Source organism: Coenobita brevimanus, chromosome 69, assembly GCF_032717465.1.
Source record: "Coenobita brevimanus isolate Jiangsu-jjx chromosome 69, ASM3271746v2, whole genome shotgun sequence".
Lineage (NCBI taxonomy): Eukaryota > Metazoa > Arthropoda > Malacostraca > Decapoda > Coenobitidae > Coenobita > Coenobita brevimanus.
The window spans coordinates 2,527,501-2,790,000 of NC_137022.1; the positions used below are offsets into that span (position 1 = coordinate 2,527,501).

Sequence of the window (262,500 nt, forward strand, 5' to 3'; positions counted from 1 at the left end):
TGTCCAAAATCAACCTTATGAGTGCTGTGGTTTTCTGAGTTTTTTTCTTTTATGTAAGGAAGAAGGAACCAAAGGCCAGGAGTCCGTAAATTACTCCCTCCAAGAAAAGGCAAGGTAACAGGGGTCCAAATTCAAGACACGTTCCTTTCGAGATGCCTGGACACACTGCGTTTGATGCAGATCTGTCAGTATTTTTTTTTTTTTTTATTATTTAAGAAAGAAGGAACCAAAGGCCAGGACACCGCAAATTGTTCCCTCCAAGAAAAAGGAAAATAACACAGAGCCAAATTCAAACCACGTTCCTTTCGAGATGCCTGGACACACTGCGTTTGCTTCAGGTCTGTCAATAATTCGTGAGATGAGCAAAGACCAGAGACTGACATGAGTTTGGATGGTTCTGCGTGGATGGACATGAGGGTCTTTGCTTGGCTGGCCTTGTAGACCGATTGGACAAGCACTCTATCTATCTGTCTATTGCCAGACGCCTTAATCCACAAACAAATCGCCTCCATGTCGCCCTGTCCCCCGCCATTTCATTGCCCTGCTCCCAGCTCACACACCCCTCTCTCATATACCTCCCCACTCCATCCCTCCATCTCATCCCTGGCCTCCCCTTCCCTCTCCCCCCCTCCACCTCACTCGCATACACTCTCCTCGTCAGTCTCTCGCTCTCCATCCTCTCCACTTCATCCCTCCATCTCATCTTTGGCCTCCCCTTCCCTCTCCCCCCCTCCACCTCACTCGCATACACTCTCCTCGTCAGTCTCTCGCTCTCCATCCTCTCCACATGTCCAAACCACCTCAGTGTGATTCTCCTAACTCTCTCCTGACAAGTACTCACTGTTGTAATATTCACCACAACAGAAGAGGAGGGATGGGTGCTGTGGCAGAGAAATTTTTAGGGAAATAACGCAGCTCCCAACACCACACCACACCACACCACACCACACCACCCCACACCACACCACACCACACCACACCACACCACACCACACCACACCACACCACACCACACCACACCACACCACACCACACCACACCACACCACACCTCACCACACCACACCACACCTCACCACACCACACCACACCACACCACACCACACCACACTACATTACACGCCTCCTCACCATACACCGCCATAAAATATCCCACCAGATCACCACACCACACCACACCACATATCACCTCACCACACACCACCACAAAATATCCCACCAGATCACCACCACACCACACCACATCACACCACCATACTACACCACACCACACCACACCACACTACATATCACCTCACCAGACCACTACAAAACATCACACCAGATCACCACCACACCTCACCATACCACACCACACTACACCACACCAACACTACAAGCCACCTCGCCACACACCACCGCAAAATATCACACCAGATCACCACCACACAACACCACACCACACCTCACATAAACACATCACACCACAGAACACCACACACCACACCACACCACACTAAGATGCAGTCACAATATGAAAGGTATATGTCACACCTATGGGACAGTTTCAGAGTGGCTGATGTTTACCTGCTGTCGATGGGTCTGCTCAATCAGCCGGACCGAGATTAACCAACAACAACAACAACAATCACCACATCAGAGGGTAAATAGGGGGAGGACAGGAGTAGGCGGGATGGGCTGGGATGGTGGGAGTGATTTTGGGAGGGGGGAGGGAAGGGGAGGGGAGAGGGGAGGGGGGTGAGAACCTGGGGAGAGGGGAGTGTTGTAGAGAGGAGCAAGAGGAAGAGTGGGAAGTGTAGAGGGGAGCATTGAGGAGGGGAGTGGGGAGTGGTGTAGGGATGAGGGAGGGAGGTGTTGGGGAGTGAAGGAGGGGGGAGTGGAGGCGTGATGGTGATGGATGGGGAGGGAAGTGATGAAGGGGAGGGGATGCTGGGGAGTGGTGGGGGAGGGGGAGGAGTGGGGTGTATTTTTAAGAGGGGTTGGGTGGGGTGGGGTGTTAGGGGGAGGGGTGAAGAGTGATGGAAGAGGGGGAGCGCAGGGAGTGGTGTGGGGAGTGGAAGGGAGTGGTGTGGGGAGAGAGTGGAGTTGTGTGGGGAGTGGAGGGGAATGGGGTGGGGAGTGGAGGGGAGTGGTGTGGGGAGAGAGTGGAGTTGTGTGGGGAGTGGAGGGGAATGGCGTGGGGAGTGGAGGGGAGCAGGGGGGAGTGGTTCTGGTTCAATGTGTCCGCATGTAATCACACCACTCCCACCGCACTTCCGCCTGTCAGTGTGGTTGTTGTGGTGTTGCCTCATACCACACCACACCACACCACCACCACACCACACCACACCACACCACAACCCATCCCTGTAACCTAAATACTTGTTTGCATGGGGGTCGGTTCAGGAAAAGTCTACGGGAAAAGCCCACCCATCTTCATAATATACTCAATTTCTTAAAGTTCAAGGAGAAATAACACTACCCACGTATTCCCTGCGTGTCTTAAGCGTTTGAAAGAGGCGGAGATGGAAGGATAGCACCCTCTGAACTGCGCGGGCATGTGACGTTTCCACCGCCCAGTACTTGTGTCACGCAGACTTACACCCACTGCTGCTCAGGTGGGATGTGCTAATTAGACCTAAGATTACCTGTACTCTCAGGGCAGGATTCAGGTGAACACACACACACACACACACACACACACACACACACACACACACACACACACACACACATACACACACAAACCTACACCTTCCCTCCTTCTCTCTCTCTCACACACACACACACACACACACACACACACAAACCTACACCCTCCCTCCTTCTCTCTCTCTCTCACACACACACACACACACACACACACAAACCTACTCCCTCCCTCCCTCTCTCTCTCTCTCTCTCTCTCTCTCTCTCTCTCTCTCTCTCTCTCTCTCATGCCCCCTTTCTTCAACCCTTTCTCCCCGACGGGTTTCCCTGAGGTGCATAAAACGGTATATCATAAGGAGAAAGAATAACTAGAGAGAGAGAGAGAGAGAGAGAGAGAGAGAGAGAGAGAGAGAATCACTATATTTTATGTCTCGCCAGTACCTTCGAGAGAGAGAGAGAGAGAGAGAGAGAGAGAGAGAGAGAGAGAGAGACTAATTAAATCACCAATTAAATTTCATCACGCGTACTAATAACATCCAAAAGAAGCTGATGAGGTTCGTAAGACATGTCAAGGTGCTACTGATCCCTGAATTGGGTCGTTAAGGAGATAATTTGGCCCTAATTGCCAAACTAATTTATCTGTAATTACGGTGTACCACAATTTACTAGCTGTGTGTGTGTGTGTGTGTGTGTGTGTGTGTGTGTGAGAGAGAGAGAGAGAGAGAGAGAGAGAGAGAGAGAGAGAGAGAGAGAGAGAGAGAGAGAGAGAGAGAGAGAGAGAGAGAGAGAGAGAGAGAGACGGAGGCAGAGGCAGTGAGGAATGGATGGAAGTAAGGGAATTCGAGTGGAGAGAAGGAGGGGAGGGAAGGAGGAAGGAAGCAGAACAGCGGAGGAGGAGAGGGAAGGAGAGGAGAGAGAAAAAAGAGGCAGAAGAGGAGAGAAGAAATGAGAGGAATCGAGAGAGAGAGAGAGAGAGAGAGAGAGAGAGAGAGAGAGAGAGAGAGAGAGAAAATGGGAGAAATGGAGTTCCTCCGAGCTAAGCCCTGTATTGGACTATATAGCCCCGCTAGGGTTACAGGAGGGAGCTACCCCTCCCGGCATGGCAGTCCGAGCGAGGCTCGAACTTGCAATCCCCCGATCACAAGTCCAGCGCGCTACCACTATGCTACCGCGCCCCCCTAGAGAGAGAGAGAGAGAGAGAGAGAGAGAGAGAGAGAGAGAGAGAGAGAGAGAGAGAGAGAGAGGAAGAGGGAAACGAAAGAGGAAGAGGAAGCATTGATGATCACTTGAAACATCAAGAGGAGGTGATGGTTTTGGAAGAAGAGGGAAGAGGAAGAGGAGGAAGAGGAGGGCAGTGAAAGACAGGAGGAGGGAAGAGGGGAGAGAGAGACGTAGAAGAGGAGAGGGAAAAGCAGAAGAGGAAGAAGACAGCAGAGAAAGCAGGTAGGGAAGAAGGGAGACAGGAAAGAATATGAAGGCTGTAAGACAAGGAAAGGAAGCACTGAGAGAGCAGAAGAGAGGAGGGAAAGAGAGGAGAAATGGAGAGAGAGAGAGAGAGAGAGAGAGAGAGAGAGAGAGAGAGAGAGAGAGAGAGAGAGAGAGAGAGAGAGAGAGAGAGAGAGAGAGAGAGAGAGAAGAAAAGGGAATATTTGAGGGAAGAAAAGAGGGGATGGGAGAGAGGGGAGAAGGGAGGAGTTTGGGAGAGGCTGGGAGATGAGGAGGGGAGGAGGAGAGAGAGAGAGAGAGAGAGAGAGAGAGAGAGAGAGAGAGAGTACATCCACACGGAGTCCACCAATGTAAGAGAAAGAGAAGGCTGTGGTGTCTCCTCTCTCACCCCCAGCACCACACCACCACACCACCACACTCCAGCCATGACCCCACGTCCTCGATCAAGAAAAATACACACGAGTCACCAGCAGCAGCATCGCATCTAAAAACCACATATCTGAAAACCACATCGTCTTTAAAATCACCAAGAAAATTACGTCCTTCAGGTGATCCATAAAAAATAACACTCTGACAACCCCGAAAGGAACCAGTGGAGAGTTTGTGAGTGAAAGGCATAAATCAAACACTTCCTACGAGCTGCGGTTCTCCGGTGCATAAGCGTTACCGAACGAACTATGAACTTAGCGAATATTTTGACCCGAGGAAAGTACAGGCACAAAAGCAAACGTGTTCAGTAAATGTCCACGTCCTTGTTCATCTGCGAACAAATACTGGAACAAGCTGTGAACAACCAAATCAGTTTACGCCACAATTTGTATAGTCAGAGCGTGGTTCGGTTTGTTAGTAGTTCTGGGAACCATTAGCCTTCCCAAAGTCACTTCCGTACTAGCATATTTCCCAGGGAGTTAGTGTGTAGTGTGTGATGTGATGGAGTGACTAGCGGGGCTGAGGTGGACCTGAATTGCAATTAGCCCCCTTAATCGGAATAGAACACTCTGCCAGCAGCAAAAATCAGACTTAAATAAAAATCATCCCACAGGAACTAACAGCAGCGGCGTAGACATGCTTGGTGAATGGACTGGCCTGGGTAGGGTGGTGGTGGTGCTGCTGGTGCTGGGAGCCGCCCCCTGCTGCGCCCTACAGGCCCGATGTCCGCAGCCTGACGCCCCTGGGACTGCGGACGCCTACTGCAGCTGTGAACCCCAGACGGTGCGCAGTGGCGTCCGCATCTCCATCATTTGCAATTTCGGGAACAGAGAGGTAAAATGATTTTTTTTTTTTTTTTAGGTAACATGAATTCTTTTTTTAGGTAACATGAATTATTTCTTTCTTTCCTTCTTTTTTATTTTTTTTTTGTTCAGTTGTGTGCAGTGGTTCGCCAATTTACCTTCACACATTCTTTCCACACGTCCAGACCGCCTCACACTACCTTTACACATCATCTCATTCATATTCTAGCTACCCAAGTGTCCTCTTAAATCTGCACAAGTCGAGCTGTCTCTCGGGGTGGCAGTACACGTCATTACCTTTTCGCTTCGGTAACTTTGAATCTGTAAACGTCTCCAGTCATATTCCTTTTCACTGCCATCAAGCATCACGTCTCACCCGCGATACACGTCATTCTCCTTCCAAACAGAGAAAAGACACCAATAATTGCCAGTAGGAGTAGCATAAATATCTTGCCGTCACCTCTATTGCAGATGAATTATATTTTGGAACAAGCACCTTTGTTTATTATGTCACTAAAACAGGAACTCACAGCACATCCGAGAACCACACCATTTATAACTACCCTGCATCGTTTACAGATTCAGAGTCACTTGCTCATCATTTATCATACTTTTTACATTACTTTCCACACCATTACTTGACACACAACACCCGTCCACGCCCTACCAACGTGCCACTGTCCACACCACATACCGGAACTTTTGTCTTATCCCCAGTCCAACTCCCAGACGGCATACCCCTTCCTCCACTAGCCCAGTTTATCCACATCACCCTCCTTGCTATCAACAGGCAACGCTACATTATCTCCACACAGCAATTCTCAAGGAAACGCAGACCAAAAATCGCATACGAACATAACAGAAGGAGGCCCAGCATATAACCCTGACGAACACCCACTTTTACTGTAAACTCTTCGCTCTCAACGCCACCCACCCTCACATTTATTCTGGAACAAACAGTCACACTTTTCCGTTACCACCCGTACCACTCATGCTTCCAGCCCCACCTTTCCCATCGTCCACTGTAACGCCGCTCCAGACCTATCAGATGTATTCCCCAGATTCACACAAAAAAGGTAGTTTCCTCTTCCCGCTGTGGAAATTCTGCTGAAATTACCTCCCAGTAGAAATAATATCATTTACAAAGCCAGGGACAAAAGATTGGTCACTCTTCCCCTGCGTCTACATGGGATATATCAGACAAACTCCTCCCTGATCCATCGTATCAGTGAAACATACTATGCCTCTCCCGGAAAAAGAAATCTTACCCATCTGAGGAAAGTGAGAAGTAAATAGTCGAAATATAAGGATAACTTTCATGCCTAACTGCACCCCTACTTGGCATAATCCATAACTGACTCTAGATTGATAGGTAGATAGATAATTCCTCTTGGCCTGGTGTTAATCAGTGAGAAACAACACCTTACTGTCACCTGCTCTCCAGATCTTGAACAATTCTTTCGTCTCATTGCACTATCATTCTAGCACCACATTACACAGTCTTGGTGATACGAATGTCCAGCCGCTGACCTTTCCCTTTGCTTCTGTCTATCTATCTATCTATTGCCAGACGCCTTAATCCCGTAGGGGGTGGCCACAGACAAATCGCCTCCATGTCGCCCCATGCCCCGCCATTTCACTGGCCATATTTTAGTGAATTCTACTTGACCTTAACGCCACAAGTAGCCTAAAAGTCCACGCACTCTCATCCATTCTCCACGTCACAACATACACTCCATCCTTAACTTTTTCTACTCCTCAGCTTCACTATTTTTTGGGGGGAACATTTTTTTTCTATTCCCTTCTTTTCTCAGCATCATATCACACACCAGCAACTTGTGATGAGAGGCACAATTGTCCTCAGCACTCACATTCGCTTCTGTAACGTGATTCCATTCAGGTTTCTAGACAGGAGTTAGGCTCGATCTGTTCACTGAGTTTTACACCTCACCAAATTTTGTAAATCATTAATGTGTGGAACTTAAAAAGGATGGAGAGTGGAAGACTGACGAGGAGAGTGTATGTGAGTTAGGTGGAGGGGGAGGCCAAGGATGAGATGGAAGGATGAAGTGGAGAGGTATATGAGAGAGGGGGATGTGAGCTGGGAGCAGGGCAGTGAAATGGCGGAGGACAGGGCGGCATGGAGGCATTTTGTTTGTGGTCACCCCTTACAGGATTAAGGCGTCTGGCAATAGATAGGCAGATTAATGTGTTCCCTTACCATAGACTGACTGTGTGTGTAATGGTACGCGAAGTGGTCCTGGTACCATCATCATTCATGGTCTCCCTAACTTGTGATGTATGGGGGAAAGAGAGAGGGAGCTGAATGGATGGTGGGACCTGTAACTTTGACGCTCGAGAAGATGGAGATGATGCCTAGGATTTGTGCCAAGACGCAGATGTATGCACACAAAAGATGGTCCGTGCTCTCAAGTCGCGTAGCTTGGAAGGGCGGGGAGAATGCACGAGAAGGAGGTATAAACTTAGATTCCAGAAAATCATTAGGCTTCCTGTGTGTGTATAATAGGAGGAGAAGAAGAATAGTGTGTGTGTGTGTGTGTGTGTGTGTGTGTGTGTGTGTGTGTGTGTGTGTGTGTGTGTGTGTGTGTGTGTGTGTCATATTGGTACACCACACACAAATGTAATACGAGGGAGCGATGCAGTGGGAAACGATTTTATTTCATTTTCTTTAAGTCCTAGTGTGAGACAGCAACAGTAAATCCAAAAGCTGGCCAGGAACAGAGGAAGACGGAGAGAATGCTGTATTTTAGAGTGGTTTACTAGGTTATAGATGCGAGGAAGACAAACAGGATGGGGAATCGGTGTGACAAGCTCAGGGATTGTACATGCAAAGGATCCGATCACTTTACATGGAATCAGTTCACCATTACCACAGACCTTATTGGATGTAGTTATGCTGTGAAGTGCTACGTGGCTGGATAAGTGAGGCAAAATTTATAAACAGTTCTCACCACTTATACAAGCTTAGGATGATTTATAAATGGGCCCCTTGGAGTCAGTACACACGCACGAGGGAGGGCGGGGGAAGTTGCCGAGTTGCTTAACGTAGCGAAGCCAAATTTAACCAAACGTAACCATTTCTGATCTAAACAAGCCTCACTTAAACACCGTAGACACAGATTAAAGGAAAGAAAAAGATATAAAGAGTATACTGATCACACGCAACTCTTAAGTGACTTTCTTGTTAGGCTCAGTTAGGTTACGTTAGGTTAAGTTAGGTTAGGCTAGGTTAGGTTAGGTTAGGTTAGGCCAGGCTAGGTTAGGTTAGGTTAGGCTAGGTAGGGTTTTGTTTGGTTAGGTTAGGTTAGGTCACTGTAGCTTCTGAGGCCTACGCCGGAAAATGACAACTCGATACTTAGTTATGTAGGTCGAGGTAAAAGCCTGGAGAAGAACATTGCATTGGATAACAAGAACATTTTTGATAACAACACCCCATTTGATAACAACACCCCATCTGATAAGGTTGTACCAGCAATTACGTGAGGGTGCTGTTAAAATTGTGCCATTGTTCCAAGATTCGGCCTGAAATGTGTTTGGGTCTGGAGAACGACTGAGGGCTAGTTTGCAATAAAATCATGTGTGTGTGTGTGTGTGTGTGTGTGTGTGTGTGTGTGTGTGTGTGTGCGTGTATGTGTGTGTCTATGTATGTGTGTGTGTGTGCGTGTGTATGTGGGATCTAAGGAGGAAGGAGAGGCCAGTGACAACGCAGACCGTCAAGGCAAAATACTATACCGAATCTGGCCACGAGCAAAGCAATACCTGGTGCTGTTAGGAGGAGCTGTGGTAACTCTGAGGTGTTTACTGAAGCTTACCGTATCACAAAAATAGGAAGATAGTGCAGTGATTGTCATGTGGAAAGTTGACAAAGAAGAGATTATTGGTTAGGACGCAAGCATCTCCGTAGCCAAAATGAAGTTGCATGGTACCACAGAATTATGAGTTTAGTATGCACGAATCTGAGTTTAATGTATATATTTTTTCCTTTGCTTTCTATGGTATTTTTGCTTACTAGTTTCTTACAAAAATTATGTTATGTGATCATCTGGGTCTGAATGTAAAGATCCATATATTTTTGGTTTTATTTTCACTCCTAAGACGTTTCCTTTCGTATGTGAAAAAAATGAGGCTGACATTTTCTTGTTTCTATCTCGCTATTGCCAGACGCCTTATTCCCGCAAGGGGTGGCCGCAAACAAATCGCCTCCATGTCGCCCTGTCCCCCGCCATGTCACTGCCCTGCTCCCAGCTCACACACCCCTTTCTCATATACCTCTCCACTCCATCCCTCCATCTCATCCTTGGCCTCCCCCTTCCTCTCCCCCATCCACCTCACACAAACTCTCCTTGTTAGTCTCTCGCTCTCCATCCTCTCCACATGGTCAAACCACCTCAGTGTGTTTCTCCTAACGCTTCCTATCACATCCACATCCACATCCACACCACAACTCTCCTTCACTTCCTCATTTGTCAGACTGTCTCTCCATGTAACTCCACATACACATACACTCACATACACTCTCCTAGTTAGTCTCTCGCTCTCCATCCTCTCCACATGGCCAAACCACCTCAGTGTGTCTCTCCTAACGCTTCCCATCACATCCACATCCACACCACAACGCTCCTTCACTTCCTCATTTGTCAGTCTGTCTCTCCATGTAACTCCACATACACTCACATACACTCTCTTTGTTAGTCTCTCGCTCTCCATCCTCTCCACATGGCCAAACCACCTCAGTGTGTTTCTCCTAACGCTTCCTATCACATCCACATCCACACCACAACGCTCCTTCACTTCCCCGTTTTTTTCCTCATAGAATAATTTCCACCATTCAAAAACCAAAGCACTGATTATATGATATGCACTAGATAACGTTTTCTATACTGACCTATTATAACTGTGCCCTAACTATGCTAAATTTGATCAATGAATTATAACTGGTGTATATGAGAGATGGGCCATGTGGAGAGGATAGAGAGTGAGAGACTGACGTGGAGAGTATATGTGAGTGAGGTGGAAGGGGAGAGAGGGATGGGGAGGCCAAGGATGAGATGGAGGGACGGAGTGGAGAGGTATATGAGAGAGGGGTGTGTGAGCTGGGAGCAGGGCAGTAAAGTGGCGGGGGACAGGGCGACTTGGAGGCGATTTGTTTGTGGCCACCCCGTACGGGATTGAGGCGTCTGGCAATAGATAGATAAATAGCTTCCTGTTTGTCTTGGTTTTGGTATAAGTGGTTAAGTACCCCCTGAGGGCCTGCCACGGGACCCCCTTCAACCTACCACCATTGTAGTGCATGTTGCAAAGTGTTTAGTTAAGGATGAATCGCTGAGTGAAAAATGTTTGGGGCAACGCAACTCCATCTTCCTACAAGAGATACCTATGTAATGTATTGTCACATTTTTTGCTGTGTGTGTGTGTGTGTGTGTGTGTGTGTGTGTGTGTGTGTGTGTGTGTGTGTGTGTGTGTGTGTGTTGCAGAGGTGGTAATTGTGTGTGTGTTGCAGGATGTGGTGTTGAGTGAGGAGGTGTACCCGCTGAGGCAGACCCGTGCTGTGATGCTCTACGTACAGGTGGGCAGGCTAATGATGATGATAATAATAATAATAATAATAATAATAATAATAATAATAGTAATAATAATAATAATAATAATAATAATAATAATAATAATAATAATAATGATAATAATAATAATCATAATAACAATAATAATATAAATAATAATAATAGTAGTAGTAGTAGTAGCAGTAGTAGAGTAGTAGTAGTAGTAGTAGTAGTAGTAATCCTGACGATGCATTTCCTATCTTGTTTGTGAGAAGAATGTTAATTTTATCTATTTTAACAGATGTAGTTTGTGTAAAAAAGAAAATATTTACTATACACTCTGACCCCCTCTATGCTCGATCTCTGGCGTCTTGGTACCTCCCCGACCCCCTCTATGCTCGATCCCTGGCGTCTTGGTACCCCCCTCCTCCTTCAGGTGAGCAACGCCACCAGCCTGCGTGTGACGGAGGGGTTCATGGGGGCTTGGCAGGGCTTACCGTCTGCCGCCCTGGCCATCACACACTGCGGCCGCGTCACCCTGGCCCCCGCCCCCCCACCCAGCGCTGCATACATCCCCACCTTCAAGACTTCGGCAGGTGAGGTGGCTTGGTTTAGGTTAACTGGTCTGGTTGAGATTAGGTTAGGTTAGGTTAGGCTGTACTGAGGTAAATTTAGGTTAAGTTAGGTTTAAAGTGATTAAGGTGGGTTGCGATGTTATACCCTGTGTTGTTTTAAAGACCCCTGGCAGTAGTAGGAATTAAAGACCCTGGCAGTATAAAGACCCTGGCAGTATAAAGACCCTGGCAGTATAAAGACCCTGGCAGTATAAAGACCCCTGGCAGTATAAAGACCCCTGGCAGCAGCAGGAATTAAAGACCCTGGCAGTATAAAGACCCTGGCAGTATAAAGACCCTGGCAGTATAAAGACCCTGGCAGTATAAAGACCCTGGCAGTATAAAGACCCCTGGCAGTATAAAGACCCCTGGCAGCAGCAGGAATTAAAGACCCTGGCAGTATAAAGACCCTGGCAGTAGTAGGAATTAAAGACCCTGGCATTATAAAGACCCTGGCAGTAGCAGGAATTAAAGACCCTGGCAGTATAAAGACCCTGGCAGTAGCAGGAATTAAAGACCCTGGCATTATAAAGACCCTGGCAGTAGCAGGAATTAAAGACCCTGGCAGTATAAAGACCCTGGCAGTAGCAGGAATTAAAGACCCTGGCATTATAAAGACCCTGGCAGTAGCAGGAATTAAAGACCCCTGGCAGTAGTTTGCTGAGTCGTGTGTGCATGTAATTCAATGGGCCACAGGTATGAACAAAGAATGAGTCTCCTTGGTTACTAGTCAATTCTATACTCCAGCCTAACTACACCTGGCCATCCATTTACCTGAAAGTAGTTATGGATTTTTGCCAGGTGAAATTAAACAGACTATAGTGACAGGACGACACATTAGCTGAAATAGAAGATTGTACTGTAGGCGGCGTTCGAGACTTCGTAGCACTTCTTCGTGACTTATTTCTTCCGCCTATTACACCTTGACATTCTCCTGTACGTAATTCTGTGTTAATATCTTCAGTGTCTGCGTCGGGGTCATTCAAGAAGGTAGGAAAGTGTACGAAAGGAACGGATCTTGAATTTTGCGCTCTTTTATCTTTTTTTTTTTTTTTCTTTTTTTTTTTGGAGGGTACAATCTTGAAGGCTCCTGGCATTTGGTTCCGTCTTCCTTGCGTAATAATAATGATTATAATAATAATAATAATAATAATAATAATAATAATAATAATAATAATAATAATAATTAATAATAATGGAAAGCAAGCAGCACCAGAGTTCATGGTTCTTTCTTAGGCTGTTACAGAGGAGACTAAAATTATGGTATCTGGTTCTATGAGACGAAGATTAGTTCAGTACAGCAAAAATAATGCACTGTTGAGAGACAGGCGTGGCAGAGCTTCGTATGCCACGCAGAATATAGCTACGAGCACTAGAGTTGTCCTGACCATGAAACAAACACATCCCAACCGCATGAAAGGTGTGGAAATAATACACTGTTGAGAAATAGTCGCTGCAGTATAGCTAAGAGCACTAGAGTTGTCCTGACCATGAGACAAGAGCATCCCAACCGTATGTCAGGTGTGGAAATAATATACTGCTGAGAAATGGGAGTGGCAGAGCTTCGTATGCCACTCAGAATGTAGCTAAGAGCACCAGAGTTGTCCCTACCATGAGACAAACGCATCCCAATCGTACGACAGGTGTGGCAGTGGTGGGGAGCAGCGTGGATGAGATACCTGGGGGGCTGGTCAAGGGGAGACACACGGCCAAGCTCCTCATCAAGGGCAGCACCGTCGGCACCATCAGGCCAGGTGTATTGCATCAGGTGAGGCAGGTAAGTTCACATCAAGTTTTGTCAGGTGGGTAACAGTGAAATAGGGAAAAACTGGAATATATCTGATTTTGTTAGATGTTGTGCTTGGTTTGCTTGCCACGGAAGATGAAGAAACAGCCACTGGTCATAGTATTATTGGTCTTGCTGTTATTATCGTTATTATTATTATTATTATTATTGTAGTAGTAGTAGTAGTAGTAGTATTAGTAGTAGCAGCAGTAGTAGTAGAGTAGTAACAGTAGTACTAGTAGTAATAATAGTAGCAGTAGTAGTAGTTGTAGGAGTAATAGTAGTAGCAGTGGTGGTGGTATTAGTATTAGTATCAGTAGTAGAATAGTAGTAGTAGTAGTAGTAGTAGTAGTAGTAGTAGTAGCGGTATGGGCTGGTTTACAAAGCTCTGTGCACCAAAGCGACTGCATCACATACCACTGCTTGGGGAGGCTGGTAGATGTCTGCTCAGAGTAATTCATCCTTTAGTGAGATCAGGGCGGTGAGTTGTGCCAGTGGTTTGAATAAGTCTGGCTCATTTCCATGCTATACAACTTGATCTGTCTATCTATCTATCTATCTATCTATTGCCTGACGCCTTAATCCCATACGGCGGGGCCACAAACAAATCGCCTCCATGTTGCCCTGTCCACCGCCATTCCACTGCCCTGCTCTCAGCTCACACCCCCTTCTCTCATACACCTCTCCACTCCATCCCTCCATCTCATCCTTGGCCTCCCCCTCCCTCTCTCCCCCTCCACCACACTCACATACACTCTCCTCGTCAGTCTCTCAGCCTCCAACCTCTCCACATGGTTTCTAATTTAAACCTTTTGCACTCTAAGGTTGGCGCTTCAAGGTGTCAGATTTCGTCTCTCTTCTGAGCCATCCTCCTTCCAGTTCTTAATATTTTCAACACCAAACCTTCATACAGTATATTTTCCAGTAGCGTATTTCTCTGGCCATGTGGAGAGGATGGAGAGTGAGAGACTGACGAGGAGAGTGTATGTGAGTGAGGTGGAGGGGGAGAGAGGGAGGGGGAGGCCAAGGATGAGATGGAGGGATGGAGTGGAGAGGTATATGAGAGAGGGGGGTGTAAGCTGGGAGCAGGGTAGTGAAATGGCGGGGGACAGGGCGACATGTAGGCGATTTGTTTGTGGCTACTCCTTACGGGATTAAGGCGTCTGGCAATAGATAGATAGATAGATAGTATTTCTCCTCGCCCTGCAGAGCTGTGTGGTCCCTTGGTCCTAGGTCGGGTAATTCGCCTTTGAACAGAGAGAAGACAAGTTACAGTACAGTACACAGTCTATTGTACTCTGAGGTTGTCATTATCGTACCCTGGCAACCTACCATTCAAAAGAGCGTCCGATTTCGTATATACACGAATCATATTACAGTATTATGCACGAATATATTATACACGAATATTATTATACACGAACATATTATACACGAATCACTTGCGTCTCATGTTATACACAAAATGGGACGCACGTTTGAATGGTAGGTTGCCAGGGTACGATAATGACAACCTCAGAGTCGTGCGCCGGGACATATAATAACATTCATGCATTATCGTCATGGGTGGCAACAGTTACAGTACGTGGTGGTGGAGGACTCAGTGGTGGGGGCGGTGGAGGGGCCCATGTCGTCAGGGGGGAGGGTGAAGCTGGACCGGGCTCCTGACGCCACCTGGAACGGGCTCAAGCTTTCCAACGTGACCATCAACACCCTCGCCGCTGGGGCCTTCAGCCTCTCTCACCAGGTCTGTCGCTCGGGGTCACCATCCAGCATTACCCTCCTTGATTTCGTAGCCTCTCCAGTTCCTCTTTCTTGACAGTCTAATTACCACACTATACATTAATTTTCCCTCATGTTTATATCATTTTAACATTGCCATCGTTTTGCATAAATACACGAAAAAGGAAAAAGTATAATGAGGCTCGATTTAGCGGGTCTTGCTATGTCTCTGTTCCCGGGCTGTATTCTCGTCAATATGGGAGGCTTTTTACCACATCGTCCTTAACAATTCACTCGTCAGTATAACACATTCTCTTTTATATTTTTCTGTGTTAGGAGCCTGGCTAGCACCTCTTTCTTCCCAGTTTCGTCTGATGCAAGTGACATTAATCTTTTCACGACAGAGCCAATTATAGATTTCCATTTCAGGTGATTATAGATGATTTTCTTCGCGTGGGTGACATGAATCTTACTTAACACCGTCACCACTAGCCTGCTCATGGCCAGAATATCTGTACTGTGGTGTTCTATTTCAGCCAACACCAAAGTACTTATAGAAACTTATATATGGAGTTATAGAAAGCATCACCACCACCCACACGCCGTCTCCGAAATCACCACCCAAACACCACCACCACCACCACTACCCAGACACTACCATCACCACTTAGACACTGTAACATCACAATCCAGACATCACCATCACCTCCAAGACATCACTACCACCACAATCACCTACCACACATCACTACCACCACCATCACCTCCCAAAATGCCATTCTTCACTCATAACAAGTGAGTTTTTCTGGTCCTTACCCAGTGAGTGGGCTCGTTCCTCCATCCCACTTAACTCTGAGATGCCATAGAAATAAACAAGGACAGTAATCCTTCACTGAAAGACTCTGGCTTTGACTGGGACGTACAACTGGCCTGACGTGCTCCATTCAAAGGTGGGATATCATCAAAGACTTTGTGGGAAGAACATCCTGCCTCATGAGGAGACAGGCGCAGTATCAGGGCACTCATTCCTCGGCTCTGCCTAGCATGATTCTTCCCACTCATCACATTCAATGTTTGTGTCGTATTGTAAATGGCCCATTGTCGCTTCCGAGGCTGCCCCAAGGAATTCCTTGCTACAAGTGGCCGGCGGCTGACAATTTCCCTGTTGCACTGGCGGAAATTTTTGATCAGCCCTTTTGTCCTTGCAAAAAGCTGCTTCTCTTACAAGCATCCCTTTATTGTGTACTGGCAGGAAGAGAAGGGTGAGTCCAGCCCTCAGAAGGTAGAGGTGCGAGGGTGCCGGGTGGGCCGGGTTGGTACTGGGGCCATCACAGTGGCGGGGGACATCGCAGTCACCATCAAGGGCAACAACTTCGCTCAGCTGGCATCACAGGCCTTCAGGGTAATGCAATGTATTCCATTTTGTGGAATAAGTAGTGAACAATACAATGTTTCTTTGCCTTTCCTTCACATTCATCTAAAAATTATATATACTGTGAGGATGACAATCGTTTCCCTTATCCTGTACAGTAAATCATGACTCGTAGTGTTGTTATTGTTGTTGCTTAAACGTGGCCAGTCTAACCAAGCAGACCCCCTAACCACAGGTAAGAGACTGCTTCTGTGTAGCTGTCCTACAGGTATAATATAGTGTACATGGCAAGGGCTACACTGCTTTAACTCCTTCACTCTGAACATTTATTTTATATCTCATCCTTGGCCACTCCACGTCATTTTATATTTCATTCTTGCCACCCCTATGATTTTGTTTACCTGAGGAGAAAGTTTGGCAGTGAAGGATTTACTGTAGATATTGCCTTAACAACTCCTCCTGTACTAGAGTTAAATATACATCATTGTTTAAAATGTTGTTGGTGCTGGTGTGACCTGTGTTGATGTTGGTGTGACCTGTGTTGATGTTGGTGTGACCTGTGTTGATGTTCGTGTTGGTGTTGGTGTGACCTGTGTTGGTGTTCGTGTGACCTGTGTTGGTGTTGGTGTGACCTGTGTTGATGTTGGTGTGACCTGTGTTGATGTTGGTGTTGGTGTTGGTGTGACCTGTGTACCTGTGTTGATGTTGGTGTGACCTGTGTTGATGTTGGTGTTGGTGTGACCTGTGTTGATGTTGGTGTGACCTGTGTTGATGTTGGTGTTGGTGTGACCTGTGTTGATGTTGATGTTGGTGTGACCTGTGTTGATGTTGGTGTTGGTGTGACCTGTGTTGATGTTGGTGTTGGTGTGACCTGTGTTGATGTTGGTGTTGGTGTGACCTGTGTTGATGTTGGTGTTGGTGTTGGTGTGACCTGTGTTGGTGTTGGTGTGACCTGTGTTGGTGTTGGTGTTGGTGTGACCTGTGTTGATGTTGATGTTGGTGTGACCTGTGTTGATGTTGATGTTGGTGTGACCTGTGTTGATGTTGGTGTTGGTGTGACCTGTGTTGATGTTGGTGTTGGTGTGACCTGTGTTGATGTTGGTGTTGGTGTGACCTGTGTTGATGTTGGTGTTGGTGTGACCTGTGTTGATGTTGGTGTTGGTGTGACCTGTGTTGATGTTGGTGTTGGTGTTGGTGTGACCTGTGTTGGTGTTGGTGTGACCTGTGTTGGTGTTGGTGTTGGTGTTGGTGTGACCTGTGTTGATGTTGGTGTGACCTGTGTTGGTGTTGGTGTTGATGTTGGTGTGACCTGTGTTGGTGTTGATGTTGGTGTTGGTGTGACCTGTGTTGATGTTGGTGTGACCTGTGTTGATGTTGGTGTGACCTGTGTTGGTGTTGATGTTGGTGTTGGTGTGACCTGTGTTGATGTTGGTGTGACCTGTGTTGGTGTTGGTGTGACCTGTGTTGATGTTGGTGTGACCTGTGTTGGTGTTGGTGTGACCTGTGTTGGTGTTAGTGTGACCTGTGTTGATGTTGGTGTTGGTGTGACCTGTGTTGATGTTGGTGTTGGTGTGACCTGTGTTGATGTTGGTGTTGGTGTTGGTGTGACCTGTGTTGATGTTGGTGTTGGTGTGACCTGTGTTGGTGTTGGTGTTGGTGTGACCTGTGTTGATGTTGGTGTGACCTGTGTTGATGTTGGTGTTGGTGTGACCTGTGTTGATGTTGGTGTTGGTGTGACCTGTGTTGGTGTTGGTGTTGGTGTGACCTGTGTTGATGTTGGTGTTGGTGTGACCTGTGTTGGTGTTGGTGTTGGTGTGACCTGTGTTGATGTTGGTGTTGGTGTGACCTGTGTTGATGTTGGTGTTGGTGTGACCTGTGTTGATGTTGGTGTTGGTGTGACCTGTGTTGATGTTGGTGTGACCTGTGTTGATGTTGGTGTTGGTGTGACCTGTGTTGATGTTGGTGTTGGTGTGACCTGTGTTGATGTTGGTGTTGGTGTGACCTGTGTTGATGTTGGTGTTGGTGTGACCTGTGTTGATGTTGGCGTTGGTGTGACCTGTGTTGATGTTGGTGTTGGTGTGACCTGTGTTGATGTTGGTGTTGGTGTGACCTGTGTTGATGTTGATGTTGGTGTGACCTGTGTTGATGTTGGTGTGGTGTGACGTGTACAGTATGTCTAAAAAAAACATTTAGTATATGCAATAGCGCTGCTATTGTGACCTCTGACTGACATACTAACCAGATGAACTGTAGGGTGAAGATATCCTCTTCCTGTAGTGCACCATCCTCCTTTTGGGGGATAGGGAGGGGGGGTCTCTGTAGAAGTGGGCAGGAGCGCCACCCAGTCACACCAACGACACCACGTGAAGGAGTCTCTATAACTGGTAATGAGAATAAAAAGGAGTAAAAAGTAATCTATGCTACCACTAGAGCTGCTCCCTCCTCAGATCGACGTGCGGAATGACCAACGGCACCACGTGAAGGAGTCTCTATCACTGGTAATGAGAACAAAAAGGAATAAAAAGTAATCTATGCCACCCCTAGACCTGCTCTCCTCTCAGATCGACGTGCGGAATGACCTGAAGTTCGAGGAGAATGTGGCTGTACGTGCCGACCCCAGATCCTTGGAGCAGATCGTGTGCCACAACCTCACCTCGCTGGAGAAAAACACAGTGCACCTGGACCGCCTTCCGGATTCCAGCTCGTCCCTCATCACCTTCCATGACTCGTGTGGCAAGCCTCAGGTACGCCACTTCGTATTTGTCAATTATTCAGTCCATCTATCTATCTATCTATAGCCCGACGCCCTAATCCTGCAAAGGGTGGCCGCAGACAAAACGCCCCCAGGTCGCTCTGTCGCTCACCATATGAATGCCCTCCCCCCAACTCACTCCTCCCTCCCTCATATACCTCTCAACTCCATCCCTCCACCTCATCCTCGGTCTCCCCCTCCCTCTCCCTCCCTCTACTTCATCCACATACACCCTCTTAGTCAATCTTTCATCCCCCATTCTCTCCACATGTCCATACATTACTATATTCATTTTGTTTGTTTTAGGAGAAAATTAGGAGAAATACACTGAGGTGGTTTGGACATGTGGAGAGTATGGAGAATGAAAGACTGACTAAGAGGGTGTATGTAGGTGAGGTGGAGGGAGGGAGAGGGAGACTGAGGATGAGGTGGAAGGATGGTGAGGTATATGAGGGAGGCAGGAGTGAGTTGGGGGGAGGGCAGTCAAATGGTGGGTGACAGAGCGACTTGGAGGCGTTTTGTCTGCAGTCACCCTTTGCGGGATTAGGGCGTCGGGCTATAGATAGATAAATAGATTTTGTACTGAAAGAATTAGGTCTCTTCCACAACTTAACTCAGGCTGCATGAAATATAAAGAGCCATTGTTATATGTCAACAGTGAGTCTTTTGGTGTAGGTATTTTACATTCACGTACCCTATGTTATCGTTCCTCTGTAGCTAATTTCACGAAGATTAGAGGCAGGAAAAGACAGGCTTGTGGCTCTCCATCCTCTCCATAGAACTTTTTCATGACTGCTCTCATATTCAAGTATCAACCTATTGTTACAGCTTAAGATGTAGAGATGGTAATGTTAGGCCAAGTTAGAGAAAGAGGAGTATAGTGAAATGGGTTATGGATCTTCAGCTTATCTTTAAATTGCACTGTAGTCTCCATGATGTTCGTGTGGTGTGACCTGTACAGTGTCTCAAAAAACATGTATTATTCTGCAGCACTAACCCCCTCGTGCCCTGGTACAGCTCTTCACCGTGGTCAGCCCAGCACAGCCGCTAGTCATGCAGGTGGTCAGTGTGGCTACGTGGGTGCTGCTGGCTGTGCTGGTGGTGGTGCTGGTGGCGGGGGCTGGTGTGGCGCTGCATGTGTGGCGGCGGAACAACCAGCGCAGGGAGTTCACCCGCGATGACTCCTTTCACTTCCACAACGGCCTCAAGTCCAGCCACAGCCGCCTGGACCAACAACCCGAGGCCAACGTGAGGCAGGAGGACGCTGGGGAGGGCGTGTCCAATCCCCTCTATGAGGACATGGAGTACAAGTCTTCTTTGTAGCCGGTGCCAAAGTAAAATACTGTATCTATGTATCTGTCTGTCACCTCCATTTCCAGAGTTTATCCATGTCAAAAATGTCTCTGAGCCTCTTTGTTACAACCCCTCCCTTATCCCTCCTGCAGTTTCAAGCCGCCCTTACCTTTGCACCCTTGTATTGCACCTTTTCAGCTTGTACTTATACTTGCAACAACACATATCGATCATGAGTCTAGCAACAAACTCTCATCTTTTTTCTGTCCAACTCTCTAATGCAAGAGTTAACCGTTACTCCCAGTCCTTCATTTTTGCAACAGGTCAACTCTGGAACTGTCTCCCTCTGTCTGTATTTCCTACTTCCTATGACCTCCAGTCTTTCAAATGCAGTGTGTCCAGGCATTTCGAAATGAACGGATCTTGAATATGCCTCTCTTTTGTATTGTTTGTTTTTTTTCTTGGAAGGAACTCTTATGTGGGCTCCTAGACTTTGGTTTCTTTTTCCTCGCATTAAAAAAAAATGTTAAGAACAGTACCGGCCAACCTCATGTTACCTGATCTACAGTATGTATGGTGTAGGAAGACAAGGGTAGGTTGGTACTGTATACTAAATGCTGTACTGTTTAACGTTAACCCGTGGGCAGCAGCAGACCTGGCAGGGTGTAGGAGATGGTGCATGTGTAGCAAAAACTCTTTCACGTCAAGAGTTTTTACAGAAAATTATCTACAGATTAATAAAAATCCTTACCCATTTAAAACTCTTTCTTCTTGCAAGTGAAATAAACTGCAGGACTTTAGGTGTTCCTGTTCATACGATGTGATACGTGGAAGATTCCCCCCCCCCCCGTTTTTTTTTTTTACCGTGTGAGCATATTGTAGCCCAGACAGGCAGGACCTAGCCACCATCTACCACACACAAGGCAATGGTTGCATCACGTCATGTTTGGTCCCTACTTAAGCATAAACACACACTTTCCCCAATAAGGAAATGTGGAAAAATCATACATTGCAATTAGGTGAGCTCCTGGAAGACATTGTGTAGGCAACTGGAAATTCCTTCTGAAAGGCCTAGTGCAGCAGGGGGGTTAATGAGACAGCATTACACTGTGATTCAGCTGGAGGCATTGTTCCTTGTCCAGTGTTACGTGGATGTCAGGTGAGACAATAAATGGATGCATTGTTCCTTGTCCAGTGTTACATGGATGTCAGGTGAGACAATAAATGGATGCATTGTTCCTTGTCCAGTGTTACATGGATGTCAGGTGAGACAATAAATGGATGCATTGTTCCTTGTCCACTGTTACATGGATGTCAGGTGAGACAAAATTAAAGTCCTGCTTAGCCAGTGGACAAAAGCAATACATCAGGAATGATCTTCCCATAATATTCCAAGACCAAAGTGACACAGATGAAGGATAAATGCGATGGAATCTTCCTTCTCCTTCACCTGCTGTTTGTACCTGGGGATGTGTTTGGCAGTTTACTGTACACTGTACTGTACCTGTACAACCAAGGATAAAAGTTACCTACTATACCACTGCATCTACGTCAGAGTTCGAGCTTGTCAATTAATTTCCTTCTTGATGTCCTGTATCAGAAAGAACAGTCTATGGGCAGCCTCGCTGAGCTAACAGAGGGAAGTGAGACGAAGAAGAGATGAAGAACTGGGCAGACTTTTGTCACAGTTATAAATACGTTAAGATATGACCGAAGTGAATTAGATTAGTTTTATATTTGTGTACAGAGAATAAAATGTACACCTCTAAGTGAGTTACATATATGCGATGGCAGATCAATGGAATGTTGTTTACAAGGCCATCAGCTCTGCCATGTTTGCTGCAGGGAATGGTTTGAGGAACTGAGTTTCGTTAGAGTATTTTTGTTCTATTCTTCACTGCGGCCAACCCTCACGGTATTAAAACCCCCGTGGCTGGCCTCGTTACTCACACCTGAAGGTAATATTGACAGTAAATTAACCCACAAGACAGACATCAAATACTGGTGCCCAAGTGGTGGCAGGTGAGGTGTGTGGTGTTGTCTACTGGCACAGGGTTGAACTATAGCATCATAACTAAAGCCAGATGGTGCTAGATGGTAAGCCCTGACCACCAGACACCAGCCATCAGATGAATAACGCTGACCCAAACAAAGATGAATTACTACCTTTCAAAATGAACAAATAATAATGAACAAAGTTACTTCTCGAATCTTAATGAAAACCTATAATTAACACACCCCAGACATGGGTAGAGGACAGACTGAAAATTGCTTGTCAAAATCTCCACCCCACACTCATTACCAGCAGCCAACATGAACCCAGACGCTGCCCTGTCTTCACACTTACCCTCCACTGATACCCTCGAAGTGACACACGAACCCAAACACTCCCCTGTCCTCGCTCCCCTGCAGACACTCCCCTGTCCTCACGCTTAACACCCTCCTCTAAAACACTGGGAGTGACATACGACGCTAGACTCACCTTCAAGACGATATATAGGGCATGGAAAGTCAGTGCACCCTTAGACTCTGCACACTTATGGGAACAGACTTTGGGTAATAAAGACTCCTTACAATACATTTAGTTTATTAGACCAGTGATGCCCTAACACCCTTTATAATTCTTTACAAGCCATACAGAACAGCGCTTTATACATCATGACTGGCTGCACTAAAACCACTCCCACAGCTCATACATTGTACCTGAAGGCCTCCCTGACAGAATATCTTAAGTCACACAGTAATACACGGTAGTCTGTGGTAATACAACATGAGAGAGCAACACAGTACAACTAGGTAGATAACACAGTAACCACATAAACATTACTGGACCCACTTCAATAACATCCCCAGACACTAGCCATGAAGAAACACCTACACACTCATTACACACTAGGGCAATACAACACTTCTATCGCAACACTAGTACTGCCAGTTCCTCCCTCCAGGCATCCACCCATCAGAGGTATCCTTAAATAGAGCTGATCGAGTATACCCAGTCAGACTACGCTCATTTAAATCACTCAGTCTTCCTCAGCAGGCTTCCCAACCGTATTGGACTAGCGCCGTACGTGTCTCATTCGTGTTTGCGGGGCGTGAGGAGGATGTGGACGCCCTCCTTTGGCCTCTGCAGTAAGTATGAGTTTTCCAGCTTAATATCCTCGTGTCCTGGCGGTATCCTGAGGTCAGCTGCCAGGATCAGCTTGGCCAGGGCTACTTTGGTCTCCATCAGGGCGAACCGCATGGCTGGGGAAGAAATATCGTGTAATTAGGAACTGAAATGCGTCTGTGACAGGACTCCAGGGACTTGGATGATGAATAAGTGTTCCATTTGCCTTCGCTTTCTTTGCTCTCTGGACCCTACCTCTCCCCTTCCTTATGTGGGAAAGAAGTTGATGATAATTCTATCTATCTACCCATTGCCAGACGCCATAATCCCGTAAGGGGTGGCCATTTGACTTTGAGTTATTTGTTTTATGGGGAGAGGCACTAACCCTCCACCAACCCACTTGTTGACACGTAGGGAGCACGTATGGTTTGGTTACATGGTTACCACCCAGCGTTGCAAATGGTTTCTTGGCTTACAGGAAACCATTTGGCTTGTCACTCAATGTAAAGCCACCTGTAAAGGAAAGAAAAGCAATAAAAAGTGACAGGAAAGATGGGAGAAATAGGAAGAGAGGAGGACAAGCACAGAAAAAGAATGATAAAGACTAAGGAAGTAATAGGCAGCACTACATCAAGTGAGTGGATGATGGTCGCAACCACCTACCACTAATAATAATGATGGTGATGGTGATGGTGATGATGATGATGATGATGATGCTAATAATAATAATAATAATAATAATAATAATATGCCGCTTATGTCAACAATGCAATCAGTATAAGTAAAATGCAAATAAGTAACGAACAAAACAGTGGTAAGCTGTAACAAGAAAACTAAATCGCCAAGAAAGCTGTGTTAGGGGATCTCAGCTGAGGAGAAGACGGAGGTGTAAATCCAGAGCACGTTTACAATTCCCTTTCCTTCCTTCAAAACAGCCACAATTTTTTTCTGTCTTAAATGGTACATAATTGTCCATTTGTGTATATCTGTCAGTCAGTCTAGGTGTGAGGGGAAAGGGTAGCGATATGGAGGGGGACAAGGCGACATGGAGACGATTTGTTTGTGGCCACATCACACGGGAGTAAGGCGTCTGGCAATAGATAGATAGATAAAAAGAATATCTTGCCACAACTCAGCATTCAAGATGGAGAGATGGCGATTTTAAGTCAAGTTGAAGTGAAAGGGGTATAGCATTGAGGCAAAGTTAGAGTAAAAAGGACACAGGGAAGCCATGTCCGTGTCCCCATGTTCTATTCTGCCCCCATGTCCTATTCTGACCCCATGTCCTATTCTGACCCCATGTCCTATTCTGACCCCATGTCCTATTCTGCCCCATGTCCTATTCTGCCCCATGTCCTATTCTGACCCCATGTCCTATTCTGACTCCATGTCCTATTCTGATGTCCTATTCCGACCCCATGTCCTACTTTGCCCCCATGACCTGACCTCACATGACCTCACCTAGACAGTTCCGTGGCCCCATCCCAAAGGGCATGTGGGTGTAACTCTTGATGTTGACCTTGTTCTCGGGCAGGAAGCGGTCAGGCCGGAAGTGCTCGGGGTCAGGCCAGTAGCGGGGGTCGTGTTGAAGACTCCAGACCGGAAACTGAACCAGGTCACCCTTCTTCACGAGTAAGTTGGTGCCTGGAATGCTGGAGGAAAGGTAAATGAATACACCTGTCTATCTACCTATCAATCTATCTATCTTTCTGTCTACCTGCAGTTTATACACGCCTATCTATCACCTGTCTATCTGTCTGTCTGTCTATCAATCTCCCCTTCCTTCAGGTGTAAATTAGTTCCGGGGATGCTGCAGGAAAGGTGAGTGGAAAGGTTTTATCTACATGTCTATTTATCATCTGTCTATCTGTCTATCTATCTGTCTGTCTAGTACTACTACTACCACTACGACTACTACTACGACCATTACGACTACCACTACTACAACTACTACTGTCACCACTACTACAACTACTACTACTACTACTACTACTACTACTACTACCACTACTACTACTACCACTACTACCACTACCACTACTACTACAACTACTACTACTATCACCACTACCACTACTTACTACCACCACTACTACTACTACTACAACTACTACTGTCACCACTACTACAACTACTACTATTACTAGTACTACTACCACTACTACTACTACCACTACTACTACTACCACTACTACTACTACCACTACTACAACTACTACTACTACCACCATCACTACTACTACTACTACCACTACTACTACCAACATCACTACTACTACTACTACCACTACTATTACTACCACCACTACCATTACTACTACCACTACTACTACTACTACTACTACTACCACCACCACTACTACTACTACTACTACTACTACTACTACTACTACCACTACTACTACAACTACTATTACTACAAACACTACTACTACTACTACTACTTCTACTATTACTACTACTACCACTATTACTACTACTACTATTACTACCACTACTACTACTACTACTACTACTACTACCACTACTACTACTACTACTACTACAACTACCACCACTACCACCACTACTACTACTGCTACTACTACTACTACTGCTACTACTACTACTACCACTACTACTACTACTACTACTACAACTACCACCACTACTACTACTGCTACTACTACTACTACTACTACCACTACTACTACTGCTACTACTACTACTACTACTACTACTACTACCACTACTATTACTACCACTACTACTACTACTACTACTACTACTACTACTACTACCACTACTACTACTACTACTACCACCACTACTACTACTACTACTGTTACTACTACTACTACCACTACCACCACCACTACTACTACTACTACTACTACTACTACTACTACCAGTACTACTACTACTACTACTACTACTACTACAGCTGTACACCATAATTTTACATACATATGGTTCTGTTCATCATTAAGTTCTCCTCAGGTGTTCATCTGTTCATCTCTAAGTGGTCCTAAGTGTTCACCTTTAAGTGTTCACTGTTCTGTGTTCTTTGCCTGTACCTGTTCAAGTGTTCATGTTATTTATTTCCTGTACACTTTGTTTTAAAATGTTCAACAGTTCTCATCCCACACACTGTTCACCATGTACACCTCTTGTTCACCATGTACACCTGTTGTTCACCATGTACACCTGTTGTTCACCATGTACACCTCTTGTTCACCATGTACACTTCTTGTTCACCATGTACACCTCTTGTTCACCATGTACACCTTTTGTTCGCCATGTACACCTCTTGTTCACCATGTACACCTCTTGTTCATCATGTACACCTCTTGTTCACCATGTACACCTCTTGTTCACCATGTGCACCTTCTGTTCATCACGTACACCACTTGTTCACCATGTACACCTCATGTTCACCATGTACACCTCTTGTTCATCATGTACACCTCTTTTTCATCATGTACACCTCTTGTTCACCATGTACACCTCTTGTTCACCATGTACACCTCTTGTTCATCATGTACACCTCTTCATGTACACCTCTTTTTCATCATGTACACCTCTTGTTCACCATGTACACCTTCTGTTCACCATGTACACCTGTGCTCACCTGTAATCTTTAGTACACAGCCGGTCTACAAACAACGCTGGGGGGTAGAGCCTCAGAGCCTCTGTAAAGGGAAAAGGAAAACCAATGTAATTACCATGAATGCCTTGGTATACTGTCTACCTATCTATCTATCTGTCTATTTATTTATCTATCTATCTATCTATCTGTCGATCTATCTATCTATCTATCTATCTCAGCAGTCAACAAGCCACCTCCAGTATTATCTATACTCCCTGGGATTATAATTTAGATAAAACTGAATGACTGCCTCGCCAACCACATCAAACGTTGCCCTCTTCACTCCAGACAGGCGTAGATTTCAAACACACACACACACACACACACACACACACACACACACACACACACACACACAGTTGTAATACATACCCATAACACAGGCCTCGAGGAACTTGACCTCCATGACCCCCTGGTAGGTCAGCTCGCCCTCCTCCTTCACCAGCTGCTCAAGTTCCTGACGAAGGCGCTGCTGGGGCTCGGGGTTCTTGGCAAGGAGGTGTGAGCAGAAGGACACAGTGGAGGCGGTGGTGTCGTAGCCAACCACCAGGAACAGGATGCACTGCGCCACCAGCACTTTGTCGGTGAGGACTGGCGGTGGACGAGATCAAAATATAACCCAATTTGGAGTGAATTACTTAATATAATCCAAATATAATCAAATTTTGAATGAATTAATATAATCTTAAAATCAATTTTGAGGGATAAAATTTACAGGATGCACTGCACCACCAGCACTTTGTCGGTGAGGACTGACAGTGGGCGAGATCGAAATATATTCCAATTTTGAATGAATTAATTAACATAATCCTAAAGCCAGTCTGGGGGATGAAATTTTGCAAAGCATTATTTCGGAATCTTGCTAAAATTTATCCCCAAACTGACTTTCAGATTATCCTAAGATCAAAATAGTTTAACTGGTATTTTTTCTGGTATATCTCTCAGTGTTGCCACTTCTCAGTACACTTACACTTCCCAATATACAATACTTGCACATTCCTCTCACACTTACACACGCCTCTCTTACCCACCTATGCTTAAACAGACTGAACACCTGTGAAGATATTTAACTGAACCTAATCTGATCTGGATGGACTTATAAGTGGATATGAACTGACCAAACTTACCCCAGACCACCTTAAATGAACCCAAAATTGCTGAAGTGAACGTGATCATAACCTAAATGAACCTAAAATGCTGAAGTGAAAGTGATCAGACCCTTTTCACTTCCGGTGTGGCTCAGATAGTCCCAAACCAACCTGCCTGGGCGTAAAGAAATATAACTACTTGACCTCACTTGACCTCACACGCACGACCTGACATTGAACTGGCTTGGTATGAACTGATATCAAGTGAGAAAATGAAGGTGAATTGGCTTGCAGGGTTCATTTGGGCTAATTTGCTGCTAATGAGGTACTAATCACACGCAAAACTTATTGTTTTGATTGCTGTATTTCTGGTGGTGATGCTGGTTGATGGTCGCTGAGGCTGACCTGACTAATTCAGTGTTTATTGTTTACGAATATGAGTTATAACCAGATAACCAGAAAACTATATTGTCAAGCCAAAACAAAATAGTGCAGACTTGTAAAGGTTTACCGAACACAAACATGAGACTTTGTAATTCACACTAACTGGCTGTGCACGCTTCGTCTGTTTAGGTAGTACTCAGCCATTCTTTACTGTAGGAACCATTTCGTGAACTAATCAAACTAATTACAAAGGTATCATGCACCATACCTGATAATACAGCTTGGTAGAAATACTGAAAAGTATAATAGAAGTAGACAGAGTATCTCATGTCTATTTTCGTCTTGTCGTAAATTAACCATCTCTGTAGAAGCAGTGAAATCTTTTAAAACAACAACAAAAATATTAAATGCTCATTTTTTTCTTTACTCGATGTTTTTTTTATCAATAAATTAAAATTCTCATCGCACACACCAAATGGTCCTTCATATTCTACAGTTTTCTTTGCACAAGGTTACAATAATATGATGAAGGGGCATGCGAAGGGGTGCTAGGAGACTCCCCACGAATTTCAGTACTACGCTGTGATTATCCTCCCTCTTTCGCAGGGAAACACTCCCTTTCGTGCATTAAGATTACCAAAATATATGGATAGGGCAAGGTGAACGCCTGCCTGCAGTTTAAGACAACAGCCTTTAGTAGCTGTTGGCTGCTTGAGGGCCATTAAGAGAGGTATTCAGAGTTATCAAGTCCCAGTCTTCCTCAGACTAAGAAACACAATCGTCAAATCTACAATCCAGGTCCTCATTTCTGTTCTAATTAGGAATAGGGCATGATAAAACAGATCTTGCCCAAAGATCACAGAACTGGTCCTGGAACCAAATCCCAGGACCTCACTTTCATGGTCCTAGTGTATTCCTGATTACATTGCTTGCACCGCAGATGAAACTGTTACAGATATGGTATAACAGAAAGACCGACAGTGTAGTAATAAAAGGTAAAGGTTAATCACCGTGCTTAGGGGAGGCAGTGGTGGTGTCAGTGTCTTCAGCCTGAGCCTCCAGTAAAAGATCAAGGAAGTCCCCCCTCTTTTTGCCAGCTTTGCGGGCCCTGATGGTCTCCTCCGCTACACTCCGGAAGAACTCAGTCTCATCTAAGTCCTCCTTGAAGCCCAAAGCGTTGAACAATCGCGGGAGTTGCATCATCATGAGAAACCTCACTATCGTTCGTGGATTAACAACAAAAAAGGTTTCTGCTTTTTGAGCAAAAACAGGTTTTTCTTGTGTGAGAGAGTTGCACTCGATACCAAAAGCACAAGATGCGATAGTATCCATGGTGAACCGTCCAGCTTTGTCCTTCATGTCAACAGACGGATTCTTTTGTGCATCTTTCAGGCAGGAAGATACAAATGTGTCAGCAAGTCCGCACATGAGTGGGAACATGCTTTTCATCTTCCCACTGGTGAATGTTGGGGACAGGACAGCACGCAAGTCCTTCCACTCCTGATCCTTCATATTTCCCAGCATCTGACTCGAGTAGCTGTCGGGTTGGTTCGAACCAAAGGGCCGCCTGTTCACGAAATGATCAGTCTTTTACATATATGTTCTTCATTATATCCGGATCACACACCGTCAGCACGGGAGTGAAGCCCTCATACAGGCCAAAGTAGGGACTGTTCTTGTAGGTGTGGTACATCTGAAATGAAGTAAACTATGATAGTTTCAGCCCCAGTAAAGTATGATAGTTACTTAAGTACACAAAAGTATTTATATAACATTCCATACACCAGAAGCTTCCCTGGAATGAGGAAAAAAAATCTTGATCAATCCTTCTGAAAATAAGTAGCTGTAATTAGTAACTTCCTTTTTACCCTCCACCTTACAGAGTCAGAGGAGGGTGTTGTTATCACTGGGATCAGTAGGTGTCCGGCTGTAGACATGGGTGGCAGGGTGGCTGGCCGGGCGTAGAATTTTCGTTTCTGGGCCAGAACTCAGAAAGTATTCAGTATAGAGTCATGAAATTTTACATAGTTATGTGTCTTATAGTGAACTGGTGCCTTTTGATGGGTAGAATGCTGTGTCCTAAGCGGGTTTTAAAAAAAAATAATAATAATAATAATTTTCTAGAGATTTCAATGCTACCTGGACAAGGAATCTGAAGAGCCCGGATTATGTGTCCTCAAGGCATTCTCCCTACGTCCACCTTTGAAAGATAAGAGTAGGGGAGGCATTATGTGCTTGGTTAGGTGTGCAGGGAAGTGGGGGGAGTTTGTGTTTGGTCAGATGGAGGGTTGCAACAGCGAAGAGTTACCTGTGTTAAGACTTACTGTTTCTCATGAAGCTAAGATCTTTTCCTGCAGCTGATTATCACTTGTAAGCAAATTCTTAACATAGGCACAATAGAATATGCATTTGGTGGTAGTTATAAGTAAAAAGATTGTACTGAAAGAACTTGACAGGAGAACGGTGCTGTCAGTGGGAGCAGACAGGATACAGAAGAGATATTATGGAGTAAGTGAACCCTACATAGATTTTGCAAACCTTGTCATACACAGTTTTCTCAACACTAAAGTGGTAGACAGCTGGGAAATCAAGGAAGTTTGGTGATTCTCAGTACTGTGAAAGAGGTAGCCAGCTGGTGTGTACTGTGAAAGAGGTAGCCAGCTGGTATGTACTGTGAAAGAGGTAGCCAGCTGGTGTGTACTGTGAAAGAGGTAGCCAGCTGGTATGTACTGTGAAAGAGGTAGCCAGCTGGTGTGTACTGTGAAAGAGGTAGCCAGCTGGTATGTGCTGTGAAAGAGGTAGCCAGCTGATATGTACTGTGAAAGAGGTAGCCAGCTGGTGTGTACTGTGAAAGAGGTAGCCAGCTGGTATGTACTGTGAAAGAGGTAGCCAGCTGGTAAATCTAGGATGTTTGGTGGTTCATATATGTGCAGTGAAAGAAATATATGATGATAGCAGGGACACAGGTCAGCTCAACCAAACACAAAGTAATGGATTCAGTCATCATTCTTCTATCTATCTACCTATTCCCAGACGCCCTAATCGCGTAAGGGGTGGCCAAAAACAAATCGCCTCCATGTCGCCCTGTCCCCCCCCATTTCACTGCCCTGCTCCCAGCTCGTACACCCCTTCTCTCATATACCTCTCCATTCCATCCCTACATCTCATCCCTGGCCTCCCCCTCCCTCTGCCCCCCCCCTCCACCTCACTCACATACACTCTCCACGTCAGTCTCTCGCTTTCCATCCTCTCCACATGGCCAAAGCACCTCAGTGTGTTTCTCCTAACGCTTCCTATCACATCCACATCCACACCACAACGCTCCTTCACTTCCTCATTTGTCAGTCTGTCTCTCCATGTAACTCCAGATGCACCTCACTTACATACACTCTCCTCGTCAGTCTCTCGCTCTCCATCCTCTCCACATGGCCAAACCACCTCAGTGTGTTTCTCCTAACGCTTCCTATTACATCCACATCCACACCACAACGATCCTTCACTTCCTCATTTGTCAATCTGTCTCTTAACATTGACTTATGACTGTCTTTATTTTATAATAGAAAGGTTATAATATTGGCCAGTCCTTTAGGTCCTCCTTGTGTGTGTGTGTGTGTGTGTGTGTGTGTGTGTGTGTGTGTGTGTGGAGAAAAAGAAAGCTTGTATGGACATGATGGTGTGCAGGTTAACTCAGTACTGTTAATGATACACAGTTTGAGTTTATAATAATCACACACACACACACACACACACACACACACACACACACACACACACACTTACACACATATTGGGAGAGAAATCAAGTGTTTGTAGAAGTTAAAATCTCACACACACACACACACACACACACACACTGGACAGCTATCAAGTGTTTGTAGGAATCAAAATATCTCTCTCACTTCATCAAGGACGAGCCAGCGTTTATTGAAGGGTGACATGGTCTGGTGGAGGTGGCCGAGGAGAGGGACGGCGGGGGGGGATGGGACGCCTCTCCTTGCCCAGTAGCTGTGACGCCATTTTGAGTATAACCACAGCGTCACCACCACCGTCACCAGCAACACCCACGTCACCAACATCCTGATCCTTTTACCTGAGGAAGAAGAAGGAGTGAATTAAATGGCTGTGGAATACGTGAAGTTTCTGACACACACACACACACACACACAGGAGACACCAAGGAGTGCAGACGTGGGCCGACAGCGCTCCATACCGAGCCAGCATGGCCAGTGGCATTACCTAAATTAGTATCTTTATATGAGTCAAGCTCTGTACCAGGTTAGACTAAATGATTTTTCATTATTAAAAAGAGAATATGAAGAAGTTTAAACAAGACTTGTTCAAACAGAAAAGAGAACCGAGTAGCGAAAGAATGCGCTCAGTCAGCTGATGTTTGTTTAGACTACAACTGCCCCAGGGAATGTAAGTACTCTGTGCTTTTAGTATTGCAAAATGGCCACATACTTTAGTAAAGCAAATTTGGAAAAGAAAAGGGATAAAGGTAGAAAGCAGGATGATCATTTCTACCAAGAACTGGTTGAAATCGAGACTCACAATAAACTGGTAGAGCGTGTACACAGACTGGAGATGGCTTTCCAGAATGAGATTGATGAAATAAAGAAGTAGATGCACTTGCAAAAGGAAGAAATAAGAAAACTAGGAAGGGAGGTCAACAAGAAAGACACAACCGTATGTAAACTAATAGTGGAAGTGAGTACACTTAGGAGGAAAATGAGTGAAATGGCAAGTACAGTAGTCAATCACGAGAATATTATGGAAGAGTTCAAAAATGATACAGAGACAATTAGGCAAGGAAGCAGTCTGATAGACCAGAGCAGTGATATTGAGAAGATAGCACAGGTGAATGAAGTTGTGGAAAACTACAAAAATGATGCGGAAACCACGTATGCTGAAGTGGTGAAAGTAAAGAAAGACTTAGAAACATGGGTGGAAGAAAAAAGTATTAAAAAGGAAGTGAAAAGAATAATCCAAAACAATCCAAAGTTAGTCAGAGATTCAGTAGATATCAAGAAATCTATAGCAATCACTGGTATAAAAGAGGAAGAAGTAAAAAACAAGATCACAAGAGACAAAAAGGAGATGGCAAATGTAATGAGCTTATTGAAAGAAGTATCAGAGGAAATCTGTAGTAAAGACATAGAGGAACACAAAAGGTTAGGGAAATACGAGAAAAGCAAGACAAGACCTCTAAAGGTGACTTTCCAGAGTGTAAACACTGTGGAAGAGATACTAAAAAATGCAAAGAATCTTATGGAAAAACAGGAGTTCATAAATGTATGGATAAAAAGATGCCTAACACAAGAGGAACTGGAATTACTGAAAGAGAAGAGGAAGGAAACAAAAACAAAAAATGAGGGAAGATCAGAAGAAGAGAAGAACACATTTTCTTATTTACTAGGCAAGTAAATGATATTGACAGTTTAATATATCACCCTCCACTCGGCAAAAACGACCATGCAGTACTAAATTGCAACTTCCGGATACCATATGACATAGTTAACAGCAATGAAAGTTACAAAAAGAGCCTAAACTATAAAAAGGGAAATTATCAAGACCTAAAGAAGTATTTCTTAGAAGTGGATTGGGAAAATGAGCTTAGAGGACAAGATTTAAATGCTGTATATAAAAAATTCCTTAGATTTTATGAAATAGGAGGCCAGAAGTACATCCCACAGCACAAAGAAGCAGATAAGAAAATACAGAAATGGTTCAAAACAGAATGTAAAAAATCAAAAGAAAGAAGAGATTTGTTGTGGAATAGATACAGAAGCCACAATAGTGAAAGGGCGTATAATAATTACAAACAGGCAAGAAAAGATTATACAAGAATAAAGAGGGAAGCCCAAAAACAGTTTGAGGAGGATATAATAAATAAAAGTAGTGATCAACCAAAGCTGTTTTACAGCTACATCAGAAGTAAAACCAAAGTAAAAGATATAATACAATCCATTACGGACGAGGGAATCACCTATACACAAGAGAAAGATATTTGTGAAGCACTAAATAAGAATTTCCAACCAGTTTTTACAGAAGAAAAAATTTTGAGAGGAGCTATGTGGAACATGCATGCCCACACATACTACCAGATATACAAATATCATAAAAAGTAATACAGGAGGAGTTAAGTAAATTAGACAGAGGAAAAGCAAATGGTTCTGATGAAATTTCATGTTGGGTGCTACGAGAATGTGCAAAGGAGTTAAGTAAACCATTATTTTTAATCTTTAAGAAATACTTGACTCAAGGTAAACTACCTGATATTTGGAAAAAAGCAAATATTGTCCCCTTATTCAAGAAAGGGAATAGACAAAATCCACTCAACTACCGACCAGTATCACTAACCAGTGTTGTAAGCAAGGTATTAGAAAAGCTTATAAGAAAAGCTTGGGTAAATCATCTAGAAGAACACAATATGATAACAGAAAGACAGTTTGGTTTCAGAAAAGGAAAATCATGTGTTACTAATCTGTTGAGCTACTATGATAGAGTAACAGGCACAATACAGGAAAGAGAAGGATGGGTGGACAGTATCTATTTAGATTTCAAGAAAGCATTTGACACAGTACCACACCAAAGACTTTTATGGAAACTGTACCATCAAGGAGGAATTCGAGGCAAACTGTTTTGTTGGATGCAAGATTTTCTCATAAAAATAGAAATGAGAACAGTACTAAGAGGAAACTACTCATCATGGAAAGAAGTGACTAATGGAGTACCACAGGGCTCAGTGCTGGCACCAATCATGTTTTTAGTGTATATAAATGATATAAACAGTAACACTGGAAATGAAACCTATCTAAATATGTTTGCAGATGATGCAAAAATACAAAGGAGAATTACTAACACAGACTCTTGTAAAGAGCTACAAGAAGAATTAAATAAACTTCATGAATGGAGTCATACATGGCAAATGGAATTCAATGTGGACAAGTGTCATGTAATCAAGTTTGGTAAAAGTGGAAAAAGACCTGATTGGGATTATACGTTAGGAAATAAAACCCTACACACATCAGAAAGAGAGAAGGACCTAGCTGTGATTATGAATAACAGACTATCTCCGGCTGACCACATCAGTGAGAAGGTACGGAGCATGTAAACACTGCTTGCAAATATGAGAATAGCATTCACATACATAAATGAAGACATGCTAAGAAGGATAATAACATCATTCATTAGACCAACCCTGGAATATGCATCAGTAGTCTGGAGTCCTCATATCAAAAAACACATAGACAAGATTGAAAAAGTTCAAAGGGCCGCTACAAGATGGATACCAAGCTTAAGGGATCTAAGCTATGAAGGAAGATTAAATAAACTGAATCTACCAACACTACAGGAGAGAAGGAAAAGAGGTGACATGATAATGCTATATAAATGCATATCAGGGAAGGAGGAAATAGACATAAATGAATATATAACCTATGGGGAAGCATCAGCAAGAGGACACTGCAAAAAACTGCATAAGAAGAGAGGTGATAAAGACGTGAGGAAATTCAGTTTCCAAAATAGAGCAATTGATCAGTGGAATGCACTACCGAATGAAATAGTGTGTGCCAAAACAATTCACAAATTTAAGGATATGTACGATTAATATGGTTTAAGACACGGGACAGTACGAGCTTGACTCATTCCTGTAAAGATACAATTAGGTAAGAACACATACACACACACACACACACACACACACACACACACACACATATATATATATATATATATATATATATATATATATATATATATATATATATATATATATATATATATATTTACACATACACAAAAACACACACACATACACAGCTATCTATCTATCTACAGTATATACATACATATACATATACACACACATACACACACACACACACACACACACACAGCCACTGAATTTACATGCCACTAGCTGAAGAATCTAAAGGTGAATGTCATAAAGATACACAGCAGTTTCCTATCCATGGGTTGTCACGTCCAATTCATCTTTGATCTTTGGCATGCTTCAGAGGACAGGGTAACAGTGGAATATGCTTGATCAAGAGTGTTTGGAATTGATAAAACACATGATTATTATTAGAAAAAACAACGCTTATTAGTGACACGACTCTCCCCTCTATTTCCTGTCTCCCAATATTGATAGCTGAATGAGTGTGAGAGGGAGAGACTGACGAGGAGAGTGTATGTGAGTGAGGTGGATGAGGGGAGAGGAATGGGGAGGTCAAGGCTGAGGCGGAGGGATGGAGTGGAGAGGATGGAGAGCGAAAGACTAACGAGGAGAGTGTATGTGAGTGAGGTGGATGGGAGAGAGGGAAGGGGAGGCCAAGGATGAGGTGGAGGGATGGAGTGGAGAGATATATAAGAGAGGGGTGTGTGTGAGTTGGGAGCAGGGCGATGAAATGGCGAGGGACAGGGAGACATGGAGGCGATTTGTTTGTGGCCACCCCTTCCGGGATTAAGGCGTCTTTCTTTTTTTTAATTGGCTCCATCTCACAGCAGCGCAGTTTGGTGTGGCTCGCTTCTCTGGCTAAATAGACCCAAGAATTTCAGTTTTGTGTTAATGAGTCGATGGATGTGCGTTCTGTAATTCCTGATCGCTGTGTTGATAGTTCCACCTTTGTGCTTTCCTGTTGGTGTTTCCGAGCCCCTTCCCTCCATGTAGGGGTGCTGGGGCTTAAGACGATGCTGTAGTCATGATGAAGGAGGCATAAATGGTGTCGCTGATTCATGGTGGTTCAGCAGTCATTCACGAGCGATCATGACATTGTATCAGATTACAAGTTATAAGCACATCACGTCAGTAGCAGGTGACATTCATACTAACGGTGATGTGGGTCTGTAAGTATCCCTGTTAGTACTGCTAGAGGTTGTACTTACGCCCTGTTAGTACTGCTCGAGGTTGTACTTGCGCTGAGAGCCAGAGGGGGAGGTGAGCACTGTCGCTGCGGGAGTGAGAGAGGCACTGACACGACACGAGAGGTTGGCAATGACGACTTTATTGGCCTGTGTCCTTGACGGGGTGTTGGGGAGTGCCAGGGAGAGTGCCAAGGTGGAAGAGGAAGGAGGAGGAGGGAGAGAGAATGATAGTGGAGGGGAAGAGGAAAAAACTATGAGATTGGAGGAGAGGGGATGGGTGTGGTGGAGGGAGGGGTGTGGTGGTGGGGGAGGGGGTAGTACAGATTACAAAGCTCCTCTCACAGTGACTATTAGATGTACTTATTACGCCTCAAATCTTTGCATTAAAATTACAAGTGTCATGCTTTCAATTGGGAGTTACAAGATATTTATGTAAATTCTTGAGTTATTGATGAAGAAAAATAGTTTGTAGTAATAGTAATGATGATACTGCTACTACTACTATTACTAACAATACTAATAATATTAATACTAATACTAACACTAAATAATAATAATAACAACAATAACAACAACAACAATAATAATAATAATAATAATAATTGTCACGAGTCGGCTAGTGACATTGGCTTTTGTGGGAAACCACGAACTCAAGTGGAATCCCAGTTTATCGTTCAGTAACCGCTCATTCAGACGGAAGCCTTGTCAAATCAATTTTTCATTGTCATACGTGATCGTCTTTGTGTGAGACATTAGCGCTTCCACTGAGTGATTTGTTTTGGGCTCGTTTCGCTCACTCGACCGTTAAAAAAATGCGGCCTAGCGCTCCCTTTTTCCCACGAGTTTATGAGTCCAGTGTCTCTTGTGACGGAGAGAGGTACTGTGCTCCAGTAGTGAGAGTAGAGAGAGGTCAGCTAGCACCCAGACTCCACTAGACTACAGTTCTCCAGACTCCCACCCTTCGTTGGTGATACACCGCATTCATTGACCAGTAATTCTTTTCGTTTTCCTAGACTTAAGAGTTTAGTTAAGGTGTTTTTCCTAGGCGTAAGAATTTAGCTCTTGAGTGAGTGAGTGAGTGCGATCTCATTAATTTGATTTTGAAATGTAACGTTAAATTTATTTTGTAATCAATAAATTTAACAGTTCTTTTTCTTGAGCTTAATGTAATGTAAACTCCTGTTTCATTTCTCTGCAATTAAGCTTATTTTATAGCTCCTAGCTTGCATAAACGTTTGCCATTCATAACTGGTACTTAGGCCAGTCTTGTTGTATTAAGCATAAAATCCGTTGTGCCTTCTAGGAGTTAAGCATCAGCAAGAACCTGATACTATTATTAGTATTAGTTATTTATTGTCAGGGGTGAAGTAACTTTCTCCAAAGGCTAACAGTACTAATAAACAGCAATTGAGTAATTAGTCTCTGCTGTGTACTGTTGAGAAAGTTTATAAATTCTCGTTCTTAGAGAATCGTGCGAAGCAAGCCAGCGTAAAGTAATCGTTGCTTGATTTAGCAATATAGCTCTGCAATATTATTGAACATTATTATCAGTTAAATAATAATAGCATTTATTTTAAAAACCCCGTGACAATTGGCGACCTCATTCCAGGATATTAACTCCTAGCTCTAAAGGTATTCGCGAGATAATACGCACTCGTTCATATTTAGGTATTTATCATTAAAATTTATAGGCACAAGTTTACTGGTGTTTACCGTTAATTTAGGAAGTGAATTTTTGCTTTATTAATCCATAGAGTACTTAACTCTATTTAGTACTTTATTCTTGGTAACGCCAGACAATTTTATTTGCTCCTGGGAAGTCGCCGTACCCATTGCATTAATTAATGAGTCTTCCCAGTCATTTGCATTTTTGCTTTATTTTTGCCAGTTAACTAGATAAGACTGGTCAACACTAGCTTGTGTTTGTATTCTTTACTTGTGTTTATTAGCATTCGTTTGCGAAGCAGCAGTCAGTACTCAGTTTCGGCTTGCTTAGTAAATTAGCGTCATGGCTACCACTGTATTTTTACAGGAAGCCAAAGAGATGGGTCTTACAGACCCAACTGAAATTAAAGAGTACATACTCTCACGGCATAATATGGACCAGCAGCGCGAGAATGATGCCCGTGAAGAGCGTAAGATTCAGTGCGAATACGAGCGAGAACAGCGTGAGGAACGCGAAAAGGAGCGCGAATATGAGCGGGAACAACGTGAATATGAGCGTGCCGAACGTGAGGCGCGAGAAAAACATGAGCTTGAAGTTTTGAGGCTCAAGCGAGATTCCTTGGCTTCAAATACATCTGGTGCAGTTGGTCAAAGCTCCACGAGCGTTCTCCCTGCACATGTCCTGGTGACCCCACGCATCAAGCTTCCTTCATACAAGGAAAGCGAGCGAATGGAGCCGTACATAGCTCGTTTTGAGGACGTGGCAGACATGTAAAAACTGGATGAGGCAGCTAAGCGGATCCAATTTCTTAGTTTAATTGAGGGCCCTGCCCTCGATATTCTCCATCGAATTCGTGGAGACAATCTCACGTATGAGATGATGAAAGCTGCACTCATTAAGGCGTATGGTCTCACAGTAGACGACGCCAAAGTTCAGTTCATGCGAGCTCTTCTCCAAGACAAGGAGACAGCTGTTCAGTTCCTTGATCGTCTCACTGCTTACTTAAATGAGTGGATGGAGAAAGATGAAACTCCTTCCACGCATGAGGGGATAATTGACCTTATGCTGCGTACACAGCTAGAGAGGTCGTGGCCTGCTGAGCTCATAGCATAGCTTAAGATCTGCCAGGTGAAAGATGCCAGCCAAATGGCAGAAAAGGCTGACGCGTATTTTACTGCATACGGGTATCAAACTCGTAAGCAAAACACCTGGAACAGCAAAAAAGATACTGCCAAATCTGGGAAGCCGTCTCAGACTGAACCCCAGCAACAAGGCCATTCTCAGAATGCAAAACACTCAGAAACCTGAGTGGAAGAGATACAACAAGTACCCTAACCAGCAGCAGTATCAGCCATGCAACCGACCGTCGGGACAAATTTTTTCACCACCAGCTCAAAAGAGGCAAGAAGCAAACGCAGCCTTCATTCCTCAGCAGCAGCACGGTGGTCACGTCCCTACCAGTATGGGTACTCCCCCACAGTTCACTAGTCCCACAGTGACAGTGAACCCCCCTCCACAGATGGTCAATGCTCCATCTCCTCGGGTGGTGAGTACGACCCCTCAAGTTTCTAAGTCACAAGGCACACTGTTCGCCGCATCAATTGAGCAGCCTCATGAGTGGCTAGCTGCTTCCTCCACAGGCCCTCCCACGGGTGACAGTACCTTCCTTGTTCAGCCAGGGTTTGTGGGAGGCATTACTGTGAAGGTCCTGAGAGATAATGGTTCCTCAGGTTGCTCTGTCAAGCAGAGTCTAGTTCGGCCTGAGCAATATACAGGTTGACAGATCCATGCAAATCTTATTGATGGATCAGTGAGATTGTTCCCTGAGGCATGTATCCAGGTGGCATCTCCATTTTATACTGGTACGACACTTGCAGTTGTCATGCCAGAACCCTTATTTGACCTTATAATTGGCAATATTTTCGGTGTTACGGATAGTTGCACCGAACACGACGCTACTCAGACTTCGGCTGCGGTAACACGAGCCATGGCTGAGGCTCCAGACTGTGTCACCCCAGTGATCATTGAATCGCCACAAGATCTGATGTGTAGTCAACTTGTTGTACAAGAACAACATTCTGACCCGACACTTGCTGCTGTGTGGAACAAACAAAAGGGTCGAGTGAATAAGTATTCACGGGGAGGATGAGCCAAGTTCCTTCGGAAACAAGGACGGCTCTACCGTGAGTCACGAACACCCGTGGGCGAGGTTTGACTGCAGTTTGTCATTCCCGCCAGGTACCGCCTAGCAGTGTTACAATGGGGTCATTGTTCAGCCTCAGGAGGTCACATGGGCAAAAGGAAGACCCAGGGCCGTATCCGAGCTGACTTTTTCTGGCCAGGGATGGGACGAGACATAGATAGTTTTGTCCATTTCTGTAGTGAGTGTCAGAGTAACACCACTAATCAGGGACATGTCCTTCCTGTGCCGTTCATAACCACACCCGTAATCTCTGAGACAGTTGAGAGACAGGGTAGTGGTGAAGTGGGTGTAGACCTGACGTCTCGCCCATTGGCCCCACAGGACACATTATGTCCAGGGCCTGTACATACATATTATGTACCGTAGATTAAGGGGGAAGTTCGAGAGGAACTCCGCAGAGGCGACATGAGGCTATGGAAGCTCGAGTTTGCACTAGGATTTTCAGCTCCCCGATATTAATATAAGTACTGAAGGTTAAGGGGGAAGTTCGAGAGAGAACTCCGCAGAGGCGACTCGAGGCTACGGAAGCCCAAGTTTGCACAAGGATTCTTAGCTCCCTGGTATTAATATAAGTACTGTAGGTTAAAGGGGAAGTTCGAGAGAGAACTCCGCAGAGGCGACTTGAGGCTACGGAAGCCCGAGTTTGCACAAGGATTCTCAGCTTCCCAATATTAATATAGGCACTAGGTTAAGGCACAGGTTGAGGACCCGTGTGCAGTTCAAGGCTACGTAAGCCCGAGTTTGCATAGGGATTCTCAACTTGTCGACACTAATCGTGTGCTGTAATTAATGGCGACCTCGAATGTACGAAGCTTAGGCTGTCACTCGTATTTTTCAGCTAGAGCATACTTTTCGTAGCATGTACTGACTACTAGGCAGAGAGAGTAATTGTAACATAATAAAAATTTTGTCTCATTGACATTTTTGATGCTCCACCTCAATTGATTTTGCAGGTACAGCAATGGGCGTAGCAGTTTTGCTGTGCGGGCCAGCTGATCGTCTGCCGCATGCTGCCGCCTCTTCTCCTCTGCCTTCGTCGTTGCCATATTATTAATATTTACTGTGTCATTTTACACGTAGGTACAGTTACATTACAACTGTCACACCTACACCGTGTATTACATACACCACGCTACACAACAATTAGTTGTCAGTGTAAATGTAGCGACTTTTCACTCAGTTTGACCTGAGTACAGGATTTTCACCGTCGTCATGGAGTTTTTCCCTCAAGCTTGTTTCTATTAACGTAAATACGAGGTTTTTTTCGCTCACTGGTGACTGCGACTTTCTCCTGTAGCAGGATAGCACACACACCACAGTGTGAATCTTGTGTGACTGAGTTAGGATTTATACGTATGTATATTGAAATCTTTCTTTCTGAGGAAAGAAAGATTTGATTTTTATGGGGCGTAATGTCACGAGTTGGCTAGTGACATTGGCTTTTGTGGGAAACCACGAACCCAAGTGGAATCCCAGTTTATCGTTCAGTAACCGCTCATTCAGACGAAAGCCTTGTCAAATCAATTTTTCATTGTCATACGTGATCGTCTTTGTGTGAGACATTAGCGCTTCCACTGAGTGATTTGTTTTGGGCTCGTTTCGCTCACTCGACCGTTAAAAAAATGCGACCTAGCACTCCCTTTTTCCCACGAGTTTATGAGTCCAGTGTCTCTTGTGACGGAGAGAGGTACTGTGCTCCAGAAGTGAGAGTAGAGAGAGGTCAGCTAGCACCCAGACTCCACTAGACTACAGTTCTCCAGACTCCCACCCTTCGTTGGTGATACACCGCATTCATTGACCAGTAATTCTTTTCGTTTTCCTAGACTTAAGAGTTTAGTTAAGGTGTTTTTCCTAGGCGTAAGAATTTAGCTCTTGAGTGAGTGAATGAGTGCGATCTCATTAATTTGATTTTGAAATGTAACGTTAAATTTATTTTGTAATCAATAAATTCAACAGTTCTTTTTCTTGAGCTTAATGTAATGTAAACTCTTGTTTCATTTCTCTGCAATTAAGCTTATTTTATAGCTCCTAGCTTGCATAAACGTTTGCCATTCATAACTGGTACTTAGGCCAGTCTTGTTGTATTAAGCATAAAATCCGTTGTGCCTCCTAGGAGTTAAGCATCAGCAAGAACCTGATACTATTATTAGTATTAGTTATTTATTGTCAGGGGTGAAGTAACTTTCTCCAAAGGCTAACAGTACTAATAAACAGCAATTGAATAATTTGTCTCTGCTGTGTACTGTTGAGAAAGTTTATAAATTCTCGTTCTTAGAGAATCGTGCGAAGCAAGCCAGCGTAAAGTAATCGTTGCTTGATTTAGTAAGACAATCATTGTCCCTGCTCTGCAATATTATTGAACATTATTATCAATTAAATAATATTGGCATTTATTTTAAAAACCCCGTGACAATAATATTAATAATAATAATGATAATAAAAATAAGAATAAAAATAAGAATAAAAATAATAATAATAATAATTATAATAATAACAAAAACAATAACAATAATAATCATAATAATAATAATAATAAACACCATCATCCAGTCCTACGTTGTCCCATTAGGAGCGTAGGAGCCCGGGGCTAGGCAAGTTGGTCCTGACATTTAAGATGAGAGTGACCAGCCTCACTCATCCCTGAGTGGCATTACGTGAGCAATAAACCCCAACCTACCCTTGGATATAAACCTTCACAGGCTCAATCCAATTGGAGCGCCGTAATTACCCACTAAACCACCAGGCGCCATAATTTGGTTATATTGTTACCACCCAGCGTAGTAAATGGTTTTCGATTTCGACCAAACTTGTGTCAGTGATGCAGTATGAAGGGACGATGAAGTGATTAGGTCAGCAAGGTTAAGGGGTCAAAGGTCAAGGTCATACGGGGTCGACTTTGTTTATCTTTGACCTCATTTCAACCCACAATGTACAGTCGCCAAACTTTCCACCTGGGCCACCTAGCCGCGAGAGGTGGGTAACGGGTGCTGGCAACAGTGTATATGTTTGTTCGTGTGTACATGCTCGACGAAAGTTCGGATCAACTCTCTTCGTCCATAGTGAACCTCTGTCAGAGTCAGAGTTCATCCCTTAGATGGCTGGGTACGGAGTTAGGTGGTGAGAAAAATGTCTCAGGAGTAAGGCGGCTCTCCCATCGGCTCAGCCAGTTGCATGAAACTGGTCGCATGGAAAATTGTTGTGTGCCACAGGTAGTGCTGACTAAGGCCAAAGATATATGACTATATAAATTTCATAATAAAGTAATATAAATAATATTCTTATATAAATATAAACTTTTATTTATAATACAAAAATATATATTATACTATACATATTTGGCCTTGGTCAGTGCAACCTGTGACGTGCAACAATTCCATGCGACCGGTTTCCTGCAACTGGTCGAGCCGGTGGGAGAGCTGCTTCAGGGGGGAGCTTGGCATAGTGAAGTCCAGGGCAGGTGCAGGACGTTGAGGGGAGGGGGTTACGTTATTCATACCGCCATTGACAATAACTGCCGAACTAGTTTTTGAGATCCATTGGCAATCTACCAAATATTTACATTTTTAACAATACTAAACATGTTATTTTCTATGTTGTTTTTACATTGTTACAATAACATGTTAATGCACTAAATACTGGAATCACTCCAAGCCTTTCTCTCACACTCTCTCATTATATCAGTAATTCCATTTCATAGGGTTATCACTTGATACCATTATCAGTATAGGTTGAAGATGAATGCATTTACCTAACATCTACATCCAGTTACAAGTAAGATTGCCTGCCATATTCACATCATGAATGACACTGACCAATAAACATTAGGATGATGTTCAGACACTGTTAACGGTTGCTTATTTCCTCGTTGGTAGTACTTCAGGCAGATGTTTTCATGTGTTCTGTGGTGCACCACGAAGAGGTAGGAGATTAAAATACTGTCACCTCAGCAGGCAGAGAATTTATGCATACTTTTGCCGAATGTGGTTATTATATCAGCTATGATAATGATTTACCGTACCATTTTTCATATGACTATGATCATTACAGCACATCTTTATAGTCCATTCGTCTAACGTATGACTGAATTACACATTGCAAGGAAAACTGATTGTAAGCGGTGCCGCTTATGTGTGAGGTCACACATTTACATGCTCATCGATTATTCACCGAACAACATTATCTCACATTATAGCAACATGAAGACACCATCTCTTCAATACAGTATGCAAAAGCTTCCAGTCATTTTAAGCTCAATTTTATTGATTCATGAATTGTTTGGACATTTATATCACCATTGCCTGTGATATTACTTATGTGATTGGTAAATGCAACATAACGAACATGAAATTATCATTACAGGCTGGAACACTTTTTTTTTTTTTTTTTTTTTATCCCGCGAACCTCGCTTTAGCCCCCGTCACCGAGGTCCTGAGTGCGAGGATATGTGATGTTGGTTGTTGACTGGCTGCTACCAAGACCTAGGTCATAAGACAAGGGCTAGGTGTTTAATAGGAGAAACCCATCTCTCCTGACGGGGGTGGAACCACGCCACACGGATCGCCTGGCGGAAGCGTTAACTACCACGTCACCCACAGTACTGTTTCAAATATATAATATATATCAACTATTAAAACAATTGCCGTGTTTGCACTGCAAGCACAGAGATCCACGTAATGATTAAGTGATGAGATGCCTAGGTTTTCTATTGTTAACGAAAGGTTGACTCATGACTAGCTGACTCAAGGCAGTATTCTGCCTCAACGAACGTTTCAACCTCCGACATCTACAGCTCCTAACTCTCCTACTTAGTTTAAATTAATATCCTCCCAATGAGTAATCCTGTAACGATTAATGACCTAACTTGTCTAATCATGTCTCGGATCAAGAATGGTATTTCAATAGGTTTAATCGAGATCGGCCCAGGACTGGCTAAATGCAAAACGAACAGTCAGACACAGGTATCTACTTTTCAACCATAAGAGCCGGTCACACGACGGTTCTTCCCCCCCAATATGCAGTAGACATTTTTTAGCCATGGGTATATCATGTAATAATGAAAAAGAATACGTTTTTAAATATATAATATATGTAAAGATGCGGCCTTTTGAATTAGTTTACTTATTGTTTTCAATACTTGCATTATCCAACACTTTCAAGAAGCTCCTTTGAAATTCTATCGCCTAAAAATTGTCGACTGATTACTGGGATGAACTTTGACTGAGGTTCACTAAGGAAAACGAGAGGTGATGATCCGAACTTTCATCAAGCATGTACACACGAACAAACAGATAGCCTACACTGTTGCCAGCACCCCTTACCCACCTCTCGTGGCGGGGTGGCCCAGGTGGAAAGTTTGGCGACTGTACCCTGTCTTGGAGGCTCTATGGCGAGTCTGTTCATTGTGTGTGTGTGTGTGTGTGTGTGTGTGTGAGAGAGAGAGAGAGAGAGAGAGGGCTAGAGTTCTCAGTGTTTTTTTTCTTTTAGTTTTTCCTTCCTCTGTTCATCTTCTTGAGAGAGAGAGAGAGAGAGAGAGGGGGGGGGCTGAATAACGTACTGTTCACTTTGTAACAGGATAATTAGACTCAGGTAACACGTACGGTCCTTGAGTCGACCTACGTACTGTACCTGCTTCAAGTACGTACTGTGAGTCCATAGGGTAGGGTTCAACACCTTTTCGTTAGCAATTTATTATGCTTATTACACCTTCTTGTTCACCTGCATGTCAAAATTAACACACCTTTCCATCCATTTTATTACATGTCTCGCTCTCTTTATTGTACTCCATCTCCGAGGCTAATTGCACTTTACTAACGGCCTCTCTCACTCAAGGCTTCAGTAAAGTCTGTATCCATCCCTTCACCTGCTGAAGGCTATCACGAGGTAAGTAAAATCGTGTGGTAATGGCAAGAGTAAAGCAGTATAAGGGAGTTCTAAGACTCAGTGGGTTACTAATGATATCAAAGGTAGGGCGACATGGAGGCGATTTGTTTGTGGCCACCCCTTACGGGATTAAGGCGTCTGGCAGTAGACAGATAGATAGACTCTTGCCTGATATTTGAGTCTTTCTCCCGTAGCTCAAAGACACAATAAGGTAATACTATAGCTAAACGTCCCTCCTGAGCCACTTCTTCGTGACTAGCACCAACAGAGCTTAGAATTCAAGATGGAGGGATGCCAGTTTTATGCCTAATTAAAATGAACGTAGTCCTAATGCACTTCTTCGTGACTAACATCATATATATGTTCATCTCAGAGCTTACAATTCAAGATGGAGAGATGCCAGTTATAGTCCTTTTAATGCACTTCTTCGTGACTAGCATCATATAAATGTTAATCTCAGAGCTTAGTATTCAAGTTGGAGGGATGCCAATGTTACTCCTAGTCAGAGTGAAGAGAGTATAGTCCTAGTACACTTCATCGTGACTAGCACCACATATGTTGGTCTTATCTCTTATCTAAGGAAGTGATGTGCTTCTTACTGACGTCTTATCTATAGTGAGGCTTGCTTGGTGTCCTTATCGTTAACCCCTTCAGGATGGTAACGCATTATATTTCATTTATGTGACCTCAACTGACTGTTCTGGGGTTGTGGTGTGTGTGTGTGTGTGTGTGTGTGTGTGTGTGTGTGTGTGAGAGAGAGAGAGAGAGAGAGAGAGAGAGAGTAACGCAAGTAACAGTGAAGTTCCATGTTGCTCCTTCCATAATTCACGTAGCGTCAGTGGGTACTCAAGTAGCCTGTTACTTTATCACCAACTGGAGGGGCACTCAGTGGAGCACATCTCTCCGACAAAAGCAATTTCCAAACCACTCTTCATAATGGGTTAGGATTTTCTTGTCACTGATTAGGGATTCGCAAAATACAGATCCAGAATCTGTAATATGATCCGGATCGGTGCCAAAAATTAATCAGTTGTTCCCTGGGACATGGGCTGTCTACCCACCAAGTTTGGTCCAAATCTCTCGTTTAGTTTTTGAGTAATCCTGGTAACAGACAAACACACTGACAAACAAACGGGGGTGAAAACATGCCTTGTCGGGGAGAAATATTGGTCGGGGAGAATATCTGTTAAATTACACATATTACAGTCTCACACAATTGGCCTCACATTGTCACACATGTAAACAAAGCTTTCATTTATTCTTCCATTCATCCACTCATTCATCCACTCACTCATCCACTCATTCATCCACTCACCCATCCACTCATTCATCCACTCATCCATCCACTCATTCATCCACTCATTCATCCACTCATCCATTCATTCATTCATCCATTCACTCATTCATTCATTCATTCATCCAGTCATTCATACACTCTAATCACTCTCCACATATATATAGCACATTGGAATTGCCAGTATATGGGCCCCTCCACTAACGTTCATAAATATTTTCGTGTATGAGAGCAAAAACATTTAATTGAACTGCGTATATTCTTTGAGAGAGGTGAAGGCAGTGAGTGTACAGTGAGGCTGGATGGTGAAGGAATGGAAAATGTGAGTACGTTTAAGTACCTGGGTAGTGTGATGAGTAAGGATGGAAGTTTGGAGGGTGAAGTGCTTGAAAGGGTACAACAAGGAAGAAAGGTTGCTGGTTCCTTGAACGCAATAATAAGAAACAGGGAAGTGAGCATGGAAGTGAAAAAGTTACTACATGACAGTATTGTGATACCAACTCTAACGTATGGAAGTGAAGCTTGAACGTTGTTGGAAGGACACAAGTCAAGAGTGAGAGCAGTGGAAATGAGTTATTTGAGAGGAGCCTGTGGAGTCTGGAGTCACGTGGAGAGACAGACTGACAAATGGGGAAGTGAAGGAGCGTTGTGGTGTGGATGTGGATATGATAGGAAACGTTAGGAGGAACACAGTGAGGTGGTTTGGCCATGTGGAGAGGATGGAGAGCGAGAGACTAACGAGGAGAGTGTATGTGAGTGACGTGGAGAGTGGGAAAGGGAGGGGGAGACCGAGGATGAAATGGAAGGATGGGGTGGAGAGGTATATGAGAGAGGAGGGTGTGAGCTGGGAGCAGGGCAATGAAATGGTGGGGGACAGAGGGAAATGGAGGTGATTAGTTTGTGGCCACCCCTTACGGGATTAAGGCGTCTGGCAAGAGATAGATAGATAGATAGCGTATCTTATCCCAGACAGTCAGGACCTAGCCACCATCTACCACACACAAGGCAATGGTTGCATCACCTCATGTTTGGTCCCTACTTAAGCATAAACACACACTTTCCCCAATAAGGAAATGTAATAAGAATAATGTATAAGAATTTTTGTCTCATTGACACTTTTGATGCTCCACCTTAATTGATTTTGCAGGTACAGGGATGGGCGTAGCAGTTTTGCTGTGCTGGCCAGCTGATCGTCTGCCGCACGTTGCCGCGTCTTCTCCTCTGCCTTCGTCGTCGCCATATTATTAATATTTTCTGTGTCATTTTACACGTAGGTACAGTTACACTACAACTGTCACACCTACACCGTGTATCACATACACCACGCCACACAACAATTAGTTGTCAGTGTAAATGTAGCGAACTTTTGCTCAGTTTGACCTAAATACAGGATTTTCACCGTCGTCACGGAGTTTTTTCCCTCAAGCTTGCCTCTATTAACCTAAATATGAGGTTTTTACGCTCATTGGCGATGGTGATTTTCTCCTGTAGCAGGATAGCACACATACCACAGTGTGAATCTTGTGTGACTCAGTTAGAATGTGTGCATATATATATATATCCACAAATTTTTTCCCATAAGGAAAAAATTTCATTTTGCAGGGGCATAATGTAACGAATCAAATTCGCGACATTTTCCTTTTGTGAGAAACCAAGAACTATTACGAGTAGTGGAAAACTCACTGTGTATCGCTCAGTTAACCGTTTCTCTCTCCATTTCGGTGGTATACTTTTCAAAACATTCGTCACTGTTTCAAAAGTGACCGATCTAATGCACGTCATTAAGTGCTCTACTGAGCGATATTATTGTTTCTTTATTGTTCGCCCCTGCTTGCCTCGACCGTTGGCCATGCCTTCTCTCGGCTGGCCTGTATTTGAATGCAGTCTTTTGTCTGTCGCAATGGAGTGAGGTTCTATGCTCCAGAAGTGAGAGTGAGAGAGGTCAGCTAGCACCCAGACTCCACTAGACTACAGTTCTCCAGGCTCCCATCCTTCTTTGGTGATATGCTACATTGACCAGTATTTTCTTTTCGTTTTCTTAGACTTAAGAATTTAGTTAACGCGTCACGTCCCGAGATTTTCCGCACCTATGACATCCCCCAGTCCCGAGCCTTTTTGGGATTTTTTTTTTTTTTTTTTTTTGCTAAAACTTCCGCTTAGGTCGAGAAACGAAGGAAAATCACAAAGAGAGTGGTTCCCGCGGTCTATAAGTGGTCCGTACAGGTGCGGTTCTCCCCCGCAGGTATGGTGTTCTCTAATGGGCTGGATATGCGTTTACATTTTCTATGGTAAGGAATAATGGGAGAAACAACACACAACACCTCTATATTTATTGAATTTGAACTAATAAACAATAACAGTAACAATATAATGGATTTCAGACACACACACACACACACACACACACACACACACACACACACACATATATATATATATATATATATATATATATATATATATATATATATATATATATGAAAAATAAGCATTGTACCATCGCGCGAGCATAGCGAGTTTGGTCCGAGTCGTAACATGCTATATGCTAAGTGTCTGGTATGAGTCAACCTATCATTTTTTCTACTTGTATACTTCTGTTTCAATGACATTTTACCAATTACAACTGTTTGTAAGTGATTTCAGATGTTTTCATTCATTATGATGACATGCAGCATAAGTATAGCTCACATCAGCTTAGTAAGCGCACTCGCTATGACTCGTATTTCAACATACCAAATTGTTTTATCACTTTCCAATTATTTTCCCCTTTACATAGAACTTTTCCTCCACCACTGTAAAGGTTTTCAATTATTTTCATTCATTACGAGGGCATTTAGCGATATGCTAGCGCATATTCACGTAGCAACCACGATCTCACACACTCGTGTTTCATCATCTACTTTATTTATTCACTCCACTTATAATTTCCCACTTACATTACACACGTTTACACCCCTATAATGCACTGTACATACTTACTGCCATTATTTATTCAAGTGAGCGTGAGAATATCGCCTGAAAATACCCTCGCAAGGAATGTTTCGACAAACATAATACTCACACACTTATATACTCATTCACTCACACACTTATATACTAATTATTCACTTTATCACTTGCTGACTTTTATTTTGACTAATACGTGCCTTATTCATTCAACTGAGCGTCAGGAAATCGCATCTCTATACACACGCTATGAATATTTGACTTAGAATATATATCATCACATACAATAATTTGAACTTATACCCGTAAGAATTTCCCATAATAATAATTATATAATTACGGGCCGTATTTATTGCACTGAGCGACAGAATATCGCATCATAAAACCCTCGCTATGTAAGTTTCAACTTAGGGCAGATTTATATACTTACATACAATGTTTTCACTTATGTTCTACCCGTAGGCACTTTATACTAATATTTGGAGATCCACATGACTGATAATTTCACTGAGCGTCTGTCTGTCGCATTTACCTCATAATTTCAGCGTCCTTTCGCATTCACACCATACTAAAATTGCATCAACGTGTGATATTCACTAAAACATGGGTGAATACAGAGACCCACGTCACACTGCACGCACTCATAGCGGGTGTCCTTCCTCTGTGTCGTGAGTCTCACCTGGGAATTACTGCACACGTGACACCTGCGTTGGGGCCTAGGTCTGTTTGGCTGGGGAGGGATAGGAGTGGGGAAATGGCGGCCGGATATTCTCTGGGGAGTTTGGGCAATATGGGCAGTGCGGGTGCGATGTTGGGGCCTTTCAACAGCATACTTTGCAAAGATTTCTCTTGTGAGCTCCCTCACAAACCCTTCAAATGTTTCCTGAACTCCTGTGGTCATGGCGTGAAGGTGGTGGCAATTCAGAGCAGTGATATCTAGCAAGTGAAAGAACAGTTTTCTATACCACTTCATCGTGGTCCTGGCACACTCTACCGTCGATATCATGGAGTCTGACTGGTCCACGAGGCGCATGTTTATATTGTAATCCATAACACACTCAGGTTTCCAAACACGACGCCTGCTCTCGCTACGGTAATCTACTGAATCAGTACGGTGCATCAAGGGGCGGTGAACCGTGGACAAGAGGCTTTCTTCTCTGTTGTGGTTCCACATTGTTGCAAGGATGTTGTTGGCTTTGAAGAAGACAACCTCACTCCTTGCAAGTTTCCGCCCTACCTTGGCCATGTGACGCCGGTTCACCTTTACGGTTCCACAGACTCCCGTTTCATGTGTGTGAAGATAACGAGCGAGAAGAGGGCTAGTGTACCAATTGTCGAGGTAGAGAACGTGACCACGATGAAGGTAGTCTTCTATCATCGTCTTTACCACTGCTCCCGACAGTCCAATACTTCGATCTTCTGTTATGTCTGTCTGTGCACCGGTGTACAAGACTATGTCTTGCACGTATCCAGTCCTACAGTCACACATAACAAAGATCTTGAACCCAAAACGGTGCCTTTTGCTGGGTATATACTGTCTGAATGAAATATTGCCTCTCCACAACACGAGACTCTCGTCTATGACGAGGTCTCTATAGGGATAGAATGAGGAACGAAAGGTTTGCCTGAGGTGATCAAAGACCAACCGAATTCGCCTCATTTTATCAGTGTTGTTTGCATTTGCAGGGTCATGAGCATCATAGAAATGGAGGCAACTTAGAATTTGTTGAAACCGATTACGGCTCATCACTTGACCAAATATTGGGGTAAACATAACGGTCCCTAGTCCAGTAAGCAGGAATTCTATTCTTTCTTATAATACCCATCAAAAGGACCAGGGCAAAAAATAAGAACATTTCTGGAAGGGAGACAGGGTAATCATAGATCATAGAATGCCTACTCCTTGTTCCCAATCTTTCACTCTCTAGGCGCTGGGCGCTTGCAAACAGGTTTGTTTGGTATACAATCTGATCAACAAATGCCTCACTGAAAAACAGGTGGAAAAAATCCAACCTGGTGGAATTACGGTGAATTCCTGGTGCAATGCAGCCAGATCGCCCCTGCTCAGTGAAGGAGTGAATGAGGGGAGAAAAATCACTCCCATCCTCCCAATCCCACGACACAAATCCCTCGTCCCCATCAGCCCCATCACCGCCTTCGTTTGGGTGGGGAGGAGATCCTGGTTGGGGAGGTGGGGGAGAAGGAGTGCGGAGGGCTTCCCCACTGTCACTCCTCTTCCCTCTGCCTTTACCCTTTCCCTTTCCCTTACCCTTACGGCCTTGAGGAACATTAGGGGGCTGTGGGGATGAAATAGGGGAATATTGGGGAGCAGAAGACGTGCTGGGGAGTGGTTCCTCCCCACCTTCCCCCTCCATTACAACACCACGTGCTTTCTCACGCACCCTAGCTCGACCACGTGTTAGGGGATATTGGGGAGCATAAGACGTGCTGGGGAGTGGTTCCTCCCCACCTTCCCCCTCCATTACAACACCACGTGCTCTCTCACGCAACCTAGCTCGACCACGTGTTAGGGGATATTGGGGAGCATAAGACATGCTTTGGAGTGGTTCCTCCCCACCTTCCCCCTCCCTCACAACCCCACATGATAAGGAACGCACCCGCACTGGCCCACGTGATCCACTACGCCGCCTCACACTACCTAGGGAAAGCAATGACTCACTCACGTCACTCTCACTTTCCCTAATCCTCCCTGGACTTTCCCTTTCACTCCCCACTCCCTCCACTTGACTTCCTAACTCCCCAAACAGAATGCTAGGCCCATACCTGCTCATACGACGTGGTGTGCGCTCTGGGCCACGATGTGTAATCACCTCCCGTCCATACCACGTGGCAGCACGTCCCACGGCTCCGTCCTCGTCCTCGTCCTCGAATTCTGGTTCCAAATCACGCTGGGGATAGGGATAGGATATAGCACGTGCCTTTTTTGCCTCCTGCCCCTCTCTAGCAGCACGGTAAGTCACGTACTGCCGCTTCCTGGGAGACGGAACTTCCTCATCACTGCTGGTGGTTTCTTCCTCCTCTGGCTGCACATAATCCTTGTCCATATCCTCGTCGTCCAGTGGGGAATCACTGTCGCCGGTAAAGGTGTCCAGGGCGACTTGAATTTCGCTGTCTGAGAGACTTCTCTTAGCCATGTCTGAGCAGGACCGTGGCTACCAGGTGAGTGGACGAGTGGTGGGCTAGCGCGGGTCGCGCGGGGTTGCCGAGTGTCCCCGCCTGGTGGCAGGTAGGGGGTCATGCGAGGGTACGTACCACAAATCAAGCGCGAAATTTGAAAATTGTCGAAATTATGCAAATTGCAATTGCATGACGTTTGCCGGGACTGGCAAATGCAAATCGTTGCAACGTACCCATACGTCGACGGGACGGGGCGTGTTAAGGTGCTTTTCCTAGGTTTAAGAACTTAGCTTTTGAGTGAGTGAGTGAGTGCGATCTCTTTATTTTGAATTCATTTGAAATGTAACATTAAATTTATTTCTTTGTAATCAATATATTTAACAGTTCTTTTTCTTGAGCTTAATGTAATGTAAACTTGTGTTTCATTTCTCCACAATTAAGCTTATTTCCCTTATAGCTCCTAGCTTGCATAAACGTTTTGCCATTCATAACTGTACTTAGGCCAGTCTTGTTGTATTAAGCTTAAAATCCGTTGTGCCTTCTAGGAGTTACGCATCAGCAAGAACCTGATGTTATAAATAGTATTAGATATTTATTGTCAGGGGTGAAGTAACTTTCTCCAAAGGCTAACAGTACTAATAAACAGCAATTGAGTAATTAGTCTCTGCTGTGTACTGTTGAGAAAGTTTATAAATTCTCGTTCTGAGAGAGTCGGCGAAGCGGACCGGCATAAAGTAATCATTGCTTGATTTAGCAAGACAATTCATTGTCCCTGCTCTTCAGTATCATTGAGCATTATCATTTAATAATTGCTTTTAATTTAAAAACCCCATGACAATTGGCGACCTCATTCCAGGATATTAACTCCTAGCTCTAAAGCTATTCACGAGATAATACTCACTCGTTCATATTTAGGTATTTATCATTAAAGTTTATAGGCACAAGCTTACAGGTGTTTACTGTTAGTTTAGCAAGTGAATTTCTGCTTTATTAATCCATAGAGTACTTAACTCTATTTAGTACTTTATTCTTGGTAACGCCAGACGATTTTATTCGCTCCTGGGAAGTCGCCATACCCATTGCGTTAATTATTGAGTCTTCCCAGTCATTTGCATTTTTGCTTTATTCTTTGCCAGTTAAGTAGATAAGACTGGTCACCACTAGCTTGTGTTTGTATTCTTTACTTGTGTTATTAGCATTCGTTTGTGAAGCAGCAGTCAGTACTCAGTTTCGGCTTGTTTAGTAAATTAGTGATATGGCTACCACCGTATTTTTACAGGAAGCCAAAGTTATGGGTCTTACAGACCCAACTGAAATTAAAGAGTACATACTCTCACGGCATCATCAGGAGCAGCAGCGCGAGAACGATGCCCGTGAAGAGCGTAAGATTCAGTGCGAATACGAGCGAGAACAGCGTGAGGAACGCGAAAAGGAGTGCGAAATATGAGCGAGAACAAAGTGAATATGAACGTGCCGACCGTGAGGCACGAGAAAAACATGTGCTTGAGGTTTTGAAGCTCAAGCGAGATTCCTCGGCTTCAGGCACATCTGCTGCAGCCAACCCAAGCTCCACTAGCGCTCTTCCTACACATGTCCTGGCGACCCCACGCATCAAGCTTCCTTCATACAAGGAAGGCGAGCGAATCGAGCCATACATAGCTCGTTTTGAGGACATGGCAGACATGTATCAACTGGATGAGGCAGCTAAGCGGCTCCAATTTCTAAGTTTATTTGAGGGCCCTGCCCTCGACATTCTCCACAGAATTCGTGGAGACAATCTCACGTATGAGATGATGAAAGCTGCACTCATTAAGGCGTATGGTCTCACAGTAGACGACGCCAAAGTTCAGTTCATGCGAGCTCGTCTCCAAGACAAGGAGACAGCTGTTCAGTTCCTCGACCGTCTCACTGCTTACTTAAATGAGTGGATGGAGAAAGATGAAACTCCTTCCACGCATGAGGGGATAATTGACCTTATGCTGCGTACACAGCTAGAGAGGTCGTGGCCTGCTGAGCTCATAGCACAGCTTAAGATCTGCCAGGTGAAAGATGCCAGCCAAATGGTAGAAAAGGCTGACGCATATTTCACTGCATACGGGTATCAAACTCGCAAGCAGTATACCTGGAACAGTAAAGCTGATAAATCTGGGAAACCGTCTCAGATTGAACCCCACCAACAAGGCCATTCTCAGAATAATGGCCAAGGTCCAAAACCGCTGTGGAAGGACCAGGGGCAAAACACTCAGAAACCTGAGTGGAAGAGGTACAACAGGTACCCTAACCAGCAGCGGTATCAGCCACACAACCGACTGTCGAGACCGTCCTTTTCACCACCAGCTCAAGTGAATAGAAGGCAGGAAGCAAACACAGCCTTCATTCCTCAGCAGCAGCACGGTGGTCACATCCCTACCGGTACGGGTACTCCCCCACAGTTCACTAGTCCCACAGCGACAGTGAACACCCCTCCACAGATGGCCAATGTACCATCTCCACAGGCAGTGAGTACGACCCCTCAAGTAACTAATTCACAAGGCACTATGTATGCTGCATCATTTATTCAGCAGTCTCATCAGTGGCTAGCTGCTTCCTCCACAGGCCCTCCCACAGGTGACAGTGCCTTCCTTGTTCAGCCAGGGTTTGTGGGAGCCATTCCTGTGAAGGTCCTGAGAGACAATAGGTCCTCAGGTTGCTCTGTCAAGCAGAGTCTAGTTCGGCCTGAGCAGTACACAGGTCGACAGATCCATGCTAATCTTATTGATGGATCAGTGAGATTGTTCCCTGAGGCATGTATCCAGGTGGCATCTCCATTTTCTACTGGTACGACACTCGCAGTTGTCATACCAGAACCCTTATTTGACCTTATCGTAGGCAATATTCCCGGTGTCAAGGATAGTTGCACCGATGATGACGCTACCCAGACTTCGGCTACAGTAACACGAGCCATGGCTGAGGCTCCAGACTGTGTCACCCCAGTGACCATTGAATCGCCGCAAGATCTGATGTGTAGCCAAATTGTTGTTCAAGAACAACATTCTGACCCGACACTTGCTGCCGTGCGAAAGAAACAAAAGGGTCGAGTGATAAAGTATTCACGGGGAGTCGAGCCAAGTTCCTTCGCAAACAAGGACTGCTCTACCGTGAGTCACGAACACCTGAGGGCGAGGTTCGACTGCAGTTTGTCGTTCCTGCCAAGTACCGCCAAGCAGTGTTAGAATGGGGTCATTGTTCAGCCTCAGGAGGTCACATGGGCAAAAGGAAGACCCAGGGCCGTATCCGAGCTGACTTTTCCTGGCCAGGGATTGGACGAGACATAGATAGTTTTGTGCGTTCCTGCAATGTGTGTCCATGTAACACCAATCAGGGACATGTACTTCCTGTGCCGTTTGTAACCACACCCGTAATCCCTGAATCAGTTGAGAGACAGGGTAGTGGTGAAGTGGGTGCAGACCTGATGTCTCGCCCATTGGCCCCACAGGACACAGTATGTCCAGGGCCTGTACATACATATTATGTACCGTAGGTTAAGGGGGAAGTTCGAGAGAGAACCCCGCAGAGGCAACTCGAGGCTATGTCTGCGTACACACGAGCCCGAGTTTGCACAAGGATTCTCAGCTCCCCGATATTAATATAAGTACTGTAGGTTAAAGGGGAAGTTCAAGAGAGAACCCCGCAGAGGTGACTCAAGGCTGTGTCTGCGGACACACGAGCCCGAGTTTGCACAAGGATTTTCAGCTCCCCGATATTAATATAGGGACTAGCTTAAGGCAGAGGTTGAGGACCCGTGTGCAGTTCGAGGCTGTGTCTGCGGACACACGAGCCCGAGTTTGCATAAGGATTCTCAACTTGCCGACACTAATCGTAAGTGTAGAGTTAAGTTTAACCAGTAAACTACACAAGTCCTCGAGACAACGGCGTCCAGGGACTACGTTTCCTGGTTAATAATCTACCTAATAAATTAATGGCGACCTCGAATGTACGAAGCTTAGGCTGTCACTCGTATTTTTCAGCTAGAGCGTACCTTTTGTAGCATGTACTGATTGCTAGACAGAGAGAGTAATTGTAATGTAATAAGAATTTTTGTCTCATTGACACTTTTGATGCCCCACCTTAATTGATTTTGCAGGTACAGCGATGGGTGTAGCAGTTTTGCTGTGATGGCCAGCTGATCGTCTGCCGCACGCTGCCGCCTCTTCTCCTCTGCCTTCATCGTCGTCATATTATTAATATTTTCTGTGTCATTTTACTCGTAGGTACAGTTACACTACAACTGTCACACCTACACCGTGTATCACATACACCACGCCACACAACAATTAGTTGTCAGTGTAAATGTAGCGAACTTTTGCTCAGTTTGACCTAAATACAGGATTTTCACCATCGTCACGGAGTTTTTTCCCTCAAGCTTGCCTCTATTAACCTAAATATGAGGTTTTTACGCTCATTGGCGATAGTGATTTTCTCCTGTAGCAGGATAGCACACATACCACAGTGTGAATCTTGTGTGACTGAGTTAGGATGTGTACATATATATATATATCCACAAATTTTTTCCCATAAGGAAAAAATTTCATTTTGCAGGTGCATAATGTCACGAATCAAATTCGCGACATTTTCCTTTTGTGAGAAACCACGAACTATTAGTGGAAAACTCACTGTGTATCGCTCAGTTAACCGTTTCTCTCTCCATTTCGGTGGTATACTTTTCAAAACATTCGTCACTGTTTCAAAAGTGACCGATCTAATGCACGTCATTAAGTGCTCTACTGAGCGATATTATTGTTTCTTTATTGTTCGCCCCTGCTTGCCTCGACCGTTGGCCATGCCTTCTCTCGGCTGGCCTGTATTTGAATGCAGTCTTTTGTCTGTCGCAATGGAGTGAGGTTCTATGCTCCAGAAGTGAGAGTGAGAGAGGTCAGCTAGCACCCAGACTCCACTAGACTACAGTTCTCCAGGCTCCCACCCTTCTTTGGTGATATGCTACATTGACCAGTATTTTCTTTTCGTTTTCCTAGACTTAAGAGTTTAGTTAAGGTGCTTTTCCTAGGTTTAAGAATTTAGCTTTTGAGTGAGTGAGTGAGTGCGATCTCTTTATTTTGAATTCATTTGAAATGTAACGTTAAATTTATTTCTTTGTAATCGATAAATTTAACAGTTCTTTTTCTTGAGCTTAATGTAATGTAAACTCGTGTTTCATTTCTCCACAATTAAGCTTATTTCCCTTATAGCTCCTAGCTTGCATAAACGTTTTACCATTCATAACTGGTACGTAGGCCAGTCTTGTTATTAAGCTTAAAATCCGTTGTGCCTTCTAGGAGTTACGCATCAGCAAGAACCTGATATTATTAATAGTATTAGAGATTTATTGTCAGGGGTGAAGTAACTTTCTCCAGAAGCTAACAGTACTAATAAACAGCAATTGAGTAATTAGTCTCTGCTCTGTACTGTTGAGAAAGTTTATAAATTCTCGTTCTGAGAGAGTCGGCGAAGCGGACCGGCATAAAGTAATCATTGCTTGATTTAGCAAGACAAATCATTGTCCCTGCTCTTCAGTATCATTGAGAATTATCATTTAATTTTGCATTTATTTTAAAAACCCCGTGACAGGGAGACCGAGGATGAGATGGAAGGATGGAGTGGAGAGGTATATGAGAGAGGAGGGTGTGAGCTGGGAGCAGGGCAATGAAATGGTGGGGGACAGAGAGAAATGGAGGCGATTAGTTTGTGGCCACCCCTTACGGGATTAAGGCATCTGGCAATAGATAGATAGATAGATAGATAGATAGATAGCGTATTTTAACCCAGACAGGCAGGACCTAGCCACCATCTACCACACACAAGGCAATGGTTGCATCACTTCATGTTTGGTCCCTACTTAAGCATAAACACACACTTTCCTCAATAAGGAAATGTGGAAAAATCATACATTGCAATTAGGTGAGCTCCTGGAAGACATTGTGTAGGCAACTGGAAATTCCTTCTGAAAGGCCTAGTGCAGCAGGGGGGTTAATGAGACAGCATTACACTGTGATTCAGCTGGATGCATTGTTCCTTGTTCAGTGTTACATGGATGTCAGGTGAGACAATAAATGGATGCATTGTTCCTTGTCCAGTGTTACATGGATGTCAGGTGAGATAATAAATGGATGCATTGTTCCTTGTCCAGTGTTACATGGATGTCAGGTGAGACAATAAATGGATGAATTGTTCCTTGTCCACTGTTACATGGATGTCAGGTGAGACAAAATTAAAGTCCTGCTTAGCCAGTGGACAAAGGCAATACATCAGGAATGATCTTCCCATAATATTCCCAGACCAAAGTGACACAGATGAAGGATAAATGCGATGGAATCTTCCTTCTTCACCTGCTGTTTGTACCTGGGGATGTGTTTGGCAGTTTACTGTACACTGTACTGTACCTGTACAACCAAGGACAAAAGTTACCTACTATACCACTGCATCTACGTCACAGTTAGAGTATGTCCATTAATTTCCTTCCTGATGTCCTGTATCAGAAAGAACAGTCTATGGGCAGCCTCGCTGAGCTAACTGAGGAAAGTGAAGAAGAGATGAAGAACTGGGCAGACTTTTGTCACAGTTATAAATATGTTAAGATATGACCGAAGTGAATTAGATTAGTTTTATATTTGTGTACAGAGAATAAAATGTACACCTCTAAGTGAGTTACATATATGCAATTGCAGATCAATGGAATGTTGTTTACAAGGCCATCAGCTCTGCCATGTTTGCTGCAGGGAATGTTTTGAGGAACTGAGTTTCCTGAGAGTATTTTTGTTCTGTTCTTCACTGCGGCCAACCCTCACGGTATTAAAACCCCCGTGGCTGGCCTCGTTACTCACACCTGAAGGTAATATTGACAGTAAATTAACAAGACAGACATCAAATACTGGTGCCCAAGTGGTGGCAGTTGAGGTGTGTGGTGTTGTCTACTGGCACAGGGTTGAACTGTGGCATCATAACTTAAGCCAGATGGTGCTAGATGGTAAGCCCTGACCACCAGACACCAGCCATCAGGTGAATAACGCTGACCCAAACAAAGATGAATTACTACCTTTCAAAATGAACAAATAATAATGAACAAAGTTACTTCTCAAATCTTAATGAGAACCTATAATTAACACACCCCAGACATGGGTAGAGGACAGACTGAAAATTGCTCGTCAAAATATCCATCCCACACCCATCACCAGCAGCCAACATGAACCCAGACGGTGCCCTGTCCTCACACTTACCCTCCACTAAGACCCTCGAGGTGACACACGAACCCAAACACTCCCCTGTCCTCACTCCCCTGTCCAGACTCAGACACTTCCCTGCTCTCATTCCCCTGTCCAGACACTCCCCTGTCCTCACTCCCCTGTCCAGACACTTCCCTGTCCTCACACTTAACACCCTCCTCTAAGACCCTGGGAGTGACGATATATAGGGCATCGAAAGTCAGTGCACCCTTAGACTCTGCACACTTATGGGAACAGACTTTGGGTAATTGTCAAGATTTCACTATGATGGTTTACCCTAAAGAATAAGAGAATGGGAATTATAGTACAATATTTATATACAAAACCTCATTTGGGTGTTTTTTTTTTTTATTATGAAGTTATGATTGTTAATGTTCGTATATTATAAAACAAGTATTCAAATTATGGGTCTGAATTGTTATTGAGTATATTTGTATGGATATTTTTCCCTGATGTGACGTCAGTTTTCCAGAGCGCGCCACCAGAGGTGACGAGAGGCCCTGGAAGGCAACAGCTGGGAGAGTAGTGCAGGTCTCACCACAGACAGGATTACCACCGGGAGTGGAGAGTGTCGGCGAAGCAGCTGTGTGTTGACGAGGATATTGTCAGTGTACAGTGCATCTGAAGTGGGATCGGTGCACAGTGGAGTTAATTTCATATTTGTGACTGTGACTTTAAGTATTTTGCCATGTAACTGGTGACTAAAGGGAGCCGTCACACACAGCTTGCCAGCCAGATATATTCTATATGTTTCCCGAGATGGAGTCTCTGTTTGGTGGAGCCTGGACTGCTTCTCTTTAGGTTAGGTTTTTGCACTGATTCGGGTGGGGGATTAATTGTATATAATTAGGTTAAGGAGATATTTGTAATTACATACTTGTACATGCCAAGTAAATGTCGGATATTTCATGCGCATTTTCTATACCTGGGTCTGCAAGCTTTCCTACACTGTCAAACATGAGAGTAATAAAGATAAACACTCCTTACAATACATTTAGTTTATTAGACCAGTGATGCCCTAACACCCTTTATAATTCTTTACAAACCATACAGATCAGCGCTTTATACATCATGACTGGCTGCACTAAAACCACTCCCACAGCTCATACATTGTACCTGAAGGCCTCCCTGACAGAATATCTTAAGTCACACAGTAATACACGGTAGTCTGTGGTAATACAACATGAGAGAGCAACACAGTACAACTAGGTAGATAACACAGTAACCACATAAACATTACTGGACCTACTTCAATAACATCCCCAGACACTAGCAACGAAGAAACACCTACACACTCATTACACACTAGGGCAATACAGCACTTCCATCGCAACACTAGTACTGCTAGTTCCTCCCTCCAGGCATCCACCCATCAGAGGTATCCTTAAATAGAGCTGATCAGGTGTACCCAGTCAGACTACGCTCATTTAAATCACTCAGTCTTCCTCGGCAGGCTTCCCGATCGTACTGGACTAGTGCCGTACATGTCTCATTCGTGTTTGCGGGTCGTGAGGAGGATGTGGACGCCCTCCTTTGGCCTCTGCAGGAAGGGTGAGTTTTCCAGCTTGATATCCTCGTGTCCTGGCGGTATCCTGAGGTCAGCTGCCAGGATCAGCTTGGCCAGGGCTACTTTGGTCTCCATCAGGGCGAACCGCATGGCTGGGGAAGAAATATCGTGTAATTAGGAACTGAAATGCGTCTGTGACAGGACTCCATGGGCTTGAATGATGAATGAGTGTTCCATTTGCCTTCGCTTTCTTTGCTTTCTGGACCCTACCTCGCCCCTTCCTTATGTGGGAAAGAAGTTGATGATAATTCTATCTATCTACCTATTGCCAGACGCCATAATCCCGTAAGGGGTGGCCATTTGACTTTGAGTTATTTGTTTTATGGGGAGGGGCACTAACCCTCCACCAACCCACTTGTTGACACGTAGGGAGCACGTATGGTTTGGTTACATGGTTACCACCCAGCGTTGCAAATGGTTTCTTGGCTTACAGGAAACCATTTGGCTTGTCACTCAATGTAAAGCCACCTGTAAAGGAAAGAAAAGCAATAAAAAGTGACAGGAAAGATGGGAGAAATAGGAAGAGAGGAGGACAGGCACAGAATAAGAATGATAAAGACTAAGGAAGTAATAGGCAGCACTACATCAAGTGAGTGGATGATGGTCGCAACCACCTACCACTAATAATAATGATGGTGATGGTGATGGTGATGATGATGATGATGATGCTAATAATAATAATAATAATAATAATAATAATAATGATATGCCGCTTATGTCAACAATGCAATCAGTATAAGTAAAATGCAAATAAGTAACGAACAAAACAGTGGTAAGCTGTAGCAAGAAAACTAAATCGCCAAGAAAGCTGTGTTAGGGGATCTCAGCTGAGGAGTAGACGGAGGTGTAAATCCAGAGCACGTTTACAATTCCCTTTCCTTCCTTCAAAACAGCCACAATTTTTTTCTGTCTTAAATGGTACATAATTGTCCATTTGTGTATCTCTGTCAGTCAGTCTAGGTGTGAGGGGAAAGGGTAGCGATATGGAGGGGGACAAGGCGACATGGAGACGATTTGTTTGTGGCCACATCACACGGGAGTAAGGCGTCTGGCAATAGATAGATAGATAAAAAGAATATCTTGCCACAACTCAGCATTCAAGATGGAGAGATGGCGATTTTAAGTCAAGTTGAAGTGAAAGGGGTATAGCATTGAGGCAAAGTTGGAGTAAAAAGGACACAGGGAAGCCATGTCCGTGTCCCCATGTCCTATTCTGTCCCCATGTCCTATTCTGACCCCATGTTCTATTCTGCCCCCATGTCCTATTCTGCCCCCATGTCCTATTCTGACCCCATGTCCTATTCTGACCCCATGACCTATTCTGCCCCATGTCCTATTCTGCCCCCATGTCCTATTCTGCCCCCATGTCCTATTCTGACCCCATGTCCTATTCTGCCCCATGTCCCAATCTGACCCCATGTCCTCTTCTGTCCCCTTGTCCCATTCTGACCCCATGTCCCATTCTGTCCCCATGTCCCAACCTGACCCCATGTCCTCTTCTGTCCCCATGTCCTCTTCTGTCCCCATGTCCTATTCTGCCCCCATGTCCTATTCTGCCCCCATGTCCTATTCTGCCCCCATGTCCTATTCTGCCCCATGTCCTATTCTGCCCCATGTCCTATTCTGACCCCATGTCCTATTCTGACCCCATGTCCTATTCTGATGTCCTATTCCGACCCAATGTCCTACTTTGCCCCCATGACCTGACCTCACATGACCTCACCTAGACAGTTCCGTGGCCCCATCCCAAAGGGCATGTGGGTGTAACTCTTGATGTTGACCTTGTTCTCGGGCAGGAAGCGGTCAGGCCGGAAGTGCTCGGGGTCAGGCCAGTAGCGGGGGTCGTGTTGAAGACTCCAGATCGGAAACTGAACCAGGTCACCCTTCTTAACGAGTAAGTTGGTGCCTGGAATGCTGCAGGAAAGGTAAATGAATACACCTGTCTATCTGTCTATCTATCTATCTATCTTTCGGTCTACCAGCAGTAAACACGCCTATCTATCACCTGTCTATGTATCTCTCTATCTATCTATCTATTTTTCTGTCTACCTACAGTTTATACACGCCTATCTATCACCTGTTTATCTGTCTGTCTATCTATCTTTCTGTCTACCTGCAGTATATACACGCCTATCTATCACCTGTCTATCTGTCTATCTATCTATCTTTCTGTCTACCTGCAGTATATACACGCCTATCTATCACCTGTCTATCTGTCTATCTATCTATCTTTCTGTCTACCTACAGTATATACACGCCTATCTATCACCTGTCTATCTGTCTATCTATCTATCTTTCTGTCTACCTACAGTTTATACACGCCTATCTATCACCTGTCTATCTGTCTGTCTGTCTATCAATCTCCCCTTCCTTCAGGTGTAAATTAGTTCCGGGGATGCTGCAGGAAAGGTGAGTGGAAAGGTTTTATCTACATCTCTATTTATCATGTCTATCTGTCTATCTATCTGTCTGTCTAGTACTACTACTACCACTACGACTACAACTACGACCACTACTACTACTACTACTACTACTACAACTCCAACTGCACCACTACTACAACTACTACTACTACTACTACTACTACTACTACTACTACCACTACTACAACTACTACTACTATCACCACTACCACTACTTACTACCACCACTACTACGACCACTACTACTACTACTACAACTACTACTGTCACCACTACTACAACTACTACTACTACTAGTACTACTACAATTACTACTACTACCACCATCACTACTACTACTACTACCACTACTATTACTACCACCACTACCATTACTACTACCACTACTACTACTACTACCACCACTACTACTACTACCACTACTACTACTACTACTACTATTATTACTACTACCACTACTACTACTACTACTACCACTACTACTACTACTACTACCACTACTACTATTACTACCACTACTACTACTACTACTACTACAGCTGTACACCATAATTTTACATACATATAGTTCTGTTCATCATTAAGTTCTCCTCAAGTGTTCATCAAGTGTTCATCTGTTCATCTCTAAGTGGTCCTACCCTGGGGGTAGGGGGGTTTTTCAAGAATACTCCCCCAGTATCCCTGCTTGTCGTAAAAGGCGACTAAAAGGGTTGGCGGAGGGTTAGTGCCCCTCCCCGGAAAACAACTAACTAAAAAAACAAACAAGAAGCCTCGGACAAGGACTGACCAAACGATGACGACCAAGGACCGGACAACGGACTTGGTAATGAGTACATGGAATGTAAGAGGAGCGAATGATGAGGTGAAAGAGAGAGATATTGTCCAGGTGCTTGAGGGTGCGAAAGTGGATGTATGTGGAATAACTGAAACAAAATGGAGAGGAGAAAGTGTGAGAGAATGGGAGTATGGATGGGGTATATGTGCAGGAGTAGGTGAGAATGAGAGGGCGAAGGAAGGAGTATGTATAGTTGTGAGTAAAAGATGGAAGAAGAGCATAAGACAGTATGGATCAGTTGGGTCAAGGATTGTGTGGGTAAAGTTGAAAGTTGGAATACAAATGTGGGCGATTGTGTGTGTGTGTGTGGGCCAACACAAGATCGTGCTAGAAGAGTGAGAGAAGAGTTCTGGACAAATGTAGAAGTGTGCATGGAAAAGTTTGGAAGGAATAAGAGAGTGTTTTTGATTGGTGATATGAATGGTAAAGTTGGGAATGCGAAGGTGGATGGAATAGTTGGTGAGTGGGGTGTGCCTGCTGAGTTAGATGAGAATGGGAGTGCGTTAGTGGACATTTGTGCTGGGAGGGGGTTGGTGGTAGCCAATACCCTCTTCAGGCATAAAATGATCCACAGGTATACATGGCGAGTGATGAGAAGGGTGGGTGGTGAACTGAATGAAAGGAAGGCAATGATTGATTATGTGTGTGTAGATGAAAGGATGCGAAGATGTGTAATGGATGCAAGATTTATAGAGGTTGGGGAAGTGGACTTTCTGACCACTACTTGGTGGTGGCAAGAATCAAGGTCCAATTAGAATGGAGAAATAGAAGATGGGAAAGACGAGAGGAAGGAGTAGTTGCAAGGAGAGTGGAAAGGTTACAAGAGGATGAGAAAAAGGCAGAGTATAAGAGAGAAGTGGAGGAACGATTGTGCAAATATGAATTGGAGCAGATGGGAGATGTGGAAGGTGTGTATAGCATATTTACAGAAGAAATATGTGCAGCATGTGATGTGGTGTGTGGAAGGAAGAGAAGACGGAGGGGGGTACAAGGAACAGCGTGGTGGACTGAAGAGGTGAAACAGGCTGTGGCATAAAAGAAGAAAGCATACAATGAATGGATGAGAAATAGGGGCGTGGAAGAAGTTGAGAGGCGGAAGAGAGAGTTATATGTAGAAAGAAAGAGAGAGGTGAAAAGATTAGTAAGAGAGAGTAAGAAGAGAGTGGATGAGGAATTTGGTAGGAATTTGAGTGTAAAGTGGAGGGACTATAAGAAAATGTTCTGGAAAGAGGTGAAAAGAGTAAGACAGGGTGGAAGTGAAGTTAGCAGGGGAGTGAAAGATAAAAATGGTAGATTACTAGTGGAGAAGGGAGAAAAAGTGAGCAGATGGAGAGAACACTTTAAGGAATTGTTGAACGTAGAGGATGGAAGTAATGCGAGTATAAGTGGCTGGGGAATGGCTGGGAGAAGGAGGGAGGTGAGAAGACAGGAAGAAATCAGTAGGATAGAAGTTGTGGAAGCAATGAAGAAAGTTAAATCGGGGAAAGCCCCAGGAATTGATGGAGCGTGTGGTGAAATGCTGAAGCACTGGGGAGAGATAGTAGTAGAATGGATGTGGAAGATGTGCAGATTGGCCTGGGAGGAAGGTAGAGTCCCGGAGGATTGGAAGTCAGGTATAATTATTCCCTTGTACAAAGGAAAAGGGGAAAAAGAAGTGTGTGGTAATCATAGGGGCATTTGTCTTCTTAGTATAATAGGAAAAGTGTATGGTAGGATACTTATTGACAGAGTTAGAGAAAGAACAGAGAAATTAGTTGGAGAAGAACAGGGAGGCTTTAGGAAGGGAAGAGGTTGTGTAGATCAGATATTCATTCTTACATCTTTAATGGAAAAGTTTCTAGAGAAGGGAAAGAAGTTGTATGCGGCTTTCATGGATTTGGAGAAAGCATATGACAGGGTGGATAGACAAGGATTGTGGAAAGTGTTAAGAATATATGGAGTAGATGGGAAGTTGTTGAATGCTGTGAAGAGTATGTACGATGGTGCGAAGGCTGCAGTGCGTGTGGATGGTGAACTAAGTGAATTTTTCTCTTTGAAAGTTGGGTTGAAACAGGGACGTGTCATGTCTCCATGGTTGTTCAATCTGTACATGGATGGGGTAATAAAAGAGGTACAAGGTAGGGTAGTGGATGTTGGAGTGGCCGTGGTGAGAGAGGATAGTGTTTGGAAACTCCCTGTACTGTTGTTTGCAGATGATACTGTGTTGTTGAGTGAAGACGAAGGGGAGCTGCAAGGCTTGGTGGATGAGTTTGGGAGAGTGTGTAAGAAACGGAATCTGAAGGTGAATGTAGGGAAGAGTAAAGTGATGGTCTTTGAGAGAGGTGAAGTCAGTGAATGTACAGCGAGGTTGGATGGTGAGGAATTGGAAAATGTGAGTACGTTTAAGTACTTGGGTAGTGTGATGAGTAAGGATGGAGGTTTGGAGGGTGAAGTGCTTGAAAGGGTACAGCAGGGAAGAAAGGTTGCTGGTTCATTGAAAGCAGTGATAAGAAACAGGGAAGTGAGCATGGAAGTGAAAAAGTTACTACATGACAGTATTGTGATACCAACTCTAACGTACGGAAGTGAAGCTTGGACGTTGTAGGAAGGACACAAGTCAAGAGTGAGAGCAGTGGAAATGAGTTATTTAAGAGGAGCCTGTGGAGTCACATGGAGAGATAGGCTGACGAATGAGGATATAAAGGAGCGTTGTGGTGTTGATGTGGATGTGATAGGGAGCGTTATGAGGAACACACTGAGGTGGTTTGGCCATGTGGAGAGGATGGAGGGTGAAAGACTGACGAAGAGAGTGTATGTGAGTGAGGTGGAGGGGGGAAGAGGGAGGGGGAGGCCGAGGATGAGATGGAGGGATGGGGTGGAGAGGTATATTAGAGAGGGGGGTGTGAGTTGGGAGCAGGGTAGTGAAATGGCGAGGGACAGGGCGACTTGGAGGCGATTTGTTTGTGGCCACCCCAAACGGGATTGAGGCGTCTGGCAATAGATAGATAGATAGATAGATAGACACTTTGTTTTAAAATGTTCAACAGTTCTCATCCCACACACTGTTCACCATGTACACCTGTTGTTCACCATGTACACCTCTTGTTCACCATGTACACCTCTTGTCCACCATGTACACTTCTTGTTCACCATGTACACCTCTTGTTCACCATGTACACCTTTTGTTCGCCATGTACACCTCTTGTTCACCATGTACACCTCTTGTTCATCATGTACTCCTCTTGTTCACCATGTACACCTCTTGTTCACCATGTGCACCTTCTGTTCATCACGTACACCTCTTGTTCACCATGTACACCTCTTGTTCACCATGTACACCTCTTGTTCATCATGTACACCTCTTCATGTACACCTCTTGTTCATCATGTACACCTCTTCATGTACACCTCTTGTTCATCATGTACACCTCTTGTTCATCATGTACACCTCTTGTTCATCATGTACACCTCTTGTTCACCATGTACACCTTCTGTTCACCATGTACACCTGTGCTCACCTGTAATCTTTAGTACACAGCCGGTCTACAAACAGCGCTGGGGGGTAGAGCCTCAGAGCCTCTGTAAAGGGAAAAGGAAAACCAATGTAATTACCATGAATGCCTTGGTATACTGTCTACCTATCTATCTATCTGTCTTTTTATCTATTTATCTATCTGTCTATTTATTTTATCTATATATCTGTCTATCTATCTATCTATCTATCTCAGCAGTCAACAAGCCAGCTCCAGTATTATCTATACTCCCTGGGATTTTGATTTAGATAAAACTGAATGACTGCCTCGCCAACCACATCAAACGTTGCCCTCTTCACTCCAGACAGGCGTAGATTTCACACACACACACACACACACACACACACACACACACACACACACACACACACACACACACACACAGTTTGAGGAGGATATAATAAATAAAAGTAGTGATCAACCAAAGCTGTTTTACAGCTATATCAGAAGCAAAACCAAAGTAAAAGATATAATACAATCCATTACGGACGAGGGAATCACATATACACAAGAGAAAGATATTTGTGAAGCACTAAATAAGAATTTCCAATTAGTTTTTACAGAAGAAAAAAATTTTGAGAGGAACTATGTGGAACAAGCATGTCCACACATACTACCAGATATACAAATAGCAGAAAAAGTAATACAAGAGGAGTTAAGTAGATTAGACAGAGGAAAAGCAAGTGGTCCTGACGAAATTTCATGTTGGGTGCTACGAGAATGTGCAAAGGAGTTAAGTAAACCATTATTTTTAATTTTCAAGAAATCCTTGAGTCAAGGGAAACTACCTGATATTTGGAAAAAAACAAATATAGTCCCCTTATTCAAGAAAGGAAATAGACAAAATCCTCTCAACTACCGACCAGTATCACTGACCAGTGTTGTAAGCAAGGTATTAGAAAAACTTATAAGAAAAGCTTGGGTAAATCATCTAGAAGAACACAATATGATAACAGAAAGACAGTTTGGTTTCAGAAAAGGAAAATCATGTGTTACTAATCTGTTGAGCTACTATGACAGAGTAACAAACACAATACAGGAAAGGGAAGGATGGGTGGACAGTATCTATTTAGATTTGAAGAAAGCTTTTGACACAGTACCACACCAAAGACTTTTATGGAAGGTGTACCATCAAGGAGGAATTCGAGGCAAACTGTTTTGGTGGATGCAAGACTTTCTCATAAAAAGAGAAATGAGGACAGTACTAAGAGGAAACTACTCATCATAGAAAGAAGTGACTAGTGGAGTACCACAGGGCTCCGTGCTGGCACCAATCATGTTTTTAGTGTACATAAATGATATAAACAGTAACACTGGAAATGAGAGTTATCTGAATATGTTTGCAGGTGATGCAAAAATACAAAGGAGAATTACTAACACAGACTCTTGTAAAGAGCTACAAGAAGAATTAAATAAACTTCATGAATGGAGTAGTACATGGCAAATGGAATTCAATGTCGACAAGTGTCATGTAATCAAGTTTGGTAAAAGTGGAAAAAGACCTGATTGGGATTATACGTTAGGAAATAAAACCCTATACACATCAGAAAGAAAGACCTAGGTGTGATTATCAATAACAGACTATCTCCGGCTGACCACATCAGCGAGAAGGTACGGAACATGTATACACTGCTTGCAAATATGAGAATAGCATTCACATACATAAATGAAGACATGCTAAGAAGGATAATAACATCATTCATTAGATCAACCCTGGAATATGCATCAATAGTCTGGGGTCCTCATCTCAAAAAGCATATAGACAAGATTGAAAAAGTTCAAAGGGCCGCTACAAGATGGATACCAAGCTTAAGGGACCTAAGCTACGAAGAAAGACTAAATAAACTGAATCTACCAACACTACAGGAGAGAAGGAAAAGAGGTGACATGATAATGCTATATAAGTGCATATCAGGAAAGGAGAAAATAGACATAAATGATTACTTAACATATGGAGAAGCATCAGCAAGAGGACACTGCAAAAAACTGCATAAGAAGAGAGGTGATAAAGACGTAAGGAAATTCAGTTTCCCAAACAGAGCAATTGATCAATGGAATGCACTACCGAATGAAATAGTGTGTGCCAAAACAATTCACAAATTTAAGGATATGTACAATAAATATGATCTAAGACACGGGACAGTACGAGCTTGACTCATTCCTGTAAAGATACAATTAGGTAAGAACAATTAGGTAAGAACAGTTGTAATACACACCCATAACACAGGCCTCGAGGAACTTGGCCTCCATGACCCCCTGGTAGGTCAGCTCGCCTTCCTCCTTCACCAGCTGCTCAAGTTCCTGACGAAGGCGCTGCTGGGGCTCGGGGTTCTTGGCAAGGAGGTGTGAGCAGAAGGACACAGCGGAAGCGGTGGTGTCGTAGCCAGCCACCAGGAACAGGATGCACTGCGCCACCAGCACTTTGTCGTTGAGGACTGGCGGTGGACGAGATCAAAATATAACCCAATTTGGAGTGAATTACTTAATATAATCCAAAAATAATCACATTTTGAATGAATTACTTAATATAGTCTTAAAATCAATCTTGAGGGATAAAATTTACAGGATGCACTGCGCCACCAGCACTTTGTCGGTGAGGACTGACAGTAGGCGAGATCAAAATATATTCCAATTTTGAATCAATTAATTTACATAATCCTAAAGCCAGTCTGAGGGATGAAATTTAGCAAAGCATTATTTCGGAATCTTGCTAAAATTTATCCCCAAACTGACTTTCGGAAAATCCTAAGATCAAAATAGTTTAACTGGTATTTTTTCTGGTATATCTCTCAGTGTTACCACTTTTCAGTACACTTACACCTCCCAATACACAATACTTGCACATTCCTCTCACACTTACACACGCCTTTCTTACCCACCTATGCTTAAACAGACTGTACACCTGTGAAGATATTTAACTGAACCTAATCTGATCTGGATAGACTTGTAGGTGGATATGAACTGACCAAACTTACCCCAGACCACCTTAAATGAACCCAAAATTGCTGAAGTGAACGTGATCATAACCTAAATGAACCTAAAATGCTGAAGTGAACGTGATCAGAACCTTTTCACATCCAGTGTGGTTCAGATAGTCCCAAACTCACCTGCCTTTGCGTAAAGAAATATAACAGTACTTGACCTCACATGACCTCACACGCACGACCTGACATTGAACTGGCTTGGTATGAACTGATATCAAGTGAGAAAATGAAGGTGAACTGGCTTGCAGGGTTTATTTGGGCTAATTTGCTGCTAATGAGGTACTAATCACATACAAAACTTATTGTTTTGACTGCTGTGTTTCTGGTGGTGATGCTGGCTGATGGTCGCTGAGGCTGACCTGACTAATTCAGTGTTTATTGTTTACGAATATGAGTTATAACCAGATAACCATGTAGTGCCACACATTTGATATTCATGTATGTGTTTAGTAATCCTGTATTTTTTTAAGTTAGATAGGGTGTAACCTGAATATTAGTTTATAAGTTCCTACCCTAAGTAGTAATTCATATGTTAATGATTAATGTAGGCTTAACTATTTTTACATGTATGTATCTCTGTATTTATGCAGTGGGTGATGTAATTGTCGATGTTGAGCTATGGGAATTCCCCATCTGGCCGAGTAATGAATAACAGATCCGCGCAACTTTTCTTGTCGTTGTTGGGCGCCGAGTTTAAACCTTAAACAGAGTAATGATGAATATACAATTCTTTCCGTAACCTAGTTGTGAAATGTTTGCTAATGAAGCTGCTAGAACACAAGTATGTAAGATTAGCAGTCCAAAAGGCCTAAATAATGTCATTTGTGAGGATTTAAAGTCCCGTTTATCTTGGCCGTCACTAGATGGCATGAGCTGCTTTCAGATTCAAACTGAAATAGTAATAGAATCAGTATCTAAATTAAGTAAGGAATAAATCCCAAATTTTCCCCAATTCAATCAAAAGACCTGGCGCCATGGGTACACTGCTAAATAAATAGTAAAGAGAATTAAAACCCACCATATCACAAAAACACAATCTCATTTGAGCTAGCAGTGGCGTCCTTTGGTGCCCGACAGGCCCCACTTGCTGCCCAGACATCGTGTGTAACAGACGTTCGTTTAGGTGAGTCGTCCACATTTCTTCTTCCTCCCCCTCTTTTTCTTTGTTTAATCCTTACTTATTATGGACTATGTGAAGTAATATTGTTGAGAGTTTAACGTAGAGTGACTCGCTGCTCAGACATCGTGTATAACAGACGTTCGTTTAGTCCCCAGACACTGGCGGCGACGTCAAAGTGTGCACGAGGCCTCCTAGTGGTGTTGCCCGTAGACTTACACATTTACACTACCCACGAGTTATTTTACAAACCGAAAGTAGTTGATATGTTATTAATGATCCTATCAAGTGAACTTCTTTTTTTGTAGATAAGGAATAGAAATATATAAGTGATATGATCTGTAATGGAAAGGAAAAAAATTCAAATTCATTAACTGTTCTCTTTCTTTAAAAATTAATTTAGTAGAAAAAATAATCAGGAGCGTGGACGGGAACTTGGTGATTGTGAGCAATAATGTGATATTTGAGTTGTACCTCGAGGCTAAACAAGCCCGAGTGATTGGGTGTTCCTGGTGATTGTATTTCTTTTTTTTTTTAATTATTCCTCGAGGCTAGACAAGCCCGAGAGGTTATGTATTTCTAGTGACTATATAACATTGTTGATGATGAACTGTAAATAATACTGACTTGATGTGGGAACCGAGAAAATTATATGAGGAGAATACCTTATATGGGTGAAAGATGAACACAAATAATCATTCTTATCGGTTCGAGGCTATGCCAGCCCGAACAGACAATTCATGCCTGTAAAAAAAGTGTCCCTGTCTTGAGGCCATTGTTGAGCCCAAGAGTAACGGCCAAAAAAGAAAGTAAAGTACAACGACTCCATACCTCGCGTGTATCAAATTGTTTCGTCTGGTAATAATGTTAGAGGAATGATCACCCAAAAGCCTTAGTAACCTTTACAATCTTCTCTCATACTAAAAAGGGTCATGTAACAAAAAATGTTTTGTGGAAATTAACAGAATTATTAAAGTAGAGTAAAGTATATATCATTTTCTTTTCTTTATTAGTATATCTAATCAAGGAAATTATGTCCTCAAGCCAAATTCACTCCCCTTCCAATTCGATTCCTTCCCTGAGGGAACGACAACCACCTGGGGTACCGACAAAATCTAATCTCGGCCAAAAACTACAAACGCTACCACAATTCATTCTTTTCATAAATATTTACCATCCACTATACTAAGTCGAGTACCACTTGTATATCCATGGGTGAGTTGATCAATACCCTCAACAGGTAAGAAAATACATACCCCCTATCATCATTACACTGGTGTCAGCCAGTGGCATAAAAATTCTTAGCATCACACTGGTGAATACCGGTGGGATAACATTCTTACCATTACACTGGTGGGATAAAGCTTCAGGTTTTACAACCAGAAAACTATATTGTCAAGCCAAAACAAAATAGTGCAGACTTGTAAAGGTTTACCGAACGCAAACATGAGACTTTGTAATTCACACTAACTGGCTGTGCACGCTTCGTCTGTTTAGGTAGTACTCAGCCATTCTTTACTGTAGGAACCATTTCGTGAACTAATCAAACTAATTACAAAAGTATCATGCACCATACCTGATAATACAGCTTGGTAGAAATACTGAAAAGTATAATAGAAGTAGACAGAGTATCTCATGTCTGTTTTCGTCTCGTCGTAAATTAACCATCTCTGTAGAAGCGGTGAAATCTTTTAAAACAACAACAACAAAAATATTAAATGCTCATTTTTTTTCTTTACTCGATGATTTTTTATCAATAAATTAAAATTCTCATCGCACACACCAAATGGTCCTTCATATTCTACAGTTTTCTTTGAACAAGGTTACAATAATATGATGAAGGGGCATGCGAAGGGGTGCTAGGAGACTCCCCACGAATTTCAGTACTACGTTGTTATTATCCTCCCTCTTTCGCAGGGGAACACTCTCCCTTTCGTGCATTAAGATTACCAAAATATATGGATGGGGCAAGGTGAACGCCTGCCCGCAGTTTAAGACAACAGCCGTTAGTAGCTGTTGGCTGCTTGAGGGCCATTAAGAGAGGTATTCAGAGTTATCAAGTCCCAGTCTTCCTCAGACTAAGAAACACAATCGTCAAATCTACAATCCAGGTCCTCATTTCTGTATTAATTAGGAATAGGACAGGATAAAACAGATCTTGCCCAAAGATCACAGAACTGGTCCTGGAACCAAATCCCAGGACCTCACTTTCATGGTCCTAGTGCACTCCTGATTACATCGCATGCACCGCAGATGAAACTGTTACAGATATGGTATAACAGAAAGACCGACAGTGTAGTAATAAAAGGCAAAGGTTAATCACCGTGCTTAGGGGAGGCAGTGGTGGTGTCAGTGTCTTCAGCCTGAGCCTCCAGTACAAGGTCAAGGAAGTCCCCCCTCTTTTTGCCAGCTCGGCGGGCCCTGATGGTCTCCTCCGCTACACTCCGGAAGAACTCAATCTCATCTAAGTCCTCCTTGAAGCCCAAAGCGTTGAACAGTCGCGGGAGTTGCATCATCATGAGAAACCTCACTATCGTTCGTGGATTAACAACAAAAAGGTTTCTGCTTTTTGAGCAAAAAGAGGTTTTTCTTGTGTGAGAGAGTTGCACTCGATACCAAAAGCACAAGATGCGATAGTATCCATGGTGAACCGTCCAGCTTTGTCCTTCATGTTAACAGACGGATTCTTTTGTGCATCTTTCAGGCAGGAAGATACAAATGTGTCAGCAAGTCCGCACATGAGTGGGAACATCCTTTTCATCTTCCCACTGGTGAATGTTGGGGACAGGACAGCACGTAAGTCCTTCCATTCCTGATCCTTCTTATTTCCCAGCATCTGACTCGAGTAGCTGTCGGGTTGGTTCGAACCAAAGGGCCGCCTGTTCACGAAATGATCAAAGTCTTTTACGTATATGTTTTTGAGTATATCCGGGTCACACACAGTCAGCACGGGAGTGAAGCCCTCATACAGGCCAAAGTAGGGACTGTTCTTGTAGGTGTGGTACATCTGAAATGAAGTAAACTGTGATAGTTTCAGCCCCAGTAAAGTATGATAGTTACTTAAGTACACAAAAGTATTTATATAACATCCCATACACCAGAAGCTTCCCTGGAATGAGGAAAAAAAATCTTGATCAATCTTTCTGAAAATAAGTAGCTGTGATAAGTAACTTCCCTTTTACCCTCCACCTTACAGAGTCAGAGGAGGTGTTGTTATCACTGGGATCAGTAGGTGTCCGGCTGTAGACATGGGTGGCAGGGTGGCTGGCCGGGCGTAGAATTTTCGTTTCCGGGCCAGAACTCAGAAAGTATTCAGTATAGAGTCATGAAATTTTACATAGTTATGTGTCTTATAGTGAACTGGTGCCTTTTGATGGGTAGATTGCTGTGTCCTAAGCGGGTTTTTTAAAAAAATAATTAAAAAAAAAAAAATTCTAGAGATTTCAATGCTACCTGCACAAGGAATCTGAAGGGCCCAGATTATGTGTCCTCAAGGCATTCTCCCTACGTCCACCTTTGAATGATAAGAGTGGGGGGGGGCATTATGTGCTTGGTTAGGTGTGCAGGGAAGTGGGGGGAGTATGTGTTTTGTCAGATGGAGGGTTGCAACAGCGTAGAGTTACCTGTGTTAAGACTAACTGTTTCTCATGAAGCTAAGATCTTTTCCTGCAGCTGATTATCACTTGTAAGCAAATTCTTAACATAGGCACGATAGAATATGCATTTGGTGGTAGTTATAGGTAAAAAGATTGTACTGAAAGAACTTGACAGGAGAGAGGTGCTGTCAGTGGGAGCAGACAGGATACAGAAGAGATATTATGGAATAAGTGAACCCTACATAGATTTTGCAAACCTTGTCTTACACACTTTTCTCAACTCTAAAGTGGTAGACAGCTGGGAAATCAAGGAAGTTTGGTGATTCTAAGTGCTGTGGAAGAGGTAGCTAGCTGGTGTGCACTGTGAAAGAGGTAGCCAGCTGGTATGTACTGTGAAAGAGGTAGCCAGCTGGTGTGTACTGTGAAAGAGGTAGCCAGCTGGTATGTACTGTGAAAGAGGTGGCCAGCTGGTATGTACTGTGAAAGAGGTAGCCAGCTGGTATGTACTGTGAAAGAGGTAGCCAGCTGGTATGTACTGTGAGAGAGGTAGCCAGCTGGTATGTACTGTGAAAGAGGTAGCCAGCTGGTATGTACTATGAAAGAGGTAGCTAGCTGGTAAATCTAGGACGTTTGGTGGTTCAGATATGTGCAGTGAAAGAAATATATGATGATAGCAGGGAAACATGTCAGCTCAACGAAACACAAAGTAATGGATTCAGTCATCATTCTTCTATCTATCTATCTATTGCCAGACACCTTAATCGCGTAAGGAGTGGCCACAATCAAATCGCCTCCATGTCGCCCTGTCCCTCGTCATTTCACTGCCCTGCTCCCAGCTCGCACACCCCTTCTCTCATATACCTCTCCATTCCATCCCTACATCTCATCCCTGGCCTCCCCCTCCCTCTGCCCCCCCCTCCACCTCACTCACATACACTCTCCACGTCAGTCTCTCGCTTTCCATCCTCTTCACATGGCCAAAGCACCTCAGTGTGTTTCTCCTAACGTTTCCTATCACATCCACATCCACACCACAACGCTCCTTCACTTCCTCATTTGTCAGTCTGTCTCTCCATGTAACTCCACATGCACCTCACTTACATACACTCTCCTTGTCAGTCTCTCGCTCTCCATCCTCTCCACATGGCCAAACCACCTCAGTGTGTTTCTCCTAACGCTTCCTATTACATCCACATCCACACCACAACGATCCTTCACTTCCTCATTTGTCAATCTGTCTCTTAACATTGACTTATGACTGTCTTTACTTTATAATAGAAAGGTTGTAATATTGGCCAGTCCTTTAGGTCCTCCTTGTGAGTGTGTGTGTGTGTGTGTGTGTGTGTGTGTGTGTGGAGAAAAAGAAAGCTTGTATGGACATGATGGTGTGCAGGTTAACTCAGTACCGGTACTGTTAATGATACACAGTTTGAGTTTATAATAATCACACACACACACACACACACACACACACACATATTGGGAGAGAAATCAAGTGTTTGTAGAAGTTAAAATCTCACACACACACACACACACACACACACACACACACACACACACTGGACAGCTATCAAGTGTTTGTAGGAATCAAAATATCTCTCTCACTTTATCAAGGACGAGCCAGCGTTTATTGAAGGGTGACATGGTCTGGTGGAGGTGGCCGAGGAGGGGGACGGCGGGGGGGGATGGGACGCCTCTCCTTGCCCAGTAGCTGTGACGCCATTTTGAGTATAACCACAGCGTCACCACCACCGTCACCAGCAACATCCACGTCACCAACATCCTGATCCTTTTACCTGAGGAAGAAGAAGAAGGAGTGAATTAAATGGCTGTGGAATACGTGAAGTTTCTGACACACACACAGAGACACACACACACACAGGAGACACCAAGGAGTGCAGACGTGGGCCGACAGCGCTCCATACCGAGCCAGCACGGCCAGTGGCATTACCTAAATTAGTATCTTTATATGAGTCAAGCTCTGTACCAGGTTAGACTAAATGATTTTTCATTATTAAAAAAAGAATATGAAAAAGTTTAAACAAGACTTGTTCAAACAGAAAAGAGAACCGAGTAGCGAAAGAATGCGCTCAGTCAGCTGATGTTTGTTTAGGCTACAACTGCCCCAGGGAATGTAAGTACTCTGTGCTTTTAGTATTGGAAAATGGCCACATACTTTAGTAAAGCATATTTGGAAAAGAAAAGGGATAAAGGTAGAAAGCAGGATGATGATTTCTACCAAGAACTGGTTGAAGTGGAGACTCACAATAGACTGGTTGAGCATGTACACAAACTAGAGATGGCTTTCCAGAATGAAATTGATGAAATAAAGAAGTAGATGCACTTGCAAAAGGAAGAAATAAGAAAACTAGGAAGGGAGGTCAACAAGAAAGACACAACCATCAGTGAACTAATAGTGGAAGTGAGCACACTTAGGAGGAAAATGAGTGAAATGGCAAGTACAGTAGTCAACCACGAGAGTATTATGGAAGAGTTCAAAAATGATACAGAGACAATTAGGCAAGGAAGCAGTCTGATAGACCAGAGCAGTGATATTGAGGAGAAGATAAGACAGGTGAATGAAGCTGTGCAAAGCTACAAAAATGATGTGGAAACCACGTATGCTGAAATGGTGAAAGTAAAGAAAGACTTAGAAACAAGGGTGGAGGAAAAAAAGCAATAAACAGGAGGTGAAAAGAATAATCCAAAACAATCCAAAGTTAGTCAGATATTCAGTAGATATCAAGAAATCTATAGTAATCACTGGTATAGAAGAGGAAGAAGTAAAAAAACAAGATTACAAGAGACAAAAACGAGATGGCAAATGTAATGAGCTTACTGAAAGAAGTATCAGAGGAAATCTGTAGTAAAGACATAGAGGAACACAAAAGGTTAGGGAAATACGAGAAAAGCAAGACAAGACCTCTAAAGGTAACTTTCCAGAGTGTAAACACTGTGGAGGAGATACTAAAAAATGCAAAGAATCTTATGGAAAAAGAGGAATTCAAAAATGTATGGATAAAAAGATGCCTAACACAAGAGGAACTGGAATTACTGAAAGAGAAGAGGGAGGAAACAAAAACAAAAAATGAGGGAAGATCAGAAGAGAAGAACACATTTTCTTATTTACTAGGCAAGAAAATGATACTGACAGTTTAACATATCAACCTCCACTCGGCAAAAACGGCCATGCAGTACTAAATTGCAACTTCAGGATAGCATATGACATAGTTAACAGCAATGAAAGTTAGAAAAAGAGCCTATAAGGGAAATTATCAAGACCTAAAGAAGTATTTCTTAGAAGTTGATTGGGAAAATGAGCTTAGAGGACAAGATTTAAATGCTGTATATAAAAAATTCTGTGAATTTTATGAAATAGGAGTCCAGAAGTACATCCCACAGCACAAAGAAGCAGATAAGAAAATACAGAAATGGTTCAATACAGAATGTAAAAAATCAAAAGAAGAGATTTGTTGTAGAGTAGATACAGAAGCCACAAAAGTGAAAGGGCATATAATAATTACAAACAGGCAAGAAACGATTATACAAGAATAAGGAGGGAAGCCCAAAAACAGTTTGAGCAGTATATAACAAATAAAAGTAGTGATCAACCGAAGCTATTTTACAGCTACATCAGAAGCAAAACCAAAGTAAAAGATATAATACAATCCATTACGGACGAGGGAATCACCTATACACAAGAGAAAGATATTTGTGAAGCACTAAATAAGTATTTCCAATCAGTTTTTACAGAAGAAAAAAATTTTGAGAGGAACTATGTGGAACATGCATGTCCACACATACTACCAGATATACAAATATCAGAAAAAGTAATACAGGAGGAGTTAAGTAAATTAGACAGAGGAAAAGCAAATGGTTCTGATGAAATTTCATGTTGGGTGCTACGAGAATGTGCAAAGGAGTAAACCATTATTTTTAATCTTTAAGAAATCCTTGACTCAAGGTAAACTACCTGATATTTGGAAGAAAGCAAATATTGTCCCCTTATTCAAGAAAGGGAATAGACAAAATCCACTCAACTACCGACCAGTATCACTGACCAGTGTTGTAAGCAAGGTATTAGAAAAGCTTATAAGAAAAGCTTGGGTAAATCATCTAGAAGAACACAATATGATAACAGAAAGACAGTTTGGTTTCAGAAAAGGAAAATCATGTGTTACTAATCTGTTGAGCTACTATTACAGAGTAACAGACACAATACAGGAAAGAGACGGATGGGTGGACAGTATCTATTTAGATTTCAAGAAAGCATTTGACACAGTACCACACCAAAGACTTTTATGGAAACTGTACCATCAAGGAGGAATTCGAGGCAAACTGTTTTGTTGGATGCAAGATTTTCTCATAAAAAGAGAAATGAGAACAGTACTAAGAGGAAACTACTCATCATGGAAAGAAGTGACTAGTGGAGAACCACAGGGCTCAGTGCTGGCACCAATCATGTTTTTAGTGTATATAAATGATATAAACAGTAACACTGGAAATGAAACCTATCTAAATATATTTGCAGATGATGCAAAAATACAAAGGAGAATTACTAACACAGACTCTTGTAAAGAGCTACAAGAAGAATTAAATAAACTTCATGAATGGAGTCATACATGGCAAATGGAATTCAATGTGGACAAGTGTCATGTAATCAAGTTTGGTAAAAGTGGAAAAAGACCTGATTGGGATTATACGTTAGGAAATAAAACCCTACACACATCAGAAAGAGAGAAGGACCTTGCTGTGATTATCAATAACAGACTATCTCCGGCTGACCACATCAGTGAGAAGGTACGGAGCATGTATACACTGCTTGCAAATATGAGAATAGCATTCACATATATACATGAAGACATGCTAGGAAAGATAATAACATCATTCATTAGACGAACCCTGGAGTATGCATCAGTAGTCTGGAGTCCTCATCTCAAAAAACACATAGACAAGACTGAAAAAGTTCAAAGGGCCGGTACAAGATGGATACCAAGCTTAAGGGATCTAAGCTATGAAGGAAGAATAAATAAACTGAATCTACCAACACTACAGGAGAGAAGGAAAAGAGGTGACATGATAATGCTATATAAATGCATATCAGGGAAGGAGAAAATAGACATAAATGAATATATAACCTATGGGGATGCATCAGCAAGAGGACACTGCAAAAACTGCATAAGAAGAGAAGTGATAAAGACGTGAGGAAATTCAGTTTCCCAAACAGAGCAATTGATCAGTGGAATGCACTACCGAATGAAATAGTGTGTGCCAAAACAATTCACAAATTTAAGGATATGTACGATAAATATGGTTTAAGACACGGGACAGTACGAGCTTGACTCATTCCTGTAAAGATACAATTAGGTAAGAACACACACACACACACACACACACACACACACACATTTACACATACACAAAAACACACACATATATACATCTATCTATCTATCTACAGTATATACATACATATACATATACACACACATACATATACATACACACACACACACACACACACACACACACACATATACATCTATCTATCTATCTACAGTATATACATACATATACATATACACACACATACATATACATACACACACACACACACACACACACACACACACAGCCACTGAATTTACATGCCACTAGCTGAAGAATCTAAAGGTGAATGTCATAAAGATACACAGCAGTTTCCTATACATGGGTTGTCACGTCCAATTCATCTTTGATCTTTGGCATGCTTCAGAGGACAGGGTAACAGTGGAATACGCTTGATCAAGAGTGTTTGGAATTGATAAAACACATGATTATTATTAGAAAAAACAGCGCTTATTGGTGACACGACTCTCCCTTCTAGTTCCTGTCTCCCAATATTGATAGCTGAATGAGTGTGAGAGGGAGAGACTGACGAGGAGAGTGTATGTGAGTGAGGTGGATGAGGGGAGAGGAATGGGGAGGTTAAGGCTGAGATGGAGGGATGGAGTGGAGAGGATGGAGAGCGAGAGACTAACGAGGAGAGTGTATGGGAGTGAGGTGGATGGGAGGAGAGGGAAGGGGAGGCCAAGGATGAGATGGAGGGATGGAATGGAGAGATATACAAGAGAGGGGTGTGTGTGAGCTGGGAGCAGGGCGATGAAATGGCGGAGGACAGGTCGATATGGAGGCGATTTGTTTGTGGCCGCCCCTTACAGAATGAAGGCGTCTTTCTTTTTTTTTTAAGTGGTTCCATCTCGCAGCAGCGCAGTCTGGTGTGGCTCGCTTCTCTCACGAAATAGACCCAAGAATTTCAGTTCTGTGTTGAGTCGATGGATGTGCGTTCTGTAATTTCTGATCGCTGTGTTGATAGTTCCACCTTTGTGCTTTCCTGTTGGTGTTTCTGAGCCCCTTCCCTCCATGTAGGGGGGCTGGGGCTTAAGACGATGCTGTAGTCATGATGAAGGAGGCATAAATGGTGTCGCTGAGTCATGGTGGTTCAGCAGTCACGAGCGGTCATAACATTGTATCAGATTACAAGTTACACGCACATCATGTCAGTAGCAGGTGACATTCATACTAACGGTGATGTGGGTCTGTAAGTAGCCCTGTTAGTACTGCTAGAGGTTGTACTTACGCCCTGTTAGGACTGCTAGAGGTTGTACTTACGCCCTGTTAGTACTGCTCGAGGTTGTACTTGCGCTGAGAGCCAGAGGGGGAGGTGGGCACTGTCGCTGCGGGAGTGAGAGAGGCACTGACACGACACGAGAGGTTGGCACTGACGACTTTATTGGCCTGTGTCCTTGACTGGGTGTTGGGGAGTGCCAGGGGGAGTGCCAAGGTGGAAGAGGAAGGAGGAGGAGGGAGAGAGAATGATAGTGGAGGGGAAGAGGAAAAAAGGATGAGATTGGAGGGGAGGGGATGGGTGTGGTGGAGGGAGGGGTGTGGTGGTGGGGGAGGGGGGTAGTACAGATTACAAAGCTCCTCTCACAGTGACTATTACATGTACTTATCACGCCTCAAATCTTTACATTAAAATTACAAGTGTCATGCTTTCAATTCGGAGTTACAAGATATTTTTGTAGTTTTTTGTGTGATTGATGAAAAAGACCTTTTGTAGTAATAATAATAATGATGATAATAATAATAATAATAATGATAATAATAATAATAATAATAATAATAATGATAATAATAATAATGATGATAATAAGAAGCTCACCATCCACTCACTCGATGTAGTGCTGCTCTCGGGTGTCTGCCCTTTCCTCTCCTCCATTCTTCTTTCCTTCCATCCCCTTCTGTCTTTCTTTCCTTCATTCTTTCCTCTTCCTTTTGCCTACGGGTGACTTTCCACTCCCTCTTCTGTCTTTCTTTCCTTCATTCTTTCCTCTTCCTTCTGCCTGTGGGTGACTCTACACTGAGTGACAAGCCAAATGGTTTCCTGTACACTAGGAAATCATTTACTACGCTGGGTGGTAACCATATAACCAACTTTTGGCGCCTGGTGGTTTAGTGGGTAATTAAGGCGCTCCAATCGGATTGAGCCGGTGAAGGTTTATATCCAAGGGGTGGTTGGGGTTTACTGCTTACGTAATGCCACTCAGGGATGAGTGAGGCTGGTCACTCTCATCTTAAATGCCAGGACCAACTTGCCTAGCCCCGGGCTCCTACGCTTCTCATGGGGCAATGTAGGATTGGATGATGAATGAATGAATGATAATAGTAATAATAATAATAATAATAATCGTCATCATCATCATCATCATCATCATCATTATCCAATCCAACGTTACCCAGTGAGGAGAGTAGGAGCCCGAGGCTAGTCAAATTGGTCCTGACATTTAAAATGAGGGTGACCAGCCTCACTTATCCCTGAGTGGCATTACGTGAGCAATAAACCCCAACCACCCCTTGGATATAAACCTTCACCGGCTCAATCCGACTGGAGCGCCTTAATTACCCATTAAACCACCAGGCGCCATAATTTGGTTATACGGTTACCACCCAACGTAGTAAATGGTTTCCGATTTCGACCAAACTTGTGTCAGTGATGCAGTATGAAGGGACGATGGAGTGATGAGGTCAGCAAGGTCAAGGGGTCAAAGGTCAAGGTCATATGGGGTCGATTTTGTTTATCTTTGACCTCATTTCAACCCACAATGTACCCTGTCTTGGAGGCTCTATGGCGAGTCTGTTCATTGTGTGTGTGTGTGTGTGTGTGTGTGTGTGTGTGTGTGTGTGTGTGAGAGAGAGAGAGAGAGAGAGAGAGAGAGAGAGAGAGAGAGAGAGGCTGAATAAAGTACTGTTCATTTTGCAACAGGATAATTAGACTCAGGTAACACGTACGGTCCTTGAGTCGACCTATGTACTTGCTTCACGTACCTAATGAGTCCATAGGGTAGGGTTAAACACCTTTTCATTAGCAATTTATTATGCCTATTACACCTTCTTGTTCACCTGCATGTCAAAATTAACACACCTTTCCATCCATTTTATTACGTCACGTCCTCTTTATTGTACTCCATCTCCGAGGCTAATTGCACTTTACTAACGGCCTCTCGCACTCAAGGCTTCAGTAAAGTCCGTATCCATCCCCTCACCTGCTGAAGTCTATCACGAGGGAAATAAAATCGTGTGGTAATGGCAAGAGTAAAGCAGTAAAAGGGAGTTCTAAGACTCAGTGGGTTACTAATGATATCAAAGGAAGGGCGACATGGAGGCGATTTGTTTGTGGCCACCCCTTACCGGATTAAGGCGTCTGGCAGTAGATAGATAGATAGATAGACTCTTGCCATGGTCTTGCCTGATGTTTAATTCTTTTTTCTAGTAGTTCAACGACACAATAAGGTAATACAATGGCTAACTAGAGCACTTCTTCGTGACTAGCACCAACAGAGATTAGAATTCAAGATGGAGGGATGCCAGTTTTATGCCTAGTTAAAAGGAAGGTAGTCCTTATGCACTTCTTCGTGACTAGCATCATATATATGTTAATCTCAGAGCTTACAATTCAAGATGGAGGTATGCCAATTATAGTCCTTTTAATGCACTTCTTCGTGACTAGCATCATATATGTAAATCTCAGAGGTTACAATTCAAGATGGAGGGATGCCAATTTCACTCCTAGTTAGAGTGCAGAGAGTATGGTCGTTCCAAAGCACTTCTTCGTGACTAGCATCATATATGTTAATCTCAGAGCTTACAAATCAAGATGGAGAGATGCCAGTTATAGTCCTTTTAATGCACTTCTTCGTGACTAGCATCATATATATGTTAATCTCAGAGCTTATAATTCAAGATAGAAGTACGCCAGTTATAGTCCTTTTAATGCACTTCTTCGTGACTAGCATCATATAAATGTTAATCTCAGAGCTTAGTATTCAAGATGGAGGGATGCCAATGTTACTCCTAGTCAGAGTGAAGAGAGTATAGTCCTAATGCACTTCTTCGTGACTAGCACCACATATGTTGGTCTTATCTCTTATCTAAGGAAGTGATGTGCTTCTTACTGACGTCTTATCCATAGTGAGGCTTGCTTGGTGTCCTTATCGTTAACCCCTTCAGGATGGTAACGCATTATATTTCATTTATGTGACCTCAACTGACTGTTCTGGGGTTGTGGTGTGTGTGTGTGTGTGTGTGTGTGTGTGTGTGTGTGTGAGAGAGAGAGAGAGAGAGAGAGAGAGAGAGAGAGAGGGAGAGAGAGAGAGTAACGTAAGTAACAGTGAAGTTCCATATTGTTCCTTCCATAATTCACGTAGCGTCAGTGGGTACTCAAGTAGCCTGTTCCTTTATCACCAACTGGAGGGGCACTCAGTGGAGCACATCTCTCCGACAAAAGTAATTTCCAAACCACTCTTCATAATGGGTTAGGATTTCCTTGTCACTGATTAGGGATTCGCAAAATACAGATCCAGAATCTGTAATATGATCCGGATCAGTGCCAAAAATTAATCAATTGTTCCCTGGGACATGGGCTATCTACCCACCAAGTTTGGTCCAAATCTCTCCTTTAGTTTTTGAGTAATCCTGGTAACAGACAAACACACTGACAAACAAACAGGGGTGAAAACATGCCTTGTCGGGGAGAAATATTGGTCGGGGAGAATATCTGTTACTTCATCACCAAATCTATACACATATTACAGTCTCACACAATTGGCCTCACATTGGCACACATATAAACAAAGCTTTCATTTATTCATCCATTCATTCATTCATTCACTCATTCATCCATTCATTTATCCAGTAATCCATTCATCCACTCATTCATCCACTCATCCATCCACTCATCCATCCACTCATTCATTCATTCATTCATCCATCCACTCATTCATCCATTCATTCATCCACTCATCCATCCACTCATTCATCCATTCATTCATCCACTCATTCATCCACTCATTCATCCATCCACTCATTCATCCATTCATTCATCCACTCATTCATCCATACATTCATTCATTCATTTATTCAATCATTCATTCATCCATCCACTCATCCATCCACTCATTCATTCGTTCAGTCACCCACTCATTCATCTATTCATTCATCCACTCACCCATCCACTCACTCATCCATTCATCCATCCACTCATCGATCCAGTCATTCATCCACTCATCCATCCACTCATTCATCCAGTCATTCATCCATTCATTCATTCATCCATTCATTCATCCAGTCATCCATCCAGTCATTCATCCAGTCATTCATCCAGTCATTCATCCAGTCATCCATCCACTCATTCATCCACTCATTCATCCACTCATTCATCCACTCACCCATCCACTTATTCATCCACTCATTCATTCATTCATTCATTCATCCACTCATTCATTCATTCATCCAGTCATTCATACACACTCTAATCACTCTCCACATATATATACCACATTGGAATTGTCAGTATATGGGCCTCTCAACTAACGTTCATAAATATTTTCGTGTATCAGAGCAAAAACATTTAATTGAACTGCGTATATTCTTTGAGAGAGGTGAAGGCAGTGAGTGTACAGTGAGGGTGGATGGTGAAGGAATGGAAAATGTGAGTACGTTTAAGTACCTGGGTAGTGTGATGAGTAAGGATGGAAGTTTTGAGGGTGAAGTGCTTGAAAGGGTACAACAAGGAAGAAAGGTTGCTGGTTCCTTGAAAGCAATAATAAGAAACAGGGAAGTGAGCATGGAAGTGAAAAAGTTACTACATGATAGTATTGTGATACCAACTCTAACGTATGGAAGTGAAGCTTGGACGTTGTTGGAAGGACACAAGTCAAGAGTGAGAGCAGTGGAAATGAGTTATTTGAGAGGAGCCTGTGGAGTCACATGCAGAGACAGACTGACAAATGGGGAAGTGAAGGAGCGTTGTGGTGTGGATGTGGATGTGATAGGAAACGTTAGGAGGAACACACTGAGGTGGTTTGGCCATGTGGAGAGGATGGAGAGCGAGAGACTAACGAGGAGAGTGTATGTGAGTGACGTGGAGAGCAGGAAAGGGAGGGGGAGTGTCACGAATCAAATTCGCGACATTTTCCTTTTGTGAGAAACCACGAACTATTAGTGGAAAACTAATACTGTGTATCGTTCAGTTAACCGTTTCTCTCTCCATCTCGGTGGTATACTTTTCAAAACATTCGTCACTGTTTCAAAAGTGACCGATCTAATGCGCGTTATTAAGTGCTCTACTGAGCGATATTATTGTTTCTTTATTGTTCGCCCCTGCTTGAGTCGACCGTTGGCCATGCCTTCTCTCGGCTGGGCTGTATTTGAATGCAGTCTTTTGTCTGTCGCAACGGAGTGAGGTTCTGTGCTCCAGAAGTGAGAGTGAGAGGTCAGCTAGCACCCAGACTCCACTAGACTACAGTTCTCCAGGCTCCCACCCTTCTTTGGTGATACGCTACATTGACCAGTATTTTCTTTTCGTTTTCCTAGACTTAAGAGTTTAGTTAAGGTGCTTTTCCTAGGTTTAAGAATTTAGCTTTTGAGTGAGTGAATGAGTGTGATCTCTTTATTTTGAATTCATTTGAAATGTAATGTAAAATTTATTTCTTTGTAATCGATAAATTTAACAGTTCTTTTTCTTGAGCTTAATGTAATGTAAACTCGTGTTTCATTTCTCCACAATTAAGTTTATTTCCCTTATAGCTCCTAGCTTGCATAAACGTTTTGCCATTCATAACTGTACTTAGGCCAGTCTTGTTGTATTAAGCTTAAAATCCGTTGTGCCTTCTAGGAGGTACGCATCAGCAAGAACCTGATATTATAAATAGTATTAGATATTTATTGTCAGGGGTGAAGTAACTTTCTCCAGAGGCTAACAGTACTAATAAACAGCAATTGAGTAATTAGTCTCTGCTGTGTACTGTTGAGAAAGTTTATAAATTCTCGTTCTGAGAGAGTCGGCGAAGCGGACCGGCATAAAGTTATCATTGCTTGATTTAGCAAGACAAATCATTGTCCCTGCTCTTCAGTATCATTGAGAATTATCATTTAATTTTGCATTTATTTTAAAAACCCCGTGACAGGGAGACCGAGGATGAGATGGAAGGATGGAGTGGAGAGGTATATGAGAGAGGAGGGTGTGAGCTGGGAGCAGGGCAATGAAGTGGTGGGGGACAGAGCGAAATGGAGGCGATTAGTCTGTGGCCACCCCTTACGGGATTAAGGCGTCTGGCAATAGATAGATAGATAGATAGATAGATAGCGTATTTTAACCCAGACAGGCAGGACCTAGCCACCATCTACCACACACAAAGCAATGGTTGCATCACTTCATGTTTGGTCCCTACTTAAGCATAAACACACACTTTCCCCAATAAGGAAATGTGGAAAAATCATACATTGCAATTAGGTGAGCTCCTGGAAGACATTGTGTAGGAAACTGGAAATTCCTTCTGAAAGGCCTAGTGCAGCAGGGGGGTTAATGAGACAGCATTACACTGTGATTCAGCTGGAGGCATTGTTCCTTGTCCAGTGTTACGTGGATGTCAGGTGAGACAATAAATGGATGCATTGTTCCTTGTCCACTGTTACATGGATGTCAGGTGAGACAATAAATGGATGCATTGTTCCTTGTCCACTGTTACATGGATGTCAGGTGAGACAATAAATGGATGCATTGTTCCTTGTCCACTGTTACATGGATGTCAGGTGAGACAATAAATGGATGCATTGTTCCTTGTCCACTGTTACATGGATGTCAGGTGAGACAAAATTAAAGTCCTGCTTAGCCAGTGGACAAAGGCAATACATCAGGAATGATCTTCCCATAATATTCCAAGACTAAAGTGACACAGATGAAGGATAAATGCGATGGAATCTTCCTTCTCCTTCACCTGCTGTTTGTACCTGGGGATGTGTTTGGCAGTTTACTGTACACTGTACTGTACCTATACAACCAAGGACAAAAGTTACTATACCACTGCATCTCCCTCAGAGTTAGAGCTTGTCAATTAATTTCCTTCTTGATGTCCTGTATCAGAAAGAATAGTCTATGGGCAGTCTCGCTGAGCTAACAGAGGGAAGTGAGACGAAGAAGAGATGAAGAACTGGGCAGACTTTTGTCACATTTATAAATATGTTAAGATATGACCGAAGTTTTATATTTGTGTACAGAGAGTAAAATGTACACCTCTGAGGAGTTACATATATGCAATGGCAGATCAATGGAATGTTGTTTACAAGGCCATCAGCTCTGCCCTGTTTGCTGCAGGGATTGTTTTGAGGAACTGAGTTTCGTTAGAGTATTTTTGTTCTGTTCTTCACTGCGGCCAACCCTCACGGTATTAAAACCCCCGTTACTCACACCTAAAGGTAATATTGACAGTAAATTAACCCACAAGACAGACATCAAATACTGGTGCCCAAGTGGTGGCAGATGAGGTGTGTGGTGTTGTCTGCTGGCACAGGATTGAACTGTAGCATCATAACTTAAGCCAGATGGTGCTAGATGGTAAGCCCTGACCACCAGACACCAGCCATCAGATGAATAACGCTGACCCAAACAAAGATGAATTACTACCTTTCAAAATGAACAAATAATAATGAACAAAGTTACTTCTCAAATCTTAATGAAAACCTACAATTAACACACCCCAGACATGGGTAGAGGACAGACTGAAAATTGTTTGTCAAAATCTCCAACCCACACCCATCACCAGCAGCCAACATGAACCCAGACGCTGCCCTGTCCTCACACTTACCCTCCACTACGACCCTTGAAGTGACATACGAACCCAAACACTCCCCTGTCCTCACTCCCCTGCAGACACTCCCCTGTCCTCGCACTTAACACTTTCCTCTAAGATCCTTGAAATGAACCCAGACACTGCCCTGTCCTCATACTTAACACTGTCCTATAAGATCCTTGAAGAGACACACGAACCCAGACACTTCCCTGCCCTCATTCCTCTGTCCAGACGCTCCCCTGTCCTCACTCCCCTGTCCTCACGCTTAACACCCTCCTCTAAAACCCTGGGAGTGACATACGACGCTAGACTCACCTTCAAGATGATATATAAGGCATCGAAAGTCAGTGCACCCTTAGACTCTGCGCACTTATGGGAACAGACTTTGGGTAATAAAGATAAACACTCCTTACAATACATTTAGTTTATTAGACCAGTGATGCCCTAACACCCTTTATAATTCTTTACAAGCCATACAGAACAGCGCTTTATACATCATGACTGGCTGCACTAAAACCACTCCCACAGCTCATACATTGTACCTGAAGGCCTCCCTGACAGAATATCTTAAGTCACACAGTAATACACGGTAGTCTGTGGTAATACAACATGAGAGAGCAACACAGTACAACTAGGTAGATAACACAGTAACCACATAAACATTACTGGACCCACTTCAATAACATCCCCAGACACTAGGAACGAAGAAACACCTACACACTCATTACACACTAGGGCAATACAACACTTCTATTGCAACACTAGTACTGCCAGTTCCTCCCTCCAGGCATCCACCCATCAGAGGTATCCTTAAATAGAGCTGATCGGGTGGACCCAGTCAGACTACGCTCATTGAAATCACTCAGTCTTCCTCATCAGGCTTCCCGACCGTATTGGACTAGCGCCGTACGTGTCTCATTCGTGTTTGCGGGGCGTGAGGAGGATGTGGACGCCCTCCTTTGGCTTCTGCAGGAAGGGTGAGTTTTCCAGCTTAATATCCTCGTGTCCTGGCGGTATCCTGAGGTCAGCTGCCAGGATCAGCTTGGCCAGGGCTACTTTGGTCTCCATCAGGGCGAACCGCATGGCTGGGGAAGAAATATCGTGTAATTAGGAACTGAAATGCGTCTGTGACAGGACTCCAGGGGCTTGGATGATGAATGGGTATTCCATTTGCCTTCGCTTTCTTTGCTCTCTGGACCCTACCTCGCCCCTTCCTTATGTGGGAAAGAAGTTAATGATAATTCTATCTATCTACCTATTGCCAGACGCCATAATCCCGTAAGGGGTGGCCATTTGACTTTGAGATATTAGTTTTACGGGGAGGGGCACTAACCCTCCACCAACCCACTTGTTGACACGTAGGGAGCACGTATGGTTTGATTACATGGTTACCACCCAGCGTTGCAAATGGTTTCTTGGGTTACAGGAAACCATTTGGCTTGTCACTCAATGTAAGGCCACCTGTAAAGGAAAGAAAAGCAATAAAAAGTGACAGGAAAGACGGGAGAAATAGGAAGAGAGGAGGACAGGCACAGAAAAAGAATGATAAAGACTAAGGAAGTAATAGGCAGCACTACATCAAGTGAGTGGATGATGGTCGCAACCACCTACCACTAATAATAATGATGGTGATGGTGATGATGATGATGATGATGCTAATAATTATAATAATAATAATGATATGCCGATTATGTCAACAATGCAATCAGTATAAGTAAAATGCAAACAAGTAACAAACAAAACAGTGGTAAGCTGTAACAAGAAAACTAAATCGCCAGGAAAGCTGTGTTAGGGGATCTCAGCTGAGGAGAAGACGGAGGTGTAAATCCAGAGCACGTTTACGATTCCCTTTCCTTCCTTCAAAACAGCCACAATTTTTTTCTGTCTTAAATGGTACATAATTGTCCATTTGTGAATATCTGTCAGTCAGTCTAGGTGTGAGGGGAAAGGGTAGCGATATGGCGGGGGACAAGGCGACATGGAGACGATTTGTTTGTGGCCACCTCACACGGGATTAAGGCGTCTGGCAATAGATAGATAGATAAAAAGAATATCTTGCCACAACTCAGCATTCAAGATGGAGAGATGGCGATTTTAAGTCAAGTTGAAGTGAAAGGGGTATAGCACTGAGGCAAAGTTGGAGTAAAAAGGACACAGGGAAGCATTGTCCGTGTCCCCATGTCCTATTCTGACCCCATGTCCTATTCTGACCCCATGTCCCAATCTGACCCCATGTCCTATTCTGACCCCATGTCCTATTCTGCCCCATGTCCTATTCTGACCCCATGTCCTATTCTGACCCCATGTCCTATTCTGCCCCATGTCCTATTCTGACCCCATGTCCTATTCTGACCCCATGTCCTATTCTGCCCCATGTCCTATTCTGACCCCATGTCCTATTCTGACCCCATGTCCTATTCTGATGTCCTATTCCGACCCCATGTCCTACTTTGCCCCCATGACCTGACCTCACATGACCTCACCTAGACAGTTCCGTGGCCCCATCCCAAAGGGCATGTGGGTGTAACTCTTGATGTTGACCTTGTTCTCGGGCAGGAAGCGGTCAGGCCGGAAGTGCTCGGGGTCAGGCCAGTAGCGGGGGTCGTGTTGAAGACTCCAGATCGGAAACTGAACCAGGTCACCCTTCTTCACGAGTAAGTTGGTGCCTGGAATGCTGGAGGAAAGGTAAATGAATACACATGTCTATCTACCTATCAATCTATCTATCTTTCTGTCTACCTGCAGTTTATACACGCCTATCTATCACCTGTCTATCTGTCTGTCTGTCTATCAATCTCCCCTTCCTTCAGGTGTAAATTAGTTCCGGGGATGCTGCAGGAAAGGTGAGTGGAAAGGTTTTATCTACATGTCTATTTATCATCTGTCTATCTGTCTATCTATCTGTCTGTCTAGTACTACTACTACCACTACGACTACTACTACGACCATTACGACTACTACTACTACAACTACTACTGTCACCACTACTACAACTACTACTACTACTACTACTACTACTACCACTACTACTACTACCACTACTACTACTACCACTACTACTACAACTACTACTACTATCACCACTACCACTACTTACTACCACCACTACTACTACTACTACAACTACTACTGTCACCACTACTACAACTACTACTATTACTAGTACTACTACCACTGCTGCTACTGCCACTGCTGCTACTGCAGCTGCTGCTACTGCCACCATCACTGCTACTGCTGCTACCACTACTACTGCCAACATCACTACTGCTACTGCTACCACTACTATTACTACCACCACTGCCATTGCTGCTGCCACTACTGCTGCTGCTGCTGCTGCTGCCACCACCACTGCTGCTGCTGCTGCTGCTGCTGCCACTGCCACTGCTGCTGCTGCTGCTATTGCTGCAGGCACTGCTGCTGCTGCTGCTGTTCTGCTGCTGCTGCTGCTACTGCTACTGCTTCTGCTGTTACTGCTGCTGCCACTGTTGCTGCTGCTGCTGTTACTGCCACTGCTGCTGCTGCTGCTGCTGCTGCTGCTGCCACTGCTGCTGCTGCTGCTGCTGCTGCTACTGCTGCCACTGCTGCTGCCACTACTACTACTACTACTACTACTACTACTACTACTACAACCATCACCATTACTACTACTACTATTACTACCACTACTACTACTACTACTACTACCACTACTACTACCACCACTACCACTACTACTACCACCACTACCACTACTACTACCACTACTACTACTACTACTACTACTACTACTACTACCACTACCACTACTACTACTACTACTACTACTACTACTACTACCAATACTACTACTACTACTACTACTACTACCAATACTACTACTACTACTACCACTACTACTACTACTACTACAGCTGTACACCATAATTTTACATACATATGGTTCTGTTCATCATTAAGTTCTCCTCAAGTGTTCATCAAGTGTTCATCTGTTCATCTCTAAGTGGTCCTAAGTGTTCACCTTTAAGTGTTCACTGTTCTGTGTTCTTTGCCTGTACCTGTTCAAGTGTTCATGTTATTTATTTCCTGTACACTTTGTTTTAAAATGTTCAACAGTTCTCATCCCACACACTGTTCACCATGTACACCTGTTGTTCACCATGTACACCTGTTGTTCACCATGTACACCTGTTGTTCACCATGTACACCTGTTGTTCACCATGTACACCTCTTGTTCACCATGTACACTTCTTGTTCACCATGTACACCTCTTGTTCACCATGTACACCTCTTGTTCGCCATGTACACCTCTTGTTCACCATGTACACCTCTTGTTCATCATGTACACCTCTTGTTCACCATGTACACCTCTTGTTCACCATGTGCACCTTCTGTTCATCACGTACACCACTTGTTCACCATGTACACCTCATGTTCACCATGTACACCTCTTGTTCATCATGTACACCTCTTCATGTACACCTCTTTTTCATCATGTACACCTCTTGTTCACCATGTACACCTCTTGTTCATCATGTACACCTCTTCATGTACACCTCTTTTTCATCATGTACACCTCTTGTTCACCATGTACACCTTCTGTTCACCATGTACACCTGTGCTCACCTGTAATCTTTAGTACACAGCCGGTCTACAAACAACGCTGGGGGGTAGAGCCTCAGAGCCTCTGTAAAGGGAAAAGGAAAACCAATGTAATTACCATGAATGCCTTGGTATACTGTCTACCTATCTATCTATCTGTCTATTTATTTATCTATCTATCTATCTATCTATCTATCTGTCGATCTATCTATCTATCTATCTATCTCAGCAGTCAACAAGCCACCTCCAGTATTATCTATACTCCCTGGGATTATAATTTAGATAAAACTGAATGACTGCCTCGCCAACCACATCAAACGTTGCCCTCTTCACTCCAGACAGGCGTAGATTTCAAACACACACACACACACACACACACACACACACAGTTGTAATACACACCCATAACACAGGCCTCGAGGAACTTGGCCTCCATGACCCCCTGGTAGGTCAGCTCGCCCTCCTCCTTCACCAGCTGCTCAAGTTCCTGACGAAGGCGCTGCTGGGGCTCGGGGTTCTTGGCAAGGAGGTGTGAGCAGAAGGACACAGTGGAGGCGGTGGTGTCGTAGCCAACCACCAGGAACAGGATGCACTGCGCCACCAGCACTTTGTCGGTGAGGACTGGCGGTGGACGAGATCAAAATATAACCCAATTTGGAGTGAATTACTTAATATAATCCAAATATAATCAAATTTTGAATGAATTAATATAATCTTAAAATCAATTTTGAGGGATAAAATTTACAGGATGCACTGCACCACCAGCACTTTGTCGGTGAGGACTGACAGTGGGCGAGATCGAAATATATTCCAATTTTGAATGAATTAATTAACATAATCCTAAAGCCAGTCTGGGGGATGAAATTTTTGCAAAGCATTATTTCGGAATCTTGCTAAAATTTATCCCCAAACTGACTTTCAGATTATCCTAAGATCAAAATAGTTTAACTGGTATTTTTTCTGGTATATCTCTCAGTGTTGCCACTTCTCAGTACACTTACACTTCCCAATATACAATACTTGCACATTCCTCTCACACTTACACACGCCTCTCTTACCCACCTATGCTTAAACAGACTGAACACCTGTGAAGATATTTAACTGAACCTAATCTGATCTGGATGGACTTATAAGTGGATATGAACTGACCAAACTTACCCCAGACCACCTTAAATGAACCCAAAATTGCTGAAGTGAACGTGATCATAACCTAAATGAACCTAAAATGCTGAAGTGAAAGTGATCAGACCCTTTTCACTTCCGGTGTGGCTCAGATAGTCCCAAACCAACCTGCCTGGGCGTAAAGAAATATAACAGTACTTGACCTCACTTGACCTCACACGCACGACCTGACATTGAACTGGCTTGGTATGAACTGATATCAAGTGAGAAAATGAAGGTGAATTGGCTTGCAGGGTTCATTTGGGCTAATTTGCTGCTAATGAGGTACTAATCACACGCAAAACTTATTGTTTTGATTGCTGTATTTCTGGTGGTGATGCTGGCTGATGGTCGCTGAGGCTGACCTGACTAATTCAGTGTTTATTGTTTACGAATATGAGTTATAACCAGATAACCAGAAAACTATATTGTCAAGCCAAAACAAAATAGTGCAGACTTGTAAAGGTTTACCGAACACAAACATGAGACTTTGTAATTCACACTAACTGGCTGTGCACGCTTCGTCTGTTTAGGTAGTACTCAGCCATTCTTTACTGTAGGAACCATTTCGTGAACTAATCAAACTAATTACAAAAGTATCATGCACCATACCTGATAATACAGCTTGGTAGAAATACTGAAAAGTATAATAGAAGTAGACAGAGTATCTCATGTCTATTTTCGTCTTGTCGTAAATTAACCATCTCTGTAGAAGCAGTGAAATCTTTTAAAACAACAACAAAAATATTAAATGCTCATTTTTTTCTTTACTCGATGTTTTTTTATCAATAAATTAAAATTCTCATCGCACACACCAAATGGTCCTTCATATTCTACAGTTTTCTTTGCACAAGGTTACAATAATATGATGAAGGGGCATGCGAAGGGGTGCTAGGAGACTCCCCACGAATTTCAGTACTACGCTGTGATTATCCTCCCTCTTTCGCAGGGAAACACTCCCTTTCGTGCATTAAGATTACCAAAATATATGGATAGGGCAAGGTGAACGCCTGCCTGCAGTTTAAGACAACAGCCTTTAGTAGCTGTTGGCTGCTTGAGGGCCATTAAGAGAGGTATTCAGAGTTATCAAGTCCCAGTCTTCCTCAGACTAAGAAACACAATCGTCAAATCTACAATCCAGGTCCTCATTTCTGTTCTAATTAGGAATAGGGCATGATAAAACAGATCTTGCCCAAAGATCACAGAACTGGTCCTGGAACCAAATCCCAGGACCTCACTTTCATGGTCCTAGTGTATTCCTGATTACATTGCTTGCACCGCAGATGAAACTGTTACAGATATGGTATAACAGAAAGACCGACAGTGTAGTAATAAAAGGTAAAGGTTAATCACCGTGCTTAGGGGAGGCAGTGGTGGTGTCAGTGTCTTCAGCCTGAGCCTCCAGTAAAAGATCAAGGAAGTCCCCCCTCTTTTTGCCAGCTTTGCGGGCCCTGATGGTCTCCTCCGCTACACTCCGGAAGAACTCAGTCTCATCTAAGTCCTCCTTGAAGCCCAAAGCGTTGAACAATCGCGGGAGTTGCATCATCATGAGAAACCTCACTATCGTTCGTGGATTAACAACAAAAAAGGTTTCTGCTTTTTGAGCAAAAAGTGGTTTTTCTTGTGTGAGAGAGTTGCACTCGATACCAAAAGCACAAGATGCGATAGTATCCATGGTGAACCGTCCAGCTTTGTCCTTCATGTCAACAGACGGATTCTTTTGTGCATCTTTCAGGCAGGAAGATACAAATGTGTCAGCAAGTCCGCACATGAGTGGGAACATGCTTTTCATCTTCCCACTGGTGAATGTTGGGGACAGGACAGCACGCAAGTCCTTCCACTCCTGATCCTTCATATTTCCCAGCATCTGACTCGAGTAGCTGTCGGGTTGGTTCGAACCAAAGGGCCGCCTGTTCACGAAATGATCAGTCTTTTACATATATGTTCTTGAGTATATCCGGATCACACACCGTCAGCACGGGAGTGAAGCCCTCATACAGGCCAAAGTAGGGACTGTTCTTGTAGGTGTGGTACATCTGAAATGAAGTAAACTATGATAGTTTCAGCCCCAGTAAAGTATGATAGTTACTTAAGTACACAAAAGTATTTATATAACATTCCATACACCAGAAGCTTCCCTGGAATGAGGAAAAAAAATCTTGATCAATCCTTCTGAAAATAAGTAGCTGTAATTAGTAACTTCCTTTTTACCCTCCACCTTACAGAGTCAGAGGAGGGTGTTGTTATCACTGGGATCAGTAGGTGTCCGGCTGTAGACATGGGTGGCAGGGTGGCTGGCCGGGCGTAGAATTTTCGTTTCTGGGCCAGAACTCAGAAAGTATTCAGTATAGAGTCATGAAATTTTACATAGTTATGTGTCTTATAGTGAACTGGTGCCTTTTGATGGGTAGAATGCTGTGTCCTAAGCGGGTTTAAAAAAAAAATAATAATAATAATAATTTTCTAGAGATTTCAATGCTACCTGCACAAGGAATCTGAAGAGCCCGGATTATGTGTCCTCAAGGCATTCTCCCTACGTCCACCTTTGAAAGATAAGAGTAGGGGGGGCATTATGTGCTTGGTTAGGTGTGCAGGGAAGTGGGGGGAGTTTGTGTTTGGTCAGATGGAGGGTTGCAACAGCGAAGAGTTGCCTGTGTTAAGACTTACTGTTTCTCATGAAGCTAAGATCTTTTCCTGCAGCTGATTATCACTTGTAAGCAAATTCTTAACATAGGCACAATAGAATATGCATTTGGTGGTAGTTATAAGTAAAAAGATTGTACTGAAAGAACTTGACAGGAGAACGGTGCTGTCAGTGGGAGCAGACAGGATACAGAAGAGATGTTATGGAGTAAGTGAACCCTACATAGATTTTGAAAACCTTGTCATACACAGTTTTCTCAACACTAAAGTGGTAGACAGCTGGGAAATCAAGGAAGTTTGGTGATTCTCAGTACTGTGAAAGAGGTAGCCAGCTGGTGTGTACTGTGAAAGAGGTAGCCAGCTGGTATGTACTGTGAAAGAGGTAGCCAGCTGGTGTGTACTGTGAAAGAGGTAGCCAGCTGGTATGTACTGTGAAAGAGGTAGCCAGCTGGTGTGTACTGTGAAAGAGGTAGCCAGCTGGTATGTGCTGTGAAAGAGGTAGCCAGCTGATATGTACTGTGAAAGAGGTAGCCAGCTGGTGTGTACTGTGAAAGAGGTAGCCAGCTGGTATGTACTGTGAAAGAGGTAGCCAGCTGGTAAATCTAGGATGTTTGGTGGTTCATATATGTGCAGTGAAAGAAATATATGATGATAGCAGGGACACAGGTCAGCTCAACCAAACACAAAGTAATGGATTCAGTCATCATTCTTCTATCTATCTACCTATTGCCAGACGCCCTAATCGCGTAAGGGGTGGCCAAAAACAAATCGCCTCCATGTCGCCCTGTCCCCCCCCATTTCACTGCCCTGCTCCCAGCTCGCACACCCCTTCTCTCATATACCTCTCCATTCCATCCCTACATCTCATCCCTGGCCTCCCCCTCCCTCTGCCCCCCCCCTCCACCTCACTCACATACACTCTCCACGTCAGTCTCTCGCTTTCCATCCTCTCCACATGGCCAAAGCACCTCAGTGTGTTTCTCCTAACGCTTCCTATCACATCCACATCCACACCACAACGCTCCTTCACTTCCTCATTTGTCAGTCTGTCTCTCCATGTAACTCCAGATGCACCTCACTTACATACACTCTCCTCGTCAGTCTCTCGCTCTCCATCCTCTCCACATGGCCAAACCACCTCAGTGTGTTTCTCCTAACGCTTCCTATTACATCCACATCCACACCACAACGATCCTTCACTTCCTCATTTGTCAATCTGTCTCTTAACATTGACTTATGACTGTCTTTATTTTATAATAGAAAGGTTATAATATTGGCCAGTCCTTTAGGTCCTCCTTGTGTGTGTGTGTGTGTGTGTGTGTGTGTGTGTGTGTGGAGAAAAAGAAAGCTTGTATGGACATGATGGTGTGCAGGTTAACTCAGTACTGTTAATGATACACAGTTTGAGTTTATAATAATCACACACACACACACACACACACACACACACACACACACACACACACACACACACACACACACTTACACACATATTGGGAGAGAAATCAAGTGTTTGTAGAAGTTAAAATCTCACACACACACACACACACACACACACACACACTGGACAGCTATCAAGTGTTTGTAGGAATCAAAATATCTCTCTCACTTCATCAAGGACGAGCCAGCGTTTATTGAAGGGTGACATGGTCTGGTGGAGGTGGCCGAGGAGAGGGACGGCGGGGGGGGATGGGACGCCTCTCCTTGCCCAGTAGCTGTGACGCCATTTTGAGTATAACCACAGCGTCACCACCACCGTCACCAGCAACACCCACGTCACCAACATCCTGATCCTTTTACCTGAGGAAGAAGAAGGAGTGAATTAAATGGCTGTGGAATACGTGAAGTTTCTGACACACACACACACACACACACAGGAGACACCAAGGAGTGCAGACGTGGGCCGACAGCGCTCCATACCGAGCCAGCATGGCCAGTGGCATTACCTAAATTAGTATCTTTATATGAGTCAAGCTCTGTACCAGGTTAGACTAAATGATTTTTCATTATTAAAAAGAGAATATGAAGAAGTTTAAACAAGACTTGTTCAAACAGAAAAGAGAACCGAGTAGCGAAAGAATGCGCTCAGTCAGCTGATGTTTGTTTAGACTACAACTGCCCCAGGGAATGTAAGTACTCTGTGCTTTTAGTATTGCAAAATGGCCACATACTTTAGTAAAGCAAATTTGGAAAAGAAAAGGGATAAAGGTAGAAAGCAGGATGATCATTTCTACCAAGAACTGGTTGAAATCGAGACTCACAATAAACTGGTAGAGCGTGTACACAGACTGGAGATGGCTTTCCAGAATGAGATTGATGAAATAAAGAAGTAGATGCACTTGCAAAAGGAAGAAATAAGAAAACTAGGAAGGGAGGTCAACAAGAAAGACACAACCGTATGTAAACTAATAGTGGAAGTGAGTACACTTAGGAGGAAAATGAGTGAAATGGCAAGTACAGTAGTCAATCACGAGAATATTATGGAAGAGTTCAAAAATGATACAGAGACAATTAGGCAAGGAAGCAGTCTGATAGACCAGAGCAGTGATATTGAGAAGATAGCACAGGTGAATGAAGTTGTGGAAAACTACAAAAATGATGCAGAAACCACGTATGCTGAAGTGGTGAAAGTAAAGAAAGACTTAGAAACATGGGTGGAAGAAAAAAGTATTAAAAAGGAAGTGAAAAGAATAATCCAAAACAATCCAAAGTTAGTCAGAGATTCAGTAGATATCAAGAAATCTATAGTAATCACTGGTATAGAAGAGGAAGAAGTAAAAAACAAGATCACAAGAGACAAAAAGGAGATGGCAAATGTAATGAGCTTATTGAAAGAAGTATCAGAGGAAATCTGTAGTAAAGACATAGAGGAACACAAAAGGTTAGGGAAATACGAGAAAAGCAAGACAAGACCTCTAAAGGTGACTTTCCAGAGTGTAAACACTGTGGAAGAGATACTAAAAAATGCAAAGAATCTTATGGAAAAAGAGGAGTTCAAAAATGTATGGATAAAAAGATGCCTAACACAAGAGGAACTGGAATTACTGAAAGAGAAGAGGAAGGAAACAAAAACAAAAAATGAGGGAAGATCAGAAGAAGAGAAGAACACATTTTCTTATTTACTAGGCAAGTAAATGATATTGACAGTTTAATATATCACTTTCCACTCGGCAAAAACGACCATGCAGTACTAAATTGCAACTTCCGGATACCATATGACATAGTTAACAGCAATGAAAGTTACAAAAAGAGCCTAAACTATAAAAAGGGAAATTATCAAGACCTAAAGAAGTATTTCTTAGAAGTGGATTGGGAAAATGAGCTTAGAGGACAAGATTTAAATGCTGTATATAAAAAATTCCTTAGATTTTATGAAATAGGAGGCCAGAAGTACATCCCACAGCACAAAGAAGCAGATAAGAAAATACAGAAATGGTTCAAAACAGAATGTAAAAAATCAAAAGAAAGAAGAGATTTGTTGTGGAATAGATACAGAAGCCACAATAGTGAAAGGGCGTATAATAATTACAAACAGGCAAGAAAAGATTATACAAGAATAAAGAGGGAAGCCCAAAAACAGTTTGAGGAGGATATAATAAATAAAAGTAGTGATCAACCAAAGCTGTTTTACAGCTACATCAGAAGTAAAACCAAAGTAAAAGATATAATACAATCCATTACGGACGAGGGAATCACCTATACACAAGAGAAAGATATTTGTGAAGCACTAAATAAGAATTTCCAACCAGTTTTTACAGAAGAAAAAAATTTTGAGAGGAGCTATGTGGAACATGCATGCCCACACATACTACCAGATATACAAATATCATAAAAAGTAATACAGGAGGAGTTAAGTAAATTAGACAGAGGAAAAGCAAATGGTTCTGATGAAATTTCATGTTGGGTGCTACGAGAATGTGCAAAGGAGTTAAGTAAACCATTATTTTTAATCTTTAAGAAATACTTGACTCAAGGTAAACTACCTGATATTTGGAAAAAAGCAAATATTGTCCCCTTATTCAAGAAAGGGAATAGACAAAATCCACTCAACTACCGACCAGTATCACTAACCAGTGTTGTAAGCAAGGTATTAGAAAAGCTTATAAGAAAAGCTTGGGTAAATCATCTAGAAGAACACAATATGATAACAGAAAGACAGTTTGGTTTCAGAAAAGGAAAATCATGTGTTACTAATCTGTTGAGCTACTATGACAGTAACAAACACAATACAGGAAAGGGAAGGATGGGTGGACAGTATCTATTTAGATTTCAAGAAAGCTTTTGACACAGTACCACACCAAAGACTTTTATGGAAACTGTACCATCAAGGAGGAATTCGAGGCAAACTGTTTTGTTGGATGCAAGATTTTCTCATAAAAATAGAAATGAGAACAGTACTAAGAGGAAACTACTCATCATGGAAAGAAGTGACTAATGGAGTACCACAGGGCTCAGTGCTGGCACCAATCATGTTTTTAGTGTATATAAATGATATAAACAGTAACACTGGAAATGAAACCTATCTAAATATGTTTGCAGATGATGCAAAAATACAAAGGAGAATTACTAACACAGACTCTTGTAAAGAGCTACAAGAAGAATTAAATAAACTTCATGAATGGAGTCATACATGGCAAATGGAATTCAATGTGGACAAGTGTCATGTAATCAAGTTTGGTAAAAGTGGAAAAAGACCTGATTGGGATTATACGTTAGGAAATAAAACCCTACACACATCAGAAAGAGAGAAGGACCTAGCTGTGATTATGAATAACAGACTATCTCCGGCTGACCACATCAGTGAGAAGGTACGGAGCATGTATACACTGCTTGCAAATATGAGAATAGCATTCACATACATAAATGAAGACATGCTAAGAAGGATAATAACATCATTCATTAGACCAACCCTGGAATATGCATCAGTAGTCTGGAGTCCTCATCTCAAAAAACACATACACAAGATTGAAAAAGTTCAAAGGGCCGCTACAAGATGGATACCAAGCTTAAGGGATCTAAGCTATGAAGGAAGATTAAATAAACTGAATCTACCAACACTACAGGAGAGAAGGAAAAGAGGTGACATGATAATGCTATATAAATGCATATCAGGGAAGGAGAAAATAGACATAAATGAATATATAACCTATGGGGAAGCATCAGCAAGAGGACACTGCAAAAAACTGCACAAGAAGAAAGGTGATAAAGACGTGAGGAAATTCAGTTCCCCAAACAGAGCAATTGATCAGTGGAATGCACTACCGAATGAAATAGTGTGTGCCAAAACAATTCACAAATTTAAGGATATGTACGATTAATATGGTTTAAGACACGGGACAGTACGAGCTTGACTCATTCCTGTAAAGATACAATTAGGTAAGAACACACACACACACACACACACACACACACACACACACACACACACACACACACACACATCTATCTATCTATCTATAGTATATACATACATATACATATACACACACATACACACACACACACACACACACACACACAGCCACTGAATTTACATGCCACTAGCTGAAGAATCTAAAGGTGAATGTCATAAAGATACACAGCAGTTTCCTATACATGGGTTGTCACGTCCAATTCATCTTTGATCTTTGGCATGCTTCAGAGGGCAGGGTAACAGTGGAATACGCTTGATCAAGAGTGTTTGGAATTGATAAAACACATGATTATTATTAGAAAAAACAGCGGTTATTGGTGACACGACTCTCCCTTCTATTTCCTGTCTCCCAATATTGATAGCTGAATGAGTGTGAGAGGGAGAGACTGACGAGGAGAGTGTATGTGAGTGAGGTGGATGAGGGGAGAGGAATGGGGAGGTCAAGGCTGAGATGGAGGGATGGAGTGGAGAGGATGGAGAGCGAGAGACTAACGAGGAGAGTGTATGGGAGTGAGGTGGATGGGAGGAGAGGGAAGGGGAGGCCAAGGATGAGATGGAGGGATGGAATGGAGAGATATACAAGAGAGGGGTGTGTGTGAGCTGGGAGCAGGGCGATGAAATGGCGGAGGACAGGTCGATATGGAGGCGATTTGTTTGTGGCCGCCCCTTACAGAATGAAGGCGTCTTTCTTTTTTTTTAAGTGGTTCCATCTCGCAGCAGCGCAGTCTGGTGTGGCTCGCTTCTCTCACGAAATAGACCCAAGAATTTCAGTTCTGTGTTGAGTCGATGGATGTGCGTTCTGTAATTTCTGATCGCTGTGTTGATAGTTCCACCTTTGTGCTTTCCTGTTGGTGTTTCCGAGCCCCTTCCCTCCATGTAGGGGGGCTGGGGCTTAAGACGATGCTGTAGTCATGATGAAGGAGGCATAAATGGTGTCGCTGAGTCATGGTGGTTCAGCAGTCACGAGCGGTCATAACATTGTATCAGATTACAAGTAACACGCACATCATGTCAGTAGCAGGTGACATTCATACTAACGGTGATGTGGGTCTGTAAGTAGCCCTGTTAGTACTGCTAGAGGTTGTACTTACGCCCTGTTAGGACTGCTAGAGGTTGTACTTACGCCCTGTTAGTACTGCTCGAGGTTGTACTTGCGCTGAGAGCCAGAGGGGGAGGTGGGCACTGTCGCTGCGGGAGTGAGAGAGGCACTGACACGACACGAGAGGTTGGCACTGACGACTTTATTGGCCTGTGTCCTTGACTGGGTGTTGGGGAGTGCCAGGGGGATTGCCAAGGTGGAAGAGGAAGGAGGAGGAGGGAGAGAGAATGATAGTGGAGGGGAAGAGGAAAAAAGGATGAGATTGGAGGGGAGGGGATGGGTGTGGTGGAGGGAGGGGTGTGGTGGTGGGGGAGGGGGGTAATACAGATTACAAAGCTCCTCTCACAGTGACTATTACATGTACTTATCACGCCTCAAATCTTTACATTAAAATTACAAGTGTCATGCTTTCAATTCGGAGTTACAAGATATTTTTGTATTTTTTTGTGTTATTGATGAAAAAGACCTTTTGTAGTAATAATAATGATGATGATAATAATAATAATAATGATAATAATAATAATAATAATAATAATAATAATAATGATAATAATAATAATGATGATAATAAGAAGCTCACCATCCACTCACTCGATGTAGTGCTGCTCTCTGATGTCTGCCCTTTCCTCTCCTCCATCCTTCTTTCCTTCCATCCCCTTCTGTCTTTCTTTCCTTCATTCTTTCCTCTTCCTTTTGCCTACGGGTGACTTTCCACTCCCTCTTCTGTCTTTCTTTCCTTCATTCTTTCCTCTTCCTTCTGTCTGTGGGTGACTCTACACTGAGTGACAAGCCAAATGGTTTCCTGTACACTAGGAAATCATTTACTACGCTGGGTGGTAACCATATAACCAACTTTTGGCGCCTGGTGGTTTAGTGGGTAATTAAGGCGCTCCAATCGGATTGAGCCGGTGAAGGTTTATATCCAAGGGGTGGTTGGGGTTTACTGCTTACGTAATGCCACTCAGGGATGAGTGAGGCTGGTCACTCTCATCTTAAATGCCAGGACCAACTTGCCTAGCCCCGGGCTCCTACGCTTCTCATGGGGCAATGTAGGATTGGATGATGAATGAATGAATGATAATAGTAATAATAATAATAATAATAATAATAATCGTCATCATCATCATCATCATCATCATCATCATTATCCAATCCAACGTTACCCAGTGAGGAGAGTAGGAGCCCGAGGCTAGTCAAATTGGTCCTGACATTTAAAATGAGGGTGACCAGCCTCACTTATCCCTGAGTGGCATTACGTGAGCAATAAACCCCAACCACCCCTTGGATATAAACCTTCACCGGCTCAATCCGACTGGAGCGCCTTAATTACCCATTAAACCACCAGGCGCCATAATTTGGTTATATTGTTACCACCCAACGTAGTAAATGGTTTCCGATTTCGACCAAACTTGTGTCAGTGATGCAGTATGAAGGGACGATGGAGTGATGAGGTCAGCAAGGTCAAGGGGTCAAAGGTCAAGGTCATATGGGGTCGATTTTGTTTATCTTTGACCTCATTTCAACCCACAATGTACCCTGTCTTGGAGGCTCTATGGCGAGTCTGTTCATTGTGTGTGTGTGTGTGTGTGTGTGTGTGTGTGTGTGTGTGTGTGTGTGTGAGAGAGAGAGAGAGAGAGAGAGAGAGGCTGAATAAAGTACTGTTCATTTTGCAACAGGATAATTAGACTCAGGTAACACGTACGGTCCTTGAGTCGACCTATGTACTTGCTTCACGTACCTAATGAGTCCATAGGGTAGGGTTAAACACCTTTTCATTAGCAATTTATTATGCCTATTACACCTTCTTGTTCACCTGCATGTCAAAATTAACACACCTTTCCATCCATTTTATTACGTCACGTCCTCTTTATTGTACTCCATCTCCGAGGCTAATTGCACTTTACTAACGGCCTCTCGCACTCAAGGCTGCAGTAAAGTCTGTATCCATCCCCTCACCTGCTGAAGTCTATCACGAGGGAAATAAAATCGTGTGGTAATGGCAAGAGTAAAGCAGTAAAAGGGAGTTCTAAGACTCAGTGGGTTACTAATGATATCAAAGGAAGGGCGACATGGAGGCGATTTGTTTGTGGCCACCCCTTACCGGATTAAGGCGTCTGGCAGTTGATAGATAGATAGATAGACTCTTGCCATGGTCTTGCCTGATGTTTAATTCTTTTTTCTAGTAGTTCAACGACACAATAAGGTAATACAATGGCTAACTAGAGCACTTCTTCGTGACTAGCACCAACAGAGATTAGAATTCAAGATGGAGGGATGCCAGTTTTATGCCTAGTTAAAAGGAAGGTAGTCCTTATGCACTTCTTCGTGACTAGCATCATATATATGTTAATCTCAGAGCTTACAATTCAAGATGGAGGTATGCCAATTATAGTCCTTTTAATGCACTTCTTCGTGACTAGCATCATATATGTAAATCTCAGAGGTTACAATTCAAGATGGAGGGATGCCAATTTCACTCCTAGTTAGAGTGCAGAGAGTATGGTCGTTCCAAAGCACTTCTTCGTGACTAGCATCATATATGTTAATCTCAGAGCTTACAAATCAAGATGGAGAGATGCCAGTTATAGTCCTTTTAATGCACTTCTTCGTGACTAGCATCATATATATGTTAATCTCAGAGCTTATAATTCAAGATAGAAGTACGCCAGTTATAGTCCTTTTAATGCACTTCTTCGTGACTAGCATCACATAAATGTTAATCTCAGAGCTTAGTATTCAAGATGGAGGGATGCCAATGTTACTCCTAGTCAGAGTGAAGAGAGTATAGTCCTAATGCACTTCATCGTGACTAGCACCACATATGTTGGTCTTATCTCTTATCTAAGGAAGTGATGTGCTTCTTACTGACGTCTTATGTATAGTGAGGCTTGCTTGGTGTCCTTATCGTTAACCCCTTCAGGATGGTAACGCATTATATTTCATTTATGTGACCTCAACTGACTGTTCTGAGGTTGTGGTGTGTGTGTGTGTGTGAGAGAGAGAGAGAGAGAGAGAGAGAGAGAGAGAGAAAGTAACGCAAGTAACAGTGAAGTTCCATGTTGCTCCTTCCATAATTCACGTAGCGTCAATGGGTACTCAAGTAGCCTGTTACTTTATCACCAACTGGAGGGGCACTCAATGGAGCACATCTCTCCGACAAGAGCAATTTCCAAACCACTCTTCCTAATGGGTTAGGATTTTCTTGTCACTGATTAGGGATTCGCAAAATACGGATCCAGAATCTGTAATATGATCTGGATCGGTGCCAAAAATTAATCAGTTGTTCCCTGGGACATGGGCTATCTACCCACCAAGTTTGGTCCAAATCTCTCTCTTAGTTTTTGAGTTATCCTGGTAACAGACAAACACACTGACAAACAAACCGGGGTGAAAACATGCCTTGTCGGGGAGAAATATTGGTCGGGGAGAATATCTGTTAAATTACACATATTACAGTCTCACACAATTGGCCTCACATTGTCACACATGTAAACAAAGCTTTCATTTATTCATCCATTCATCCACTCATTCATCCACTCACTCATCCACTCATCCATCCATCCACTCATCCATTCACTCATCCATCCATTCACTCATCCACTCATTCATCCACTCATTCATTCATTCATTCATCCATCCACTCATTCATCCATTCATTCATCCACTCATCCATCCACTCATTCATCCATTCATTCATCCACTAATTCATCCACTCATTCATTCATTTATTCAATGATTCATTCATCCATCCACTCATCCATCCATTTATTCATTCGTTCAGTCACCTCCTCATTCATCTATTCATTCACCCACTCACCCATTAACTCATTCATCCAGTCATCCATTCAGTCATTCATCCACTCATCCATCCATTCATTCATCCACTCATCCATCCATTCATTCATTCGTTCAGTCACCCACTCATTCATCTATTCATTCATCCACTCACCCATCCACTCACTCATCCATTCATCCATCCACTCATCGATTCAGTCATTCATCCACTCGTCCATCCACTCATTCATCCAGTCATTCATCCATTCATTCATCCATTCATCCATCCACTCATCGATCCAGTCATTCATCCACTCATTCATCCACTCATCCATCCACTCATTCATCCACTCATTCATCCACTCATCCAACCACTAATTCATCCACTCATCCATCCACTCATTCATCCACTCACTCATCCACGCATTCATCCACTCACCCATCCATTTATTCATCCACTCATTCATTCATTCATTCATCCAGTCATTCATACACACTCTAATCACTCTCCACATATATATACCACATTGGAATTGCCAGTATATGGGCCCCTCCACTAACGTTCATTAATATTTTCGTGTATCAAAGCAAAGACATTTAATTGAACTGCGTTTATTCTTTGAGAGACGTGAAGGCAGTGAGTGTACAGTGAGGCTGGATGGTGAAAGAATGGAAAATGTGAGTACGTTTAAGTACCTGGGTAGTGTGATGAGTAAGGATGGAAGTTTGGAGGGTGAAGTGCTTGAAAGGGTACAACAAGGAAGAAAGGTTGCTGGTTCCTTGAAAGCAATAATAAGAAACAGGGAAGTGAGCATGGAAGTGAAAAAGTTACTACATAACAGTATTGTGATATCAACTCTAACGTATGGAAGTGAAGCTTGGACGTTGTTGGAAGGACACAAGTCAAGAGTGAGAGCAGTGGAAATGAGTTATTTGAGAGGAGCCTGTGGAGTCACGTGGAGAGACAGACTGACAAATGGGAAAGTGAAGGAACGTTGTGGTGTGGATGTGGCTGTGATAGGAAACGTTAGGAGGAACACACTGAGGTGGTTTGGCCATGTGGAGAGGATGGAGAGCGAGAGACTAACGAGGAGAGTGTATGTGAGTGACGTGGAGAGCGGGAAAGGGAGGGGGAGACCGAGGATGAAATGGAAGGATGGGGTGGAGAGGTATATGAGAGAGGAGGGTGTGAGCTGGGAGCAGGACAATGAAATGGTGGGGGACAGAGCAAATGGAGGCGATTAGTTTGTGGCCATCCCTTACGGGATTAAAGCGTCTGGCAACAGATAGATAGATAGATAGATAGATAGATAGCGTATTTTATCCCAGACAGGCAGGACCTAGCCATCATCTACCACACACAAGGCAATGGTTGCATCACCTCATGTTTGGTCCCTACTTAAGCATAAACACACACTTTCCCCAATAAGGAAATGTAATAAGAATAATGTAATAAGAATTTTTGTCTCATTGACACTTTTGATGCTCCACCTTAATTGATTTTGCAGGTACAGGGATGGGCGTAGCAGTTTTGCTGTGCTGGCCAGCTGATCGTCTGCCGCACGCTGCCGCCTCTTCTCCTCTGCCTTCGTCGTCGCCATATTATTAATATTTTCTGTGTCATTTTACACGTAGGTACAGTTACACTACAACTGTCACACCTACACCGTGTATCACATACACCACGCCACACAACAATTAGTTGTCAGTGTAAATGTAGTGAACTTTCGCTCAGTTTGGCCTAAATACAGGATTTTCACCATCGTCCCGGAGTTTTTTTCCCTCAAGCTTGCCTCTATTAACCTAAATATGAGGTTTTTACGCTCATTGGAGATAGTGATTTTCTCCTGTAGCAGGATAGCACACATACCACAGTGTGAATCTTGTGTGACTGAGTTAGGATGTGTACATATATATATATATATCCACAAATTTTTTCCCATAAGGAAAAAATTTCATTTTGCAGGGGCAAAATGTCACGAATCAAATTCGCGACATTTTCCTTTTGTGAGAAACCACGAACTATTAGTGGAAATCTCACTCTGTATCGTTCAGTTAACCGTTTCTCCATTTCGGTGGTATACTTTTCAAAACATTCGTCACTGTTTCAAAAGTGACCGATCTAATGCACGTCATTAAGTGCTCTACTGAGCGATATTATTGTTTCTTTATTGTTCGCCCCTGCTTGCCTCAACCGTTGGCCATGCCTTCTCTCGGCTGGCCTGTATTTGAATGCAGTCTTTTGTCTGTCGCAACGGAGTGAGGTTCTGTGCTCCAGAAGTGAGAGTGAGAGGTCAGCTAGCACCCAGACTCCACTAGACTACAGTTCTCCAGGCTCCCACCCTTCTTTGGTGATACGCTACATTGACCAGTATTTTCTTTTCGTTTTCCTAGACTTAAGAGTTTAGTTAAGGTGCTTTTCCTAGGTTTAAGATTTAGCTTTTGAGTGAGTGCGATCTCTTTATTTTGAATTCATTTGAAATGTAACGTTAAATTTATTTCTTTGTAATCAATATATTTAACAGTTCTTTTTCTTGAGCTTAATGTAATGTAAACTCGTGTTTCATTTCTCCACAATTAAGTTTATTTCCCTTATAGCTCCTAGCTTGCATAAACGTTTTACCATTCATAACTGGTACTTAGGCCAGTCTTGTTGTATTAAGCTTAAAATCCGTTGTGCCTTCTAGGAGCTACGCATCAGCAAGAACCTGATATTATAAATAGTATTAGATATTTATTGTCAGGGGTGAAGTAACTTTCTCCAGAGGCTAACAGTACTAATAAACAGCAATTGAGTAATTAGTCTGCTGTGTACTGTTGAGAAAGTTTATAAATTCTCGTTCTGAGAGAGTCGGCGAAGCGGACCGGCATAAAGTAATCATTGTTCGATTTAGCAAGACAATTCATTGTCCCTGCTCTTCAGTATCATTGAGAATTATCATTTAATAATTGCTTTTAATTTAAAAACTCCGTGACAATTGGCGACCTCATTCCAGGATATTAGCTCCTAGCTCTAAAGCTATTCACGAGATAATACTCACTCGTTCATATTTAGGTATTTATCATTAAAGTTAATAGGCACAAGCTTACTGGTGTTTACCGTTAGTTTAGCAAGTGAATTTCTGCTTTATTAATCCATAGAGTACTTAACTCTATTTAGTACTTTATTCTTGGTAACGCCAGACGATTTTATTCGCTCCTGGGAAGTCGCCGTAGCCATTGCGTTAATTATTGAGTCTTCCCAGTCATTTGCATTTTTGCTTTATTCTTTGCCAGTTAACTAGATAAGACTGGTCACCACTAGCTTGTGTTTGTATTCTTTACTTGTGTTATTAGCATTGGTTTGCGAAGCAGCAGTCAGTACTCAGTTTCGGCTTGCTTAGTAAATTAGCGACATGGCTACCCCCGTATACAGGAGGCCAAAGATATGGGTCTTACAGACCCAACTGAAATTAAAGAGTACATACTCTCACGGCATAATCAGGAGCAGCAGCGCGAGAACGATGACTGTGAAGAGCGTAAGATTCAGTGCGAATACGAGAGAGAACAGCGTGAGGAACGCGAAAAGGAGCGCGAAATATGAGCGAGAACAACGTGAATATGAACGTGCCGAACGTGAGGCACGAGAAAAACATGAGCTTGAGGTTTTGAAGCTCAAGCGAGATTCCTTGGCTTCAGGCACATCTGCTGCAGCCAACCCAAGCTCCACTAGCGCTCTTCCTACACATGTCCTGGCGACCCCACGCATCAAGCTTCCTTCATACAAGGAAGGCGAGCGAATCGAGCCGTACATAGCTCGTTTTGAGGACATGGCAGACATGTATCAACTGGATGAGGCAGCTAAGCGGCTCCAATTTCTAAGTTTATTTGAGGGCCCTGCCCTCGACATTCTCCACAGAATTCGTGGAGACAATCTCACGTATGAGATGATGAAAGCTGCACTCATTAAGGCGTATGGTCTCACAGTAGACGACGCCAAAGTTCAGTTCATGCGAGCTCGTCTCCAAGACAAGGAGACAGCTGTTCAGTTCCTTGACCGTCTCACTGCTTACTTAAATGAGTGGATGGAGAAAGATGAAACTCCTTCCACGTGTGAGGGGATAATTGACCTTATGCTGCGTACACAGCTAGAGAGGTCATGGTCTGCTGAGCTCATAGCACAGCTTAAGATCTGCCAGGTGAAAGATGCCAGCCAAATGGTAGAAAAGGCTGACGCATATTTCACTGCATATGGGTATCAAACTCGCAAGCAGTATACCTGGAACAGTAAAGCTGATAAATCTGGGAAACCGTCTCAGATTGAACCCCACCAACAAGGCCATTCTCAGAATAATGGCCAAGGTCCGAAACCGCAGTGGAAGGACCAGGGGAAAAACACTCAGAAACCTGAGTGGAAGAGGTACAACAGGTACCCTACCAGCAGCAGTATCAGCCACGCAACCGACCGTCGAGACCGTCCTTTTCACCACCAGCTCAAGTGAATAGGAGGCAGGAAGCAAACACAGCCTTCATTCCTCAGCAACAGCACGGTGGTCACGTCCCTACTAGTACGGGTACTCCCCCACAGTTCACTAGTCCCACAGCGACAGTGAACACCCCTCCACAGATGGCCAATGTACCATCTCCACAGGCAGTGAGTACGACCCCTCAAGTAAGTAATTCACAAGGCACTATGTATGCCGCATCATTTATTCAGCAGCCTCATCAGTGGCTAGCTGCTTCCTCCACAGGCCCTCCCACAGGTGACAGTGCCTTCCTTGTTCAGCCAGGGTTTGTGGGAGGCATTCCTGTGAAGGTCCTGAGAGATAATGGATCCTCAGGTTGCTCTGTCAAGCAGAGTCTAGTTCGGCCTGAGCAGTACACAGGTCGACAGATCCATGCTAATCTTATTGATGGATCAGTGAGATTGCTCCCTGAGGCATGTATCCAGGTGGCATCTCCATTTTCTACTGGTACGACACTCGCAGTTGTCATGCTAGAACCCTTATTTGACCTTATCGTAGGCAATATTCCCGGTGTCAAGGACAGTTGCACCAATGATGACGCTACTCAGACTTCGGCTACAGTAACATGAGCCATGGCTGAGGCTCCAGACTGTGTCACCCCAGTGACCATTGAATCGCCGCAAGATCTGATGTGTAGCCAACTTGTTGTTCAAGAATAACATTCTGACCCGACACTTGCTGCCGTGCGAAAGAAACAAAAGGGTCGAGTGATAAAGTATTCATGGGGAGGTCGAGCCAAGTTCCTTCGCAAACAAGGACGGCTCTACCGTGAGTCACGAACACCCGAGGGCGAGGTTCGACTGCAGTTTGTCGTTCCTGCCAAGTACTGCCAAGCAGTGTTAGAATGGGGTCATTGTTCAGCCTCAGGAGGTCACATGGGCAAAAGGAAGACCCAGGGCCATATCCGAGCTGACTTTTTCTGGCCAGGGATGGAACGAGACATAGATAGTTTTGTGCGTTCCTGCAATGTATGTCCATGTAACACCAAACAGGGACATGTACTTCCTGTGCCATTTGTAACCACACCCGTAATCTCTGAGTCAGTTGAGAGACAGGGTAGTGGTGAAGTGGGTGCAGACCTGATGTCTCGCCCATTGGCCCCACAGGACACAGTATGTCCAGGGCCTGTACATACATATTATGTACCGTAGGTTAAGGGGGAAGTTCGAGAGAGAACCCCGCAGAGGTGACTCGAGGCTATGTCTGTGGACACACGAGCCCGAGTTTGCACAAGGATTCTCAGCTTCCCGATATTAATATAAGTACTGTAGGTCAAAGGGGAAGCTAAAGAGAGAACCCCGCAGAGGCGACTCGAGGCTGTGTCTGCGGACACACGAGCCCGAGTTTGCACAAGGATTTTCAGCTCCCCGATATAAATATAGGCACTAGCTTAAGGCAGAGGTTGAGGACCCGTGTTAAGTTCGAGGCTGTGTCTGCGGACACACGAGCCCGAGTTTGCATAAGGATTCTCAACTTACCGACACTAATCGTAAGTGTAGAGTTAAGTTTAACCAGTAAACTACACAAGTCCTTGAGACAACGGCGTCCAGGGACTACGTTTCCTGGTTAATAATGTACCAAATAAATTAATGGCGACCTCGAATGTACGAAGCTTAGGCTGTCACTTGTATTTTTCAGCTAGAGTGTACCTTTCGTAGCATGTACTGATTGCTAGACAGAGAGAGTAATTGTAATGTAATAAGAATTTTTGTCTCATTGACACTTTTGATGCCCCACCTTAATTGATTTTGCAGGTACAGCGCTGGGTGTAGCAGTTTTGCTGTGCTGGCCAGCTGATCGTCTGCCGCACGCTGCTGCCTCTTCTCCTCTGCCTTCGTCGTCGTCATATTATTAATATTTTCTGTGTCATTTTACACGTAGGTACAGTTACACTACAACTGTCACACCTACACCATGTATCACATACACCACGCCACACAACAATTAGTTGTCAGTGTAAATGTAGTGAACTTTCGCTCAGTTTGACCTAAATACAGGATTTTCACCGTCGTCACGGAGTTTTTTTCCCTCAAGCTTGCCTCTATTAACGTAAATATGAGGTTTTTACGCTCATTGGAGATAGTGATTTTCTCCTGTAGCAGGATAGCACACATACCACAGTGTGAATCTTGTGTGACTGAGTTAGGATGTGTACATATATATATATATATCCACAAATTTTTTCCCATAAGGAAAAAATTTCATTTTGCAGGGGCATAATGTCACGAATCAAATTCGCGACATTTTCCTTTTGTGAGAAACCACGAACTATTAGTGGAAATCTCACTCTGTATCGTTCAGTTAACCGTTTCTCCATTTCGGTGGTATACTTTTCAAAACATTCGTCACTGTTTCAAAAGTGACCGATCTAATGCACGTCATTAAGTGCTCTACTGAGCGATATTATTGTTTCTTTATTGTTCGCCCCTGCTTGCCTCGACCGTTGGTCATACCTTCTCTCGGCTGGCCTGTATTTGAATGCAGTCTTTTGTCTGTCGCAACGGAGTGAGGTTCTGTGCTCCAGAAGTGAGAGTGAGAGGTCAGCTAGCACCCAGACTTCACTAGACTACAGTTCTCCAGGCTCCCACCCTTCTTTGGTGATACGCTACATTGACCAGTATTTTCTTTTCGTTTTCCTAGACTTAAGAGTTTAGTTAAGGTGCTTCTTCTAGGTTTAAGAATTTAGCTTTTGAGTGAGTGCGATCTCTTTATTTTGAATTCATTTGAAATGTAACGTTAAATTTATTTCTTTGTAATCAATATATTTAACAGTTCTTTTTCTTGAGCTTAATGTAATGTAAACTCGTGTTTCATTTCTCCACAATTAAGTTTATTTCCCTTATAGCTCCCAGCTTGCATAAACGTTTTACCATTCATAACTGGTACTTAGGCCAGTCTTGTTATTAAGCTTAAAATCCGTTGTGCCTTCTAGGAGCTACGCATCAGCAAGAACCTGATATTATTAATAGTATTAGATATTTATTGTCAGGGGTGAAGTAACTTTCTCCAGAGGCTAACAGTACTAATAAACAGCAATTGAGTAATTAGTCTCTTCTGTGTACTGTTGAGAAAGTTTATAAATTCTCGTTCTGAGAGAGTCGGCGAAGCGGACCGGCATAAAGTAATCATTGCTTGATTTAGCAAGACAAAACATTGTCCCTGCTCTTCAGTATCATTGAGAATTATCATTTAATTTTGCATTTATTTTAATAACCCCGTGACAGGGAGACCGAGGATGAGATGGAAGGATAGAGTGGAGAGGTATTTGTGAGAGGAGGGTGTGAGCTGGGAGCAGGGCAATGAAATGGTGGGGGACAGTGCGAAATGGAGGCGATTAATTTGTGGCCACCCCTTACGGGATTAAGGCGTCTGGCAATAGATAGATAGATAGCGTATTTTAACCCAGACAGGCAGGACCTAGCCACCATCTACCACACACAAGGCAATGGTTGCATCACGTCATGTTTGGTCCCTACTTAAGCATAAACACACTTTCCCCAATAAGGAAATGTGGAAAAATCATACATTGCAATTAGGTGAGCTCCTGGAAGACATTGTGTAGGCAGCTGGAAATTCCTTCTGAAAGGCCTAGTGCAGCAGGGGGGTTAATGAGACAGCATTACACTGTGATTCAGCTGGAGGCATTGTTCCTTGTCCAGTGTTACGTGGATGTCAGGTGAGACAATAAATGGATGCATTGTTCCTTGTCCACTGTTACATGGATGTCAGGTGAGACAATAAATGGATGCATTGTTCCTTGTTCAGTGTTACATGGATGTCAGGTGAGACAATAAATGGATGTATTGTTCCTTGTTCAGTGTTACATGGATGTCAGGTGAGACAATAAATGGATGCATTGTTCCTTGTTCAGTGTTACATGGATGTCAGGTGAGACAATAAATGGATGCATTGTTCCTTGTCCACTGTTACATGGATGTCAGGTGAGACAAAATTAAAGTCCTGCTTAGCCAGTGGACAAAGGCAATACATCAGGAATGATCTTCCCAAAATATTCCCAGACCAAAGTGACGCAGATGAAGGATAAATGTGATGGAATCTTCCTTCTCCCTCACCTGCTGTTTGTACCTGGGGATGTGTTTGGCAGTTTACTGTACACTGTACTGTACCTGTACAACCAAGGACAAAAGTTACCTACTATACCACTGCATCTACGTCAGAGTTCGAGCTTGTCAATTAATTTCCTTCTTGATGTCCTGTATCAGAAAGAACAGTCTATGGGCAGCCTCGCTGAGCTAACAGAGGGAAGTGAGACGAAGAAGAGATGAAGAACTGGGCAGATTTTTGTCACAGTTATAAATATGTTAAGGTATGACCGAAGTGAATTAGATTAGTTTTATATTTGTGTACAGAGAATAAAATGTACACCTCTAAGGGAGTTACATATATGCGATGGCAGATCAATGGAATGTTGTTTACAAGGCCATCAGCTCTGCCATGTTTGCTGCAGGGAATGTTTTGAGGAACTGAGTTTCGTTGGAGTATTTTTGTTCTGTTCTTCACTGCGGCCAACCCTCACGGTATGAAACCCCCCGTGGCTGGCCTCGTTACTCACACCTGAAGGTAATATTGACAGTAAATTAACCCACAAGACAGACATCAAATACTGGTGCCCAAGTGGCGGCAGATGAGGTGTGTGGTGTTGTCTACTGGCACAGGGTTGAACTGTAGCATCATAACTTAAGCCAGATGGTGCTAGATGGTAAGCCCTGACCACCAGACACCAGCTATCAGATGAATAACGCTGACCCAAACAAAGATGAATTACTACCTTTCAAAATGAACAAATAGTAATGAACAAAGTTACTTCTCAAATCTTAATGAAAACCTACAATTAACACACCCGAGACATGGGTTGAGGACAGACTGAAAATTGTTCGTCAAAATATCCATCCCACACTCATTACCAGCAGTCTGCATGAACCCAGACTCTGCCCTGTCCTCACACTTACCCTCCACTAAGACCCTTGAAGTGACACACGAACCCAAACACTCCCCTGTCCTCGCTCCCCTGCAGACACTGCCCTGTCCTCACACCCCTGTTCAGACACTGCCCTGTTCTCACTCCCCTGTTCAGACACTGCCCTGTCCTCACACCCCTGTTCAGACACTGCCCTGTCCTCACTCCCCTGTCCAGACACTCCCCTGTCCCCACACTTAACACTTTCCTCTAAGATCCTTGAAGTGAACCCAGACACTGCCTTGTCCTCATACTTAACACTTTCCTATAAGATCCTTGAAGAGACACACGAACCCAGACACTCCCCTATCCTCACTCCCCTGTCCAGACTATCCCCTGTCCTCACACCCCTGTCCAGGAACTCCCCTGTCCTCACTCCCCTGTCCAGACGTTCCCCTGTCCTCACACCCCTGTCCAGACACTCCCCTGTCCTCACTCCCCTGTCCAGACGCTCCCATGTCCTCCTCTAAGACCCTGGGAGTGACATACGACGCTAGACTCACCTTTAAGACGATATATAGGGCATCGAAAGTCAGTGCACCCTTAGACTCTGCGCACTTATGGGAACAGACTTTGGGTAATAAAGATAAACACTCCTTACAAAACATTTAGTTTATTAGACCAGTGATGCCCTAACACCCATTATAATTCTTTACAAGCCATACAGAACAGCGCTTCATACATCATGACTGGCTGCACTAAAACCACTCCCACAGCTCACACATTGTACCTGAAGGCCTCCCTGACAGAATATCTTAAGTCACACAGTAATACACGGTAGTCTGTGGTAATACAACATGAGAGAGCAACACAGTACGACTAGGTAGATAACACAGTAACCACATAAACATTACTGGACCCACTTCAATAACATCCGCAGACACTAGCCATGAAGAAACACCTACACACTCATTACATACTAGGGCAATACAACACTTCTATCACAACACTAGTACTGCCAGCCCCTCCATTCAGACATCCACCCATCAGATATATCCTTAAATAGAGCTGATCGGGTGTACCCAGTCAGACTACGCTCATTGAAATCACCGTCTTCCTCAGTTACCAGCTTAGATGAAAAGTTTCCAGGTTATAAAATAGACCCACACAATATAACACACATGCAGCACTGAAGAACAGATATAACACAATAATGCAAACCCAACGTGAAGGCCGTATGGTACCTGAGACAAACACTATAAAGGCAGTTGCTTACTTGCAGTCGAAGCACCTTTTTGGCCAGGCAGACTGTGATTAACAACAAGAAATTTCTCTTTTAAAAATATATGAGGGGAAAAGGATGAAATAAAAAAATAATGACTGGAGTAAAATGCTTAAGACAAGGATAGCACTAGAACCTTTCCTCATAACATCTACTAACTAAATATAACTTCCATCCAAGAGAGTATATGTGATTTAACTCCTACCTACAGACAATAGAATTTTCAGTTCCTTGGAGACGTCTGGTAGTGTAAGGGTTACTGAAGGCAGTCTCAAACCTCTGCATACCTGAATAACACACAAGAATATAGTAATGGAGCAGAATCAGAAATAAATCGGTAAGGAAGAGGTGTTAGTAAGCTTCCTGAATAACACACAAGAGCGGAGCAGAATCAGAAATAAATCTGTAATGAAGAGGTGTTGGTAGGCTTCCCGACCGTATTGGACTAGCGCCGTACGTGTCTCATTCGTGTTTGCGGGGCGTGAGGAGGATGTGGAGGCCCCCCTTTGGCCTCTGCAGTATGACTGAGTTTTCCACCTCGATATCCTCGTGTCCTGGTGGTACCCTGAGGTCAGCTGCCAGGATCAGCTTGGCCAGGGCTACTTTGGTCTCCATCAGGGCGAACCGCATGGCTGGGGAAGAAATATCGTGTAATTAGGAACTGATATGCGTCTGTGACAGGACTCCAGGGGCTTGGATGATGAATGAGTGTTCCATTTGCCTTCGCTTTCTTTGCTCTCTGGACCCTACCTCGCCCCTTCCTTATGTGGGAAAGAAGTTGATGATAATTCTATCTATCTACCCATTGCCAGACGCCATAATCCCGTAAGGGGTAGCCATTTGACTTTGAGTTATTTGTTTTACGGGGAGGGGCACTAACCCTCCACCAACCCACTTGTTGACACGTAAGGAGCCCGTATGGTTTGGTTATATGGTTACCAACCAGCGTTGCAAATGGTTTCTTGGCTTACAGAAAACCATATGGCTTGTCACTCAATGTAAGGCCACCTGTAAAGGAAAGAAAAGCAATAAGAAGTGACAGGAAAGATGGGAGAAATAGGAAGAGAGGAGGGCAGGCACAGAAAAAGAATGATAAAGGCTAAGGAAGTAATAGGCAGCACTACATCAAGTGAGTGGATGATGGTCGCAACCACCTACCACTAATAATAATGATGGTGATGGTGATGATGATGATGATGATGATGGTGATGCTAATAATAATAATAATAATAATAATAATAATAATAATAATATCCCGCTTATGTCAACAATGCAATCAGTATAAGTAAAATGCAAATAAGTAACGAACAAAACAGTGGTAAGCTGTAACAAGAAAACCAAATCGCCAAGAAAGCTGTGTTAGGGGATCTCAGCTGATGAGAAGACGGAGGTGTAAATCCAGAGCACGTTTACGATTCCCTTTCCTTCCTTCAAAACAGCCACAATTTTTTTCTGTCTTAAATGGTACATAATTGTCCATTTGTGAATATCTGTCAGTCAGTCTTGTGTGAGATGGAGAAAGGGTAGCGATATGGCGAGGGACAAGGCGACATGGAGACGATTTGTTTGTGGCCACCTCACACGGGATTAAGGCATCTGGCAATAGATAGATAAATAAAAAGAATATCTTGCCACAACTCAGCATTCAAGATGGAGAGATGGCGATTTTAAGTCAAGTTGAAGTGAAAGGGGTATAGCATTGAGGCAAAGTTAGAGTAAAAAGGACACAGGGAAGCCATGTTCGTGTCCCCATGTCCTATTCTGCCCCCATGTCCTATTCTGCTCCAATGTCCTATTGTGTCCCCATGTCCTATTCTGCCCCCATGTCCTATTCTGCCCCCATGTCCTATTCTGCCCCCATGTCCTATTCTGACCCCATGTCCTATTCTGTCCCCATGTCCTATTCTGACCCCATGTCCTATTCTGTTCCCATGTCCTATTCTGTTCCCATGTCCCATTCTGACCCCATGTCCTATTCTGACCCCATGTCCTATTCTGACCCCATGTCCTATTCTGACCTCATGTCCTATTCTGACCGCATGTCCTATTCTGACCTCATGTCCTGTTCTGACCCCATGTCCCAATCTGACCTCATGTCCTATTCTGACCCCATGACCTATTCTGACCCCATGTCCTATTCTGTCCCCATGTCCTATTCTGACCCCATGTCTTATTCTGTCCCCATGTCCTATTCTGTCCCCATGTCCTATTCTGTCCCCATGTCCTATTCTGATGTCCTATTCTGACCCCATGTCCTACTTTGTCCCCATGACCTGACCTCACATGACCTCACCTATACAGTTCCGTGGTCCCATCCCAAAGGGCATGTGGGTGAAACTTTTGATGTTGACCTTGTTCTCGGGCAGGAAGCGGTCAGGCCGGAAATGCTCGGGGTCAGGCCAGTAGCGGGGGTCATGGTGAAGACTCCAGACCGGAAACTGAACCAGGTCACCCTTCTTCACGAGTAAGTTGGTGCCTGGAATGCTGGAGGAAAGGTAAATGAATACACCTGTCTGTCTATCTATCTATCTATCTATCTATCTTTCTGTCTACCAGCAGTAAACACGCCTATCTATCACCTGTCTATCTATCTCTCTATCTATCTATCTATCTTTCTGTCTACCTACAGTTTATACACGCCTATCTATCACCTGTCTGTCTGTCTGTCTATCAATCTCCCCCTCCTTCAGGTGTAAATTAGTTCCGGGGATGCTGCAGGAAAGGTGAGTGTCTATTTATCATCTGTCTATCTGTCTATCTATCTGTCTGTCTACTACTACTACTACTACGACTACTACTACGACCACTACGACTACTACTACGACCACTACGACTACTACAACTACTACTGTCACCACTACTACAACTACTACTACTACTACCACTACCACTACTACTACTACCACTACTAGTACTACTACCACTAATACAACTACTACTACTACCACCATCAATACTACTACTGCTACCACTACTACTATTACTATTACCACGACTACTACCAGTACTATTACTACTACTACTACCACTACTACTACTACCACAACTACTACTACTACCACTACTACAAATACTACTACTACCTACTACTACTACTACCACCACTACCACTACTACTGCCACTACTACTACACTACTACTACAACCACCACCACTACTACTACTACCACCACTACTACTACTACTACTACTACTACTATTACTACCACCACTACTGCTACCACTACTACTACTACTACCACCACTACTACTACTACTACCACTACTACAAATACTACTACTACCACCACCACTACTACTACTACTACCACTACTACTACTACCACCACTACCACTACTACTACTACTACTACTACTATTACTACCACCACTACTGCTACCACTACTACTACTACTACTACCACTACTACTACTACCACTACTTCTACTATTACCACTACTACTACTACTACCACTACTACTACTACCACTACTACTACTATTACCACTACTACTACTACCACTACTACTACTACCACTACTACTGCTACCACCACTACTACAAATACTACTACTACAATTACTACTACTACCACCATCACTACTACTACTACTACCACTACTACTACTACCACCACTACCACTACTACTACCACTACTACTACTACTACTACCAGTACTACTACTACCACTACTACCACTACTACTACTACTACTACTACTACAACCATCACCATTACTACTACTACTATTACTACCAGTACTACTACTACAGCTGTACACCATAATTTTACATACATATGGTTCTGTTCATCATTAAGTTCTCCTCAAGTGTTCATCAAATGTTCATCTGTTCATCTCTAAGTGGTCCTAAGTGTTCACATTTAAGTGTTCACTGTTCTGTGTTCTTTGCCTGTACCTGTTCAAGTGTTCATGTTATTTATTTCCTGTACACTTTGTTTTAAAATGTTCAATAGTTCTCATCCCACACACTGTTCACCATGTACACCTGTTGTTCACCATGTACACCTGTTGTTCACCATGTACACCTCTTGTTCATCATGTACACCTGTTGTTCACCATGTACACCTGTTGTTCACCATGTACACCTCTTGTTCACAATGTACACCTCTTGTTCATCATGTACACCTTTTTCTTCCTCATGTACACCTTTTGTTCACCATGTACACCTCTTGTTCACCATGTACACCTTCTGTTCACCATGTACACCTGTTTACCATGTACAGCTGTACTCACCTGTAATCTTTAGTACACAGCCGGTCTAAAAACAGCCCTGGGGGTAGAGCCTCAGAGCCTCTGTAAAGGGAAAAGGAAAACCAATGTAATTACTGTACCATAAATGCCTTGGTATACTGTCTACCTATCTATCTCAGTAGCCATCAAGCCAGCTCCAGTATTATCTATACTCCCTGGGATTTTGATTTAGATCAAGCTAAATGACTGCCTCGCCAACCACATCAAACGTTGCCCTCTTCACTCCAGACAGGCGTAGATTTCACACACACACACACACACACACACACACACACACACACACACACACACACACACACACACACACACACAGTTGTAATACACACCCATAACACAGGCCTCGAGGAACTTGGCCTCCATGACCCCCTGGTAGGTCAGCTCGCCCTCCTCCTTCACCAGCTGCTCAAGTTCCTGACGAAGGCGCTGCTGGGGCTCGGGGTTCTTGGCAAGGAGGTGTGAGCAGAAGGACACAGTGGAGGCGGCGGTGTCGAAGCCAGCCACCAGGAACAGGATGCACTGCGCCACCAGCACTTTGTCGGTGAGGACTGGTGGTGGACGAATTCAAAATATAACCCAGTTTGGAGTGAATTACTTAATATAATCCAAAAATAATCACATTTTGAATGAATTACTTAATATAGTCTTAAAATCAATTTTGAGGAATAAAATTTACAGGGTGCACTGCACCACCAGCACTTTGTCGGTGAGGACTGACAGTGGGCGAGATCAAAATATATTCCAATTTTGAATGAATTAATTAACATAATCCTAAAGCCAGTCTGGGGGATGAAATTTTGCAAAGCATTATTTCGGAATCTTGTTAAAATTTATCCCCAAACTGACTTTCAGATTATCCTATGATCAAAATAGTTTAACTGGTATTTTTTCTGGTATATCTCTCAGTGTTGCCACTTCTCAGTACACTTACACCTCACAATATACAATACTTGCACATTCCTCTCACACTTACACACGCCTCTCTTACCCCACTATGCTTAAACAGACTGAACACCTGTGAAGATATTTAACTGAACCTAATCTGATCTGGATAGACTTGTAGGTGGATATGAACTGACCAAACTGACCCCAGACCACCTTAAATGAACCCAGAATTGCTGAAGTGAACGTGATCATAACCTAAATGAACCTAAAATGCTGAAGTGAACGTGATCAGAACCTTTTCACATCCAGTGTGGCTCAGATAGTCCCAAACTCACCTGCCTGAGCGTAAAGAAATATAACAGTACCTGACCTCACATGACCTCACACGCACGACCTGACATTGAACTGGCTTGGTATGAACTGATATCAAGTGAGAAAATGAAGGTGAACTGGCTTGCAGGGTTCATTTGGGCTAATTTGCTGCTAATGAGGTACTAATCACACACAAAACTTATTGTTTTGACTGCTGTATTTATGGTGGTGATGCTGGCTGATGGTCGCTGAGGCTGTCCTGATTAATTCAGTGTTTATTGTTTACGAATATGAGTTATAACCAGATAACCAGAAAACTATATTGTCAAGCCAAAAGAAAATTGTGCAGACTTGTAAAGATTTACCGAAAGCAAACATAAGACTTTGTAATTCACACTAACTGGCTGTGCACACTTCATCTGTTTAGGTAGTACTCAGCCATTCTTTACTGTAGGAACCATTTCGTGAACTAATAAAACTAATTACAAAAGTATCATGCACCATACCTGATAATACAGCTTGGTAGAAATACTGAAAAGTATAATAGAAGTAGACAGAGTATCTCATGTCTATTTTCGTCTTGTCGTAAATTAACCATCTCTGTAGAAGCAGTGAAATCTTTTAAAACAACAACAAAAATATTAAATGCTCATTTTTTTCTTTACTCGATGTTTTTTTATCAATAAATTAAAATTCTCATCGCACACACCAAATGGTCCTTCATATTCTACAGTTTTCTTTGCGCAGAGTTACTATAATATGATGAAGGGGCATGCGAAAGGGGTGCTAGGAGACTCCCTACGAATTTCAGTACCACGCTGTGATTATCCTCCCTCTGTCGCAGGGGAACACTCTCCCTCTCGTGCATTAAGATTACCAAAATATATGGATAGGGCAAGGTGAACGCCTGCCCGCAGTTTAAGACAACAGCCGTTAGTAGCTGTTGGCTGCTTGAGGGCCATTAAGAGAGGTATTCAGAGTTATCAAGTCCCAGTCTTCCTCAGACTAAGAAACACAATCGTCAAATCTACAATCCAGGTCCTCATTTCTGTTCTAATTAGGAATAGGACAGGATAAAACAGATCTTGCCCAAAGATCACAGAACTGGTCCTGGAACCAAATCCCAGGATCTCACTTTCATGGTCCTAGTGTACTCCCGATTACATCGCTTGCACCGCAGATGAAACTGTTACAGATATGGTATAACAGAAAGACCGACAGTGTAGTAATAAAAGGCAAAGGTTAATCACCGTGCTTAGGGGAGGCAGTGGTGGTGTCAGAGACTTCAGCCTGCGTCTCCAGTAAAAGGTCAAGGAAGTCCCCCCTCTTTTCGCCGGCTTTGCGGGCCCTGATGGTCTCCTCCGCTACACTCCGGAAGAACCCAACCACCTCTACATCCTCCTTGAATCCCAAAGCGTTGAACAGTCGTGGGAAGTGCAACATCATGACAAACCTCAACACCGCTCGTGGAGTCATAGCAAAAAAGGTTTCTGCTTTTTGAGCAAAAAGAGGTTTTTCTTGGTGAGAGAGTTGCACTCGATACCAAAAGCACAAGATGCGATAGTATCCATGGTGAACCGTCCAGCTTTGTCCTTCATGTCAACAGACGGATTCTTTTGTGCATCTTTCAGGCAGGAAGATACAAATGTGTCAGCAAGTCCACACATGAGCGGGAACATCCTTTTCATCTTCCCACTGGTGAATGTTGGGGACAGGACAGCACGCAAGTCCTTCCACTCCTGATCCTTCTTATTTCCCAGCATCTGACTCGTGTAGCTGTCGGGTTGGTTCGAACCAAAGGTCCGCCTGTTCACGAAATGATCAAAGCCCTTTACGAAAATGTTCTTGAGTATATCCGGATCACACACCGTCAGCACGGGAGTGAAGCCATCATACAGGCCAAAGTAGGGACTGTTCTTGTAGGTGTGGTACATCTGAAATGAAGTAAACTATGATAGTTTCAGCCCCACTAAAGTATGATAGTTACTTAAGTACACAAAAGTATTTATATAACATCCCATACACCAGAAGCTTCCCTGGTATGAGAAAAAAAATCTTGATCAATCTTTCTGAAAATAAGTAGCTGTGATTAGTAACTTCCTTTTTACCCTCCACCTTACAGAGTCAGAGGAGGTGTTGTTATCACTGGGATCAGTAGGTGTCCGGCCGTAGACATGGGTGGCAGGGTGGCTGGCCAGGCGTAGAATTCTCGTTTCCGGGCCAGAACTCAGAAAGTATTCAGTATAGAGTCATGAAATTTTACATAGTTATGTGTCTTATAGTGAACTGGTGCCTTCTGATGGGTAGAATGCTGTGTCTTAAGAAGTTTTTTTGAAAATAATGAAAAAAAAAATTCCAGAGATTTCATTGCCACCATGCAGGGAATCTGAAGGGCCCAGGTTGTGTGTCCTCAGGGCATTCTCCCTACGTCCACCTTTGAAAGATAAGAGTGGGGGGAGGCATTATGTGCTTGGTTAGGTGTGCAGGGAGGTGGTGGTGGGTATGTGCTTGGTCAGATGGAGGGTTGCAACAGCGTAATTATGCCTGTGATTAGATTTGTTATTTCACATGAAGCTAAGATCTTTTCCTGCAGCTGATTATCACTTGTAAACAAATTCTTAACATAGGCACGATAGAATACGCATTTGGTGGTAGTTATAGGTAAAAAGATTGTACTGAAAGGACTTGACAGGAGAGAGGTGCTGTTAGTGAGAGCAGACAGGATACAGAAGAGATATTATGGAATAAGTTAACCCTACATAGATTTTGCAAACCTTGTCTTACACACTGTTCTCAAGACTAAAGTGGTAGACAGCTGGGAAATCTAGGAAGTTTGGTGATTCTAAGTGCTGTGGAAGAGGTAGCCAGCTGGTGTGCACTGTGAAAGAGGTAGCCAGCTGGTATGTACTGTGAAAGAGGTAGCCAGCTGGTATGTACTGTGAATGAGGTAGCCAGCTGGTGTGTACTGTGGAAGAGGTAGCCAGCTGGTGTGCACTGTGAAAGAGGTAGCCAGCTGGTATGTACTGTGAAAGAGGTAGCCAGCTGGTATGTACTGTGAATGAGGTAGCCAGCTGGTGTGTACTGTGAGAGAGGTAGCCAGCTGGTATGTACTGTGAATGAGCTAGCCAGCTGGTAAATCTAGGACGTTTGGTGGTTCAGATATGTGCAGTGAAAGAAAAATATGATGATAGCAGGGAAATAGGTCAGCTCAGCCAAACACAAAGTAATGGATTCAGTCATCATTCTTCTATCTATCTACCTATTGCCAGGCGCCTTAATCGCGTAAGGAGTGGCCACAAACAAATCGCCTTCATGTCGCCCTGTACCCCGCCATTTCACTGCCCTGCTCCCAGCTCACACACCCCTCTCTCATATACCCCTCCATTCCATCCCTCCATCTCATCCTTGGCCTCCCCCTCCCTCTCCCCCCCTCCACCTCACTCACATATACTCTCCACGTTAGTCTTTCACTCTTCATCCTCTCCACATGGCCAAACCACCTCAGTGTCTTTCTCCTAACGCTTCCTATCACATCCACATCCACATCACAACGCTCCTTCACTTCCTGATTTGTCAGTCTGTCTCTCTATGTAACTCCACATGCACCTCACTCACATACACTCTCCTCGTCAGTCTCTCACTCTCCATCCTCTCCACATGGCCAAACCACCTCAGTGTGTTTCTCCTAACGCTTTCTATCACATCCACATCCACATCACAACGCTCCTTCACTTCCTCATTTGTCAGTCTGTCTCTTAACATTGACTTATGACTGTCTTTATTTTATAATAGAAAGGTTATAATATTGGCCAGTCCTTTAGGTCCTCCTTGTGTGTGTGTGTGTGTGTGTGTGTGTGTGTGTGTGTGGGGAAAAAGAAAGCTTGTATGGACATGATGGTGTGCAGGTTAACTCACTCACTGTTAATGATACACAATTTGAGTTTATAATAATCACACACACACACACACACACACACACACACACACACACACACACACACACACACACACACACACACACACACACACACACACACACACACACACACACACACACACACACACACACACACACATACTCGTATATTAGGAGTGTAATGCTGTACGGTAGTGAGACCTGGGCAGTAAAGGAGGAGGATATTCGCAGGCTCAAACATACAGAAATGTAATGATTAGGTGGATATGCAGTGCGTCCCTGAGTGTAAGGCCTCGGGGGGCTAGGTGTACGATGGAAGAGTTGAGAGGTAGGATGGGACTGGAGTGTAGTGGTGTTGCGATGAGGAGGGGTAGGCTGAGGTGGATAGGGGATATGGAGAGGATGGGGGATGTATTTGCCTATTTTATAAGAATTGATATGATAAATGCACAATGAAATGGCGGGGAACAGGCCAATGGTGACATGTAGAGGTGTATGGTATGTAGGAGGACTGCTGGGCCTTGATAGCAGGCTGTGAAGCCTATGCCTAGAGTCGGACACATAAAAAAAAAAACAAAAAAAACATGGAGGCGATTTGTTTGTGGCCACCCCTTACGGGATTAAGGCGTCTGGCAATAGATAAGATAGACAGATGGACAGAACTGGTAAATAAGAGTCAGTTTGTGAGAAAAATAACCCCATCTTTGGAGAGTAATCAAGTGTTTGTAGGAGTTAAAATCTCTCTCTTTCTCTCTCTCTCTCTCTCTCTCTCTCTCTCTCTCTCTCTCTCTCTCACACACACACACACACACACACACACACATTGGCGAGACATCAAGTGTTTGTGGGAGTCAAAATCTCTCTCTCTCTCTCTCTCTCTCTCTCTCTCTCTCTCTCTCCCTCACTCACACACACACACACACACACACACACATCTAGGAGTGCAGACGTGGGCCGACCAGCGCTCCATACCGAGCCAGCATGGCCAGTGGCATTACCTAAATTAGTATCTTTATATGAGTCAAGCTCTGTACCAGGTTAGACTAAATGATTGTTCATTATTAAAAAGAGAATATGAATAAGTTTAAACAAGACTTGTTCAAACAGAAAAGAGAACCGAGTAGCGAAAGAATGCGCTGAGTCATCTCTGATGTTTGTTTAGACTACAACTGCCCCAGGAGAATGTAAGTATATGCTTTGCACTTTAAGTATTGCAAAATGGCCACATACTTCAGTAAAGCAAATTTGGAAAAGAAAAGGGATAAAGGTAGAAAGCAGGATGATGATTTCTACCAAGAACTGGTTCAAATCGAGACTCACAATAGACTGGTAGAGCGTGTAAACAGACTGGAGATGGCTTTCCAGAATGAAATTGATGAAATAAAGAAGTAGATGCACTTGCAAAAGGAAGAAATAAGAAAACTAGGAAGGGAGGTCAACAAGAAAGACACAACCATCAGTGAACTAACAGTGGAATTGAGTACACTTAGGGAGGAAAATGAGTGAAATGGCAAGTACAGTAGTCAATCACGAGAATATTATGGAAGAGTTCAAAAATGACACAGAGACAATTAGGCAAGGAAGCAGTCTGATAGACCAGAGCAGTGATATTGAGGAGAAGATAGCACAGGTAAATGAAGCTGTGCAAAACTACAAAAATGATGTAGAAACCACGTATGCTGAAATGGTGAAAGTAAAGAAAGACTTAGAAACAAGGGTGGAGGAAAAAAGCATTAAAAAGGAGGTGAAAAGAATAATCCAAAACAATCCAAAGTTAGTCAGAGATTCAGTAGAGATAAACAAATCAATAGTAATCACTGGTATAGAAGAGGATGAAGTTAAAAACAAGATCACAAGAGACAAAAAGGAGATGACAAATGTAATGAGCTTACTGAAAGAAGTATCAGAGGAAATCTGTAGTAAAGACATAGAGGAACACAAAAGGTTAGGGAAATACGAGAAAAGCAAGACAAGACCTTTAAAGGTGACTTTCCAGAGTGTAAACACTGTGGAAGAGATACTAAAAAATGCAAAGAATCTTAAGGAAAAAGAGGAGTTCAAAAATGTATGGATAAAAAGATGCCTAACACAAGAGGAACTGGAATTACTGAAAGAGAAAAGGGAGAAAGCAAATACAAAAAATGAGGGAAGATCAGAAGAGGATAAGAAGAAATTTTTTTTTTACAAAGTAATAGGATTGCAGGTACGAAAGTGGTACACAAACAGGATGGAAGAAAAGGGAGGAAGGTAGTAGAACCATGTCATGACCAGTATATAAACAAGATGATAAAGCTGATGTACTCAAATGTGGATGGAATGGTATCTAAATTACTAGAGATGAATGATTATGTCAGAGAAAATGAACCACAAATAATATGCCTAACTGAAACAAAATTAATACCAAGGATATCAAATGACATACTAAACTTAGAGGAATACAATATATGGAGAAGAGACAGATATTTAAAAAAAGGAGGAGGAATTATAATATTAACTAAGAAAAATCTAAAAGTCAAGGAAATAAAACTAGACATACAATCACAAGTAGAACTGATTGCAGTAGAGATCGACACATCTGAAGGTAAAGTAATTGTAGCCAATTTGTACATGCCACCCAGATCAAACACATGGGAAAGAGACGAATATGAGGACCTGGCAGAGAGTACAATTCAGAGTGTAAGATCATTGCTACATAAAATGGAAGAGAAATCGGAAAGAATTATACTAACTGGGGACTTCAATACAAATATAAATTGGAATACTCTAGATATAAATAGCCAAGAAAGCTGTTGGGACCAAAAGCTCCTGGATCTCGTGCAAGAGTTTTTCTTAACGCAACATGTGAGGGAAACCACCAGAAAAAGAGGACTTGATGTACCTTCAGTGCTAGATCTAATATTTACAAGGCAAGAAAATGATATTGACATTTAATATATCACCCTCCACTCGGCAAAAGCGATCATGCAGTACTAAACTATAACTTCAGGATAGCATATGACATAGTAAACAGCAATGATAGTTACAAAAAGAGCCTAAACTATAAAAAGGGAAATTATCAAGACCTAAAGAAGTATTTCTTAGAAGTGGATTGGGAAAATGAGCTTAGAGGACAAGATTTAAATGCTGTATATAAAAAATTTTGTGAATTTTATGAAATAGGAGTCCAGAAGTACATCCCACAGCACAAAGAAGCAGATAAGAAAATAAAGAAATGGTTCAATACAGAATGTAAAATATCAAAAGAAAGAAGAGATTTGTTGTGGAATAGATACAGAAGACACAATAGTGAAAGGGCGTACAATAATTACAAACAGGCAAGAAACGACTATATAAGAATAAGGAGGGAAGCCCAAAAACAGTTTGAGGAGGATATAATAAATAAAAGTAGTGATCAACCAAAGCTGTTTTACAGCTATATCAGAAGCAAAACTAAAGTAAAAGATATAATACAATCCATTACGGACGAGGGAATCACTTATACACAAGAGAAAGATATTTGTGAAGCACTAAATAAGAATTTCCAATTAGTTTTTACAGAAGAAAAAATTTTTGAGAGGGACTATGTGGAACACGCATGTCCACACATACTACCAGATATACAAATAGCAGAAAAAGTAATACAGGAGGAGTTGAGTAATTTAGACAGAGGAAAAGCAAGTGGTCCTGATGAAATTTCATGTTGGGTATTACGAGAATGTGCAAAGGAGTTATGTAAACCATAATTTTTAATTTTCAAGAAATCCTTGAGTCAAGGTAAACTACCTGATATTTGGAAAAAAGCAAATATTGTCCCCTTATTCAAGAAAGGAAATAGACAAAATCCACTCAACTACCGACCAGTATCACTGACCAGTGTTGTAAGCAAGGTATTAGAAAAACTTATAAGAAAAGCTTGGGTAAATCATCTAGAAGAACACAGTATGATAACAGAAAGACAGTTTGGTTTCAGAAAAGGAAAATCATGTGTTACTAATCTGTTGAGCTACTATGACAGAGTAACAAACACAATACAGGAAAGGGAAGGATGGGTGGACAGTATCTATTTAGATTTCAAGAAAGCTTTTGACACAGTACCACACCAAAGACTTTTACGGAAACTGTACCATCAAGGAGGAATTCGAGGCAAACTGTTTTGTTGGATGCAAGACTTTCTCATAAAAAGAGAAATGAGGACAGTACTAAGAGGAAACTACTCATCATGGAAAGAAGTGACTAGTGGAGTACCACAGGGTTCGGTGCTGGCACCAATCATGTTTCTAGTGTACATAAATGATTTAAACAGTAACACTGGAAATGAGAGCTATCTGAATATGTTTGCAGATGATGCAAAAATACAAAGGAGAATTACTAACACAGACTCTTGTAAAGAGCTACAAGAAGAATTAAATAAACTTCATGAATGGAGTAATACATGGCAATTGGAATTCAATGTGGACAAGTGTCATGTAATCAAGTTTGGTAAAAGTGGAAAAAGACCTGATTGAGATTATACGTTAGGAAATAAAACCCTATACACATCAGAAAGAGAGAAAGACCTAGGTGTGATTATCAATAACAGACTATCTCCGGCTGGCCACATCAGCGAGAAGGTACAGCTCCGTTCAGAAGTTCGTACTACACCCAGTGTGGAAGGCGCTAGTCTCTCCCCCTCCTTCCCGTACGACAGGTTACAGCTTCGAACCTCCCACGAGCAACCAGACTTTGGCTTGTATCAAAGCAGTGTCATTCGCTCACCGACTGTTAAATGAAATGAGAATTTTATTTTCATACTCACAGATATCAGTCAATCTTACTGCTGATTAAATGATGAAAGTATGTTTATATTCGCCCGCCTTAAAAAAAAAAAATAAATAAATAACAGCAGAAAAGCACATAACAGAAAATTAGAAGCTCGGCTATGAATCAATGTGATTATGCGAGTTAGTGAGTTATCGCATGTCTTAATCCCCAGACACGGGCAGTTTTTCAGCTAACCATCTTAGCTCAGTATTTATGAACAATTCTACCGTTTCAGGGAAAATCTAAGCAGCCAAAAATAATGTGTAAGCAGCCAAGATATTCAAACATTTACGAAGTATCTGAACAGCTAAAATTCATGTTCATACTCAAAAGTAGATGAAGACGATTGGTGGAGTCTAAGGAATAATGGAAATCATATGTTTTAAGATGAAGTAGCTAACATGATGTTTCCTCTATGTAACAGTCGGGCTCTCTCTCTCTCTCTCTCTCTCTCTCTCTCTCTCTCTCTCTCTCTCTCTCTCTCTCTCTTTATCTCTGTCTCTGTGTCTGTCTGTCTGTCTGTCTGTCTCTGTCTCTGTCTCTGTCTCTCTCTCTCTCTTTATCTCTGTCTGTCTGTCTGTCTGTCTATCTCTCTGTGGGGTGTGGGAGGGGGTGTTCCACCGAGGTGTTTTGGCTATCCTATGCTCAAAGGTGAAATCAGCACCATCACGTGCCCCACCAAGTTGACATAAATCGGCGAGACGAGAAATTAGTGCTCAGAGGTCAAATTTTTCGCGCTACGTGATGATGGCTTTTCCATCGGGGCAACAGCGCATCAACTTGACCTCACTACAAAAACTGTGATGAAGTGGATAAAGAGATGGGAGGAGAGTGCCAACCTTCAGGACCAACGTAAGTCATAAGTCTTTTGTATTACTGTAATGTTATGCTAATAATGAATAATTGTGAACAATAGCTCCCCGTTATATTCCAGTGCTAATAGAAACTAAAACTAGTTTTCGGTCCCTGTGGAAGATGTCAGTGAAAACAGCTTTATACAGTGGACTGGCGTAGTAAAAGGGGTGGGAGCGGGGTTGCAACCTTCTCGAGCATCAGTTTTTGGGAAAGTGGCAAATTACATCCTGAGTATTATAGTCAACGTTCCCATTTTACTTTTTGACGTGGTGTGGGTGATTAATGTAAAGCATATGCAACAGGTGTAAAAACAGTAATTATTATGCATTATTTTCATGGCCAAATATCCCCTACACTACATCCACAATTATTAGTGGCTGCCAGAGCCAGCGGGCGGGGCCACGCACGGTGACCGATGTTCACTTCGCCTCTTCTGTTGCTTTTCTCACGTACACACACCTCACATCCGAATATTCATTATGCCTAGTAAAGTCGTGATTTACATGCAATATATAATGTTCCGTAATACTTTCCGAGCCAGTGTTTGCTGAACCTTGTCTTGATCTTTCACAAAATATCATACTTCGGTTCAGTGATGCATTGTCAACACAGTGTGTGTGTGTGGGGGGGGGATGTGGGAGTGGGGGGGGATGTGGGAGTGGGGGGGAGTGTGGGAGTATAGGGGTGTGGGGGTGTAGGCCTGTGGGTGTGGGGATGTAGGCCTGTGGGTGTGGGGGTATGGGTGAGGTGTGGGTGTGTGGGTATGGGTGTGGGTGTATGGGTGTGGGTATGGGTGTGGGTTTGTGGGTGTGGGTATGGGTGTGGGTTTGTGGGTGTGGGTATGGGTGTGTATGTGCATGTATGTGTTTGTGTCTGGGTGTGAGTGTGTCTGGCTATGGGTGTGTTTGGGTGTGGGTGTGTTTGGGTGTGGGTGTGGGTGTGTAATCACTTGAAACTCTTTGTATGGCATAAGGACGAAAATTATGGAGTAATGGCACTGGAAATGGGACAGTTTTGGAATGTGTGTGGCGTGTGTAAAGTGGGTTAAATAATGAATAATAGGAACTGAGAAATTGATGGTGTGAGGAGCCTTATTGATAACATAAACAGTTGGTGTGGTCATGAAGAGAGAATGGAGAATAATAGGAACTAAAAAATTGTTGGTGTGAGGAGGCTTATTGATAACATATAATGATATACAGTTGGTGTGGTCATGAAGAGAGAATGGCTCTTGATAAGGTGGTGAAAAAGTAAAGTCGAGTTTGAAAGTCGGCTGAGGTTTGGATGTTGTAGTTGTTGTTGTTGCAACCCCAGGTTCATCTCGTTGCGATCCCAATGGAAATCAGAAGCTTCTACCCGTCGTTTCCAAAAGTCTTTGGTTGAGGTTATATTGAAAGACTGTGTTGCAATAGTGATGTGCATGTGGTGAATGAATGTGTTGTGGTGTGGGGGGCTGCCTTGCAGTGTGGGCAAAGTAACTTGTTTGTGAGTTGTATTTTGTGTCAGAACCGTAGCAGGGAACAGTGGTGACCACATCGCAGTCTGACTATATATATATATTTAGACGAAGATGCACTTGACAGGTTGATGATGACTGTCTGAATGCGACATGTCCGAGTAACATAGGTGTATTTCAAATAATTACCAAGTAATGTGACATTACCTGGTAATTATTTGAAATACCAGGATGTTATTCGGACATGTTGCATTCAGCCAATCATCACCAACCTGTCAAGTGCATCTTCGCCTCAATTAAAAAAAGAAAAAAACTGAGTATAGGTGTGTTCGTGTCTTTCTGGGTAGGGTTGATGAGGCGTGTATGTCTGGTGGTGGTTCACGAAGGATGCTGTTTGACTGAAGGGTTTGGATGGCTGTGGTGGCTAATGGCTGTGTTTATGCACTGTATGTCTGTGATTTGTAGTGTTGGGTGATCTGTGATTTGTATTATTGGGTGGAGAAGGGGGTATGTTGCCGAGATACTCTGTGTAGTGTTGGGCAGTTGTTCGTTTGTTTATTTTTGGATAGTGGTGATGCAACATGAAATTGCAAGGGTGAGATGGGTACTGAGCTACAGCAATTAACTGTCTCATATATTCATATGATCTTTGGAAATAATTTTGCATCTTGATGAAAGTGATCTATAATAGTGATTTTGATGCATACTGTACTTATTCTTTAGGCTTTGTTCGTCTCCTTAACTCTGCTGACTCCCTTCGGTCTCTCTCTCTCTCTCTCTCTCTCTCTTTCTCTCTCCAGGGATGGCCCGACTGGGAGAGGGGGGTCACCCCCCCCCAGCGTGTGTTTTGAGTTGGTCAACGAATTACTGAGTTGGTCAAAAATCAAGAAGTCATTTAGCAGGCTTAAGCTTTTAAAAACATAGGCGTATTTGCGAAACCGAACCAAAGAAAAAACGTTACATTATCTGATGGTTCTAGCTTGTGAAAGTGACCTAACTGATCAGTTGGATCTTTAAAAAAACTGCAAATTGGTGGAAACTCATGAAAACATGAATAAAATTCTAAAAGCCATTATCATTACACAATCTGTATATACAGGTTGTTACTGCTGAATCCTTATTAATCCATTATCCACATTCACTTCAAGTTGACTCAACATTCGTTTTTCACCTTTTTCCTTATTTGACTTACCAAGTGTGATTTGTGTATGTGTATGTTATTTTTTTTTAAGTAGTCAGTTTAAGCATCTTGTATCTCTCACTGTATGACTGAAAATCAGTGAACAGTAGTGCAATTTTGAATTAAGTTGTGTCTATATGCACCAGAAATCCAGAATGAGAGTTTGTTTAAATTTGTCACCAGTAAATAGATTACTGTCCAGGAAATACTGTAAGTCTGTTACAATAAAAATTACTTTCTCATAAATTTGGTTTGTTTCCATCTGTTTAGTTGGTCAAACCGTAACGCCAAACGGATCAAATTGGTCAAAATTGTCCTTACCCTCCCCCCAATCACATACTCCTCGGGCCATCCCTGTCTCTCTCTCTCTCCCTCTATACACACACACACACACACACACACACACACACACACACACCACTGTTCCTCTGAATTCTCTGCTTGTATCTCTCCCCCATTATGACTGAAACGAGGCACCAGCCTTGCCCCATCCTCTCACACGCTCTGTGATGCATCTGTTAACTAGTAATCTGCCTTTCTTGTATACGACTAGTTAATTGTTGAAATGTCTTAGCATGTCTTTTTCCAGTGCATAGTGCCACATTATTTCGAACGCTGTGCGTCCAGGCATCTCAATGAAATGGATATTTGTGTTTACGTTTCTTTGGATGGAACTGACAGGGTTTTGATTTATGATGATCACATACAAATCAGTCCTAGTCATTCTAAGAACGAGACTTCAATTCCCATCTCTTGATGTAGCTGTTGTTGTTGTTGTCGTTGTTGTTGTGTAACCCTGGTCTGTCTGGCCAAGCAGATCCTTGAACCACAGTCAAGCAATCGCCTCTGCAGGGCTGTCCCGTGCAGTGATGGGGTGAAACTAGGATATCCGGCCTTGAGCTGCATTTAGTCTCGCTACGCCACTAGCTTTATAGGCAGCAGTTTGTTTAGTACAACTGTTGCCCTTGTAACAATATTTTCATATCATACAATATATTTCAGCACAAGTATACATACTCGTAATGTTTTCCCAAACTAGACTTTCGGCGTTGATTTATATTAGTGCCATATTTACTAATAGCGAATACTTTCATGTTAGAAAGGACGGGAGCCTCTCGAAGAACCACCCAGGCTGGAGATGCTGCTATTGTCGCAGCAGCAGGGGCAACACCTCTTACGAACGCGGTGGCCATAAGGGACAGTCTTCAGTTAGAGGTGTCCGCGCTGACTGTCAGGCAAAGGCTGCATGACGCTGGTATACACTATAGAATTCCAGCAATGATGGAAAGCCTGATACAACAACACAGAGAGGGCAGGTTAGCATTTGCTCAATGCTACTTTCAGAAGAATCTAGACTTTTGGTCGCGAGTCATCTTCATGGATGAGAAGTGTTTCTCCTCCACCTGGCATGGCAGGGTTCACTGCTGGAGAAGAAACAACACCAGGTATATGATATTACCAATTTTATTACTGATAAAATTCCGTACTGTTATTCTCCCCTTCAAGGCTTCGTCTTCGTTGCAGTCATCTGTTTTCTGTTCACCTCGCTGTTACAATAATTAACCGATATTCAGATTTTCACCTATGGAATAGGTCAATAATGAAGCTGTCTTCCGCAGTCTGCATACCCCTCCGTCCTTGATTTCCAGTCTTTTAAAGGCAATATGACCAGGCATCTAAAATAATCAGGATCCCCTGTTTTGGTCTTATTCTGTTCATAATGTCCTGGAAAAAGATATGATTCCTTCTACACTTTGCCTCTGTTTTCTTTGTATAAAGACATTAGTGCCGAGAAAAACTGTGATCAGTTCTAAATAATATAAGGTTTGAGGGGCATGTCATCAACTAGTATTCTGTCTAATGGCTGCAACAATAAAAAAAAAAAATATATATATATATTTCGCATGCAGATACGAGAGGGTCGACATTTGTGAGGAGGCACGATCGGGTCACGTTACCTGTAACATCTGGGGATACCTGACTCTACATGGCCTGGGTGACATGTTCAGCATCGAGGGGCGTTTTACTGCTGACCAGTGTGTCCATATCCTGGAGGAACGTTCCCTGCCATCTTTACGTGCAAAGGGTTTCCCGTTCCAAGATAGACCTGTAATTTCCATGCATGACCGGTGCCCCATCCACACCGCACGTGTAGTACGGCAGTGGTTTCAGAGACAAGACACACTTCACCTCTCAGACTGGCCCGCCAAAGGGGCCAATCTAAATGTAACAAACATGTTTGGCCTGACATGATTAATACCTGGCAGCCAGGAGACGAGAGGACAAGAAATGATCTCCTCAACCACGTAAACGTCCAGTGGGAACTTTGCCGGCGCAAACACGACTTCATCCGTGGCCTTGTAAGCTCCATGCCTGATAGGCTGCAAGCAGTGATTGAGAAAGAGGGAGGCTGGACCCGATATTGATGTGAAAAGTTAGGCAAAAGTTATCATTATATTATGGATACGTATGGATACTATATATATATATATATATATATATATATATATATATATATATATATATATATATATATTGCCAGACGCCTCAATCCCGTTTGGGGTGGCCACAAACAAATCGCCTCCAAGTCGCCCTGTCCCCCGTCATTTCACTGCCCTGCTCCCAACTCACCCCCCCCTCTCTCATATACCTCTCCACCCCATCCCTCGATCTCATCCTCAGCCTCCCCCTCCCTCTTCCCCCCTCCACCTCACTCACATACATTCTCTTCGTCAGTCTTTCACCCTCCATCCTCTCCACATGGCCAAACCACCTCAGTGTGTTCCTCATAACGCTTCCTATCACATCCACATCAACACCACAACGCTCCTTTATATCCTCATTCGTCAGCCTGTCTCTCCATGTGACTTCACAGGCTCCTCTTAAATAACTCATTTCCACTGCTCTCACTCTTGACTTGTGTCCTTCCAACAACGTCCAAGCTTCACTTCCGTACGTTAGAGTTGGTACCACAATACTGTCATGTAGTAACTTTTTCACTTCCATGCTCACTTCCCTGTTTCTTACCACTGCTTTCAAAGAACCAGCAACCTTTCTTCCCTGCTGTACCATTTCAAGCACTTCACCCTCCAAACCTCCATCCTTACTCATCACACTACCCAAGTACTTAAACGTACTCACATTTTCCAATTCCTCACCATCCAACCTCGCTGTACATTCACTGACTTCACCTCTCTCAAAGACCATCACTTTACTCTTCCCTACATTCACCTTTAGATTCCGTTTCTTACACTCTCCCAAACTCATCCACCAAGCCTAGACAGATAGATAGATACTGTAGATAGATAGGTATAATAGACACAATAGATAGATATAATAAAGTTACAACTGACGATATATTATAGATAGATAGATATAATAGATGTAGATATAGATATGATATAGATAATTAGATATGGAATAGAGACAGATATAGAAATAATATAGATAGATATAGATATAATACAGATTATACTCGTATATATATATATATATATATATATATATATATATATATATATATATATATATATATATATATATTATATATATATTATATATACATATATATATATATTATATATATATTATATATATATATAATATATATATATATATATATATATATATATATATATATATATATATATATATATATATATATATATATATATATATATATATATATATATATATATATATATATATATATATATATATATATATATATATATATATATATATTTATTATAAAATAGAAATAAAAATAAAATTGTATATTTTTTGTCTGAAAACTTGGGTATAATTATGCTTATATATTATCCACCTTCTATTAGATGCAAGATTACTCACACGTAATAAATATAATGTGTTCCTTGGCCTTCCCATACAAACAGGACGGATGAAGTAAACTATTGCAATGTCTTTTCCTCCATAATTATACGATTTGTTAATGCGTCGGTGGTGGTGGACGGTGGTCGCGGCGGCGGCGGTGGTGGTGGATTGTGGAATGTGGGTGTTGGTGGGTGGCGGCGGTGGCGGTGGCGGCGGCGGCGTTGGTGGTGGTGGGTGGTTGTGGTGGGTGGCAAGTGGCGGAGACTGTGGTGGTGGTGGCTGTTGTTGTTACCGTTATTGTTCTTATGAGTTTGTGTTTGTGTGTGCGTGTGTTTGTGTTTGTTTGTGCGTGTGCGTGTGTGTGTGTGTGTGTGTGTGTGTGTGTGTGTGTGTGTGTGTGTGTGTGTGTGTGTTTCAGTGGGAGAATAGTCAGCTCACAAATCACTTATTGATTCATATCAGACTTCTTCATTTCCCTCTATTTGTGTATTGTAACTTATTACTTGTATACATATTTTCATCACAACCGCATAATGTCCACGTATTTCCTTCATTAATATGTAATAATACTTGCCAATATCTGTATAAATATGTTTCATCTCAAATTTCACATTCGTCGTGTGACTGAAACTGTTCCGGTATTTGCTGCTCTGTCTGTGGTGGCGAGAGGTTCAGGGTATTAACATGTCGTCCAGAAAGAGCGGACCGAGGCTTGTGCCTTCCACTTTGGGTGTAGTACGAACATCTGAACGGAGCTGTACGGAGCATGTATACACTGCTTGCAAATATGAGAATAGCATTCACATACATAAATGAAGACATGCTAAGAAGGATAATAACATCATTCATTAGACCAACCCTGGAGTATGCATCAGTAGTCTGGAGTTCTCATCTCAAAAAGCACATAGACAAGATTGAAAAAGTTCAAAGGGCCGCTACAAGATGGATACCAAGCTTAAGGGACCTAAGCTACTAAGAAAGACTAAATAAACTGAATCTACCAACACTACAGGAGAGAAGGAAAAGAGGTGACATGATAATGCTATATAAATGCATATCAGGGAAGGAGAAAATAAACATAAATGATTACTTAACATATGGAGAAGCATCAGCAAAAGGACACTGCAAAAAACTGCATAAGAAGAGAGGTGATAATGACGTAAGGAAATTCAGTTTCCCAAACAGAGCAATTGATCAGTGGAATGCACTACCGAATGAAATAGTGTGTGCCAAAACAATTCACAAATTTAAGGATATGTACGATAAATATGGACACGGGACAATAAGAGCTTGACTCATTCCTGTAAAGATACAATTAGGTAAGAACAATTAGGTAGGTAAGAACACACACACACACACACACACACACACACACACACACACACATATTCGGAGAGAAATCAAGTGTTTGTAGGAGTTAAAATCTCTCTCTCTCTCTCTCTCTCTCTCTCTCTCTCTCTCTCTCTCTCTCTCACACACACACACACACACACACTGGACAGCTATCAAGTGTTTGTAGGAATCAAAATATCTCTCTCACTTTATCAAGGACGAGCCAGCGTTTATTGAAGGGTGACATGGTCTGGTGGAGGTGGCCGAGGAGGGGGACGGCGGGGGGGGATGGGACGCCTCTCCTTGCCCAGTAGCTGTGACGCCATTTTGAGTATAACCACAGCGTCACCACCACCGTCACCAGCAACACCCACGTCACCAACATCCTGATCCTTTTACCTGAGGAAGAAGAAGAAGGAGTGAATTAAATGGCTGTGGAATACGTGAAGTTTCTGACACACACACACACACACAGGAGACACCAAGGAGTGCAGACATGGGCCAACAGCGCTCCATACCGAGCCAGCACGGCCAGTGGCATTACCTAAATTAGTATCTTTATATGAGTCAAGCTCTGTACCAGGTTAGACTAAATGATTTTTTAGTATTAAAAAAAAAATAAGAAGTTTAAACAAGACTTGTTGAAACAGAAAAGAGAACCGAGTAGTGAAAGAATGCGCTCAGTCAGCTGATTGTTTGTTTAGACTACAACTGCCCCAGGGAATGTAAGTACATGTACTCTGTGCTTTTAGTATTGCAAAATGGCCACATACTTTAGTAAAGCAAATTTGGAAGAGAAAAGGGATAAAAGTAGAAAGCAGGATGATGATTTCTACCAAGAACTGGTTGAAGTGGAGACTCACAGTAGACTGGTAGAGCAGAAGCAAAACCAAAGTAAAAGATATAATACAATCCATTACGGACGAGGGAATCACTTATACACAAGAGGGGAAAGGATGGGTGGACAGTATCAATTTAGATTTCAAGAAAGCTTTTGACACAGTACCACACCAAAGACTTTTATGGAAACTGTACCATGAAGGAGGAATTCGAGGCAAACTGTTTTGTTGGATGCAAGACTTTCTCATAAAAAGAGAAATGAGAACAGTACTAAGAGGAAACAACTCATCATGGAAAGAAGTGACTAGTGGAGTACCACAGGGTTCAGTGCTGGCACCAATCATGTTTTTAGTGTATATAAATGATATAAACAGTAACACTGGAAATGAAATCTATCTAAATATGTTTGCAGAGGATGCAAAAATACAAAGGAGAATTACTAACACAGACTCTTGTAAAGAGCTACAAGAAGAATGAAAAAAACTTCATGAATGGAGTAATACATGGCAAATGGAATTCAATGTGGACATGTGTCATGTAATCAAGTTTGGTAAAAGTGGAAAAAGACCTGATTGGGATTATACGTTAGGAAATAAAACCCTGCACACATCAGAAAGAGAGAAGGACCTAGCTGTGATTATCAATAACAGACTATCTCCGGCTGACCACATCAGTGAGAAGTACGGAGCATGTATACACTGCTTGCAAATATGAGAATAGCATTCACATATATACATGAAGACATGCTAGGAAAGATAATAACAGGAGTATGAATCAGTAGTCTGGAGTCCTCATCTCAAAAAACACATAGACAAGACTGAAAAAGTTCAAAGGGCCGCTACAAGATGGATACCAAGCTTAAGGGATCTAAGCTGTGAAGGAAGATTAAATAAACTGAATCTACCAACACTACAGGAGAGAAGGAAAAGAGGTGACATGATAATGCTATATAAATGCATATCAGGGAAGGAGGAAATAGACATAAATGAATATATAACTATGGGGAAGCATGAGCAAGAGGACACTGCAAAAAACTGCATAAGAAGAGAGGTGATAAAGACGTGAGGAAATTCAGTTTCCAAAATAGAGCAATTGATCAGTGGAATGCACTACCGAATGAAATAGTGTGTGCCAAAACAATTCACAAATTTAAGGATATGTACGATTAATATGGTTTAAGACACGGGACAGTACGAGCTTGACTCATTCCTGTAAAGATACAATTAGGTAAGAACACATACACACACACACACACACACACACACACACATATATATATATATATATATATATATATATATATATATATATATATATATATATATATATATATATATATATATATATTTACACAAACACAAAAACACACACACATACACAGCTATCTATCTATCTACAGTATATACATACATATACATATACACACACATACACACACACACACACACACAGACAGACACACACACACACACACACACACAGCCACTGAATTTACATGCCACTAGCTGAAGAATCTAAAGGTGAATGTCATAAAGATACACAGCAGTTTCCTATACATGGGTTGTCACGTCCAATTCATCTTTGATCTTTGGCATGCTTCAGAGGGCAGGGTAACAGTGGAATATGCTTGATCAAGAGTGTTTGGAATTGATAAAACACATGATTATTATCAGAAAAAACAACGCTTATTAGTGACACGACTCTCCCCTCTATTTCCTGTCTCCCAATATTGATAGCTGAATGAGTGTGAGAGGGAGAGACTGACGAGGAGAGTGTATGTGAGTGAGGTGGATGAGGGGAGAGGAATGGGGAGGTCAAGGCTGAGACGGAGGGATGGAGTGGAGAGGATGGAGAGCGAAAGACTAGCGAGGAGAGTGTTTGTGAGTGAGGTGGATGGGAGAGAGGGAAGGGGAGGCCAAGGATGAGGTGGAGGGATGGAGTGGAGAGATATATAAGAGAGGGGTGTGTGTGAGTTAGGAGCAGGGCGATGAAATGGCGAGGGACAGGGAGACATGGAGGCGATTTGTTTGTGGCCACCCCTTCCGGGATTAAGGCGTCTTTCTTTTTTTTAATTGGCTCCATCTCACAGCAGCGCAGTTTGGTGTGGCTCGCTTCTCTGGCTAAATAGACCCAAGAATTTCAGTTTTGTGTTAATGAGTCGATGGATGTGCGTTCTGTAATTCCTGATCGCTGTGTTGATAGTTCCACCTTTGTGCTTTCCTGTTGGTGTTTCCGAGCCCCTTCCCTCCATGTAGGGGTGCTGGGGCTTAAGACGATGCTGTAGTCATGATGAAGGAGGCATAAATGGTGTCGCTGATTCATGGTGGTTCAGCAGTCATTCACGAGCGATCATGACATTGTATCAGATTACAAGTTATAAGCACATCACGTCAGTAGCAGGTGACATTCATACTAACGGTGATGTGGGTCTGTAAGTATCCCTGTTAGTACTGCTAGAGGTTGTACTTACGCCCTGTTAGTACTGCTCGAGGTTGTACTTGCGCTGAGAGCCAGAGGGGGAGGTGGGCACTGTCGCTGCGGGAGTGAGAGAGGCACTGACACGACACGAGAGGTTGGCAATGACGACTTTATTGGCCTGTGTCCTTGACGGGGTGTTGGGGAGTGCCAGGGGGAGTGCCAAGGTGGAAGAGGAAGGAGGAGGAGGGAGAGAGAATGATAGTGGAGGGGAAGAGGAAAAAACTATGAGATTGGAGGAGAGGGGATGGGTGTGGTGGAGGGAGGGGTGTGGTGGTGGGGGAGGGGGTAGTACAGATTACAAAGCTCCTCTCACAGTGACTATTAGATGTACTTATTACGCCTCAAATCTTTGCATTAAAATTACAAGTGTCATGCTTTCAATTGGGAGTTACAAGATATTTATGTAAATTCTTGAGTTATTGATGAAGAAAAATAGTTTGTAGTAATAGTAATGATGATACTGCTACTACTACTATTACTAACAATACTAATAATATTAATACTAATACTAACACTAAATAATAATAATAACAACAATAACAACAATAATAATAATAATAATAATAATAATAATTGTCACGAGTCGGCTAGTGACATTGGCTTTTGTGGGAAACCACGAACCCAAGTGGAATCCCAGTTTATCGTTCAGTAACCGCTCATTCAGACGGAAGCCTTGTCAAATCAATTTTTCATTGTCATACGTGATCGTCTTTGTGTGAGACATTAGCGCTTCCACTGAGTGATTTGTTTTGGGCTCGTTTCGCTCACTCGACCGTTAAAAAAATGCGGCCTAGCGCTCCCTTTTTCCCACGAGTTTATGAGTCCAGTGTCTCTTGTGACGGAGAGAGGTACTGTGCTCCAGAAGTGAGAGTAGAGAGAGGTCAGCTAGCACCCAGACTCCACTAGACTACAGTTCTCCAGACTCCCACCCTTCGTTGGTGATACACCGCATTCATTGACCAGTAATTCTTTTCGTTTTCCTAGACTTAAGAGTTTAGTTAAGGTGTTTTTCCTAGGCGTAAGAATTTAGCTCTTGAGTGAGTGAGTGAGTGCGATCTCATTAATTTGATTTTGAAATGTAACGTTAAATTTATTTTGTAATCAATAAATTTAACAGTTCTTTTTCTTGAGCTTAATGTAATGTAAACTCCTGTTTCATTTCTCTGCAATTAAGCTTATTTTATAGCTCCTAGCTTGCATAAACGTTTGCCATTCATAACTGGTACTTAGGCCAGTCTTGTTGTATTAAGCATAAAATCCGTTGTGCCTTCTAGGAGTTAAGCATCAGCAAGAACCTGATACTATTATTAGTATTAGTTATTTATTGTCAGGGGTGAAGTAACTTTCTCCAAAGGCTAACAGTACTAATAAACAGCAATTGAGTAATTAGTCTCTGCTGTGTACTGTTGAGAAAGTTTATAAATTCTCGTTCTTAGAGAATCGTGCGAAGCAAGCCAGCGTAAAGTAATCGTTGCTTGATTTAGCAATATAGCTCTGCAATATTATTGAACATTATTATCAGTTAAATAATATTAGCATTTATTTTAAAAACCCCGTGACAATTGGCGACCTCATTCCAGGATATTAACTCCTAGCTCTAAAGCTATTCGCGAGATAATACGCACTCGTTCATATTTAGGTATTTATCATTAAAATTTATAGGCACAAGTTTACTGGTGTTTACCGTTAATTTAGGAAGTGAATTTTTGCTTTATTAATCCATAGAGTACTTAACTCTATTTAGTACTTTATTCTTGGTAACGCCAGACAATTTTATTTGCTCCTGGGAAGTCGCCGTACCCATTGCATTAATTAATGAGTCTTCCCAGTCATTTGCATTTTTGCTTTATTTTTGCCAGTTAACTAGATAAGACTGGTCACCACTAGCTTGTGTCTGAATTTTTTACTTGTGTTTATTAGCATTCGTTTGCGAAGTAGCAGTCAGTACTCAGTTTCGGCTTGCTTAGTAAATTGGCGTCATGGCTACCACTGTATTTTTACAGGAAGCCAAAGAGATGGGTCTTACAGACCCAACTGAAATTAAAGAGTACATACTCTCACGGCATAATATGGACCAGCAGCGCGAGAATGATGCCCGTGAAGAGCGTAAGATTCAGTGCGAATACGAGCGAGAACAGCGTGAGGAACGCGAAAAGGAGCGCGAATATGAGCGGGAACAACGTGAATATGAGCGTGCCGAACGTGAGGCGCGAGAAAAACATGAGCTTGAAGTTTTGAGGCTCAAGCGAGATTCCTTGGCTTCAAATACATCTGGTGCAGTTGGTCAAAGCTCCACGAGCGTTCTCCCTGCACATGTCCTGGTGACCCCACGCATCAAGCTTCCTTCATACAAGGAAAGCGAGCGAATCGAGCCGTACATAGCTCGTTTTGAGGACGTGGCAGACATGTAAAAACTGGATGAGGCAGCTAAGTGGATCCAATTTCTTAGTTTAATTGAGGGCCCTGCCCTCGATATTCTCCATCGAATTCGTGGAGACAATCTCACGTATGAGATGATGAAAGCTGCACTCATTAAGGCGTATGGTCTCACAATAGACGACGCCAAAGTTCAGTTCATGCGAGCTCTTCTCCAAGACAAGGAGACAGCTGTTCAGTTCCTTGATCGTCTCACTGCTTACTTAAATGAGTGGATGGAGAAAGATGAAACTCCTTCCACGCATGAGGGGATAATTGACCTTATGCTGCGTACACAGCTAGAGAGGTCGTGGCCTGCTGAGCTCATAGCATAGCTTAAGATCTGCCAGGTGAAAGATGCCAGCCAAATGGCAGAAAAGGCTGACGCGTATTTGACTGCATATGGGTATCAAACTCGTAAGCAAAACACCTGGAACAGCAAAAAAGATTCTGCCAAATCTGGGAAGCCGTCTCAGACTGAACCCCAGCAACAAGGCCATTCTCAGAATGCAAAACACTCAGAAACCTGAGTGGAAGAGATACAACAAGTACCCTAACCAGCAGCAGTATCAGCCATGCAACCGACCGTCGGGACAAATTTTTTCACCACCAGCTCAAAAGAGGCAAGAAGCAAACGCAGCCTTCATTCCTCAGCAGCAGCACGGTGGTCACGTCCCTACCAGTATGGATACTCCCCCACAGTTCACTAGTCCCACAGTGACAGTGAACCCCCCTCCACAGATGGTCAATGCTCCATCTCCTCGGGTGGTGAGTACGACCCCTCAAGTTTCTAAGTCACAAGGCACACTGTTCGCCGCATCAATTGAGCAGCCTCATGAGTGGCTAGCTGCTTCCTCCACAGGCCCTCCCACAGGTGACAGTACCTTCCTTGTTCAGCCAGGGTTTGTGGGAGGCATTTCTGTGAAGGTCCTGAGAGATAATGGTTCCTCAGGTTGCTCTGTCAAGCAGAGTCTAGTTCGGCCTGAGCAGTATACAGGTCGACAGATCCATGCAAATCTTATTGATGGATCAGTGAGATTGTTCCCTGAGGCATGTATCCAGGTGGCATCTCCATTTTATACTGGTACGACACTTGCAGTTGTCATGCCAGAACCCTTATTTGACCTTATAATTGGCAATATTTTCGGTGTTACGGATAGTTGCACCGAACACGACGCTACTCAGACTTCGGCTGCGGTAACACGAGCCATGGCTGAGGCTCCAGACTGTGTCACCCCAGTGATCATTGAATCGCCGCAAGATCTGATGTGTAGTCAACTTGTTGTACAAGAACAACATTCTGACCCGACACTTGCTGCTGTGTGGAACAAACAAAAGGGTCGAGTGAATAAGTATTCACGGGGAGGATGAGCCAAGTTCCTTCGGAAACAAGGACGGCTCTACCGTGAGTCACGAACACCCGTGGGCGAGGTTTGACTGCAGTTTGTCATTCCCGCCAGGTACCGCCTAGCAGTGTTACAATGGGGTCATTGTTCAGCCTCAGGAGGTCACATGGGCAAAAGGAAGACCCAGGGCCGTATCCGAGCTGACTTTTTCTGGCCAGGGATGGGACGAGACATAGATAGTTTTGTCCTTTTCTGTAGTGAGTGTCAGAGTAACACCACTAATCAGGGACATGTCCTTCCTGTGCCGTTCATAACCACACCCATAATCTCTGAGACAGTTGAAAGACAGGGTAGTGGTGAAGTGGGTGCAGACCTGACGTCTCGCCCATTGGCCCCACAGGACACATTATGTCCAGGGCCTGTACATACATATTATGTACCGTAGATTAAGGGGGAAGTTCGAGAGGAACTCCGCAGAGGCGACATGAGGCTATGGAAGCTCGAGTTTGCACTAGGATTTTCAGCTCCCCGATATTAATATAAGTACTGAAGGTTAAGGGGGAAGTTCGAGAGAGAACTCCGCAGAAGCGACTCGAGGCTACGGAAGCCCAAGTTTGCACAAGGATTCTTAGCTCCCTGGTATTAATATAAGTACTGTAGGTTAAAGGGGAAGTTCGAGAGAGAACTCCGCAGAGGCGACTTGAGGCTACGGAAGCCCGAGTTTGCACAAGGATTCTCAGCTTCCCAATATTAATATAGGCACTAGGTTAAGGCACAGGTTGAGGACCCGTGTGCAGTTCAAGGCTACGTAAGCCCGAGTTTGCATAGGGATTCTCAACTTGTCGACACTAATCGTGTGCTGTAATTAATGGCGACCTCGAATGTACGAAGCTTAGGCTGTCACTCGTATTTTTCAGCTAGAGCATACTTTTCGTAGCATGTACTGACTACTAGGCAGAGAGAGTAATTGTAACATAATAAAAATTTTGTCTCATTGACATTTTTGGTGCTCCACCTCAATTGATTTTGCAGGTACAGCAATGGGCGTAGCAGTTTTGCTGTGCGGGCCAGCTGATCGTCTGCCGCACGCTGCCGCCTCTTCTCCTCTGCCTTCGTCGTTGCCATATTATTAATATTTACTGTGTCATTTTACACGTAGGTACAGTTACATTACAGCTGTCACACCTACACCGTGTATTACATACACCACGCTACACAACAATTAGTTGTCAGTGTAAATGTAGCGACTTTTCACTCAGTTTGACCTGAGTACAGGATTTTCACCATCGTCATGGAGTTTTTCCCTCAAGCTTGTTTCTATTAACGTAAATACGAGTTTTTTTTCGCTCACTGGTGACTGCGACTTTCTCCTGTAGCAGGATAGCACACACACCACAGTGTGAATCTTGTGTGACTGAGTTAGGATTTATACGTATGTATATTGAAATCTTTCTTTCTGAGGAAAGAAAGATTTGATTTTTATGGGGCGTAATGTCACGAGTTGGCTAGTGACATTGGCTTTTGTGGGAAACCACGAACCCAAGTGGAATCCCAGTTTATCGTTCAGTAACCGCTCATTCAGACGGAAGCCTTGTCAAATCAATTTTTCATTGTCATACGTGATCGTCTTTGTGTGAGACATTAGCGCTTCCACTGAGTGATTTGTTTTGGGCTCGTTTCGCTCACTCGACCGTTAAAAAAATGCGACCTAGCACTCCCTTTTTCCCACGAGTTTATGAGTCCAGTGTCTCTTGTGATGGAGAGAGGTACTGTGCTCCAGAAGTGAGAGTAGAGAGAGGTCAGCTAGCACCCAGACTCCACTAGACTACAGTTCTCCAGACTCCCACCCTTCGTTGGTGATACACCGCATTCATTGACCAGTATTTCTTTTCGTTTTCCTAGACTTAAGAGTTTAGTTAAGGTGTTTTTCCTAGGCGTAAGAATTTAGCTCTTGAGTGAGTGAATGAGTGCGATCTCATTAATTTGATTTTGAAATGTAACGTTAAATTTATTTTGTAATCAATAAATTTAACAGTTCTTTTTCTTGAGCTTAATGTAATGTAAACTCTTGTTTCATTTCTCTGCAATTAAGCTTATTTTATAGCTCCTAGCATGCATAAACGTTTGCCATTCATAACTGGTACTTAGGCCAGTCTTGTTGTATTAAGCATAAAATCCGTTGTGCCTTCTAGGAGTTAAGCATCAGCAAGAACCTGATACTATTATTAGTATTAGTTATTTATTGTCAGGGGTGAAGTAACTTTCTCCAAAGGCTAACAGTACTAATAAACAGCAATTGAGTAATTAGTCTCTGCTGTGTACTGTTGAGAAAGTTTATAAATTCTCGTTCTTAGAGAATCGTGCGAAGCAAGCCAGCGTAAAGTAATCGTTGCTTGATTTAGTAAGACAATCATTGTCCCTGCTCTGCAATATTATTGAACATTATTATCAATTAAATAATATTGGCATTTATTTTAAAAACCCCGTGACAATAATATTAATAATAATAATGATAATAAAAATAAGAATAAAAATAAGAATAAAAATAATAATAATAATAATTATAATAATAACAAAAACAATAACAATAATAATCATAATAATAATAATAATAAACACCATCATCCAGTCCTACGTTGTCCCATTAGGAGCGTAGGAGCCCGGGGCTAGGCAAGTTGGTCCTGACATTTAAGATGAGAGTGACCAGCCTCACTCATCCCTGAGTGGCATTACGTGAGCAATAAACCCCAACCTACCCTTGGATATAAACCTTCACAGGCTCAATCCAATTGGAGCGCCGTAATTACCCACTAAACCACCAGGCGCCATAATTTGGTTATACGGTTACCACCCAACGTAGTAAATGGTTTTCGATTTCGACCAAACTTGTGTCAGTGATGCAGTATGAAGGGACGATGAAGTGATTAGGTCAGCAAGGTTAAGGGGTCAAAGGTCAAGGTCATACGGGGTCGACTTTGTTTATCTTTGACCTCATTTCAACCCACAATGTACCCTGTCTTGGAGGCTCTATGGCGAGTCTGTTCATTGTGTGTGTGTGTGTGTGTGTGTGTGTGTGTGAGAGAGAGAGAGAGAGAGAGAGAGAGAGAGAGAGAGGGCTAGAGTTCTCAGTGTTTTTTTTCTTTTAGTTTTTCCTTCCTCTGTTCATCTTCTTGAGAGAGAGAGAGAGAGAGAGGGGGGGGGCTGAATAACGTACTGTTCACTTTGTAACAGGATAATTAGACTCAGGTAACACGTACGGTCCTTGAGTCGACCTACGTACTGTACCTGCTTCAAGTACGTACTGTGAGTCCATAGGGTAGGGTTCAACACCTTTTCGTTAGCAATTTATTATGCTTATTACACCTTCTTGTTCACCTGCATGTCAAAATTAACACACCTTTCCATCCATTTTATTACATGTCTCGCTCTCTTTATTGTACTCCATCTCCGAGGCTAATTGCACTTTACTAACGGCCTCTCTCACTCAAGGCTTCAGTAAAGTCTGTATCCATCCCTTCACCTGCTGAAGGCTATCACGAGGTAAGTAAAATCGTGTGGTAATGGCAAGAGTAAAGCAGTATAAGGGAGTTCTAAGACTCAGTGGGTTACTAATGATATCAAAGGAAGGGCGACATGGAGGCGATTTGTTTGTGGCCACCCCTTACCGGATTAAGGCGTCTGGCAGTAGATAGATAGATAGATAGACTCTTGCCATGGTCTTGCCTGATGTTTAATTCTTTTTTCTAGTAGCTCAAAGACACAATAAGGTAATACTATAGCTAAACGTCCCTCTGAGCCACTTCTTCGTGACTAGCACCAACAGAGCTTAGAATTCAAGATGGAGGGATGCCAGTTTTATGCCTAATTAAAATGAACGTAGTCCTAATGCACTTCTTCGTGACTAGCATCATATATATGTTCATCTCAGAGCTTACAATTCAAGATGGAGAGATGCCAGTTATAGTCCTTTTAATGCACTTCTTCGTGACTAGCATCATATATGTTAATCTCAGAGCTTATAATTCAAGATAGAGGTACGCCAGTTATAGTCCTTTTAATGCACTTCTTCGTGACTAGCATCACATAAATGTTAATCTCAGAGCTTAGTATTCAAGATGGAGGGATGCCAATGTTACTCCTAGTCAGAGTGAAGAGAGTATAGTCCTAGTACACTTCATCGTGACTAGCACCACATATGTTGGTCTTATCTCTTATCTAAGGAAGTGATGTGCTTCTTACTGACGTCTTATCTATAGTGAGGCTTGCTTGGTGTCCTTATCGTTAACCCCTTCAGGATGGTAACGCATTATATTTCATTTATGTGACCTCAACTGACTGTTCTGGGGTTGTGGTGTGTGTGTGTGTGTGTGTGTGTGTGTGTGTGTGTGTGTGAGAGAGAGAGAGAGAGAGAGAGAGAGAGAGAGAGAGAGAGAGAGAGAGAGAGAGAGAGCAACGCAAGTAACAGTGAAGTTCCATATTGCTCCTTCCATAATTCACGTAGCGTCAGTGGGTACTCAAGTAGCCTGTTACTTATCACCAACTGGAGGGGCACTCAGTGGAGCACATCTCTCCGACAAAAGCAATTTCCAAACCACTCTTCATAATGGGTTAGGATTTTCTTGTCACTGATTAGGGATTCGCAAAATACAGATCCAGAATCTGTAATATGATCCTGATCGGTGCCAAAAATTAATCAGTTGTTCCCTGGGACATGGGCTATCTACCCACCAAGTTTGGTCCAAATCTCTCGTTTAGTTTTTGAGTTATCCTGGTAACAGACAAACACACTGACAAACAAACAGGGGTGAAAACATGCCTTGTCGGGGAGAAATATTGGTCGGGGAGAATATCTGTTAAATTACACATATAACAGTCTCACACAAGTGGCCTCACATTGTCACACATGTAAACAAAGCTTTCATTTATCCATTCATCCACTCATTCATTCATCCACACATCCATCCACTCATCCATCCACTCATCCATCCATTCACTCATCCACTCATTCATCCACTCATTCATTCATTCATTCATCCATCCACTCATTCATCCATTCATTCATCCACTCATCCATCCACTCATTCATCCACTCATTCATCCACTCATTCATCCATTCATTCATCCACTCATTCATCCACTCATTCATTCATTCAATCATTCATTCATCCATCCACTCATCCATCCACTCATTCATTCGTTCAGTCACCCACTCATTCATCTATTCATTCATCCACTCACCCATCCACTCATTCATCCATTCATCCATCCACTCATCGATCCAGTCATTCATCCACTCATCCATCCACTCATTCATCTATTCATTCATTCATCCATTCATTCATCCATTCATTCATCCATTCATTCATCCACTCATCCATCCACTCATTCATCCAGTCATCCATCCAGTCATTCATCCACTCATCCATCCACTCATTCATCCACTCACTCATCCACTCATTCATCCACTCACCCATCCACTTATTCATCCACTCATTCATTCATTCATTCATCCACTCATTCATTCAATCATTCATCCACTCATTCATACACACTCTAATCACTCTCCACATATATATAGCACATTGGAATTGTCAGTATATGGGCCCCTCCACTAACGTTCATAAATATTTTCATGTATCAGAGCAAAAACATTTAATTGAACTGCGTATATTCTTTGAGAGAGGTGAAGGCAGTGAGTGTACAGTGAGGCTGGATGGTGAAGGAATGGAAAATGTGAGTACGTTTAAGTACCTGGGTAGTGTGATGAGTAAGGATGGAAGTTTGGAGGGTGAAGTGCTTGAAAGGGCACAACAAGGAAGAAAGGTTGCTGGTTCCTTGAAAGCAATAATAAGAAACAGGGAAGTGAGCATGGAAGTGAAAAAGTTACTACATAACAGTATTGTGATATCAACTCTAACGTGTGGAAGTGAAGCTTGGACGTTGTTGGAAGGACACAAGTCAAGAGTGAGAGCAGTGGAAATGAGTTATTTGAGAGGAGCCTGTGGAGTCACATGGAGAGACAGGCTGACAAATGGGGAAGTGAAGGAGCGTTGTGGTGTGGATGTGGATGTGATAGGAAACGTTAGGAGGAACACACTGAGGTGGTTTGGCCATGTGGAGAGGATGGAGAGCGAGAGACTAACGAGGAGAGTGTATGTGAGTAACGTGGAGAGCAGGAAAGGGAGGGGGAGTGTCACGAATCAAATTCGCGACATTTTCCTTTTGTGAGAAACCACGAACTATTAGTGGAAATCTCACTCTGTATCGTTCAGTTAACCGTTTCTCTCTCCATTTCGGTGGTATACTTTTCAAAACATTCGTCACTGTTTCAAAAGTGACCGATCTAATGCATGTCATTAAGTGCTCTACTGAGCGATATTATTGTTTCTTTATTGTTCGCCCCTGCTTGCCTCGACCGTTGGCCATGCCTTGTCTCGGCTGGCCTGTATTTGAATGCAGTCTTTTGTCTGTCGCAATGGAGTGAGGTTCTGTGCTCCAGAAGTGAGAGTGAGAGGTCAGCTAGCACCCAGACTCCACTAGACTACAGTTCTCCAGGCTCCCACCCTTCTTTGGTGATACGCTACATTGACCAGTATTTTCTTTTCGTTTTCCTAGACTTAAGAGTTTAGTTAAGGTGCTTTTCCTAGGTTTAAGAATTTAGCTTTTGAGTGAGTGAGTGAGTGCGATCTCTTTATTTTGAATTCATTTGAAATGTAACGTTAAATTTATTTCTTTGTAATCAATATATTTAACAGTTCTTTTTCTTGAGCTTAATGTAATGTAAACTCGTGTTTCATTTCTCCACAATTAAGTTTATTTCCCTTATAGCGCCTAGCTTGCATAAACGTTTTGCCATTCATGACTGGTACTTAGGCCAGTCTTGTTGTATTAAGCTTAAAATCCGTTGTGCCTTCTAGGAGCTACGCATCAGCAAGAACCTGATATTATAAATAGTATTAGATATTTATTGTCAGGGGTGAAGTAACTTTCTCCAGAGGCTAACAGTACTAATAAACAGCAATTGAGTAATTAGTCTCTGCTGTGTACTGTTGAGAAAGTTTATAAATTCTCGTTCTGAGAGAGTCGGCGAAGCTGACCGGCATAAAGGAATCATTGTTCGATTTAGCAAGACAATTCATTGTCCCTGCTCTTCAGTATCATTGAGAATTGTCATTTAATAATTGCTTTTAATTTAAAAACTCCGTGACAATTGGCGACCTCATTCCAGGATATTAGCTCCTAGCTCTAAAGCTATTCACGAGATAATACTCACTCGTTCATATTTAGGTATTTATCATTAAAGTTTATAGGCACAAGCTTACTGGTGTTTACCGTTAGTTTAGCAAGTGAATTTCTGCTTTATTAATCCATAGAGTACTTAACTCTATTTGGTACTTTATTCTTGGTAACGCCAGACGATTTTATTCGCTCCTGGGAAGTCGCCGTAGCCATTGCGTTAATTATTGAGTCTTCCCAGTCATTTGCATTTTTGCTTTATTCTTTGCCAGTTAACTAGATAAGACTGGTCACCACTAGCTTGTGTTTGTATTCTTTACTTGTGTTATTAGCATTCGTTTGCGAAGCAGCAGTCAGTACTCAGTTTCGGCTTGCTTAGTAAATTAGCGACATGGCTACCCCCGTATTTTTACAGGAGGCCAAAGATATGGGTCTTACAGACCCAACTGAAATTAAAGAGTACATACTCTCACGGCATAATCAGGAGCAGCAGCGCGAGAACGATGACTGTGAAGAGCGTAAGATTCAGTGCGAATACGAGAGAGAACAGCGTGAGGAACGCGAAAAGGAGCGCGAAATATGAGCGAGAACAACGTGAATATGAACGTGCCGAACGTGAGGCACGAGAAAAACATGAGCTTGAGGTTTTGAAGCTCAAGCGAGATTCCTTGGCTTCAGGCACATCTGCTGCAGCCAACCCAATCTCCACTAGCGCTCTTCCTACACATGTCCTGGCGACCCCACGCATCAAGCTTCCTTCAAACAAGGAAGGCGAGCGAATCGAGCCGTACATAGCTCGTTTTGAGGACATGGCAGACATGTATCAACTGGATGAGGCAGCTAAGCGGCTCCAATTTCTAAGTTTATTTGAGGGCCCTGCCCTCGACATTCTCCACAGAATTCGTGGAGACAATCTCACGTATGAGATGATGAAAGCTGCACTCATTAAGGCGTATGGTCTCACAGTAGACGACGCCAAAGTTCAGTTCATGCGAGCTCGTCTCCAAGACAAGGAGACAGCTGTTCAGTTCCTTGACCGTCTCACTGCTTACTTAAATGAGTGGATGGAGAAAGATGAAACTCCTTCCACGCGTGAGGGGATAATTGACCTTATGCTGCGTACACAGCTAGAGAGGTCATGGTCTGCTGAGCTCATAGCACATCTTAAGATCTGCCAGGTGAAAGATGCCAGCCAAATGGTAGAAAAGGCTGACGCATATTTCACTGCATATGGGTATCAAACTCGCAAGCAGTATACCTGGAACAGTAAAGCTGATAAATCTGGGAAACCGTCTCAGATTGAACCCCACCAACAAGGCCATTCTCAGCATAATGGCCAAGGTCCGAAACCGCAGTGGAAGGACCAGGGGAAAAACACTCAGAAACCTGAATGGAAGAGGTACAACAGGTACCCTACCAGCAGCAGTATCAGCCACGCAACCGACCGTCGAGACCGTCCTTTTCACCACCAGCTCAAGTGAATAGGAGGCAGGAAGCAAACACAGCCTTCATTCCTCAGCAACAGCACGGTGGTCACGTCCCTACTAGTACGGGTACTCCCCCACAGTTCACTAGTCCCACAGCGACAGTGAACACCCCTCCACAGATGGCCAATGTACCATCTCCACAGGCAGTGAGTACGACCCCTCAAGTAACTAATTCACAAGGCACTATGTATGCCGCATCATTTATTCAGCAGCCTCATCAGTGGCTAGCTGCTTCCTCCACAGGCCCTCCCACAGGTGACAGTGCCTTCCCTGTTCAGCCAGGGTTTGTGGGAGGCATTCCTGTGAAGGTCCTGAGAGACAATGGATCCTCAGGTTGCTCTGTCAAGCAGAGTCTAGTTTGGCCTGAGCAGTACACAGGTCGACAGATCCATGCTAATCTTATTGATGGATCAGTGAGATTGCTCCCTGAGGCATGTATCCAGGTGGCATCTCCATTTTCTACTGGTACGACACTCGCAGTTGTCATGCCAGAACCCTTATTTGACCTTATCGTAGGCAATATTCCCGGTGTCAAGGATAGTTGCACCAATGATGACGCTACTCAGACTTCGGCTACAGTAACATGAGCCATGGCTGAGGCTCCAGACTGTGTCACCCCAGTGACCATTGAATCGCCGCAAGATCTGATGTGTAGCCAACTTGTTGTTCAAGAATAACATTCTGACCCGACACTTGCTGCCGTGTGAAAGAAACAAAAGGGTCGAGTGATAAAGTATTCATGGGGAGGTCGAGCCAAGTTCCTTCGCAAACAAGGACGGCTCTACCGTGAGTCACGAACACCCGAGGGCGAGGTTCGACTGCAGTTTGTCGTTCCTGCCAAGTACTGCCAAGCAGTGTTAGAATGGGGTCATTGTTCAGCCTCAGGAGGTCACATGGGCAAAAGGAAGACCCAGGGCCATATCCGAGCTGACTTTTTCTGGCCAGGGATGGAACGAGACATAGATAGTTTTGTGCGTTCCTGCAATGTGTGTCCATGTAACACCAATCAGGGACATGTACTTCCTGTGCCATTTGTAACCACACCCGTAATCTCTGAGTCAGTTGAGAGACAGGGTAGTGGTGAAGTGGGTGCAGACCTGATGTCTCGCCCATTGGCCCCACAGGACACAGTATGTCCAGGGCCTGTACATACATATTATGTACCGTAGGTTAAGGGGGAAGTTGGAGAGAGAACCCCGCAGAGGTGACTCGAGGCTATGTCTGCGGACACACGAGCCCGAGTTTGCACAAGGATTCTCAGCTCCCCGATATTAATATAAGTACTGTAGGTCAAAGGGGAAGCTCAAGAGAGAACCCCGCAGAGGCGACTCGAGGCTGTGTCTGCGGACACACGAGCCCGAGTTTGCACAAGGATTTTCAGCTCCCCGATATAAATATAGGCACTAGCTTAAGGCAGAGGTTGAGGACCCGTGTTAAGTTCGAGGCTGTCTGCGGACACACGAGCCCGAGTTTGCATGAGGATTCTCAACTTACCGACACTAATCGTAAGTGTAGAGTTAAGTTTAACCAGTAAACTACACAAGTCCTTGAGACAACGGCGTCCAGGGACTACGTTTCCTGGTTAATAATGTACCAAATAAATTAATGGGGACCTCGAATGTACAGTCGCCAAACTTTCCACCTGGGCCACCTAGCCGCGAGAGGTGGGTAACGGGTGCTGGTAACAGTATATATGTTTGTTCGTGTGTACATGCTCGACGAAAGTTCGGATCATCAACTCTCTTCGTCCATAGTGAACCTCTGTCAGAGTCAGAGTTCATCCCATAGATGGCTGGGTACGGAGTTAGGTGGTGAGAAAAATGTCTCAGGAGTAAGGCGGCTCTCCCATCGGCTCAGCCAGTTGCATGGAAAATTATTGTGTGCCACAGGTCGTGCTGACCAAGGCCAAAGATATATGACTATGTAAATTTTATAATAGAGTAATATAAATAATATTCTTATATAAATATAAACTTTTATTTATAATACAATAATATATATTATACTATACATATTTTGGCCTTGGTCCGTGCAACCTGTGACATGCAACAATTCCATGCGACCGGTTTCCTGTAACTGGTCGAGCCGGTGGGAGAGCTGCTTAAGGGGGGAGCTTGGCATAGTGAAGTCCAGGGCAGGTGCAGGACGTTGAGGGGAGGGGGTTACGTTATTCATACCGCCAGTGACAATAACTGCCGAACTAGTTTTTGAGATCCATTGGCAATCTACCAAATATTTACATTTTTAACAATACTAAACATGTTATTTTCTATGTTGTTTTTACATTGTTACCATAACATGTTAATGCACTAAATACTGGAATCACTCCAAGCATTTCTCTCACACTCTCTTATTATATCAGTAATTCCATTTCATAGGGTTATCACTTGATACCATTATCAGTATAGGTTGAAGAGGAATGCATTTACCTAACATCTACAACCAGTTACAAGTAAGATTGCCTGCCATATTCACATCATGAATGACACTGACCAGTAAACATTAGGATGATGTTCAGACACTGTTAACGGTTGCTTATTTCCTCGTTGGTAGTACTTCAGGCAGATGTTTTCATGTGTTCTGTGGTGCACCACGAAGAGGTAGGAGATTAAAATACTGTCATCTCAGCAGGCAGAGAATTTATGCATACTTTTGTCGAATGTGGTTATTATATCAGCTATGATAATGATTTACCGTACCATTTTTCATATGACTATGATCATTACAGCACATCTTTATAGTTCATTCGTCTAACGTATGACTGAATTACACATTGCAAGGAAAACTGGTTGTGAGCGGTGCCGCTTATATGTGCGGTCACACATTTACATGCTCATCGATTATTCACCGAACAACATTATCTCACATTATAGCAAGATGAAGACACCATCTCTTCACCACAGTATGCAAAAGCTTCCAGTCATTTTAAGCTCAATTTTATTGATTCATGAATTGTTTGGACATTTATATCACCATTGCCTGTGATATTACTTATGTGATTGGTAAATGCAACATAACGAACATGAAATTATCATTACAGGCTGGAACACTTTTTTTTTTTCTTTCTTTTTTTTTTTTTTTTCTTATCCCGCGAACCTCGCTTTAGCCCCCGTCACCGAGGTCCGGAGTGCGAGGATATGTGATGTTGGTTGTTGACTGGCTGCTACCAAGACCTAGGTCATAAGACAAGGGCTTGGTTTTTAATAGGAGAAACCCATCTCTCCTGACGGGGGTGGAAACACGTCACACGGATCGCCTGGCGGAAGCGTTAACTACCACGTCACCCACAGTACTGTTTCAAATATTTAATATATATCAACTATTAAAACAATTGCCGTGTTTGCACTGCAAGCACAGAGATCCACGTAATGATTAAGTGATGAGATGCTTAGGTTTTCTATTGTTAACGAAAGGTTGACTCATGACTAGCTGACTCATGGCAGTATTCTGCCTCAACGAACGAGTTTCAACCTCCGACATCTACAGCTCCTAACTCTCCTACTTAGTTTAAATTAATATCCTCCCAATGAGTAATCCTGTAACGATTAATGACCTAACTTGTCTAATCATGTCTCGGATCAAGAATGGTATTTCAACAGGTTTAATCGAGACCGGCCCAGGACTGGCTAAATGCAAAACGAACAGTCAGACACAGGTATCTACTTTTCAACCATAAGAGCCGGTCACACGACGGTTCTTCCCCCCCAATATGCAGTAGACATTTTTTAGCCATGGGTTTATCATGTAATAATGAAAAAGAATACTTTTTTAAATATATAATATATGTAAAGATGCGTCCTTTTGAATTAGTTTACTTATTGTTTTCAATACTTGCATTATCCAACACTTTCAAGAAGCTCCTTTGAAATTCTATCGCCTAAAAATTGTCGACTGATTACTGGGATGAACTTTGACTGAGGTTCACTAAGGAAAACGAGAGGTGATGATTCGAACTTTCATCAAGCATGTACACACGAACAAACAGATAGCCTACACTGTTGCCAGCACCCCTTACCCACCTCTCGTGGCGGGGTGGCCCAGGTGGAAAGTTTGGCGACTGTACGAAGCTTAGGCTGTCACTTGTATTTTTCAGCTAGAGTGTACCTTTCGTAGCATGTACTGATTGCTAGACAGAGAGAGTAATTGTAATGTAATAAGAATTTTTGTCTCATTGACACTTTTGATGCTCTACCTTAATTGATTTTGCAGGTACGGCGCTGGGTGTAGAAGTTTTGCTGTGCTGGCCAGCTGATCGTCTGCCGCACGCTGCCGCCTCTTCTCCTCTGCCTTCGTCGTCGTCATATTATTAATATTTTCTGTGTCATTTTACACGTAGGTACAGTTACACTACAACTGTCACACCTACACCATGTATCACATACACCACGCCACACAACAATTAGTTGTCAGTGTAAATGTAGTGAACTTTCGCTCAGTTTGACCTAAATACAGGATTTTCACCGTCGTCACGGAGTTTTTTTCCCTCAAGCTTGCCTCTATTAACGTAAATATGAGGTTTTTACGCTCATTGGAGATAGTGATTTTCTCCTGTAGCAGGATAGCACACATACCACAGTGTGAATCTTATGTGACTCAGTTAGGATGTATATATATATATATATATATATATATATATATATATATATATATATATATATATATCCACAAATTTTTTCCCATAAGGAAAAATTTCATTTTGCAGGGGCGTAATGTCACGAATCAAATTCGCGACATTTTCCTTTTGTGAGAAACCACGAACTATTAGTGGAAATCTCACTCTGTATCGTTCAGTTAACCGTTTCTCCATTTCGGTGGTATACTTTTCAAAACATTCGTGACTGTTTCAAAAGTGACCGATCTAATGCACGTCATTAAGTGCTCTACTGAGCGATATTATTGTTTCTTTATTGTTCGCCCCTGCTTGCCTCGACCGTTGGTCATGCCTTCTCTCGGCTGGCCTGTATTTGAATGCAGTCTTTTGTCTGTCGCAACGGAGTGAGGTTCTGTGCTCCAGAAGTGAGAGTGAGAGGTCAGCTAGCACCCAGACTTCACTAGACTACAGTTCTCCAGGCTCCCACCCTTCTTTGGTGATACGCTACATTGACCAGTATTTTCTTTTCGTTTTCCTAGACTTAAGAGTTTAGTTAAGGTGTTTCTTCTAGGTTTAAGAATTTAGCTTTTGAGTGAGTGCGATCTCTTTATTTTGAATTCATTTGAAATGTAACGTTAAATTTATTTCTTTGTAATCAATATATTTAACAGTTCTTTTTCTTGAGCTTAATGTAATGTAAACTCGTGTTTCATTTCTCCACAATTAAGTTTATTTCCCTTATAGCTCCTAGCTTGCATAAACGTTTTACCATTCATAACTGGTACTTAGGCCAGTCTTGTTATTAAGCTTAAAATCCGTTGTGCCTTCTAGGAGCTACGCATCAGCAAGAACCTGATATTATTAATAGTATTAGATATTTATTGTCAGGGGTGAAGTAACTTTCTCCAGAAGCTAACAGTACTAATAAACAGCAATTGAGTAATTAGTCTCTGCTGTGTACTGTTGAGAAAGTTTATAAATTCTCGTTCTGAGAGAGTCGGCGAAGAGAACCGGCATAAAGTAATCATTGCTTGATTTAGCAAGACAAATCATTGTCCCTGCTCTTCAGTATCATTGAGAATTATCATTTAATTTTGCATTTATTTTAATAATCCCGTGACAGGGAGACCGAGGATGAGATGGAAGGATAGAGTGGAGAGGTATTTGTGAGAGGAGGGTGTGAACTGGGAGCAGGGCAATGAAATGGTGGGGGACAGTGCGAAATGGAGGCGATTAATTTGTGGCCACCCCTTACGGGATTAAGGCGTCTGGCAATAGATAGATAGATAGCGTATTTTAACCCAGACAGGCAGGACCTAGCCACCATCTACCACACACAAGGCAATGGTTGCATCACTTCATGTTTGGTCCCTACTTAAGCATAAACACACTTTCCCCAATAAGGAAATGTGGAAAAATCATACATTGCAATTAGGTGAGCTCCTGGAAGACATTGTGTAGGCAGCTGGAAATTCCTTCTGAAAGGCCTAGTGCAGCAGGGGGGTTAATGAGACAGCATTACACTGTGATTCAGCTGGAGGCATTGTTCCTTGTCCAGTGTTACATGGATGTCCGGTGAGACAATAAATGGATGCATTGTTCCTTGTCCAGTGTTACATGGATGTCAGGTGAGACAATAAATGGATGCATTGTTCCTTGTCCACTGTTACATGGATGTCAGGTGAGACAATAAATGGATGCATTGTTCCTTGTCCACTGTTACATGGATGTCAGGTGAGACAAAATTAAAGTCCTGCTTAGCCAGTGGACAAAGGCAATACATCAGGAATGATCTTCCCATAATATTCCCAGACCAAAGTGACGCAGATGAAGGATAAATGTGATGGAATCTTCCTTCTCCCTCACCTGCTGTTTGTACCTGGGGATGTGTTTGGCAGTTTACTGTACACTGTACTGTACCTGTACAACCAAGGACAAAAGTTACCTACTATACCACTGCATCTACGTCAGAGTTCGAGCTTGTCAATTAATTTCCTTCTTGATGTCCTGTATCAGAAAGAATGGTCTATGGGCAGCCTCGCTGAGCTAACAGAGGGAAGTGAGACGAAGAAGAGATGAAGAACTGGGCAGACTTTTGTCACAGTTATAAATATGTTAAGATATGACCGAAGTGAATTAGATTAGTTTTATATTTGTGTACAGAGAATAAAATGTACACCTCTAAGGGAGTTACATATATGCGATGGCAGATCAATGGAATGTTGTTTACAAGGCCATCAGCTCTGCCCTGTTTGCTGCAGGGAATGTTTTGAGGAACTGAGTTTCGTTGGAGTATTTTTGTTCTGTTCTTCACTGCGGCCAACCCTCACGGTATTAAAACCCCCCGTGGCTGGCCTCGTTACTCACACCTGAAGGTAATATTGACAGTAAATTAACCCACAAGACGGACATCAAATACTGGTGCCCAAGTGCAGGCAGGTGAGGTGTGTGGTGTTGTCTACTGGCACAGGGTTGAACTGTAGCATCATAACTTAAGCCAGATGGTGCCAGATGGTAAGCCCTGACCACCAGACACCAGCCATCAGATGAATAACGCTGACCCAAACAAAGATGAATTACTACCTTTCAAAATGAACAAATAATAATGAACAAAGTTACTTCTCAAATCTTAATGAAAACCTATAATTAACACACCCCAGACATGGGTAGAGGACAGACTGAAAATTGCTCGTCAAAATATCCATCCCACACCCATCACCAGCAGCCAACATGAACCCAGACACTGCCCTGTCTTCACACTTACCCTCCACTGAGACCTTCGAAGTGACACACGAACCCAAACACTCCCCTGTCCTCGCTCCCCTGCAGACACTCCCTTGTCCTCACACTTAACACTTTCCTCTAAGATCCTTGAAATGAACCCAGACACTGCCCTGTCCTCATACTTAACACTCTCCTATAAGATCCTTGAAGAGACACACGAACCCAGACACTTCCCTGCCCTCATTCCCCTGTCCAGACGCTCCCCTGTCCTCACTCCCGTCCAGACACTCCCCTGTCCTCACGCTTAACACCCTCCTCTAAAACACTGGGAGTGACATACGACGCTAGACTCACCTTCAAGACGATATATAGGGCATCGAAAGTCAGTGCACCCTTAGACTCTGCGCACTTATGGGAACAGACTTTGGGTAATAAAGATAAACACTCCTTACAATACATTTAGTTTATTAGACCAGTGATGCCCTAACACCCTTTATAATTCTTTACAAGCCATACAGAACAGCGCTTTATACATCATGACTGGCTGCACTAAAACCACTCCCACAGCTGACACATTGTACCTGAAGGCCTCCCTGACAGAATATCTTAAGTCACACAGTAATACTCGGTAGTCTGTGGTAATACAACATGAGAGAGCAACACAGTACAACTAGGTAGATAACACAGTAACCACATAAACATTACTGGACCCACTTCAATAACATCCCCAGACACTAGCAACGAAGAAACACCTACACACTCATTACATACTAGGGCAATACAACACTTCTATCACAACACTAGTACTGCCAGCCCCTCCCTTCAGACATCCACCCATCAGAGGTATCCTTAAATAGAGCTGATCGGGTGTACCCAGTCAGACTACGCTCATTGAAATCACCGTCTTCCTCAGTTACCAGCTTAGATGAAAAGTTTCCAGGTTATAAAATAGACCCACACAATATAACACACATGCAGCACTGAAGAACAGATATAACACAATAATGCAAACCCAGCGTGAAGGCTGTATGGTACCTGAGACAAACACTATAAAGGCAGTTGCTTACTTGCAGTCGAAGCACCTTTTTGGCCAGGCAGACTATGATTAACAACAAGAAATTTCTCTTTTAAAAATATATGAGGGGAAAAGGATGAAATAAAAAAATAATGACTGGAGTAAAATGCTTAAGACAAGGATAGCACTAGAACCTTTCCCCATAACATCCACTAACTAAATATAACTTCCATCCAAGAGAGTATATGTGATTTAACTCCTACCTACAGACAACAGAATTTTCACTTCCTTGGAGACGTCTGGTAGTGTAGGGGTTACTGAAGGCTGTCTCTAACCTCTGCATACCTGAATAACACACAAGAATATAGTAATGGAGCAGAATCAGAAATAAATCGGTAAGGAAGAGGTGTTAGTAAGCTTCCTGAATAACACACAAGAGTGGAGCAGAATCAGAAATAAATCTGTAATGAAGAGGTGTTGGTAGGCTTCCTGACCGTACTGGACTAGTGCCGTACATGTCTCATTCGTGTTTGCGGGGCGTGAGGAGGATGTGGAGGCCCCCCTTTGGCCTCTGTAGTAAGGGTGAGTTTTCCACCTCGATATCCTCGTGTCCTGGTGGTATCCTGAGGTCAGCTGCCAGGATCAGCTTGGCCAGGGCTACTTTGGTCTCCATCAGGGCGAACCGCATGGCTGGGGAAGAAATATCGTGTAATTAGGAACTGATATGCGTCTGTGACAGGACTCCAGGGGCTTGGATGATGAATGAGTATTCCATTTGCCTTCGCTTTCTTTGCTCTCTGGACACTACCTCGCCCCTTCCTTACGTGGGAAAGAAGTTGATGATAATTCTATCTATCTACCTATTGACAGACGCCATAATCCAGTAAGGGGTGGCCATTTGACTTTGAGTTATTTGTTTTACGGGGAGGGGCACTAACCCTCCACCAACCCACTTGTTGACACGTAGGGAGCACGTATGGTTTGGTTATATGGTTACCAACCAGCGTTGCAAACGGTTTCTTGGCTTACAGGAAACCATATGGCTTGTCACTCAATGTAAAGACACCTGTAAAGGAAAGAAAAGCAATAAGAAGTGACAGGAAAGATGGGAGAAATAGGAAGAGAGGAGGGCAGGCACAGAAAAAGAATGATAAAGACCAAGGAAGTAATAGGCAGCACTACATCAAGTGAGTGGATGATGGTCGCAACCACCTACCACTAATAATAATGATGGTGATGGTGATGGTGATGATGATGATGATGATGCTAATAATAATAATAATAATAATAATAATAATAATAATAATAATACGCCGCTTATGTCAACAATGCAATCAGTATAAGTAAAATGCAAATAAGTAACGAACAAAACAGTGGTAAGCTGTAACAAGAAAACCAAATCGCCAAGAAAGTTGTGTTAGGGGATCTCAGCTGAGGAGAAGACGGAGGTGTAAATCCAGAGCACGTTTACGATTCCCTTTCCTTCCTTCAAAACAGCCACAATTTTTTTCTGTCTTAAATGGTAGATAATTGTCCATTTGTGTATCTCTGTCAGTCAGTCTGGTGTGAGATGGGGAAAGGGTAGCGATATGGCGGGGGACAAGGCGACATGGAGACGATTTGTTTGTGGCCACCTCACACGGGATTAAGGCGTCTGGCAATAGATAGATAGATAAAAAGAATATCTTGCCACAACTCAGCATTCAAGATGGAGAGATGGCAATTTTAAGTCAAGTTGAAGTGAAAGGGGTATAGCATTGAGGCAAAGTTGGAGTAAAAAGGACACAGGGAAGCCATGTCCGTGTCCCCATGTCCTATTCTGCTCCTATGTCCTATTGTGTCCCCATGTCCTATTGTGTCCCCATGTCCTATTCTGTCCCCATGTCCTATTCTGTCCCCATGTCCTATTCTGTCCCCATGCCTATTCTGTCCCCATGTCCTATTCTGCCCCCATGTCCTATTCTGACCCCATGTCCTATTCTGACCCCGTGTCCTATTCTGATGTCCTATTCTGATCCCATGTCCTACTTTGCCCCCATGACCTCTTCTGACCTCACATGACCTCACCTATACAGTTTCGTGGCCCCATCCCAAAGGGCATGTGGGTGAAACTTTTGATGTTGACCTTGTTCTCGGGCAGGAAGCGATCAGGCCGGAAGTGCTCGGGGTCAGGCCAGTAGCGGGGGTCGTGTTGAAGACTCCAGACCGGAAACTGAACCAGGTCGCCCTTCCTCACGAGTAAGTTGGTGCCTGGAATGCTGGAGGAAAGGTAAATGAATACACCTGTCTATCTGTCTATCTATCTATCTATCTTTCTGTCTACCTACAGTATATACACGCCTATCTATCACCTGTCTATCTGTCTGTCTATCTACCTCCCCTCCTTCAGGTGTAGATTAGTGCCTGGAATGCTGAAAGAAAGGTGAGTGGAAAGGTTTTATCTACATGTTTATCATCTGTCTGTCTGTCTATCTATCTGTCTGTCTACTACTACTACTACTACTACTACGACCACTACTACTACTATAACTACTACTGTCACCACTACTACAACTACTACTACTACTACTACCACTACTACTACTACCACTACTAGTACTACTACCACTAATACAACTACTACTACTACCACCATCAATACTACTACTACTACTACCACTACTACTATTACTACTACCACGACTACTACCAGTACTACTACTACCACTACTATCACTACTACTACTACCACTACTACTACTTTTTTTTTTTTTTTTAATAACAGAGCGGAGGAAGGAAAAAGAAATGGGGGAAAAAAAAAAAATCCATACACCAGATTACTGGTGTCCTCTGTTCATTAAATATCTGTAACAGTTAGACTTGAACAGTTGTGGGTTGAAATTTGGAGGAAAAGAACTCTGGGGAAGCGAGTTCCAGAGAGATGCAGTTCGGGGAATGAAAGAATTCTGATAGGCAGAAGTTCTGCAATATGGTTGAGTGACATTCCAGTCATGAGCGCTACCAGATGCCCGCGTAGCACGAGGGAAGGCATGGAGAGGCGGCACCATGGACGCAACCTCGTCTGAGCACTTGCCAAAAAAATATCTGTAAAATAATGCAAGGGAGGCAACATTCCTTCTTACTTGCAGGGGAGGTAGTTTATATGTAATGGCAGGGTTGTTAATGATTCTAACAGCTAAATTCTGAATTTTGTCAGTTGTCTCAATGCAACCTCTCCACAACCATTTCACAAGGGTGAGCAATATTCAAGCTGAGAGCGCACATGACTCTTATAAATTATAGCTAACTGCTCATCGGTGAAGAAGTTACGGACTCTGTACAATAATCCAAGTTTCTTTGAGGCGGTTTTAGCAAGTGATCTGACATGAGAGGTCCAGCTGAGGGCACTGTTAAGTGAGACACCAAGAATTTTAATACTTTTGGAGATGGGAATATTAGTAGCACTGAAGGTAATGTACGAATCTGGTAATATCTGTCTATTAGTAAACTGTATATATTTAGTTTTACTAGCATTAAAAGAGACAAGGATGTTTTGTTCCCATTCACTGATTGTAGCTAGATCTTGATTTATGGAGATGGCTGTACTGAGTTGAGAGGTAGAGATATTAGACTTTGTAAATGGATGTCTGAGTGTGAATGAACTATGTAGTGTTGAGTCATCTGCATATGAGTGAACGGGATTGTGAGTGACAGATAAGAGATCATTAATATGAACCAGAAATAGGGTTGGCGCCAGAACTGATCCCTGCGGCACGCCGGCGTTAATTGAGTGGAAATTCGAATATACATCATCTACTTTTACTCTTATTTTCCTGTCACTAAGATAAGAAGAAGTCAAAGGAACAAAAGACGTTAGTCCATAGCAAGGGAGTTTGGACAGCAGGGAACGGTGCCATACTCTGTCGAAAGCTTTAGAGATATCAAGAGCTACTGCATGAGTTTCTCCAAAAAGATCAATTGATTGATGGATGGTATGAGTTAAGAGATTGAGTATGTCAATGGTGGATCTTTCGTGGCGAAAACCGTATTGTCTATCACTAATTAAGTTGTTGGATTCAAGATGTTTAACAATATGCTTATTAATTAAAGTTTCAAATTCCTTACCAAGAGAAGATGTGACAGCTATTGGTCTGTAATTGGAGGGGTCAGACGAACTTCCTTTCTTCGCAATTGGGTGGATATTGGCTTCTTTCCATGAATTTGGGAATAAAGAAGTACGTATGCATAGTCTGAATAATTTGGCTAGGACAGAGGCAACTACAGGGGAACACTTTTTCAAAACAATTGGAGGAATTCCATCTGGGCCTGGAGCTTTGTTGGTAGGTAAATTGTCTAGGATGGATTTTACGAATCTTGTCTGTATTTTAAGTGGGGCAATTTCGGGAGAATCAAGTTCCAGTACTGAGACAGTCTGGCTGGTTTCATCTATGGTAGAGTTTCTGGCAAAGGTACTAGCAAAGATATCTGCTTTCCCACATGGGTCATTTATGATAATGCCATCTGAAGATTTTAGTGGGGGAATGGAAGATGACTTGTTAAAGTTATTATTGAAAGAATTAAGAGTTGACCAGAATATTCTATTGTCATTAGGGTTGTTAAGTAGTTTTGATGCTTGCTTTTGAAGAAAGTTTGATTTAGATAGATTTAATACAGCGTTTGCATGATTTCTAGCAATTTTAAATTGGGAGAGTGATTCAGATGTTCTTGATTTTAAGTAAGAGTTATATGCTAATGACTTTTGGGCTGTTGCTCTGGCACAATTGCCATTTTGGAGAGTTTGATCTTTTAGTGAACTGTTGACTTGGTATGAATAAATCCATACCAGCTAGTATTAAGTCACAAATGTGGGACTGGGTAGTATTGGGATCACTAGAGAAGAAAGACTTCCATGGAACATCAGCAAGATAATTTCTAAATCCATCCCAGTCTGCCACTACTACAAATACTACTACTACCTACTACTACTACTACCACCGCTACCACTACTACTGCCACTACTACTACACTACTACTACAACCGCCACTACTACTACTACTACCACTACTACTACTACTACTACTATTACTACCACCACTACTGCTACCACTACTACTACTACTACTACCACTACTACTACTACCACTACTACTACTATTACCACTACTACTACTACTACCACTACTACTACTACCACTACTACTACTATTACCACTACTACTACTACTACTACCACTACTACTACTACCACTACTACTGCTACCACCACTACTACAAATACTACTACTACAAATACTACTACTACCACCATCACTACTACTACTACTACCACTACTACTACTACCACCACTACCACTACTACTACCACTACTACTACTACTACTACCAGTACTACTACTACCACTACTACTACTACTACTACTACTACTACTACAACCATCACCATTACTACTACTACTATTACTACCAGTACTACTACTACAGCTGTACACCATAATTTTACATACATATGGTTCTGTTCATCATTAAGTTCTCCTCAAGTGTTCATCAAATGTTCATCTGTTCATCTCTAAGTGGTCCTAAGTGTTCACCTTTAAGTGTTCACTGTTCTGTGTTCTTTGCCTGTACCTGTTCAAGTGTTCATGTTATTTATTTCCTGTACACTTTGTTTTAAAATGTTCAACAGTTCTCATCCCACACACTGTTCACCATGTACACCTGTTGTTCACCATGTACACCTGTTGCTCACTATGTACACCTGTTGTTCATCAGGTACACCTGTTGTTCATCATGTACACCTGTTGTTCACCATGTACACCTGTTGTTCACCATGTACACCTCTTGTTCACAATGTACACCTCTTGTTCATCATGTACACCTCTTGTTCACCATGTAGCCTACACCTCTTGTTCACCATGTACACCTTTTTCTTCCTCATGTACACCTTTTTCTTCCTCATGTACACCTTTTGTTCACCATGTACACCTCTTGTTCACCATGTACACCTGTTCACCATGTACACCTGTTTACCATGTACACCTGTGCTCACCTGTAATCTTTAGTACACAGCCGGTCTACAAACAGCGCTGGGGGGTACAGCCTCAGAGCCTCTGTAATGGGAAAAGGAAAACCAATGTAATTACTGTACCATGAATGCCTTGGTATACTATCTATCTATCTATCTATCTGTCTATCTATCTATCTCTCTATCTATCTTTCTATCTCAGTAGTCAACAAGCCAGCTCCAGTATTATCTATACTCCCTGGGATTATGATTTAGATAAAACTGAATGACTGCCTCGCCAACCACATCAAACGTTGCCCTCTTCACTCCAGACAGGCGTAGATTTCACACACACACACACACACACACACACACACACACACACACACACAGATGTAATACACACCCATAACACAGGCCTCGAGGAACTTGGCCTCCATGACCCCCTGGTAGGTCAGCTCGCCCTCCTCCTTCACCAGCTGCTCAAGCTCCTGACGAAGGCGCTGCTGGGGCTCGGGGTTCTTGGCAAGGAGGTGTGAGCAGAAGGACACAGTGGAGGCGGTGGTGTCGAAGCCAACCACCAGAAACAGGATGCACTGCGCCACCAGCACTTTGTCGGTGAGGACTGGCGGTGGACGAATTCAAAATATAACCCAGTTTGGAGTGAATTACTTAATATAATCCAAAAATAATCACATTTTGAATGAATTACTTAATATAGTCTTAAAATCAATTTTGAGGGATAAAATTTACAGGATGCACTGCACCACCAGCACTTTGTCGGTGAGGACTGACAGTAGGCGAGATCGAAATATATTCCAATTTTGAATGAATTGATTAACATAATCCTAAAGCCAGTCTGGGGGATGAAATTTTGCAAAGCATTATTTCGGAATCTTGCTAAAATTTATCCCCAAACTGACTTTCAGATTATCCTATGATCAAAATAGTTTAACTGGTATTTTTTCTGGTATATCTCTCAGTGTTGCCACTTCTCAGTACACTAACACCTCCCAATATACAATACTTGCACATTCCTCTCACACTTACACACGCCTCTCTTACCCCACTATGCTTAAACAGACTGTACACCTGTGAAGATATTTAACTGAACCTAATCTGATCTGGATAGACTTGTAGGTGGATAAGAACTGACCAAACTGACCCCAGACCACCTTAAATGAACCCAAAATTGCTGAAGTGAACGTGATCATAACCTAAATGAACCTAAAATGCTGAAGTGAACGTGATCAGAACCTTTTCACATCCAGTGTGGCTCAGATAGTCCCAAACTCACCTGCCTGAGCGTAAAGAAATATAACAATACTTGACCTCACATGACCTCACACGCACGACCTGACATTGAACTGGCTTGGTATGAACTGATATCAAGTGAGAAAATGAAGGTGAACTGGCTTGCAGGGTTCATTTGGGCTAATTTGCTGCTAATGAGGTACTAATCACACACAAAATTTATTGTTTTGACTGCTGTATTTCTGGTGGTGATGCTGGCTGATGGTCGCTGAGGCTGACCTGATGAATTCAGTGTTTATTGTTTACGAATATGAGTTATAACCAGATAACCAGAAAACTATATTGTCAAGCCAAAACAAAATAGTGCAGACTTGTAAAGATTTACCGAAAGGAAACATAAGACTTTGTAATTCACACTAACTGGCTGTGCACGCTTCGTCTGTTTAGGTAGTACTCAGCCATTCTTTACTGTAGGAACCATTTCGCGAACTAATCAAACTAATTACAAAAGTATCATGCACCATACCTGATAATACAGCTTGGTAGAAATACTGAAAAGTATAATAGAAGTAGACAGAGTATCTCATGTCTGTTTTCGTCTCGTCGTAAATTAACCATCTCTGTAGGGGTGAAATCTTTTAAAACAACAACAAAAATATTAAATGCTCATTTTTTTCTTTACTCGATGTTTTTTTTATCAATAAATTAAAATTCTCATCGCACACACCAAATGCTCCTTCATATTCTACAGTTTTCTTTGCGCAAAGTTACTATAATATGATGAAGGGGCATGCGAAGGGGTGCTAGGAGACTTCCCACGAATTTCAGTACTACGCTGTGATTATCCTCCCTCTTTCGCAGGGGAACACTCTCCCTTTCGTGCATTAAGATTACCAAAATATATGGATAGGGCAAGGTGAATGCCTGCCTGCAGTTTAAGACAACAGCCGTTAGTAGCTGTTGGCTGCTTGAGGGCCATTAAGAGAGGTATTCAGAGTTATCAAGTCCCAGTCTTCCTCAGACTAAGAGACACAATCGTCAAATCTACAATCCAGGTCCTCATTTCTGTTCTAATTAGGAATAGGACAGGATAAAACAGATCTTGCCCAAAGATTACAGAACTGGTCCTGGAACCAAATCCCAGGACCTCACTTTCATGGTCCTAGTGTACTCCCGATTACATTGCTTGCACCGCAGATGCAACTGTTACAGATATGGTATAACAGAAAGACCGACAGTGTAGTAATAAAAGGCAAAGGTTAATCACCGTGCTTAGGGGAGGCAGTGGTGGTGTCAGTGTCTTCAGCCTGAGCCTCCAGTACAAGGTCAAGGAAGTCCCCCCTCTTTTTGCCGGCTTTGCGGGCTCTGATGGTCTCCTCCGCTACACTCCGGAAGAACCCAACCTCCTCTACATCCTCCTTGAAGCCCAAAGCGTTGAACAGTCGTGGGAAGTGCAACATCATGACAAACCTCAACATCGCTCGTGGAGTCATAGCAAAAAAGGTTTCTGCTTTTTGAGCAAAAAGAGGTTTTTCTTGTGTGAGAGAGTTGCACTCGATACCAAAAGCACAAGATGCGATAGTATCCATGGTGAACCGTCCAGCTTTGTCCTTCATGTCAACAGACGGATTCTTTTGTGCATCTTTCAGGCAGGAAGATACAAATGTGTCAGCAAGTCCGCACATGAGCGGGAACATCCTTTTCATCTTCCCACTGGTGAATGTTGGGGACAGGACAGCACGTAAGTCCTTCCACTCCTGATCCTTCTTATTTCCCAGCATCTGACTCGAGTAGCTGTCGGGTTGGTTCGAACCAAAGGGCCGCCTGTTCACGAAATGATCAAAGTCTTTTACGTATATGTTCTTGAGTATATCCGGATCACACACCGTCAGCACGGGAGTGAAGCCCTCATACAGGCCAAAGTAGGGACTGTTCTTGTAGGTGTGGTACATCTGAAATGAAGTAAACTATGATAGTTTCAGCCCCAGTAAAGTATGATAGTTACTTAAGTACACAAAAGTATTTATATAACATCCCATACACCAGAAGCTTCCCTGGAATGAGGAAAAAAAATCTTGATCAATCCTTCTGAATATAAATAGCTGTGATTAGTAACTTCCTTTTTACCCTCCACCTTACAGAGTCAGAGGAGGGTGTTGTTATCACTGGGATCAGTAGGTGTCCGGCTGTAGACATGAGTGGCAGGGTGGCTGTCCGGGCGTAGAATTTTTGTTTCCAGGCCAGAACTCAGAAAGTATTCAGTATAGAGTCATGAAATTTTACATAGTTATGTGTCTTATAGTGAACTGGTGCCTTCTGATGGGTAGAATGCTGTGTCTTAAGAAGTTTTTTTTTTAAATAATGAAAAAAAAAAATCAAGAGATTTCAATGCCACCATGCAGGGAATCTGAAGGGCCCAGGTTGTGTGTCCTCAGGGCATTCTCCCTACGTTCACCTTTGAAAGATAAGAGTGGGGGGAGGCATTATGTGCTTGATTAGGTGTGCAGGGAGGTGGTGGGGGGTATATGCTTGGTCAGATGGAGGGTTGCAACAGCATAATTATGCCTGTGTTTAGATTTGTTATTTCTCATGAAGCTAAGATCTTTTCCTGCAGCTGATTATCACTTGTAAACAAATTTTTAACATAGGCACGATAGAATATGCATTTGGTGGTAGTTATAGGTAAAAAGATTGTACTGAAAGGACTTGACAGAAGAGAGGTGCTGTTAGTAAGAGCAGACAGGATACAGAAGAGATATTATGGAATAAGTTAACCCTACATAGATTTTGCAAACCTTGTCTTACACACTTTTCTCAACACTAAAGTGGTAGACAGATGGGAAATATAGGAAGTTTGGTGATTCTAAGTGCTGTGAAAGAGGTAGCCAGCTGGTGTGCACTGTGAAAGAGGTAGCCAGCTGGTATGTACTGTGAAAGAGGTAGCCAGCTGGTATGTACTCTGAAAGAGGTAGCCAGCTGGTATGTACTGTGAATGAGGTAGCCAGCTGGTGTGTACTGTGAGAGAGGTAGCCAGCTGGTATGTACTGTGAAAGAGGTAGCCAGCTGGTATGTACTGTGAAGGAGGTAGCCAGCTGGTGTGTACTGTGAGAGAGGTAGCCAGCTGGTATGTACTGTGAAAGAGGTAGCCAGCTGGTATGTACTGTGAATGAGGTAGCCAGCTGGTGTGTACTGTGAGAGAGGTAGCCAGCTGGTATGTACTGTGAAAGAGGTAGCCAGCTGGTATGTACTGTGAAAGAGGTAGCCAGCTGGTGTGTACTGTGAAAGAGGTAGCCAGCTGGTATGTACTGTGAAAGAGGTAGCCAGCTGGTATGTACTGTGAAAGAGGTAGCCAGCTGGTATGTAATGTGAAAGAGGTAGCCAGCTGGTATGTACTGTGAAAGAGGTAGCCAGCTGGTATGTAATGTGAAAGAGGTAGCCAGCTGGTGTGTACTGTGAAAGAGGTAGCCAGCTGGTATGTACTGTGAAAGAGGTAGCCAGCTGGTATGTACTGCGAAAGAGGTAGCCAGCTGGTAAATCTAGGAAGTTTGGTGGTTCATATATATGCAGTGAAAGAAAAATATGATGATAGCAGGGAAACAGGTCAGCTCAGCCAAACACTGAGTAATGGATTCAGTCATCATTCTTCTATCTATCTACCTATTGCCAGGCGCCTTAATCGCGTAAGGAGTGGCCACAAACAAATCGCCTCCATGTCGCCCTGTCCCCCGCCATTTCACTGCCCTGCTCCCAGCTCACACACCCCTGTCTCATATACCCCTCCATTCCATCCCTCCAGCTCATCCTTGGCCTCCCCCTCCCTCTCCCCCCCTCCACCTCACTCACATATACTCTCCTCGTCAGTCTATCACTCTTCATCCTCTCCACATGGCCAAACCACCTCAGTGTGTTTCTCCTGACGCTTCCTATCACATCCACATCCACATCACAACGCTCCTTCACTTCCTCATTTGTCAGTCTGTCTCTCTATGTAACTCCACATGCACCTCACTCACATACACTCTCCTCGTCAGTCTCTCACTCTCCATCCTCTCCACATGGCCAAACCACTTCAGTGTGTTTCTCCTAACGCTTTCTATCACATCCACATCCACATCACAACGCTCTTTCACTTCCTCATTTGTCAGTCTGTCTCTTAACATTGACATTCTGGGCAATCCTTTAGTTCCTCGTGTGTGTGTGTGTGTGTGTGTGTGTGTGTGTGTGTGTGTGTGTGTGTGTGGAGAAAAAGAAAGTTGGAGGTTAACTCAGTCACTGTTAATGATACACAATTTGAGTTAAAATAATCACACACACACACACACACACACACACACACACACACACACACACACACACACACACACACTCGTATGTTAGGAGTGTAATGCTGTACGGCAGTGAGACCTGGGCAGTAAAGGAGGAGGATATTCACAGGCTCAAAAATACAGAAACTTAATGATTAGGTGGATGTGCAGTGCGTCCCCGAGCGTAAGGCCTCGGGGGGCTAGGTTTACGATGGAAGAGTTGAGAGGTAGGATGGGACTGGAGTGTAGTGGTGTTGCGATGAGGAGGGGTAGGCTGAGGTGGATAGGGGATATGGAGAGGATGGGGGATGTATTTGCCTATTTTATAAGAATTGATATGATAAATGCACAATGAAATGGCGGGGAACAGGCCAACATGGAGGCGATTTGTTTTTGGCCACCCCTTACGGGATTAAGGCGTCTGGCAATAAATAAGATAGACAGATGGACAGAACTGGTAAATAAGAGTCAGTTTGTGGGAAAAATAACCCCATCTTTGGAGAGTAATCAAGTGTTTGTTGGAGTTAAAGTCTCTCTCTCTCTCTCTCTCTCTCTCTCACACACACACACGCACACACACACACACACACACACACACACATTGGCGAGACATCAAGTGTTTGTGGGAGTCAAAATCTCTCTCTCTCTCTCTCTCTCTCTCTCACACACACACACACACACACACACACACACACACACACACACACACACACACACAGAGGGAGTCAATCGAGGCGGATGTGCGACATCGGCGCTCCTTACCGAACCAACACGGCCAGTGGCATTACCTAAATTAGTATCTTTGTATTAGTCAAGCTCTGTACCAGGTTAGACTAAATGATTTTTCATTATTAAAAGGAAAAAATATTAAGTTTAAACAAGACTTGTTCAAACAGAAAAGTGAACCAAGACGAAAGAATGTGCTGAGTCAGCTGAGGTTTGTTTAGACTACAGCAACACGAGGATTGTAAGTACATTCTCCGTATTTTTAGTATTGCAAAATGGATACATATTTTAGTAAAGCAAATTTGGAAAAGAAAAGAGATAAAGGTAAAAAGCAAAATGATGATTTCTACCAAGAGCTGGTTAAAGTGGAGACTCACAATAGACTGGTTGAACGTGTACACAAACTAGAAATGGCTTTCAAAAATGAAATTGATGAAATAAAGAAGCAGATGCACTTGCAAAAGGAAGAAATAGAAAAACTAGGAAGGGAGGCCAACAAGAAACACACAACCATCAGTGAACTAACAGTGGAATTGAGTACACTTAGGAAGAAAATGAGTGAAATGGCAAGTACAGTAGTCAATCACGAGAGTATTATGGAAGAGTTGAAAAATGACAGAGACAATTAGGCAAGTAAGCAGTCTTATAGACCAGAGCAGTGATATTGAGGAGAAGATAACATAGGTGAATGAAGCTGTGCAAAGCTAGAAAAATGATGTAGAAACCACGTATGCTGAAGTGGTGAAAGTAAAGAAAGACTTAGAAACAAGGGTGGAGGAAAAAAGCATTAAAAAGGAAGTGAAAAGAATAATCCAAAACAATCCAAAGTTAGTCAGAGATTCAGTAGATATAAACAAATCTATAGTAATCACTGGTATAGAAGAGGAAGAACTAAAAAACAAGATCACAAGAGACAAAAAGGAGATGGCAAATGTAATGAGCTTACTGAAAGAAGTATCAGAGGAAATCTGTAGTAAAAACATAGAGGAACACAAAATTTTAGGGAAATACGAGAAAAGCAAGACAAGACCTTTAAAGGTGACTTTCCAGAGTGTAAACACTGTGGAAGAGATACTAAAAAATGCAAAGAATCTTATGGAAAAAGAGGAGTTCAAAAATGTATGGATAAAAAGATGCCTAACACAAGAGGAACTGGAATTACTGAAAGAGAAAAGGGAGGAAGCCAAAACAAAGAATGAGGGAAGATCAGAAGAGAAGAAGAAGAAATTTTTTTTACAAAGTAATAGGATTGCAGGTACGAAAGTGGTATACAAACAGGATGGAATAAAAAGGAGGAATGTAGTAGAACCATGTCATGACAAGTATATAAACAAGATGATAAAGTTGATGTACTCAAATGTGGATGGAATGGTATCTAAATTACTAGAGATGAATGATTATGTCAGAGAAAATGAACCACAAATAATATGCCTAACTGAAATAAAATTAACACCAAGGATATCCAATGACATACTAAACTTAGAGGAATACAATATATGGAGAAGAGACAGAAATTTAAAAAAAGGAGGAGGAATTATAATATTAACTAAGAAAAATCTAAAAGTCAATGAAATAAAACTAGATATACCATCACAAGTAGAACTGATTGCAGTAGAGATCAACACATCTGAAGATAAAGTAATTGTAGCCAATTTGTACATGCCACCCAGATCAAACACATGGGAAAGAGACGAATATGAGGACCTGGCAGAGAGTACAATTCAGAGTTTAAGATCATTACTACATAAAATGGAAGAGAAATCGGAAAGAATTATACTAACTGGGGATTTCAATACAAATATAAATTGGAATACTCTAGATATAATTAGCCAAGAAAGCTGTTGGGACCAAAAGCTCCTGGATCTCGTGCAAGAGTTTTTCCTAACGCAACATGTGAGGGAAACCACCAGAAAAAGAGGACTTGATGTACCTTCAATGCTAGATCTAATATTTACCAGGCAAGAAAATGATATTGACAGTTTAATATATCACCCTCTACTCGGCAAAAGCGATCATGCAGTACTAAATTATAACTTCAGGATAGCATATGACATAGTAAACAGCAATGATAGTTACAAAAAGAGCCTAAACTATAAAAAGGGAAATTATCAAGACCTAAAGAAGTATTTCTTAGAAGTTGATTGGGAAAATGAGCTTAGAGGACAAGATTTAAATGCTGTATATAAAAAATTCTGTGAATTTTATGAAATAGGAGTCCAGAAGTATATCCCACAGCACAAAGAAGCAGATAAGAAAATACAGAAATGGTTCAATACAGAATGTAAAAAATCAAAAGAAAGAAGAGATTTGTTGTGGAATAGATACAGAAGACACAATAGTGAAAGGGCGTATAATAATTACAAACAGGCAAGAAACGAATATACAAGAATAAGGAGGGAAGCCCAGAAACAGTTTGAGGAGGATATAATAAATAAAAGTAGTGATCAACCAAAGCTGTTTTACAGCTATAGCAGAAGCAAAACCAAAGTAAAAGATATAATACAATCCATTACGGACGAGGGAATCACTTATACACAAGAGAGGGAAGGATGGGTGGACAGTATCTATTTAGATTTCAAGAAAGCTTTTGACACAGTACCACACCAAAGACTTTTATGGAAACTGAACCATGAAGGAGAAATTCGAGGCAAACTGTTTTGTTGGATGCAAGACTTTCTCATAAAAAGAGAAATGAGAACAGTACTAAGAGGAAACTACTCATCATGGAAAGAAGTGACTAGTGGAGTACCACAGGGTTCAGTGCTGGCACCAATCATGTTTTTAGTGTATATAAATGATATAAACAGTAACACTGGAAATGAGAGCTATCTGAATATATTTGCAGATGCTGCAAAAATACAAAGGAGAATTACTAACACAGACTCTTGTAAAGAGCTACAAGAAGAATTAAATAAACTTCATGAATGGAGTAGTACATGGCAAATGGAATTCAATGTGGACAAGTGTCATGTAATCAAGTTTGATAAAAGTAGAAAAAGACCTGATTGAGATTATACGTTAGGAAATAAAACCCTATACACATCAGAAAGAGAGAAAGACCCAGCTGTGATTATCAATAACAGACTATCTCCGGCTGACCACATCAGCGAGAAGGTACGGAACATGTATACACTGCTTGCAAATATGAGAATAGCATTCACATACATAAATGAAGACATGCTAAGAAGGATAATAACATCATTCATTAGACCAACCCTGGAATATGCATCAGTAGTCTGGAGTCCTCATCTCAAAAAGCACATAGACAAGATTGAAAAAGTTCAAAGGGCCGCTACAAGATGGATACCAAGCTTAAGGGATCTAAGCTACGAAGAAAGACTAAATAAACTGAATCTACCAACACTACAGGAGAGAAGGAAAAGAGGTGACATGATAATGCTATATAAGTGCATATCAGGAAAGGAGAAAATAGACATAAATGAATACTTAAAATATGAAGAAGCATCAGCAAAAGGACACTGCAAAAATCTGCATAAGAAGAGAGGTGATAAAGACGTAAGGAAATTCAGTTTCCCAAACAGAGCAATTGATCAATGGAATGCACTTCCGAATGAAATAGTGTGTGCCAAAATAATTCACAAATTTAAGGATATGTACGATAAATATGGTTTAAGACACGGGACAGTACGAGCTTGACTCATTCCTGTAAAGATACAATTAGGTAAGAACAATTAGGTAGGTAAGAACACACACACACACACACACACACACACACACACACACACACACACACACACACACACACACACACACACACACACACACGCACACATATTCGGAGAGAAATCAAGTGTTTGTAGGAGTTAAAATCTCTCTCTCTCTCTCTCTCTCTCACACACACACACACACACACACACACACACATACACACTGGACAGCTATCAAGTGCTTGTAGGAAGGAAAATATCTCTCTCACTTTATCAAGGACGAGCCAGCGTTTATTGAAGGGCGACATGGTCTGGTGGAGGTGGCCGAGGAGGGGGACGGCGGGGGGGGATGGGACACCTCTCCTTGCCCAGTAGCTGTGACGCCATTTTGAGTATAACCACAGCGTCACCACCACCGTCACCAGCAACATCCACGTCACCAACATCCTGATCCTTTTACCTGAGGAAGAAGAAGAAGGAGTGAATTAAATGGCTGTGGAATACGTGAAGTTTCTGACACACACACACACACAGGAGACACGAAGAAGTGCAGACGTGGGCCGACAGCGCTCCATACCGAGCCAGCACGGCCAGTGGCAATATCTAAATTAGTATCTTTATATGAGTCAAGCTCTGTATCAGGTTAAACTAAATGATTTTTCATTATTAAAAAAAGAATATGAAGAAGTTTAAACAAGACTTGTTCAAACAGAAAAGAGAACCGAGTAGCGAAAGAATGCGCTCAGTCAGCTGATATTTGTTTAGACTACAACTGCCCCAGGGAATGTAAGTACTCTGTGCTTTTAGCATTGCAAAATGGCCACATACTTTAGTAAAGCAAATTTGGAAAAGAAAAGGGATAAAGGTAGAAAGCAGGATGATGATTTCTACCAAGAACTGGTTGAAGTGGAGACTCACAATAGACTGGTTGAGCGTGTACACAAACTAGAAATGGCTTTCCAGAAGGAAATTGATGAAATAAAGAAGTAGATGCACTTGCAAAAGGAAGAAATAAGAAAACTAGGAAGGGAGGTCAACAAGAAAGACACAACCATATGTGAACTAATAGTGGAAGTGAGCACACTTAGGAGGAAAATGAGTGAAATGGCAAGTACAGTAGTCAACCACGAGAGTATTATGGAAGAGTTCAAAAATGATACAGAGACAATTAGGCAAGTAAGCAGTCTGATAGACCAGAGCAGTGATATTGAGAAGATAACACAGGTGAATGAAGTTGAGAAAAACTACAAAAATGATGTGGAAACCACGTATGCTGAAGTGGTGAAAGTAAAGAAAGACTTAGAAACAAGGGTGGAAGAAAAAAGTATTAAACAGGAAGTGAAAAGAATAATCCAAAACAATCCAAAGTTAGTCAGAGATTCAGTAGATATAAACAAATCTATAGTAATCACTGGTATAGAAGAGGAAGAACTAAAAAACAAGATCACAAGAGACAAAAAGGAGATGGCAAATGTAATGAGCTTATTGAAAGAAGTATCAGAGGAAATCTGTAGTAAAGACATAGAGGAACACAAAAGGTTAGGGAAATACGAGAAAAGCAAGACAAGACCTCTAAAGGTAACTTTCCAGAGTGTAAACACTGTGGAGGAGATACTAAAAAATGCAAAGAATCTTATGGAAAAAGAAGAGTTCAAAAATGTATGGATAAAAAGATGCCTAACACAAGAGGAACTGGAATTACTGAAAGAGAAGAGGGAGGAAGCAAAAACAAAAAATGAGGGAATATCAGAGGAGGAGAACACATTTTTTTATTTACTAGGCAAGTAAATGATATTGACAGTTTAATATATCACCCTCCACTCGGCAAAAACGACCATGCAGTACTAAATTGCAACTTCAGGATAGCATATGACATAGTTAACAGAAATGAAAGTTACAAAAAGAGCCTAAACTATAAAAAGGGAAATTATCATGACCTATGTCATATGAATTGGAGCAGATGGGAGACGTGGAAGGTGTATGTAGGATATTTACAGAAGAAATATGTGCAGCATGTGATGTGGTGTGGAAGGAAGACAAGACGGAGGGGGGTGCAAGGAACAGCATGGTGGACGGAAGAGGTGAAACAGGCTGTGGCACAAAAGAAGAAAGCATACAATGAATGGATGAGAAATAGGGGCGTGGAAGAAATTGAGAGGTGGAAGAGAAAGTTATATGTAGAAAGAAAGAGAGAGGTGAAAAGATTAGTAAGAGAGAGTAAGAAGAGAGTGGATGAGGAATTTCGAAGGAATTTGAGTGTAAAGTGGAGGGACTGTAAGAAAATGTTCTGGAAAGAGGTGAAAAGAGTAAGACAGGGTGGAAGTGAAGTTAGCAGGGGAGTGAAAGATAAAAATGGTAGATTACTAGTGGAGAAGGGAGAAAAAGTGAGCAGATGGAGATCACACTTTAAGGAATTGTTGAACGTAGAGGATGGAAGTGATGCGAGTATAAGTGGCTGGGGAATGGCTGGGAGAAGGAGGGAGGTGAGAAGACAGGAAGAAATCAGCAGGATAGAAGTTGTGGAAGCAATGAAGAAAGTTAAATCGGGGAATGCCCCAGGAATTGATGGAGTGTGTGGTGAAATGCTGAAGCATGGGGGAGAGATAGTAGTAGAATGGATGTGGAAGATGTGCAGATTGGCCTGGGAGGAAGGTAGAGTCCCGGAGGATTGGAAGTCAGGTATAATTATTCCCTTGTATAAAGGAAAAGGGGAAAAAGAAGTGTGTGGTAATCATAGGGGCATTTGTCTTCTTAGTATAATAGGAAAAGTGTACAGTATGGTAGGATACTTATTGACAGAGTTAGAGAAAGAACAGAGAAATTAGTTGGAGAAGAACAGGGAGGCTTTAGGAAGGGAAGAGGTTGTGTAGATCAGATATTCATTCTTAGATCTTTAGTGGAAAAGTTTCTAGAGAAGGGAAAGAAGTTGTATGCGGCTTTCATGGATTTGGAGAAAGCATATGACAGGGTGGATAGATAAGGATTGTGGAAAGTGTGAAGAATAAATGGAGTAGATGGGAAGTTGTTGAATGCTGTGAAGAGTATGTACGATGGTGCGATGGTGCTGCAGTGCGTGTGGATGGTGAACTAAGTGAATTTTTCTCTTTGAAAGTTGGGTTGAAACAGGGATGTGTCATTTCTCCATGGTTGTTCAGTCTGTACATGGATGGGGTAATAAAAGAGGTACAAGGTAGGGTAGTGGATGTTGGAGTGGCCCTGGTGAGAGAGGATAGTGTTTGGAAACTCCCTGTACTGTCGTTTGCAGATGATACTGTGTTGTTGAGTGAAGACGAAGGGGAGCTGCAAGGTTTGGTGGATGAGTTTGGGAGAGTGTGTAAGAAACGGAATCTAAAGGTGAATGTAGGGAAGAGTAAAGTGATGGTCTTTGAGAGAGGTGAAGTCAGTGAATGTACAGCGAGGTTGGATGGTGAGGAATTGGAAAATGTGAGTACGTTTAAGTACTTGGGTAGTGTGATGAGTAAGGATGGAGGTTTGGAGGGTGAAGTGCTTGAAAGGGTACAGCAGGGAAGAAAGGATGCTGGTTCTTTGAAAGCAGTGATAAGAAACAGGGAAGTGAGCATGGAGGTGAAAAAGTTACTACATGACAGTATTATGATACCAACTCTAACGTACGGAAGTGAAGCTTGGACGTTGTTGGAAGGACACAAGTCAAGAGTGAGAGCAGTGGAAATGAGTTATTTAAGAGGAGCCTGTGGAGTCACATGGAGAGAAAGGCTGACGAATGAGGATATAAAGGAGCGTTGTGGAGTTGATGTGGATGTGATAGGAAGCGTTATGAGGAACACACTGAGGTGGTTTGGCCATGTGGAGAGGATGGAGGGTGAAAGACTGACGAAGAGAGTGTATGTGAGTGAGGTGGAGGGGGGAAGAGGGAGGGGGAGGCCGAGGATGAGATGGAGGGATGGGGTGGAGAGGTATATGAGAGAGCGGAGTGTGAGTTGGGAGCAGGGCAGTGAAATGGCGGGGGACAGGGCGACTTGGAGGCGATTTGATTGTGGCCACCCCAAACGGGATTGAGGCGTCTGGCAATAGATAGATAGATAGAGCATGACCTAAAGAAGTACTTCTTAGATGTTGATTGGGAAAATGAGCTTAGAGGACAAGATTTAAATGCTGTATATAAAAAAATTCTGTGAATTTTATGAAATAGGAGTCCAGAAGTATATCCCACAGCACAAAGAAGCAGATAAGAAAATACAGAAATGGTTCAATACAGAATGTAAAAAATCAAAAGAAAGAAGAGATTCGTTGTGGAATAGATACAGAAGACACAATAGTGAAAGGGCGTATAATAATTACAAACAGGCAAGAAACAATTATACAAGAATAAGGAGGGAAGCCCAGAAACAGTTTGAGGAGGATATAATAAATAAAAGTAGTGATCAACCGAAGCAATTTTACAGCTATAGCGGAAACAAAACCAAAGTAAAAGATATAATACAATCCATTACGGACGAGGGAATCACTTATACACAAGAGAAAGATATTTGTGAAACACTAAATAAGAATTTCCAATTAGTTTTTACAGAAGAAAAAAATTTTGAGAGGGCCTATGTGGAACATGCATGCTCACACATACTACCAGACTAAATATAAGAAAAAGTAATACAGGAGTTAAGTAAATTAGACAGAGGAAAAGCAAGTGGTCCTGATGAAATTTCATGTTGGGTACTACGAGAATGTGCAAAGGAGTTAAGTAAACCATTATTTAAAATTTTCAAGAAATCCTTGAGTCAAGGTAAACTACCTGATATTTGGAAGAAAACAAATATTTTTCTCTTATTCAAGAAAGGGAATAGACAAAATCCACTCAACTACCGACTAGTATCATTAACCAGTGTTGTAAGCAAGGTATTAGAAAAGCTTATAAGAAAAGCTTAGGTAAATCATCTAGAAGAACACAATATGATAACAAAAAGACAGTTTGGTTTCAGAAAAGGAAAATCATGTGTTACTAATCTGTTGAGCTGCTATGACAGAGTAACAGACACAATACAGGAAAGAGAAGGATGGGTGGACAGTATCTATTTAGATTTCAAGAAAGCTTTTGACACAGTACCACACCAAAGACTTTTATGGAAACTGTACCATCAAGGAGGAATTCGAGGCAAACTGTTTTGTTGGATGCAAGATTTTCTCATAAAAAGAGAAATGAGAACAGTACTAAGGGAAAACTACTCATCATGGAAAGAAGTGACTAGTGGAGTACCACAGGGCTCAGTGCTGGCACCAATTATGTTTTTAGTGTATATAAATGATATAAACAGTAACACTGGAAATGAAAGCTGTCTAAATATGTTTGCAGATGATGCAAAAATACAAAGGAGAATTACTTACACAGACTCTTGTAAAGAGCTACAAGAAGAATTAAATAAACTTCATGAATGGAGTAATACATGGCAAATGGAATTCAATGTGGACAAGTGTCATGTAATCAAGTTTGGTAAAAGTGGAAAAAGACCTGATTGGGATTATCTATCTATCTATCTATATACCTAGGCTGCTTCCCCCAAGGAAAGGGAGGTAGCCGAGACAGGACGACTCACTCTCCATTTACTCATCCATTCAAACACATTCATTCGCATCTTAGCCCCAAAGGGGAGAACGGACAGATCCTCACCGCATCACACCGCACAAGGGTCAACTGCGCAATGCAAGCAGTGACATCCACAGCAGGGCCCGACAGCAGAACTGGTTTACCCCTGCCACATCATAACAGACCCATCCCCTTACCCGCACCTGACACACATCAGAAAGAGAGAAGGATCTAGGTGTGATTATCAATAACAGACTATCTCCGGCTGACCACATCAGTGAGAAGGTACGGAACATGTATACACTGCTTGCAAATATGAGAATAGCATTCACATACATAAATGAAGACATGCTAAGGAGGATAATATCATTCATCAGACCAACCCTGGAGTATGCATCAGTAGTCTGGAGTCCTCATCTCAAAAACACATAGATAAGATTGTAAAAGTTCAAAGGGCCGCTACAAGATGGATACCAAGCTTAAGGGATCTAAGCTACGAAGAAAGACTAAATAAACTGAATCTACCAACACTACAGGAGAGAAGGAAAAGAGGTGACATGATAATGCTATATAAGTTCATATCAGGGAAGGAGAAAATAGACATAAATGATTACTTAACATATGGAGAAGCTTCAGCAAGAGGACACTGCAAAAAACTGCATAAGAAGAGAGGTGATAAAGACGAAAGGAAATTCAGTTTCCCAAACAGAGCAATTGATCAGTGGAATGCACTACCGAATGAAATAGTGTGTGCCAAAACAATTCACAAATTTAAGGATATGTACGATAAATATGGTTTAAGACACGGGACAGTACGAGCTGGACTCATTCCTGTAAAGATACAATTAGGTAAGAAGACACACACACACACACACACACACACACACACACACACACACACACATATATATATATATATATATATATATATATATATATATATATATATATATATATATATATATATATACACATACACAAAAACACACACACATACACATCTATCTATCTATCTAGAGTATATACATACATATACATACACACACACACACACACACACACACACACACACACACACACACACACACACACACACACACACAGCCACTGAATTTACATGCCACTAGCTGAAGAATCTAAAGGTGAATGTCATAAAGATACACAGCAGTTTCCTATCCATGGGTTGTCACGTCCAATTCATCTTTGATCTTTAGCATGCTTCAGAGGGCAGGGTAACAGTGGAATACGCTTGATCAAGAGTGTTTGGAATTGATAAAACACATGATTATTATCAGAAAAAACAACGCTTATTAGTGACACGACTCTCCCCTCTATTTCCTGTCTCCCAATATTGATAGCTGAATGAGTGTGAGAGGGAGAGACTGACGAGGAGAGTGTATGTGAGTGAGGTGGATGAGGGGAGAGGAATGGGGAGGTCAAGGCTGAGACGGAGGGATGGAGTGGAGAGGATGGAGAGCGAAAGACTAACGAGGAGAGTGTATGTGAGTGAGGTGGATGGGAGAGAGGGAAGGGGAGGCCAAGGATGAGGTGGTGGGATGGAGTGGAGAGATATATAAGAGAGGGGTGTGTGTGAGTTGGGAGCAGGGCGATGAAATGGCGAGGGACAGGGAGACATGGAGGCGATTTGTTTGTGGCCACCCCTTCCGGGATTAAGGCGTCTTTCTTTTTTTTAATTGGCTCCATCTCACAGCAGCGCAGTTTGGTGTGGCTCGCTTCTCTGGCTAAATAGACCCAAGAATTTCAGTTTTGTGTTAATGAGTCGATGGATGTGCGTTCTGTAATTCCTGATCGCTGTGTTGATAGTTCCACCTTTGTGCTTTCCTGTTGGTGTTTCCGAGCCCCTTCCCTCCATGTAGGGGTGCTGGGGCTTAAGACGATGCTGTAGTCATGATGAAGGAGGCATAAATGGTGTCGCTGATTCATGGTGGTTCAGCAGTCATTCACGAGCGATCATGACATTGTATCAGATTACAAGTTATAAGCACATCACGTCAGTAGCAGGTGATATTCATACTAACGGTGATGTGGGTCTGTAAGTATCCCTGTTAGTACTGCTAGAGGTTGTACTTACGCCCTGTTAGTACTGCTCGAGGTTGTACTTGCGCTGAGAGCCAGAGGGGGAGGTGGGTACTGTCGCTGCGGGAGTGAGAGAGGCACTGACACGACACGAGAGGTTGGCAATGACGACTTTATTGGCCTGTGTCCTTGACGGGGTGTTGGGGAGTGCCAGGGGGAGTGCCAAGGTGGAAGAGGAAGGAGGAGGAGGGAGAGAGAATGATAGTGGAGGGGAAGAGGAAAAAAGTATGAGATTGGAGGAGAGGGGATGGGTGTGGTGGAGGGAGGGGTGTGGTGATGGGGGAGGGGGTAGTACAGATTACAAAGCTCCTCTCACAGTGACTATTAGATGTACTTATTACGCCTCAAATCTTTGCATTAAAATTACAAGTGTCATGCTTTCAATTGGGAGTTACAAGATATTTATGTAAATTCTTGAGTTATTGATGAAGAAAAATAGTTTGTAGTAATAGTAATGATGATACTGCTACTACTACTATTACTAACAATACTAATAATATTAATACCAATACTAACACTAAATAATAATAATAACAACAATAACAACAATAATAATAATAATAATAATAATAATAATAATAATTGTCACGAGTCGGCTAGTGACATTGGCTTTTGTGGGAAACCACGAACTCAAGTGGAATCCCAGTTTATCGTTCAGTAACCGCTCATTCAGACGGAAGCCTTGTCAAATCAATTTTTCATTGTCATACTTGATCGTCTTTGTGTGAGACATTAGCGCTTCCACTGAGTGATTTGTTTTGGGCTCGTTTCGTCCACTCGACCGTTAAAAAAATGCGGCCTAGCGCTCCCTTTTTCCCACGAGTTTATGAGTCCAGTGTCTCTTGTGACGGAGAGAGGTACTGTGCTCCAGAAGTGAGAGTAGAGAGAGGTCAGCTAGCACCCAGACTCCACTAGACTACAGTTCTCCAGACTCCCACCCTTCGTTGGTGATACACCGCATTCATTGACCAGTAATTCTTTTCGTTTTCCTAGACTTAAGAGTTTAGTTAAGGTGTTTTTCCTAGGCGTAAGAATTTAGCTCTTGAGTGAGTGAGTGAGTGCGATCTCATTAATTTGATTTTGAAATGTAACGTTAAATTTATTTTGTAATCAATAAATTTAACAGTTCTTTTTCTTGAGCTTAATGTAATGTAAACTCCTGTTTCATTTCTCTGCAATTAAGCTTATTTTATAGCTCCTAGCTTGCATAAACGTTTGCCATTCATAACTGGTACTTAGGCCAGTCTTGTTGTATTAAGCATAAAATCCGTTGTGCCTCCTAGGAGTTAAGCATCAGCAAGAACCTGATACTATTATTAGTATTAGTTATTTATTGTCAGGGGTGAAGTAACTTTCTCCAAAGGCTAACAGTACTAATAAACAGCAATTGAGTAATTAGTCTCTGCTGTGTACTGTTGAGAAAGTTTATAAATTCTCGTTCTTAGAGAATCGTGCGAAGCAAGCCAGCGTAAAGTAATCGTTGCTTGATTTAGCAATATAGCTCTGCAATATTATTGAACATTATTATCAGTTAAATAATATTAGCATTTATTTTAAAAACCCCGTGACAATTGGCGACCTCATTCCAGGATATTAACTCCTAGCTCTAAAGCTATTCGCGAGATAATACGCACTCGTTCATATTTAGGTATTTATCATTAAAATTTATAGGCACAAGTTTACTGGTGTTTACCGTTAATTTAGGAAGTGAATTTTTGCTTTATTAATCCATAGAGTACTTAACTCTATTTAGTACTTTATTCTTGGTAACGCCAGACAATTTTATTTGCTCCTGGGAAGTCGCCGTACCCATTGCATTAATTAATGAGTCTTCCCAGTCATTTGCATTTTTGCTTTATTTTTGCCAGTTAACTAGATAAGACTGGTCACCACTAGCTTGTGTCTGAATTTTTTACTTGTGTTTATTAGCATTCGTTTGCGAAGCAGCAGTCAGTACTCAGTTTCGGCTTGCTTAGTAAATTGGCGTCATGGCTACCACTGTATTTTTACAGGAAGCCAAAGAGATGGGTCTTACAGACCCAACTGAAATTAAAGAGTACATACTCTCACGGCATAATATGGACCAGCAGCGCGAGAATGATGCCCGTGAAGAGCGTAAGATTCAGTGCGAATACGAGCGAGAACAGCGTGAGGAACGCGAAAAGGAGCGCGAATATGAGCGGGAACAACGTGAATATGAGCGTGCCGAACGTGAGGCGCGAGAAAAACATGAGCTTGAAGTTTTGAGGCTCAAGCGAGATTCCTTGGCTTCAAATACATCTGGTGCAGTTGGTCAAAGCTCCACGAGCGTTCTCCCTGCACATGTCCTGGTGACCCCACGCATCAAGCTTCCTTCATACAAGGAAGGCGAGCGAATCGAGCCATACATAGCTCGTTCTGAGGACGTGGCAGACATGTAAAAACTGGATGAGGCAGCTAAGCGGATCCAATTTCTTAGTTTAATTGAGGGCCCTGCCCTCGATATTCTCCATCGAATTCGTGGAGACAATCTCACGTATGAGATGATGAAAGCTGCACTCATTAAGGCGTATGGTCTCACAATAGACGACGCCAAAGTTCAGTTCATGCGAGCTCTTCTCCAAGACAAGGAGACAGCTGTTCAGTTCCTTGATCGTCTCACTGCTTACTTAAATGAGTGGATGGAGAAAGATGAAACTCCTTCCACGCATGAGGGGATAATTGACCTTATGCTGCGTACACAGCTAGAGAGGTCGTGGCCTGCTGAGCTCATAGCATAGCTTAAGATCTGCCAGGTGAAAGATGCCAGCCAAATGGCAGAAAAGGCTGACGCGTATTTTACTGCATATGGGTATCAAACTCGTAAGCAAAACACCTGGAACAGCAAAAAAGATACTGCCAAATCTGGGAAGCCGTCTCAGACTGAACCCCAGCAACAAGGCCATTCTCAGAATGCAAAACACTCAGAAACCTGAGTGGAAGAGATACAACAAGTACCCTAACCAGCAGCAGTATCAGCCATGCAACCGACCGTCGGGACAAATTTTTTCACCACCAGCTCAAAAGAGGCAAGAAGCAAACGCAGCCTTCATTCCTCAGCAGCAGCACGGTGGTCACGTCCCTACCAGTATGGATACTCCCCCACAGTTCACTAGTCCCACAGTGACAGTGAACCCCCCTCCACAGATGGTCAATGCTCCATCTCCTCGGGTGGTGAGTACGACCCCTCAAGTTTCTAAGTCACAAGGCACACTGTTCGCCGCATCAATTGAGCAGCCTCATGAGTGGCTAGCTGCTTCCTCCACAGGCCCTCCCACAGGTGACAGTACCTTCCTTGTTCAGCCAGGGTTTGTGGGAGGCATTCCTGTGAAGGTCCTGAGAGATAATGGTTCCTCAGGTTGCTCTGTCAAGCAGAGTCTAGTTCGGCCTGAGCAGTATACAGGTCGACAGATCCATGCAAATCTTATTGATGGATCAGTGAGATTGTTCCCTGAGGCATGTATCCAGGTGGCATCTCCATTTTATACTGGTACGACACTTGCAGTTGTCATGCCAGAACCCTTATTTGACCTTATAATTGGCAATATTTTCGGTGTTACGGATAGTTGCACCGAACACGACGCTACTCAGACTTCGGCTGCGGTAACACGAGCCATGGCTGAGGCTCCAGACTGTGTCACCCCAGTGATCATTGAATCGCCGCAAGATCTGATGTGTAGTCAACTTGTTGTACAAGAACAACATTCTGACCCGACACTTGCTGCTGTGTGGAACAAACAAAAGGGTCGAGTGAATAAGTATTCACGGGGAGGATGAGCCAAGTTCCTTCGGAAACAAGGACGGCTCTACCGTGAGTCACGAACACCCGTGGGCGAGGTTTGACTGCAGTTTGTCATTCCCGCCAGGTACCGCCTAGCAGTGTTACAATGGGGTCATTGTTCAGACTCAGGAGGTCACATGGGCAAAAGGAAGACCCAGGGCCGTATCCGAGCTGACTTTTTCTGGCCAGGGATGGGACGAGACATAGATAGTTTTGTCCATTTCTGTAGTGAGTGTCAGAGTAACACCACTAATCAGGGACATGTCCTTCCTGTGCCGTTCATAACCACACCCGTAATCTCTGAGACAGTTGAGAGACAGGGTAGTGGTGAAGTGGGTGCAGACCTGACGTCTCGCCCATTGGCCCCACAGGACACATTATGTCCAGGGCCTGTACATACATATTATGTACCGTAGATTAAGGGGGAAGTTCGAGAGGAACTCCGCAGAGGCGACATGAGGCTATGGAAGCTCGAGTTTGCACTAGGATTTTCAGCTCCCCGATATTAATATAAGTACTGAAGGTTAAGGGGGAAGTTCGAGAGAGAACTCCGCAGAGGCGACTCGAGGCTACGGAAGCCCAAGTTTGCACAAGGATTCTTAGCTCCCTGGTATTAATATAAGTACTGTAGGTTAAAGGGGAAGTTCGAGAGAGAACTCCGCAGAGGCGACTTGAGGCTACGGAAGCCCGAGTTTGCACAAGGATTCTCAGCTTCCCAATATTAATATAGGCACTAGGTTAAGGCACAGGTTGAGGACCCGTGTGCAGTTCAAGGCTACGTAAGCCTGAGTTTGCATAGGGATTCTCAACTTGTCGACACTAATCGTGTGCTGTAATTAATGGCGACCTCGAATGTACGAAGCTTAGGCTGTCACTCGTATTTTTCAGCTAGAGCATACTTTTCGTAGCATGTACTGACTACTAGGCAGAGAGAGTAATTGTAACATAATAAAAATTTTGTCTCATTGACATTTTTGGTGCTCCACCTCAATTGATTTTGCAGGTACAGCAATGGGCGTAGCAGTTTTGCTGTGCGGGCCAGCTGATCGTCTGCCGCACGCTGCCGCCTCTTCTCCTCTGCCTTCGTCGTTGCCATATTATTAATATTTACTGTGTCATTTTACACGTAGGTACAGTTACATTACAACTGTCACACCTACACCGTGTATTACATACACCACGCTACACAACAATTAGTTGTCAGTGTAAATGTAGCGACTTTTCACTCAGTTTGACCTGAGTACAGGATTTTCACCATCGTCATGGAGTTTTTCCCTCAAGCTTGTTTCTATTAACGTAAATACGAGGTTTTTTCGCTCACTGGTGACTGCGACTTTCTCCTGTAGCAGGATAGCACACACACCACAGTGTGAATCTTGTGTGACTGAGTTAGGATTTATACGTATGTATATTGAAATCTTTCTTTCTGAGGAAAGAAAGATTTGATTTTTATGGGGCGTAATGTCACGAGTTGGCTAGTGACATTGGCTTTTGTGGGAAACCACGAACCCAAGTGGAATCCCAGTTTATCGTTCAGTAACCGCTCATTCAGACGGAAGCCTTGTCAAATCAATTTTTCATTGTCATACGTGATCGTCTTTGTGTGAGACATTAGCGCTTCCACTGAGTGATTTGTTTTGGGCTCGTTTCGCTCACTCGACCGTTAAAAAAATGCGACCTAGCACTCCCTTTTCCCCACGAGTTTATGAGTCCAGTGTCTCTTGTGACGGAGAGAGGTACTGTGCTCCAGAAGTGAGAGTAGAGAGAGGTCAGCTAGCACCCAGACTCCACTAGACTACAGTTCTCCAGACTCCCACCCTTCGTTGGTGATACACCGCATTCATTGACCAGTATTTCTTTTCGTTTTCCTAGACTTAAGAGTTTAGTTAAGGTGTTTTTCCTAGGCGTAAGAATTTAGCTCTTGAGTGAGTGAATGAGTGCGATCTCATTAATTTGATTTTGAAATGTAACGTTAAATTTATTTTGTAATCAATAAATTTAACAGTTCTTTTTCTTGAGCTTAATGTAATGTAAACTCTTGTTTCATTTCTCTGCAATTAAGCTTATTTTATAGCTCCTAGCTTGCATAAACGTTTGCCATTCATAACTGGTACTTAGGCCAGTCTTGTTGTATTAAGCATAAAATCCGTTGTGCCTCCTAGGAGTTAAGCATCAGCAAGAACCTGATACTATTATTAGTATTAGTTATTTATTGTCAGGGGTGAAGTAACTTTCTCCAAAGGCTAACAGTACTAATAAACAGCAATTGAGTAATTAGTCTCTGCTGTGTACTGTTGAGAAAGTTTATAAATTCTCGTTCTTAGAGAATCGTGCGAAGCAAGCCAGCGTAAAGTAATCGTTGCTTGATTTAGTAAGACAATCATTGTCCCTGCTCTGCAATATTATTGAACATTATTATCAATTAAATAATATTGGCATTTATTTTAAAAACCCCGTGATAATAATATTAATAATAATAATGATAATAAAAATAAGAATAAAAATAAGAATAAAAATAATAATAATAATAATTATAATAATAACAACAACAATAACAATAATAATCATAATAATAATAATAATAATAAACACCATCATCCAGTCCTACGTTGTCCCATTAGGAGCGTAGGAGCCCGGGGCTAGGCAAGTTGGTCCTGACATTTAAGATGAGAGTGACCAGCCTCACTCATCCCTGAGTGGCATTACGTGAGCAATAAACCCCAACCTACCCTTGGATATAAACCTTCACAGGCTCAATCCAATTGGAGCGCCTTAATTACCCACTAAACCACCAGGCGCCATAATTTGGTTATATTGTTACCACCCAGCGTAGTAAATGGTTTTCGATTTCGACCAAACTTGTGTCAGTGATGCAGTATGAAGGGACGATGAAGTGATTAGGTCAGCAAGGTTAAGGGGTCAAAGGTCAAGGTCATACGGGGTCGACTTTGTTTATCTTTGACCTCATTTCAACCCACAATGTACCCTGTCTTGGAGGCTCTATGGCGAGTCTGTTCATTGTGTGTGTGTGTGTGTGTGTGTGTGTGAGAGAGAGAGAGAGAGAGAGAGAGAGAGGGCTAGAGTTCTCAGTGTTTTTTTTCTTTTAGTTTTTCCTTCCTCTGTTCATCTTCTTGAGAGAGAGAGAGAGAGAGGGGGGGCTGAATAACGTACTGTTCACTTTGTAACAGGATAATTAGACTCAGGTAACACGTACGGTCCTTGAGTCGACCTACGTACTGTACCTGCTTCAAGTACGTACTGTGAGTCCATAGGGTAGGGTTCAACACCTTTTCGTTAGCAATTTATTATGCTTATTACACCTTCTTGTTCACCTGCATGTCAAAATTAACACACCTTTCCATCCATTTTATTACATGTCTCGCTCTCTTTATTGTACTCCATCTCCGAGGCTAATTGCACTTTACTAACGGCCTCTCTCACTCAAGGCTTCAGTAAAGTCTGTATCCATCCCTTCACCTGCTGAAGGCTATCACGAGGTAAGTAAAATCGTGTGGTAATGGCAAGAGTAAAGCAGTATAAGGGAGTTCTAAGACTCAGTGGGTTACTAATGATATCAAAGGTAGCTCAAAGACACAATAAGGTAATACTATAGCTAAACGTCCCTCCTGAGCCACTTCTTCGTGACTAGCACCAACAGAGCTTAGAATTCAAGATGGAGGGATGCCAGTTTTATGCCTAATTAAAATGAACGTAGTCCTAATGCACTTCTTCGTGACTAGCATCATATATATGTTCATCTCAGAGCTTACAATTCAAGATGGAGAGATGCCAGTTATAGTCCTTTTAATGCACTTCTTCGTGACTAGCATCATATATGTTAATCTCAGAGCTTATAATTCAAGATAGAGGTACGCCAGTTATAGTCCTTTTAATGCACTTCTTCGTGACTAGCATCACATAAATGTTAATCTCAGAGCTTAGTATTCAAGATGGAGGGATGCCAATGTTACTCCTAGTCAGAGTGAAGAGAGTATAGTCCTAATGCACTTCTTCGTGACTAGCACCACATATGTTGATCTTATCTCTTATCTAAGGAAGTGATGTGCTTCTTACTGACGTCTTATCTATAGTGAGGCTTGCTTGGTGTCCTTATCGTTAACCCCTTCAGGATGGTAACGCATTATATTTCATTTATGTGACCTCAACTGACTGTTCTGGGGTTGTGGTGTGTGTGTGTGTGTGTGTGTGTGTGTGTGTGTGTGTGTGTGTGAGAGAGAGAGAGTAACGCAAGTAACAGTGAAGTTCCATGTTGCTCCTTCCAAAATTCACGTAGCGTCAGTGGGTACTCAAGTAGCCTGTTACTTTATCACCAACTGGAGGGGCACTCAGTGGAGCACATCTCTCCGACAAAAGCAATTTCCAAACCACTCTTCATAATGGGTTAGGATTTTCTTGTCACTGATTAGGGATTCGCAAAATACAGATCCAGAATCTGTAATATGATCCGGATCGGTGCCAAAAATTAATCAGTTGTTCCCTGGGACATGGGCTGTCTACCCACCAAGTTTGGTCTAAATCTCTCGTTTAGTTTTTGAGTAATCCTGGTAACAGACAAACACACTGACAAACAAACGGGGGTGAAAACATGCCTTGTCGGGGAGAAATATTGGTCGGGGAGAATATCTGTTAAATTACACATATTACAGTCTCACACAATTGGCCTCACATTGTCACACATGTAAACAAAGCTTTCATTTATTCTTCCATTCATCCACTCATTCATCCACTCACTCATCCACTCACCCATCCACTCATTCATCCACTCATCCATCCACTCATCCATCCACTCATTCATCCACTCATCCATTCATTCATTCATCCATTCACTCATTCATTCATTCATTCATCCAGTCATTCATACACTCTAATCACTCTCCACATATATATAGCACATTGGAATTGCCAGTATATGGGCCCCTCCACTAACGTTCATAAATATTTTCGTGTATCAGAGCAAAAACATTTAATTGAACTGCGTATACTCTTTGAGAGAGGTGAAGGCAGTGAGTGTACAGTGAGGCTGGATGGTGAAGGAATGGAAAATGTGAGTACGTTTAAGTACCTGGGTAGTGTGATGAGTAAGGATGGAAGTTTGGAGGGTGAAGTGCTTGAAAGGGTACAACAAGGAAGAAAGGTTGCTGGTTCCTTGAACGCAATAATAAGAAACAGGGAAGTGAGCATGGAAGTGAAAAAGTTACTACATGACAGTAATGTGATACCAACTCTAACGTATGGAAGTGAAGCTTGAACGTTGTTGGAAGGACACAAGTCAAGAGTGAGAGCAGTGGAAATGAGTTATTTGAGAGGAGCCTGTGGAGTCTGGAGTCACGTGGAGAGACAGACTGACAAATGGGGAAGTGAAGGAGCGTTGTGGTGTGGATGTGGATATGATAGGAAACGTTAGGAGGAACACAGTGAGGTGGTTTGGCCATGTGGAGAGGATGGAGAGCGAGAGACTAACGAGGAGAGTGTATGTGAGTGACGTGGAGAGTGGGAAAGGGAGGGGGAGACCGAGGATGAAATGGAAGGATGGGGTGGAGAGGTATATGAGAGAGGAGGGTGTGAGCTGGGAGCAGGGCAATGAAATGGTGGGGGACAGAGGGAAATGGAGGTGATTAGTTTGTGGCCACCCCTTACGGGATTAAGGCGTCTGGCAAGAGATAGATAGATAGATAGATAGATAGCGTATCTTATCCCAGACAGTCAGGACCTAGCCACCATCTACCACACACAAGGCAATGGTTGCATCACCTCATGTTTGGTCCCTACTTAAGCATAAACACACACTTTCCCCAATAAGGAAATGTAATAAGAATAATGTAATAAGAATTTTTGTCTCATTGACACTTTTGATGCTCCACCTTAATTGATTTTGCAGGTACAGGGATGGGCGTAGCAGTTTTGCTGTGCTGGCCAGCTGATCGTCTGCCGCACGCTGCCGCGTCTTCTCCTCTGCCTTCGTCGTCGCCATAGTATTAATATTTTCTGTGTCATTTTACACGTAGGTACAGTTACACTACAACTGTCACACCTACACCGTGTATCACATACACCACGCCACACAACAATTAGTTGTCAGTGTAAATGTAGTGAACTTTTGCTCAGTTTGACCTAAATACAGGATTTTCACCGTCGTCACGGAGTTTTTTCCCTCAAGCTTGCCTCTATTAACGTAAATATGAGGTTTTTACGCTCATTGGTGATAGTGATTTTCTCCTGTAGCAGGATAGCACACACCACAGTGTGAATCTTGTGTGACTCAATTAGGATGTGTACATATATATATATATATATATATATATATATATATATATATATATATATATATATATATATATACAAAAATTTTTTCTCATAAGGAAAAAATTTCATTTTGCAGGGGCATAATGTCACGAATCAAATTCGCGACATTTTCCTTTTGTGAGAAACCACGAACTATTAGTGGAAAACTCACTGTGTATCGTTCAGTTAACCGTTTCTCTCTCCATTTCGGTGGTATACTTTTCAAAACATTCGTCACTGTTTCAAAAGTGACCGATCTAATGCACGTCATTAAGTGCTCTACTGAGCGATATTATTGTTTCTTTATTGTTCGCCCCTGCTTGCCTCGACCGTTGGCCATGCCTTCTCTCGGCTGGCCTGTATTTGAATGCAGTCTTTTGTCTGTCGCAATGGAGTGAGGTTCTATGCTCCAGAAGTGAGAGTGAGAGGTCAGCTAGCACCCAGACTCCACTAGACTACAGTTCTCCAGGCTCCCACTCTTCTTTGGTGATATGCTACACTGACCAGTATTTTCTTTTCGTTTTCTTAGACTTAAGAATTTAGTTAACCCGTCACGTCCCGAGATTTTCTGCACCTATGACATCCCCCAGTCCCGAGCCTTTTTGGAATTTTTTTTTTTTTTTTTTGCTAAAACTTCCGCTTAGGTCGAGAAACGAAGGAAAATCACAAAGAGAGTGGTTCCCGCGGTCTATAAGTGGTCCGTACAGGTGCGGTTCTCCCCCGCAGGTATGGTGTTCTCTAATGGGCTGGATATGCGTTTACATTTTCTATGGTAAGGAATAATGGGAGAAACAACACACAACACCTCTATATTTATTGAATTTGAACTAATAAACAATAACAGTAACAATATAATGGATTTCAGACACACACACACACACACACACACACACACACACATATATATATATATATATATATATATATATATATATATATATATATATATATATATATATATATATGAAAAATAAGCATTGTACCATCGCGCGAGCATAGCGAGTTTGGTCCGAGTCGTAACATGCTATATGCTAAGTGTCTGGTATGAGTCAACCTATCATTTTTTCTACTTGTATACTTCTGTTTCAATGACATTTTACCAATTACAACTGTTTGTAAGTGTTTTCAGATGTTTTCATTCAATATGATGACATGCAGCATAAGTATAGCGCACATCAGCTTAGTAAGCGCACTCGCTATGACTCGTATTTCAACATACCAAATTGTTTTATCACTTTCCAATTATTTTCCCCTTTACATAGAACTTTTCCTCCACCACTGTAAAGGTTTTCAATTATTTTCATTCATTACGAGGGCATTTAGCGATATGCTAGCGCATATTCACGTAGCAACCACGATCTCACACACTCGTGTTTCATCAACTATTTTATTTATTCACTCCACTTATAATTTCCCACTTACATTACACACGTTTACACCCCTATAATGCACTGTACATACTTACTGCCATTATTTATTCAAGTGAGCGTGAGAATATCGCCTGAAAATACCCTCGCAAGGAATGTTTCGACAAACATAATACTCACACACTTATAAACTCATTCACTCACACACTTATATACTAATTATTCACTTTATCACTTGCTGACTTTTATTTTGACTAATACGTGCCTTAGTCATTCAACTGAGCGTCAGGAAATCGCATCTCTATACACACGCTATGAATATTTGACTTAGAATATATATCATCACATACAATAATTTGAACTTATACCCGTAAGAATTTCCCATAATAATAATTATATAATTACGGGCCGTATTTATTGCACTGAGCGACAGAATATCGCATCATAAAACCCTCGCTATGTAAGTTTCAACTTAGGGCAGATTTATATACTTACATACAATGTTTTCACTTATGTTCTACCCGTAGGCACTTTATACTAATATTTGGAGATCCACATGACTGATAATTTCACTGAGCGTCTGTCTGTCGCATTTACCTCATAATTTCAGCGTCCTTTCGCATTCACACCATACTAAAATTGCATCAACGTGTGATATTCACTAAAACATGGGTGAATACAGAGACCCACGTCACACTGCACGCACTCATAGCGGGTGTCCTTCCTCTGTGTCGTGAGTCTCACCTGGGAATTACTGCACACGTGACACCTGCGTTGGGGCCTAGGTCTGTTTGGCTGGGGAGGGATAGGAGTGGGGAAATGGCGGCCGGATATTCTCTGGGGAGTTTGGGCAATATGAGCAGTGCGGGTGCGATGTTGGGGCCTTTCAACAGCATACTTTGCAAAGATTTCTCTTGTGAGCTCCCTCACAAACCCTTCAAATGTTTCCTGAACTCCTGTGGTCATGGCGTGAAGGTGGTGGCAATTCAGAGCAGTGATATTTTTTTTTTTTTTTTTTTTATGTGTCCGACTCTGGGCAAAGGCTCAGGGCCTATTTCTTGGGGGCAGTTGCCTATCCCAAGGCCCAGTAGTCCTCCTACACCACCACATGTCACCACTTCGGCGCTAACACCCACCGTCCATATTGAATACATGCTAGGGCTGTCTCATACAGGACTGGTGTACTGGTATTAGTGGGGGTATTTTTATGACATGTCGGCGGGTCATCTGGTAGATCAGGAAAGTCCGCTTTTTAGGAAATTCAAATCCTTAAACTGTTCCCTGCCCCAGCCGGGATTCGATCCTGGGTCCATTAGGACTGCAAGCCGCCTCTCTACCGATTCAGCCACCGCCTCCCCCAGCAAGTGAAAGAACAGTTTTCTATACCACTTCATCGTGGTCCTGGCACACTCTACCGTCGATATCATGGAGTCTGACTGGTCCACGAGGCGCATGTTTATATTGTAATCCATAACACACTCAGGTTTCCAAACACGACGCCTGCTCTCGCTACGGTAATCTACTGAATCAGTACGGTGCATCAAGGGGCGGTGAACCGTGGACAAGAGGCTTTCTTCTCTGTTGTGGTTCCACATTGTTGCAAGGATGTTGTTGGCTTTGAAGAAGACAACCTCACTCCTTGCAAGTTTCCGCCCTACCTTGGCCATGTGACGCCGGTTCACCTTTACGGTTCCACAGACTCCCGTTTCATGTGTGTGAAGATAACGAGCGAGAAGAGGGCTAGTGTACCAATTGTCGAGGTAGAGAACGTGACCACGATGAAGGTAGTCTTCTATCATCGTCTTTACCACTGCTCCCGACAGTCCAATACTTCGATCTTCTATTATGTCTGTCTGTGCACCGGTGTACAAGACTATGTCTTGCACGTATCCAGTCCTACAGTCACACATAACAAAGATCTTGAACCCAAAACGGTGCCTTTTGCTGGGTATATACTGTCTGAATGAAATATTGCCTCTCCACAACACGAGACTCTCGTCTATGACGAGGTCTCTATAGGGATAGAATGAGGAACGAAAGGTTTGCCTGAGGTGATCAAAGACCAACCGAATTCGCCTCATTTTATCAGTGTTGTTTGCATTTGCAGGGTCATGAGCATCATAGAAATGGAGGCAACTTAGAATTTGTTGAAACCGATTACGGCTCATCACTTGACCAAATATTGGGGTAAACATAACGGTCCCTAGTCCAGTAAGCAGGAATTCTATTCTTTCTTATAATACCCATCAAAAGGACCAGGGCAAAAATTAAGAACATTTCTGGAAGGGAGACAGGGTAATCATAGATCATAGAATGCCTACTCCTTTTTCCCAATCTTTCACTCTCTAGGCGCTGGGCGCTTGCAAACAGGTTTGTTTGGTATACAATCTGATCAACAAATGCCTCACTGAAAAACAGGTGCAAAAATCCAACCTGGTGGAATTACGGTGAATTCCTGGTGCAATGCAGCCAGATCGCCCCTGCTCAGTGAAGGAGTGAATGAGGGGAGAAAAATCACTCCCATCCTCCCAATCCCACGACACAAATCCCTCGTCCCCATCAGCCCCATCACCGCCTTCGTTTGGGTGGGGAGGAGATCCTGGTTGGGGAGGTGGGGGAGAAGGAGTGCGGAGGGCTTCCCCACTGTCACTCCTCTTCCCTCTGCCTTTACCCTTTCCCTTTCCCTTACCCTTACGGCCTTGAGGAACATTAGGGGCTGTGGGGATGAAATAGGGGAATATTGGGGAGCAGAAGACGTGCTGGGGAGTGGTTCCTCCCCACCTTCCCCCTCCATTACAACACCACGTGCTTTCTCACGCACCCTAGCTCGACCACGTGTTAGGGGATATTGGGGAGCATAAGACGTGCTGGGGAGTGGTTCCTCCCCACCTTCCCCCTCCATTACAACACCACTTGCTCTCTCACGCAACCTAGCTCGACCACGTGTTAGGGGATATTGGGGAGCATAAGACATGCTTTGGAGTGGTTCCTCCCCACCTTCCCCCTCCCTCACAACCCCACATGATAAGGAACGCACCCGCACTGGCCCACGTGATCCACTACGCCGCCTCACACTACCTAGGGAAAGCAATGACTCACTCACGTCACTCTCACTTTCCCTAATCCTCCCTGGACTTTCCCTTTCACTCCCCACTCCCTCCACTTGACTTCCTAACTCCCCAAACAGAATGCTAGGCCCATACCTGCTCATACGACGTGGTGTGCGCTCTGGGCCACGATGTGTAATCACCTCCCGTCCATACCACGTGGCAGCACGTCCCACGGCTCCGTCCTCGTCCTCGTCCTCGAATTCTGGTTCCAAATCACGCTGGGGATAGGGATAGGATATAGCACGTGCCTTTTTTGCCTCCTGCCCCTCTCTAGCAGCACGGTAAGTCACGTACTGCCGCTTCCTGGGAGACGGAACTTCCTCATCACTGCTGGTGGTTTCTTCCTCCTCTGGCTGCACATAATCCTTGTCCATATCCTCGTCGTCCAGTGGGGAATCACTGTCGCCGGTAAAGGTGTCCAGGGCGACTTGAATTTCGCTGTCTGAGAGACTTCTCTTAGCCATGTCTGAGCAGGACCGTGGCTACCAGGTGAGTGGACGAGTGGTGGGCTAGCGCGGGTCGCGCGGGGTTGCCGAGTGTCCCCGCCTGGTGGCAGGTAGGGGAAGGTCATGCGAGGGTACGTACCGCAACTCAAGCGCGAAATTTGAAAATTGTCGAAATTATGCAAATTGCAATTGCATGACGTTCGCCGGGACTGGCAAATGCAAATCGTTGCAACGTACCCATACGTCGACGGGACGGGGCGTGTTAAGGTGCTTTTCCTAGGTTTAAGAACTTAGCTTTTGAGTGAGTGAGTGAGTGCGATCTCTTTATTTTGAATTCATTTGAAATGTAACATTAAATTTATTTCTTTGTAATCAATATATTTAACAGTTCTTTTTCTTGAGCTTAATGTAATGTAAACTTGTGTTTCATTTCTCCACAATTAAGCTTATTTCCCTTATAGCTCCTAGCTTGCATAAACGTTTTGCCATTCATAACTGTACTTAGGCCAGTCTTGTTGTATTAAGCTTAAAATCCGTTGTGCCTTCTAGGAGTTACGCATCAGCAAGAACCTGATGTTATAAATAGTATTAGATATTTATTGTCAGGGGTGAAGTAACTTTCTCCAAAGGCTAATAGTACTAATAAACAGCAATTGAGTAATTAGTCTCTGCTGTGTACTGTTGAGAAAGTTTATAAATTCTCGTTCTGAGAGAGTCGGCGAAGCGGACCGGCATAAAGTAATCATTGCTTGATTTAGCAAGACAAATCATTGTCCCTGCTCTTCAGTATCATTAAGAATTATCATTTAATAATTGCTTTTAATTTAAAAACCCCGTGACAATTGGCGACCTCATTCCAGGATATTAACTCCTAGCTCTAAAGCTATTCACGAGATAATACTCACTCGTTCATATTTAGGTATTTATCATTAAAGTTTATAGGCACAAGCTTACAGGTGTTTACTGTTAGTTTAGCAAGTGAATTTCTGCTTTATTAATCCATAGAGTACTTAACTCTATTTAGTACTTTATTCTTGGTAACGCCAGACGATTTTATTCGCTCCTGGGAAGTCGCCATACCCATTGCGTTAATTATTGAGTCTTCCCAGTCATTTGCATTTTTGCTTTATTCTTTGCCAGTTAAGTAGATAAGACTGGTCACCACTAGCTTGTGTTTGTATTCTTTACTTGTGTTATTAGCATTCGTTTGTGAAGCAGCAGTCAGTACTCAGTTTCGGCTTGTTTAGTAAATTAGTGATATGGCTACCACCGTATTTTTACAGGAAGCCAAAGTTATGGGTCTTACAGACCCAACTGAAATTAAAGAGTACATACTCTCACGGCATCATCAGGAGCAGCAGCGCGAGAACGATGCCCGTGAAGAGCGTAAGATTCAGTGCGAATACGAGCGAGAACAGCGTGAGGAACGCGAAAAGGAGTGCGAAATATGAGCGAGAACAAAGTGAATATGAACGTGCCGACCGTGAGGCACGAGAAAAACATGTGCTTGAGGTTTTGAAGCTCAAGCGAGATTCCTCGGCTTCAGGCACATCTGCTGCAGCCAACCCAAGCTCCACTAGCGCTCTTCCTACACATGTCCTGGCGACCCCACGCATCAAGCTTCCTTCATACAAGGAAGGCGAGCGAATCGAGCCATACATAGCTCGTTTTGAGGACATGGCAGACATGTATCAACTGGATGAGGCAGCTAAGCGGCTCCAATTTCTAAGTTTATTTGACGGCCCTGCCCTCGACATTCTCCACAGAATTCGTGGAGACAATCTCACGTATGAGATGATGAAAGCTGCACTCATTAAGGCGTATGGTCTCACAGTAGATGACGCCAAAGTTCAGTTCATGCGAGCTCGTCTCCAAGACAAGGAGACAGCTGTTCAGTTCCTCGACCGTCTCACTGCTTACTTAAATGAGTGGATGGAGAAAGATGAAACTCCTTCCACGCATGAGGGGATAATTGACCTTATGCTGCATACACAGCTAGAGAGGTCGTGGCCTGCTGAGCTCATAGCACAGCTTAAGATCTGCCAGGTGAAAGATGCCAGCCAAATGGTAGAAAAGGCTGACGCATATTTCACTGCATACGGGTATCAAACTCGCAAGCAGTATACCTGGAACAGTAAAGCTGATAAATCTGGGAAACCGTCTCAGATTGAACCCCACCAACAAGGGCATTCTCAGAATAATGGCCAAGGTCCAAAACCGCTGTGGAAGGACCAGGGGCAAAACACTCAGAAACCTGAGTGGAAGAGGTACAACAGGTACCCTAACCAGCAGCGGTATCAGCCACACAACCGACTGTCGAGACCGTCCTTTTCACCACCAGCTCAAGTGAATAGAAGGCAGGAAGCAAACACAGCCTTCATTCCTCAGCAGCAGCACGGTGGTCACATCCCTACCGGTACGGGTACTCCCCCACAGTTCACTAGTCCCACAGCGACAGTGAACACCCCTCCACAGATGGCCAATGTACCATCTCCACAGGCAGTGAGTACGACCCCTCAAGTAACTAATTTACAAGGCACTATGTATGCTGCATCATTTATTCAGCAGTCTCATCAGTGGCTAGCTGCTTCCTCCACAGGCCCTCCCACAGGTGACAGTGCCTTCCTTGTTCAGCCAGGGTTTGTGGGAGCCATTCCTGTGAAGGTCCTGAGAGACAATAGGTCCTCAGGTTGCTCTGTCAAGCAGAGTCTAGTTCGGCCTGAGCAGTACACAGGTCGACAGATCCATGCTAATCTTATTGATGGATCAGTGAGATTGTTCCCTGAGGCATGTATCCAGGTGGCATCTCCATTTTCTACTGGTACGACACTCGCAGTTGTCATACCAGAACCCTTATTTGACCTTATCGTAGGCAATATTCCCGGTGTCAAGGATAGTTGCACCGATGATGACGCTACCCAGACTTCGGCTACAGTAACACGAGCCATGGCTGAGGCTCCAGACTGTGTCACCCCAGTGACCATTGAATCGCCGCAAGATCTGATGTGTAGCCAAATTGTTGTTCAAGAACAACATTCTGACCCGACACTTGCTGCCGTGCGAAAGAAACAAAAGGGTCGAGTGATAAAGTATTCACGGGGAGTCGAGCCAAGTTCCTTCGCAAACAAGGACTGCTCTACCGTGAGTCACGAACACCTGAGGGCGAGGTTCGACTGCAGTTTGTCGTTCCTGCCAAGTACCGCCAAGCAGTGTTAGAATGGGGTCATTGTTCAGCCTCAGGAGGTCACATGGGCAAAAGGAAGACCCAGGGTCGTATCCGAGCTGACTTTTCCTGGCCAGGGATTGGACGAGACATAGATAGTTTTGTGCGTTCCTGCAATGTGTGTCCATGTAACACCAATCAGGGACATGTACTTCCTGTGCCGTTTGTAACCACACCCGTAATCCCTGAATCAGTTGAGAGACAGGGTAGTGGTGAAGTGGGTGCAGACCTGATGTCTCGCCCATTGGCCCCACAGGACACAGTATGTCCAGGGCCTGTACATACATATTATGTACCGTAGGTTAAGGGGGAAGTTCGAGAGAGAACCCCGCAGAGGCAACTCGAGGCTATGTCTGCGTACACACGAGCCCGAGTTTGCACAAGGATTCTCAGCTCCCCGATATTAATATAAGTACTGTAGGTTAAAGGGGAAGTTCAAGAGAGAACCCCGCAGAGGTGACTCAAGGCTGTGTCTGCGGACACACGAGCCCGAGTTTGCACAAGGATTTTCAGCTCCCCGATATTAATATAGGGACTAGCTTAAGGCAGAGGTTGAGGACCCGTGTGCAGTTCGAGGCTGTGTCTGCGGACACACGAGCCCGTGTTTGCATAAGGATTCTCAACTTGCCGACACTAATCGTAAGTGTAGAGTTAAGTTTAACCAGTAAACTACACAAGTCCTCGAGACAACGGCGTCCAGGGACTACGTTTCCTGGTTAATAATCTACCTAATAAATTAATGGCGACCTCGAATGTACGAAGCTTAGGCTGTCACTCGTATTTTTCAGCTAGAGTGTACCTTTTGTAGCATGTACTGATTGCTAGACAGAGAGAGTAATTGTAATGTAATAAGAATTTTTGTCTCATTGACACTTTTGATGCCCCACCTTAATTGATTTTGCAGGTACAGCGATGGGTGTAGCAGTTTTGCTGTGCTGGCCAGCTGATCGTCTGCCGCACGCTGCCGCCTCTTCTCCTCTGCCTTCATCGTCGTCATATTATTAATATTTTCTGTGTCATTTTACTCGTAGGTACAGTTACACTACAACTGTCACACCTACACCGTGTATCACATACACCACGCCACACAACAATTAGTTGTCAGTGTAAATGTAGTGAACTTTCGCTCAGTTTGACCTAAATACAGGATTTTCACCGTCGTCACGGAGTTTTTTTCCCTCAAGCTTGCCTCTATTAACGTAAATATGAGGTTTTTACGCTCATTGGCGATAGTGATTTTCTCCTGTAGCAGGATAGCACACATACCACAGTGTGAATCTTGTGTGACTGAGTTAGGATGTGTACATATATATATATATCCACAAATTTTTTCCCATAAGGAAAAAATTTCATTTTGCAGGTGCATAATGTCACGAATCAAATTCGCGACATTTTCCTTTTGTGAGAAACCACGAACTATTAGTGGAAAACTCACTGTGTATCGCTCAGTTAACCGTTTCTCTCTCCATTTCGGTGGTATACTTTTCAAAACATTCGTCACTGTTTCAAAAGTGACCGATCTAATGCACGTCATTAAGTGCTCTACTGAGCGATATTATTGTTTCTTTATTGTTCGCCCCTGCTTGCCTCGACCGTTGGCCATGCCTTCTCTTGGCTGGCCTGTATTTGAATGCAGTCTTTTGTCTGTCGCAATGGAGTGAGGTTCTATGCTCCAGAAGTGAGAGTGAGAGAGGTCAGCTAGCACCCAGACTCCACTAGACTACAGTTCTCCAGGCTCCCACCCTTCTTTGGTGATATGCTACATTGACCAGTATTTTCTTTTCGTTTTCCTAGACTTAAGAGTTTAGTTAAGGTGCTTTTCCTAGGTTTAAGAATTTAGCTTTTGAGTGAGTGAGTGAGTGCGATCTCTTTATTTTGAATTCATTTGAAATGTAACGTTAAATTTATTTCTTTGTAATCGATAAATTTAACAGTTCTTTTTCTTGAGCTTAATGTAATGTAAACTCGTGTTTCATTTCTCCACAATTAAGCTTATTTCCCTTATAGCTCCTAGCTTGCATAAACGTTTTACCATTCATAACTGGTACGTAGGCCAGTCTTGTTATTAAGCTTAAAATCCGTTATGCCTTCTAGGAGTTACGCATCAACAAGAACCTGATATTATTAATAGTATTAGAGATTTATTGTCAGGGGTGAAGTAACTTTCTCCAGAAGCTAACAGTACTAATAAACAGCAATTGAGTAATTAGTCTCTGCTGTGTACTGTTGAGAAAGTTTATAAATTCTCGTTCTGAGAGAGTCGGCGAAGCGGACCGGCATAAAGTAATCATTGCTTGATTTAGCAAGACAAATCATTGTCCCTGCTCTTCAGTATCATTGAGAATTATCATTTAATTTTGCATTTATTTTAAAAACCCCGTGACAGGGAGACCGAGGATGAGATGGAAGGATGGAGTGGAGAGGTATATGAGAGAGGAGAGTGTGAGCTGGGAGCAGGGCAATGAAATGGTGGGGGACAGAGAGAAATGGAGGCGATTAGTTTGTGGCCACCCCTTACGGGATTAAGGCATCTGGCAATAGATAGATAGATAGATAGATAGACAGCGTATTTTAACCCAGACAGGCAGGACCTAGCCACCATCTACCACACACAAGGCAATGGTTGCATCACTTCATGTTTGGTCCCTACTTAAGCATAAACACACACTTTCCTCAATAAGGAAATGTGGAAAAATCATACATTGCAATTAGGTGAGCTCCTGGAAGACATTGTGTAGGCAACTGGAAATTCCTTCTGAAAGGCCTAGTGCAGCAGGGGGGTTAATGAGACAGCATTACACTGTGATTCAGCTGGATGCATTGTTCCTTGTTCAGTGTTACATGGATGTCAGGTGAGACAATAAATGGATGCATTGTTCCTTGTCCAGTGTTACATGGATGTCAGGTGAGATAATAAATGGATGCATTGTTCCTTGTCCAGTGTTACATGGATGTCAGGTGAGACAATAAATGGATGAATTGTTCCTTGTCCACTGTTACATGGATGTCAGGTGAGACAAAATTAAAGTCCTGCTTAGCCAGTGGACAAAGGCAATACATCAGGAATGATCTTCCCATAATATTCCCAGACCAAAGTGACACAGATGAAGGATAAATGCGATGGAATCTTCCTTCTCCTTCACCTGCTGTTTGTACCTGGGGATGTGTTTGGCAGTTTACTGTACACTGTACTGTACCTGTACAACCAAGGACAAAAGTTACCTACTATACCACTGCATCTACGTCACAGTTAGAGTATGTCCATTAATTTCCTTCCTGATGTCCTGTATCAGAAAGAACAGTCTATGGGCAGCCTCGCTGAGCTAACTGAGGAAAGTGAAGAAGAGATGAAGAACTGGGCAGACTTTTGTCACAGTTATAAATATGTTAAGATATGACCGAAGTGAATTAGATTAGTTTTATATTTGTGTACAGAGAATAAAATGTACACCTCTAAGGGAGTTACATATATGCAATGGCAGATCAATGGAATGTTGTTTACAAGGCCATCAGCTCTGCCATGTTTGCTGCAGGGAATGTTTTGAGGAACTGAGTTTCCTGAGAGTATTTTTGTTCTGTTCTTCACTGCGGCCAACCCTCACGGTATTAAAACCCCCGTGGCTGGCCTCGTTACTCACACCTGAAGGTAATATTGACAGTAAATTAACAAGACAGACATCAAATACTGGTGCCCAAGTGGTGGCAGTTGAGGTGTGTGGTGTTGTCTACTGGCACAGGGTTGAACTGTGGCATCATAACTTAAGCCAGATGGTGCTAGATGGTAAGCCCTGACCACCAGACACCAGCCATCAGATGAATAACGCTGACCCAAACAAAGATGAATTACTACCTTTCAAAATGAACAAATAATAATGAACAAAGTTACTTCTCAAATCTTAATGAGAACCTATAATTAACACACCCCAGACATGGGTAGAGGACAGACTGAAAATTGCTCGTCAAAATATCCATCCCACACCCATCACCAGCAGCCAACATGAACCCAGACGGTGCCCTGTCCTCACACTTACCCTCCACTAAGACCCTCGAGGTGACACACGAACCCAAACACTCCCCTGTCCTCACTCCCCTGTCCAGACTCAGACACTTCCCTGCTCTCATTCCCCTGTCCAGACACTCCCCTGTCCTCACTCCCCTGTCCAGACACTTCCCTGTCCTCACACTTAACACCCTCCTCTAAGACCCTGGGAGTGACGATATATAGGGCATCGAAAGTCAGTGCACCCTTAGACTCTGCACACTTATGGGAACAGACTTTGGGTAATTGTCAAGATTTCACTATGATGGTTTACCCTAAAGAATAAGAGAATGGGAATTATAGTACAATATTTATATACAAAACCTCATTTGGGTGTTTTTTTTTTTATTATGAGGTTATGATTGTTAATGTTCGTATATTATAAAACAAGTATTCAAATTATGGGTCTGAATTGTTATTGAGTATATTTGTATGGATATTTTTCCCTGATGTGACGTCAGTTTTCCAGAGCGCGCCACCAGAGGTGACGAGAGGCCCTGGAAGGCAACAGCTGGGAGAGTAGTGCAGGTCTCACCACAGACAGGATTACCACCGGGAGTGGAGAGTGTCGGCGAAGCAGCTGTGTGTTGATGAGGATATTGTCAGTGTACAGTGCATCTGAAGTGGGATCGGTGCACAGTGGAGTTAATTTCATATTTGTGACTGTGACTTTAAGTATTTTGCCATGTAACTGGTGACTAAAGGGAGCCGTCACACACAGCTTGCCAGCCAGATATATTCTATATGTTTCCCGAGATGGAGTCTCTGTTTGGTGGAGCCTGGACTGCTTCTCTTTAGGTTAGGTTTTTGCACTGATTCGGGTGGGGGATTAATTGTATATAATTAGGTTAAGGAGATATTTGTAATTACATACTTGTACATGCCAAGTAAATGTCGGATATTTCATGCGCATTTTCTATACCTGGGTCTGCAAGCTTTCCTACACTGTCAAACATGAGAGTAATAAAGATAAACACTCCTTACAAAACATTTAGTTTATTAGACCAGTGATGCCCTAACACCCTTTATAATTCTTTACAAACCATACAGATCAGCGCTTTATACATCATGACTGGCTGCACTAAAACCACTCCCACAGCTCATACATTGTACCTGAAGGCCTCCCTGACAGAATATCTTAAGTCACACAGTAATACACGGTAGTCTGTGGTAATACAACATGAGAGAGCAACACAGTACAACTAGGTAGATAACACAGTAACCACATAAACATTACTGGACCTACTTCAATAACATCCCCAGACACTAGCAACGAAGAAACACCTACACACTCATTACACACTAGGGCAATACAGCACTTCCATCGCAACACTAGTACTGCTAGTTCCTCCCTCCAGGCATCCACCCATCAGAGGTATCCTTAAATAGAGCTGATCAGGTGTACCCAGTCAGACTACGCTCATTTAAATCACTCAGTCTTCCTCGGCAGGCTTCCCGATCGTACTGGACTAGTGCCGTACATGTCTCATTCGTGTTTGCGGGTCGTGAGGAGGATGTGGACGCCCTCCTTTGGCCTCTGCAGGAAGGGTGAGTTTTCCAGCTTGATATCCTCGTGTCCTGGCGGTATCCTGAGGTCAGCTGCCAGGATCAGCTTGGCCAGGGCTACTTTGGTCTCCATCAGGGCGAACCGCATGGCTGGGGAAGAAATATCGTGTAATTAGGAACTGAAATGCGTCTGTGACAGGACTCCATGGGCTTGAATGATGAATGAGTGTTCCATTTGCCTTCGCTTTCTTTGCTTTCTGGACCCTACCTCGCCCCTTCCTTATGTGGGAAAGAAGTTGATGATAATTCTATCTATCTACCTATTGCCAGACGCCATAATCCCGTAAGGGGTGGCCATTTGACTTTGAGTTATTTGTTTTATGGGGAGGGGCACTAACCCTCCACCAACCCACTTGTTGACACGTAGGGAGCACGTATGGTTTGGTTACATGGTTACCACCCAGCGTTGCAAATGGTTTCTTGGCTTACAGGAAACCATTTGGCTTGTCACTCAATGTAAAGCCACCTGTAAAGGAAAGAAAAGCAATAAAAAGTGACAGGAAAGATGGGAGAAATAGGAAGAGAGGAGGACAGGCACAGAATAAGAATGATAAAGACTAAGGAAGTAATAGGCAGCACTACATCAAGTGAGTGGATGTTGGTCGCAACCACCTACCACTAATAATAATGATGGTGATGGTGATGGTGATGATGATGATGATGATGCTAATAATAATAATAATAATGATATGCCGCTTATGTCAACAATGCAATCAGTATAAGTAAAATGCAAATAAGTAACGAACAAAACAGTGGTAAGCTGTAGCAAGAAAACTAAATCGCCAAGAAAGCTGTGTTAGGGGATCTCAGCTGAGGAGAAGACGGAGGTGTAAATCCAGAGCACGTTTACGATTCCCTTTCCTTCCTTCAAAACAGCCACAATTTTTTTCTGTCTTAAATGGTACATAATTGTCCATTTGTGTATCTCTGTCAGTCAGTCTGGTGTGAGATGGGGAAAGGGTAGCGATATGGCGGGGGACAAGGCGACATGGAGACGATTTGTTTGTGGCCACCTCACACGGGATTAAGGCGTCTGGCAATAGATAGATAGATAAAAAGAATATCTTGCCACAACTCAGCATTCAAGATGGAGAGATGGCGATTTTAAGTCAAGTTGAAGTGAAAGGGGTATAGCATTGAGGCAAAGTTGGAGTAAAAAGGACACAGGGAAGCCATGTCCGTGTCCCCATGTCCTATTCTGTCCCCATGTCCTATTCTGACCCCATGTTCTATTCTGCCCCCATGTCCTATTCTGCCCCCATGTCCTATTCTGACCCCATGTCCTATTCTGACCCCATGACCTATTCTGCCCCATGTCCTATTCTGCCCCCATGTCCTATTCTGCCCCCATGTCCTATTCTGCCCCCATGTCCTATTCTGACCCCATGTCCTATTCTGCCCCATGTCCCAATCTGACCCCATGTCCTCTTCTGTCCCCTTGTCCCATTCTGACCCCATGTCCCATTCTGTCCCCATGTCCCAACCTGACCCCATGTCCTCTTCTGTCCCCATGTCCTCTTCTGTCCCCATGTCCTATTCTGCCCCATGTCCTATTCTGCCCCCATGTCCTATTCTGCCCCCATGTCCTATTCTGCCCCATGTCCTATTCTGCCCCATGTCCTATTCTGACCCCATGTCCTATTCTGACCCCATGTCCTATTCTGATGTCCTATTCCGACCCAATGTCCTACTTTGCCCCCATGACCTGACCTCACATGACCTCACCTAGACAGTTCCGTGGCCCCATCCCAAAGGGCATGTGGGTGTAACTCTTGATGTTGACCTTGTTCTCGGGCAGGAAGCGGTCAGGCCGGAAGTGCTCGGGGTCAGGCCAGTAGCGGGGGTCGTGTTGAAGACTCCAGATCGGAAACTGAACCAGGTCACCCTTCTTAACGAGTAAGTTGGTGCCTGGAATGCTGGAGGAAAGGTAAATGAATACACCTGTCTATCTGTCTATCTATCTATCTATCTTTCGGTCTACCAGCAGTAAACACGCCTATCTATCACCTGTCTATCTATCTCTCTATCTATCTATCTATTTTTCTGTCTACCTACAGTTTATACACGCCTATCTATCACCTGTTTATCTGTCTGTCTATCTATCTTTCTGTCTACCTGCAGTATATACACGCCTATCTATCACCTGTCTATCTGTCTATCTATCTATCTTTCTGTCTACCTGCAGTATATACACGCCTATCTATCACCTGTCTATCTGTCTATCTATCTATCTTTCTGTCTACCTACAGTATATACACGCCTATCTATCACCTGTCTATCTGTCTATCTATCTATCTTTCTGTCTACCTACAGTTTATACACGCCTATCTATCACCTGTCTATCTGTCTGTCTGTCTATCAATCTCCCCCTCCTTCAGGTGTAAATTAGTTCCGGGGATGCTGCAGGAAAGGTGAGTGGAAAGGTTTTATCTACATCTCTATTTATCATCTGTCTATCTGTCTATCTATCTGTCTGTCTAGTACTACTACTACCACTACGACTACAACTACGACCACTACTACTACTACTACTACTACTACAACTCCTACTGCACCACTACTACAACTACTACTACTACTACTACTAATACTACTACTACTACCACTACTACTACTATCACCACTACCACTACTTACTACCACCACTACTACGACCACTACTACTACTACTACAACTACTACTGTCACCACTACTACAACTACTACTACTACTAGTACTACTACCACTACTACTACTACCACTACTACAATTACTACTACTACCACCATCACTACTACTACTACTACCACTACTATTACTACCACCACTACCATTACTACTACCACTACTACTACTACTACCACCACTACTACTACTACCACTACTACTACTACTATTATTACTACTACCACTACTACTACTACTACTACCACTACTACTACTACTACTACCACTACTACTATTACTACCACTACTACTACTACTACTACTACAGCTGTACACCATAATTTTACATACATATAGTTCTGTTCATCATTAAGTTCTCCTCAAGTGTTCATCAAGTGTTCATCTGTTCATCTCTAAGTGGTCCTACCCTGGGGGTAGGGGGGTTTTTCAAGAATACTCCCCCAGTATCCCTGCTTGTCGTAAAAGGCGACTAAAAGGGTTGGCGGAGGGTTAGTGCCCCTCCCCGGAAAACAACTAACTAAAAAAACAAACAAGAAGCCTCGGACAAGGACTGACCAAACGATGACGACCAAGGACCGGACAACGGACTTGGTAATGAGTACATGGAATGTAAGAGGAGCGAATGATGAGGTGAAAGAGAGAGATATTGTCCAGGTGCTTGAGGGTGCGAAAGTGGATGTATGTGGAATAACTGAAACAAAATGGAGAGGAGAAAGTGTGAGAGAATGGGAGTATGGATGGGGTATATGTGCAGGAGTAGGTGAGAATGAGAGGGCGAAGGAAGGAGTATGTATAGTTGTGAGTAAAAGATGGAAGAAGAGCATAAGACAGTATGGATCAGTTGGGTCAAGGATTGTGTGGGTAAAGTTGAAAGTTGGAATACAAATGTGGGCGATTGTGTGTGTGTGTGTGGGCCAACACAAGATCGTGCTAGAAGAGTGAGAGAAGAGTTCTGGACAAATGTAGAAGTGTGCATGGAAAAGTTTGGAAGGAATAAGAGAGTGTTTTTGATTGGTGATATGAATGGTAAAGTTGGGAATGCGAAGGTGGATGGAATAGTTGGTGAGTGGGGTGTGCCTGCTGAGTTAGATGAGAATGGGAGTGCGTTAGTGGACATTTGTGCTGGGAGGGGGTTGGTGGTAGCCAATACCCTCTTCAGGCATAAAATGATCCACAGGTATACATGGCGAGTGATGAGAAGGGTGGGTGGTGAACTGAATGAAAGGAAGGCAATGATTGATTATGTGTGTGTAGATGAAAGGATGCGAAGATGTGTAATGGATGCAAGATTTATAGAGGTTGGGGAAGTGGACTTTCTGACCACTACTTGGTGGTGGCAAGAATCAAGGTCCAATTAGAATGGAGAAATAGAAGATGGGAAAGACGAGAGGAAGGAGTAGTTGCAAGGAGAGTGGAAAGGTTACAAGAGGATGAGAAAAAGGCAGAGTATAAGAGAGAAGTGGAGGAACGATTGTGCAAATATGAATTGGAGCAGATGGGAGATGTGGAAGGTGTGTGTAGCATATTTACAGAAGAAATATGTGCAGCATGTGATGTGGTGTGTGGAAGGAAGAGAAGACGGAGGGGGGTACAAGGAACAGCGTGGTGGACTGAAGAGGTGAAACAGGCTGTGGCACAAAAGAAGAAAGCATACAATGAATGGATGAGAAATAGGGGCGTGGAAGAAGTTGAGAGGCGGAAGAGAGAGTTATATGTAGAAAGAAAGAGAGAGGTGAAAAGTTTAGTAAGAGAGAGTAAGAAGAGAGTGGATGAGGAATTTGGTAGGAATTTGAGTGTAAAGTGGAGGGACTATAAGAAAATGTTCTGGAAAGAGGTGAAAAGAGTAAGACAGGGTGGAAGTGAAGTTAGCAGGGGAGTGAAAGATAAAAATGGTAGATTACTAGTGGAGAAGGGAGAAAAAGTGAGCAGATGGAGAGAACACTTTATGGAATTGTTGAACGTAGAGGATGGAAGTAATGCGAGTATAAGTGGCTGGGGAATGGCTGGGAGAAGGAGGGAGGTGAGAAGACAGGAAGAAATCAGTAGGATAGAAGTTGTGGAAGCAATGAAGAAAGTTAAATCGGGGAAAGCCCCAGGAATTGATGGAGTGTGTGGTGAAATGCTGAAGCATGGGGGAGAGATAGTAGTAGAATGGATGTGGAAGATGTGCAGATTAGCCTGGGAAGAAGGTAGAGTCCCGGAGGATTGGAAGTCAGGTATAATTATTCCCTTGTACAAAGGAAAAGGGGAAAAAGAAGTGTGTGGTAATCATAGGGGCATTTGTCTTCTTAGTATAATAGGAAAAGTGTATGGTAGGATACTTATTGACAGAGTTAGAGAAAGAACAGAGAAATTAGTTGGAGAAGAACAGGGAGGCTTTAGGAAGGGAAGAGGTTGTGTAGATCAGATATTCATTCTTACATCTTTAATGGAAAAGTTTCTAGAGAAGGGAAAGAAGTTGTATGTGGCTTTCATGGATTTGGAGAAAGCATATGACAGGGTGGATAGACAAGGATTGTGGAAAGTGTTAAGAATATATGGAGAAGATGGGAAGTTGTTGAATGCTGTGAAGAGTATGTACGATGGTGCGAAGGCTGCAGTGCGTGTGGATGGTGAACTGAGTGAATTTTTCTCTTTGAAAGTTGGGTTGAAACAGGGACGTGTCATGTCTCCATGGTTGTTCAATCTGTACATGGATGGGGTAATAAAAGAGGTACAAGGTAGGGTAGTGGATGTTGGAGTGGCCGTGGTGAGAGAGGATAGTGTTTGGAAACTCCCTGTACTGTTGTTTGCAGATGATACTGTGTTGTTGAGTGAAGACGAAGGGGAGCTGCAAGGCTTGGTGGATGAGTTTGGGAGAGTGTGTAAGAAACGGAATCTGAAGGTGAATGTAGGGAAGAGTAAAGTGATGGTCTTTGAGAGAGGTGAAGTCAGTGAATGTACAGCGAGGTTGGATGGTGAGGAATTGGAAAATGTGAGTACGTTTAAGTACTTGGGTAGTGTGATGAGTAAGGATGGAGGTTTGGAGGGTGAAGTGCTTGAAAGGGTACAGCAGGGAAGAAAGGTTGCTGGTTCATTGAAAGCAGTGATAAGAAACAGGGAAGTGAGCATGGAAGTGAAAAAGTTACTACATGACAGTATTGTGATACCAACTCTAACGTACGGAAGTGAAGCTTGGACGTTGTTGGAAGGACACAAGTCAAGAGTGAGAGCAGTGGAAATGAGTTATTTAAGAGGAGCCTGTGGAGTCACATGGAGAGATAGGCTGACGAATGAGGATATAAAGGAGCGTTGTGGTGTTGATGTGGATGTGATAGGGAGCGTTATGAGGAACACACTGAGGTGGTTTGGCCATGTGGAGAGGATGGAGGGTGAAAGACTGACGAAGAGAGTGTATGTGAGTGAGGTGGAGGGGGGAAGAGGGAGGGGGAGGCCGAGGATGAGATGGAGGGATGGGGTGGAGAGGTATATTAGAGAGGGGGGTGTGAGTTGGGAGCAGGGTAGTGAAATGGCGAGGGACAGGGCGACTTGGAGGCGATTTGTTTGTGGCCACCCCAAACGGGATTGAGGCGTCTGGCAATAGATAGATAGATAGATAGACACTTTGTTTTAAAATGTTCAACAGTTCTCATCCCACACACTGTTCACCATGTACACCTGTTGTTCACCATGTACACCTCTTGTTCACCATGTACACCTCTTGTCCACCATGTACACTTCTTGTTCACCATGTACACCTCTTGTTCACCATGTACACCTTTTGTTCGCCATGTACACCTCTTGTTCACCATGTACACCTCTTGTTCATCATGTACTCCTCTTGTTCACCATGTACACCTCTTGTTCACCATGTGCACCTTCTGTTCATCACGTACACCTCTTGTTCACCATGTACACCTCTTGTTCCTTATGTACACCTCTTGTTCATCATGTACACCTCTTCATGTACACCTCTTGTTCATCATGTACACCTCTTCATGTACACCTCTTGTTCATCATGTACACCTCTTGTTCATCATGTACACCTCTTGTTCACCATGTACACCTGTGCTCACCTGTAATCTTTAGTACACAGCCGGTCTACAAACAGCGCTGGGGGGTAGAGCCTCAGAGCCTCTGTAAAGGGAAAAGGAAAACCAATGTAATTACCATGAATGCCTTGGTATACTGTCTACCTATCTATCTATCTGTCTTTTTATCTATTTATCTATCTGTCTATTTATTTTATCTATCTATCTGTCTATCTATCTATCTATCTATCTATCTATCTCAGCAGTCAACAAGCCAGCTCCAGTATTATCTATACTCCCTGGGATTTTGATTTAGATAAAACTGAATGACTGCCTCGCCAACCACATCAAACGTTGCCCTCTTCACTCCAGACAGGCGTAGATTTCACACACACACACACACACACACACACACACACACACACACACACACACACACACACACACACACACACACACACAGTTTGAGGAGGATATAATAAATAAAAGTAGTGATCAACCAAAGCTGTTTTACAGCTATATCAGAAGCAAAACCAAAGTAAAAGATATAATACAATCCATTACGGACGAGGGAATCACTTATACACAAGAGAAAGATATTTGTGAAGCACTAAATAAGAATTTCCAATTAGTTTTTACAGAAGAAAAAAATTTTGAGAGGAACTATGTGGAACAAGCATGTCCACACATACTGCCAGATATACAAATAGCAGAAAAAGTAATACAAGAGGAGTTAAGTAGATTAGACAGAGGAAAAGCAAGTGGTCCTGACGAAATTTCATGTTGGGTGCTACGAGAATGTGCAAAGGAGTTAAGTAAACCATTATTTTTAATTTTCAAGAAATCCTTGAGTCAAGGGAAACTACCTGATATTTGGAAAAAAGCAAATATAGTCCCCTTATTCAAGAAAGGAAATAGACAAAATCCTCTCAACTACCGACCAGTATCACTGACCAGTGTTGTAAGCAAGGTATTAGAAAAACTTATAAGAAAAGCTTGGGTAAATCATCTAGAAGAACACAATATGATAACAGAAAGACAGTTTGGTTTCAGAAAAGGAAAATCATGTGTTACTAATCTGTTGAGCTACTATGACAGAGTAACAAACACAATACAGGAAAGGGAAGGATGGGTGGACAGTATCTATTTAGATTTCAAGAAAGCTTTTGACACAGTACCACACCAAAGACTTTTATGGAAGGTGTACTATCAAGGAGGAATTCGAGGCAAACTGTTTTGGTGGATGCAAGACTTTCTCATAAAAAGAGAAATGAGGACAGTACTAAGAGGAAACTACTCATCATAGAAAGAAGTGACTAGTGGAGTACCACAGGGCTCAGTGCTGGCACCAATCATGTTTTTAGTGTACATAAATGATATAAACAGTAACACTGGAAATGAGAGTTATCTGAATATGTTTGCAGGTGATGCAAAAATACAAAGGAGAATTACTAACACAGACTCTTGTAAAGAGCTACAAGAAGAATTAAATAAACTTCATGAATGGAGTAGTACATGGCAAATGGAATTCAATGTGGACAAGTGTCATGTAATCAAGTTTGGTAAAAGTGGAAAAAGACCTGATTGGGATTATACGTTAGGAAATAAAACCCTATACACATCAGAAAGAAAGACCTAGGTGTGATTATCAATAACAGACTATCTCCGGCTGACCACATCAGCGAGAAGGTACGGAACATGTATACACTGCTTGCAAATATGAGAATAGCATTCACATACATAAATGAAGACATGCTAAGAAGGATAATAACATCATTCATTAGATCAACCCTGGAATATGCATCAATAGTCTGGAGTCCTCATCTCAAAAAGCATATAGACAAGATTGAAAAAGTTCAAAGGGCCGCTACAAGATGGATACCAAGCTTAAGGGACCTAAGCTACGAAGAAAGACTAAATAAACTGAATCTACCAACACTACAGGAGAGAAGGAAAAGAGGTGACATGATAATGCTATATAAGTGCATATCAGGAAAGGAGAAAATAGACATAAATGATTACTTAACATATGGAGAAGCATCAGCAAGAGGACACTGCAAAAAACTGCATAAGAAGAGAGGTGATAAAGACGTAAGGAAATTCAGTTTCCCAAACAGAGCAATTGATCAATGGAATGCACTACCGAATGAAATAGTGTGTGCCAAAACAATTCACAAATTTAAGGATATGTACAATAAATATGATCTAAGACACGGGACAGTACGAGCTTGACTCATTCCTGTAAAGATACAATTAGGTAAGAACAATTAGGTAAGAACAGTTGTAATACACACCCATAACACAGGCCTCGAGGAACTTGGCCTCCATGACCCCCTGGTAGGTCAGCTCGCCTTCCTCCTTCACCAGCTGCTCAAGTTCCTGACGAAGGCGCTGCTGGGGCTCGGGGTTCTTGGCAAGGAGGTGTGAGCAGAAGGACACAGCGGAAGCGGTGGTGTCGTAGCCAGCCACCAGGAACAGGATGCACTGCGCCACCAGCACTTTGTCGTTGAGGACTGGCGGTGGACGAGATCAAAATATAACCCAATTTGGAGTGAATTACTTAATATAATCCAAAAATAATCACATTTTGAATGAATTACTTAATATAGTCTTAAAATCAATCTTGAGGGATAAAATTTACAGGATGCACTGCGCCACCAGCACTTTGTCGGTGAGGACTGACAGTGAGCGAGATCAAAATATATTCCAATTTTGAATCAATTAATTTACATAATCCTAAAGCCAGTCTGAGGGATGAAATTTAGCAAAGCATTATTTCGGAATCTTGCTAAAATTTATCCCCAAACTGACTTTCGGAAAATCCTAAGATCAAAATAGTTTAACTGGTATTTTTTCTGGTATATCTCTCAGTGTTACCACTTTTCAGTACACTTACACCTCCCAATACACAATACTTGCACATTCCTCTCACACTTACACACGCCTTTCTTACCCACCTATGCTTAAACAGACTGTACACCTGTGAAGATATTTAACTGAACCTAATCTGATCTGGATGGACTTATAAGTGGATATGAACTGACCAAACTTACCCCAGACCACCTTAAATGAACCCAAAATTGCTGAAGTGAACGTGATCATAACCTAAATGAACCTAAAATACTGAAGTGAACGTGATCAGAACCTTTTCACATCCAGTGTGGTTCAGATAGTCCCAAACTCACCTGCCTGAGCGTAAAGAAATATAACAGTACTTGACCTCACATGACCTCACACGCACGACCTGACATTGAACTGGCTTGGTATGAACTGATATCAAGTGAGAAAATGAAGGTGAACTGGCTTGCAGGGTTTATTTGGGCTAATTTGCTGCTAATGAGGTACTAATCACATACAAAACTTATTGTTTTGACTGCTGTGTTTCTGGTGGTGATGCTGGCTGATGGTCGCTGAGGCTGACCTGACTAATTCAGTGTTTATTGTTTACGAATATGAGATAACCATGTAGTGCCACACATTTGATATTCATGTATGTGTTTAGTAATGCTGTATTTTTTTAAGTTAGATAGGGTGTAACCTGAATATTAGTTTATAAGTTCCTACCCTAAGTAGTAATTCATATGTTAATGATTAATGTAGGCTTAACTATTTTTACATGTATGTATCTCTGTATTTATGCAGTGGGTGATGTAATTGTCGATGTTGAGCTATGGGAATTCCCCATCTGGCCGAGTAATGAATAACAGATCCGCGCAACTTTTCTTGTCGTTGTTGGGCGCCGAGTTTAAACCTTAAACAGAGTAATGATGAATATACAATTCTTTCCGTAACCTAGTTGTGAAATGTTTGCTAATGAAGCTGCTAGAACACAAGTATGTAAGATTAGCAGTCCAAAAGGCCTAAATAATGTCATTTGTGAGGATTTAAAGTCCCGTTTATCTTGGCCGTCACTAGATGGCATGAGCTGCTTTCAGATTCAAATTGAAATAGTAATAGAATCAGTATCTAAATTAAGTAAGGAATAAATCCCAAATTTTCCCCAATTCAATCAAAAGACCTGGCGCCATGGGTACACTGCTAAATAAATAGTAAAGAGAATTAAAACCCACCATATCACAAAAACACAATCTCATTTGAGCTAGCAGTGGCGTCCTTTGGTGCCCGACAGGCCCCACTTGCTGCCCAGACATCGTGTGTAACAGACGTTCGTTTAGGTGAGTCGTCCACATTTCTTCTTCCTCCCCCTCTTTTTCTTTGTTTAATCCTTACTTATTATGGACTATGTGAAGTAATATTGTTGAGAGTTTAACGTAGAGTGACTCGCTGCTCAGACATCGTGTATAACAGACGTTCGTTTAGTCCCCAGACACTGGCGGCGACGTCAAAGTGTGCACGAGGCCTCCTAGTGGTGTTGCCCGTAGACTTACATACACATTTACACTACCCACGAGTTATTTTACAAACCGAAAGTAGTTGATATGTTATTAATGATCCTATCAAGTGAACTTCTTTTTTTGTAGATAAGGAATAGAAATATATAAGTGATATGATCTGTAACGGAAAGGAAAAAAATTCAAATTCATTAACTGTTCTCTTTCTTTAAAAATTTAGTAGAAAAAATAATCAGGAGCGTGGACGGGAACTTGGTGATTGTGAACAATAATGTGATATTTGAGTTGTACCTCGAGGCTAAACAAGCCCGAGTGATTGGGGTATTCCTGGTGATTATATTTCTTTTTTTTTAATTATTCCTCGAGACTAGACAAGCTCGAGAGGTTATGTATTTTCCAGTGACTATATAACATTGTTAATGATGAACTGAAAATATTACTGACGATGTGGGAACCGAGAAAATTATATGAGGAGAATACCTTATATGGGTGAAAGATGAACACAAATAATCATTCTTATCGGTTCGAGGCTATGCCAGCCCGAACAGACAATTCATGCCTGTAAAAAAAGTGTCCCTGTCTTGAGGCCATTGTTGAGCCCAAGAGTAACGGCCAAAAAAGAAAGTAAAGTACAACTACTCCATACCTCGCGTGTATCAAATTGTTTCGTCTGGTAATAATGTTAGAGGAATGATCACCCAAAAGCCTTAGTAACCTTTACAATCTTCTCTCATACTAAAAAGGGTCATGTAAGTAAAAAATGTTTTGTGGAAATTAACAGAATTATTAAAGTAGAGTAAAGTGTATATCATTTTCTTTTCTTTATTAGTATACCTAATCAAGGAAATTATGTCCTCAAGCCAAATTCACTCCCCTTCCAATTCGATTCCTTCGCTGAGGGAACGACAACCACCTGGGGTACCGACAAAATCTAATCTCGGCCAAAAACTACAAACGCTACCACAATTCATTCTTTTCATAAATATTTACCATCCACTATACTAAGTCGAGTACCACTTGTATATCCATGGGTGAGTTGATCAATACCCACAACAGGTAAGAAAATACATACCCCTATCATCATTACACTGGTGTCAGCCAGTGGCATAAAAATTCTTAGCATCACACTGGTGAATACCGGTGGGATAACATTCTTACCATTACACTGGTGGGATAAAGCTTCAGGTTTTACAACCAGAAAACTATATTGTCAAGCCAAAACAAAATAGTGCAGACTTGTAAAGGTTTACCGAACGCAAACATGAGACTTTGTAATTCACACTAACTGGCTGTGCACGCTTCGTCTGTTTAGGTAGTACTCAGCCATTCTTTACTGTAGGAACCATTTCGTGAACTAATCAAACTAATTACAAGAGTATCATGCACCATACCTGATAATACAGCTTGGTAGAAATACTGAAAAGTATAATAGAAGTAGACAGAGTATCTCATGTCTGTTTTCGTCTCGTCGTAAATTAACCATCTCTGTAGAAGCGGTGAAATCTTTTAAAACAACAACAACAAAAATATTAAATGCTCATTTTTTTTCTTTACTCGATGTTTTTTTATCAATAAATTAAAATTCTCATCGCACACACCAAATGTTCCTTCATATTCTACAGTTTTCTTTGCGCAGAGTTACTATAATATGATGAAGGGGCATGCGAAGGGGTGCTAGGAGACTCCCCACGAATTTCAGTACTACGTTGTTATTATCCTCCCTCTTTCGCAGGGGAACACTCCCTTTCGTGCATTAAGATTACCAAAATATATGGATGGGGCAAGGTGAACGCCTGCCCGCAGTTTAAGACAACAGCCGTTAGTAGCTGTTGGCTGCTTGAGGGCCATTAAGAGAGGTATTCAGAGTTATCAAGTCCCAGTCTTCCTCAGACTAAGAAACACAATCGTCAAATCTACAATCCAGGTCCTCATTTCTGTACTAATTAGGAATAGGACAGGATAAAACAGATCTTGCCCAAAGATCACAGAACTGGTCCTGGAACCAAATCCCAGGACCTCACTTTCATGGTCCTAGTGCACTCCTGATTACATCGCTTGCACCGCAGATGAAACTGTTACAGATATGGTATAACAGAAAGACCGACAGTGTAGTAATAAAAGGCAAAGGTTAATCACCGTGCTTAGGGGAGGCAGTGGTGGTGTCAGTGTCTTCAGCCTGAGCCTCCAGTACAAGGTCAAGGAAGTCCCCCCTCTTTTTGCCAGCTCGGCGGGCCCTGATGGTCTCCTCCGCTACACTCCGGAAGAACTCAATCTCATCTAAGTCCTCCTTGAAGCCCAAAGCGTTGAACAGTCGCGGGAGTTGCATCATCATGAGAAACCTCACTATCGTTCGTGGATTAACAACAAAAAAGGTTTCTGCTTTTTGAGCAAAAAGAGGTTTTTCTTGTGTGAGAGAGTTGCACTCGATACCAAAAGCACAAGATGCGATAGTATCCATGGTGAACCGTCCAGCTTTGTCCTTCATGTTAACAGACGGATTCTTTTGTGCATCTTTCAGGCAGGAAGATACAAATGTGTCAGCAAGTCCGCACATGAGTGGGAACATCCTTTTCATCTTCCCACTGGTGAATGTTGGGGACAGGACAGCACGTAAGTCCTTCCATTCCTGATCCTTCTTATTTCCCAGCATCTGACTCGAGTAGCTGTCGGGTTGGTTCGAACCAAAGGGCCGCCTGTTCACGAAATGATCAAAGTCTTTTACGTATATGTTTTTGAGTATATCCGGGTCACACACAGTCAGCACGGGAGTGAAGCCCTCATACAGGCCAAAGTAGGGACTGTTCTTGTAGGTGTGGTACATCTGAAATGAAGTAAACTATGATAGTTTCAGCCCCAGTAAAGTATGATAGTTACTTAAGTACACAAAAGTATTTATATAACATCCCATACACCAGAAGCTTCCCTGGAATGAGGAAAAAAAATCTTGATCAATCTTTCTGAAAATAAGTAGCTGTGATAAGTAACTTCCCTTTTACCCTCCACCTTACAGAGTCAGAGGAGGGTGTTGTTATCACTGGGATCAGTAGGTGTCCGGCTGTAGACATGGGTGGCAGGGTGGCTGGCCGGGCGTAGAATTTTCGTTTCCGGGCCAGAACTCAGAAAGTATTCAGTATAGAGTCATGAAATTTTACATAGTTATGTGTCATAGTGAACTGGTGCCTTTTGATGGGTAGATTGCTGTGTCCTGAGCGGGTTTTTTAAAAAAATAATTAAAAAAAAAAAAAATTCTAGAGATTTCAATGCTACCTGCACAAGGAATCTGAAGGGCCCAGATTATGTGTCCTCAAGGCATTCTCCCTACGTCCACCTTTGAATGATAAGAGTGGGGGGGGGGCATTATGTGCTTGGTTAGGTGTGCAGGGAAGTGGGGGGAGTATGTGTTTTGTCAGATGGAGGGTTGCAACAGCGTAGAGTTACCTGTGTTAAGACTGTTTCTCATGAAGCTAAGATCTTTTCCTGCAGCTGATTATCACTTGTAAGCAAATTCTTAACATAGGCACGATAGAATATGCATTTGGTGGTAGTTATAGGTAAAAAGATTGTACTGAAAGAACTTGACAGGAGAGAGGTGCTGTCAGTGGGAGCAGACAGGATACAGAAGAGATATTATGGAGTGAGTGAACCCTACATAGATTTTGCAAACCTTGTCTTACACACTTTTCTCAACTCTAAAGTGGTAGACAGATGGGAAATCAAGGAAGTTTGGTGATTCTCAGTACTGTGGAAGAGGTAGCTAGCTGGTGTGCACTGTGAAAGAGGTAGCCAGCTGGTATGTACTGTGAAAGAGGTAGCCAGCTGGTATGTACTGTGAAAGAGGTAGCCAGCTGGTATGTACTGTGAAAGAGGTAGCCAGCTGGTATGTACTGTGAAAGAGGTAGCCAGCTGGTATGTACTGTGAAAGAGGTAGCCAGCTGGTATGTACTGTGAAAGAGGTAGCCAGCTGGTACGTACTGTGAAAGAGGTAGCCAGCTGGTATGTACTATGAAAGAGGTAGCCAGCTGGTACGTACTGTGAAAGAGGTAGCCAGCTGGTATGTACTATGAAAGAGGTAGCCAGCTGGTAAATCTAGGAAGTTTGGTGGTTCAGATATGTGCAGTGAAAGAAAAATATGATGATAGCAGGGACACAGGTCAGCTCAGCCAAACACAAAGTAATGGATTCACTCATCATTCTTCTATCTATCTATCTATTGCCAGACGCCCTAATCGCGTAAGGGGTGGCCACAAACAAATCGCCTCCATGTCGCCCTGTACCCCGCCATTTCACTGCCCTGCTCCCAGCTCGCACACCCCTTCTCTCATATACCTCTCCGTTCCATCCCTACATCTCATCCCTGGCCTCCCCCTCCCTCTGCCCCCCCCTCCACCTCACTCACATACACTCTCCACGTCAGTCTCTCGCTCTCCATCCTCTCCACATGGCCAAAGCACCTCAGTGTGTTTCTCCTAACGCTTCCTATCACATCCACATCCACACCACAACGCTCCTTCACTTCCTCATTTGTCAGTCTGTCTCTCCATGTAACTCCACATGCACCTCATTTACATACACTCTCCTCGTCAGTCTCTCGCTCTCCATCCTCTCTACATGGCCAAACCACCTCAGTGTGTTTCTCCTAACGCTTCCTATCACATCCACATCCACACCACAACGCTCCTTCACATCCTCAATTGTCAGTCTGTCTCTCCATGTAACTCCACATGCACCTCATTTACATACACTCTCCTCGTCAGTCTCTCGCTCTCCATCCTCTCTACATGGCCAAACCACGTCAGTGTGTTTCTCCTAACGCTTCCTATTACATCCACATCCACACCACAACGATCCTTCACTTCCTCATTTGTCAGTCTGTCTCTTAACATTGACTTATGACTGTCTTTCCTTTATAATAGAAAGGTTGTAATATTGGCCAGTCCTTTAGTTCCTCCTTGTGTGTGTGTGTGTGTGTGTGTGTGTGTGGAGAAAAAGAAAGCTTGTATGGACATGATGGTGTGCAGGTTAACTCAGTCACTGTTAATGATACACAGTTTGAGTTTATAATAATCACACACACACACACACACACACACACACTGGACAACTATCAAGTGTTTGTAGGAATCAAAATATCTCTCTCACTTTATCAAGGACGAGCCAGCGTTTATTGAAGGGTGACATGGTCTGGTGGAGGTGGCCGAGGAGGGGGACGGCGGGGGGGGATGGGACGCCTCTCCTTGCCCAGTAGCTGTGACGCCATTTTGAGTATAACCACAGCGTCACCACCACCGTCACCAGCAACATCCACGTCACCAACATCCTGATCCTTTTACCTGAAGAAGAAGAAGAAGGAGTGAATTAAATGGCTGTGGAATACGTGAAGTTTCTGACACACACACAGACACACACACACACACACACACACAGGAGACACCAAGGAGTGCAGACGTTGGCCGACAGCGCTCCATACCGAGCCAGCACGACCAGTAGCATTACCTAAATTAGTATCTTTATATGAGTCAAGCTCTGTACCAGGTTAGACTAAATGATTTTTCATTATTAAAAAAAGAATATGAAGAAGTTTAAATAAGACTTGTTCAAGCAGAAAAGAGAACCGAGTAGGGAAAGAATGCGCTCAGTCAGCTGATGTTTGTTTAGACTACAACTGCCCCAGGGAATGTAAGTACTCTGTGCTTTTAGTATTGCAAAATGGCCACACACTTTAGTAAAGCAAATTTGGAAAAGAAAAGGGATAAAGGTAGAAAGCAGGATGATGATTTCTACCAAGAACTGGTTGAAATGGAGACTCACAGTAGACTGGTAGAGCGTGTACACAAACTAGAGATGGCTTTCCAGAATGAAATTGATGAAATAAAGAAGTAGATGCACTTGCAAAAGGAAGAAATAAGAAAACTAGGAAGGGAGGTCAACAAGAAAGACACAACCATATGTGAACTAATAGTGGAATTGAGCACACTTAGGAGGAAAATGAGTGAAATGGCAAGTACAGTAGTCAACCACGAGAGTATTATGGAAGAGTTCAAAAATGATACAGAGACAATTAGGCAAGTAAGCAGTCTGATAGACCAGAGCAGTGATATTGAGAAGATAGCACAGGTGAATGAAGTTGTGGAAAACTACAAAAATGATGTGGAAACCACGTATGCTGAAGTGGTGAAAGTAAAGAAAGACTTAGAAACAAGGGTGGAAGAAAAAAGTATTACAAAGGAAGTGAAAAATATAATCCAAAACAATCCAAAGTTAGTCAGAGATTCAGTAGATATCAAGAAATCTATAGTAATCACTGGTATAGAAGAGGAAGAAGTAAAAAACAAGATCACAAGAGACAAAAAGGAGATGGCAAATGTAATGAGCTAATTGAAAGAAGTATCAGTGGAAATCTGTAGTAAAGACATAGAGGAACACAAAAGGTTAGGTACGAGAAAAGCAAGACAAGACCTCTAAAGGTGACTTTCCAGAGTGTAAACACTGTGGAAGATATACTAAAAAATGCAAAGAATCTTATGGAAAAAGAGGAGTTCAAAAATGTCTGGATAAAAAGATGCCTAACACAAGAAGAACTGGAATTACTGAAAGAGAAGAGGGAGGAAGCAAAAACAAAAAATGAGGGCATATCAGAGGAGGAGAACACATTTTTTTATTTACTAGGCAAGAAAATGATATTGACAGTTTAATATATCACCCTCCACTCGGCAAAAACGGCCATGCAATACTAAATTGCAACTTCAGGATAGCATATGACATAGTTAACAGCAATGAAAGTTACAAAAAGAGCCTAAACTATAAAAAGGGAAATTATCAAGACCTAAAGAAGTATTTCTTAGAAGTGGATTGGGAAAATGAGCTTAGAGGATAAGATTTAAATGCTGTATATAAAAAATTCTGTGAATTTTATGAAATAGGAGTCCAGAAGTACATCCCACAGCACAAAGAAGCAGATAAGAAAATACAGAAATGGTTCAATACAGAATGTAAAAAATCAAAAGAAGAGATTTGTTGTGGAATAGATACAGAAGACACAATAGTGAAAGGGCATATAATAATTACAAACAGGCAAGAAACGATTATACAAGAATAAGGAGGGAAGCCCAAAAACAGTTTGAGGAAGATATAATAAATAAAAGTGGTGATCTACCGAAGCTATTTTACAGCTACATCAGAAGCAAAACCAAAGTAAAAGATATAATACAATCCATTACGGACGAGGGAATCACCTATACACAAGAGAAAGATATTTGTGAAGCACTAAATAAGAATTTCCAATCAGTTTTTACAGAAGAAAAAATTTTTGAGAGGAACTATGTGGAACATGCATGCCCACACATACTACCAGATATACAAATATCAGAAAAAGTAATACAGGAGGAGTTAAGTAAATTAGACAGAGGAAAAGCAAATGGTTCTGATGAAATTTCATGTTGGGTGCTACGAGAATGTGCAAAGGAGTTAAGTAAACCATTATTTTTAATCTTTAAGAAATCCTTGACTCAAGGTAAACGACCTGATATTTGGAAGAAAGCAAATATTGTCCCCTTATTCAAGAAAGGGAATAGACAAAATCCACTCAACTACCGACCAGTATCACTGACCAGTGTTGTAAGCAAAGGTATTAGAAAAACTTATAAGAAAAGCTTGGGTAAATCATCTAGAAGAACACAATATGATAACAGAAAGACAGTTTGGTTTCAGAAAAGGAAAATCATGTGTTACTAATCTGTTAAGCTACTATGACAGAGTAACAGACACAATACAGGAAAGAGAAGGATGGGTGGACAGTATCTATTTAGATTTCAAGAAAGCATTTGACACAGTACCACACCAAAGACTTTTATGGAAACTGTACCATCAAGGAGGAATTCGAGGCAAACTGTTTTGTTGGATGCAAGATTTTCTCATAAAAAGAGAAATGAGAACAGTACTAAGAGGAAACTACTCATCATGGAAAGAAGTGACTATGGTCAGACTCAAATATGAAGTCCGTTTGGGTGGGGCCCACGTGGGGATTTCCCTCTCTACAGCTCTGCCAAACCTCGTCTCTCTCTCTCTCTCTCTCTCTCTCTCTCTCTCTCAGTTGATGGAGAAAGTTTTTATACATTTATAAGTTGTGTTTTCTTCTATATTGTTTCGAAATTTTTTCCACACCACCACTGAGGTAAAAGTCTTAGCATGTTTTTTTTTTTTTTTAATAGAGGTTTCCCCAGTAGGCATAAGTCCTCTCTCTGATCTTTCTTCTAGAAAATACTTGTTCACATTGTAAATAAGTTCTTTCTCCTGACTGTGGAGCACACGAGAGCGAGTCGGAGTAGCTGCCATCGTGGGTGGGGATCAGGCAGGAAGTGACCGGTCACCTGTAGTCTGAGGTTGGTGTCCTTGACCTCTGGCAACGTCGGAAAGCGACGTTGTCACGTGGTGTGGAATTTGTACAAATCATTGCTATTATCCTAAAAAGCGACACATTCATAGCACTATATAGCCTTATCTAATATATTTAATAAATAGAGAATATTTAATATACAATTTCAAATAGTAAATAGCTGACATATGACAGAGAGAGAGATAGGTACTGGGGCTGATGCGGCAGAGTTGTAGAGAGGGAAATCCCCTCTCGGGCCCCACCCAAACGGACTTTATATTTGAGTCTGACCATAGTGGAGTACCACAGGGCTCAGTGCTGGCACCAATCATGTTTTTAGTGTATATAAATGATATAAACAGTAACACTGGAAATGAAACCTATCTAATTATGTTTGCAGATGATGCAAAAATACAAAGGAGAATTACTAACACAGACTCTTGTAAAGAGCTACAAGAAGAATTATATAAACTTCATGAATGGAGTAATACATGGCAAATGGAATTCAATGTGGACAAGTGTCATGTAATCAAGTTTGGTAAAAGTGGAAAAAGACCTGATTGGGATTATACGTTAGGAAATAAAACCCTACACACATCAGAGAGAAGGACCTAGCTGTGATTATCAGTAACAGACTATCTCCGGCTGACCACATCAGTGAGAAGGTACGGAGCATGTATACACTGCTTGCAAATATGAGAATAGCATTCACATATATACATGAAGACATGCTAGGAAAGATGATAACATCATTCATTAGACGAACCCTGGAGTATGCATCAGTAGTCTGGGGTCCTCATCTCAAAAAACACATAAACAAGACTGAAAAAGTTCAAAGGGCCGCTACAAGATGGATACCAAGCTTAAGGGATCTAAGCTATGAAGGAAGATTAAATAAACTGAATCTACCAACACTACAGGAGAGATGGAAAAGAGGTGACATGATAATGCTATATAAATGCATATCAGGGAAGGAGAAAATAGACATAAATGAATATATAACCTATGGGGAAGCATCAGCAAGAGGACACTGCAAAAAACTGCATAAGAAGAGAGGTGATAAAGACGTGAGGAAATTCAGTTTCAAAAACAGAGCAATTGATCAGTGGAATGCACAACCGAATGAAATAGTGTGTGCCAAAACAATTCACAAATTTAAGGATATGTACGATTAATACGGTTTAAGACACGGGACAGTACGAGCTTGACTCATTCCTGTAAAGATACAATTAGGTAAGAACACACACACACACACACAAACACAAACGCACACACACACACACACACACACACACACACACACACACAAACACAAACACACACACACACACACACACACACACACACACACACACACACATATTTACACATACACAAAAACACACACATACACAGCTATCTATCTATCTACAGTATATACATACATATACATACACACACACACACACACACACACACTCACACACACACACACACACACACACACACACACACACACACACACACACACACACAGCCACTGAATTTACATGCCACTAGCTGAAGAATCTAAAGGTGAATGTCATAAAGATAAACAGCAGTTTCCTATCCATGGGTTGTCACGTCCAATTCATCTTTGACCTTTGGCATGCTTCAGAGGGCAGGGTAACAGTGGAATATGCTTGATCAAGAGTGTTTGGAATTGATAAAACACATGATTATTATCAGAAAAAACAGCGCTTATTAGTGACACGACTCTCCCCTCTATTTCCTGTCTCCCAATATTGATAGCTGAATGAGTGTGAGAGGGAGAGACTGACGAGGAGAGTGTACGTGAGTGAGGTGGATTAGGGGAGAGGGATGGAGAGGTCACGGCTGAGATGGAGGGATGGAGTGGAGAGGATGGAGAGTGAGAGACTAACGAGGAGAGTGTATGTGAGTGAGGTGCAGAGTTGAAGAGGGAAGGGGAGGCCAAGGCTGAGATGAAGGGATGGAGTGGAGAGATTTATAAGATAGGGGTGTGTGAGCTGGGAGCAGGGCGATGAAATGGTGGGGGACAGGGCGACATGGAGGCGATTTGTTTGTGGCAGCCCCTTACGGGATTAAGGCGTCTTTTTTTTTTTTAAGTGGTTCCATCTCACAGCAGCGCAGTTTGGTGTGGCTCGCTTCTCTGGCTAAATAGACCCGAGAATTTCAGTTTTGTGTTATTGAGTCGATGGATGTGCGTTCTGTTGATCGCTGTGTTGATAGTTCCACCTTTGTGCTTTCCTGTTGGTGTTTCTGAGCCCCTTCCTTCTGTGGTGCCCGGAAATGATAATGAGTTGTATCTAGTTTATTTTATATGACCAAAAGTTCGGTTAAGTGAGAGAGAGTGGCCGAGGCATGGCTGTTACCATGCTGACGTACCAGAACATAGATTAATTATCTAGTTGCTAAATCACTTTTTTTTTCTACTGTAATCCACTAGTATTAAGTCTCTTTATAATATAATATCTCGAGTCGATGGTAACATGTGCCTTTGTTCACATAATCCAGCATAATGTACGCGTGCGCAAAGTTATGTAAAGCACGATAATTATCATTATTTTTCGATGTAAGGGTATAAAGTTAGAGGTGATGTTGAGTAATTATTGTCACTAGAGAATGTTATTTTTTTTTTTTGAGTAATCGATTGTAAGGGGAAAGACATCACACTGAGTCTATCTTGAGTCTGTAATAATTAAAATCTTAAATTACGTACGGCGTCATCCCCCCCTCCCCTTTGCATCACTCACGCAGTTTTGGCGTCTCACTCGCTCACCGGTCGTGATAGGAGGCAGGTGGTCGGTACTGTCATCCTCCTCCCCCCCCCCTCCAAGGAATTCCGAAATGTAACGGTGACGCCATTAGCCTTTGGAGAAGCGAGTCCTGTGTTCCCGCTCACCTCCCCTACATTTTTGAGCTGGATAGTGAGGTATTTCCCATATTTTTGTGTACTGTACTGTATAGTATTATTATTTAGTAACTAGAATACGAAATGCTTACTGTGTATGTTAGTTTTTTTTTCTTCCATGTTATCCCTACAATAAGTATTATTTTGAGCAGACCTATGTGTCTGTAGTGCCATGTGTTATTCTGTTAATACTTGAGATGCAGAGTGTTGTAACTCATGTTTCTTTATTATGAGACTTTCCTGATCATGTGAAGGGATTACTTGCACTGGGGAGAATAGTTATTCATTATACATATTAACTTCTAGCGGGTCCAAGTGTGGAGGTTGAAGTACCAGTGGGTCAAAATCCAAGTGTGGAGGTCTAAGCACCAGTGAGTGAGTCAAGGTCCCAGTGTTGAGGTCAAGGTCGGCAGTGGCAGAGGACTGCACCAGTGAAGTAGGTGTTCAGAGGGACGATTATGAAGAAACACATTGGATAGGGACAGAGGAGCTAAGTTTTGTGCATTTGATATTAGGACCATATAGAGATATATTTTTTTGAACAACGTGCCAACTGATTCATGTTTAATCTGTAAAGCAAGTAGCTGGGGAAGATTTCTACTTTTTGGTCTTGTTAATACACATTCCCTCCCACTCGAACTTTATTGTTTGTATAACCCTTGAGAACTGGTGGTATAGAGCTTACCTAGTAGTTTATTAATGTACAACTTAGAAGCATTCTGGGAAACTGCGAAGGTTGGGCTTGGGTTGGCCTAGTTGGAGACTGGCCCCGTCATTTTGGCATGCTACCACTCTTAACTTGGCCACTTGAAATGTAATAAACGCAACCGAAGAGGCCGCTAATGGGAGAGAGTCTCCATCAGTCTGAGTTCCTGACCGTTCCAGCACACATTGGTCATCAATAGTGACTTGTTTTCTGCCCCTTTTGACCATGTAAAAGTCTGGATCGCAGAGGTGACAGTACACCTCCATGTAGGGGGGCTGGGGCTTAAGACGATGCTGTAGTCATGATGAAGGAGGCATAAATGGTGTTGTTAAGTCAGGGTGGTTCAGTAGTCATTCACGAGCGATCATGACATTGTATCAGATTAAGAGTTACAAGCACATCACGTCAGTGGCAGGTGACATTCATACTAACCGTGATGTGGGTCTGTAAGTAGCCCTGTTAGTACTGCTAGAGGTTGTACTTACGCCCTGTTAGTACTGCTCCAGGTTGCACTTGCGCTGAGAGCCAGAGGGGGAGGTGGGCACTGTCGCTGCGAGAGTGAAAGAGGCACTGACACGACACGAGAGGTTGGCACTGACGACTTTATTGGCCTGTGTCCTTGACGGGGTGTTGGGGAGTGCCAGGGGGAGTGCCAAGGTGGGAGAGGAAGGAGGAGGAGGGGGAGAGAAGAATAGTGGAGGGGAAGAGGAAAAAAGGATGAGATTGGAGGGGGGGGGGATGGGTGTGGTGGAGGGAGGGGTGTGGTGGTGGGGGGAGGGGGTAGTACAGATTACAAAGCTCCTCTCACAGTGACTATTACATGTACTTATCACGCCTCAAATCTTTACATTAAAATTACAAGTGTCATGCTTTCAATTGGGAGTTACAAGATATTGTTGTATTTTTTTGAGTTACTGATGAAGAAAAATAGTTTGTAGTAATAGTAATGATGATGATGATAATAATAATAATAATAATAATAATAATAATGATAATAATAATAATAATAATCCATCCATCCATCCATCATCCAATCCTACGTTGCCCCATGAGGAGCGTAGGAGCCCGGGGCTAGGCAGTTGGTCCTGACATTCAAGATGAGTGATAATAATAATAATAATAATAATCTCACCATCCACTCACTCAATGTAGTGCTGCTCTCGGGTGTCTGCCCTTTCCTCTCCTCCATCCTTCTTTCCTTCCATCCCCTTCTGTCTTTCCTTCATTCTTTCCTCTTCCTTCTGCCTACGGGTAACTTTACACTCCGTCTTCTGTCTTTCTTTCCTTCATTCTTTCCTCTTCCTTCTGCTTGTGGGTGACTCTACACTGAGTGACAAGCCAAATGGCTTCCTGTACACTAGGAAATAATTTACTAAGCTGGGTGGTAACCATATAACCAACTTTTGGCGCCTGGTGGTTTAGTGGGTAATTAAGGCGCTCCAATCGGATTCAGCCAGTGAAGGTTTATATCCAAGGGGTGGTTGGGGTTTATTGCTCATGTAATGCCACTCAGGGATGAGTGAGGCTGGTCACTCATTTTAAACGCCAGGACCAACTTGCCTAGCTCCGGGCTCCTACGCTTCTCATGGGGCAATGTAGGATTGGATGATGAATGAATGATAAGAGTAATAATAATAATAATAATCGTCATCATCATCATCATCATCATTATCCAATCCTACGTTACCCAGTGAGGAGAGTAGGAGCCCGAGGCTAGTCAAATTGGTCCTGACATTTAAGATGAGGGTGACCAGCCTCACTCATCCCTGAGTGGCATTACGTGAGCAATAAACCCCAACCACCCCTTGGATATAAACCTTCACTGGCTCAATCCTATTGGGGCGCTTTTAATTACCCATTAAACCACAGGCGCCATAATTTGGTTATATGGTTGCCACCCAGCATAGTAAATGCTTGATTACCTCTCAACGGATTTCTGCCAAACTTGTGTCAGCGATGCAGTGTGAAGGGACGATGGAGTGATGAGGTCAGCAAGGTCAAGGGGTCAAAAGTCAAGGTCATATGGGGTCGACTTTGTTTATCTTTGACCTCATTTAAACCCACAATGTACCCTGTCGTGGAGGCTCTATGGCGAGTCTGTTCATTGTGTGTGTGTGTGTGTGTGTGTGTGTGTGAGAGAGAGAGAGAGAGAGAGGCTGAATAACGTACTGTTCATTTTGCAACAGGATAATTAGACTCAGGTAACACGTACGGTCCTTGAGTCGACCTACGTACCTGCTTTACGTACCTAATGAGTCCATAGCGTAGGGTTAAACACCTTTTCATTAGCGATTTATTATTTATTACACCTTCTTGCTCACCTGCACGTCAAAATTAACACACCTTTCCATCCATTTTATTACGTCACGTCCTCTTTATTGTACTCCATCTCCGAGGCTAATTGCACTTTACTAACGGCCTCTCGCACTCAAGGCTTCAGTAAAGTCTGTATCCATCCCCTCACCTGCTAAAGTCTATCACGAGGTAAGTGAAATCGTGTGGTAATGGCAAGAGTAAAGCAGTAAAAGGGTATTCTCTAGCTCAGTGGGTTACTAATGATATCAAAGGAAGGGCGACATGGAGGCGATTTGTTTGTGGCCACCCCTTACCGGATTAAGGCGTCTGGCAGTAGATAGATAGATAGATAGACTCTTGTCATGGTCTTGCCTGATGTTTAATTTTTTTTTCTCGTAGTTCAACGACACAATAAGGTAATACAATGGCTAACTAGAGCACTTCTAGGTGACTAGCACCAACAGAGATTAGAATTCAAGATGGAGGGATGCCAGATTTATGCCTAGTTAAAATGAAGATAGTCCTTATGCACTTCTTCGTGACTAGCATCACATATATGTTAATCTCAGAGCTTATTGTTCAAGATGGTGAGATGCCAATGTTACTCCTAGTTAGAGGGAAGAGAGTATAGCCCAAATGCACTTCTTCGTGACTAGCATCATATAAATGTTAATCTTAGAGGTTACAATTCAAGATGGAGAGATGCCAGTTATAGTCCTTTTAATGCACTTCTTCGTGACTAGCACCAACAGAGCTTAGAATTCAAGATGGAGGGATGCCAGTTTTATGCCTAGTTAAAATGAACGTAGTCCTAATGCACTTCTTCGTGACCAGCATCATATATAATTATGTTCATCTCAGAGCTTACAATTCAAGATGGAGAGATGCCATTTATAGTCCTTTTAATGCACTTCTTCGTGACTATGGTCAGACTCAAATATGAAGTCCGTTTGGGTGGGGCCCGCGTGGGGATTTCCCTCTGTTTACAGCTCTGCCAAACCTCCTCTCTCTCTCTCTCTCTCTCTCTCTCTCTCTCTCTCTCTCAGTTGATGGAGAAAGTTTTTATACATTTATAAGTTGTGTTTTCTTCTATATTGTTTCGAAATTTTTTCCACACCACCACTGAGGTAAAAGTCTTAGCATGTTTTTTTTTTTTTTTAATAGAGGTTTCCCCAGTAGGCATAAGTCCTCTCTCTGATCTTTCTTCTAGAAAATACTTGTTCACATTGTAAATAAGTTCTTTCTCCTGACTGTGGAGCACACGAGAGCGAATCGGAGTAGCTGCCATCGTGGGTGGGGATCAGGCAGGAAGTGACCGGTCACCTGTAGTCTGAGGTGGGTGTCCTTGACCTCTGGCAACGTCGGAAAGCGACGTTGTCACGTGGTGTGGAATTTGTACAAATCATTGCTATTATCCTAAAAAGCGACACATTCATAGCACTATATAGCCTTATCTAATATATTTAATAAATAGAGAATATTTAATATACAATTTCAAATAGTAAATAGCTGACATATGACAGAGAGAGAGATAGGTACTGGGGTTGATGCGGCAGAGTTGTAGAGAGGGAAATCCCCTCTCGGGCCCCACCCAAACGGACTTTATATTTGAGTCTGACCATAGCATCATATATGTTAATCTCAGAGCTTATAATTCAAGATAGAGGTACGCCAGTTATAGTCCTTTTAATGCACTTCTTCGTGACTCGCATCATATATGTTAATCTCAGAGCTTAGTATTCAAGATGGAGGGATGCCAATGTTACTCCTTGTCAGAGTGAAGAGAGTATAGTCCTAGTACACTTCATCGTGACTAGCACCACATATGTTGGTCTTATCTCTTATCTAAGGAAGTGATGTGCTTCTTACTGACGTCTTATCTATAGTGAGGCTTGCTTGGTGTCCTTATCGTTGACCCCTTCAGGATGGTAACTCATTATATTTCATTTATGTGACCTCAACTAACTGTTCTAGGGTTGTGATGTAATTCACTGGGTCGGTCAGGATCACTTGATGGTCGTGATGGTCAGCTTTTACCCTCCCGGAAGGGAGCTGAGAGCTCATATAGTCCGATCTAAGGGCAAGGCTGTGACCACACACCCACACACCCGTCCCCTTGCTCAAGGGGGACAGTAACCACCCACTTCGTCAGTGAAACTTTTCGCAACCTGAGCGAGGCGCGAACTCCCGTCTACCAGATAGCAAGCGAGAACGTTACCACTGCACCAGCGAGCGGTGTGCGCGTGTGTGTGTGTGTGTGTGTGTGTGTGATGTGAGAGAGAGAGAGAGAGTAACGCAAGTAACAGTGAAGTTCCATATTGCTCCTTCCATAATTCACGTAGCGTCAGTGGGTACTCAAGTAGCCTGTTACTTTATCACCAACTGGAGGGGCACTCAGTGGAGCACATCTCTCCGACAAGAGCAATTTCCAAACCACTCTTCATAATGGGTTAGGATTTTCTTGTAACTGATTAGGGTTTCGCAAAATACGGATCCAGAATCTGTAATATGATCCGGATCGGTGCCAAAAATTAATCAATTGTTCCCTGGGACATTGGCTATCTACCCACCAAGCTTGGTCCAAATCTCTCGTTTAGTTTTTGAGTAATCCTGGTAACAAACACACTGACAAACAAATCGGGGTGAAAACATGCTTTGGCGGGGAGAAATATTGGTCGGGGAGAATATCTGTTAAATTACACATATTACAGTCTCACACAATTGGCCTCACATTGTCACACATGTAAACAAAGCTTTCATTTATTCTTCCATTCATCCACTCATTCATTCATCCACTCATTCATCCACTCATCCATCCATTCACTCATCCACTCATTCATCCACTCATTCATTCATTCATTCATCCATCCACTCATTCATCCATTCATTCATCCACTCATCCATCCACTCATTCATCCATTCATCCATCCACTCATTCATCCATTCATTCATCCATCCACTCATTCATCCATTCATTCATCCACTCATTCATTCATTCATTCAATCTTTCATTCATCCATCCACTCATTCATCCACTCATTCATTCATTCATCCATCCACTCATTCATCCATTCATTCATCCACTCACTCATCCACTCATCCATCCATCCACTCATCCATTCATTCATCCATCCACTCATTCATCCATTCATTCATCCACTCATCCATCCACTCATTCATCTGCTCATTCATTCATTCATCCACTCACCCATCCACTCATTCATCCACTCATCCATCCACTCATTCATCCACTCATTCATTCATTCATTAATCCATCCACTCATTCATCCACTCATTCATTCATTCATCCATCCACTCATTCATCCACTCATTCATCCATCCACTCATTCATCCACTCATCCATCCACTCATTCATCCACTCACTCATTCATTCATTCATGCACTCATTCATTGATCCATCCACTCATCCGCTCATTCATTCACTCATCCATCCACTCATTCATCCACTCATCCATCCACTCATTCATTCATTCATCCACTCATCCATCCACTCATTATCCACTTATTCATCCACTCATCCATCCACTCATTCATCCACTCATCCATCCACCCATCCATCCATTCATTCATCCACCCATTCATTCATCCACTCATCCATCCACTCATTCATCCATTCATTCATTCATTCATTCCTCCATCCACTCACTCATCCACTCACTCCTCCACTCACTCCTCCACTCACTCATTCATTCATCCATCCACTCATTCATCCATCCAATCATTCATCCACTCATTCATTCATTCATTCATTCATCCATCCACTCATTCATCCATCCATTCATTCATCCACTCATTCATTCATTCATTCATCCACTCATTCATTCATTCATCCACTCATTCATTCATTCATCCATCCACTCATTCATCCACTCATTCATTCATTCATTCATCCACTCATTCATTCATTCATTCATCCACTCATTCATTCATTCATCCACTCATTCATTCATTCATCCATCCACTCATTCATCCACTCATTCATTCATTCATTCATCCACTCATTCATTCATTCATTCATCCACTCATTCATTCATTCATCCATCCACTCATTCATCCACTCATTCATCCACTCACCCATCCACTCATTCATCCACTCATTCATCCACTCACTCATCCACTCATTCATCCACTCATTCATTCATTCATCCATTCACTCATTCATTCATTCATCCACTCATTCATTCATTCATCCATTCACTCATTCATTCATTCATCCACTCATTCATTCATTCATCCATTCACTCATTCATTCATCCACTCATTCATCCACTCATTCATCCACTCATCCATCCACTCATTCATCCACTCATTCATCCACTCATTCATTCATTCATTCATCCATTCACTCATTCATTCATTCATCCAGTCATTCATTCATTTATCCACTCATTCATTCATTCATTCATCCAGTCATTCATTCATTCATTCATCCACTCACTCATCCACTCATTCATCCACTCACCCATCCACTCATTCATCCACTCATCCATCCACTCATTCATCCACTCATTCATTCATTCATTCATCCACTCATTCATTCATTCATTCATTCATCCACTCATTCATTCATTCATCCAGTCATTCATACACTCTAATCACTCTCCACATATATACAGCACATTGGAATTGCCAGTATATGGGCCCCTCCACTAGCGTTCATAAATATTTTCGTGTATCAGAGCAAAAACATTTAATTGAACTGCGTATATTCGAATAGTGGTAGGTGGTGGCGAGCATCATCCACTCACTTGATATAGTGCTACCTGTCACGGGGTTTTTAAAATAAATGCAATATTAAATGATAATGTTAAGTAATACTGAAGAGCAGTATAATGAATTCTTATGAAGATCAAGCAATGATTACTTTATGCTTGCTTGCTTCGCCGATTCTCTCAGAACGAGAATTTATAAACATTCTCAATAGTACACAGCAGAGACTAATTCCTCACAATTGCTGTTTATTAGTACTGTTAGCCTTTGGAGAAAGTTACTTCACCCCTGACAATAAATATTTAATACTATTTATAATGTCAGGTTCTTGCTGATGCGTTAACTCCTAGAAGGCACAACGGATTTTATGCTTAATACAACAAGACTGGCCTAAGTACCAGTTATGCATAGCAAAGCGTTTATGCAAGCTAGGAGCTATAAAGGAAATAAGCTTAGTTATGGAGAAATGAAACACGAGTTTACATTACATTAAGCTCAAAGAAAAAGAACTGTTAAATTTATTGATTACAGAGGAATAAATTTAACATTTCAAAATAAATTCAAAGTAAGGAGATCGCACCCACTCACTCACTCAAAAGCTAGACTCTTAAACCTAGGAAAACAATATGCGGTGCACCCGGCCGGCACGTGAGGGAACAGCACCTTAACTAAACTCTTAAGTCTAGGAAAACGAAAAGAAATACTGGTCAAAGAGTGGACTAAGCAGATGACTGGGCGTCGTTACTGGAAAGGACACTGCACTCGCTTAAGTCTCTCGCCAATCACACTATGTGGAAATCAGGAACGGCGGCACTACGCTCTGGCCCAACCTGGTTTCATGGCGCTCAAACCTCGACTGACTAAATCGTGGGAAAGAGGGGAGTGCTGTGGCCGCATTTCTAACGGCTAGAATGAGCGAAACACGCCCAAAACAAATTGCTCAGCAGAAGCACTAATGTCTCACACAAAGACAATCACTTATGACAGTGAAAAATTGATTTGAAAACACTCCCGACCGAGTGAGCGGTTAACTGAACGATAAACTGGGATTCCACTAGAGTTCGCGGTTTCCCACAAAAGCCAATGTCACTAGCCGACTCGTGACATTACGCCCCATGAAAAGTTTAAATTTTTTCCCAGGGAAAAAATTTCAATACATACATATAAATCCTAACTCAGTCACACAAGATTCACACTGAGGTGTGTGTGCTATCCTGCTACAGGAGAAAGTCGCAGTCTCCAGTGAGCGAAAAAAAACTCGTATTTACGTTGATAGAAGCAAGCTTGAGGGAAAAACTCTGTGACAACAGTGAAAAATCCTGTACTCAGGTCAAACAGAGCGAAAAATTCGCAACATTTATGTTAACAACTAATTGTTATGGAGCGTAATGTATGTAATACACGGTGTAGGTGTGACAGTTGTGGTGTAACTGTACCTACGTGTAAAATCATGTAATACAAATTTATAGTAAATAATGACAACAAGGCAGAAGAGAAGAGGCGGCAGCATGCAACAGGGATGACCAGCTAATCTGCACAGCAATGCTGCACCCACCAGCTGCACCTGCGAAAACAATCAAGGTGGAGCATCAAAAGTATCATTTCTCTCTCTCTGCCTAGCAATCAGTACTTATGTTACAAAAAGTACACTATTTACATTATTAACCAGGAAACATAGGCGTGAGGGTTCTTAGCGGGGGAGCTTTAACCTGGTATCCACCTTGCTCAACATGTGAGGGAATGGCACCTTAACAACATCCCATCACCCAGTCCCCAGAAGCTGGCGTGAGAGTTCAACATGCGGCGCACCTGACCGGCATGTGAGGGAACAGCACCTTAACAACATCCCATCACCCAGTTTAATGGTTAAACCCTAACTCTACGTTTATTATTAATGACAGGAAGCTGAGAATCGCTACGCAATCTCTGGCAGGTCACGTTTTAACACCCACCGTGGGTATGAACACTCATGTGGATAATGTACATTCTCCGGGAATCCTCAGAGAGGCCCACAGCTCGAGACGTTCCACAAGGTAATTCATACACAGCCTCGGACTGTCTCTGCAGGGTTCTCAAACTTCCCCCTTAACTTACGGTACATATGTATGTACAGGCCCTGGACATACTGTGTCCTGTGGGGCCAACGGGCGAGACGTCAGGTCTGCACCCACTTCACCACTGCCCTGTCTCTCAACTGACTCGGAGATTACAGGTGTGGTTACAAACAGCGCAGGAAGGACATGTCCCTGATTAGTGGTACGTGGACACACATTGCAGGAACGCACAAAACTATCAATGTCTCGTCCCATCCCTGGCCAGAAAAAGTCAGCTCGGATACGGCCCTGGGTCTTCCTTTTGCCCATGTGACCTCCTGAGGCTGAACAATGACCCCATTCTAACACTGCTTGGCGGTACTTGGCGGGAACGACGAACTGCAGTTGAACCTTGCCCTCGGGTGTTCGTGACTCACGGTAGAGCCGTCCTTATTTATGAAGGAACTTGGCTCAACTTCCCCGTGAATACTTTATCACTCTACCCTTTTGTTTCTTTCACACGGCAGCAAGTGTCGGGTCAGAATGTTGTTCTTGAACAACAATTTGGCTACACATCAGATCTTGTGGCCATTCAATGGTCACTGGGGTGACACAGTCTGGAGCCTCAGCCATGGCTCGTGTTACTGCAGCCGAAGTCTGAGTAGCGTCATCTTCAGTGCAACTATCCTTGGCACCAGGAATATTGCCTATGATTAGGTCAAATAAAGGTTCTGGCATGACAACTGCTAGTGTCGTACCAGTATAAAATGGAGATGCCACCTGGATATGTGCCTCAGGGAACAATCTCACTGATCCATCAATAAGGTTTGCATGGATCTGTCGACCTGTGTACTGCTCTGGCCGAACTAGACTCTGCTTGACAGAGCAACCTGAGGACCTGTTGTCTCTCAGGACCTTCACAGGAATGGCTCCCACAAACCCTGGCTGAACAAGGAAGGCACTGTCACCTGTGGGAGGGCCTGTGGAGGAAGCAGCTAGCTACTCATGAGGCTGCTGAATAAATGATGCGGCAAACATGGTGCCTTGTGAACTAGATACTTGAGGGGTCGTACTCACTGCCTGGGGAGATGGAGCATTGGCCATCTGCGGAGGGGGGTTCACTGTCACTGTGGGACTAGTGAACTGTGGGGGGAGTACCCATACTGCCAGCGACGACACCACCGTGCTGCTGCTGAGGAATGAAGGCTGTGTTCGCCTCCTGCCTCCTATTCACTTGAGCTGGTGGTGAAAAGGACAGTCCCGACGGTCGGTTGCGTGGCTGATGCTGGTGCTGGTTAGGGTACTTGTTGTACCACTTCCACTCAGGTTTCTGAGTGTTTTGACCCTGGTCCTTCTTCTACGGTTTTGGACCTTGGCCATTATTCTGAGAATGGCCTTGTTGCTGGGGTTCAGTCTGAGACGGTTTCCCAAATTTATCAGCTTTACTGTTCCAGGTATACTGCTTGCGAGTTTGATACCCGTATGCAGTAAAGAATGCGTCAGCCTTCTTCACCAGCTGCGTGTGCAGGATAAGGTCAATTATCCCCTCACGCGTGGAAGGAGTTTCATCTTTCTCCATCCACTCATTTAAGTAAGCAGTAAGCCGGTCAAGAAACTGAATAGCAGTCTCTTTATCCTGTAAACACGCCCTCATGAACCGACTCTTGGCGTCGTCAACTGTGAGACCGTACGCTTTGACGAGTGCGGCCTTCATCATCCCATACGTAAGATTGTCTCCACGAATTCTGTGGAGAATATCGAGGGCAGGGCCCTCAAACAGGCTAAGAAACTGAAGCCGCTTAGCTGCATCATCCAGCTGGTACAGTTGAGCCATGTCTTCAAAACGAGCTATGTATGGCTTGATTCGCTCACCATCTTTGTATGGGGGAAGCTTGATGTGTGGGGTCGCCATAACATGTGCAGGGAGAACGCTCGTGGAGCTTGGAGCAACTGCACCAGATGTGTCTGAAGCCAAGGAATCTCGCTTGAGCTTCAGCACTTCAAGTTCATGTTTTTCGCGTGCTTCTCGCTCGGCACGTTCATGTTCTCGTTGTTCACGCTCGTATTCACGTTCTCTCTCACGTTGTTCACACTCATATTCGCGCTGTTCTCACTCGTATTCGCGCTGTTCTCGCTCGTGTTTGCGCTGGATTCTACACTCGTCACGAACATCCTTCTCACGTTCCTGCTCGTAATTAAACCATGAGAGGACGTAGCTTTGAATTTTTTCTGGGTCAGTGAGGCCCAAATCTTTAGCTGCCTGTACATAGACACTGGTCGACATGATGCTAACTCAATCTAATAAACTAGCGACTCAGTACTGACTGCGATTTTTTTTGCAAAGAGAAATGGCAATAATCAAAAATAAAGAATATAGGCACAGATTAGTGGTGACCAGTTTTATCTAATTAAACTGGTAAAGAAAATTAAACAAACAACTGACTGTGAAAACTATTATGTAAATTAATAAAAATGAATCAATAATCACCAGTAAGGTAGTGCCTATAGATTTTAATAATAAATACCTAAATATGAACGAGTGAGTATTATCTCATGAATAGCTTTAGAGCTTGGAGTTAATATCCTGGAATGAGGTCGCCAATTGTCACGGGGTTTTTAAATAAATGCAATTATTAAATGATAATGTTCAGTAATACTGAAGAGCAGGGACAATGATTGTCTTGCTAAATCAAGCAATGATTACTTTATGCTGGCTTGCTTCGCCGATTCTCTCAGAACGAGAATTTATAAACTTTCTCAACAGTACACAGCAGAGACTAATTCCTCACAATTGCTGTTTATTAGTATTGTTAGCTTCTGGAGAAAGTGCCTTCACCCCTCACAATAAATAACTAATACTATTAATGATACCAGGTTCTTGCTGATGCATTAACTCCTAGAAGGCACAACGGATTTTATGCTTAATACAACAAGACTGGCCTAAGTACCAGTTATGCATAGCAAAGCGTTTATGCAAGCTAGGAGCTATAAAGGAAATAAGCTTAGTTATGGAGAAATGAAACACGAGTTTACATTACATTAAGCTCAAAGAAAAAGAACTGTTAAATTTATTGATTACAGAGGAATAAATTTAACATTTCAAAATGAATTCAAAGTAAGGAGATCGCACCCACTCACTCACTCAAAAGCTAGACTCTTAAACCTAGGAAAACAACATACGGCGCACCCGGCCGGCATGTGAGGGAACAGCACCTTAACTAAACTCTTAAGTCTAGGAAAACGAAAAGAAATACTGGTCAAAGAGTGGACTAAGCAGATGACTGGGCGTCGTTACTGGAAGGACACTGCACTCGCTTAAGTCTCTCGCCAATCACACTATGTGGAAATCAGGAACGGCGGCACTACGCTCTGGCCCAACCTGGTTTCGTCGCGCTCAAACCTCGACTGACTAAATCGTGGGAAAGAGGGGAGTGCTGTGGCTGCATTTCTAACGGCTAGAACGAGCGAAACACGCCCAAAACAAATTGCTCAGCGGAAGCACTAATGTCTCACACAAAGACGATCACTTATGACAGTGAAAAATTGATTTGAAAACACTCCCGACCGAGTGAGCGGTTAACTGAACGATAAACTGGGATTCCACTAGAGTTCGCGGTTTCCCACAAAAGCCAATGTCACTAGCCGACTCGTGACACTACCTACTTCTTCCTTAGCCTTTATCATTCTTTTTCTGTGCCTGCCCTCCTCTCTTCCTATTTCTCCCATCTTTCCTGTCACTTCATATTGATTTTCTTTCCTTTACAGGTGGCTTTACATTGAGTGAGAAGCCAAATGGTTTCCTGGTTACAACGCTGGGTGGTAACCATATAACCAAACCATACGTGCTCCCTACGTGTCAGCAAGTGGGTTGGTGGAGGGTTAGTGCCCCTCCCCGTAAAACAAATAACTCAAAGTCATATGGCAACCCCTTACAAGATTATGGTGTCTGGCAATAGATAGATAGATATATATTCGATTTCTCTGTCTACCCAACTCACTTCACTCTCTGTTTCCCGCTGCTAAAACGGATCCGTTTATTTGTTTAGTTTTAAATTTTGGCGCCTCAGTCAGTCGGTCAAACGAGTCTTGGATGAATTTTTCGCGGTATTGAAAGAACAAAGACAGACTCCCACTTTTTGCTGCAGCCAGACACAGTGCTCGTCCCTAACTGTGTCACTCACTCATTCACAGAGTTAATTTACCTTTTTTCTAAATTAAGTATACAGTTCAGACATTATAGCCGCTTTCTTGTCGTCTAAACTGAAGCGTGTCGTATTGAGTTTGTTTTCTGTCCGCAAAAACAGAAATACGTAGAACCGAAATAACACTCGCCGATCGCAATGTAAACAGAGGGGCTCGCCGAAAAGATCCTCTGGCTAATATGCAATTTACACGTAGCCCCTATTTGTGCTGAACTGGCTCTCTATGTCGTTAATATTAGCCACCTACATCCTAATTTTATGTACATCGTGCTAATTTCACGATATTTATCACTTACGTCTCCTTGTTGGCCATTCTCCCTCCCCAAGCTACACCAAGACTGCTACCGACCAGTTTTTATTTTTTATTTTTTTATTTATTTTTTGCCTATCGACCATTGGGGCCGGAGCCCCTGGTCATTAAAGCAAAATATATATATGTATATACATTGACATATATACATATATATACGAACATATATATATATATATATATATATATATATATATATATATCCATGCACATGAACATACACACTTTCATGCACACGTACATATATATATATATATATATATATATATATATATATATATAATTTTTATTTTATTATTTTCTTGTATTTTTATTTTTATTATTTTGTTTATTTTTTTATATTTTTAACCTTATATTACTTATACACAAAAATGCCTAATCTAAAGACCCTAAAACTAATCACCTAACAGACAAATCGCTAACCTATACTAATCCTAAGAGACAAATAACTAGACCTACACTAATGGTAAAAAAGCCTCGACCAAGAGAACACCATCGGCTACCGACCACGCTTGGCGGCTTGGGTGAGATACGAAGACGGTCTTGATTTCGATGACAAATGCTTGGGTCGGCTTCGTATCACTTTGGCTGAGCTTGGTTTCATTCAAGATGACTTCGAATCCAATCCAGCAGCTTGGACGACAAAATCGCGGCTGACGTGAGGTAGGTTAGGATAACGAAATTTTGCTCAGTGGTAGACCTCCATCTGGGCCAGGTTTCACCGTTCCAGGCAGATTTGGACTCCCGAGGGCCTCCCCTCAAGAGGGAATGGAACAACCCCTGGGAGTCCTGGACAAAGCTGCCGTACCTGGCCGTAGCTTTTAACTCAGGAACACTAACTTCATACAGTGGTAGACCTTCACTTGGGCCAGATTTTAGACAGGCTTGGATCCCCGTGGGTCACTCTCCAGAGGAAAGACGTGCCTCACAGTGCCAGTCAAAGCATTTATAACCTGCCATAGCTTTATGCCAAGGAGTATGTATGTATGTATGTATGAGGCTGCAGTGCGTGTGGATAGTGAACTGAGTGAATTTTTCTGTTTGAAGGTTGGATTGAAAATTTGAAGGTTGGGTTGAAACAGGGATGTGTCACGTCTCCATGGTTGTTCAATCTGTACATGGATGGGGTTATGAGAGATACAAGGTAGAGCAGTGGATGTTGGAGCGGCCCTAGTGTGAGAGCACAGTGTTTGGAAATTCCCTGTACTGTTGTTTGCAGATGATACTGTGTTGTTGAGTGAAGACGAAGGGGAGCTGCAAGGCTTGGTGGATGAGTTTGGGAGAGTGTGTAAGAAACGGAATCTAAAGGTGAATATAGGGAAGAGTAAAGTGATGGTCTTTGAGAGAGGTGAAGTCAGTGAATGTACAGCGAGGTTGCATGGTGAGGAATTGGAAAATGTGAGTACGTTTAAGTACTTGGGTAGTGTGATGAGTAAGGATGGAGGTTTGGAGGGTGAAATGCTTGAAAGGGTACAACAAGGAAGAAAGGTTGCTGGTTCCTTGAAAGCAGTGATAAGAAACAGGGAAGTGAGCATGGAAGTGAAAAAGTTACTCATGACAGTATTGTGATACCAACTCTAACGTATGGAAGTGAAGCTTGGACCTTGGTGGAGGGACACAAGTCAAGAGTGAGAGCATTGGAAATGAGTCATTTGAGAGGAGCCTGTGGAGTCACGTGGAGAGACAGACTGACGAATGATGTGAATGAACGTTGTGGCGTGGATGTGGATGTGATAGGAATTGTTAGGAGAAACACATTGAGGTGGTTTGGCCATGTGGAGAGGATGGAGAGCTAGAGACTAACAAGAAGAGTGTATGCGGGTGAGGTAGAGGGGGGGAGAGGGAGGGGGAGATCGAGGATGAGATGGAGGGATGAAGTGCAGAGGCATATTGAAGAGGGAAGTGTAAGTTGGGGGGAGGGCATGGAAATGGCAGGGGACAGAGTGACATGGAGGCAGTTTGTTTGTGGCCACCCGTTCCGGGATTAAGGCTTCTGGCTCTAAGTAGACTGATAGTCAGATATTGGTATATGCATACACAAACATACGTACACAAGCACATATGCACATGTTTATGCAAACGCACTCACTCACACGAGCGCGCGCGCACGCACACACACACACACACACACACACACACACACACACACACACACACACACACACATGCAGCTACAGCCAGTCAAATTATCGAGACAATATACCGTACGGTAAACAGCGTCTGACTATTCACTGTACTAAGCAGTGCCTAAAACAAAATTATTTATAGAACGAGAATTCGAAACAAGAGTACTGTAGCTTGACTTTGGTTTTTTATCAATAATTCTTCATCATTCCACCCTTGGTTTACAGTACCGTTTTTTTCATATATAATTTTGCGTGTTGCCAGTTTTGCAAAATATAGAAAATGTGCAATGATGGTCGTCTGCTTCATACCTCTAGCGATCAAGTTCAATCCTCCGGGGTCTTTTGAATTCCTCAGTTGATTAGCCTTTCATGAAGCAAATCAGTCACTTTATCTTCCCTCTGGACCCGGTATAGGAGCAGGGGTATTGTGGAGGATTTAAATAAGTGACTGACCTAGCTCGAGGCTGCAAAGAAGGGATAGTATTACTCTTATTCCTGCCATGGCGGTGCTGAGAATGAAGGATGGGACTACGGGGCAGGGATGGTACTGTGGCTGGAGATGGGAGTATGGAACAATGTGTACAGTGGAACAAGATCTATACAGTCACCCCCAGCATGAAATGAGGTGTGAGGGAGGGATGTAGGTGAAGTTTCGTGGCAGAGTTATGGAGGCGATGATCAGGAGAGACAAGGAAATCACCATATGACGAATGAGGGACGTTCAATTCACCCAGGTAAAATATAGAGAAGTGATGTTCTGGTAAATGGCAGAATCACCCCTAATTGGACTGAGATCAACATGTATACCAAGGGGCATCACTGGCAGAGACGAAATAAATGAAAGAGTGAGGAACGAGAAAAGACAGGTGAAGTAACAAGTAGAGAGTGAAGAGTAAATGAAAAATGTATACAAAGAGGCCTTGGTCAGAGTGGGTACGGTAACAATGATAAATCCCCATGATGTAGGCTGCAGTGTACTTCATAGTATCCCCGAAGCTTGGGTGGAGGAGGTCTGGGCATAAATAAATAAGTCTTCCCTATAAAACATGAAAGAAAACCACAGCCACTGAAAGAAAACGGTCAAATTTCATGATAAACTACAGTGAATTGAGGTGAAATCTACGAATCTGACCCCAGTCCATGTTAGTCACTCTGGAGACGACAGGGTAGATCGTCTGACCCTACCAGCTTACACTTTTCCTCTCCCTGCCATCCGCTCCCTGTGTCCAAAGGGAGTGTCCGGATAATCCTTTGAGAGGGGGCCGGGAAGGATTTAGATCTGTGTACTGATTTTGAACGACCCACCACGCCAATATCGGCCACCAACAAGCTCTGCAAACTCTGTAACTCTCCCATGGTTGACTCATTACCCCATTGCATCGTTACCTGACCCATTATTACCCATTTCCACCCCTGGTTTACTATTTCCTGCTTTGTGTACCTTTTTCATTACATATTTTGATGTACTGGGGACATTCTTTTTCTCTGTCCTAACTTCCCTTCCTTATAGTGCGTTGCTGCGTGGATGATGATGATGATGATGATGATGGTGTGTGTGTGTGTGTGTGTGTGTGTGTGTGTGTGTGTGTGTGTGCGTGCGTCGAGTCAATAAGACTCATTTTTAACGTGAACCCAGTGGACTGCAGGCTTTATTTGCCCTCCTCCTGTAGTCCACCATCCGCTTTTCGGGGGATAGAGGGGACCTAAGGGATATTTATTGATCAGGCAGTGGGTCTACGGGGTTATATCAGTGCCAGTACGTGAAGGCTGCCGTCTCACCGGTATATCAAAATAAAAACCAGATATGCAGAACTACTTTTCATAAGAGTCATATCCCGTAAGTGCCTCTGATTCCAGTCCATTGCTTGGCCAGGCCAGTCACCACCACGCCCGACCAGCGAGCGACATCCAGCACCTATGCTCGTGCCTTCGACCCGTCGAGGCGGGCATCCTGCAGCAGCTCAGAGCCGCCGAACGCCGAGAAGATCGTGGGCACCGTGAATTGATTCACCGTGAAGGCTGGGTACGGGTTCATCAAGCGCCAGGACACCGATGCTGATGTTTTCGTGCGCAGACTTGGGATCGCTGCCCCCAAATCACGGCACCTCCAACGCTCTCTACACTAGGGTGAGACGGTGGAGTTTCGTCTCCTTCAGTCTCCCAGGGGTCCTGTGGCTAGGGATGTAACTGGGCCAGGGGGTGTTGCTGTGCAGGGCTCTGCCCATGCACGGCGACGCCCCAAGGCCCGGAGGCGCTGGCGATGCATGTTCTGCTCCTCGTCAGAAGCATCAGGCCCGGCGGCTGCAGCCACTGCGACCCCGCAGCACACCCCGGAAACGGCTGCAGCTGGATGCTTCTCTCAACAGGGCGACTGGCACTACTTCGATCACCGACCCGGCACCGTCTATGGACATGGAAATTGGATCTACCGTCGTTGAGGTCCACCCTCCACCGTCAGCAGCCGAGGGGGGTACGGGCTGCTTCTCCCGTCCCTTCGGTCCATCTGGACGTTGACGGCCTTCCCTCCTCGGTTTCCACATCTGCTGCTGGGAGTTTGGTGGACCTCACACCGTGTGCTGCATCTCCTGCTGAGGCTCCCGTGTCTTCTTCCCCATCTCCACCCCCGGAGAAGAAGAAGAAACGGAAGGGCAAGGGCAAGCGTGAGGGCAAGGGCGATCCTCCATCTATTGCCCAGGGCATTGCCGACGCCCTTCCGCCCATCGACGCTGCGACTGCCGGCTGCCTTGCCTCGGTTACTGACTCGGACCTCCAGGAGATGCTGCTTGATTTCTTCACCCCTGCCGACCCCGATGGCCCAGCAGCTCCTCTCTATCAGCAGTCGTACAGTACGTCGACCCCAGGGAGGAGTACCATCGACCAGAACATCCCTGCCGACCTGGAGTCCCGCCTGTGTGCTGCCTTGGCTCACGACCCTCCCCGCTGTGCCGTGCTGGAGTATAGTGCAACACGGCTTGTCTCTCAGGACCCGCCTTGTTCACGCTACTTCTCTGACGGGCTCCCTGTTTGAACGTGTCCCAGTTATTTTGCCACGAATCTCACAAACAACAAAACCGTAAATGAAATGGGGAATTTGGGTGAGTATTTCTGACCCTGGGAGGTGTCATCTGGCCACCCCGATAAGTAATTTCCTCCTACGCTGTTACGAATCTCAAACTGAGTGACTGATTGGGTGTTATCAGACGAAGGAAAAAAACACACACACATAAAAACAGGGTCGGGTTGCAAGGTGTTTGGATGTGCTTTATTTCCCACGCACTCTCTCCATCACCTACAAATTCTCTCCATCACCTAAAGGCTCTCTCCATCACCTGCACACTCTCTCCATCACCTACAAACTCTCTCCATCACCTACAAACTCTCTCCATCACCTACAAACTCTTTCCATCATGTACAAACTCTCTCCATCACCTACAAACTCTCTCCATCACATACACACTCTCTCCATCATCTAAACCAGCACTGCATCTTTCCATAGCACTTCCTCGTGACTAGCATCATATCTTTGCGTTGCACTAGTACCATATCCTTTGCACATCACTTCCTCGTGACTAGAAATATATCATATATGGAAGGTGAGAGACTGACGAGGAGAGTGTATGTGTGTGAGGTGGAGGGGGTCAGAGGGAGGGGGAGGCCGAGGATGAGATGGAGGGATGGAGTGGAGAGGTATATGAGAGAGGGGGGTGTGAGCTGCGAGCAGGGCAGTGAAACGGCGGGGGACAGGGTGACGTGGAGGCAATTTGTTTGTGGCCACCCCGTACGGGATTAAGGCGTCTGGCAATAGATAGATAGATAGATAGTTAATCCTTCCTTGTGTCTGTAACAATCGGATGTTTTCATTATTTATCTTATTTTTATTCTTTAATTTTTAGAGCAATAGGTCAAAGGAAGGAACAGAATTTTGGCCATATATTAGTCAAAAATGTGTGTGTGTGTGTGTGTGTGTGTGTGTGTGTGTGTGTGTGTTTTAGAGAGAGAGAGAGAGAGAGAGAGAGAGAGAGAATGTGTATTGCAAGGCGTGTGTGTGTGTGTGTGTGTGTGTGTGTGTGTGTTTAGAGAGAGAGAGAGAGAGAGAGAGAGAGAGAGAGAGAGAGAGAGAGAGAATGTGTATTGCAAGGCGTGTGTGTGTGTGTGTGTGTGTATGTGTGTGTGTGTTCTAGAGAGAGAGAGAGAGAGAGAGAGAGAGAGAGAGAGAGAGAGAATGTGTATTGCAAGGTGTGTGTGTGTGTGTGTGTGTGTGTGTGTGTGTGAGAGAGAGAGAGAGAGAGAGAGAGAGAGAGAGAGAGAGAGAATGTGTATTGCAAGGTGTTGTGTGTGTGTGTGTGTGTGTGTGTGTGTGTGTGTGAGAGAGAGAGAGAGAGAGAGAGAGAGAGAGAGAGAGAGAGAGAGAGAGAGAGAGAGAATGGGTATTGCAAGGTGTTGTGTGTGTGTGTGTGTGTGTGTGTGTGTGTGTTTTAGAGAGAGAGAGAGAGAGAATGGGTACTGCAAGGTGTGTGTGTGTGTGTGTGTGTGTGTGTGTGTTCTTCAACTATAAAACACAGCCGTCGATACTGCCTGCCATTTCACCAAAGAGCAGTCGTCTTCTTGGAGAGCCTGCGTTCCCTCTTCATTTATTCATTTTCTTCATCGCTCCTGTGCTCTCTTCCTTCACCTTCATCATGGTAAGGTGTATAGGGGTCTAGGCTTGGTGTTTGTGTGTTTTAAAACGTTTCTGGCTGTTTAATATTACAAACGTTTAAGAGAATGCAAGATGGTCCACACTAAGCTCAAATACACTCCATACTTCTCAATTTCTTCCTTCACCTTCATCATGGTAAGGTGTATGGGGGTCTAGGCTTGGTGTTTGTGTGTTTTAAAACGTTTCTGGCAGTTTAATATTACAAACATTTAAGCGAATGCAAGATGGTCCACACACAAACACACTGACATGCATCTCAAACAGCCATGATGAGTGACAGACGTAAAAAAACACGGGATCTGAAAGTTTTGCGTGTTTTTCTGGTCTTCCTCTTGACTCCATGCATCTCTTTACGCCCCCGAAATAAATGAATAAGTAAATAAATAAATGAGAGAGAAAACAGAAAGGTAAAGCTGTCTAGAGATACTTTACCACAGAAAAATTGTGCCACGTTTGAAATGGAAGCGTGAGGAAGTTCAAAAGTGGCGCCAAGTTTAAAAATTAGATCTGTTAACGAAAGAATGAAGGAAGAAGGAAAGAATTGAGCGAACGAAATAGATCTTGACGCTGTGATATGGAAACTTCATTGAAAAAAGCATGTAGTTCGTTATTGTTTCGTGTTTTTCATTCTAATACGTAATATAGAGTGTAATATAGTTTGGTTATAGTGTGTTTTGTGTGTGTGTGTGTGTGTGTGTGTGTGTGTGTGTGTGTTTTGTGTGTTTTGTTGTTTTGAGAACGATGAAGAGAGTATGTACATTCTCTCTCTCTCTCTCTCTCTCTCTCTCTCTCTCATCATCATCATCATCATCATCATCACCATGGGAAGATGTGTGGCAATTAGGGCAAAATGATGATGATAATGATGATGATGGTGGTGGTGATGGTGATGATAATGATGATGATGGTGATGATAATGATGATGATGATGGTGATGATAATGATGATGATGATGGTGATGTTGATGGTGATGATGATGATGATGATGGTGATGATGATGATGATGATGGTGATGATGATGATGATGATGATGATGATGGTGATGATGATGGTGATGATGATGATGATGATGGTGATGATGATGGTGATGATAATGATGATGATAATGGTGATGATGATGATGATGATGATGATGGTGATGATGATGATGGTGATGATGATGGTGATGATGATGGTGATGATGATGATGATGATGGTGATGATAATGATGATGATGATGGTGATGATGATGATGATGATGGTGATGATGATGATGGTGATGATGATGGTGATGATGATGTTAACCCTCTCATGCTATGCCCTGCTCACTCTAACTTGGCCTAAAATTGCCATCTCTCCATCTTGAATGCTGAGTTTTAGCCGAAGAATTAACGCCAGAATATGATGCTAGTCACGAAGAAGTGCTATGGATAGGATGTAGAGCTGTAGCATTATTCTCCTACTGTACTGCGTGAAATAAGCTGTATAAGGACGAAAATCTGTGCCAAGTTAAGGTGAAAAGAGCATAAATGACAACTCTTGTAAGCCTGCATTCCTTCCATTTTACGGCGGGCACTCAGCACCCGTCTGACAACACACTCTCACCTTTTTTCTGTCCAGTTATCTAATGCAAATGTTAACCTATAAACCCAGTCCTTCATGCATGCAACAGGTCAACTCTGGAACTGTCTTTCTCTGTATTTCCCTCTGCATATGACCTCCAGTATAGGTAGGTAGGTAGGTAGGGAGGGAGGGAGGAGGAAAGTTAACCGTTACTCCCAGTCCTTCATGTGTGCAACAGGTCAACTCTGGAACTGTCTTTCTCTGTATTTCCCTCTGCCTATGACCTCCAGTGTAGGTAGGTAGGTAAGTCAGTCGGTGGATAGGTGGGTAGGTAGGTAGGGAGGAGGAAAGTTAACCGTTACTCCCAGTCCTTCATGCATGCAACAGGTCATCTCTGGAACTGTCTTTGTATTTCCCTCTGTCTATGACCTCCAGTGTAGGTAGGTAGGTCAGTCGGTGGGTAGGTAGAGAGGAGGAAAGTTAACCGATACTCCCAGTCCTTCATGTATGCAACAGGTCAACTCTGGAACTGTCTTTATATTTCCCACTGCCTATGACCTCCAGTGTAGGTAGGTAGGGAGGGAGGGAGGGAGGAAGAAAGTTAACCGTTACTCCCAGTCCTTCATGTGTGCAACAGGTCAACTCTGGAACTGTCTCTGTCTGTATTTCCCTCTGTCTATGACTTCCAGTGTACAGTAGGTAGGTAGGTAGGTAGGTAGGTCAGTCGGTGGATAGGTAGGTAGAGTAAAGGAAAGTTAACCGATACTCCCAGTCTTCATGTATGCAACAGGTCAACTCTGGAACTGTCTTTGTATTTCCCTCTGCCTATGACCTCCGGTGTTGGTAGGTTGGTAGGTAGGTAGGTCAGTCGGTGGGTAGGTGGATAGGTAGGTTGGTAGGTAGGGAGGAGGAAAGTTAACCGTTACTCCCAGTCCTTCATGTATAAAACAGGTCAACTCTGGAACTGTCTTTGTCTGTATTTCCCTCTGCCTATGACCTCCAGTCTTTTAAACGCAGTGTCCAGGCATCTTGAAACGAACGGATCTTGAATTTAGCTCTCTGTTAGTTATTTTTTTTTTTTTTTTCTGAGGGGAACATACTTGCCTCTGGCCTTGGGTTCCTTCTTTCTTGTATAAAAAATGAAGATACGTCAAACGAATTTATTTAACTGGGAGAAATTGGAGTTTGAAAATACTATACGATTTTCACCTTTACCTGGCTCAAATATCGTTCACGTAGCTCAGAGGCGGAAAAAAATAATGCCACGGCCCTACATCCTCTCCATAGCACTTCTTCGTGACTAGCATCATATTCTAGAGCTGACTCATTGCCACAGCTCAGCATTAAAGATAGAGAAAGGGCAATTATAGAGTAAGTTAGAGGAAAAAGAGAGAGAATAGAGTCAGTGGGAATTTTTTTAACAACTGAACTGATGATTTTTACTTCCGCCAAGGAGGTTATGTTTTCACCCCTGTCCGTTTGTTTGTTTGTTGGTTTGTTTGTTTGTGAGCAAGATTACACAAAAACTACTGGACGGATTTCCACGAAACTTGGTAGAAGAATGGGCCTTGGTACAGAATACACTCCATTACATTTTGGTGCGGATCCGTATAAAGGTGCGGATCCAGGGATTTGTTTTCACTTTAACATTGCGAGATAGGGTGTTTTTCGACATATTCGTAAATTTTTCAGTGACTATTGCATGGATCCTGATGAAAAAACAAAACAAAATCAGG

General features: G+C 42.9%; 4 protein-coding genes and 1 pseudogene across 4 annotated transcripts in view; 1 reads left to right on the plus strand and 4 right to left on the minus strand.

Moving 5' to 3' along the window:
* Nucleotides 1-23,481: 23,481 nt before the first annotated feature.
* LOC145406039 (uncharacterized) lies at nt 23,482-79,677 on the minus strand. The gene is given in 14 exon segments (XM_080277227.1): nt 23,482-23,651; nt 24,976-25,166; nt 27,125-27,185; nt 27,515-27,733; nt 29,625-30,181; nt 61,857-62,086; nt 62,401-62,483; nt 63,366-63,521; nt 65,153-65,343; nt 70,184-70,244; nt 72,415-72,633; nt 76,623-76,850; nt 76,853-77,306; nt 79,501-79,677. Coding segments are annotated over 14 exon segments (2,997 nt in total).
* A 13,301-nt stretch (nt 79,678-92,978) lies between these two features.
* Nucleotides 92,979-119,928, minus strand: LOC145406040 (cytochrome P450 3A11-like; annotated as a pseudogene).
* A 1,970-nt stretch (nt 119,929-121,898) lies between these two features.
* LOC145406041 (uncharacterized) lies at nt 121,899-214,897 on the minus strand. The gene is made up of 16 exons (XM_080277228.1): nt 214,778-214,897; nt 214,235-214,464; nt 213,295-213,359; nt 184,571-184,761; nt 176,871-177,555; nt 174,756-174,974; nt 174,395-174,455; nt 170,436-170,626; nt 168,903-169,058; nt 144,445-144,635; nt 128,428-128,818; nt 128,135-128,347; nt 126,013-126,235; nt 125,673-125,732; nt 123,730-123,920; nt 121,899-122,068 (listed from the first exon to the last, which is right to left on the minus strand). Exons 1-16 carry the CDS (start codon nt 214,895-214,897, stop codon nt 121,899-121,901), a joined length of 3,357 nt encoding a protein of 1,118 aa, XP_080133354.1.
* Nucleotides 214,898-215,728: 831 nt separating this feature from the next.
* On the minus strand, nt 215,729-232,154 carry LOC145406080 (cytochrome P450 3A11-like). Its single transcript, XM_080277266.1, has 6 exons — nt 231,978-232,154; nt 228,975-229,659; nt 224,781-224,999; nt 222,532-222,592; nt 217,534-217,724; nt 215,729-215,898 (listed from the first exon to the last, which is right to left on the minus strand). Exons 1-6 carry the CDS (start codon nt 232,152-232,154, stop codon nt 215,729-215,731), a joined length of 1,503 nt encoding a protein of 500 aa, XP_080133392.1.
* Nucleotides 232,155-259,294: 27,140 nt separating this feature from the next.
* Nucleotides 259,295-262,500, plus strand: part of LOC145406042 (oplophorus-luciferin 2-monooxygenase non-catalytic subunit-like) — a 14,076-nt gene continuing 10,870 nt past the window's right edge. Inside the window, exon 1 of the mRNA XM_080277229.1 lies at nt 259,295-259,357. Coding sequence (XP_080133355.1) covers nt 259,295-259,357 — 63 coding nt within the window. The remainder of the gene's footprint in view (nt 259,358-262,500) is intronic.

Coding starts and splice junctions, on each gene's coding strand:
- LOC145406041 (XM_080277228.1), bottom strand. CDS start 214,897: ATGAAATTAACTCCACTGTGCACCGATCCCACTTCAGATGCACTGTAC. Junction 170,627..174,394: donor CTGTGTACTAAAGATTACAG/GTGAGCACAGGT, acceptor CCTTTCCTCCAG/CATTCCAGGCACCAACTTAC. Junction 122,069..123,729: donor GGGACCACGGAACTGTATAG/GTGAGGTCATGT, acceptor TTTCTTCCCCAG/CCATGCGGTTCGCCCTGATG.
- LOC145406080 (XM_080277266.1), bottom strand. CDS start 232,154: ATGTTGGTGACGTGGATGTTGCTGGTGACGGTGGTGGTGACGCTGTGG. Junction 222,593..224,780: donor CCTCGAGGCCTGTGTTATGG/GTGTGTATTACA, acceptor TTCCCTTTACAG/AGGCTCTGAGGCTCTACCCC. Junction 215,899..217,533: donor GGGGCCACGGAACTGTCTAG/GTGAGGTCATGT, acceptor TTTCTTCCCCAG/CCATGCGGTTCGCCCTGATG.